The following is a 288,358-nucleotide window of genomic DNA, read 5'->3' as shown; positions in this document are numbered from 1 at the left end:
CCGCGGGACGCAACCAGAAAAAACGTAACATGAAGCAAATGTAACATGAGGTATGACTGTATCATACACAATCCTGGTTAGCCTATCACAAAAAGTATGTTGTAGTCATAAGGTTGGAAAAAGACAACCAAAATGTTGATGAAAGGGGAGGGAATCAGCACTATCACTTTAACCCTTCCCTTTCCAAATAGTGTTGCCTTTACAGTCAACCTCACTTCTTGAATGGTTCCGTTGACGGACGTTTCGGCTCCCGGGCGCCAAAAACCTGGAAGTAAGTGTTCCGGTTTTCGAACACTTTTCGGAAGCCAACCGTCCGACGTGGCTTCCACTTGAGTGCAAGAAGCTCCTGCAACCAATCAGAAGCCACACCTCGGTTGTCGAACGTTCCAGAAGCTAAATGGGCTTCTGGAACGGATTACGTTCAACAACCAAGGTTTGACTGTATAGCCTTTTTCACCACCCAGGCAAAATTGCAATTGAAGTTGCAGTGGGCAATGTCTTGGGACTGCCTCGCTCACCTGAATTCTGTCTGGCAGAGAGGCTGCAGAGTATTGGAACTGTATGTTCATTGTTGAAGCACAGTGATAGGAAGGGAGCATTAAACGCTTTCCACACACATATTGGCCCCAGTGGAAATCTCATGGGGTGGGAAAAGGGGACTATCCACCAGAGGCAGATTGAGGGCAGCACGGCCAGTTTCCCTGCACTGGGCACCAAGCCAGGGGTCACCACTAGGACACAGAGCACAATCAGAATGGAGGACAAGAGATGGGAGGGACGTCGAGTTTTGGCCTTGCACAGGGTACTACTGAAATTTGAGAGACCAAAGTCCGCCCCGGCACCCACTTGGCTACTGTATTAGAAGTCCAGATTCCACATCCAGCTTAAAAGAGAACAGCAATGATTGGATGCCGCAGAGATATTTCATATAGTAAGTTAACTGGAACACGAATTGAGCTGAAGTTCATTTGCCTTCATTGTAACCAGAGCATGACTGTTTGCTGGTTTTATTAAGGGAAATCCAATATTGATATGGACGTGTCCACTATTGGCGTAGTTTACATATAGCTGTATCTTGGGTGGAGTGATTATGCTGTTGCCTGTGGCTGATGCAGTGTTATTTATATTTGCAAAACAGAAGCTTCGTGTGATGGCGTGTGCTGCAGATGTATGACGTGAAAGAATCTGTTTGATGCAGGAAAGGAAGATGGCGGTCACTGCTGACTGACTTGCCTTTGCTTCGTCTGCACGCCCAGAGTAGTGTGGCGTGCTGCAAAATAAATGATTGCATAAACAACAGAAATAATCAAGTGCTAATACTGTATCCATAATCTCAGCACACTGATTAATTGCTCTGCTAGGATTCCAAACACCTGCAGGTGGGTCAGCAATTTAGCTTTGAGAATGGATATTCATCTTCCAGCTCTCTCCATTGTAAACATCGGGTTGTTTTTTCTTTAGGAAGAGGGAGGAGGGAAGCTTGTGTATAAGGTCCCTGCTTGGACCAGAACAGCAGAACGCAGCAGCTGCTGGAGGTATGAGTGTCTTGTTGGCAGTTTAGCAGCAAAGAACCCCTACTGTGTATCAGCTCTCAAATCATTAGTATTATCAAGCAGCATTGAAGTCAGAATTAAAATAGGCCTCGTGGATAATTTAACCCTGAAACAATGAGGATGGCATACAGTTTCACATTAGAAGTGCTGGCAGCTGAGCTATGTTCTAATGCCCTGCCATATTGCTATTCTGCTGAAGCCTCTTAAGAGGCAATACTCAGTGACATGCGTAATTGGGGGGCGGGGGATTTAAATATTTCTATAAGGAAAGGGTGGGGAATTCATGCCCCTCCAGATATTCTCAGACTCCCACCCCCATCAGCTCTCACTGGCTTGGCCAATGGTTAGGAATGATGGGAGATGAAGTCCAACAATGTCTAGGGTGCCCACCCCTGCTTTTTAAATACCCCTAAAATTATTAGGCTAATTTCAACATCAAAAAAACGCAGATCATGGCCACTGGTCCCATCACCTCCTGGCAAATAGAAGGGGAAGAAATGGAGGCAGTGAGAGATTTTACTTTCTTGGGCTCCATGATCACTGCAGATGGTGACAGCAGCCACGAAATTAAAAGACACCTGCTTCTTGGGAGAAAAGCAATGACAAACCTAGACAGCATCTTAAAAAGTAGAGACATCACCTTGCCAACAAAGGTCCGTATAGTAGAAGCTATGGTTTTCCTAGTAGTGATGTATGGAAGTGAGAGCTGGACCATAAAGAAGGCTGATCGCCGAAGAATTGATGCTTTTGAATTATGGTGCTGGAGGAGACTCTTGAGAGTCCCATGGACTGCAAGAAGAACAAACCTCTCCATTCTTAAGGAAAAATAAAAAAATTCCTTCCTGTAGCACCTTAAAGACCAACTAAGTTAGTTCTTGGTATAAGCTTTCGTGTGCATGCACACTTCTTCAGATACCAAGAAGAATTGATGCTTTTGAATTATGGTGCTGGAGGAGAGTCTTGAGAGTCCCATGGACTGCAAGAAGAACAAACCTCTCCATTCTTAAGGAAATCAGCCCTGAGTGCTCACTGGAATGACAGATCGTGAAGCTGAGGCTCCAATACTTTGGCCACCTCATGAGAAGAGAAGACTCCCTGGAAAAGACCCTGATGTTGGGAAAGATGGAGGGCACAAGGAGAAGGGGACGACAGAGGATGAGATGGTTGGACAGTGTTCTCGAAGCTATGAACATGAGTTTGACCAAACTGCGGGAGGCAGTGGAAGACAGGAGTGCCTGGCGTGCTCTGGTCCATGGGGTCATGAAGAGTCTGACGCAACTAAACAACAACAAAATTATTAGTACCTATGAAGTATTCCATGCTCCACAAATAAGTGATGATGTAACCATCACAGGGCTTCAAAAGGCAGGCAAAAAGTAAATACAGATTTGTATTGCAGTTTTGGAAGTTGCGATATGGAAACCAGTCATCTGAATATACACGTTCTCTTGACTTGCTTACGTCAAATTTCCTCTGTTGCTTACTGTGTTGATTTGTTCATACAACAATTATTCATCCTTCTTTCCGATTTCCACTTTAGAACAGGAATAGGGAATGTGTGGCTTCTAGATGTTGTTGGACTTCAGCATGGTCAGTGGTCGGGGATGATGGGAGTTGGAGTCCACCAACATCTGGAACAGCAACATCTGGAACAGATTCCCCAGTGTTTAAATAAGGGAACAAGAATGTCTGCCCTTATGGTGAAATTCTAATATGCAGCAGATAAAAATAAGGAGACAATATTGGGACACCATTCTTGTAAAGAATAACTTGCATGTGTACGTGTGCTCACGCAAACAGCAAACAGGCTCCCTACACACACAAACATATCCAGAGAGAGAAAGAGAGAATTAAACAATGATCTTCAGTTTCCTGCATTTACGCACAGGCAGCACCAGAGCATAGCTGTCAATGTTTCCCTTTTTTTAAGGGAAATTCCCTTATTCCGAATAGGGTTCCTCGCAAGAAAAGGGAAAGGTTGACAGCTATGCACCAGAGAGGAACTAGGAGAGACAAGTGTCTCAAGAAAAGTAACCACCCCACAAACACACATACACACACACACCAAAAAACAAGAACCACCCACCAGATGTCAAAGAGAAAAATAACTACCAAACTTTTAGAAGACATCTGAAGGCAGCCCTGTTTAGGGAAGCTTTTAATGTTTAATAGGTTATTGCATTTTAGTGTTTTTGTTAGAAGCCACCCAGAGTGGCTGGGGGAACCCAGCCAGGTGGGCGGGGTATAAATAATAATTTATTTATTTATTATTAGAACAGCACTGCTGGATCCCTATAGTTACTTGAAGGAAAGACAATTCTCAGCATGTTTAAAAGTTTACTACACCTAAAGCCATATTACTAACTTCAGAGGAAACATAGTACTTACTTCAAAGAGTTTGGGGTCAGTTTGGATGATACTCTGGGTTCCTTCCAAACTTGCCACCCTGTATCTGTGGGGGAAGAACATATAAGAGGAAGCTTGCCAAATCATTCCCTTTGTCAGAGAGAAACCTAGGGCTAGAGGGGCACTTACATTTCAACCCCCCAAAAAAACCTAGGAAATTCATTACCGAAGTGGAAAGGGGGGCCCTATGAAGGGGCCGGGGCGCCATAAATTTCGGGGTAGAATAAAAAAAATGCCTAATGGTTTATTGAATATTTACAGATAAATTGAAAACAGGTAAAAACATTGGCAGGATTATTGTAATAACCTGTAGTTTTATAAGAGCATATATTTAAAGGAGAAAAATAAACGAGCAAATTAAATGAATTTGGATATGCAGAAGATATTAAAAAAATAAATTTAAGGAACTGCAGAAAGAGGGGGAAGGAAGTCAAGTTTTGAAATGTTAAAGTGATTGTAAAATGAATGAAATGTATAAACCTGAAAAGTATAAATAAAATTCAGGAAAATGGGGAGGGTTGCCTCTTTTTTTTTTTTTTTTTTTTTGGATCAACAATTTTCGGTGGTTTCCTTAAAGAAAGCTCCACAATGTTGGGGTCTTCCTAAAAAAAAAAATCTCCACAACTTTCGGGGTACCCTGGTTGTTACTCTTTGAAATTGTTGTTGTTTAGTCATTTAGTCGTGTCCGTCTCTTCATGACCCCATGGACCAGAGCACGCCAGGCACTCCTGTCTTCCACTGCCTCCCGCAGTTTGGTCAAACTCATGTTCATAGCTTCAAGAACACTGTCCAACCATCTTGTCGTTTGTTGTCCCCTTCTCCTTGTGCCCTCCATCTTTCCCAACATCAGGGTCTTTTCCAGGGAGTCTTCTCATGAGGTGGCCAAAGTATTGGAGCCTCAGCTTCACGATCTGTCCTTCCAGTGAGCACTCAGGGCTGATTTCCTTCAGAATGGAGAGGTTTGATCTTCTTGCAGTCCATGGAACTCTCAAGAGTCTCCCCCAGCACCATAATTCAAAAGCATCAATTCTTCAGCGATCAGCCTTCTTTATGGTCGAGCTCTCACTTCCATACATCACTACAGGGAAAACCATAGCTTTAACTATACGGACCTTTGTTGGCAAGGTGATGTCTCTGCTTTTTAAGATGCTGTCTAGATTTGTCATAGCTTTTCTCCCAAGAAGCAGTCTTTTAATTTTGTGACTGCTGTCACCATCTGCAGGCATCATGGAGCCCAAGAAAGTAAAATCTCTCACTGCCTCCATTTCTTCCCCTTCTATTTTCCAGGAGGTGATGGGCCCAGTGGCCATGATCTTCGTCTTTTTGATGTTGAGCTTCAGGCCATATTTTGCGCTCTCCTCTTTCACCCTCATTAAAAGGTTCTTTAATTCCTCCTCACTTTCTGCCATCTAGGTTGTGTCATCTGCATATCTGAGGTTGTTGATATTTCTTCTAGCAATCTTAATTCCGGCTTGAATTAGGTCTTTGAAATATGTCAGCCCTAACTTTGACGCCCTTCCTGCTCTCCCTATTTTTACACTGGACTTATACTGCATGGCCTTTCAGGCAATCTGGCCGTCCCAGATAGAATCTCCTACCACCAGACATCGAGTTTTTGTGTGTGGATAGTTTTGTTTTTTGGGATGGAGGCTGCTGAGTCACATGATATTCGAGCTACTGTCTGCAGTCATTTAACTAACTCAATGACAAACTAGGCCTCGTCTCTGTGCGTTAATGGCCCTTTTGGAAACCATTTCTTGAAACTCTTTATACTTCTCTATTCCATCTTTTCATAAAGAATTAATAGGCTTTGGGGTGTTTCTAAACAAGCTAAAGACTGTTTTACAACAAAGTACTATCTGCCCACACCCACCCACAGCATTTATTTTTAGAGCCACTTTTAAGCATTGCAACATATGTCTCCAACATACAGTAATTTTATACTGGTTTCCCCAACGCTACAGAGTGTAGCTTCTTGATATATTTCAGTAGTTAACAGTATAATTGGCCTTTCTGTAGGTAGAAGACAGCCTGCAGACTCCTCATTGATTTTTCCTTGCAAAATTATATCATTTCCCCGAGACCATTATGTGCAGTATTAAAAGAAAAGAAAAGAAAGCCAAAAGAATATTTTAACTTCTGAATGAAAAACAATAGATACCTTCCAGCTTGGTGCATAAGCTACACGCTGAAACTGAAGGGAGAGGAAAAAAATAAGTTTTCAGAGTAAATTCCAAGGCTATATTGATATTGACTTACTTGGTAACGGTAATGTTTCCTTTTTCTTTACATCCATGTCTCTGTATTATTGCAATGCCCTCTCAATACATGTAGAGCGGGAAAATGTCCAGACCCAATTCTTCAAAGGGAGGTCTGCAATAAGGCCGGCCCTGTCAATAGGCAATAAGGCAGCCGCTTCAGACACCTGATTTTGGGTGTCATGAAAGGGCAGCGAATTGTTACACTATTTATTTTATGTTATTTTATTATTTTTGCTGTTGCTTCTTTCAGTGCAAGGCACTCATGAGACTTTCTGCCTCATGGCTGCAATGGCTGCCAATTAGTTTCTGGGCCCAATTCAAAGTGCTGGTTTTGACCTATAAAGTATAGTTACCAGACGTCCCCGTTTCCCAGGGACAGTCCCCAGATTTACAAATCTGTCCCCACACAAAATCCGTCCCCAGATTTCATTTAATGTCCCTGGATTTATATTTTATTTTATTTTTTTATAAAATTTTTATTGGTTTTACAAAATTTTAGAAAACAAACAAAGACTTAAAAGGACAAACATACATGTATAATTTCATCACCTATTTTCATAAACCTCTTTTCTCGGACTTCCCCATACCCCCCCTTTCTGCATCCCAATGTCCATAATTTTATAGCAACTCCCAATTGTTACTTTCCAACCTCTGTCATCTTAGTCCTCTCCGTATTCTGACCTTGTATCACTGTATCCCTTTGTTTCTGAGAACCACAACACTTTAACATTCATTAAGTTTATAATAGTCCTTAAGATAACTTTTAAATTTTCTCCATTCTTCTTCCACCGTCTCTATTCGTTGGTCATGGATTCTGCCTGTCATCTCGGCCAATGTCATATAGTCCATCACTTTCATCTGCCATTCTTCCAGAGTGGGTAGATCTTGTGTCTTCCAATACTTCGCGATAAGTATTCTTGCTGCTGTTGTAGCATACATAAAAAAAGTTCTATCCCTCTTTGACACCAATTGGCCGACAATGCCCAGGAGAAAGGCCTCTGGTTTTTTAGGGAAAGTACATTTAAGTACCTTTTTCATTTCATTATAGATCATTTCCCAGAAAGCCTTAATCTTCGGGCATGTCCACCAAAGGTGGTAGAAAATACCTTCAGTCTCATTACATTTCCAACATTTGTTATCGGGCAAATGATAAATTTTTGCCAGCTTGACTGGGGTCATGTACCACCTGTAAACCATTTTCATAATATTTTCCTTTAAGGCATTACATGCCGTAAATTTGATACCGGTGTTCCATAACCATTCCCAGTCAGCTGACATAATGTTGTGACCAACATCCTGTGCCCACTTAATCATAGCCGATTTGACTGTTTCGTCCTGTGTATTCCATTTCAGCAACAAGTTATACATTCTAGATAAATTCTTAGTACTGGGTTCTAACAATTCAGTTTCTAGTTTTGATTTTTCCACCTGGAAGCCAATTTTCCTGTCCTGTTTGAAAAATTCCATTATCTGATGATATTGAAACCAATTTTGTACTTTATGTTTCAATTTCTCATGACTTTGTAATTTGAACTTATCTCCATCCTGTTCCAAAATTTCCCAATACTTCGGCCAACCGACCTCCATATTGAGTTTCTTCACTGCCTTGGCCTCCACTGGTGACACCCATCTAGGGGTTTTGTTTTCCAACAGATCTTTATATCTTATCCAAACATTGAACAATGCTTTTCTAACAATGTGATTTTTAAAGGCACTATTGATTCGGATTTATATTTTAAGTGTTGTAGATTTATTAGTAGGGAATGAATGTTGCGTGACTGGCTCAACGGCACAAGGCACATCATATGGGGACTTCAGGCGAGGCAAAATGGCGGGCGCCACGGCAGCGGGCAGCTCCTGACTCCAGCCAAAGCCAACTGCACTACCAGGCTGGCTCCGGGCTGCTGAGGCCGCTGCTGCTGCCACTGCCGAGGGGGAACCGGGGACACCCAGCACGTCAACTGGGGGAACCACTGACCCCCCTCCATGACCCAAATCGAGCCAGGAGCGAGAGTGCCTGGCCACCCAGCAGACTGCCCAGCGGCGCTCCCGGGCCAGTAAAAACCCCGGAGCAAATGCAGGGAGAAGGAGGAGAGGAGAAAGAGAAGGAAGAGAGAGAAAGAGGAACAGAAAAAAGAGAGGAGCCCCGACCTTGCCGCACAGCCACCACCGCTGCTGGGGAGGAGGGGTAGGAGAAAAACCGGGAGGACAAGGACATATGGCCAAGCCCAGGCCCGACCCAAGCCTATTCCACGGCAGCTAGCGCTCCAAGAGAGCAGGCCGGGGCCCAGAGGAAGGCCATGCAATATCATCATCATCATCATTTTTAATTTGTATACCGCCTTTCTATCTTAGAATACTCAAGGCGGTTTACAAGCTGAAGAAACAAAAAATATACATCTTATAACAATCTAACGCAATACAAAAATGTAATAATAAAACATAACTTTAAAATAGGCAACCTCCATCAAAAAAGTAACGTTCAGCAATCATTAGAATAGTATAAAATAATAATATCAACATATAAAAGTTAAACAGAAATCCACTCAACAGTTACAATAATATCTAAACTATACTCAATAAAACAACGGCAAGCCACAGTACATAAAACAATACAATATACATTGAGAAGCAGAGGGTGGGGCAAGGCAGGTGGGAGGAGGCCTTGCCTGATGGAGTCTCCCCCCTCACCAGAGGAGACCACAGAAGATATTACTTCTTACTTTAAAAAAAATATTTTTAATAACTTTTTTTTCTCTTTCCCCCTCCCCCCAAAAAAGTGTCCCCGGATTCTTTGAAAAAATCTGGTAACCTTACTATAAAGCCATAAATGGCTCAGGACCTCAATACCTCAAGGGCTGCCCCTCCCCAGATCTACTGATCTGGACCCTGCAGCCATCATCTGAAGACTTTCATCGTGTGTCACTTCCATGAGAGGTGCAGAGGCTGGCAACACGAGAACAGGCCTTTTCTGTGGTGGCTCCCCACCTATGAAATGCTCTTCCCAGAGAGGCCCACCTGGCGCCTTCATTATATATATTTAGCTGCCAAGCAAAAATGTTTTACTATAGCCCAGTTCCTGAATGATTAAACAATCTATGTTTTATTATGTATTTGTAGTAATCATTTTGCAATGTTATGTTGTGAGCCCCCCATGATCTTCAGATGAAGGGCAGTATGCAAATTTAATTAAATAACAATAATAACCAAACTGAGGGACTATATGCATCATGACTGAATGTGTGCCATTTGTGGTTCTGTCTCCTGATGCAAAATGTATCAGGCTCACTCTGGGACAGAAGCTTTCCATGCTGTTAATTTTTTAGGTAGCAAAATGGTTCGGACCCGAGACGCTTTGTTGCTGAGGCAATATCAAGATTACTCCCCATTTTCAGAATCCACACGTAGAAGCTGATCAAACTGGTTCTTGAACGTAAGTCCCCATCTGAACTACACATTTAAAACAGTATTATTCCACTTCAAACAGCCATGGCTTCCCCCAAAGACTCATGGGAAATGTAGTTTGTTAAGGCTAAAGGTAAAGGTAAAGGTCCAGTCGTGACCAACTCTGGGGTTGCGGCGCTCATCTCGCTTTATTGGCCAAGGGAGCCAGCGTACAGCTTCCGGGTCATGTGGCCAGCATGACTAAGCCGCTTCTGGTGAACCAGAGCAGCGCATGGAAACGCCGTTTACCTTCCCACCAGAGTGGTACCTATTTATCTACTTGCACTTTGACATGCTTTCAAACTGCTAGGTTGGCAGGAGCAGGGACCAAGCAACGGGAGCTCACCCCGTCGTGGGGATTTGAACCGCCGACCTTCTGATCGGCAAGTCCTAGGCTCTGTGGTTTAACCCACAGCGCCACCCACATCCCTTGTTGAGGGTACTGAGAGTCATTAGGAGACCCCAATTCCCCACACAGAGCTACAATTACCAGTGTGCCTGAATGTTGAATGCTTCTTCCCAGGGAACTTAGGGACTGTAGCACTGTAAGGGGAATATGGCGTCTTCTAAGAAATCTCAGCGCCCTTAGCAAACTCTCAGGACCCTCATAGCTGCACTACACCTGCTTCCATATGAATTTCACCACTGGCCACTCCAACAGGAGGTAAACAGCTAGCACCCACTTGAGGGGGGGGGGAGGCCAGATACTGAGCAATAATTGCTCAGATCAGATGAACCAAATCAACATCTCTTCAGAAGAGGCCATACCACACTCTCTCTCTCTTTTTTACAATGTCTTTAATGGAAATGTTTAAATTTAAGAGGGTACGGGAAGACTTGCAAATTTGTATTTCAGGAGATGGGTGGAATTGTATTTGTAGAACACGGCCTACCTGTTCATCTAAACAAAAGTATCGAGACTTTTTATAAGATTTTTTTCCCCTTGCTCCATAGTACTTCACTCCAGCAAGGTTAATGAAATATTTGCCCATGTAACATACTGAATGCAAATTTTATGCATATATTGTGGAGGTGAAACGTACTCAGGCAGATTTTGGGAAGCGATTTTCCTCGTCATCAAAAAGATAATGAGAACAGCATTCTCATTAAATCCAGAAGTTTGTTTGCTGAATAATTTAGGCTCCGATTTTAAAACACATATACTGGGGTGTAAGTCCCATCGAATACACAGTGGGACGTATTTCCAATTAAACATGCATAACGTGGTGCTTTTAAAGGAAATAAACACAGACATTTAGTGGGCAGGTTGTTGACAGTTCCTAGAATTATTGCTGCAGAAACCTAGAAAAATAAAGAGAAACTTTCAAAGGAAAAGTGGGTCAAGGTTTGGCATGAAATGTTGGTGAATAAAATAACACCATCTGAATAAATGTGAAGAAACAATATGATCTCCGAAGTACTAGAACATTAGCAATCATTTCTTCTGTATTAGAATCATGTCAAGTATTATTGATTTCAAGTTTGTACATAGCATTTTGTTAGGGTCCTTTTATGCATGTTTCCTCCAAATGTATTATGTCCTTCTATTATTTGTACTTAAAAATAAAAAATCCCAGCTATTGATTTCTGATTAAACCACCTTGGAAGCTTTTATGGCAAATGGTGAAATGTAAAAACTTTAATAATTCTGTTATATGTGAAGCTGCAAACAATAGCATTTTTCCTTGGAAGAAAGTTCCACCAAACATAGGGACAAATGTATAGGGATGAGCAGAGAAAACGGCCTTGAATGCCAGTGTAATATATATACAGTGGTACCTCGGATTACATATCCTCTGCATACGTAATCTTTGGGTTGCAAACACAGCCTCATGCGCGCATGCGCAGAAGTGATTAGGTTGGTCTCAACTAAGGCCAGGGCCTTTTCAGTACTGGCCCCAACTTGGTGGAACGCTCTGTCATAAGAGACTAGGGCCCTGCAGGATTTGACATCTTTCCGCAGGACCTGCAAGACAGAGCTGTTCTGCCTGGCCTTTGGTTTGGACTCAGTTTGACCTTTATGTTTCCCTCCCCTTATGGTTTTGACTTTTAAAATGAGGCTGCATTTTAAATTGCATTTTAACCTGTATTTTAAATTGTTTTTTCCCCTTCTTATGTTTTTACGGAAATTTTATTGGTGTTAGCCGCCCGGAGCCCGGCTCTGGCCAGGTATAAATAAAATTTATTATTATTATTGCTGTTATTATTATGTGCCCCACTCATGTGCAGAAGTGCTCAATTGCGCTGCGCACGTGTGCAGGAAGGCGCCTCCAATTACGGACTTTTCAGGATATGGCTGGGCCTCCAGAACGGATCCCATCCATAACCGGAGGTACCACTGTGTATTTTTAAGGGAACAGATGTGAGTCACACTTCCATTATTTTTGCATATCAACAGCTTCCAAGAAGGAAATACTGGGAGCACTTTTTTTTTCTGGGGCAGGGGAGACTTTATGCATATGGTAGAATTCAAGTGATGCCAGCAGAGGGGTGGAATGATCTTTCAGTTTTGGTTTCTCCATTTCTCATTTTCCCATTCTTCACTTTAGCTCTCCACATTTCTGCAGCTTTTTATAGTTTTTAATCCCCATGAAAAATCTGTCAGCATTTTACTGCAAATTTATCCTAACAAACCCATTTTTGTATGCATTTTGCGTGATGATGCACATATTGTCGGAACACACCTGGGGGCACATGCAGCCCCCGGAATGAGACAGACCTCTCCGGGCGTCTTCCTGATGAAGCGCAACCCGGGACATTCACAAATCTTCAGTCTTGGTGCGCACCAGCGACACATATCAAAAGACATGTGCACACTCTATCAGCAGAGTATAGCACAAACGAATGTGGAGCATAGGTGTATGCATTCTAAGTATTTACAAAGTAATATATACAGGACAAATCAATCATGGCATCCTCTCACTTCTGAGAGAGAGAGAGAAAGAGAGAGGTACAAAAGAGATAAGACTGACTTCCGTTCTCACTTTCCAAACCTAGAAAGTAAACACTGACATGTAATGTAACAATTGCACATCCAGCAACGGAGGAGTGAAATGCTAACACATATATTGGCTTAAAGACTGTCTCAAGGCAAATTTTAAAAAATGTAATAGAAACACCAACAACTGGGAAACACTGGCCTGCGAGCGCTCCAACTGGAGAACAGCTTTTACCAAAGGTGTCATGGGCTTTGAAGACACTCGAACTCAGGACGCATGGGAGAAACGTGCTAAGAGGAAATGCACACCATGATCAACTCCCGCCCAGAAACCAATGTCCCCACCGTGGAAAGATGTGTGGATCCAGAATTGGCCTCCACAGTCACTTACAGACTCAATGTTAAAACCGTGATTATGGAAAACAATCTTACTCTGCTATGAGTGATCGCCAAAGAAGAAGAAGAATTTGCAAGCAATCCCCCCCCCCAAAAAATATAATGCATTTCTGTATGTTATTTCCACAGAGTTATTTTTATACACACCAATTTCTCCAATATATGCATTTTTTGTAAATACTGCTTGGTTGGAGAACTGCATCACAAAATTCAGATAAGGGCAAATTCTGAAGAATAGGGTGTTGGTGTTGTTGTTGTTCTCATATTGTTTTAGAAAGGATGAATTTGATATATTCTGCTTTAGCTGTGAACCAAATCAAATCTGCCCCCCCCCCCAATTCTTATCCCAATGCACACCATTAATGTTCACATCTTCTCACAGTGGCCTGTGTATATCCCGGGCTGTGGATGAAACACTCTCGCAATCCTTGTGTAGTTAACTTTCATTTCAGGGTAAAAGCTCTATAATATGACAGCCTCTGACTCCTCACGACTGATCGGTAAACAAGCCCTTCAAATTCATCTCACATGTGAGCAAGGGGGAGTTTTAATTCAGTTTTGCATGCTCATTTAATCTTAAATTGTGTGACAATTTGGTTTGTGGGTTTTATATTTAGAAGCACTGAGAGAAAGGAACAAGCTAAGAGACCGGGGCTATTTACAAAAAGAAATGTGCCCAGGGACCCATTTTAACAGCGGTGCTGATTATTAATGTCCCTGGTATTGAAGGAGCAAGTGAGCATTGCAAGAGGCCTCAAAGTATTATGGTTTGGTGGCATTAGCTTAATTTAGTCGGTGATTTAAATGATTTTGCTGGTGGCTGCCTCTGTTATAAGTTATAAAAAGGAAACAGAATGAAAACTTAAAAATATGTAACATATTTACCCTTCACCAGAGAAATCTGGAGCTGCTTGCTGGTAATATTAAAATTTAATATTATGTATCCTTCTAAGGCAAAAGGAAGGTCATTCAAAATTGCACTTTTGTTAAAGAAAGATGCTGGCAGCTGTTTTTTTTAATAAATATATTTGAACGCCATTTGTGTAACTGAAAACCAATATCTAATAATCACAATTTAGTCTAGTGCTGGGCAACTCCATGAAAATGTCAAGCTGCTAGCCCATTTTTCATTTTCATATATAATTAACATGTTCCACATCATTTTAAAGATAATTCCTGAAAGTTTCATTATCTGGCAAGAGTTTTTCAAAACGGTATTTTACGCAGAAGTGTGACATGCAAGATGACTCCAAATTTCTCTAATTTTCCTAATCTTCAGTTAAATCTCTCTCCAAGAAAGTACACAATAGATTAATGGCACTTTATCGTATTGATAGCTTTGCTTTCTCGTCTGATAAACTGAGAAGACATTTTGTGTTAGGAATAAAATCAAATGAGCCTAGAACAATAAGACTTAATGTTGGCTGAGTGTGTTATATTGGTCGCAAAAAAGCATACTTTCTTTCACCTTAACAAATGAAAATCTGTATGTTTAAACTGTATCCTCTTATTTAAATATGTTAACTTTAAGAAAATGTGATATGTTACCTGAAAAGTTTTTCACATACAACAATTGTTGGTCACATCATTTAAAACAGAACAAAAGGAAAGCATTTAAACTTTCTGTGACATATGTCTTGCTTATTTTTGTGGGGAAGATCAACCCAGCTAACATATAGTTTAATCTTAACTGGAGTTCAAATAATATTAGCCAACGCACAAAATATTATATGAAGAAGCTTATGAAAGTTATGTTGGTCACTGCAGAAATATGCTGCTAGTTCAGTTAACTTTTTCTCACCATGTTTTGCACTCACCTGTTTTGCAATTCCTCACATCTATCTGGCCCCTTGCTAAATTTTCATAAAGAATAGGAGGAACGCGAGGTACACATTATGATAGGCAGCATGGGATGTGCCCCAACATGCAGATAAGTGTTTAGTAACTGCAAGTCAAATGCCTATGTACTGTAAATGAGGCACACTGCACAATAACCCGTGAACTAGGGGTGGGAACAGTTCGCCTTTCAAACGTTGCTGCACCACAACTCCTATCAGCCCCAACCAGCATGGCCAATGGTCAAGGATGATGGGGGAGGTAGTCCAACATCTTGAGAGCCACCCCTGTCATCCTGAAAAACAATGCCAGAAGAACATGTTACCGTATTTTTCGCTCCATAAGACGCACTTTTCCCCTGCTAAAAAGTAAGAGGAAATGTGTGCGCGTCTTATGGAGCGAATGCAGGGGGGAGGCAGGCAGGAAAATCCCCCAAGAGCCACACACAAGCTCCGCGCGGCTCTTGCGGGCTTTTCCCCAGGAGGGAGAAGGGCTTCTTTAGCCACTGCGCAGCCCCTCTGGCAGGGAGAGGCTGAGCATGGCTATGACTTCTTTAGCCCCACGCAGCATCTCCCGGCCCGAGAGGTTGTGCGCAGCTAAAGAGGAAGCCAAGACAGCGAGTGGGATCCATCGCGCTCTCAGTCTTGGCTTCTTTGCTCTTTGGGGCTGGGGGGGGGGGGACCCGGGCTTCCCCCAGCAGCACCAAGAAGCTCTGGGAGAAGCGGACAGCAGGATTTTTTTTCTTGATTTCCCCCTCTAAAAACTAGGTGTGCCTTATGGTCCGGTGTGCCTTATGGAGCGAAAAATACGGTAAGCTTTGCTAGAGAGATGTATTCTGAAGCAGACACGGCCAAGTCCAATTATTGCTCATCCGGTTCTTGGGAAACCAACTGAGTGCCAAATATTGGAAGGAGCTTTGTGTCTCAGGCCTCACGTTTATCCCAGTCAAGTTTTCATTCCGTATGCCTTCCAAGTCAACCTGTTGAACACCTTCCTGCCTTTGCCAATTTGGCACCAGCGAGCATGTGAACAGAGTTTCATGGGAACAGCCACTTTGTCAGCGAGATTGTGAAGAGAAGAGAACGGTTCCTGCCAGGTGCCTCCAGGTAAAATTCACTTGCAGTGGCTGTTCCTGAGTGCGCTGAACAAAATGCCACATGAAATGAGTTGTTTGGGTTCCAGAACTTCCCGTTCCTTTCTGTCCAACTTGCTGTGCTACAGGTATCAGAAACCAGGTGCACATTTTATATCAGGCTTCCTCAACCTCAGCCCTCCAGATGTTTTGAGACTACAATTCCCATCATCCCTGACCACTGGGTCCTGCTAGCTAAGGATCATGGGAGTTGTAGGCCCAAAACATCTGAAGGACTGAGGTGGAGGAAGCCTGCTTTATATGTTCCTTCAACACATCTAAAACACATGTGAATGTTTTCAGATTGCTTTAACTGCTTTAGAATACTTTTTTTTTAAAAAAAAGAACCAGGAGGTATTTTATGAAAATTCAGCTAAAATTAGAACAAAAAGAAATCTGTACAATGCAAAAAAAAAAAAAAAAAAACAAATTAAATTGATTGACAACAACATTACAAAGGCAACTTTTATGGGGGGGGGAGTTGTGGATGTGTTTGGCACCTTGCATTACTTTGAGAGGAAAGGCAGGATATAAATTCAATAAACAAACATCTGTAGCCACTGTGTGCTCAAGAGATCCTCACCCATTGGCTCCCAGACCATTCATGCCAAAGTTAGCTAAAACTAAGTTGATTAAAAAAAAAAAAGAATAGATAGTTCATCCATATCATGGATTGGGGTGCGGGGAGAAAGTTGGAGCTATATGTTTAATTAGCCAGTTTATCTGCATTAGATCAGAAGGAGAGGTCAAACCCCTTCACTTCCTATGCTTTTGTTAGGAGAACCAGCAAGGGGGTCAGTAGGTGGCATGACATTGACATGGACTTGATTTAGTCCCGTGTCTTGGTACACACAGCACCACGATGCCCGCCACCCAAAGCAATTACAATTATTGCCATTGCTGCCACTGACTCTCCTCCAAACTCATTCATAACGGAGCCTGGACTCTTGCCAGGAAGCCACACGAAGAGTTTATGACAGGGATTTATATCAATATAAAACTCAGGTGTTTAATTAAAAGGAGCAAGCTATACAGAAAAGCAAGTTAAACATTTTATCTGATATGCAGAGAGAAGGAGGCCAGAGTTCCTAGGGAGAGTCGGCTTTAAGGGGGGTCTTTTTAGGGGAGGAAGGAGAAAGTAGGGGAGGAAGGAGAAAGCATCAATAGGAGTATAGCATCTAGATCAAGGGAAGTAATAGTGCCACTGTATTCTGCTCTGGTCAGACCTCACCTGGAGTACTGTGTCCAGTTCTGGGCACCACAGTTCAAGAAGGACACTGACAAACTGGAACGTGTCCAGAGGAGGGCAACCAAAATGGTCAAAGGCCTGGAAACGATGCCTTATGAGGAACGGCTAAGGGAGCTGGGCATGTTTAGCCTGGAGAAGAGGAGGTTAAGGGGTGATATGATAGCCATGTTCAAATATATAAAAGGATGTCACATAGAGGAGGGAGAAAGGTTGTTTTCTGCTGCTCCAGAGAAGCGGACACGGAGCAATGGATCCAAACTACAAGAAAGAAGATTCCACCTAAACATTAGGAAGAACTTCCTGACAGTAAGAGCTGTTCAACAGTGGAATTTGCCGCCAAGGAGTGTGGTGGAGTCTCCTCCTTTGGAGGTCTTTAAGCAGAGGCTTGACAACCATATGTCAGGAGTGCTCTGATGGTGTTTCCTGCTTGGCAGGGGGTTGGACTCGATGGCCCTTGTGGTCTCTTCCAACTCTATGATTCTATGATTCTAATTTAAAGAAGCTTCGTTCTCTTACAAAAGCAGTTATCACATCGGCCTCAAAGAAGGTGTCAGGCTTTCTTTCCACAGTAATCCTAAACCAGAGCCAGGCTGTTGCTTTACTTAGGGTGCCATAGAACTGTAGAGTTGGAAGGGAATATGAGGATCACCTTATGTAGCTTCCTGCAGTGCAGGAATATGCAGCAATCCCATATGGATTGCAACCTTGTCATTATCAGCATCATGTTCTAACCAACAGAGCTATCCATTCTATGTTTCTTCGGCAACATGTTCTTGACACGGCACTGGTGTGTTAAGGGTGGGTTGTTTTCTGGTTTAGTTTGTTCTGCAACGCTTCCCCCCAGTGCTGCCACATGATTGCTGTCTGGAGGGTCTATTAGTGGAGCAGAAGTGGGACAAAAATAAACCGGAAGGTTTGTGATATAATAATAATTTTTTTTATTTCTACCCCGCCCTTCCCAGTTCAGAAAACCAGGCTCAGGGCGGCTAACAACAAATTTAAAACACTTAATTGTAGAAGCAGCATAAAATACAGTATAAAAACATGAACAACAATAAAATTCAAAGTTCAGAAATCAGTTTGGGGGAAATCCATCTAATAAGCATTAGTCACCAGGGCTAGCTGGCTGAATTAGTCCTACTTGGGCCAGCGAGGCGGCCAGGGGAGAATTAGGTGTGGGGTCTCAGAGCGGGTAATCTTCGTAAAAGGGGAGGGGGAGAGAAGAGAAGGGAAATAAAAGATCAGGCTGAATTCAAATTGAAGGCCAGGCAGAATAGCTCTGCCTTACAGGCCCAACAGAAGGTTCAATCCTGAAGGGCCCTAGTCTCATGGGACAGAGCATGAAACCAGGTCGGAGCCAGCAGTGAAAAGGCCCTGGCCCTGGTGGAGGATAGTCTGACTTCCTTAGGGCCCTCTAAACTATGGCTATTCATGGACCTTAAGGTCCTCTGCAGGGATACTGGGAGAGGCAGTCCCTTAAATACGAGGGCCCTAAGCCACAAAGGGCTTTAAAGTTATGGGGATGTCAGCAAGAAATTATGCAGGGATATGCACCAATCGGAAGAAGAAGAGTTTGGATTTGATATCCCGCTTTATCACTACCTGAAAGAGTCTCAAAGCGGCTAACAATCTCCTTTCCCTTCCTTCCCCACAACAAACACTCTGTGAGGTGAGTGAGGCTGAGAGACTTCAGAGAAGTGTGACTGGCCCAAGGTCACCCAGCAGCTGCATGTGGAGGAGCGGGGACGCAAACCCGGTTCACCAGATTACGAGACTACCGCTCTTAACCACTACACCACACTGAAGCAGTGTGGCTGCCCCAAAATATTTGCAGGCACAAAAGATGGCCATTTGTCATGGATGCTTCAGATGAGATTGCAAGGGTTTGGATTAAATGACGCTTGGGATTTCCTTCCAGCTCTGTGATTCTGTTCTATTCCAGTCTATGAAACGGTATTTGAAACAGGATCATGTATAACTGTCCCAATGGCATTATGAGTACAGATCACCAGGAATGCACATAGTGTCTAGAGGGACACTATGTCCAGCTGCGTAGCTAGCCGCTTGGGTGCCGGGTGCTGCCCGCGTATCCTGCAGCCAGGGACGGGGCGAGCCGCCCATGGGGGTGGGGCGAGCTGCATGGAGCTTCTCTGCTGCCTCCCCCTCAGCTGTAGGGTGGCCGAGGGAGAGGCGGAGGGCAGGCGCAAATCCCACGCTGCCGTTTCAGGCAGCGCAGAACCTGCGGGCGCCCAAGCCACCACATCACTTCCAGGAGAGATGCGTGGCTTGCGCATGCTGCAGGCCCTGCGGTAAGTGCCAGGCCCCACGGTGTGGCGCCCAGTGCGTTTGTTGACTGAACTAAAAAGTTTCGTGAGCCCTAAATTTTTTTAAACTCATATTTTTGACCTTTTGTCACCCCCCTCAGTGAAGACACCCAGAGCAACCCGCACCCCCCTTCCTCTGCCACTGACTATGTCCACCTTTCCAGCTTAAATCTGAGTGCTCACTGGAAGGACAGATCCTGAAGCTGAGACTCCAAAGAATTTATGCTTTTGAATTCTGGTGCTGGAGGAGACTCTTGAGAGTCCCATGGACTGCAAGAAGATCAAACCTATCCATTCTGAAGGAAATCAGCCCTGAGTGCTCACTGGAAGGACAGATCGGGAAGCTGAGGCTCCAATATTTTGGCCACCTCATGAGAAGAGAAGACTCCCTGGAAAAGACCCTGATGTTGGGAATGATGGAGGGCACAAGGAGAAGGGGATGACAGAGGACGAGATGGTTAGATAGTGTTCTTGAAGCTACCAGCATGAGTTTGACCAAACTGCGGGAGGCAGTGGAAGACAGGAGTGCCTGGCGTGCTCTGGTCCATGGATTCATGAAGAGTTGGACACGACTAAACAACAACAAAAACCCCGCCCATCTGGCTGGGTCTCCCCAGCCACTCTGGGTGGCTTCCAACAAAGATTAAAAATACATTAAAATGTCACACATTAAAAACTTCCCTGAACAGGGCTGCCTTCAGATGTCTCCTAAATGTCTGGTAGTTGTTTTTCTCTTTGACATTTGATGGGAGGGCGTTCTGCAGGGCGGGTACCACTACTGAGAAGGCCCTCTGCCTGGTTCCCTGTAACTTGGCTTCTCGCAGCGAGGGAACCGCCAGAAGGCCCTCAGAGCTGGACCTCAGCGTCTGGGCAAAACGATGGGGGTGGAGACGCTCCTTCAGGTATACTGGGCCGAGGCCGTTTAGGGCAGCTAGGTCACTCCCCCCCCCCACACACACACAATCACATAGAAACTTGTTTGGGAAAATCAAAACACATTATTTCATCAGAAATGGGTATCAGGATGGATGTGGATTGTGACTAATGTTGTGCGTAGACCGCTTCCTAAACCAGCAGTGGGATCTGAGTAAAGGCAAGTGTGTGTTGTAGATGTGACTGTTGCTTTAAGACAAATTCCCAGATGGCTTCTAGCCAGAGAATATTGGTTGCATGGCTGGAGTCTGGGAGGTTAGTTCACGTGGGCAGGGTGAGGCTTGTTAACACAGGCTAGGCAGTTGTTGTTAAGTACAGTGGTGCCCCGCAAGACGAATGCCTCGCAAGACGGAAAACTCGCTAGACGAAAGGGTTTTGCAGTTTTTGAGCTGCTTCGCAAGACGAATTTCCCTATGGGCTTGCTTCGCAAGACGAAAACGTCTTGCAAGTTTGTTTCCTTTTTCTTAACACCGTTAATACAGTTGCAACTTGACTTCGAGGAGCAACTCATAGAACGCGGTGTGGTAGCCTTTTTTGAGGTTTTTGGTGATTTTTGAAGCTTTTCCAAAACTTTTCCGACACCGTGCTTCGCAAGACGAAAAATTCGCTAGACGAAAAAACTCACGGAACGAATTAATTTCGTTTTGCGAGGCACCACTGTAATTGTGGCTCACCATATCACCTCCACAACCGATTTCACACCGAAGAACTACTGCAATGCGTACACAGCCGAAAATTCTGCTGTTGTGCCTGGACCTAGCTGCAGACTTGCCATTGTCAGAGCTTGCTTTTCATAGAATCGTAGAGTTGGAAGTGAACCCAAAGCTCATCTAGAACAACTCCCTGCAATGCAGGAATCACAACAGGCAGTCCCCCATCTTATTTGAAACCAGACCAGACCCTGCTTAGCTTTGCAAATGTGCTAGTAGTTTTATTATTATTATTATTATTATTATTATTATTATTATTGCTGCACCTTCTATCCATTTTGCCCCACCTTCACTTTTTCCTTGCCTATTCTTGCCACCTCCCAGGTCCATTTACTTCTTTAATAAAGTATTTTTAGGCTGTCTTTCATAACACACACACACACACACACACACACAGCATTTTATACTGTCTTCCTTGGGTTGGTAACTTAAACTTGTTCCCAACATTCTTTTAATCCCTCAAGGGAACTCTCATCAAATGCAATTCACTGCAATCAGACTATATATGTAACAAAAGAAACTGAATGTTGAACACGATTCATAATAAAAACGTAATGAAGGCAGCTAAATATAAGCATGTGCAAAAAACAACCTATAATTCCCTGTGCAAAAGAAAGGGACAGCAAAAATCCTAGTTTTTCATGTAAAACAAGACAAAGAATTGTGAGAACTGGGGCTACATACCGGATGGCTAATAATCACAGAACTGCAGAGTTGGAAAGGCGAAGTTGAGGTTTGCACACCCATAAGTTAGACTACCCAAAGACAAGAGCACTTTAAATATGATTTAACACGACAAATATGGGAACAATTCTTAGGAACTGTCAACATATTGCCAAATAATTTTCAACAGTTTAGACCCCTGTTACACTCAGTGAATGTATAAACAAACCAGAGGTTGAAATTAGTTCAAGAGAAATTATACTTGGATAATAGAAAATGCCAACAGACCCTGCCACCAACAAATGGTAACCCTGGGTGGATGTGCAAAGCAAATTCATTTGCTTTGCTTCCATAAAGACAAGTCATAATCATCGCATAAGAAACGCCTACAAAGCCAGATGCTGGAAAGGCTTGGAAATGTAATTAACCTCCCAACCTTAGAGGTACCATATACCAAGGGCGGGGGGGGGGGCTTATGTGCAAAGTGTGTGTGTGTGTGTGTGTGTGTGTGTGTGTGTGTGTGTGTGTGTGTCCAGCATTGCCTGAGCTCTGCGAGTGCGGCTTTCTTCCGACTGAAGTGCAGAGTGTTTGAGGACCGGGACATTCACAGGGAAACCAAAATGCTTGTTTATAAAGCTATTGTACTGCCAACCTTACTATATGCTTGTGAAACATGGACCACTTATAAACGCCATCTCCAACTCCTCGAAAGATTCCATCAATGGTGTCTCTGAAAATTGTTACACATCACTTGGGAAGACAGGCGAACTAATATCAGTGTACTGGAAGAAGCAAAGATCACCAGTGTTGAAGCAATGATTCTTCAACATCAACTTTGTTGGACTGGTCATGTTGTGCGGATGCCTGATGATCATATTCCAAAGCAACTACTCTATTCCGAACTTTAAAATGGAAAGCGTAATGCTGGTGGTCAACAAAAGAGGTTTCAAGACTGTCAAGGCAAATCTAAAAAAATGTAGTATAAACACCAACAATTGGGAAACATTGGCCTGTGAGTGCTCCAACTGGAGAACACCCTTTACCAAAGGTGTCATGGGCTTTGAAGACACTCAAACTCGGGATGCAAGGGAGAAACGTGCTAAGAGGAAGGCATGCTTGGCAAATGCACACTGTGATCAACTCCTGCCTGGAAACCAATGTCCCCACTGTGGAAGGACATGCGGTTCCAGAATTGGCCTCCACACTCACTTACGGACTCATTGTTAGAACCGTGTTTATGGAAGACAATCTTACTCGGCTACAAGTGATCGCCAAAGAAGAAGAAGAAGGGGTGTGTGTGTGTGTGTGTGTGTGTGTGTGTGTGTGTGTGTGTGTATGTATACACATTTGTCCTGCCCTGGTCCTTTCTGGGAACAAATAGTGATTAACTCCCAGGTAGGTTCACCCAGTACTGGTACTGCAGAGGAATGCAACATACTTGGCATTTATACCTGTCTCTCGCAGGTAAACTGGCCAGATTTGCTCTCAGCCCAGAAAGCATGCTTAGCACAACAAGAACTTTGCTAGGCAGCTGCAGTGCAAGATAACCTATTTGAAGAACCTTCAAAGAAAAATATATTGCTGTGTCTACTTAATTATACATCAAAGACTACTTAGGAATGAATTCTGTTGTCTGCAATGTTCAATTTTTTAGCTTTCTATCTCCATAATAATTTGAGAATATTGCTACTAGGGCTTAACCATGAATTTATATACTCTGCATTCAGATATTAGAGGTGTCCAAATGCCCTTTGCAGATCCACTCAACTCTTTATAACTGAAGTATTCTCAATTTATATTTCTTGGAAGTATATTCCATTGTGCTGAACTAAATGATTTCATTTCCTAATAACAGCAGCCTGTCAGAGAGATAAATGAGAATTTAAGCAAGCTGGCCCACCCATAACAATCATTTTATTCCTACTTCCAGTTGTTTCTACTTTTCTCCTAACACCGTTTCCCCTCAGCAAGTATGTAGTCTGATCGAGGCCATCTCGTTTTACATAAACAAAAGTCTATTGAATTTTGATTGCCGTCTGGTACATTATCTGCCTGGAAACAACTTTTATTATATTTGTCAACGAATCGTCAAGGGTAAACATGCACTACAACGTCTGTAGATTTAGCTGTGTACATTTAATGGAGGGTAAATCTCAAAACAAAAACCTTTCAACACTCTGCAGGAAATGCAATGTGCCCCAACAGTAGTTAAGCATAATGTAAAATAAAATGCAGTCTCGTGAGGCTTGGAACTTGCTTGCAGATTTTCAAGACCAATATATTTAAATAGACCAGAAAGCACCCTTTTTGGTCAGGCCACTTACAGTCATTACCCTTTGCTAACTCTCTCATGTGCACACAATCCGAACAGGATAGCTGTTCCCAGTCATAAATCACTCTCAATGCAAATGCTGACAAGGAGAGCGAAGATATATTGGGACAAGGGGAATATGGGGCAGGGGGAGAGAGAGAAAGAGAGAGATTGAGATTCCAGTATAACTTTATTCCTCCATAAAGGAATATATGTAAAATGATAGCATCAGCAGAATCCTTGAAAAGCCGCAAGCAAGCCTCTCATCTTCCATCTGCAGATCTCTCCTGCAAAATCATCTATTCTTCTCCATGGGGATTTTGCTGCGGAATGGATTTTCCACATTTGGGACCCCAGTCTAAAACCCTGCCAACTTCACTTTAAGATCTCAGGTAGATTGATGGGAAAGGGGCATGCCAGAGGTCTTGAATCTCTGGATGTGAAACTTGCTAAGAGCCCTGGAGGACTGCGGATTAGGCTCTCCACAAAGCGGATCCCGAAACCGGTCCCTGTGATTTTGTAAATGCAGTGCATGGGCAAGTCTTCATGGGAAAACTCTGGCCACTGACCGACAAAGCTGGTTACAGCATTGCACCATTGGCATGCCTTGAGAGAGAGGAACAGGATAGAGTCATGCTAAGAAAGCTCGTATCTATGTTGTAATGTTACCTGGAGAGGGGAGTAAGTGATGCGCTTGCAAGTGGAAATAAAAATAATAATGGGCAGTAATGCTATGTGATGATAATAACAACAATCAAATATCACCAGGTAAAAGCATCACACATAAACAAGGCAGTCACTGAAACTAGTATCCTTTTTGCTCTTAAAACCAAACACAATGACAGGATAATGGAGGAAACTTTCCAGACATAGTCTTCCTTTCCCCAAAGTTTCTATATACAGTGGTACCTCAGCTCCCGAATGCCTTGGGAGTGGAACGTTTCGGCTCCTGAGTGATCGAAAACCGGGAGTGTTCCGGTTTTCGAACGTTTTTTCGGAAGCTGAACGTCCGACAGGGCTTTCACAGCTTCCGATATGCTTCAGGAGCTTCCTGCAGCCCATCAGAAACCATGCTTTGGAAGTCGACCGTTTCAGAAGTCGAACGGACTTCTGGAACGGATTCTGTTTGACTTCCGAGGTATGACTGTAATGCCTGTCAGGGGCTCAGGAACAGAGGCACAGGGGAGAGAGGAAATGGAGAGCGAAGGGGAAGAATCTGAGGGCAGCGTAGGGGAGTATGACAGTGACCCGAGAGATTCCATGAGCTTCTCCAGCGAATCAGAAGATTCCCAGAAGGAGGCGCCGATGGTCAGGGCAAGGGGGGTCCCGGGGGGACGCACCAGAAACAAGGGGCCAGCGGGGACTCCCAAAGCAGCAGCGGGAGATCAGGACCAGCTTCCCCACCAGAGCGTAGTGGGGGGGAAGAGTCCCATGTGTCAGGGCCAGCGTCTCCTCCAGCAGGGAGAGAAGATGAGTCAGGGCTGACCACGCCTCTATCGGAGAGTGGGGAAACGGAGGGGAGGTCAGGTCCAGCTAGCCCCCCCGAAGGGGGAAGCAGTGACAGGAGCAGTGTAACGGTCAGGAAGAAGGTTGCCGGCTGGGGGCGCGCGCCAAGTTCGAATGTAGAGGCGCGTGGGACAGCAGAAAACCCGGATTGGGAACCAGGTCCTAAAGCCCGCCGGAGGCAGGGGGAAGACTCAGGGGACTCAGTGTCAGAAGAGTCTAGGAAGGGCGAGACCCCAGCTGACAGGCGGAACCAGAGGAGGAAAGAGCAAAGGAAGAGGTGGAGCAAGGCTAGAGTCTTAAACTGGTGTCTGGGGGGAGGAGATTCAGACGGAGCTTCGGCGGTCTAGAGTTTCAGACGTAGAGCTGCACGCTGCGGCTGTGAAAGCGAAACTGAACTTCAATAAAGACTTTTGTATATAACAACGAACTGGCGTTGGTCCTTTGTGAGCTGGGACCTCGGGCAGCTCTGACAATGCCATTTTCCTCTCTTGAGATTTTATGATGGGCAGGGTATAAATAGTAATAAAAAATATTATGATGATAAAATTTGCACTGGTCTTACCATAAAGCAGTCACTTCCAGGCAGCAGAATCCAGGAGGGGTGATATCAAGTCCCACTTCCAACCTCCTTCTCAATGTGTCATTTTAAAAAGGCAACTAGGGAAGGTGTCATTTCTTTACTTTACACTTCAAAAAATGTCTCAGTCTGGCACTGCTCAAGTCACCTAAAAATTATACCTTCTGAACTCACTTTATTTCCATGAGGGGCAAATGTGTTGGACTCTTCAGACTAGTTGTTTCTACGTAAATTTTATCACAGGATGAGCTGAAAAGAAAAGGAAATAAGAAAAAATTGCTTGCCAGTAGCATCACCTCCTGGCAAATAGAAGGGGAAGAAATGGAGGCAGTGAGAGATTTTACTTTCTTGGGCTCCATGATCACTGCAGATGGTGACAGCAGCCACAAAATTAAAAGACGCCTGCTCCTTGGGAGAAAGGCGATGGCAAACCTAGACAGCATCTTAAAAGCAGAGACATCACCTTGCCAACAAAGGTCCGTATAGTTAGAGCTATGGTTTTCCCAGTAGTGATGTATGGAAGTGAGAGCTGGACCATAAAGAAGGCTGATCACCGAAGAATTGATGCTTTTGAATTATGGTGCTGGAGGAGACTCTTGAGAGTCCCATGGACTGCAAGAAGATCAAACCTATCTATTCTGAAGGAAATCAGCCCTGAGTGCTCACTGGAAGGACAGATTGTGAAGCTGAGGCTCCAATACTTTGGCCACCTCATGAGAAGAGAAGACTCCCTGGAAAAACCCTGATGTTGGGGGAAATTGAGGGCACAAGGAGAAGGGGACGACAGAAGACGGGATGGTTGGACAGTGTTCTCAAAGCTACCAGCATGAGTTTGACCAAACTGCGGGAGGCAGTGGAAGACAGGAGTGCCTGGCGTGCTCTGGTCCATGGGGTCATGAAGAATCGGACACGACTAAACAACAACAAGCATTCCCAGGTCTCCTGAGGTTTGGGACAGAACTATGTGTCACCTTAGCAAATGCAAGACTCCTTTGCCTCAAAGTGCTAATGAAGGGGCAAAGGGGTCATTTGCTGACGAGAGGGGTGCCTTCTGTCTCTCCCCACATATTCGTCACCAGGCATGCCAACTCTATGGGGCCAAGGCCCCTCAATATCTGCTGGCAGGCAACGGGGCCCATTCAGAGCTGAATGTAGCACCGCTCAGTGGCCAGGTCCTCCTGAGCGTGAGGAGGAAAACCAGCAGCCTTTGAAGTCATGCCATCCTGGACTCGACACTCTGCCGCCTCCTGACAATGCAGCCTTGAATCTTAGTTTAGGAAGTGTGGGTTGTGTAGGCTCACATTAACACATGAACATCCTTAAGTACAAGTTTTGGCCAAGAGAGAGAGGGTTAGGGCACATGTTGCTACTTGCGTACTACTTTGGACTATGATCTGAAGTGGATGATTGTCAAGACTTTCCACTTTGGATAATTAAACGTTAAAAGGATTGGCCACTAGATGAAGCCTGTTTCCAAAGTCTGACCTCCGGCAGTCGTTTCTCTGCCTCTGACACTAATTCTGGAACTACACATTTATTTACTGCTCTGATGCCCTTTAGCCATTCTTCCAGTTGGCTGCAAGTGCACACCTGTAAGCTAGGAGAGTGTTGAGTGACCTCATCACACGAGCAAGAGTTGATTGCACTGGTTTGTGGGAAACATTTGTTTGTATATAATTTTTTATTATTTTCCTTTAAACAACATTTCCAACATTACAATAACACAAAAAAACCTTTTTGCTGTGCCGAAATTACGACTTCCTTCCCTTCAACAGGTATCCCATATCAAATCCAATCACGCAATTTAAATCTTTACTATATGTCTTCATTGTAGGATTTATTCCAATCCTGCTAGTGTCTTCAAATTTTTGCAATTGTCATTGGAATATACAATAAATTTACTCCAGTCTCTTTGGAATTTCTGATTATCCTGGTCTCACATCCTGCAAGTCAGTTTGGCCGACTCTGCAAAGTCCATCATCTTCGCCTGCTGCTCCGTAGTAGTAGATACTTCTTGTAATTTCCATTTTTGGGCCAGCAAAGTCCTCGCTGCAACTGTGGCATACATAAATAGTCTTTGATCCACCTTCACAATCTCATTTCCCATCAAGCCTAGCAAAAATGCTTCCGGTTTTGGGGGGAAAGTATCTCTAAACATCTTCTTTAATTCATCATAGATCAACTCCCAGAATGCTTTTACTTTATCACAGGTCCACCACATATGATAAAAGTCACATTCTGAATCCATTTGTGGGAAACACTTGTACGAACGCACCTTCCAGTGTGGTGCCAATTCTATGGAAAATTCCCAGGTGATCAGACCTCATGGTGATCAGCTCTGTGCGGCTCTATGCCGTGAGTTTGGGCACGAGGGAGCCAGCGAGGTGCTGAGGCGGCCGGCCAACTCTGCCCTCCTGCACACCTGAGATTGGCGTAGGGCCGTGGAGAGGCCTGCCCAGTGCACGATGCTTACATCATGAGGTGCCTATGGTTTGTTGCACTGGGCTCTTTATGTTTCCTGTTCTCTTTTCCTGAGCAGAGATAAGTGTCAGCACCCTAAGAAAAGATTGACAACTCTGGGGAACCATTCCTTAAAAAAGGTCAACAACTTTGGAGCCCCCCCCCCTAAATAAAGGGCAACAACTCTGGGCAACCTGGGGGGGCTCGCGCCAGGTGGATCTTTGCACCCCGGTGCTGCATATGCTTAAGGTGGTCCTGTAGCAGGAAGAAGGTCTAAGTCACGGCTGGGAAACCTGTTTCCCTTCAGATGTTGCTAGACTACAAGTCCACCATCTCTGACTATTGGCCATGGGGCTGATGAAAGTTGGAGTCCAACAACATCTGGAAGTTCCCCACTCCTAGTCTGAGCACTCTTTGTTTCCAGCTGACTTGCAAGGGATTGACATACAAATAAGCGTTAAAATCATTTGATTCAAGCTTATGAACCCTCACACAATATATAGACACACACACAAGAATCAGTTCATTTTGACTGTTAAGATGGACTGTTTAAGAAGAGAAGAAGAAGAGTTTGGATTTGATATTCTGCTTTATCACTACCTGAAGGAGTCTCAAAGCGGCTAACAATCTCCTTTCCCTTCCTCCCTCTGTGAGGTGAGTGAGGCTGAGAGACTTCAGAGAAGTGTGACTGGCCCAAGGTCACCCAGCAGCTGCATGTGGAGGAGCAGGGAAGCGAACCCAGTTCACCAGATTATGAGTCCACTGCTCCTAACCACTACACCACACTGGCTCTCGTAAGAGCAATCGTAAATTCTTTAGGTTTCTTCTGAAAAGTACTTTAAAATTCTCATGGGGGGATCCTAACAAATTCAACTTTTTTAGAGCTTCCATTATATATATTTTTTAATAAAATCAAAGGATATAAATCATTAGACTGCATCGTATCCTTACGGTGCTTAAAAAGTGGATTTGCCAAGCACGTCACTCACATGATTGCAAAGAAAAGCTTAGAAATACATATGTAAAATGGTACAGAGGCCACAGAAGGAACTATATAGCTGGGCAAAACTTAAGCACACAAAGCAGTTTACTTGACTTCCTCAAATAATTGTGTGTTAAAAAAAAAAGGCATTAATCCGGCAAATGGCCAACAGTGATTTCAAATCTAGCAGATCCAATATTCTAGCCGGGTAATATTATTAAATAACATAGTATATATGGTGCAAATTAAAAGTGAAGTTCCGCTTCCCTTCAAACCATTATTGAAGACAAACAGCTATAAGGCAGTGTAGAAATCGTAAATTAATAGAACGGAAGATGTAGTGTAAATAAGTATCAATAATAGTAACTGCAACAGACATTGCAGGAAATAGCGAAACCTACTTCACTCTACTAAAATGAATTAGAATTCAGCAGTGTTCTGTACCGCAGTGATGGAGAACAAGGAAGAAAACCACCATCACTGCAACATTCCCATGCAATACATTGACCAAGAAGATTTTACTCACAAAGAGGACTGGTGGGCTTTGAAAAAATGGCGGACGAGGTGGACCAGCAACAAACCACAAATACTGCAGAAGATCCCTTGGATCTCATCAGACTCAGTCTTGATGAACGAATTTATGTAAAAATGAGAAATGACTGAGAACTTCGAGGCAGATTACATGCTTATGACCAGCACTTAAATATGATTTTGGGTGATGTTGAGGAGACTGTGACAACAATAGAAATTGATGAAGAAACCTATGAAGAGATTTATAAATCTACCAAAAGGAATATTCCGATGCTGTTTGTCCGAGGAGATAGAGTTGTACTTGTAGCTCCTCCACTGAGGGTTGGCTGAAACCATGAAAAAAATGGTCATCATTTAGAAAATGTTGGACCTCTGGACACTGTCTTCTGATACCCTTAAACATTAAGATTCTGCCCTTAATTCTGAAAGACCATCCAAACCATATTGTTGTGAAGGCGTAAGATCATTTGGCATATAAGTTGATATAAGGGTTTTCCCCCCCGAAATAACTTAAGTGCAGGTGTCATTATGTTTCAAATCAGTGGATATAACAATTTTGATTGCGCTTGTGGCCGCTGATCTTTTTAAAGAAATAAATCTGTTTGGGTTTTTTAGAAATTAAAACACACACACACAAAACACAAAAAAACAAAAGAAAGAGGAGTGGTATTTCTTCTGCCCGAGGAAGAAAGGTGCATTCTATTCCACCATTACTTACCATGCTGTAAATGGGGCTCATGGGAATGATATACTGATATCACTCTCTGTTTGCGGCAACCAATCTTCATTTCTTTTAAAGATGCTAAAGGGGGGCAGGGAATAAGTATCTGATGTAGATTAAAATCTACTTTGTGCCCATAACGTTCTTTGGGAATTGTTAATCGGTGATAATATGACTCTATAAAAGCTAGCAAGATGCAATCATTAGAAAGATTTGCTGTTCTTTCATAATGTGGCATTTAGAAAGGTACAACTTATTTCAGTTCCAGTTCTTCCCCCCCCCCCCATTATTATTTTTACAACATAGCACTGTTTTCAGAAAGAGAGCTGTTATTTTACAATCAAATCCCACAAACATACACAGACACACACACACACACACATATATATATACAGATCCTATTTTCCAGGGACAGTCCCAGATTTACAGAAGCTGTCCCAGTTTCTGATTTGATCCCAGAATGCCCCACTTTTCCTTAGGATGTCCCAATTTTCATCTGAGAAATGTTGGAGGTACGGAAGATGTCCCTATTTTCATCAGAGAAATGATGTAGGGCATGTATGTACATATACCTGTGTACGATTGAAAATTTGGCAGACAAGAGAACAACCTGAAATTAAACAGTCCTAGAACTCTCTGTCTTCTTATTCTGCAAGCACTTTTGCCCTTTGTTCTGATGAGCAAATAGGAACAAAATCAGCAAGGCACTTACTGTTGAAGTTTAAAGCTACCAGTGTTTCGGCAGGACTATAGATACTGTGCCAAACTTTCTACTTCACAGTGAGAGCAGGAGTTGTCAGCCTGAAATTGCACCAATTAACTGCAAGCCCATTCATGGGGAATGAGAACACAACATTGCCCATTGCTCTGAAAGGAGAAGTCTATCCTTCAGGAAAGATTTCTCATACATAATTGGGTACAAAAGTACTTATGACTCTGCGTGACCCACTCTCTCTCTAAAAAAAATGTCAGTATTAATCTATCTGGTATCAGGATCAAATATACCCCAAGAAAAACATACAAATATATCTGATTTGCAAGTAAAACCAATACATGCCTTCATTAAGAACTTTCCTTCCTCAGTGAAGTGATATAGTTGCAAATCCAATAATATAAAGCACAAAAACTGACATGAACATTATGTGGCGTCCAAATGACCACACTGCTGTTGTTTGTTAACTTTGAGCCATTTACATACTTATAATTATAACCGTTGTACAGTATAATTGTACAGTACAGTATAGTACAAAGACCATGAGTTGTGAATCACATATTAATCAAGCAGCCTATTCATAACCACATTTCACATATTTCTCTGCTTGTTTTTTGGGAAATTTGTATGAAAATAGTATACATGAGAGAGATACTCCTGGCGTAAGAAACCTTTCAAATTACAGACTGTGGATCCAGGAGTGATGTGTGAGTGTAAGAAATAAAAGGGACTTGCCACAAAGGCAGAAAGACTTGAATGTCCAGCATTTTCTAAGCAGGCACTACGAACGGAACTAGCAAGGAACACAGAACAGACAAGAACAAGGCGATGCAGTACATTTATGTCCCTTCTCCAAAACAGCGTAGCTTTTGTGGGAGAAAACAGTGTAGCAAGCTTGGGATGAAAGGTTCCCATTTTTGCAGACATCCTGTATGCAAAGTGAGTTTAGGTAGGTGTGAAAGGATACAGAAATATAGGATGGGGTTGCCACTGTTTCAATTGCCTGTGAGCAAATTTAAACCAGGGCGAAAGTGTCATGGCTTCAGCAAGGAGGGAAACAAAGACAGGAATGTCCTCCCCAGTGGAAAGGTCAGACTTGCTCCTGTGATATTTCGATGGGATTGCACAAAACATTTTTGCCACACCCAGCTGTTGCCAGGGTTAGAAACTCTCCCGTTTTTAGCAAATTCTCCTGCCTTCTTTTTACATGTATTTTGATTGCTTTTGTAGTCTGCAGGCCTGTTCCATGCTATTTGATCTAATTGTAAGCAACTCTGAGAGGCATATAACTGATAAAAGGGGATGGAAATCTAAATAGGCATGGCAAATAAATAAAGCAGAGACGTTGACAAGATCCTGGCCGCAGAAGCGAAATAGGGGGACGAGAGGCAAGTAGCAGGACAGGAATATTTCAGAGCACACAACCTCTGTTACCCATAATTAAATATATAATATTTTAAGATAAGCATAATATTTTATCTCTCATACTACAGGGGAATAAAATTGCTATCAAGGCAACCCTGAACCATGCAATGTGGTTCTTAAAATAAAATATAGATCTCTCACCTAATGTGTGTCGAGAAGCCAGGAGCTCTGGGACCATCAATTTTATCATATGTTCTCTACTTCCATTTTTCCTCACCAGAACATTCTAGTGAACACATTGAATAACCCCTTATCATAACAATAAGTTTCTTTCATCAACCTTGACAAGCGATTTGCAGCTTTTGTTATCTGCTCTCCCATAAGCCAGCAGTAATTCCCCTCCCTGTTTGCACACATGATTCCAGATGATTAAAAAGAATCCGAAAGAATGTTCCCCTTTTTTTTAGCAGGGATAGGTGGGAGGGATAGCATTAACCTTTGGAGCAGAATTGAATGGATAGTTCTTTCAAAAAATAAAAGTCATCCTGTAATGCAGGAACATGAATAATATACATTACCAGATGCATCTATTCACAGGCAGTGAATGGGAGCTCAGGAGGTACAAATATTGGAAAGAAGATAGGGAGGTGCTTGAGCCTTACCCTGGGGAGTTACGAAATTGACTACCAGAAGACAAAGCTCTCCTCTGGGATGCATGCAAGGGAAAAGGAAGGGAAATGGAAGAGGCAAGACTAGAATCCTTTCCGTAGATCAACTCTCTAGCTCCATACACACACAAAATTAAAGCAACTTCCCTAACACAAAAAGAATTCTGAGAATGGTAGTTAGACACCTCCAAGTATCCCCATTTTCCATGGATGTCACTGATTTAGAGAAACCATCCCAGTTTCTGATTCGATCCCGGAATGTCCTGCTTTTCCTTAGGATGTCGTATTTTTATTGGAGAAATGTTGGAGGGTATAGTAGGATGTCCCTATTTTCATTGGAGAAACATTGGAGAGTATGGAGTTATCTGACACCCAAACTGTCTGAAGGCAATCCTGTATAGGGAAGTTTTGTCATGTTTAATGTTTTATTAGGTTTTTATATATGTTGGAAGACGCCCAGAATGGGGAACCCAGTAAGATGTGTGGGGTATGAATAGTAAAATTATAAGTATGGAATGGGACATCCCAATTTTCATCAGAGAAATGTTGGAGGAGTTTGCCAAGGGAACTTGGAATTGTAGCTCTGAGTTGTAATCTACAGTTCCAGACTTTCCAAGCGCCCCTATTTCCCAGGGAGAATCCCAGATTTACAGAAGCCGTCCTAGTTTCTGATTTGACCCCAGAATGTCCTGCTTTTCCTTAGGATGTCCCTATTTTCATCGGAGAAATGTTGGAGGGTATGCCACCTGGAACACACTCTTGACTGCATGAGTGTTAAAGGTAAAGGGACCCCTGACCATTAGGTCCAGTCGTGACCGACTCTGGGGTTGTGACACTCATCTCGCTTTACTGGCCGAGGGAGCCGGCGTACAGCTTCCGGGTCATGTGGCCAGTATGACTAAGCCGCTTCTGGCGAACCAGAGCAGCGCACGGAAACGCCGTTTACCTTCCCGCCTATTTATCTACTTGCACTTTGACGTGCTTTCGAACTGCTAGGTTGACAGGAGCAGGGACTGAGCAACGGGAGCTCACCCCGTTGCGGGGATTCGAACCGCCGACCTTCTGATCGGCAAGTCCTAGGCTCTGTGGTTTAACCCACATAATTGTACAGGAGCCATCACAGATAAAGAGGTGGCTTCTTGATATATGAAGTTCTGCATAGCAGTGAAGGGGATTAGGCATTAGTTTACATACCGAGATACTTCAAATATCTTAATGAACAGAGTTGGAAATTTTGAATATCCAATCAGTTTGCTGCACATCATGTTTTAAATACAAGATGATAAACAGGGTGAACACTGAGGGCTACCTGGGAAACATCATGAACTTGACGACTGGATCTAATTTGCATTTTTAGTTAGCATAATTAACAATTTGCATTAAGGACACCTTCAGGCTTCCTCCGTAGTTTCTACACATGAGCCACGTCAGTTTGAATTGCAGCCTTTTGCAGCATATCTTCATTGAAAAACCCTTCTTGGCAGCTTCACTTGTACACGCCATTATAGGGCATGCTGAATTTTGCAACTTTCGACTTCCAAATAATGAGTAGTGCTTACAAGTTCTAACATGAGTTGGAAATTCAAATAATATTTTGGTTAAATTGATATACTGTAATTTAGTTTTGCCTGGTAAGAAAAGTGTATAAAATTGCTTAGAAATCATAAAACAATTGCCAAGACTTGCATATCTATATTGCAATATTGACATTTTCAGGAGGTAAAATTAAAATTCTTTTGTTTTCCTAAACCAGTTTACGTGCTTCTTCAACCAATGTAGACTTACCAAGCTAAATGTTTCCCAATCACAGAAAATAGCGACTTTGAATTCCCCCCACATACACACATACAAAAAAAGCATGTTCTTAAGACCTCCTCACTAAATAGATTAGCAAAAATTAGCTTTCACCCCCTAAAATGGCATGCCCTATTGCCATAGCCACTTGTTTTTCAACAGCTGAGCTTCTGTCTCACTGAGGACCAAAGCAGATGTCACAATTTGAACTGTTGCACAGAACTTCAGCTTAAGCTGTCCCCCCCCCCCGCCAAAAAAATGATATATTGGTTTACAATCCTAGCCAACTATATAAGATATATATGTGCCATTGTATAATTGTGTAGGACCACAAACCAATATATGACTGGAGGGGGGAATTAGCTTTGCCTGCAATCTTATCTCTTGCTTGGACTGCTGCAATGCGCTCTATGTGGGGCTACCTTTGAAGGTGACCCAGAAACTGCAACTAATCCAGAATGCGGCAGCTAGACTGGTGACTGGGAGCAGCCACCATATAACACCAGTCCTGAGAGATCTGCATTGGCTCCCAGTACGTTTCTAATCACAATTCAAAGTGTTGGTACTGATCTTCAAAGCCCTAAACGGCCTCAGTCCTGTATACCTGAAGGAGCGTCTCCACCCCCATCGTCCAGCCCGGAAACTGAGGTCCAGCTCCGAGGGCCTTCTGGAGGTTCCCTCATTGCAAGAAGTGAGGTTACAGGGAACCAGACAGAGGGCCTTCTCGGTAGTGGCGCCCGCCCTGTGGAACGCCCTCCCATCAGATATCAAGGAAATAAGCAGCTATCCTATTTTTAAAAGACATCTGAAGGCAGCCCTGTTTAGGGAAGCTTTTAATATTTAATGCTGTATTCTTTTTAACACTCGATTGGGAGCCGCCCAAAGTGGCTGGGGAAACTCAGCCACATGGGTAGGGTATAAATAATAAATTTATTATTATTATTATTATTATTATTATTATTATTATTATTATACACTTTCCCCCTCCATTATAATTATTAAATTGCAACATTTTTAACATATACAATCAAAACACTATTTTGTTTTTTTCCTCTTAATTTTTGCGACTTCCCACCCAGTTTTCCTTGGAGTTGTTGTTTCTCCCTTTTTGGTGCACACTATCTACCTATTAGGGATGTGGGTGGCGCTGTGGGTTAAACCACAGAGCCTAGGACTTTCCGATCAGAAGGTCGGTGGTTCGAATCCCCGTGACAGGGTGAGCTCCCGTTGCTCAGTCCCTGCTCCCGCCAACCTAGCAGTTCGAAAGCACATCAAAGTGCAAGTAGATAAATAGGTACCACTCCGGCGGGAAGGTAAACGGCGTTTCCGTGCGCTGCTCTGGTTTGCCAGAAGCGGCTTAGTCATGCTGGCCACATGACCCTGAAGCTGTACGCCGGCTCCCTTGGCCAGTAAAGCGAGATGAGCGCCGCAACCCCAGAGTCATCCGCGACTGGACCTAATGGTCGGGGGTCCCTTTACCTTTACCTATCTACCTATCAAATCATAATCACAGTACTATAATCTAAATCTTGTACACCGCTGACCTGAAAGCGATTCACACTGAACTACAGCCAACCTGGCCATTAGCTTCAAGTGGCAGGCTAGGAGGAACTGATAGGGGCAGCAAAACTGGAAACGAAAGATAGGGGGCGTCCTTGTGCACCTTTGCTGCTTCTCCTACAGCTGCAGGTGCAGTACCATGAGGATCTTGCCAACAGCTTGCCTGGGCAGGGCAGTTTCAAGGGCCTCCTCTAGTCACCTCAGGCCCATGGCTTCACCATGGAGGCTGCCATGGGGCAGAGGAGAAGCCACCCTCAGCCGTGCCAGCCCCCAATGTAATTCCGGCCCAGAGCCAGGTAAGGGGCTTGCTTGCCACTGCCACTCCTTCACCTCAGGTGGCAAAATGTCTTGGACCAACCCTCAGTAGAGCATCTTTCAAAGTAAAGTTAAAGGTAAAGGGACCCCTGACCATTAGGTCCAGTCATGACCGACTCTGGGGTTGCGGCGCTCATCTCGCTTTATTGGCCGAGGGAGCCAGGGTACAGCTTCCGGGTCATGTGGCCAGCATGACTAAGCCGCTTCTGGCGAACCAGAGCAGTGCATGGAAACGCCGTTTACCTTCCCGTCGGAGCGGTACCTATTTATCTACTTGCACTTTTGACGTGCTTTAATGTGCTTTCGAACTGCTAGGTTGGCAGGAGCAGGGACCGAGCAACGGGAGCTCACCCCGTCACGGGGATTCAAACCGCTGACCTTCTGATCGGCAAGTCGTAGGCTCTGTGGTTTAACCCACAGCGCCACCCGCGTCTTTCAAAGTAGGCACGTACAATATTGCTCTGTTAGAATATTTCAGCTGACTGACAGGAGAAATAGCCCTGCGCTCATTGCAGGGAACCGCTTTTAAAACCTTGTTGGAGAAAGCAGACACTGGCAGAGAGACGTCTGGGAAGTGACAGCCGGTGAGGATTAAAATATATCTATTTCTCAGTCCCCAAGTGTTCAGCTGTCTCGACAAACCCTAGCCGGTTCTGTTACTCTGATTCTAGATTCTTAATGCTAAACGTTTTAGATACTGCTGCATCCCCTTTCACAAAAGATCCCTTTTCTATCCAAGTCCATAATTTTCAGTCTTTCTTTGTCTTCCTTGTGGCTCAACGTGTTAACTCCAAATATCTGAGATAGATTTCAGTAGCATCTTGCATTTAGATATTTTGACCTTTTTATCTGTAAATCTCTCCTCTCCCAGAGAATAAGTTGCCAACTTCTCATATCCGTTAATCAAAGATGTGATTTGCAGTTCCATGTCTCTTTCAGTTCTATGGATTTTGGGGGTGGGGAGGGGGGTGTTTAGCTGAAAAGCAACTTCAAAGGCTACAGAAGTGGGAGTCTGCTCCACATTTTAACTTCCTGTCAGTCATCTGCTTACAGGTGTCTGCCTTGAGAGTTTTGCACCACAGGGTGGCTTACAAATTCATTCAATTAGTCATAAATAAATAACATTGCCCCCTCATAAATAAATAAAATTGCACCTTTCCTACCTACAGGAGGATAATACCTGTATAAGATATCCCCTGTATCTTTTCTCCCACAGGGAAAGAAAAGGAGAATGTAGAGGGCAATTCCTGGCAGATGAATGACAGGAAGGGAGAAGGTTGAGGATTGCTTCCCTAGCCAACTTTTTCCACTCAAGATTGGCAGCCTGCCCAAGCTACCTTTGCTTTATACAGCGTGGGGGGGGGGGGGGGGACGGCAAAGAAAAGTAACATAGAAATCTGAAATATACTCGGAGTCGAGAGTGGATTTCATGCTCTTTATTCAGCTCATAGTGGTGAGGAGGAATGGAAGTTCCCCCAGAATGTCTGCTTTATATACATTATTTACACAATGGGCCCCACGTGATTGGCTAATTCTGGGATTCACCTGCAGGCCAATCAGGTTGCGGATTCACTTCCACCTGGAGCTGGATTGGGTGGCTCCTGTGGACCAATCAGACTGCTGCATTCTGGGTCCTATTGTTCTAGGACCAATCAGGCTGCTGCATTCTGAATCCTATTCAACTCAGTACATAACAAAATCCATGCGATGTCTCCTCGGAAAATGAGCTAGATATTTGTACTGATGATCCTAAATCCATTCATAAATCAGATTCAGTTTCGGATATTACCAGAAGTGCCAATAAGTATCTGCACACATGCCTTGTGATTGTACCAGTAGTGGAGACCTCAGAAGGGAGATGGACAAAATGCAACTTGGACCTCTCCCCAACCAGACCTGGGAAGAGGCTAGGATACAGAGAATGCCTCCATGAACCATTCTTAAGGAATTGGGCAGGTCGCAGCAGGTGGGGTGTTTTTTATCCAGCTGATACTTGCTGGAACTCTGTTCTAGCCCCCCTCAGGCGGGCGCCATTGCCATTCTAAGAGGACAAGGGAAGCATTTGTGGTGAGCTCTTTTTCTAGAAAAATAGCACTGCCTAAGGGGAAGGGGCGAAGTCATGAGGAGCCTGGTATGGTGTGAGCACTGCCCTCCTTGTTGCCTCATTTTTCCCCCAGGTGGTAAGTGCATCAATGCTGGTGATGGGAGGCCAAGACGTACGATGGCGGCCCTCCCTACCAGCCAGGCCTGAGGCAGAGGACTGAAAGTCTAACCCTTGGTCAGAACCCAGGGTGGCTTCCATGTCTCAGAGGTCATTTCCCTTGATTTTTGTTCAGTTCTGGCTCAAGTCCTCACCTAGGAAAGCCAGAGACTCCAATTTGGAGGCCTGATTGACCTTTGCCCATCACACACGTACAACTGAGATGCAGCCAAGCAAGAATTTACTCAAATTAGCAAGCAGCAATGGCGGCAACAACACAGACAAAACCACAATGAGATCTCAAAATTTAAAGTTGCCTCACTTCTACCCAACGTCCAGATGTGTCAATGAAAGTCTACGTCCTTTGGCCTTACTAATGATTAATCCAGGCATAGGCAAACTCGGCCCTCCAGATGTTTTGGGACTACAACTCCCATCATCCCTATCTAACAGGACCAGTGGTCAGGGATGATGGGAGTTGTAGTCCAGAAACATCTGGATGACCGAGTTTGCCTATGCCTGGATTAAGCCAAAGGTACATTCTGGTAGTGACCCTTGTTTGCTCTGCCAAGACGCACAACATCTCAGAGTGTTGCGATGCAGCAATCGGGCAGGTGACAGCAAGCAAGCTCCAGGAATTCCTCCAAAGGAGGAGAGCTTTGCAAAGAACAGGCCCACCAGGTGGCAGCAAACAGTTCGTCCTGTCATTCCCTGTAATATTTGTAGCTTCAGCCAATCAGAATGGCAGCTACCACAAACCATCCATGCTGTGATTCCAGCTAGCAGGAATTACAAAGCTGCTATGAGTGGTTCAAGGCTTCTTACACTTTCAGCACCTGTTTCTGATTTGAGCCCATGGGAATTGCAGCACAGGATCTACTAAACTGCAAAGGTTAACAATTCAAGTGTTTTGAGTGTTCATTCAGTGCAACCATCGTTGTTCAGCTGCTATTAGAATCAGTATTGGTCAAAAGACCGCAGCGTGGTTCACAATACAGTGGTACCTCAGGTTACATACGCTTCAGGTTACAGACTCCGCTAACCCAGAAATAGTACCTTGGGTTAAGAACTTTGCTTCAGGATGAGAACAGAAATCGTGCTCTGGCGGCGTGGCAGCAGCAGGGGGCCCCATTAGCTAAAGTGGTGCTTCAGGTTAAAAACAGTTTCAGGTTAAGAACGGACCTCCAGAACGAATTAAGTACTTAACCCAAGGTACCACTGTATAGAAGACAAATGTCAATACAGTGGTACCTTGAGTTACAAACGCCTCTGGTTACAAACGCTTCAGGTTACAAACTCCACTAACCTGGAAGAGTTACCACGAGTTGAGAACTTTGCCCCAGGATGAGAACGGAAATCTTGTGCCAGTGGCGCAGTGGCAGCAAGAGGCCCCATTAGAGAAAGCACGTCTCTAGTTAAGAACAGTTTCAGGTTAAGAACAGACATTAAGTTTGTAACTAGAGGTACCACTGTACATCACGTAATAGCTCTACAACGTGAAAATCAAAGCCCTTGGAGCTGGACCTCAGTGTCTGGACTGAACGATGGGGGTGGAGACACACCTTCAGGTATACTGGGCCAAGGCCATTTAGGGTTCTAAAGGTCAGTGCCAACACTTTGAATTGTGCTCAGAAACGTATCTATTTGTACAAGACCACAAAGAATCTGCTCACTTTAATAACAAACGAACAGATCCGCAGGGTCCATTCCGGCTCTATAATTCTAGGATTCTAGGCTTGTGCAATACCAAATCTTCCTGCCTTCCGTTACATTGCTAACACTGTAATCTTTTTTCAAAAATGTGCAAAGAGTACAGCTGTAGTTTGGATTCCCTCCCTCCCCATCGAAAAGGCACAATATGCTTCTTCTTTTTTGCTTCGCTCCCAGTTGAAGGGGCCACATCTGCTCTCCTCTCAAGGCAGATGGATGTTTCCTTACAATATCAGAGCTGATATTTCAAGAGGAAATTTCAACAATTTGGGTGTCATAGTTTAATCCAATAGAGCTGATTAGACTTTTAAAAAAGTTTCCTTCACTAATTGACTGATAGAACACTAGCTTCCTGAACAGACTCTTATTCATTTCACTGCATATGCTACGATGCGAGTTACTGAAAGTCACATGGGGAAAAAATTAAGTCCAGGACAGCTAACCCAGTTCTTTCAATTTTCCAGCATTTCTCTTGAACTTTATTAATGAGAGGCTGCTAGGAAGCCATTTCCCAGGCTTTTCTGTTGACGTTGACTTAATAATTTGCTACTATTCAGTTTTGTGGCACCTTAAAGACTGGGCTGTGTACGCATTGCCATTTACTCTGCAGCCAACGTGCTCGTGCTGCTGGCTTTTGAATCCCGGTACACATGTTAGCCACAATCTACATCTCTCGTAGTTTCGTAGTTCTGTAGCGCTGCCCATTCTCTGGACCCACCCAGTCAATCACCTGGGGCCAGCTTCAAGAAGCCAAGATAATCAAGGGGGGTGGGGTGGTCAGCCACGCTTATTCAAGCTTGCTTCAAAACTGATCCAGTACAGATGGAACAGACATTGCACTTGATGCCACCACTGGATAATAATAATAATAATAATAATAATAATAACAACAACAACAACAACAACAACAACAACAACAACAATAATAATAATAATAACAATAATAATAATATTTTATTATTTACACCCCGCCCATCTGGCTGGGTTTCCCCAGCCACTCTGGGCGGCTTAAACAGAACACTAAAATACAATAACCTATTAAACATTAAAAGCTTCCCTAAACAGGGCTGCCTTCAGATGTCTTCTAAAAGTTTGGTAGTTGTTTTTCTCTTTGACATCTGGTGGGAGGGCGTTCCACAGGGCGGGTGCTACTACCGATAAGGCCCTCTGCCTGGTTCCCTGTAACTTGGCTTCTTGCAGCGAGGGAACTGCCAGAAAGCCCTCAGCGCTGGACCTCAGTGTCCGGGCAGAATGATGGAAGTGGATACGCTCCTTCAGGTATACTGGACCGAGGCTGTTTAGGGCTTTAAAGGTCAAATGACTTTATGTATTATGCCTAAATTATTGGAAAATTGAGACAGGTGCCTGGTCTATTTCCCGACCCTGCTGCTAAATGGCTTCATCGTCCAACCTCAATGCAATGCTTTCAAAATAGCACTAGGTAGTTTCAAAGAAAATTTGAGTGGGAAGTGGGTGGTGCTGTGGTCTAAACCACTGAGCCTCTAGGGTTTGCCGATCAGAAGGTGGGTGGTTTGGATCCCTGTGACGGAGTGAGCTCCAGTTGCTCTGTCCCAGCTCCTGCCAACCTACCAGTTCGAAAGCACACCAGTGCAAGCAGAAAAATAGGTACACTGCAGCGGAAAGGTAAATGGCATTTTACCCCATAGTCAACTTTGACTGGACTTAACTATCCAGGGGTCCATTACCTTTAACTAGAAAAGCACTATTTCTGACAACTTGTCCCACAATGGCTAGAGTTCCACCACAGAACTATCCTACAGCTCAGAGTGTTATGAAAGAGCTGTGCTCCTAACCTAACTTGGGTAAAGATTAGCAGTAATAAGGGAGTCTTCCATTCCCTTTGACGTTGGCTAGCATCCAGACAACTTTGCCACTTGTGCACACACCCACGCGGCTTTTGTTTTCTCAGAGCGGAGCTTCTACAAGCCATTTGAAACTACCAATTCAAAAGCCATTTGTCAGTGGCATGGTTGTCAGTAGCTGAAGTTGTGAGTGGAGGTGAGGGGAAAAAATTCACTGGATATACCAAGCCAAAATAGCTATTTGCGTCCTGGCCAATATGCCTCAGTTCAGGGCAGGTAAGGTTAATGGCATTTGAATTTTGCCAGTCCTTTTCTAGCTTGGCCATAATAAAAATATTTTATTGATAAAGGCACTTACATAAAAAGTTAGAAACTTTGTAAAGAGAGACTTCAAAATATTGAGATAATTCATTCCAATCCTGAAATGCTAATTAGGGGTTTGGGCACAATGACTATACTGCTGAAACACTTTCTACCAAGGAATCAGTATTTTTTATGCTTTATTTTTTTCCAAGCATTTAGCAATCTGACTTTAGTCGTGTTTTAAAGGGGGGGGGGGGAATCACTTGTGCATTCCAAGAAAGTAGATAAATGTCAGCTGGAGAAACCCAGTGGCAAGCTACCAAATAAGCTGTCTAAATAGCGAAAGAGAAATCTAGGAGATTTAGGTTTTGAAGTGCCAGTTAAAAACACTGAATAAAAATGCTTTAAGCCTCTGAGACAGAGCATGCCTTTCATTCTGTCTAAATAACGATCATATACGTGATATGCTTTTCGCATATCACAGACCGGCAAGATAACCAATTTTCAAAGTGTGAAGTTGAAATTCTAATCTAAAGCCTTTTTCAAAAACCCTCACGTCTTGCACAGAGGGAGATGTGGGGGAAGCTTCCGCAAAAACCAACAGCATGTCGCACAGAAGGAAGGAAGGAAGGAACTCTTTAGGACGGGGTGGGGAATCCCGTGGGACTTCAGATGTTGTTGCTGGACTTCAGCTCCCATCAGTCCAATCCACCTTGGCCAATGCGCAGGGAATTAGTTAAACACAATTTTTCATTTGACTGTGAAGGTCTATAATTAGAAAGTGCCTGCCCATTATGCAAGGGGCCATTTATCAATCCAGCTAGGGCTGGCCCACCCGTAAGGCGAGGTGAGGCAGTGGCCTCAGGCTCTGGGCAGCTGGGAGAGCCGGCGAATCTGAGCCAGCCCTGAATCCAACATACAGCTTCGCAGCCATTGTATAGTAAGGACCTCCCTGCCATCTTGGCTAAGAACCATGCTCTGTAGTTACAGACTGATAGTGGAGGCAAGGTATTTGTATCCAAGGTTCTTGCTTTTGTGCATGCTGGTGAAACCTATTAGGATGTTTGTCCAGCTTCTTTGTGGTGGCTCCAGTGTTATGCAACTCTCTTAGCCCTTACTTGGCTCCTTCAGTTCTGGAGGAATACAAGCAAGCCTCAACAGCTTACCTTTTTATGATTTGTTTTCCTTAGGAGAGTTTAGATGATTAATTCAGATGCCTTCATGTAGCCTATTTCAGACCCTCCAATTGTCCCTATTTTCCAGGGTCAGTCCCAGATTTACAGAAGCCATCCCAGTTTCTGATTTGATCCAGGAATGTCCCACTTTTCCTTAGGATGTCCCTATTTTCGTCGGATAAATGTTGGAGGGTATGGAGTTATCTGACCCGCCCCCCCCCAGCCTTCTGAAGGCGGCCTTGTATAGAGAAGGTTTTTAATGTTTATTGTTTTTATATATGTTGGAAGCTTCCCAGAGTGGCTGGGGCAACTTGTTGTGGAATGGGACATCCCTATTTTCATCAGAGAAATGTTGGAGGACATGTATTAGGCTGGATCAACACTGTACGTCCTATACTGCCTGACATTCTGTTTTGATTTTTCTCTATGTGTCACCTTGTATGGGCTTGACACAAATATAAATGCCATTTTGGCTGTGGACTGAAAGACAGCAAACCAGTTGCATAAGGGGAGTCATATTTTTCCAATATCGAGCTCAGGCTGAAACTCTAGCTGAGTCTAGAGCACATTGCAATCATCCGGTCTCATCCAAAGGCTTATGTCACCATCACCACATCTGCTTCCTCTAGGAACAGACAGCTGATGAACCAGCAAAAGCACTCCTTGTCACGGCTGCCACCTGGACATCCAGGAGCAAAGCCAGGGCCATCAGAAATTCAATATCTAATACACATGTAATAAACAGCAAGGTGGCCTTGCTGCAGGCTGATGTTGTCTTGCAATGTGTAGGAGAAATAATTGCTGCTGGAAACAGAGGTGGATTAAAGAGGAGACAGAAGCGTTTGCAAGGAGGAAAACCCATCCTTGAAGAACTGTTTGCTTATTTAACTATAAAAGCACCTTAATAATAAAGAGACCTCTGCTTCCTAATAGAAGCAGCATGTGCAATATTTATATTTATAGCACCGTGAGCTTTATATCTTGCATTGTACATATCCTTACTTTTATGTAACTGTGTTGTCATTCTTTTTTTTTTTTTAATCAGAGAGCAATAGCTGGAGGTTCGGCAATTTTTTATTATAGCATAGGTAAAGGTAAAGGGACCCCTGACCATTAGGTCCAGTCGTGACCGACTCTGGGGTTGTGGCGCTCATCTCGCTTTACTGGCCGAGGGAGCCGGCATACAGCTTCCGGGTCATGTGGCCAGCGTGACTAAGCCGCTTCTGGCGAACCAGAGCAGTGCACGGAAACGCCGTTTACCTTCCCGCGGGAGCGGTACCTATTTATCTACTTGCACTTTGTGCTTTCAAACTGCTAGGTTGGCAGGAGCAGGGACCGAGCAACGGGAGCTCACCCCGTCGCGGGGATTCGAACCACCGACCTTCTGATCGGCAAGTCCTAGGCTCTGCGGTTTAACCCACAGCGCCACCCGCGTCCCCTTATTATAGCATATGATTTCAGAAATTCAGAAGAGGCATGCTGGCCTCAGGTTGGTTCAAAGCCCAGCCTCACCCGTGCAATCTCAATATTTTCTTGGGTGGTCATAGTTGCCCAGTGGGAAGAGAAAGCCATTCTGAACATCCTGAAAGTCAAAGAGAGGGAAAATGCTCTGTTTCCGGGGATGCTTATGGGAAACAAACTTCTCCAATAATGGAATTGCTGAGACAGTCTGGGCACCTGCCTTAGTGTCTCTGAACATGTGCAGAGTGTCTCCCTTGCACAGTATTAGAAAGCAGTGCCTCCTTGCCATGCACACAAGCTCAAGCCTTGGCAATCGTCATTTTCTTACTAGGAAAGCAGTGCCTCTTCTGTAACCTGCATTTTTCTTCATTTGCACACACACAGAGGCACACTGTGCTCCATGGAGACAAGAAGCTGCAGAGGAGCATGAAGGAAATGTTTGTAAGCCTTTCAGTTTAAATCCTCCAGTCATTCTAAATTAAGCCTCATCATCTGCATGCTTTGTAGTGCTCCAGACATGAAGCACCTGCAAAAAGACAACAGTGGAATGGTATTGCCACAACATCGCAGCATTCCCGTGGCGGGTAATAGGCGTACTGCAGCGTGGAGAAGAATAATGGAATGTGCTGTTGCTTAAAAGGAGAGATTGTATTAATCTACAAGCAGAACAGGTAGCTGGATGCAAGGGAGACCATCACAGCACTTAAAAACTTGACACCTGTTAAGGATGATAGCTTTCTATTAGCAATCTTGGTTCCTTTTACTGCCAGAATACAGCAAGGAGATTGAGAAATGCAAGATTCGTATTTTGCTTAAGCATGGTGGTTTGTATCCAGTCGACTGAGAACAACTAATGTATTCAAGCTGAGCAACACTCCAACGAGGGCTAGACAAATTCATGGAGAGCAGGTCCGTTTAATGGACCCTCCAGGTTCTGAGCAGCTATGCCTCTGAATTCTGAGTGTTTGGAAGGAAGCAGAGTAGATAGATGTTTTCTTCATGCCCCACTTGTGGAGTTCCAGGAAGAATCAGAACAGGTTGAATAGCCTGTTAGACTAGGACTGCTGTGATCCAGCAGGGTTCTTGTTGGTCAGACCTGGGACATGATACCTCTTGTTACTCTGAGGTTTAACAGCGATCAAGACTGTGTGTGTGTGTGTGTGTGTGTGTGTGTGTGTGTGTGTGTACTGATGATATCCAATGTCCAGATACTTTATATTCAAAACAGCTTGACTTTCATAAACATAACTGAGGAGAACCTATCTACAATCTCATGCTTATTCCCATTGCTCCTTAGAGCACAGGTTTATCCCTATTAACATTTAGGGATCTTCCTCCATCTGCTTCAACCCAGACAGACCACACTGACACCTTTTCCTCAGCAGCATTCACAGAAACCTCTCCCAGTAGCCATTCTCCCTCACACACAACAGAGAACAGAAAACAGTTAAAAAAAACGACAGTTACTGGAATAACAGTCACAACAGAATGGAATGCCGCTCTCATGTGACTCACAGTCAGCCAATCCCATGAGGGAGTTACTGCTCAAGGGGGAAAAAACCCATGATAAAAACACACAGCAATTCAATATAAACAAATATCCCTATTTCAAGAAACTTAACCATTATCCTTAACAAACTCATAGTAGGAAGCTGGAGAGTCTCCAACAAAGGAGCTGGGCAAGGGACTGTCACAGTCCTGTGCTGCCAGCCATGGCACAGCTAAGTGGAAGGAGAAACCAGCCAAGTCTCGGGGGGTACTTGCCTGGAGGCAGAATACACATACAAGGTCCGGTCCAGTCCTAAGGTCTAGAGTATCTCGGTTCATGTAGTCAGACAATCTGTAGGTCAAGAAAGCTGAGGGTCCAAGGTCACAAGAAAGCAAGAAGCAGCAAGGTCTGGTCAGGAATGACAAATGTTGTTTCCAGCAACTGACTGAGGCAGGAAACCCTGCTTAAGAAAGCTGGAGGCATCTGGTTCTCATCCGGAGCAAGAAGGCTGATCAGCAGCAGGTGAAGCCTACTCCTGGCCCATGACAGGAACCAGGCTAGGTTCAGGACTTTTAGCCTGCCACTGGAAATCAGGCGTTCAGCTGAGCCCAAAGCCAGCAGACAGGATTCCTCAGAAGAAGCTCCTGTACCATCAGAGCCAAGATACTCACAGTTGCCTTCCTACAGCACCAAATGCTTCCAATGGTGGAAGGAGGGGGGCTATGAAACAGGGGAATTTGGGCCCTTGAAGCAGTGCTTTTTTCCCTTTAAAAATGTTTAGGGGTACTCTCATTTTCACTCAAGAATATCACCATTTTATAGCTCAAATCGGGGAGAAATGAATACAGTAAAAACAACGAAACTGACCAATCACTGTGCTAGATTCCAACTCCTGCTTCACACATTAAACGCCCGCTTCTGTCTGAGACTCAGGAAACACGGTGACAGGAAATGAGGCCGCCATCAGGGGTAGCAAAGGAACTAAATTCACAGTGCTAGAGAAGAAACTATTTAAACAATAAAAATTTTAAAAAATTAGTTTCTTCTCCCGTTAGATTCACAAAATGTTTAGGGGTATGTATACCCCCTGCATACCCCCCAGGAAAAAAGCACTGCCTTTAAGAATCTGAACTCATCCACAAGGGGGTGGAGCTTTGGAGAAGTGGGAGGGGCAGAGGCTTTAAATGTTGCTGTCCTGGAGTTATGATGGCTCTGTGGGATTTGACATTGAGCCAGAACATGGTAAAGTAGCACCTAACCGCTGCATAGAGGTATGTCTTCTCCCTCTATTACCCATCCAGCTACCCTCCCAATCTGCTAGGCTTTTAAAAAATCTAAGAATGGCACTGAACTTTTAAATTGGAAGGGTGGTGGTTCAGAGCGTTACAAAGGAATTCTCTCCCCCATTTCTGCGTGGAAAACCAACCACCAATACAAGGTGAGCCAGGCCCTGCTCTTAGTAGTAGTAGTAGTAATAACAATAATAATAATAATAATAATAATAATAATAATAATAATAATAATAATAATAAATAATTATTTATTATTTGTACCCCGCCCATCTGGCTGGGTTTCCCCAGCCACTCTGGGCGGCTTCCATAGAAACCAAAAATGCACAAGCTTAGGTTCAGCTTGGCTGGTCATGAACTCACCTTGACACCATTTATCCTCAGTCTTCACTGTTGCCAAACTTCATTCTACAAGTGAGGAGAAGCTAAACCAGTTTCAGAAAAGACTGGGGAAAACAGAGGTTTCCTCTGTTCATGACACCACTACAGAGGCTTCCATGCATGGCAGAAGCTCAGAGTGCATTGACCTTTTACTGCAGAACCTGCTGCCTAGACCTTCTCATGCTTGGCTACCAAAAGCTGACAATCAGGGAAACAGCAGGTCCTAGAGAATATCTGTGACTGTGAGCAAAGAGGGAGCAAATCTCAGAATGTCTGTTTCTCTTTCTAAAAAAATAAAATAAAAATTGGGACTGCTGGGCTCTCATTCTGATTTATGGAGAGGTTATGTTCCGTGATTTCCTCCAGAGTCTATTTGTCCCAGATAGTTCCTTCTGAACTTTGTCTGCTGAAATAACTCACAAGTGACCTGTAACTTTCCGTTAGTTAATGTTGAATTTTATTGTACATTTATGCACAAAATCAATGAAGTAATAATGTGACCACAAAGGAAACACCAGGAACAAAGAACTCAAAGGAGGTAAAATATGAAAATGAAAGCTGCACACCAGCAGCAATCAAGGGCCAATGAACTTTTTGTTCTGGTTAGATGGAACACCCACCTATTTGTTAGGATAGCCATTGTTGCAAAGGATGCTCTAAGCAGACATGTCCAAAGTCTGTTTCGGGGGCCTAAACTGGCCCCTGTGGCAGTTTATTTCCTGGGGTAAAATCCTTAAAAAAAGTCAACAACTTTGGTCAGCCCTCACGGCCCTTCATTTCATCAAATCTGGCCCTCTTTGAAAAAAGTTTGGACACCACAGTCTAAGGAGAGCAACTTGTACTCCAAAAAATACCACAGGTTTTTACTCTTGAACAAACCTCTCTCTGAATTGCCTTCCTGAAAATGACTCCCATCTGTCAAGTAATTATTAATGTCCCCTAGTCTAAAGCAACGAAATATTATTCACTGATTTAAGTCTTAACAGTAGATTATTTTATAAAGAAATAACAGAATGAGGAAAAATATGAATACCTTGAAAATAGAAAGGTGCTATTATCTTATCTCATCCTGTATCCTTGTGACTCAGGGTAACAAAGCATCAACACTATTTCTTGAACAGAATTATAACAATAGGACTTCACCACAGAAGAATCTTTCTCTGCCACCCGCCTGCTAAGTTTGACATGCTTCTGTATTTAATACTTCCACGAGCACCTACATCATTCTGCTTTAGAGCTTATTTTCTTTTTTAATTATTGACATTGATCCAAATATAACTCTCATGGGCCTTAACCAGGTCGTAGCTGGATTTATAATCTTTCCTAGGGATTGATTGTTCTTTCCTAGAGCAAAACAGATGTAAATTACGAGCCCATGGCATTATGACGCAACCTTGGTCTGAGTTGGCAATAGCAACCGTTCCTATATGAGAGAGAGAGAGAGAGTCCTTCATTATATAGACTTACAGAAGGGCTGGATCCAGCGCTGAAGAAAATTACTTCAGAATAGTTTCAGCTTCACTGCCCACAGCAATCATTAAGTTCACTGTGTTGAGCATTGCTGCAGTTCTAAATTTAGTGAAATGCTGCTTTCAATCAGGCTAATGAACATAGCATTCACCCTCTTCAGAATTGCCAGCGTTTTCGCTCTTTGGTTTTCCAAGCAGTCCACAACAGATAGGCTGGGATCACTGGAAACATTCAAGCCTACTGAGAAGACTTAGGTTTGGCCCACTAGCATATATTTACACGAGGGATGCTCTATAGTGCAGGAAGTGTAGGTTCATCACAGTTAAGGTAGCTAAGATCAAAGGATACCTAAGGATAGGGAGGGAGAAATAAAGCGCAGGTCACATTTAAAGTCAAGCTTGCTGAATTTGCACATTCTGATATACCGTATTTTTCACTCTATGAGACGCACCAGACCACAAGATGCACCTAGTTTTTGGAGGAGGAAAACAAGAAGAAAAAATATTCTGAATCCCAGAAGCCAGAACAGCAAGAGGGATTGTGAAAGCAGCAATCCCTCTTGCTGTTCTGGCTTCTGGGATAGCTGTGCAGCCTGCATTCGCTCCATAAGACGCGCACACATTTCCCCTTACTTTTTAGGAGGGAAAAAGTGAGTCTTATAAAGCAAAAAATACAGTAATATACAAACCGAAACACAGCTGTCCTTCAAAAACTGCACTTTTACGAATTCTGCAATGCAGTTTTCTGGCCAAGTAATGTGTACAAATATGCATGTCTTTGGGAGATGTGTGCATGAAAATGCAGATATTGGTGGAAATGACGTTCAAAAATAAATTATATAGGGGGAAATTGCTTTGCAAAAATTGCAAACCAATGAGCATATTGTCGCGCAGCGGTAAATTAATCACCCAGAGTCTTCTTCATAAACAGAATAAAACTTCACTGAAGAAAATAAACTTGTTCAGAAATAGCATAGTTAAAGAGCATACACAGAGTGCTCATAGCAGCTATCTGACTCTTCACAGAGGCACAGTCTTAGTGATTTACTAGAGTCCTGGAGCCACTCTGTCTGCCTTAGCTTTACATAGCAAAAACAACAGCACTACAGTGGTACCTCGGGTTAAGTACTTAATTCGTTCCGGAGGTCCGGAACTTAACCTGAAACTGTTCTTAACCTGAAGCACCACTTTAGCTAATGGGGCCTCCTGCTGCCGCTGTACTGCCTGAGTACGATTTCCTTTCTCATCCTGAAGCAAAGTTCTTAACCTGAAGCACTATTTCTGGGTTAGCGGAGTCTGTAACCTGAAGCGTCTGTAACCCGAGGTACCACTGTATTCCACAGATTACTCCATACACAATCCATACAGCTCTCTGACTAAGGCCCATAGAGAGGCTGGCTACTTTTATAGGGAGAATGAGTCATCACCCAAGATGAGTCACAAGTCACAGTGACTTAGCAGTTTGCTGTTAACAGCAGTTAGCAAGCTTAGGCTTGAATGATTGTATTGGCCTTGTAAGCCTTACTGCTGATCTGCTCTCAAGAACCTTTGTCTCATGACACATATTTAGAGACATTTGCACTAAAATGCTGATGACATTTTTCGAGGAATTACAAAATGTTGTGGGAATCTGGAGAAGTGTAATTAAGAGTAGAAAGATGGGAAACTGAGAGAAACGGAAAGTGACCTATTGACCCATCCTTACCTTAGGCTTGGCTGCGAGAACTTTGGAGGAGGATTAGGTGAGATACCATCACAATTTCCTCGTCTCCCAACACTGCACTGCACACACTATTGTGGGTAACACAGCAGTAGAAAGCCCCAAGAGCGCTAGGTAACCCAGCCAGGGTGGCGGGCTGGTGGAAAACATCTAGTTCCACAAGCAGTCAAACAGCAGGTCAGGTGGGTGGGGAAATACCTTGACCTGCTTTTGAACAAGTTGCTCAGGCTTAAGAGCCGGTCCATAGCCAGTAGCATAATAGGGCATACTGAAACTCTTGGCTCCTTGTGTTACCCTGTGGACCATCCTAGATCTCTCAGTGGTCTTCTATACCCTCAACCATTGTATCCTTCAGAATTGCCTGTCTGGGATGGGAACTTGAGGCAGACACCATGGTTGGAAAATTCCACCTGATGGATGGAGTCCAGAAGTGCAGGGGATTGTACTTTAGTGTCATGGAACTTGTGCTATAGGGACGCGGGTGGCGCTCTGGTCTAAACCACTGAGCCTAGGGCAGTGGCGTAGCGTGGGTTGTCAGCACCCGGGGCAAGGCAAGTAATTTGCGCCCCCTAACCCTAACCCCCAGATGTTGCGCCCGGTGCGGCCGGCCCCCCCTGCACCCCCCACGCTACGCCACTGGCCTAGGGCTTGCCGATCAAAAGGTCGACAGTTTGAATCCCCACGACGGGGTGAGCTCCCATTGCTCGGTCCATGCTCCTGCCAACCTAGCAGTTCAAAAGCATGTCAAAGTGCAAGTAGATAAATAGGTACCGCTCTGGTGGGAAGGTAAGCGTTGTTTCCATGCGCTGCTCTGGTTTCGCCAGAAGCATTTTATTCATGCTGGCCACATGACCCGGAAAAACTGAGGACAAACGTCGGCTCCCTCAACCAGTAAAGCGAAATGAGCGCCGCAACCCCAGAGTTGTTCGCGACTGGACCTAACTGTCAGGGGTCCTTTATCTCGACCTTTTTTACTTGTGCTATGGTGTTCCACGTGGTTCTCGCTTGTCCATCACACTGTTGAACATCTAAATAAGGCTACTGGCTGAAGTGAGAACCACCTGCATGTTTGATGGTACCTAGCTCTATTTGACCTTTTTGTTTGTAACAAGGGAAGCACTGTTTAGTGTTGAACAGATGCCTTGAGTCAGCAATATTGGATAAGGCTAATAAACTGAGGAGACTGAGAGAAGACTGAGAGGAGCTATGATGGTCATCTTCAAATATCTCAAGGGCTGTCACATGGAAGATTGAGTAATCTTGTTTTCTCCTGCTCTGGAGGGTAGGACTCGAAACAATAGCTTCAAGTTCTTACTAAACATCAGGAAAAACTTGACAGTAAGATCTGTTTGACAGTGGAACGGTCTCCCTCGGGCAGTTGTGGACTCTCTCCTTCCTTGGAAGTTCTGAAGTAGAGGTTGGATGGTGACCTGCCATGGAGGCTTTAGTTGATATTCCTGCATTGCAGGGGGTTAGACTATATTTGACCCTTGAGGTCCCTTCCAACTCTACAACTCTTTGATTCTATCTACAGGCTGATCCAGAAAAGATTGAGATGCTGTTAGCTAATGGTGTGTTGTTCATCTTCTCTGGGTGAAATCTCACTCTCCCATAAAAGCAGGCCCATAATTTGAGGATGCTGTTAAGATCTAGCCCTTTCATGAGACTACCCACTACTGTCTGTGGCATGAAACCCTTTCACCAGTGGGCATGCCAGCTGTGGCTTCTCCTAGACCAAGTGAGCCTTGCTATAATTATCCGTGATCTCCTAATGCCTAGATTAGGATATTAGATTACTGTAATGCGTCATAATGAGGCTGCCTCTGAATATTGTTCAGAAACTTCAGCTGGTTCAGGAAACAGCTAGGTTATTAATTGGAGCGGTCTGTTTTTCTTGAATTCCACTTGTGTTGATCCTCGCTGTCTTCCAGCGAATTTCAAGGCACAAAGTGCTGCTGGTCTCGACCTTTAAAGCTTTAAATATCTTTGAACCGGAGTACTTGACGGTCTACCTTCTCCTGTATGAATCTGCTTAGTTTCAAAGTTCAGCTTTCGGATGCCCACCTCTGATTAATGAGAGGCAGGTGGAAACTGAGCAGGAGGTCTTTTAAACATTGCAGCAACATTTTATCTCTTAGATAAAAGCCTTGGAAATCAAAGCCTGCTAAAGGAAGGATCTGTGGTTCCGCTGCTTTTATCGAATAGATTTCTACTGGGTTTTCTCTTTTTTTAAGCTGCTTTTGACAGCTGTGTCTTTGTTGGTTTTGTATGCATAATCTTATTATTTAATTGATTTTTTTATTTTAATAAAACCATAAACCTCTTATTTTTGGGTGGAGGGGGTTAGTAGAAAAGCCACGTATAGATATATTAATGAAATAAGGCAGTGATCTATCAGTAGCTCTGGGAAATGTAGCTTCCCAAGGGCACCTGGCATTCTATAGATGTTGCATACCAATAGCTCTGGGAAATAATACTTATTGGATCATTGCAGCAGTGTTCTGGACAACAGAAGAGTGTGGCCTCCTTTTCTTCCTTCTGCTGCCAATGCAAGAGCAGCTGCCATATAACCAGGTGGGTGGAAGGAAAGCTGTGGGTAAGTGGGGTCTGGTAATTGGAGAATAATTCTTCAGAATCTATAATAAACTGATGTTTGTGTGGGGCAGAGAGAGGATGGCTCAGTTTGCCAAGCCCAGTTATATAACCAAACTAAGGATCTGTGAGAGAAAGAGACCCATCAGTGCTTTCACCCGGCTTCCCATTTATCAAACTCATGCCAATGTCTTCAGGGACCCTCCTTTGAAGAAAATAATTTAGCAGTGGCACAATACGGAGAGTTTATTTACAACCTGTGTGAGCAAAATGCTCCCTTCTATGCAGAGTTCCATTGCCACCTTTGTGGTGTGGACAGAGCGGTCGCTGGGGAGATGAAATCACTAGTCTTTTGCTTGCGTGGCGAGGCCCCACAGTTCCCTTAAATAATAAACACACAGACACAAATGTTTAGGTTAATAGGATAAAATAGGCCACAACTTTATTGGTGACAGATGTGAGCGGTTTGGCTTAGACATTGGGTGAAACCGGACTATATTCTGACTCCTGCCCGTCTGCAGGGAAACTCATAAGGGTAAACTTGTTGAGATTTCCATTCCACCTTAAGGAGCAGATGTGTGGAATTGCTGCGTGTCACATGTCTGTTTACATTCCAGCACAGCTTGCTGGGAACTTCCGTTGTGTATTGCTTTTGTTTTTTTCTGGTCTCTGAGAAGACGAGAGAGAGGCGACATGTTTCTTTGTCCTGATTTATGGTTAATAAATCTGTAGTTGTATTATGCTTTCACAAGCCTCACACCTATTCTGTGTGCGCAGTTCGATTTGCTGGTTGTGTGCCCTGGCTTTGAAGCCCAGGTCGCTGATTTACATCGGGGCAGAGACCAATGGGTCTTTGCAGCAGGACGGCTGGAAGGAGACGGCCACAACTGGGGCTAGCTAGCTGGCCTCCCAGCCCTCTGCATGTCGACAAAACCACCAGTGGGGGGGGCTATGATATACAGTGGACCCTCCGGATACGAACTTAATTCATCCCAGGGGTTCGTTCGCACCCCGAAAATTACGTAAATAGAGGGTGCGATCGAGGGCTTCAGTGCATGCGCACGGAGTGATTGAACGCGTCTGCGCATACACTTCCAGGTTTGCCATGGCCATAACACAAAGATTCTGTATCCAGAGGGATATGTAAGTACAGGTACGACTGTACATCAAATCGGGGCACCCCCAGGGTCCCTGATGGGGTTGTGGCATCGCCCTATCACACGCCCAGACTTCGGACAGGAACCACTCACCCCTGATCCTTTTAATGGGATACCCTTATTGAGGAGGGGCAGGCAGGGGCAACAACCTCCCCTCCCATAAACAAGGCTTACCCAGTGCCTAAGTGCCACTTGAGCCCCAAAGGCTCGCCGCCAACCCCCTCACACTGGCAACCAATCTCTAATGCCCTTAACCATATTGATCAGCCAAATATCGCCATCATTGCAAAACAAGGACTCCTGGTCAAAAGTAATGGCGGGGTGCCGTATCACCCGACTAAAACAACAACAACAAACCTATGGTTACGTGGAACATACTCAATAAACACACAAAACGTAACCGGCTGTACTTTTGAATAAATAAGGTATACTATTCATTGTATCAATTTGTAGATTTCAACAGAAGTCTCATGAAGTTCAACGAAAAAAGCAGAAGAGCCAGTGGATCAGTTCATTCTCTAGTCAGTTCATGCATAAGGTCCATACATGTATAAGTATCTAGTCCACCTGTCTGTTCAAAGACTCCAATAATCCACATGAAGGGTTGTTACAGTTCCACAGAATCCTTTCACACAGTCTCAGACAAGGATTTCCGGAATATTAGCCTTGTTTCGCCATCCTAGGCTTCATCAGTAGAACAGGGTCTAGGCAATGCAAATAAATACAATATTGTAATCTCACACATTTTTACAGCAAAATTAATGTAAAAAAACGTAAACAACTGTACATACCATATGTAATATTACAGGATAGTGGATCTTATAGCATAGTAGTGATTGCAGTAAGCAGCGACCGACCATTCAACAGTTGCACCTTCCGTGCCACCACACAATTAGCAATTTTCTTTTTTTTTTTTTATAAAATTTTTTATTGCGTTTCTTTCCATAGGTAAACAAATTTGTTTGGACAACAATATACAAGAAACATTTTCCATATATATAAAAAAAGAAAAAACATAGAAAAAAGAAAAGATCATCACAAAATTTCTTCGACAACTTTTTGGACCTCCTCGCATCCTCTCAGCATTGCGTTCATCATTCTAACCAATTCAGCAATTTATTATCTTATTTCCCGACTTATTATGCCTTTGTATTTATTATGTTACCAGTTTCAAAAATTTGTAGTTTAATTTTAACACTCTTAATAAACATAATATTTTGTTTCTAATTTGTCTCATTTTTTCCCATCAATACTTACTTTATCATTTACTTAAAATAAATTGCAGAAGCATAACGTTTCTTAATCGTGCACAGTCTTAGCACTCAAACAACTTATAATGTTTTTGCAAATAGTCCTTAAATTTTTTCCAGTCCTCCTCCATTGTTTCTTCGCTCAGATCTCGAATTCTGCCGGTCATTTCTGCCAACTCCATGTAGTCCATCAGCTGCGTCTGCCAGTCCTCCAGTGTGGGTAAATCTGGTGTCTTCCAGAACTTTGCGATAAGAATCCTAGCTGCTGTGGTTGCATACATAAACAAGGTTCTGTCTTTCTTTGGCACCTTCCGGTCCACCATGCCCAATAGAAAGGCCTCTGGTTTCTTAGAAAAGGTATATCTAAATACCTTTTTCAACTCATTATGTATCATTTCCCAAAAGGCCTTTACTTTCGGGCAGGTCCACCAGAGGTGAAAGAATGTCCCTTCTGCCTCCTTACATTTCCAACACTTATTATCAGAAAGATGGTATATTTTAGCCAACTTGACTGGGGTCATGTACCACCGGTATACCATTTTCATAATGTTCTCTTTCAAGGCACTACATGCCGTGAATTTCATACCGGTGTTCCATAACCTTTCCCAGTCCTCAGACATGATGTTGTGTCCTACATCCTGTGCCCATTTTATCATAGCAGATTTAACTGTCTCATCCTGGGTGTTCCATTTAAGCAGCAAGTCATACATCCTCGAAAGTACCTTAGTCTTTGGTTCTAGTAACTCCGTCTCCAGTTTCGATTTCTCCAACTGGAAACCCACTTTTTTGTCCATTTTGAATACCTCTTGAATTTGAGCATAGTGTAACCAATCTCGCACCTTACCTCTTAATTTGTCCTGGCTTTGGAGCTTCCAATTGTCTCCAACTCTTTCAATCAGTTCCCAATATTTTGGCCAATAGGCCTCCATATTGGGCTTTTTTTTAGAAATCTTGGCTTCCACAGGTGATAACCACCTCGGGGTCTTGTTTTCTAATAGATCCTTATACTTCATCCAGACGGCAAAAATTGATTTTCTGACAATATGGTTTTTGAACAATTTATGAACCTTCGCCTTGTCATACCACAAGTATGCATGCCAACCATACACATTATCAAACCCCTCCAGATCTAGGACATCGGTGTTTTCCAACAGGAACCAATCCTTCAACCAGCAGAAGGCTGCGGCTTCATAATACAACCTTAAGTCCGGCAGGGCAAACCCCCCTCTTTCTTTTGAGTCGGTTAATATTTTAAATTTTATTCGGGGCTTTTTGCCCTGCCAGACAAACTTAGAAATATCCTTCTGCCATTTTCCAAAACATTCCATTCTGTCCACGACCTGAAGGGTTTGAAATAAAAATAGCATTTTTGGCAAAACACACATCTTTATAGCTGCGATTCGGCCTGACAAGGTAAGTTTCAATCTTGACCAAATATCCAGATCCTTTTTAATTTCCAACCAACATTTTTCATAGTTATCTTTAAAAAGATTTAAATTTTTGGTGGACAAGTATACCCCCAGGTATTTCACTTTTTTAACCACACTTAGCTCTGTCTCTTTCTGATACCCCTCTATCTCTGTAGGTGTCAAATTTTTGACCAAAACCTTAGTTTTTTGTTTATTTAACTTGAATCCCGCCACCCGACCAAACTCCAGGATAAGTTCCAAAACTCTTTTTGTGCTAGATACTGGCTCCTGTACTGTCAAGACTAGGTCATCTGCAAAGGCTTTCAGTTTGTATTGTTTCGCTCCGACCTCTATACCTTGCACCAACTGGTCCTCCCTAATCATATTCAGCAATACCTCCAGAACAGAGATAAATAGCAGAGGGGATAAAGGGCACCCCTGTCGTGTCCCTTTTTCAATTAGAAGTTCATCCGACACCACATTGTTCACTATCAACTTGGCTTTTTGCTCTGAATAAATTGCTTCTAGTCCATTTTCAAACCCCCGTCCCACTCCCATCCCCTTCAAGTTTTTCTTCATAAACATCCAAGAAATGTTGTCAAATGCTTTCTCCGCATCAATAAAGATTAAGGCAGCCCTTGTATTTCTAATTCTCAACAATTCCAATATATCAATAATGTTCCTGGTGTTATCAGACATGTGTCTACCAGGGAGAAAGCCTGCTTGGTCCTTGTGAATTACTTCGTTTAAAACGTTTTTAAGTCTACTTGCTAAAATGTCTGCAAATATTTTGTAATCCACATTCAGGAGTGAGATGGGACGGTAGTTCTTGAGCTGAGTCTTTTCCTTCTCTGACTTAGGAATCAATGTGATGAATGCTTCTTTCCACGTTTCCGGTGCCCTTCTCCCCTCCATAATCTGGTTGCAAACCTCCAACAACGGTTGTATCAAACAATCCTTCAGAGTCTTATAATATTTGGAGGTGAGACCATCTGGGCCTGGAGATTTGCCAAGTTGCATATTTTGGATGGCACCTTCAATTTCCTGTTGAGTTATTTTACTATTGAGAATTGATCTTTTATCTTGACTTATTTTAGGTAGTCCATTTGTCCTCAAGAATTGGTCTATTTCCGATTCTTTCTGAGGCCCCTGTGCATAAAGTTCCTTGAAGTATCTGTGGAAGCACTTTCTTATTTCTTCTGGTTTCTGAACTATTTTTCCTTGAATCTCCAGGTTTGTGACTGTGTTTAACTTTTGTCTTTTTTTTTTTCAATTGCCAAGCTAACAACTTTCCACATTTATTTGCTGATTCAAACGATCTTTGCTTCATTTGTTTAATTTTCCACTCAATCTCTTGATTAATCAATTTCGAATATTGTGCTTGATGGAATTTGATCTCTCTTAGCACCTCTTTTGACTTCGGATTAGTTCTCAACTTTTTCTCTCCTTCACTTATTTTCTCAAGGATTTTTTCCTTTTTTCCATTCCAAAATTTTTTCTTTATTGTATTCTGTTGTATCAGAAACCCTCTCATTACAGCTTTGCTTGCGTCCCAGATTATTCTTTTCTCCACCGTAGTGTTCAAATTTATTTCAAAGTAGTCCTTTAGCGTTTTTTGGGCCTTCTTAACAATCTCTTGATCTCTTAGCAAGGTGTCATTCATTCTCCATCTGAAGGATCCAGTTGGGAAAAGTCTCAATTCCATTTTTAAGGCGTTATGGTCGGAGCCGGTTTTTGGGCAGATTTCCACTTTTCTCGTTTTCGGGGCCAGCCCTCTAGATATCCAAATTTGGTCGATTCGTGTCCATGACAAGTGGGCATCAGAAAAAAAGGTTCCTTCTTTACCCAAGGGGTTCCTTGTCCTCCAGATGTCAATCAAGTCCATATTGTCTGTCATTTCAAAAAAGGTTTTAGGGAGTCTGCCGTCTGTTGTTAAATTTTGATTTTGAGATTTGTCCATATTTGTAGACACCACCCCATTCATATCTCCCATCACAATAATATTAGAATAGTCCAGGTAGTCCATCATTGTCTCATGCAGCTTCTTATAAAATTCTGATTTTCCATCATTTGGCGCATAAACTCCTAATATCAAAATCTTTCCCCTTGTGTTTGGATTTCAATTGCGAGAATTCTACCATGATCATCTTTGAATAAGAATTTTGGTGATAGGTTCTCCTTTGCATAAATTACAATTTTCTTGGCACTGTTGATTGCTGCTGGGGGTGGGGCAATTATGCCAACAATGCCTCTCCAAAAGCTGGGACCCGATTAAAGTCGAGTCCGGGTTTATTTACAACCTGTGTGAGCAAAATGCTCCTTTCTATGCAGAGTTACACTGCCACTTTTTTGTGTGGACAGAGCGATCGCTGGGGGGATGAAATCGCTAGTCTTTTGCTTGTAGGAAGACAGGTGTGCATTATCAAGTGCTGTGCTTGCATTGCAACTTACCTTTGAGATGAACTATGTATAGGCAAATAGCTAAAGGGTATCAAGACAGTTACTCTATTCTTCTCCATGTTCCTTTTTTAACCTTCTTCTAATTACACCAGCATAAATACTTCTACCCCAGCATTTATTAATTTCTGGGATTTGGGGGGGATCTCCTCCTTAAATCTATAACACTATAAACGAAGGACCTAGCCACGTGATGCTGACACAACTAACTCTAGGCAACAGAATGTAAGAACACAATGAAATATTTAATAAAAACTATTTATTTTATTTTTTTAAAAAGCTGGAGGGCCATAAGCTCCCCTGCCCTGATTTGCAGCACCTGTTTTCATGAAGCAAATAAATAAATAAATAAATAGAAATAAAAATCCAGGTCATTTTTGTATTCGGCCTGCCGAGTCTAATATTACAATCAGGTATCAGATGTCAAGGTGACAAGAATCCTAACAATCTCCAGCGTGCGTATTAGAATAATCATTCTGCTTTCCAGGAGCATTTCTCGGCAAATAAATTAGCTTTTGTTACAAACTTTACTTGGCTTCTCTGCAGCCCCCAACTTCCTGACTCTAAAGGTAAAGGGACCCCTGACCATTAGGTCCAGCCATGGCCGACTCTGGGATTGCGGCGCTCATCTCGCTTTATTGGCCAAAGGAGCCGGCGTACAGCTTCCGGGTCATGTGGCCAGGATGACTAAGCCGCTTCTGGCAAACCAGAGCAGCGCACAGAAATGCCATTTACCTTCCCGCCGGAGCGGTACCTATTTATCTACTTGCACTTTGACATGCTTTTGAACTGCTAGATTGGCAGGAGCAGGGACTGAGCAACGGGAGCTCACCCCGCCGTGGGGATTCGAACTGCTGACCTTCCGATTGGCAAGCCCTAGGCTCTGTGGTTTAACCCACAGCGCCACCCGCGTCCCTATACTCTAAGGATTAGAGTCCCTGACTCTAAGGATTGTGCAGAGAAAGGGGCAGAGAAAGGAGGCTGTTGGAACTTGACAGCCCATCGACCATATGCTGCATCACAGCTAAACTGTTACCAGCATTGCTTTATTTTTCTTTTATTTTTTTATTAAGTTGTTGCTAATGACTTTACGTAAAGCGGTGGAAATCTCGCTTGCAAGCTTGCAAAAGACTCCGCTTTAATGTAGCCCAAACCAGAGGAAGATGAAGACAAATAAGTTTGCTTCATTCTTCCTCCCCCCACCCCCTGCCTAATGAAGTCAAAGGAAGAGAAGCTTTGCATCAGAGAATAATAATGAGGTCTCATTAGCAGCAGTAATCAAGGTTTCTCTAACAACACTTACACTAGTATAATTGTTAAGGGAGTAAAAGAACAGGAAAACCACAATGAAGTTCTGCAAGGGATTAGCTTGGTCCCTTATCTTTTTTCCCCCATTAGGGAATTGGAACTCCAGCATTTTGATTAATTATCCCCGAAGTTTTGCCCATTAGATTATTAATATTCTCACAGGAAAGAAACTCTACCTTGTCTCCTTGAGAGCACGGATCAAACTGACTCCCCGAAAAATAACAAGAAGCTCTATTTTTAAACAAGCGAGGTTATGCAGCCCATTACTGAAAATGTTTGAAGGCACCAGGGCATTAAAACAGAGAGATGGAGATAGCGAAACTGTGGCAGTTCTGGCACCAAGAGGGATTTGGTTTAACCTTGGCTTTTAAAATATTTGTAAAATAGTACAATCTACATGAGCTTTACATGAAGGGAACTTTCTCCCACCCACCCCAAATTGCTGTGAGATGCTAGAAATTTCACCACTTCAAAGAGCAACACTTCAGATTTTGAAATGCTGTTGGGAGCCAGAATACACTTGCTTATTTATCAGCGAGAAAATTTATCTTAACTTTTTCCGTTCTGAATTACCATAGTTCAGGGCATTTTATCTCGCTCCCTTACTTTCTAGAGTCTCTTGTGCTAGACAAAAACTGACGAGCGCTTCGTTTATACTGCAATTGTTAAGGAAATTGTTTTCTTATATCAAGGTATGTCCCAAGACTGACAGTTTTTCAAATTATTCATATCCAGAAATATCACAAAGGACTCCTACAGCTCACAGTTCAAACTCTTCCAATTAGCATTCGGCTTCAGATTTTTTTAAACGTGAAACTTAGTTGTTCCTGATGAGGACTTACTGATCGCTAATTCCAGTTCATCAAAACTGATTTAACCGTTTGGCACTAGCAAACATTGATGCTTTTTAATTAAGGTTTTTTAAAAAATCTACTAAGGCTTCTGTTTTGTTTCCTAAGTATGCAATATGGGTTTAGTTCCACCCCCCTAGTCTTATTAGACATAAGCAGTGCTATTTTTCTAGAAAAAGAGGTGCCAGAACTCACCATGAATGCCTTCCTTGTTCTCTTACAATGCAACATCCTTACAAATGGCGCCCACCTGAGAGGTGCCAAACGGTTAAATCAGTTTTGATGAACTGGAATTAGTCCTCATCAGGAACAACAAAGTTTCACGGTTTAAAAAATCTGAAACGGGATGCTAATTGGAAGAGTAGATCATTTGCTTTTTCTATATCTCATGAATGGTCTGAAGCTCAACATCAAAAAAACGAAGATCATGGCCACTGGTCCCATCTTGGGCTCTGTGATCACTGCAGAAGGTGACAGCAGCCACGAAATTAAAAGACACCTGCTTCTTGGGAGAAAAGCAGGCAAACCTAGACAGCATCCTAAAAAGCAGAGACATCACCTTGCCAACAAAGGTCCGTATAGTTAAAGCCATGGTTTTCCCAGTAGTGATTTATGGAAGTGAGAGCTGGACCATAAAGAAGGCTGATCACCAAAGAATTGATGCTTTTGAATTATGGTGCTGGAGGAGACTCTTGAGAGTCCCATGGACTGCAAGAAGATCAAACCTCTCCATTCTTAAGGAAATCAGCCCTGAGTGCTCACTAGAAGGACAGATCGTGAAGCTGAGGCTCTAATACTTTGGCCACCTCATGAGAAGAGAAGACTTCCTGGAAAAGACCCTGATGTTGGGAAAGATGGAGGGCACAAGAAGAAGGGGACAACAGAGGGCGAGATAGTTAGACAGTGTTCTCGAAGCTACCAGCATGAGTGTGACCAAACTGCTGGAGGCAGTGGAAGACAGAAGTGCCTGGAGTGCTCTGGTCCATAGGGTCATGAAGAGTCGGGCACAACTAAACAACAACAAAGATTATTTGCTTTTTCTATATCTCATGAATAAGCAACTGGCATAAAAGCAGATACTAATTTTGCAACGATATCCCCTGCTAATCACAAAGAACCTAAAGCTATTCCATAGTTCTGGCATGTCATTGGGAATTTAGGAAGGTAATGCATGTAACAGGTGTCACACTTACAGCGCCTGTCTACACATTGTCCCATTGTGTTCAGTGGGGCTTGCTCCTAGATATAGGAGTACAGTTACATGCACTGAAATTATGCTATCTACTTTTTCCATTGTCTTACACTTCCATGTGTCCTTGTTAAGAGATGTGTTCTGAGCTGTTCCTAAACAGCAACAGCAACTGTTAACGTTCTTTATGGAATCGTCCCATTTCTAACAAAGTATCACACCTGCTAGATTTCAAGCAGATTTTTTTTATTTTACAGTGTTACAAATGGGTTGATACTGAAGTGAAAATGAAGAATGAGGCCTGGACCTTCACAGTTACAGCCTTTCCGTGTGTCTCATACTATTGTAGGCTATATATTTTTCTATAACTGCATCTTCACACCAAGTTGGATTCCGCCCCGCCCCCCCTCTTTTGGACTATGCTACATTTCAGTACAGAAAAATATGTCCCTTTCTAAATTTAAACACGATCAGTACTCCTACAGCTAAATTAGCACTGGGAGGGAACAACAGTGAAGAAGAAAACTCAAATGCATGAAATAAATTATTATTATGGTGTTCCCCCCACCCCTTCAACTTTTGATTTTTAATAATGTGGCTAAACTTATCAACTTCTCCAGTAATAATTTTAAAACAATCAGCTTACATAGAAATATTAAGGTATTTAAGGTAACCTTTCGCCAAATTGTTCAGGGCTAATGGTAATGCCAGCTAAGCCCATGTTTCGGGGGGTGGGTTGGTTGGTGATATTTCCAGGGATGCTGGAATGTCTTTGTATTTTCTGGGTGTGTTTTCCACTCCCCTCCCAGGCCTGAACACCCACTGAATACAGCAGCTGCCAGTATAGTGGTAATGCATGTCATGACCTGGTATGTTGTGAGCATGGCATTGCTCTGCACATCTCATTGAACTCTGTGGGACTTAATCCCTAAGTAAACATGGGTAAGATTCACCTGTAAAGCTGGTACAGCTTGTGTGGGATGTGAAAGACAAGAGCAGTCAAGTACAACATCCCTAGAGTGGACATAAAAGCGGATGTCTGGACCAGCCAGTCGGAACTTCCTGTTTCTCCTATGCTGGGACAGACTTCCTCTGCATGTGACCAGAGGTGGACGTGACCTCACCTGCCCAGGTAACAAAAGAGCAGGACTGGTCAGCCGTCTCTCTCTCTCTGACCACATTTGTCGAAGAAGCAACATCTGCTTAGCCAAAGATGCTTCCAGCCAAGAGAGGACAAAGGGACTGTCTCTTTATGGGATAGATTCCAGGTATATTGCTTTTCTAACTTAATTCTGCCTTCTGGGATCCATATGTGAACAGAATGTGAGTGAGTAAACTCTTTTTATACTTTTATAGAAGACTGTGCCGTGTCTATCTTTTTATGAGGGACTAAATGGGGAATTACCAAAGAAACGTATTTTAGAGGCTTTAGTGAGCCTGAGCAAACGCATCCGCTGTGCAGGTTTAAAAAGGGGAATGTTACTCTGCTAAATTGTAGAGCTTGTTAACAAAAGTTGGAAAGGATATAATCAAACAATATATCCTCGCCTGCATCCCTGAACATTCCCACAGCTTGCAAAACTATCTACTCCTCAGATTGGGGAAAACAGCTTGACAGCTGTGCAAGAGCTTTCCCCATCTCTCTAGGTCACTTCTCACTTTATCTGTGTAGCGTCGTTACTACTCCAAAGGAAATGTAGCCTATGGCTCAGGGAAGGAAAGGCAATAATGATATCTTTATTTTCTATCTTTCTGTCTCTTGAAATCAAGCTTCATTTTTGCTAGTTCACCGGCAATGGTTTCTTGATGCTTGTAAAGTCCTTCGGGAGATTCTAAGTATGTTAAAAGCTGATATTCTTGAAAACAAATCTCTCTCTCTCTCTCTCTCTCTCTCTCTCTCTCTCTCTCCAATGTTCGACTGGTGGGTATCCTGTGAAAAATTGGAGCAGGTATGTCTTGATTGCTTTCATGCTAAATGGAGTGAACATTGGGCTGATTTCCCAACAGCCAGACAGTTTCCCATTAAGCTCGATTTGTTGAAATTCTTTGCTATGGCAATCCTCGTTTATGGATCTCCTGTGAAAAGAAATCAACCATCGCCAATCCTCAAAAGTGGTGAAGTTATATTTCCGTTACAGTCAATGGCTTTTCCAAGCCTCAGACCTCATCTAGATAGTTAGTCATGACTAAGTTCCACTGAAGTCAATGAAATCAGTTATTTGCATATGACCTCTAGTCCTTTCCCAGAGCTGCAATTCCCAGAAAGGTTTAACAATGTGGCTTAGATGCCGGTTCAGTCTGCTGCCTAGGAGCCGCCTGCTGGTGGGAAACATCAAGGCCTGGCGGTTCATTATATTTGAATTCCTTATATTTGAATTTAAAGCAAATCAAATACCTTTATTGGCATCACAGGATAAAACATTTCAGGTCACTGGAATAATTAAACAGGGCAAGGGTGAAGCTGTCGAGGATCATAAAGTCACATTGTGATAGAGTGCACTTAGGTATTCTGCTTATATTTGAATTTGTAGGGACACGGGTGGCGCTGTGGTCTAAACCACTGAGCCTCTTGGGCTTGCTGCTCAGAAGGTTGGCAGTTCAAATCCCTCAACAGAGTGCGCTCCCGTTGCTCTGTCCCAGCTCTTGCCAACCTGGGACAGTCCACGTGACTCTCAAGAGTCTCTTCCAGCACCATAATTCAAAAGCATCAATTCTTCGGCCATCAGCCTTCTTTATGGTCCAGCTCTCACTTCCATACATCACTACTGGGAAAACCATAGCTTTAACTATACGGACCTTTGTTGGCAAGGTGATGTCCTCACTTCTACCCTCTTTTTAAAACAATAATAATAAAGTTAAACAGCCAATCAGCAGTACAGTTACTGTCCTACAGGAAGGCAATCCTTCACCCACATGGGAATATAGTGGCCTTATGCACAATCATACCTTCGGTCTGTGTATCCAGCATTGTCTGCAGTGACAGCTGTTCTCCAAGGTTTCAAGAAGGGGGCGTCCCCAGCCCTATCTGCAGATGTTGGGGATATAACCTGACGCTCTGCCACTGAGCTATGCTCCTTCCCACCATTCATTCGGGGGGGGGAGCTAAAACGAGGCACATATTATTGATAACCCAGCTGTGCCTTTATTTAGTTTACTATCCCAACCCTTTTCCACACATACTGCTTAATCTTTAAATATTTAGGGATCTTTCTTCCCCTGGTGCTACAATCAATGCAGAGCCCCCAGCACGCCTTTTGAATCTTTTCTCCCCACAAATCTTGGCTCATAGCCTCACAGTGGTGTACTAATCCCAGTCACATACACTTCCTGACAGTTTCCGAGCCTGGTTTTTCCAGTTAATTCAACACAGTCTCTGTGTAGCATTTGAGACATTTCCTTAAGGGTTTTTTTCAAGTCTTGACAGAGAGCTTTCTTGGAGGAGAGTCAGCCAGAGCTGAGAATTGTCTTGCAATCCACTCAGCGTTTACATCTTAATTACTAAAGGCTTTACACACCCACAAAAAAGACAACATAGATTGTTTTTCTGCTTTTCATGAGGAACATGTGTAGGCAAAAACTGATCAAAGTTTCTTGCAGCAGGAATTCAGACCAATTTTGTTTGCCATACAGTGGTACCTCAGGTTACATACGCTTCAGGTTACAGACTCCTCTAACCCAGAAATATTACCTCAGGATGAGGACAGAAATTGTGCTACGGCGGCAGCAGGAGGCCCCATTAGCTAAAGTGGTGCTTCAGGTTAAGAACAGTTTCAGGTTAAGAACGGACCTCCGGAACGAATCAAGTACTTAACCCGAGGTACCACTGTACTTTTAAATCCAAATAAAAAGAGCATGCTGGTAAAAACTCTGACCACCCATACCCATAAGTATCTAATCTAGGTAAAAGGGAAAGGACCCCTGGACAGTTAAGTCTACTCAAGGGCGACTAGGGGGTTGGGGCACTCATCTCGCTTTCAGGCCAAGGGAGCCAGCGTTTGTCCACAGACAGCTTTCTGGGTCATGTGGCCAGCAGGACTAAACTGCTTCTGGCACAATGGAACACCGTGACAGAAACCAGAGTGCACGGAAACACCATTTACCTTTCCGCCACGGCGGTACCTATTTATCTACTTGCACTGGCAGAAGCTGGGACAGAGCAACGGGAGCTCACCCCGTCACAGGGATTTGAACCACCGACCTTCCGATTGGCAAGCCCAAGAGGCTCAGTGGTTTAGACCACAGCGCCACCCTCGTCCCCTAGTATCTAATCTAGGCTTTCCTCAACATGGTGACTTCCAGGTGTTGCTGGACTACAATTTGTGTGATCCCCGAGCATTGGCTATGCTGGCTGGGAGTGATGGGAGTTGTAGTCCAGAACATTTGGAAGGCACTATTTGAGGGAAGCAGATCTAAACGTATGCTTGAGAGCACTTGCAAACATCTGCTTCTCCAGCAAAAGCAACTACAAACCCAGAAGCCTCAAAGAATAGTAGTGGGGTAGAGAGCTGGGGGGGGTCACATCTGGCAACCAATGTGTCATCATGGATAGATAATAATAATAGTAAATTTTTATTTATACCCTGCCCTCCCCGGCCAGAGCCAGGTTCAGGGCGGCTAACACCAGTAAAATTACAATAAAAACAATGGGGGAGGGGGAGAAAAGGAAAAAAAACAATTTAAAATATGGGTTAAAATACAATTTAAAATGCAGCCTCATTTTAATAGTAGCCCATAGATCAAAACCATAAGGAGAGGGAAACATAAGGGTCAGACAGAGTCCAAACCAAAGGCCAGGCGGAACAGCTGTCTTGCAGGCCCTTCGGAAAGATGTCAAGTCCCGCAGGGCCCTAGACTCTTGTGACAGAGCGTTCCACCAAGTCGGGGCCAGTACTGAAAAGGCCCTGGCCCTAGCTGAGACCAATCTAACCACTTGCGACTTGGGACCTCCAAAGTGTTGTCATTTGTGGACCTTAAGGTCCTCTGCTGGGCATACCAGGAGAGGCGGTCCCATAGGTACGTGGGTCCTAGGCCACATAGGGCTTTAAAAGTCAAAACCAGCACCTTAAACCTGACCCTGTACTCCACCAGGAGCCAGTGCAGTTGGTAAAGCACTGGATGAATGTGATCCAGTGGCAAGGACCCCGTAAGGAGCCTCACCGTGGCATTCTGCACCCACTGGAGTTTCTGGGTCAGCTTCAAGGGCAGCCCCGCGTAGAATGAGTTACAATAATCAAGCCTGGAGGTGACCATCGCATGGATCACTGTGGCCAGTTCAGGGCAAGAAAGATAAGGGACCAACTACTTAATACGGCAGAGATGCCAACTTTGCTGTGGCTGCAACCTGCGCCTCCGTGATGAGTCTAAAAAGCCCGGGACACAAATTTTCACAGCCCTCTAGAGGCTATGGTGCTTCATTTACCAAAAGTAATGTATTGGTGTTCTCTAGAAGTGTATACTTGATTCTGACATTATAATTTCCTAAGTCTGTAGCTTAATGTATGGTGTGTGTGTGTGTGTGTGTGTGTGTGTGAGAGAGTGAGAGAGAGAGAGAGAGAGAGAGAGAGAGAGAGAGAGAGAGAGAGAATCGAGTGTGGTTGCCATTGTGGATACATAGACCAGACAGATGTCTGTCTATGCAGCAGCTGAAGCAACACTGAAATTGCAAGAAAAGCAAATATCAGAATGATCTATCCAACAGAGCATTGGCATTGTGCTTGGGAAACCCTGAGTCTCTTCCCAACTTGCTCACCTATGAATCTATTGAACGGCCTTCAGCAAGTCCGTTTACCTCAATGTCAATTCCCTGTTTGTAAAAATCTATCTAAGGAGGACAGTTAGCAATGTTGCATGTTGAAAGTGGAATAGAATCTAGACACTACCAGTAAAAGAGAATAATACAGTGGTACCTCAGATTAAGAACTTAATTTGTTCTGGAGATCCGTTCTTAACGTGAAACTGTTCTTAACCTGAGGTACCACTTTAGCTAAGGGGCCTCCCCCTGCCGCCGCGCGATTTCTGTTCTCATCCTGAAGCAAAGTTCTTAACCCAAGATACTATTTCTGGGTTAGCAGAGTTTGTAACCTGAAGCGTCTGTAACCCGAGGTACCACTGTACATTTAATGTGAAATTTTTGGCCTGCAAGAGTGCCTTCCTTGTGGGCTTTCAATGGACATCTACCTAGCTACAGTGAGAGCAGAACACCAGACTAGATGGTTCTTTGGCCTCATCGTGTAGAGCTCTCATGTTCTAAAGCATTCTGTTGTAATTCTGTTTCTACCTAAGTTAGAGGATAGCCTAATGAAAACGAATTCTCCAAATACAGGTCATATCCCATTACTATCATTGAGACTCTCTGAATGTATTAGACCAGTTTTCAATATTAAAAAAATAGCAAAATGTTGCAAATTTGCAAAAAGAAGGACTTAGAAAAGTATAGCACGTGAAATATTTTAACAAGTTTTGTGTTTGAATTGATCAGCTCCTTATAAGAATAATAAAAAAATTATGTAAAACAGCACTGGGGGAAAAAATTAAAATGTAATTGCTGTGACACTATTCAATAATTTCCCAAGGGAGAGAGTAGAAGCACAATTATATAAGATACCTTTAAATTAGATTGGATAAAAGTGCTGGAAAATATACTGTTGGGAACTATTCTGCAGTAGAAGCAAGATAAAGGACCCAATACAATTCCTCCATTTCTAATTTCTATTATTCATATGGCACACAATGGAGGCAAATTATTTTTAATAATAAAACAAACACTCATTACAGTGGTATCTCCTTAAAGCTCTTTACTTTCCTGCAATAAGTAGTGATAAGGCTCTGTAAGACTGAATAATTTGACCTGCTAGCTGCTGCTTCTAAATTTAAAACAAATTAATGCTCCAGATTTAAAGCATGATTTCATAAATGTCCACTTACATTATTTGAACTAGTTTTGCCTAGCAACTGAATCTTTCTCAAGTGAAAGAGTTCTTCTGCTCCACCCAGGAATTGTCCTGAGACTCCAGAACGAAGGTGTGCTTGTGCAATAGGGGATGCAATAGAGAATGCTTCTCTTGTCCTCTTGGAATGGCAATGGTGCCAGCCTGAGAGGTGCTAGAACTGAGTTCCGGAGAGTTCCGGCTGGGGGAAAAGCCCTGATTTTTGCGCAAGTTAAGTTATCGGGTGGCTGATCTCACTAGTACTGTGTTTTTTATTTATTTTTTCAAAATAAAACGGCCTCGGTCCAGTATACCTGAAGGAGCGTCTCTTCCCCCATCATTTTGCCCGGACGCTGAGGTCCAGCGCTGAGGGCCTTCTGGCGGTTCCCTCATTGCGAGAAGCAAAACTACAGGGAACCAGGCAGAGGGCCTTCTCGGTAGTGGCGCCCGCCCTGTGGGACGCCCTTCCAGCAGATGTCAAAGCGATAAACAACTACCTGGCATTCAGAAGATATCTTAAGGCAGCCCTGTTCAGGGAAGTTTTTAACGTGTGATATTTTACTATATTTTTGGTTTCTATGGAAGCCGCCCAGAGTGGCTGGGGAGGCCCAGCCAGATGGGCGAGGTATAAATAATAAATTATTATTATTATTATTATCATTAAAAGGAGAGGGAGAAGCAGGAGAACTGGGGCGTGGCATAAATTTCCCAGGGCTTTGGCCACCTAGGCCACCCCCCTAACAATGCCCTCGATCTGAATCCAGGGTTTCTCAGTACAACTTGACACCTTCTCCGCTACACAGTACAGTGGTTTGCAAAATGACCTTGATGCAAACACATTTGAAGAGAACCTGGAGGAGCCATTGTATGGCTGCTGAGGAACACCTGCTCATTATCGTCTGTGACCAAACTCATAACAAAACTTCTTCTTTTTCTCTCTCTCTTTTTTTTAGTAATTTTTATTTTGCTTTAAACAAATACAGTGGTACCTCTGGTTACATAGTTAATTCATTCCGGAAGTCCGTTCTTAACCTGAAACTATTCTTAATCTGAGGCACCTCTTTAGCTAATGGGGCCTCCCACTGCCGCCGCGTGATTTCTGTTCTCATCCTGAAGCAAATTTCTTAACCCGAGGTACCATTTCTGGGTTAGCGGAGTCTGTAACCTGAAGCATATGTAACCCGAGGTACCACTGTACAGATAAATATAAACAACCAAAACTACAAAAGAAAAATCCTTAATAATAATAATAATGGAAAAGGCTAAAAAAAACCTACAAAAAATATCAAAGTACATGGCATAGAACACAACCCGTTATGGGAAAGAAAAAAGGAAAGAAGAAGGAGAAGGAAGAAAAAGGGGGGGGGGGAGGAAATGAGCCAAAACACAAGAAAGCTCGTCTATTGTATGGGAATGTTTAAATAATTATCAAGGGGATAAGGGTTCATCAATAAAGACCTATTTTTATGTTTAGAATGATACAGCATAGGGAAATGTTCCCTGATACCAAGATGAGGAATTCTATGGAATGCAGATAGAGAGAATTGATAAGAATAATGATCTGTTATGACCATAACAAAACTTCTTAATTGTCATTCAACTTTACCCTTCAATGTGCCTTGTTCTCCAGCGCTGCTGTACGAATTGAGCAATTACGTTCAATGGAGTGAAGGGAGTAAAAATTCTGACTATCCGCCTCATATTCTGGAGTCTGGATGGGCATCCTAATGAAAGCAATATGTTGTAGATGGATAGCATTTCAGTGCATACCAGTCATCCCAAGCCATAGTTCCTTGGGCTTCCCATAGGTCTCTGTGAGGATATTGGACAAGATGGGCCATGTTTTTATTACAGTGGTACCTCAGGTTACATACGCTTCTGGTTACGGACCCAGAAATAGTGCTTCAGGTTAAGAACTTTGCTTCAGGATGAGAACAGAAATCGTGCAGCGGTGGCGCAGTGGCAGCAGGAGGCCCCGTTAGCTAAAGTGGTGCTTCAGGTTAAGAACAGTTTCAGGTTAAGAACGGACCTCCGGAACAAATTACCATATTTTTCGCTCTATAAGATGCACCAAACCACAAGATGCACCTAGTTTTGGGAGGAGGAAAGCAAGAAAAAAAATATTCTGAATCTCAGAAGCCAGAACAGCAAGAGGGATCGCTGCGCAGTGAAAGCAGCAATCCCTCTTGCTATTCTGGCTTCTGGGATAGCCGTGCAGCCTGCATTCGCTCCAAAAGACGCACACACATTTCCCCTTACTTTTTAGGAGGGGAAAAGTGAGTCTTATAGAGCAAAAAATACAGTAATATACAAACTGAAACACAGCTGTCCTTCAAAGTACTTAACCTGAGGTACCACTGTATGTTCAAAGATAGGCCCACAGGCTTACATCACGCAAACATCAAGCACATTCACACATGCATGCAAATGCAATGTTTCTCTGGAGCAGATTTTGCAGGATGTGCAGAGCGGGTGCGGCGGGAAAGGAGAGCGAAATCGTATGTCTTCAAACTTGGAACATCAGTGAAGACTCTGAGCTGCATTTTTAAATATTCAAAGAGACAGCGTGCCTGTTTGCCTGGCAGCAACTTTGTACTATGGATCGTACACAATCAACATGGTGCCATGTTGATGCAATGTCAGTTACAACGCAAGGCGCTTTTCCTTCCGTCTTGGAGGAAGGGGCCGTACCTGAGCACACACATTACTCAACCTGAAGCAAACAAGCTATTTCAAACCTGACATTTTTAATAGACTCATAAGCGCCCATGAGATGCATTTCAGACCCATTTAAATATTCATTGTTTGTAATATTGCAAAAGCCTCCCCTCGCATTCCATTTCCCAATTAAGCAATGCGTAAACGTGATTTGCATAACAGTGCCTTGGTGAAATGGAGCATAAGTATTGCTAATTTACTAAAATGCAGGAAGGTGGGATCGAGGGAGAGGGGTGGAAGTCCCGGTGGTATTGGCGATTGTTAGAGGCTCAAATAGGCACCAGGTGTATTTTCTAAGGGCAAGACAAACTTGATAGATAGAGCTGTTTCAGCATCAGGGAGAATTTGGCTTTTGACCTTGGGACCTTGAGGTAAAAAGCCATCTCCTCCCCTGTCAAGGAGAGATTAGATGTCGCCGTACTTACTGCACCATATGAAAGGGTAATTAGAGGATAAGATAGATGAGGAACTAAAATATTGAAATCATTCTTTTTAATCTTAATGAGAAATATAGTCCCTAAGACTCCCCTTATCGGTAACAGATTACGAGAGTTGGGTGGTGGGCGGGGAGGAACCCGGCAATAATAAATTCATAGGATTCTGCATTTCATACCTGGAAGCTCTCTGGGTTTGACCTTGTCTTTTGCGGGAAATATTTTAGGAGTCCCTCTAGCACTCCGTAACGTAATTGTATTATGCTGGCAACAAGTGCTTATAATACTCTCGAGAACCCGGCTGATCTTCTGTAACGTACTTCTTTCTCAACTGAAATAAAAAGGCATGATATGAAAGGCCCTTTCCTTCTCAACACTTGGTATTCAGCTTTCATGGTACGCTGGCTGCGATGACCAGTAGCAATCGCTGGAAGTGCTTGCTGCTCATCTGTGACTGGGGTAATAACCATTTTTCCTTGTTGCTTTGGAAGAAAATAAATTAAGCAAACCTCTGTGTGAGAATTTAGGGCCGCAGTTGTTCAGCCTTATGTTACAGGCCCTGCATATGCAAAGGAAATGACATTTCCCCCTCGGTTTTGTTATGTGAAAATTTGGGGTTGGCTTTTGCAGCCCAGCTCCCCATAAAGGCATTCATTGTGTCCCCCTAGGTCTATTATGGGTCAGTGAAGCATGAGCGGAGGCAGGAACCAGCAGAAGGAAAGCAAGGAAGATCTTTGCTTTTCTGTTGCAACGGAGTTTCCCTCCACCTGCAAGGAGGTGAAGAACCGGAGCAAAGTATGTGTCAGGGAACTGACATTGGAGCGAGAGGCGAAGGGGAGATTCCCAGATGATGCTGGCGAAGGACCCAGCAGCAGGGGGAGAAACAGCTCAGTAGAGGGGGAAGCCAATCAGCACAACACCAGGGATAAAGGGGGGCAGACGGGGGAATTGGAGAGAGGGCTCCAGGACTCTTCACTGGACATCAGTGAGGAGAGCCCAGGTCCTCCGCTACCCACGCCTTCCCTGCGCAGAAGATTCCCACGCAGTGAGAGGAGGAGGAAACTGGGTGTCAAACAACTTTTATGTTGGAAGAGGTTCAAGAAACGCCCACTGACGGATTCTGCCAGTGACTGAGGCAGCCACGATGAGAAGGGGCTGTGCAGTCAGAAAGGTTTAACAAGGCAAATTAACCGAGAAAGGCACCAGTTTACACACAAGTAACTCATACCTATTACAGTATGTAACAGCTTTTAAAGACTTTAGAAATTGCACAACCCATTAGCAAAAGACCACCCAAAATCATGATACGAGTGTCACAGAAAAAGGCAGTCTACAACAGATATCTCCTTCATGGATCACTTCCTTGCAGTGGTGAAGGGGCTTGAATAACTCAGAGAAGCTATGAGCTATGCCATGCAGGGCCACCCAAGACAGACAGGTCATAGTGGAGAGTTTTGACCAAATGTGATCCACCTGGAGTAAGAACCGGCAAGCCACTCCAGTATCCCTGCCCAGAAAACTCCATGGACAAAGACAACAAGCATATAAAAGTTATGATTCTGGAAGATGAGCCCCTCAGGTCGGAAGGCGTCCAACATGCTACTGGGGAAGAGCGGAGGACAAGTACAAGTAGATCCAGAGCTGATGAAGCGGCTGGGCCAAAGCCGAAAGGAGGCTCAGTTGTGCATATGCCTGGAAGCGAAAGGAAATTCCAATGCTGTAAAGAAAAATATTGCATAGGAACCTGGAATGTAAGAACCATGAACTTTGGTAAGCTGGATGTGGTAAAAAATGAGATGGCAAGAATAAATATTGACATCCTGGGCATCAGTGAACTAAAATGGATGGGAATGGGCGAATTCAGTTCCAATGACCATCATATCTATTACTGCGGGCAAGAATCCCGTAGAAGAAATGGATAAAAAAACAAAGATCATGGCCACTGGTCCCATCACCTCCTGGCAAACAGAAGGGGAAGAAATGGAGGCAGCGAGAGATTTTACTTTCTTGAGCTCCATGATCACTGCAGATGGTGACGGCAGTCACGAAATTAAAAGATGCCTGCTTCTTGAAAGAAAAGCAATGACAAACCTAGACAGCATTTTAAAAAGCAAAGACATCACCTTGCCAACAAAGGTCCGTATAGTAAAAGCTATGGCTTTCCCAGTAGTGATGTATGGAAGTGAGAGCTGGACCATAAAGAAGGCTGATCGCCAAAGAATTGATGCTTTTGAATTATGGTACTGGAGGAGACTCTTGAGAGTCCCATGGACTGTAAGAAGATCAAACCTCTCCATTCTTAAAGAAATCAGCCCTGAGTGCTCACTGGAAGGAGAGATCCTGAGGCTGAGGCTCCAATATTTTGTCCACCTCATGAGATGAGAAGACTCCCTGGAAAAGACCCTGATGTTGGGAAAGATGGAGGGCACAAGGAGAAGGGGATGACAGAGGACGAGATGGTTGGATAGTGTTCTCGAAGCTACCAACATAAGTTTGACCAAACTGTGGGGAGGCAGTGGAAAACAGGAGTGCCTGGCGTGCTCTGGTCCATGGGGTCACGAACAGTTGGACATGACTAAACGACTAAACAACAACAACAACAGATATACAAATAGCTCAGTCGGTGGAGCAAGAGACTCATAATCTCAGGGTCAAGTGTCGAAGCCCCGTGTTGTGCAAAAGATTCCTGCATTGCAGGGGATTTGACTAGATGACCATTGTAGTCCCTTCCAACTCTACAATTTTGTGATTCGATAGAAATTTGACAGGATGGCTGGTCTCCTGTCTGTCAAGATACCCGATGATGCTTGCTGATGGCATTATCCTTGCCAGTCTGGGCCATTGTTTGAAATGATAAATACCCTAGTTTTGAAACCATTGTTACAGACTTCCCTATCCATACACTAAATATGCTCTTTTGACTGGATTTGAAGGATCTGTATGTGGAAAGAGCTATTGGGAAAAGTTTTCCCATGATACTTCCTTATGCAGAGGAAATATTTGGGGTCATTAAGAGAGTCAAGGTGGCTTTGTCATTGCTCTCCTGTACTATTTCGGACATGTGGCTTATGTACTGATGTATTTGTGCTTATCTTGTGCACTTATGGACTTTCATTTTATTTATGACGTCTTAGAATTTTTATAACCGTTTAAGAGTGCCAGCTTTGATTTTTGTTCTCAAGTGTAGTGTTTCAATATTTTTGTCCCCGGGAGAAAAACAATTAACCCTATTGACTTCTTGCTGGTTAGGAGAGACCATGTGTGGGTCCAATGCAATACATTCTGGTACAGTGGTACCTCAGATTAAGTACTTAATTCGTTCTGGAGGTCCGTTCTTAACCTGAAACTTTTCTTAACCTGAAGCACCACTTTAGCTAATGGCGCCTGCTGCTGCTGCCACGCCGCCGGAGCACGATTTCTGTTCTCATCCTGAAGCAAAGTTCTTAACCCGAGGTAATATTTCTGGGTTAGCGGAGTCTGTAACCTGAAGCGTCTGTAACCTGAAGCGTATGTAACCCGAGGTACCACTGTATAGTGTCCCATGAAAGGACTGTCCCACATATATTTGTGCATTTTCAAGGCAGCTGAGCCCTTTCTAAAATTCAGGAGATATCCTTTAGTCATATGCCAGAGAAGAAAGATGAAGTGAACAGCATCTGAACTGAACTCACAAACCAGAAATAAGAAGCTCATAGCCCAGTCCAGGTCACGTAGTCAGAGCAGAAACGTGATATAAGCTTGGTGATTTTTCTCAGTGGTAATAGCACCACATTTTTTAGGTTTATGGGTGCAATTTAGGGTTGTTATTCAAGAAGAGATTAGTACAAAAACACAGGTTGGTATCAATCTCTGCAAATAAGGCATTTTACACACCAGCTTACCAAGTTAAGAAATCCTTTGAAGGATTGCTAGAAAGAAAAGCTGATAAGAGGGAATAGTTCTCACAGTTAATAATCATAGAGATAAAAGGGACTCATCTAAAAGTCTATGGCCTAGGGATTTAGGTGAGGCTAGCCTGAATAAGATTGGGATGGGGGATTCAATGTGTTCTCACTTTGTTCTTCTTTGAGGGAGGCTCAGTATATGAGATGGGGGATAAATTGAATTTATTTTGCATTTAAAGGCAAACCATCTAATTCATACTTTCCCCGAACGAGCTGTGAACTGAAACTTGGCCATCCTTCAGAATTCACACTCTGCTGAATTTTGCAATTAGTTCTCCAGCTGAGTAGAGTGGACACAAATGAAGAAGAAGAAGAAGAGTTTGGATTTGATATCCCACTTTATCACTACCCAAAGGAGTCTCAAAGCGGCTAACATTCTCCTTTCCCTTCCTACCCCACAACAAACACTCTGTGAGGTGAGTGGGGCTGAGAGACTTCAGAGAAGTGTGACTAGCCCAAGGTCACCCAGCAGCTGCATGTGGAGGAGCAGAGACGCGAACCCGGTTCACCAGATTACGAGTCTACCGCTCTTAACCACTACGCCACACTGGCTCTCAGATAACTGGGGTTAAGTGGGCATAAAATTCATGTATTAGTGAAAACAACATGCAGAAATTCATTTGATTTTGGGGAGACTGCTTTTTTTTTTTAAGTGTTGCTAAATCTTAAGCATTTGCAAAAGTTGCTAAGACACAACATTGGAAATGTTGACCTTGGCAATGGCACCGACTTCCGATGGAATGCCTAATCAAGGTTTTAGAAACAGCACAAATGAACTAGCTAACATACACAGCACATCAAAGGAATAGAAAAGCCGTCCTCATAAAACTATTTCAGAAGTCAACTTATTATACAGTACGACTGAACAGCAATATATTTGTGTAATATAATTATAGATTTTGTTATAGGGGAAGAAAGGGGCCAGTACTCACCATGAAGTTGTTACAGTAAGTGCTGAACTTTTAATAGATCCATTAAAAAGGTGCCAGTACTGAATATTGTTGAGTACCCCTGGTAAATAGGCAATGGATACTGCTGCACGCCACCCACAATCACTGCTGAGATTCCAAGGGGTTTCAAGTACAGTTGTACCTTGGTTGTTGAATGCCTTGGTACTCGGATGTTTTGGCTCACGAACGCTGCAAACCCGGAAGTGAGTGTCCCGGTTTGCGAATGTTCTTTGGAACCCAAACGTCTGACGGGGCTTCCGATTGGCTGCAGGAGCTTCCTGCAGCCAATCAGAAGCCGTGCTTTGGTTTTCGAACGTTTTGGAAGTCGAACAGACTTCTGGAACGGATTCCATTCAACTTCCAAAGTACGACTGCACTCGCGCAGGGTTGTGTTTCCATTGGAAAATCAAGGCACAGCAGAGTCTGCAGTGTCTTAGAAATATGGTTTACTTACACCCAAAGCCTTCAGTGGAAGGGGTACAGGACAGTACACTGCAAGAGTGTCCCAGCCAGTGTGCGTGGAGTTCTCCCTTGGCTCCCCTTTCCAAACCACTTAACACCACCATTTTTCCTTCAGCCTATGTCACCGCCCACTGCCCACCTGGAACTCCCCCTCCCAGCCTACATAATCAAACGCTGAAATCTTCAAGCTGGCCTTTGTCTCTGCTCCACTGTCCCTCCATGGACGGAAGGGCTCACAGCCCAGGGTAACTATTTGTGCCCATCACCCATTATCTTCCTTGGTCCTGCGTGAAGGTCCTTCTCCCCAAGTTCAATACCTTGCTACCCAAATACAGTAGTCACAATACACAAAGTGCAACAGGCTGAATGATAATAATTCCTACTGAGAATCGTTCAAGTGCAATTACTTATGTACCTGTAATACACATTGAAGATCTAATATCAGCTGAGGAAGACCTTTGGTGTGAAGCAGGGGAGATAGCTGGAAACCTTGTTCTGACTGGGTTAGCAGCCTGCACCAGTCACCTTGTGCCAGCAATCTACATCACCTGTGTTGTTCTCAATACCTAGGGGACTTTCCTACTCTTATCTAAGAATTGTGTTATACAGGAACTTACAAGAAAAAGCAGTAAGAAAAGAAGAAATGTATTAACATTGGAATTAGCCTCAATGGTTATACACCGTACATATGAACTGTATATTTTGCACATACAGGACTAGACCTTTGCGATAGGAAACAACAGTAAAATTTTCACAGTTATTATCATTCAGCCTGTTGCCCTTTGTGTATTGTGGTTCTTCTCCCCAGGCAAGTTCTGGCTGAGAAACTGACTCGGTGTATATTTTTTCACTGCTAAGCTTTCTCACACCTCGGTCAAGACTTCAAGCATTTGTAGTAATCTCCTACATTTACTAACTCTAGAAATTATTAGGGATGGAGGTCGAATCTGGTTCCCAGGACTTTGGGGGGAATCTTCCCCCTGCCAACCCATAACACTGTATTTTTTAAAAGAAATGTACTACTTATGTTTGCTGACCATGGAACAACCAAAAGGATCAAGAGTCTGGAAAGCAAGCCTTATGAGCAGGGGTCTGCAAACTTTTTCAGCTGGGGGCCAGTCCACTGTCCCTCAGACCTTGTGGGGGGCCGGACTATATTTTGAAAGGAAAAAATGAATGAATTCCTATGCCCCTCAAATAACCCAGAGATGCATTTTAAATAAAAGCACACATTCTACTCATGTAAAAACACACTGATTCCCAGACCGACCATGGGCCGGATTTAGAAGGCGATTGGGCTGGATCTAGCCCCCGGGCCTTAGTTTGCCTACCCAGAGGAGATATGATAACCATCTTCAAATATCTGAGGGGCTGTTGCATGGAAGATGGAACAAGCTTGCTTTCTCTTGCTCTGGAGCATTGGATTCAAACCAATGAATTCAAGTTACAGTGGTACCTCAGGCTACATATGCTTCAGGTTACATACGCTTCAGGTTACAGACTCCGCTAACCCAGAAATAGTACCTTGGGTTAAGAACTTTGCTTCAGGATGAGAACAGAAATTGTGCTGCAGCGGGAGGCCCCATTAGCTAAAGCAGCGCTTCAGGTTAAGAACAGTTTCAGGTTAAGAACGGACCTCTGGAACAAATTAAGTACTTAACCCGAGGTAAAGGTGAAGGGACCCCTGACCATTAGGTCCAGTCGTGGCCAACTCTGGGGTTGCGGCACTCATCTCGCTTTATTGGCCGAGGGAGCCAGCGTACAGCTTCCGGGTCATGTGGCCAGCATGACTAAGCCACTTCTGGCGAACCAGAGCAGCGAACGAAAATGCCGTTTACCTTCCCGCCGGAGCAGTACCTATTTATCTACTTGCACTTTGACGTGCTTTCAAACTCCTAGGTTGGCAGGAGCAGGGACCGAGCAACGGGAGCTCACCCTGTCGCGGGGATTCGAACCGCCAACCTTCTGATCGGCAAGTCCTAGGCTCTGTGGTTTAACCCACAGAAGGCAATTCTCAAACATCAGGAAGAACTTTCAGACAGTAAGAGCTGTTCGACAGTGGAACGGACTCCCTTGGGAAGTGATGGACTCTCCTTCATTGCAGGTTTTTAAGCAGAGGTTCAATGGCCATCCATCATGGATGCTTTAGCTGAGGTCCCTGAATTGCAGGGGTTGGACAAGTTGGCCCGTGGGTTTCTCCCCCCCAAACTCTACAGTTATATGATTCTATAACATGGTTGTGGTGAGATGGCTAATGGTTGGTGTTTTCTTCTGAAGCAAAAATCCTCACATGGGGAAGCAAATGCAGCGAATTCAGCAAGCGTTGAGAACCAGTGTGGTGTAGTGGTGAAAGTGTCAGACTAGCACCTTGGAGACCAGGGTTCATATCCCCACTAGGTCACGAAACTGGCTGTGTGACCTTGGGCCTGTCACTGCCTCTCAGCCCTGCCACCTTGAGCGTCTTGGAGAAAAAGGTGAGATATAAATGCAATAATTAAAAATAAGTTAAGAGTTATAGTTAAGTTGCTTTTCCTAATGTCTGGTGGTGGTAGCACTGGCCAACGGTTTGGAACCTTTTATATTGACGCTGTAAACATTTTATTGAAAGGAAAAACATCCATTAACTTACTGAATCCTGTATGCACACCTGACATTAGCAAATGGAAAAACCTAAAAAGAAACCATTAACCTAAAACCCCCCACCAAAATTGCACATTTCAGGCAGAAAGTTCTTTGGGAGAGAAAGAAGCTGTTTGATCTCTCTGTGAAAGTATTCTCAACTAGCAGGCATTTACAGTCTACTGAGAGCTACAGGACATTTTTGTGTAAGCAGTCATATTAATTTTAAATGTAAAATATTCTGCAATTCACTCCTCAGGGTCAAAACAGTTTTCGTGAAGCTGGTTTTGGAAAATGTGAACCAATCAGAATTCATGTCTTTTATCTTTCTGGAATTTTGCAGAAATGTCCCTTTTTGCATCACCCCTCCCCATCTAAGACACCTTGGGCCAGATCATACAAAAGCCTCTGCGGATCATAGGTAGCTGCTGAGCAAGAGCAGGAGCCCAGAGCTGAAGAGCAAACATCAGGAGTAGACATACTTGAACACAGCTAAAGGTTGGGTGAAGTCCCAGTCTGAACAGGAAGTCTCTGTAGTACTTCCTGGTCAGGGAAGCCAATGGCCAGCCTGGATGGATGGAGCCATTCCACACCTTAGAAGTCGTTGCTGACTAGAGCAGGGTTTCCCCTGGGGTCAATAGGAATGTGTAGGCAGGGAGTAGGAAAAGATCTAGGGGGTCAAAATGGCTCTGGAGTAGAAAAGAAAAACTTTGCATTTCCAGCTTTGTACCTGGTCACAGCTGGATCCAGCCATGTAAGTGATCTTCTGAGCAAACAGAGAAACCTGCTGAATATCAAAGAGCACAGCAACTTAAGACTCAAAATTCACAAACCCAGTGATCATCATCTCCATCAGGCTCATCCATCTCATTAGAGAAGATAAAATGTATTGCTCTACTTCCTTCTTTCTTCCCCCCCCCCCCTTTTACATTGTATGGTTCCAATATAGTGATTGATGATTAATAAATGTTGATAATATATCGATTTTCCTTGACTTAATGTCATTCATTCATTATTTATTTTATTTTTATTTTAAAAAATTATACTTCCTTTCCTCCAAAGATCACAGGGCAGTTTGCAGCATAAAAACACAAAATGCATAAGAATATTAATAACACCCATTTTATATATAATAGGTAAGGTTTTGGTTTTTGTTTTTTAAAAAAGCTCCTTCCCAGGTTTTATTATACCATTGGTGTATATCCAGTTAAATGAAAGTATGTCCATTTGGCAGCAATGATGAGCCTAGCAGCAGTCAACGAAGCAGTGGTCATTTCCAATATTTTGTACCGCTAATGATGTCTTCTTACTACCCCAGAAGCAGCTGATTGGGAATCTTTGGGATTTATATGTAGGGCTGTCTCTGAAGACGGTCTGGAAACGTCAGCTGGTGCAGAATTCGCCGGCCAGGTTGCTCAGGAGAGGTAATTTCTCTCCAAAGAAGGAGTGGCAGCAACAGGGAATGGGGAAAAGGTGAGCATTCAATCACCAGCATTCGCAAGCATGCAAAAAGCGCAGGATCTTATTTGAACAGAAGCAGCAGGCACTACTAGCCGCAGCAATTTTTGCATCAATCTCACCCCCCCCCCCCCGTCCAAAAAGTGTTCATTGTGCTTCTGAAAGGAATGGAACTGGTACTTGGACTCGGCGCCATTGATCGGTAGGGAGATATATACTTCAAAAGAAGCAGGTGGGTGATCTAAGCATTGAGTGACAAAATCATTGATTCAGTGGAACTCAAGTGTACTTCTCATACTGCAGAATTCAATGGTGAGAAGTCTTTTTTTTGCTGAAACTGTATGAGTTTCTGGAAGGGGGTGGGGACTGCATCCCCAATGCCTGAATAGGAACACACTGCGACGAGGAAGATGTTTTTAGCATATCTTTTACTCCTTCCACAACACACGCACCTTTTCTCCCTTTTCTGAAGAGAGAGGCATGCCTGGAGATGGATTTTAAGGCAGGAGGGACGCTACGTGCTAGGAAAATGTGCTATCAGGTTGGCAAAGCTGACAGCTTTTGCTTTCATGCTCAACTTCAAATAGCTCTTCATACTGGGCATGGGGATCAGAGTTGCGGCTGGCTTTGCGATGCTTTTCCCTTCCTCCTGGCATGGGACACGGTTGGCTTGATCGATCTCGGCATGTTCTACTGAACATCTTCCTTCTGCCAGGGCAGCTTCCTACTCAGTGCACCTCAGCAAGTCTTCCACAAAGCCACTTCTGCAAAACATCCCAGGGAAAGGATGCTTTTCATCCCAGAGAGCAAAGAAAGGGGGTCTATAGTTAATTAGAGGCTTCCTAGTTTGATTTGCCAGTACACAAAGGAAGGAACTATATAAGGGGCTGTGGGCACATGAAAATGGTTGGCAAATAGTTTGATATGAGCAACTGAAAGTGGTCAATTTGTTGGTTCCCTGTAGCTCGGTTACTCCCGCTGCCCTGCTTGTAGCTAAGAAGAATAATACAAAAATAGCAGCAGGGTCTAAACAAACCACAACAAGGTACAGTGGAACCTTGGTTGTTGAACGCTTTGGAAGCTGAACAATTCGGAACCCGGACGCTGATGACCTGGAAGTGAATACAGTGGTACATTGGCTTACATACGCTTCAGGTTATATACGCTTCAGGTTACAGACTCCGCTAACCCAGAAATACAGTGGTACCTCGGGTTAAGTACTTAATTCATTCCGGAGGTCCGTTCTTAACCTGAAACTGTTCTTAACCTGAAGCACCACTTTAGCTAATAGGGCCTCCTGCTGCTGCTGCGCCGCCGGAGCCCAATTTCTGTTCTTATCCTGAAGCAAATTTCTTAACCTGAAGCACTATTTCTGGCTTAGTGGAGTGTGTAACCTGAAGCGTATGTAACCTGAAGCGTATGTAACCCGAGGTACCACAGTAGTACCTCAGGTTAAGAACTTTGCTTCAGGATGAGAACAGAAATAGTGCTCCGGCGGTCCTTTGTTTCAGCCCATGCTGAATCCACTCCCATATGCAAGTTCTTTGTGATCTTGATGGTCTTCTGTCTAGGACCATCAGGGTTGGCATAGCAACTGGGCAGGGCTCCTGTGGATGTGCTGGGATGGTGAAGGGATTATGGCTGACCAGAACCAAGCCACCCCCCTTTGATAGTCCTTGTCATATGGAGTAAAATAAAAATGGAACAGTGCAAATCCGATGTATGGTTGATTTTTCTATGAATTTATAACAGAAGTGTGGCATATGTAGTGTGTGAGTGTGAGTGTGTGAAGTTTGTACAAACTGAATGATTGGGGTGGGGGTTCCTGCGACCTCCCTGGGGCGCAAGCCTGGGCAGTGTGTATGGAGGTCATGGGCTGCCCAGATCACAAGACCCCCTTCTCAGCCTCACTGAGGTGGTCCAAGGAAATCAGAGCAATATCTTTTGCATCAGCCTGGCTGCAGGAGTTGCCAGGAGACATACAAGGCACCTTCAAACCATCTTAGGGACTCCACTCTGGATTTGTGTAGGGTTTACTCCTTAGCTTTTTCTTCTCCCAAAGATACCCCGTAATGCAGTGGAGGTTATTGTATAAATAAATTAAAAAATAATGAACCAGTCATCAAATATTTCTATGCTGTACAAAAATTAAAAACTCAAGGCAGGCACTACCCATTAGTATCCAATATGAGACAATCTGCTAGGGATATTTGAAAATACTTCCCCTTGCATTAAAATGTTGTTAGGAAAAGCCCAAGGGCATGCAAGTTCACTGCAAAACTCAAACGGAGCGGTCTTTCTCACCAAGTTAAGCACAGAACAAATATAAATCACAATGCAAGCGTGGCACCTTAACAAATAACTTGTGAATCTGGCTATACAATGAGGTGGTGATGTTTTGAAAAGAAAAGCACTGAGTTGTGTAGTCCACTGTGCTATTATCCTAGATGTACAGAGGCAGAATTCTGCTCCAAAAAAAATTGTGTGAAAGGAAAGGTCAGGCCATAGTGAATTCATTTCGCTTGCTTTGACACTCTCTAAGTACATTTCCGAGTCTTACTCCTGACATAGCTCGAGGGCTTGAGTGCAAGCCTTTTCTCAACCAAGTTATGAAAACTCCTTACCATAGGCAGACAAATGTCATGGCCAAAAATAACAAGGGAAGCAACAATGAAACCTCAAAGCATCTGCACTTAGGATTCCATTCAGAGAACGCTTAGCTCATGTGCTCACTAAGATACCGCCGTCTCTAATGGGAGTGGGGAATCTTTCCTAGCCTAGCAGCCACATTCCCCTGGGGACAACCAAGCCTGTGGTGGAGAGAACCAGGGGCCAAAGCAGGCAAGGGCAGAGGCAAAAGTGGCCAGAGAAATAATGTGAATTTTACCACCTAGAGAGCTCCTTGGGGGGGGGAGAGTGGGGATATAATTGCAATAAATAAACAAAGCTCTAAATCAGGGCAGCCCAACTGTTCATACCAAGTAGGCCGCAAGAGTACTTCTACACAGAACCCGAAGTCGCATGCTCCCTTGTTGCACATGGGGGGGGGGGCAAGGCCAAAATTTGACACACACACACCCAGCCCTTGTGTTGTCTTCCCAAAGCTGGATTAGCAAGATGCCGGGCTTTGGGAAGGAGGTATGAGGCTCTGGCAGGGCTTTCCCACCTCTTTCCCAAAGCTGGGAAAGTGCTAACAAGGCAGGACCCTGTCAAAGCCTTAGCTCTCTAGCGGCAGCTAGACTGGTGACTGGGGGCGGCCACCGGGACCATATAACACCGGTCTTGAAAGACCTACATTGGCTCCTGGGACATTTCCGAGCACAATTCAAAGTGTTGGTGCTGACCTTTAAAGCCCTAAACGGCCTCGGTCCTATATACCTGAAGGAGCGTCTCCACCCCCATAATTCAGCTCCAAGGTCTAGCTCCGAGGGCCTTCTGGCGGTTCCCTCGCTGCGAGAAGTGAGGTTACAGGGAACCAGGCAGAGGGCCTTCTCAGTAGTGGCGCCCGCCCTGTGGAACACCCTCCCATCAGATGTCAAGGAAATAAACAACTATCTGACTTTTAGAAGACATCTGAGGCAGCCCTGCTTAGGGAAGTTTTTAATGTTTGATGTTTTATCGTGTTTTTAATATTCTGTTGGGAGCGGCTCAGAATGGCTGGAGAAACCCAGCCAGATGGGCGGGACATAAATAAATTATTATTATTATTTTCCCAAAGCCCAGGGCCTTTAGGAAGGCAGTGCAAGGACTGGGGGATCAAGCGTTGCTGAGGGCTGCCAAAAATGGCCTTGATGGCTGCATGCAGCTCTTGTGCTGTGCACTGGACAATCCTGTTCTATATAATGAACTTGTCCTTCACCTCAGGCAGCAAAATGAGTTGGGCTGGCCCTGCCTCCCAAAGGCTGCAAAGCTGTGATATGCTTCTTTACATCCGTCCAACGGTTCTTAGACTGAGAGGGGCAGAGCGGGGCTGGAGTCCGCAACCTGACAGAATGGAAGGTCATGGGAATTCTTCCTTCACCCCCTTGGCCATCCTGTGGGGAGTGAAGGGGAAGCATCTCTGCTTTCAGTGTGAAAGCCGGTATTTACTAGTAAATTGTTATTTCTTTGCCGCCTTGTGCAAGGTAGATGCAGATTTGGTTTGGGAATGACATTCCCTGCTCTAAACGGAATGAGAAATGACAGATAAGCATTATGAAATATTTTTACACGGCTGCACAAGAGAGTCAATCCCCCCTGAAGTATGAACTCACCGGCTGGAAGTTATTAATTTTTGCGACGCGATTCAGTTCTTGTGCACAGGGACTAATGCAATTTTAGCGAATGCGTGTGTGCGGTGTTAGATTAGAAAATGCAAATAAAACATTAAACTTCAAATATTAGTCAACTGCTGAACTTTATTCTCAGGCATATTTTGGTCACCCCTCTAATACATTTATTGCAAATTAAAATTATACTTCTTTTCTAAGCACATAAGCTTCAGGTTTGCGTTCTGTTGAACCACTGTACGCCAGGGATCCTTCTTGCAATCTTGACACATTCATTAACATTGCAGAGTTGGTTAGCAGAGTGTCAAAGGGCAGACAGAAAATCCCAAGATGGGCGATATGATTCCAAATTATTAGTAACTATAATACACTGAAAATAATATTGGATACAATATAACCTCTTGTCCCTCAAGGCTAGAAACATTTAGGCTACAAACCTCATAATGGAAAGAGACGAAAAAAGCTTGACAAGGTAATTTTTCAGGCATGAAGGATTCTTTGCTGACATTAACGACACATGATCTGAATTTTTCTGCCTGAATTACTTAATGCACTAAAGATACTCTATTAGTGGGATAGTAAACTTTGTTGAGCCAATATGCCAAAGATTTATCAACCCGAAGCAAATCAAAATGGCTTGATTCTATCAAATTTATGGGCATCTTTCTTTCTTTCTTTCTTTCTTTCTTTCTTTCTTTCTTTCTTTCTTTCTTTCTTTCTACAGCAACGCATGAAGTCGTCACTCACAGGCTCACTTTCTTTCTTTTTTTAAATTGCTTTTTATTAAATTTTTCACAATCAAAAATAAAACAAAATAAAACAATCTTTTACATTCATCATTTTATGTCATCTTATTTACACTGCGTATATTCACGCCCAGACTTCCTTTCTTCCCGCTTCGGTTTTCTTAATATATGTCTTCACTTGTAGATTCATATTCACCTTCCATACACATCACAGGATTTATATCAACCCTGCTGAAGTCTTTAAATTTCTACAGTTAGATCTTATATATGCCACAAATTTACCCCACTCTTCTTCAAACTTTGTCCCTTTTTGGTCTCGAATTCTGTAGGTCATTTTAGCTAATTCTGTATACTCAAAAAATTTAGCCTGACATTCCATTATCGTTGGGGTCTCCTGTAATTTCCATTTTTGAGCTACCAGTATTCTAGCTGCCGCAGTAGCATATTGGAATAGTTTGTGGTCCTCCTTCTTAACTTCCTCCCCTATGATCCCTAATAGAAAGGCTTCCGGTTTTTTCGGGAATGTGTAATTAAGAAGTTTCTTCAGTTCATTATATATTAAACTCACAGGCTCACTTTCGAAGTTTCGGTGGAGCAGAATCGTGATTCGCACTGGCGGCTTTCCTTTTCTTGCTGCGAAAAAGAATCTCCCCACTGCCACTTGGGCAAGCCTTCTAGGGAAAGGTGATCAAACACAGGGCCAGCCTGCCCGTGAGGCGAGTTGAGGTGGTTGGCACAGGCAGCAGATCCAGCTTCCACCATGCCCACCCAGTGTCACCTGTGCCCACCTGGCTTGCCAAATGCAAGGTGGTTCTTTCAAAATGAGATTCAGCGGCAATACAAAGCACAAGTTTTGCAAGATATACATACCAAGCATGCACCTCAATCTGCCACTTAGAAGCCCTCAAGAAGTGGTGAAGTGACTCCCCAGGTAGCCTTAGTTTGCACAGCCCTGCAGCCATCAGTCCGTGCATGAGCTTCTAAAAAACTATTCCCAACACCATCTGATTTATAGATAGCTAGCGTGTTGGCCTGTGTGGTTTGCCAGACTAGCTACGTGCAGGTCATTCATTAGCTACCTCTCCCAGTGCCTCACGTTCTCCAAACAATGTCTAACACCAAAGAAAGTACAGTGGTACCTCGGGTTACAGACACTTCAGGTTACAGACTCGGCTAACCCAGAAATAGTACCTTGGGTTAAGAACTTTGCTTCAGGATGAGAACAGAAATCACGCAGCAGTGGGAGGCCCCATTAGTTAAAGTGGTACCTCAGGTTAAGAACAGTTTCACGTTAAGAACGGACCTCCAGAACAAATTAAGTTCTTAACCCGAGGTACCACTGTACCCAGCAATATCACTTCCTTCCAACAGATTAGGACTAGGACATTAAAGGCTGTTCTCAGCCATCCAAAGAGCTTCACAAAAGAAAAGGAAGGAACGGGGGGAAGGAAGAGGGCAGCCAAGTCAGATAACTAACTCCTCAAAATACAAATATCTTCCGGATAGATTGCCCGTACACCACCTGATTGTTTCCTTTACCTGATTGTTTGTCGCCACTTCCTCTGTGCCTGGCTATAGTGGTGGGCAGTTGTGGAGGAGGCGGGCACATTAGCGGGCATGCAGCAGAGGAAGTGGCTGGGTGTGGAAGAGGCAGCCATGGCAGTGTGTGAGTGTGGAGGGCGCCATTTTCTGTTTTGCCTGAAGTGGAACATTGGAACGGTCTCCCTTGGGAAGTTGTGGGTTCTCCTTCATTGGAAGTTTTTAAGCAGAGGTTGGATGGCCATCTGTCATGGATGCTTTAATTAAGATTCTGGCATTGTAGGGGTTGGACATGATGACCCTAGGGGTCCCTTCCAATTCTACAGTTCTATGATTCTAGGAAAATAAGGCCTCAATCCAGCCCAAGTTAAGTGCTTTTAACTCCCACTGCTTCTTTGTTGGAAGAGTTAACCTCAAGTCTCATTTAAATCAGTGCTTGACTTTGGCTGAATTGTGCTATTGGTTTATTGGTAAATTAATTCCCAGACAATTACGTGAGCTTTCTGGAATCCATAACTTCACAGAGGTGTATTACAAAAATTATAATAGTAATTGAAAAAAAAATCTCACGCAAATCAAAAACTTCATGATCCACGAATCTATAATGGGTTGTACATAGAACAAAAGGGGTCCTGCCAGGCATATCTAAAACATCAAGAAATGGGTCAAAAGAAATGTTCCAAAATTCCACAGGCCCAGTGCTTCCTATCAAACCTCGCTCTCAAATGAATAGCTGATCCATTCATCATGTTATATCTGCTAGCGAAAGATGTATATTTCACTAGCCGAAGGATGCAGTCAATGACCCCATCAGTATTTTTCAATTTTAACTACTTGGGTCTGAAAAATACGCCAGGCTTCAGATATGGAACTTGATCAATCACATTCTGAAGTCTAATATGTTTAATGTCCCAACACTATTCGAATGGAATACAGACCACTGCAAGCCCTGCCTAAAGGAACAGTTCTGAAGTCAATGTTTCAGAAACCTATCCTCTACCACTTCAATCCAGCAACTGCTTGTTAATTGGCTAGTGGATCAGATTTGTGAGGTTTTAATAGGGATGTCATTTTAGCCCCAACTACTATTTTGGTCCCGTTCCTGACAGATTTGAAAGCCTGACCGCTAAACAATTAGCAACGTTCTTTGTTATTCTAGTCTGCAGCAAGCAGGTAACTCCTACTTTCTGACAGGCTTCAGATGTTTCAAAAGAATTATTATGTGCTCCGCGATCCTAATTAATTCCCCACCCCCAATGTCTAAAAAATCTCTTCCCGAACTTTCGCTGAGCTGGTAACCTGAAGTGTAATACTGAAGTGTAAAAAAGGACCACAACCTCATCTGAACACCTTCATTACCACTTTGAAAAAAGTCACGGATGAATCACTTATTAGAAGCACCGCCTCCAAGAAAGGGGAATCAGGTTTTGGGTTTTTTTGTGCAACAGGGATGTTCAAATATCCTGCTATACCTGTAGAACAAGAAATACAATGGCTCAGGTATAGTGAACAAACAGCTGCATCGCAAGAACAAATGACAGGCTGAATGTTCGCATGTTCTTTCTTTTTCTTACACCAAGCTTTTTCCAGCAGTATAATTTGTTCAGTTAATCGAGAAATCTAAATATTGCAGGACAATAAGAAAATAAAATTATATTTGGAATACCGTGTCCAGTTCCAGATGCCATGTTTTAAGACGAACATTTACTAATTGTGCCCAGTTTGGTGAGTTAGGGTTGTCATATTTTAGTCAAAACTGCACACGGTAAGAGAAATTTGTACTAAAATGCTGATAAATTTTTATGAGATTTTTTTAAAAGAAAAATTGCAAAGTGCTGCAGAAATATTGCAGAAATATTGAGAACAAAGCAACATCATGGAACAGGTGTTTCCAGTTTCCCCACCTGTTGCCTTTGGAAACTTTATAAGAAGTTTCTGCAGGAGACGGACAGGGAACAGTGACATGGGAGGGGTATTTCTCGGTCCAAGGTGAAACTGTCACGCTCCCTTTTTATTTCTGCTGCTGGATGTTGTTGATGTTATATTTATAGTACTGAAATGTCATTGTTGTTTGCACATTTTTGCACTTGCTACTGTGTTGTTGTTTTATTCTGTTATTATGAAATCAGTTTTGCACTGTTTGATTTTGAAATGTATACCTGTTTTTCTTGGTTGTAAGCTGGGAGAATTGAAATGGACTGATCCTTCTATTCCTAGGTAAGAGTTGTTCATTTGTGGGAAATTGTAGGCTCCCTTTCCCTGAGGGTAATTTGCTCAATGCGGGAAAGGCAAAGGCCAAACAGAAATCTATCAGGGATGTGGCTGTAGAGCCTGCGTGAAGCAAAAGGTGGATTCGATTTCCTCTGAGATCCCTTCCACCTCTTTAATTCTGCAACTTTCTTTCTCTGGCTCAGGTTTGCAGCCTACACTAACAAACCCTGCAAATTTCATTTAGGATATGAAAACAGGAATGCTCCAAAGTCGAGGTGGTTGTTTACTCTCTTCTGTTTAACTTCTGGCACAAAATAAATCATTTGCTAGAAACAAGGTTGCCCAGGATGAACATTCACAATTTATTTTGGCTAGCTGAAGAATCTGGTTTCCCAGCACTGACTATAGGATCCAGTCATATGGAATGATATATTGCATTAGTCTGAGTAGACCCACTTCAACCGACTGACTCAAGTTACAAGACCGTGAATTTAACAGGTCTGCTCTAACTTAGTTCGATATCCCCCATTGTTTCTCCCAGATCTGTTTTAATGAAAACTAGCGTCCACAGGGACGCTGGTGGCGCTGTGGGTAAAACCTCAGCACCTAGGACTTGCCGATTGCATGGTCGGCGGTTCGAATCCCCGCGGCGGCGTAAGCGCCCGTCGTTCGGTCCCAGCTCCTGCCCACCTAGCAGTTTGAAAGCACCCTTAAGTGCAAGTAGATAAATAGGTACCGCTTTATAGTGGGAAGGTAAACGGCGTTCCGTGTGCTGCTCTGGTGCCGGTTCGCCAGAGCAGCTTTGTCACGCTGGCCTTGTGACCTGGAGGTGTCTGCGGACAGCGCTGGCTCCCGGCCTTTAGAGTGAGATGAGTGCACAACCCTAGAGTCTGTCAAGACTGGCCCGTATGGGCAGGGGTACCTTTACCTTTACTAGCAGTTAACAGCTCAATTTCATCTCAGAAACACGTACATATATTCTTTATCAGCTGTAAAATCAGTGCCATGGTATGCAGATATAAAGTTTCAGCCTGAACTGAAAAACTGCATATTAAGGTTTCGTTTAAAGAGGGTGTTAGGCTTCACTGAGATTCCAGCATTGATTCCAGATGGACAATATCACAAATGTGCCTCTTAATCTGCATTATTGCATCTGTGGGAAGACAGTGAAAAACATTCAACACTAAACAGTCTCCATTAAATATTCTGCACTGTTATTTATACAAGTATTTAGCATGAATTGTTACCGCACCTTCTACATGATGGAAACTATTCCAACAACATAAATCAAAGATTTCCTTGGCCAATAGGAGCAACGCTACTCTACGCCCTTGTCTACATCATGTGTTGGTTTTCACATGTACAATGAGCAGCGCATGATTTTGGAGTACAGGTTCCACATATAGCAGGGGAAATCAGCAACCAGCTGATAGACCACGTTTCAGGATAAAAGAGAATGGAATTCATTGCAAAATATAAAGATTGATTCTTTACACAGACGGCATTAGATTTGAACCAGCAACACTGCGGTTAAATCTGACAAGGTGGTAGAGGAAGGAGGGGTCTAATGCCAAATATGGAGACGATGGTAGGCGTCAGATAAGCATGCAAGGAGCCAAACTGGGTTAAAGAGGAAGGTTGGAGTAGAAATACATGTTGCTACAAAGCGGGCACTGGCACCTGTGCAACAGTCAGCGAGGGAGAGCACGACTGAAATGAGAACGGCATATTCCAAGTCAGGAGGGTGGAGAGAAGCTCTCATTGACAGGGTTGCAGCCGATCAGGAGACCGTCCTCAGCATGCGCTCACTGGTGTTACCGCAACTTCTTGCGGGTCAGACACCCCTGGCTCTTTTGGACCACGCCGGTGGCGCTGTGGGTTAAACCACAGAGCCTAGGACTTTCTGATCACAAGGTCGGCGGTTCGAATCCCCATGACGGGGTGAGCTCCCGTTCCCCGGTCCCTGCTCCTGCCAACCTAGCAGTTCAAAAGCACGTCAAAGTGCAAGTAGATAAATAGGTACCGCTCTGGTGGGAAGGTAAATGGTGTTTCCGTGCGCTGCTCTGGTTCGCCAAAAGCGGCTTAGTCATGCTGCCCACATGACCCGGAAGCTGTCTGCGGACAAACGCCAGCTCCCTCAGCCAATAATAATAATCATTTATTATTTATACCCCGCCCATCTGGCTGAGTTTCCCCAACCACTCTAGGCGGCTCCCAATCAAGTGTTAAAAACAGTACAGCATTAAATATTAAAAACTTCCCTGAACAGGAAACCCCAGAGTCGGCCAAGACTGGACCTAATGGTCAGGGGTCCCTTTACCTTTACTATACTGATTATCTAGGAGGAGTTGGAGAAAGGGCGATGATAGGAGGCAGAGAGTGGGTTGAGCCCTGAGTTGCACAGAACCACCATTCAAATGGAGATGCACGCACTACGCACTTCTCTGCGAGTCCCAACTAATCCAAGTAAAATGAACAGAGGTAGGGAGAGGAGCCAAACTAACAAGGATTGGAGCAATGCAGCCTAGGACTGAACCCATAAAGTCTGATCCACAAGGGCTTAAGAAGAAAGAACTCCTGCAGGTTTGATCACCTGAGAAAGTAGTTGTCTAGAGAGAGAGAGAAACTAGAACTAGAGTACCACTACTTTGTAAACAACAGGGGATCTTGATCTGCATATGGTTGGGATCTAAGATCTCCACCATGGTGATACATACGAAGATATATCTATATATATATATATAGATATAGATAGATAGATATAGATATATAGATTTATATATTGTGTGCAAAAAAGGGTTATATGTCTGGTGGAGGGTTCTAATCAATAAGTAATGATGTGCGCTACCATAATTAGGAATAATGGCAGTGCATCAGGCATGGAGCTTCTTCCATCAAGGCTCTAAGTAGGTCAAATCAAGATGAGCCCAAAATGGCTTGATTGGATTAGGGGTCAAACAGAAAGAGAATGGCATTTGCTTTTCGTTTCCAGAGGTGTTGCTCTATAAGTGTATAACTGGTGACAGTCTCTCTTAACTGATTGATATTAGCAAGTTCACAGTGCATCTTTCCTTCTCAGCCTAAACTTTTGGTTTGCAAGCTTTCCTGGCCAGCTTGGACAATTCAAGGTGCTAGGGACACGCTTAAAATGACAATAAGGCTGAGCTTGTCAGTAACGAGGAGACTCTTTCTGCACTGATTACCGTATTTTCCCGTGTATAACACGCCCCGTGTATACGAAATTAGGGGAATGGGGGGAGATTGTCCACAGCTGTTGAGCTTTTTTGGGAGGGAGGATTGCCGGAGGTTGCTCACCCACCTGACCTACACTGCCACTCGCGCACGTCCCAAAAGCCCCCAATTGCCCACCCAATTGCCGCAGCGGCAGCAAATCAACACCAGCCCTTGCCGAAGCCACCAATAACACGCCGAATAGCCACTGTCAATCTCCGGGTTGCGGCAGCAACCAATCCCATGTCCCCCAGATGCACTATCCATGTATAAGACAACCCCCCCTTTCCCCTCATAATTTTCTCAGGAAAAATCCTCGTCTTATACATGGAAAAGTACAATACTTTTGCCTTTTAAGCGTATTTGTGGCCCAGTGCTAGTTGATGTTGAGCTGCTGGTGCTCTGTGGGGCTGTATTGGGAGGATTATTTTTATTTTATTTTTTCTGGTATTCTGTTGTATGTTTTGTTATGGCCAGTAGCCCAAACAAATAAATTCTACTGAATTCTATATGTAAAAATATATATATTCTTTAGATCTTAAAGATTGATTTAATAGAAGCTCTATCTCTCTCTCATTAATGCATTATGGTTATAATAATGCTGACATAAGCAGGATATTAATTTTTCTTTTTATCATACATTAGATTAACTGACAGTTAGCAGCTTTAAAGATCTTAGAAGTAGTAACATGGTGCTTTTGCAAAACCAAAACAGATGTGAAAAACTTGCATCTTTCCTGAACATGTATACACCATTATTCCTATCCAGGACAAAAATTGCTGGCATTTGTATGCCACGCCATAATTTTTTCTGGGAGGCGTATAATAAAAAAGCAATTTTTAAAAATATATGTACAAAATGAAACACGAAAGCATGAATCAAAAACTACATAAATACAAACAAAAAAACCTCACCATACCCCCAGAATTAAAACATGGATTTATAAAATAAACAATAAAATAGTAATCTTATTAAATAAAACATATATTATAATATATCTTAAGGAAAGGTGCACATTCTTTAGGTTTGTTTGCTACTGTTGTTGTTGTTGTTAGCAAAAGCATAGAAATAAGATTTATACGCCTTCTATTCTGGATGCTTCACCTCTGACCGACTGACATGTCAGTTTCTTTTAAGACTATGGATTACAATGCTTAAATAACACATATAAGGGTAGTGGCGTGAACATCTATTTTGGTTCTGCAGATTCTTCCATATGGCTTCTGCATGTGCCAGTGATACTTCAGATACCCAGAACTGCACCACTGTTGCCGCTTCCATCTACCAATAATCATGTCACAACAAAAAGGACGGGGGCAAGGCTTTCTCTGCTGCAAGGGGAAAGTCTTTGCTTAAGGTCACCACTGGGAGTTTCCGTTGAAGGCAAACAGCAGACATTTGGAGAGGCAATTTTGGCCGGGAGAGAAGGTGTTAAGCTTCTCGCCACCACAACCACCCTCATGGTGCTGACATTATCTCACACTTTCCTGCAGCTACCTATTTACATAACACAAAATGTGCATGTTAATTTCATTCGCACATTTGTTTATTTAAAAATCGTAAGCCCACCATTCATCTCCCAAAGGGAGCCCAGGGAGCCTCTTGGGAATAAAATTGCATACAAACAATTTTAAATAGCACCATAATTAGAGTGGCTCTTACTGGGATTGTTGAACTGAAAGAACCTGCTAGACTTTTACCTGTTCTTCCGCATACAACCCTCTTCTTCTGTGGTCCTGGGTCCCAGTTATTTAAAAGCTGACCCTTTGTCAGGCTTCAGGCACCGAGGCTCTGGAACCAGAAGGGGCTATCAACCCAATTGGACTTGCAGCAGCTGCCTGGTCCAAAATCATCAGGGGTTACAAGCCAAGGCAACAAAGGAGGATCAAGAGAGCAAGGAGCAAGTGTGTAATCAAAACCGAGCCGGGATCAAGACTGAAGGCAGCATTTAGAGAAACGGATATGGCACTTAAACAAGAGACAAGTTAGACTAGTAAGGTAAAATTTAAAAATTCCTTCCAGTAGCACCTTAAAGACCAACTAAGTTAGTTCTTGGTATGAGCTTTCGTGTGCATGCACACTTCTTCAGATACACAGTTCAGATAACTAACTTAGTTGGTCTTTAAGGTGCTACTGGAAGGAATTTTTTTATTTTGACTATGGCAGACCAACACGGCTACCTATCTGCAACTAGTAAGGTAAAAGGTAAGGTAAAGGACACCTGGACAGTTAAGTCTAGTCAAAGGCGACTATGGGGTGCGGAGCTCATCTCGCTTTCAGGCCGAGGAGGCGGGCGTTTGTCCTCAGACAGCTTTCCGGGTCATGTGGCCAGCATGACTAAACCGCTTCTGGCACAACAGAACACTGTGATGGAAGCCAGAGGGCACGGAAAAGCCGTTTACCTTCCCGTCGAGGTGGCACCTATTTATCTACTTGCACTGGCATGCTTTCAAACTGCTAGGCTGGCAGGAATTGGGACAGAGCAACGGGAGCTCGCCCCATCGCGGGGATTCGAACCCCCAACCTTCTGATCAGCAAGCCCAACAGGCTCAGTGGTTTAGACCACAGCACCACCCGCGTCTAGTACCACAACCTAGTCACAAGTAGTAACTAATATGGTACCCTGTACAGGTTGTGGATTGCAATTCCTATCAGATTCAACTAGTAGAGAAAGTGATAAGAAATGACAGTAACTGCAATCCAGCAACAGCTGGAAGGCAACATATTGGCTACCCCTGGCCTGGATAATGTCCTCAAAGGCACAGTCCTCAAGTCAACCAGGCTTGGTGGAAAAACAGTGAATGGGTGATGCAGGATATAAATGACTACTGGAGAGTCAGGGTTGCAGAACCTCTTTCTACTCCAGCGCTTTGTATTTTTCTCCTCAACCTCCGATCATGAAGATGCAAACATACTGCAACACGGAGGGTCTGAGAATTAGAGAAGAAGACATTCAGTACGTTTCTGCATGAAGATGAAGCTTTCACCTGCCAGTGACAAACTGTAATTCTGGCAAACACAACGTAGTAAAAATATAGGCCGATCTGTAACATTCTGATTGGTTAGCAAAACTGCCTACATTCAAGTGTGAGTCATTGAATGATGACATCCCAGGTGATGAAACGTATAGATGCAAATTAGCTGTCAGATACGGCCTACAGAAGTCTTAAGTCTTTTTTTATTGGGGGGGGGGAGAGGCAGGTGAAAACAGACCCAGACATTGCTGCATCTAAGGTTTCCACATCTCTTGCAAGGAAGGAAGAGAAGAGACCCTGGTAACTGCTTTAAAAAAAGCCTGGTTTAAAAGAAAATGTGTGAAAATTCAGGATGGACCTTGATAAGTGCCGCATATGCTTCCAAGAGATAGCACAGGGTGGCAATAGGTCTGCGAGAAAGCTATTGTAGCACAGGTTTTCTCTAAACCTGTAACAAGAGAAGAACAATATATTTATTTGAAGAGGTAAGCTGAAAGGCAGCACTTATATACAAGTGCTGTCATAGCCAGTTTCTCAGCACTTAAGAGTGCATAACATCACCATCCCTCGTTGAACTTTGGTTCTTTCTTTATAAAATTGCAATATGCCGCTTCTTCTGTGTCCCCTTCAGAAGCAACTCTCTGGTCCATGCCTTGAACATAAGATGTTTGAGGATCAGGCCAATGGAGCATCTACTATAGACTCCTCTTCTCACAAGAGTCAGCTGGGGGCCGAGGGGAGCTTGCAAACGGACCTTGAGCACAACAGCGCTCTCCGCGCCTGCGGTTCCCGGCAACGGACATTGAGAGGCCGACAGTGCAGGTGGAACATAGCCATTGTGGCTAGCAGTCTCCTCCTCCATGAATTTGTCCAATCCAAAACTATCCAAGTTGGTGGCCATCCTGTTGGAGCAAATTCCATGGATGACCTCTGCGCTGCGTGAAGAAGTACTTTATTTTGATTGTTCTGAAGCCTCCAACATTTCAGCTTCATTGGATGTCTACAAGTTCTACTGTTACGAGAAAGGCGGGAAAGCCTTTCTCCATCCACGTTCTCCATGCCATATATATATTTCTACACTTCTATCGTGTTGCCTCTTCCTCTTCCTCATCCTTTATCCAACCCCCAAAGTCACAAACACAGGAACTTTTCCTCCTAGGGGAGTTGTTCCCTGGTCAGCTTTTTGCTTCATCTCCTCTCTGGCCTTCCATCATCTCACTTCTGTCCAGCATGTTCAGGGAAGTTGTTAATGTGTGACATTCTAATGTATTTTTAATCTTTGTTGGAAGCCGCTCAGAGTGGCTGGGGAAACCCAGCCAGATGGGCGGGGCACAAATAATAAATTATTATTATTTTGACATTATTCACCTTTCCATCACCCTGATCACATGACAGCTCTCCATAAATCCATACACTAGCTTCCTGTCTGTTCCTGTGTCCTTCACAACCTTCTCACCTTTACCTCCACATCTCTCCGTTCTTCTACCACAAAACATAGGTGCCTGAGCTTCATCCAGTGTGGTGTAGTGGTTCAGAGCGGTGGACTTGTAATCTGGTGAACCAGGTTCTATTCCCTGCTCCTCCACATGCAGCTGCTGGGTGACCTTGGGCTAGTCACACTTCTCTGAAGTCACTCAGCCTCACTCACCTCACAGAGTGTTTGTTGTGGGGGAGGAAGGTAAAGGAGATTGTTAGCCACTTTGAGACTCCGTAGGGTAGTGATAAAGCGGGATCTCAAATCCAAACTCTTCATCCAACTCCACCACCCTCAGCCTTCTGCTGCACTTTTATTTCCTCAAATAAGACTGCCATTTCTCCCCTGTTGCCCCTTATACCTGGAACTGCCTTCCAGAATGCCCCTACGAGGTCATCTCGCTTATGTCTTCCAGAGCTTTCCTCAAAACATTTTCCATGAAGTTATAGGCACAGCCCTTTAGTCCCAATACACTACTACGGTAACTTAACTAACGCATGTATAACTGAACTGTTTGTTATTTACACCTGCCTCTGTTTCTCTCCCTTATCTCCGTTAGACACAAAATAAAAGGAGATATTTCAGAAATGACTGGTTCAAGGGTGAGGAACCTTTCACAGTTTGAAGGCTACATTCCCTAGTGTGCAACCTTCCCCAGGGCCACATACCAGCAGCGGTTAGCGCCAGAGGCAAAAGCAGGTGATGCAATGGATGTGACTTCTACCTTTCTACAGTGGGCGGCCACACACAAATCACAACATATGCATATCTGTATACTCAATGCGAGGAAGCAAGAGGCATCACCACTCTTCCAGGACACCTTTCAGCCCAGGCAAACCAAGGAGCAGGGCTGCTAATGGGTGATGCTTGGGAAGGGGACAACGCCTAAGAGACTCCCAAGGACGGGATAGAGAGGTCTGGAATACTGCTTTTGGGCCCTGATATAGAGCTCCCCACCTGTTATAGATTATAAGAAACACTATGGATTAAGCTATATAAATAAAACAGCAGCAATGTGTTTCAGGGCTATAGCAATTCCCAGACTAGCAAGCATTTCAATTGTAATGACCAGAGAAAGAGCCACTTGTGATGCCTTGTTCTGCTTATGGAAATATTTCCCAGAGATGGTTGCCTGGTGCTGACAATGCTACCTTTTGGAAACCTTTGATTTGCCTAGGCTCTGTTGAGGTGTAAGTGGGAGGAGGGTATTCCTCCTCCCCCCCCCCAACACAGACATTTTCCTAATGCTGTTGGCTTTTTCAATTTCTTTTTTTTTATTTCTTCACAACCATTTCAAAACTGTAAGCTAAGACCCTCCAAGGATCCCTATTTTCCAGGGAAAGTCCCTGATTCACAGAAGATGTCCCGGTTTTTGATTGTCCCACTTTTCCTCAGGATGTCCCTATTTCCATTGGACAGTATGGAATTATGCGACCCCCAAGCCAAGGAGATAAGTAACTATAGGACCTTTAGAAGACATCCGAAGGCAGCCCTGTATATGTTTAATGTTAATGATTTTTTAAATATATTTTGGAAGCAACCTGGTCAGATGGGCTGGGTATAAATATTATGATTATTATTGAACAGGATGTCCCATTTTTCATTGCAGAAATGTTGGGAGGGTATGTGAGCTGCTCTGAAGGACTAATAAAGCAGCACAGGAGCTTCAGCAGAGTAAATAAAATAAAAGTCTGAGCAATACGCACATACATCAGGGTGGCAAAGGGATCACTAAAGCATATAGAAAGGGACACTCATTGCCACTTTTGCCCCTCGAGAGCTAAGCAGTGGCTGCAAAGCCGATCCTCTGAAGAGTGTGGCCACATGATCAGCAGCAAATGCAGGAACTAATCCGCATGGCCTGCTCCATCTGGAAAGAGGCTCTGTTTAATTTGCCTTTGTCCAGCTCATCACTACTTACAGGAAAGCATCCAGAGTGTTTCCACAGGGATAGTCAGCTTTACGCAAGAAGAGCCTGACAAGCCACAGCAGCTGCAAACTACAATCCCCAGGATGCAACGCTCCCAGCGAAGCTTCGTAAGCCAGACGTCGCCCCCCACTGCAGACCCTGCTGCGAAAGCGGCGCTCGCCTGAGGCCGACGTTCCCGTGCGCCTCACGTGACGCGCAACCAAAACCCGACCTCCTCTTAGCCTGCGAATGGTCGGGACCCTTGGCCAATCGCACCCTTCCACTTAGCACAGGCATTTCGCCATTGGTGGAGGCGGTTAGGGCCTCCGCCTCTCTCCATTCCGCGCCCTGCGGCTCTGGCCTCCGATTGGCCGCCGGCCTGCCCTTTTGAAGTACCTGTCGCTCTCTGACAGGTTAGTAGGGAGTTCCCTCACGGAAGGACGGACGGAGGAGAAGGAGGGGTGAGCGGCAGGGGCGACAAGTGGGGCGGGGCCTCGCTGTTGGCTCCGCCCATCCTGGTGCGAATGTCATCGGATGCTTCGGCCTCAATTAACCACCTCTTTCCGCAGCCCCTTTCCGCGCGCGCGCCTCGTGGCACGTCACTCTCCCGTCAACGGCTTACAACACCGTCCCGAGCCAGCGTTGCCTCATACGGAAGCTTTTCTCTCTCCTCACCCGCGGCTTTTGCTCCGCCCACCTGGCGCTCTCGGCCCCGCCTCCTCCTCATCCGCCCCCCGCCCTTCCCTTCCCTTCACATCGCGCGCGAGCTACTCCGGTCTCGCTCCCGCTCTCCGCCCGCCTCGCGCCGCACTGGGATGTTGGCGGCGGCATCGGGCGGCAGTTCCCGGGTCGCTGAGGAGATTCAGAAGGAGGAGGCGGTCGGCAAGAGGAGCCGCCGCTGCCGCTGCCGCCAGTGAAACGGGCGCGGTAAAGGCGCCGCTGCCTCGCCTCCCCTCCCTCCCTCCGTCGGAGAGCGCGCTGAGGGAAACGGGGCGGACTCTGCCCTTCTTCCTCCTCCTTCGCCGCGCGTGAGGCGGAGAGGCAAGCGAGGAGCCCCGGGGAGCAACATGGCGGAGCACTCGGCCCCCGACCACAAGCACAAGACCGGTGCCGCCGCCTCGTCGTCGTCGTCCAACTCCGCCGCTTCCCAAGCGCTGGCCAACAGTAGGGGCTCCTCCTCCTCGACGACGACGACCGGCGCCGGGCCCCCGGCGGGCGGGGGCGGCGGCGGCCTGTCGGGGGGCCTGTCGCAGCCGGCGGGCTGGCAGTCGCTGCTCTCCTTCACCATCCTCTTCCTGGCCTGGCTGGCCGGCTTCAGCTCCAGGCTCTTCGCCGTCATCCGCTTCGAGAGCATCATCCACGAGTTCGACCCCTGGTAAGTGAGTTGGGGAGCAGAGGGCGAGCAGGAGCCGGGGATCCCCCTCGCCGCCCGCCTGCAGGCTGAGAGGCAGGCCGGCGGGGGGACGTTAAACGGAGCAGGAGCGGGGTCGACGCCGGCCCTCTGCACAAGCGGGTACCGGGAAGAGTCTCCCGGGGCCAAGCGCGGAAGGGACTCGGAGCACGCGGAGTGCTAGGCGTGGTTTTACGGGACCCTTTGTGGGTGAAAGGTCCCTTCCTGCGCCGGCAGATGCTCCGGAGCGGACAGGTAGACCTTGAACGGCGGCTTCTTTCCATCCTGGGCAGAGAGGCCGCCCCCCCCCCCCCCAGCCCTGCTCGTGCACTTCATTCGGCAAAACTTGTGCGGCGCCCGCTTCTCCTCGCCGCTGCGGCACAAGCGGCGTGTGCGTTGGAGGAGCAGGAGGAAGACGGGGGGAATGGCCGAGGGAGCGGCTGCAGGGGAAGCGCGGAGAGAGAGAAGGCTGCTGCTTGACGGGACGCTGGTCCGGGAGAGGGGCAGGCGGAGGCTGCTGCTGCGTACAGGTGGGTCGCCGTTAGGTGTAATAGCTGCGTGTTGTGGCAGAGGGGTCTGCGGAGCCGCCTCTGCAATCGTGTGCGAAGAGTAGGGAAATGAGTGCAATCCCACCAGGGGCTAAGCATTTCGCGCTCTTCCTCTGGATTTCTGCTTCCCCAAGGGGGTATATTGTGAACCGGGCTATGCGGAATCTCGGGACGGGATTTGGGACGGGAGAGCAAATGGGGAAATTGGAAGGGGGTAACCTTGCTGGTCCGTAACCCCATCTGAAATACTGAAAATTAGTGTGGCGTTGGTGAACTGTGAGAGGTGATTTTTGATATTCAAGCTTTTTGATATATTGGTATTGTTAGGCATGCAGTGTCACTTTGCTTTAGTATGGTTTCTCATGAGACTTTGCTTTGTTTCCATGTAAAACAAGTATAGAGGTTTAATCCACATCCCATGGAACATACCACATGCCTGTGGTCTCTGCTAGAGAAAATGTATGAGTTGATTGCACGTCAAATTTTATCCAAATAGCGCTGAGGCAAGTGCAGTCCCGAGGTCTATTTCTGCAGGCTCAGGAATACTTTCTGTGCTTAGTTGCCCCCATGCTGCACTGATTGGCTTTAAATTGACACTTTATGTTGTGGAACAGTTCATTTCTGAATGTAATGGCAGGTTTTAATGCATCATGATAGGGTTATTTCTGGCTGAGAGCTTCCTGTGTCGCCACACGGTTGCATGGAGATGTACATTTCTGCCCTTATATTGGATTGCATCACTTATTTTAATCTCATGATTTGCAGCCTGCCATGTGGACTACCATATTTCTCATAAGAGTGGGATGCATTTGAGAAACTGCCACATGTTAAACTGTGGGGAATCCTGAGAGCCACTTCACACATCACATCAGTAATGTGATTAGATTACAGTAGTAATTAGTGTTGTCAGTGTGGTGCAGTGGAATAGAAGTTTGACTTGGACAGGATCTAGATTCATGGCCCTCGTCAGCTATGAAGCTCACTGGATGATAGTGGGTTAGCCTTATTATGTTCTTGTAGTTACTATCTTTCTGTCTAACCTGCTTCACAGGGTTGTTGAGAGGATAAAATGGATCACAGCCTTATCTTCTTCTTTGAACCCTTTGGGGTGAGACACCAGTGTAATAATAATTACATGTCAGTGGACAGTTGTGTGTTGTGCAGAAAGAATTAAATGGTTTTTAGTTTACCAAACCACAGTCTTGTCCATGTCAAACCAGATGACGTGCTTTATGTCTCTCTCTTGAGGAAAACATACAGCTCAATAGTAGAGTACAGTACATGCTTTAGCTGTAGAGGATCTTACATTCACTATCTGGAGAAAGAATTTCAAATTAGAAGGAACTCAGGGCCAAGCTACATGCATTGTCAGGAGGGCCTTTATCAGATCTCTCCCTTCTTTCAAAGGTAATAATAGCCACAGGAGGGAAATATACTTGGAGCCATGGTACTGGGTGAATCCCTTGCCCCAAGTAGTGGGATTGGAGTGTCTATTTGCCCCCCTTCTAGAGCAAATAATAGCTTGGGGTGGGATTAAGATTGGGAAAATGGCACAGGGTTTGTCACTTCCCTAGTGATATGTGTACTATCGGTTTTCTGCAGCAGGACAAATAGGAGCTCTGGAGAAGGTCAATTCAAATAAGGCATAGCATATGTGTGTTCCTCTTTCCCTCACTCATTTAGCAAAGCAAAATACAGTACAAGATCCGTTCAGTGATCTCTGGCATGTATATCATATCAGCCTACCTTGAGCCTTAGAGAGCTGCTGTCAGTCAGAGTAAAGAATACTGACTAGTACTCTTGAGTCTGTATATGGCAGATTCATATATTTTCTTCAATGCTTGGACCAGCTACGTGTGTGTGTGTGTGTGTGTGTGTGTGTGTGTGTGTTGAAGCAGCTGTACCTCTAATTGTTAATGTTTTAGTGGATGCATGCTGTGTGTCTGTAACATGCACCTATCAGAATAAAGCTGCTGATGTGTCCCTGAGCACTTAATGTTGCACTTAGCAAAGGCAAGAGAAAACAGGTTTAAAATAATCAAATAGAAGTAGTTTGAAAGCAAAGGATAAAAATGGTGGTGGGTACATTGTCATATACTAGATTCTTTTTTAAAAAAAAACCTTGATATGACACATAAATTGGAGGTTTAAGCATATTGGCTATTAATATTGGATAAACAGTTTTGCATTTTATTGTCACTAAAAATGAATTCTATGAAAGTGTTTGCTAAAATCAGTTTCAAAGGTTCCATTACACCCCTGCTCTGACTAAACCTGCAGTCCCATGAACAGCTGAAAGCCCCACTGATCAAAGTGAAACTTAATTATGAGTAAACATACTTAGGATTGCATTGTTTGAAACAGGACTTAGGATGGAGCTGTACAAAAAGGATTCTCAGTGGCTTTGATTAAGACACATTGGAGAAAGTAAAGCAATCTGGGACACTGCTGAGAGGCACTGAACCTGCTCCTTGTTCCAAGGAGTGGTTACTATGATTATGTTAAACCTGTGAATAGATTTTGTGTGTGTGTCCCACAGTGCTTTGGTAAGAAAGTGAAATAAAGACATATTTGGAGTACCACTTGCATGTGTCCTTCTGTATACTACCACCTCTATTGATACCACCTGCTGTTGATAGACAATAGATATATAAAGGAAAAATAACCAGAGCTGAGTCGAAACAGAGGTAGCATCATAGACATTTTTTATTCTGTGCAGTCAGCCCCCCCCCCGAAAAATTGTTTGCACCCCTTTCAAGAGAGGGTGTGTAAGTTTTCCCAAGAGAGCAAGAAGAGGGAATGTTCTCTAAATCAATTCATTTGTGTATATTTAGCTGCGGCAGAACGGGGATGTACATTTGGAGCGACATCACTATTCTTCTGTTGCAGCTACTCATGCATAACTATGCATGACTAAAGCTGGATCAGAGCAAAAGTCTTGCTGTGCAGTGCTGACAGCAACACAGGGAGAGTTGGCCCAGTTGGCTCAATAACAGAGATGCAGTTTCTCTTGCCACTTTCACTTAGACCTCGGTGACAATATCACATAGCCATATCTGCTTACACAGTGACATAGTGCCACCCAGTTCCCCAGTGTGATTGGCTTGGATCATGTTTTGAGAGATGTCCTAAAATAGGCTGAAACAGCAGCATATTGGGACTGAAATAGGTGTAAAAAACAGTGTGGACTTTTGAGGAGCTTTTCACATACCTCAACAGGTCACTTTTATTCTTTATGAGGGTTCAAATATAAACATTTGTTGCAGTGCTAGAAAAATTAGATGTGTAAATGAATGAACAAAGAAGGATTCCTGTGTGGAAAAAATCCATTGTGCTAATAAACTTCTAAAACTGACCATGTTAACAGTTGCATTATCCCTTTGTGATTTGCACTAGCTGCCAAATAGTTTCTGTGCTCAATTCAAGGCGCTGATATAAAACATTTAAAGCATTTAGCTTGGGACCTGGATGACTCAAGAACTGCCCTTTTTCTGCATGCTCCAAGCATCAACACATGTAAAAGTGTTCCCAAGAGAGCTCCAGATCACACAACCTCAAGAGGTGCCAGCTAGATAAAAGGTGTGGTGTATTGAGTCCCATCATTCTGTTCCTTCTTGTGTCTGGTAAAGTTATGGCTTTTTAATAAGGCTGTTGACTGATTAAATAACTTCCACACTAGCTTAGGCAGTGTTTCTTTTAATGACTTACGGATTTGTTAATTTGGTTATTGTATTGGGCTTAGTTTATTTTATGTGTTGGCTGCCTTTACATAAATAAAGCAGGTTTTTTAAAATGAATATTTAAAAAATTCAGTGACCTAGTTCATATGTAATCCAAACAGGCTAACATGCAGATTCTGGGAGATCAGACTGCTTTTCTCCTCCTCCTTCCTGCTGCCGAATTGCTGCTATGAGCTAAGCCATAGTTTGGCATAGCACTGAATCTGAATCAGTGCTCATGGTTTACACCACTCCAGACAAACCATGAACTGTAAACAAGGTTTGTTCTAAGATTTACAGTTTGTGGTTTGTCATTGGGGCATAAACCGTGTGGTTTCAGTTGTAACACTTAGCCAAACTTTAACTTAGTTCATAGCAGAGCAGTGGCAGCAGGACTGCAGAAGGAATAAATCAGCTGTAATCTTTTTTCCAGTGGCCAGCACATTTGCTCATTCATGCTAAGCCATAGTTTGACTTAACATTAAGAGTGAACCAGGCCATTATATTGTCCAGTTCCATTTGTATATGCAGCCTTAGTGACAGGAAGCTGAATACAAAACTAATTTTGTTGAATACATAATCATTTTATGAATGCAATTTCATTGCTTGAATTTAAAACTAGGTGCTGGGATCATGCAATTAGAACCATTCAGTTAGTTCATGAGCCAATACTGCAGAAGTTGAGGCTTCTTTGAGAAGCATATTTCTGACATGGCATTGGGGATATTTGAAGAAGAAATAGTATAAAATCCCACTGGGTACACCCAAGGAAGCTCTTAGGTATTCCATAGCAGTTCATAAATGACTTGTTTCAAATGTTGCAGTGGCTCATTGTGCCAAAGTTCCTTACCACTAGCCTCTTGAAGGTAGAAAGCTATACAAGCTGAGGTCCTTCACCAATTACAATACAGTCACTGTGTTTATGTGATTATGCAACCTTACCATCTGTTTTGCATAAGTAAAATGAGTAGATTATTGAAGGCCAGGATTATTACCAAAATCAGAAATGCAACAGAGATTTCTTTTATTATTATTAATAATAATAATTACTTTCCCAAATATAGCCATGTTTATCTATGTATGCTTTTGATACACTTGCTAGATTATCCTTAAATTGTGTGACTCCATGTGGGTTGAATGAACAAGTAGAAATAAGTTATACATCATCATCATGATCTGGCTTCCATGCCTTGGACAGAATACAGTTGTACATCCATCATCTTTTCACAATTTATAAACTGTACAAATATTAGAAAAAACGTATTTCATATGCCATATTTTTCTGTGTATAAGACGCCCCCATGTATAAGACACCCCCTACTTTTGGGAACCCCAAATTTAGAAAATGGGCATATGCATTATCCATGTATAAGACGCCACCATATTTTAAACATTATTTTAAAGTAAAAAAAACCCCTAGTCTTACACACAGAAAAGTACAGTGCAGTGGTACCTCTGGATGCAAACGGGATCTGTTCCGGAGCCCCATTCGCATCATGAGCAGAACACAACCCGCATCTGCGCGGGTCGCAATTCGCCGCTTCTGCACATGCGCGTGACATCATTTTGAGCGTCTGCACATGCACGAGCGGCGAAACCCAGAAGTAACCCTTTCTGGTACTTCTGGGTCGCCGCAGGATGTTACCTGAAAATATTTAACCCGAAGTGTCTTTAACCCGAGGTATGACTGTACTTCGCTTTTCAGACTTAATCTTTGGTCTGTTTCTGGTTCAGTGAAAGAGGGCTCTCTTAATTCCATAATTTTTTGCAAGCCACAAAACTGTTACAAATGACTTCTACAGCCTCTTCATCATTTGTAGTATTGGTTTACTGAAATTGGTTTTAGATTATGTAGCCTCTAACAAGGGCTTTCCAGTATGTGCTTCTAAAGATACTTTGGCTGCCTTATCTTTTATTATTTACATGGTTAGTACATTCATTTGTAGTGGTCATCTGTCTAACCTGCTCAGTCACTGGGCCAATTCGCTTACTGAAAAAAGGGGCTCCTTGAGTTGTATGGATTTTCCCCCTTACATCAGTAGGTAAGTTAATTAGAATTATAAGCCACAAAAATGAAGTGATCTTCCAGAAAACTCATTTCAGTATGGTATACTACTTTGTGCTTCCTCTTTGTTGTAGCAAGTGCAATTATTTGAGCATATGAACTCCAGCTAATAGCTTATTTAACCTTTTTTTGGTAAGTCCTTCAAAAAAGTTTTTGTCAAGCATTATATAATAATCACTAAATTGTCATATTATTTTTCATTACCAGTACAGCTTTTTGCTCATGGTGATTCTTACGGTAGCTGCAATTGTGTCTGTTTATACATGCAGCTACTTCACTTCCTCCCTCCATCTCCAAACACAGAAGTACTCAAAGCAGATGACATAATAAAGAAATGGCCAATGAAACAACATCAGTTTATGAATGAATGAGCAGAAAAACTGAGAGCCAGGACTAAGCAAAAAGAAAAATGAGGCAGCACCTAAATTAAGTACACAGTGGAAAATAATAGTGTTCAAGAGGTGATAGAATACTAGGAGATGCAAGACAGAAAGTCCTGCATTTCAGTGCTTTTTGTACCTCTCAACCAGCCATATCTCAGAAGGCAACATGATGTTCAGAATGTCCTCATCAGGTGTGAAGAAAAGCAGTCCATTAGATATTGTGGTCCTAAGCTGTTATGCCGTTATCACCCTTAAATCCCATATTTCACAAATAAATAAAAATAATGTGTTAGGAATGACCTCCATTATCTTCAAACAAAAATTCATGGTAAAACAAATGTTCAAAAAAAATCAGTTCAGAATTTTAGACACTTGCTTTGAAGATAAGATGTTTTATGCTTTTATGTTTCAAACAAGTTCAGGATGCAAATGTAATGTGTGAGCAGTTACAAGTAGGTAGCATGTAGGAGAACAAGGTAGTATTTATGAAGTTAAGGTAAATTTCAATTTTAAAGTAAAAAGAGGTTATACTTGATTAGCAGTAAAGTGGTATAGGGTCTGAGAGGCATGAAATATAACTATCTGGTTTTAGGCTGCATTATCTGCATCATTATTTGTTACCTGATTTTAGTAAGGACAACAACAAAACTATCTAAACTTTTAGGAAACTAACATTCTGTATAAATGTTAAATGAAATATACTGTGGCTATCCAATTATATGGTTTCACATTAGATTACCACAGAATCAAATCTGATCATCTTTAAAACAGTATCCAGGGCCACAATAAATATTTCTGCACATTGTTATTTTTATTGATAAGAGGTGACCCAGCTTTCATTACATAGACTTCATTTGCAAATCAGGTTTTACAGATCAGCTTGTTTCGAAGCCAGTGATCTTCTCTCAATAATATACTTCATTTTTGTTAACGTGTTCCACCATGTCAACAGAATGTTAGTGGCTTATATTTAACTTTCAAAGAGATGATGGTAAAAGCTAACATTTTTTTTCTATTTATGGTTATTATTTTCTTTAAAGCGTACAGGAAAATTGCAAAATTTATTTGAAACAGTGCTTTCTAACTCCATTGAACCTACTTCTGTGAGCATATCATTCCTTCCCCTCCATTGGATCTTTGTTAGTTCCTACCAGTTCAGAATATCAACTTTAAATTCTCTTTACATTTTTTTATATCTGTCCAGAATGCAATGTACATATGGAACAACTTACTTAGGACAACTAAGTTGTGGTTTACTAAAGTGGCTTGTTTCAGCAAACCATAGATAAATTACCAACGGTATGTATTCTGAAAATAATGTTGTTAAACTGTGGTCAAAATGGAGGTGAAAGCTTCACAAATCCTCCTCACGGACGCATTGGAAAGGGAGGGAAATCGTACAAGCCTGTGGGGAGACTAGGCTCTGCTCCACTTGTTCCCGTTAAGTTAGTGGTAATGGAGAACATTTAGTCATCCAGATGTTGTTAGACTCTAACACACATCCACTGTAGCCAGCAAGTAGTAGTCAAGAATTATGAGAGTTATATTCTGGCAGGTAGCAGGTTCCCCATCCCTATATTATGGTAAACCATGGTTTATCATGATGCCAGAATGAGCAAATGTGGTATGATTTCAAAATCTCCAAATTTTGTCCATTTCAGTGGGGTAATTATGCAGGAAATACTGTTGAAGGCGAAAAAGAGGCACTGGCCTTTCCCTTTGATTTTTATGTGACAGTATAATAGCAGTGAGGGCAGATTTTAAATGATCCATATGTTACTATATATGCCAACTTGATCTGATCACCTGTTAGTTAGGGGAACATCTCTTCCTTCTTCAAAAGCCTTCCAATTTTTGCATGTGAATGAAGACTGACTGTGATCTTTTTATGCTGGGTTCTCCAATAGCTAGTTTCGCGCGCGCGCGCGCGCGCGCACACACACACACACATTCAGTCTACAAAAATGAGACTTAAACTAGGTTGGTTTGTGGCTTTCTGTGGCCATATAGACTGCCCTGATAAGGTAGAACTTTCTACAAGCTTATCCCCCCTAGATTTTAGTTCCTGAGCTATAAGTTTTTTACAGGATTTACTCCATGAGAAATACAATAACCTCCTGTAGTGCTGGAAACTTCCAGGGAATATTTTCATGGGGGACTACATTTGCCATTTCTCGGAGCAGAAATGGCAGTTTTATTACGTTTCTTCTTTAGTTGTCTTGGTAGTGGGTTCAGAGACCACGCATCGTTGCTCAGACTTTAATTAGGAATAGAAAGGAGTTCTGAGCTCTTAAAGGTATATTACTAAAGGCATTCAGTGTCTGATCCACATATGTAGCAGGCTGCACAGTGCATACAGGCCAGGTTAGACACAGTTTCCTTCAGATGAGTGTGAGCCTTGTTTTACAACCAACTAGAAAACATACCATTACTCCCAGTTAGAAGTTAGAATGATACCACTTGTTTCCAATGTATCTAACAGCGGTATCTGTCCATGTAGTAACACTTTGCTGTAGAACCTTTTCAAATGCATTAATCCCAAGACTAAACAAGATGTGATATTTATAATGTGTTTTGACTTTGTGTGCAAGCCAGACCACTTGACCGACGTCTAGTTTGGACCTTTGGCTCTTAACTGCATATTTAAACAAAAACATTGAATTATTTTAGCTGAACTTTAGTTGTCAATATACTGAATTAGTGAGATCAAACTTAGATGAAGTAGAAATCTAATTTTAGTTAAATCAAGGCAATATCCTGCAGTTCTATAGCCTATAAACGGAGTCTTGCCATGCCCCAGTTCCCTAACTCACTATGATATGCCATTTTCTATTAGTGTAGTTTTTCACAGAAGGAAGGATCATCACTTTGAAAAGGGAAGAAAAATATCCTACACATGCTTATTTAAACTTTTACCTGCCATTAGTTAGTTTGACTTATCTGAACCTGCCTCAGAATCTCGATGAAAGAGGGTTGCCTTGTGTAGTTCTGCCTCATTATCTCCTCTGAAACATTTTTACAGCCACTTTAGAGTAGCATACAATATCTGAGTCAAATGTAGGCCAGAATTTCAAGATGTGGATAATTTTTGATGTCACTTTTTAATTATATTGATATGAAGACTGGTATCATTTCTTAAGGCCTATCTTTCTCCCTTAAAACATTTCTGATTCTTCCAGCTGGCAGTTTTAAAATTATATGAGCTACAGTCCATGGTACATAATGAGCTTATAAGGCTGCTTAACTCTTTAGTTTTCACTACTTCTTTAAAAGTCAACCACCTACATTGTACGTATGTGAGTTTTGTTGTCCCTTGTTCAAGTGTATGCAGATTCTTCTTGCCTGCCTGCATCAGATGGAAACCAGCCTTTGATTGCTTGAAAGTAAATCCAGGAGCTCTTGGAGGAAACTGATTTTCTAGATCCATTTCCATCAGAATTTAGGCCTGGTTTTGGCACAAAAAGTGTTTTGGTCGCCCTGTACAATGACTTCTGTTGGGAGAGAGACAGGAAAAAAATTGTCCTTGTTAATTTGCCTTGACCTCTCAGCAGCTTTTGATACCATCCATTATGATATCCTAGAGCAGCTGTCCAAGTTAGGGGTGGGTGGCACTACTTTGTGGTGGTTCCAGTTCTACTTGGATGGTCATTTCCAGAGGGTGATGCTTGAGCAGTGTTCTTCCACCCTGGGAAGACTTCAGTGTGATGTTCCTCATGCTTCAAGTTTAATATGTATATGAAATCACTGAGTGGGGTCATCTGGAGTATTGGAGTATGTTGTCAACAATATGGGGATGACACACAGCCCTACTTCTCCTTTACAACTGCAGGTGTGGCAGTGGTTGTGCAGGGCTGTTGTATTGGCTCTGTAATGGACAAGATGAGAACTAAGAAACTGAAGCTCAATCCAGACTGAGTTAATGTTTGTGGGTGGTTCCCTAGATGGATAGAAGGTAGCCAGTGTTAGAAACTGGGATAGAAAAACTAGGAGCCAAGTGGCTGCTGGGAACTGGGTTGTGGCTGCCAAAACAGAATGTCTAGTCACCATTGTGGGGGGTCGGCAACACTTTTTATTTATTATTTTGGTAAGCAGGAACTAATACACAATTCAAATAAGTGTCACATTGTTAATATCATATTTTTAGCAGAAATTGTTAATACATGTTTAATTTGGTGTTTACAATAAAAATATTGGTTCCATACTTCAGTTTTCAAAACACTCTACTTTTTGTTGTTAAACTCCTTAACATGTTGTCTACCGTTAACATATATTTTGAGGCTTCAAAGCACATACATATCAGTAATCCTTGAGTGTTGGCCAGGCTCAAAAAATGGCACCCAGACTTTTTGAGGTGCTCGCAAATGGAGAATCTTTAGGTGCAAAATGCGCCTGGCGCCTTGCTAATTTCGAACCCTGGAGGTAGCCTGCTCTTCATGGGATTATACTCCCTCTAAAGGAGCTGGTATGCACCTTGGGGTTCCTTCTCAATCCATTGCTGTTGCTTAAGGCTCAGTTGGCCTCAGTTGTGTGGAGTGCCTTCCATCACCTTCAACTGGTGGCCTACCCGCATTCCCTTTCTGGACAGGGATAACCTAACTACTGTTGTCTATGCTCTGGTAACGTCTAGGTTAGATTACTGCAATATGTTATATGTGGGGCTGCCTCTGAAGATGGTTCAGAAGCGTTAGCTGGTGCAGAATTCAGCCAGGTTGCTCACCAAACCATTTGAGCATGTAACATTACTGCTGGCCCGACCGCACTGGCTGCCAGTTGGTTTCTAGGTCCAATTCAAAGTGCTGATTTTGACCTACAAACCCTTAAGCAGCTCAGGACCAAAATACCTGAAGGACATCCTTTCCTTATGTGAACTGGCCCAGACCCTGCAATTATCATGTGAGACCCTTCTTCATGTTCCCGTCTGCAAGAGGTATGAAGGGTGAAAACACAAGTGTGAACCTTTGTTGTAGTGGCTCCACACTTGCGGAGTGCTCTCCTCAGGGAGGCATTCCTGACATTTTCATTAGATATCTTTAGGGGCCAGGCAAAAACATTCTTCTTCTCCCAGGCCTTTGGCTAATTAAACAATCTATTTTCTTCTAAACTGTGGAGGTGGGAGTTATTGGAGGGTTTTGGTATGTAGTTTTCGTGTTTTGTATTTTTTTTTTATTGATATTTATTAAAGTTTCAAAGAAAAGAATTACATGAATTAAAAGAAGAAGAAAAAGAAAGACAAAAATAAAAATAGAAGAAAAAATACAAAATACAAAAAGATAAAAAACACCTTAAAAAAATAATACATCAGTCTTTCCATACCTTGCATTCATTTCCTTGTTTCCCTGACCTCCTCATGCCTCCCTTTTTTGTATTCCAATTCAGTTAGTTAATTCAGCAATTTCTTTCCCTCTTTGTTTTTATCTTAGTCCTTTAACATAATATATTATGACTTTGGATTCTCACCTGTTTACAATCCATTTTTACATACACCTTTATAACATTGCTGCTTAAACCACTTAACTTCATTCTGACATCATTCTAACATTCATTAATTTTGCAATATTTCTGTAAATAGTCTTTAAATTTCTTCCAATCTTCTTCCACCGACTCTTCTCCCTGGTCTCGGATTCTCCCAGTCATTTCCGCCAATTCCATGTAGTCCATCACTTTCATCTGCCATTCTTCCAGAGTGGGTAGATCTTGTGTCTTCCAATACTTTGCAATAAGTATTCTTTCTGCTGTTGTGGCATACATAAAAAAAGTTCTGTTCTTCTTTGGCACCATTTGGCCGACCATGCCCAGGAGAAGGCCTCTGGTTTCTTCAGAAAGGTATATTTAAACACCCTTTTCATTTCATTATAAATCATCTCCCAGAAAGCCTTAATCCTTGGGCACGTCCACCAAAGGTGAAAGAATGTACCTTCAGTGTCTTTACATTTCCAACATTTATTATCGGGCAAATGATAGATTTTTGCAAGCTTGACTGGTGTCATGTACCACCAGTTTTCGTGTTTTGTAAACTGCCCTGTGATTTTTGGATAAAGGGCGATAATAGAAATTTAATTGATAATAATGATAATCTGCTTTCTGTTTCTAAAACAAAACAAACCCATGTCTATATGGATATGTGAAGAATATCATAAATTGTAAGTGGCAGCAAGTTACAAAACATTCAAATAACATAATTTTAAATAAAAGGGACCTGTCTGTGAAGTACTCTACAAGTGGCAATTATAATATAAGAACAGAAATAACATCGTGCTGCAAAGTAAGCTTAAACAGAAATCTATATAAAATCAAAGTATATCTGAAATAAGGAAGGAACTAAACAGGCAATGTCCTGGCAACTGCTAGTAAGTAAGGGTCTAAAACTGATAACTTTTTTTTAAGGAGTATGCATGGCTTCCTTTACCTAAATGTTTTGAGAGTGTCAACCACCTGGACTGGATAAGAATAAAAGAACTGAAATTAAATCTGGATGAGAGGTGCTTTTGGTTAGAGGGCATATCGGCCTGTACTGGAAAGGATTGTATTCTACTTACAAGACCAGGTTCATTGTTTAGGAGTACTCCTGGATCTAGACTTGTTATTAGCTGCTCAGATGTCAGGAGAGTTTCTGTCCAGCTTTGGCTGGTGTGCCAATCCATTCCTAGTCCTGGTCATATATGCATACATTTTGACTGGGGCTAGTGGTCTGTCAGCTACACTGGCTTCTATTCTGTTTTGACTGCAGTTCAAGATGCTGGTTATTTTGTAGAAAACCCTAAGTAGCTTGAAACCAAGCTGCTCGAAGCAATGTCTCCTCTTATGTGAATCTGCCCTGTTCTTTAAGATCAGCTGTTGAGACCCTCTTTTGTGTACCATTGCCTTTTAAGGCAGGAACTTTCTCGGGGGGGGGGGGCACCCAATAAGCAGAACCCTGTCCCAAGAGGTTGGGCAATCTTCTCTATTTGGGTTCTGCTGGCACACACTTTTTATTCTGCAGCTGCTGCTTATGGCACTGATTGTATTCTTTGTTTTATGCTACTATTTTTAGTTAATAATTAGTGTTATAAAGGTAGGGATTATGGTTACTTTTATGCTTGCATTGTACCTGTAAACTGCACTGAGCAACTCCTTTATTCAGGGGGAAGGGGTGTGACTTTTAAAAAATAGATGCGTTTATTAACAAACCCTTCCCTTTATTTGGGAGGTCATAGCTTAAGGAATTGGTGAAGAATCTTGTTGAAGATTGGTAGCTTGGTGATGAAGTTGAAGTTGAAATTATAAATGCAGATTTCAGTTAGGTCATAAGAATGAATACTGTTATGAATTGCAGAGGGGGTTCAGTGTGAGTGATACCCTGGGTCCCTTGCAGTTGTTGGGATCATGTATCTGTGAGAGTGGAATGTTTAAGAGGAAGCTTGCCAAAGCAGTTCCTTTGTCAAACTAATAGCTTTGGCTGGCTTGTTAAGCATATCCAAAGAAATTGTCCTGTGCCATAGAAACAAATGGATGGGCCTTTCTCCATCCACATTATCTGGCTGATAGGTAGAAGAACAATAGCCAGAGTTGTTATTTGTGTAAGCTAAAAAGCTTGGAGACTAAGTTGGAGAACAGATATGCCTTCCTCTATGCTGGATTTTGTGGTTCCACTTGAAACCTAATCGAGAAGCAAGATCTGTTAGACTAGTCTTAATGCTTGAGCCCCTCCATCCTATGTGCAGGTTGCATGTATGTGTAAATAAAACCATATACCCTAAAGACACCAGAGTCTTTGCTGACCTTCATTGGAACCTTGAGTAAAGTGCAGGCACTCCTGGAGTCTTACTTCTTGTAGTTTGAGGTGGTGCCTAACAGTATTTTCAGTTTTCACATTCCTTTCTAGCTTGGATCAAGAGCAGTAAGCTGTTAGCAATGTCAGACTTCTACTCGCCAAGTGGAACTATGGGTTTGATCCAGGCTAACTTGGTTACATTTGGATCACATTGATATCTACAAGGCTTAAATCATGATTAATCCTGTTGAGATCAATGTGACAAATTAAAGTTCAACTAAATTTGTTCAGATCCAGTCCCATGTATTTGAAAAGCTGTCTGGCAAATACATTTACATAAAATAAGTAGATTTAATTGCTTAAAGAAGCCTATTAAATTTTACCATTTTTTTCCTAGGTTTAACTACAGATCAACACATCATCTTGCATCACATGGATTTTATGAATTCCTAAACTGGTTTGACGAAAGAGCATGGTATCCACTAGGAAGAATAGTAGGTGGGACTGTAAGTACCAGAAAATGTAATCAAGTTTTAAGAAAATGTCCATTTATAAATGAATACTGTTACTTCCATTCCATGTTTTACTTTGAGTTTTTAACTCCATTTATATCAGATTTTAAAATTTCAATTACAGCAAGTATGTAAAAAATAAGCTGTTTTTCAATTAAATTTAAAGTGTTCATATTTATATTTATCTCAGCATTGAATCATGACCATCTAGCAGGACCAGGATCTGGGAGATCCAGATTCGAATCCCTACTCAGTCATGAAGCTCACTGGGTGGCGTTAGGCCAGTCACAACCCCTTACCCTCCCTCACAGGGTCGTCGTAGGGATTAACTGAGGTGGGGAGAGAACCATGTGCTCCTTGGAGGAAAAGGTGGGATATAAATGTAATAAGCTCTTCTGCTTACCTGCTTAAGAAAGCTGGAGGGGCCAGCCAGATGGAGATGTCAATCACCAACCTGGCATCCAGAAATCTCCACATATTTGCAGTTGAACCTGCGCCAGTCACATAGTGTACTTGGTGAATTTCTAACTCTGGACAGAATAGTCCCTAGGACAGTTCAATTTTAGAACTGTAATATAGATAGCTTTTATAAGAGAAAGGTATTAGTGAGCTGTGTACGCAGAACTAATACAAAAGCTTGTAGTTCAAAAACATTCATATGAGAAAATGTTCTTGCAAACAAAAGATTCAACTTCTATGTTTTTCATGATAGGGTTGTGGTAGAATATAATTGCTGTTGTACTGCAGAAATGTTTCGCATGAACCATCTCTGATGGATATAGATGTGTCCTTGAACACCAGTTAGCTCCTTTTTCAATCTAAGAAGTGCTGTTTGAGTAGATTTACAAGATGCTAGTCAATAAAACGAATCCTTGCGCATTTGATCAATAAAACATTTAATGAAATCAATTTGTTCCTCTTTTTAAAAATCCTGATTTTTCTGTTCTAATTTGAATTATTATATCATAAAGCATAACTCTGCCAATTTTAGCAGCAAACCGTGTCAATATTGCTTGATGTGGTTGTGTAATAGTTTTGGGTTACTCAGTTTAGCTTTATATTAGGGTGCTTTCCCTTAGTACGTATAACTTACACCATAAACTTTCAAAATCAGAAGTACTATTTCTGAAATAAACTATTTGATGCTTTCTGCTGTGGTTTCAGCAAATGAAATTCAGTAAATAAGTGAAAGCTATATTACTTTTGGCAACCCTGAGGAAGGGCTGTAGCTCAGCAGAACACCCACCTTGCATGCAGAAAGTCCCAGATTCAACCCCAAGCATCTCTAGGTAGGGCTAGGAACATCCCCTGTCTGAACCTCTGGAGAGCTGCTGCCAGTTGTGTAGACAGTACTAAGTTAGATGAACCAATGACCTGACTTGGTGTAAGAAGTTGTTGTTGTTGTTAATATTAATAAATTATTATTTATTATTTGTACCCCACACATCTGGCTGGGTTTCCCCAGCCACTCTGGGCTACTTCCAACAAAATATTAAAATACAATAGTCTGTTAAACATTAAAAGCTTCCCTAAACAGGGCTGCCTTCAGATGTCTTCTAAAAGTCTGGTAGTTGTTTTTCTCTTTGACATCTGGTGGGAGGGCGTTCCACAGGGCGGGTGCCACTACCGAGAAGGCCCTCTGCCTGATTCCCTGTAACTTGGCTTCTTGCAGCGAGGGAACTGCTAGAAGGCTCTCAGAGCTGGGCCGAGGCCGTTTAGGGTTCTAAAGGTCAGCACCAAAACTTTGAATTCTGCTCGGAAACGTACTGGGAGCCAATGTAGGTCTTTCAAGACTGATGTTATGTGGTCACGGCAGCCACTCCCAGTCACCAGTCTAGCTGCCGCATTCTCAATTAGTTGTAGTTTCCAGGTCACCTTCAAAGGTAGCCCCACATAGAGTGCATTGTACTAGTCCAAGCGAGAGATAACTAGAACATGCACCACTCTGGCAAGACAGTCCACAGGCAGATAGGGTCTCAGCCTGCGCACCAGATGGAGCTGGTAAACAGCTGCCGTGGACACAGAATTGACCTGCACCTCCATTGACAGTTGTGAGTCCAAGATGACTCCCAGGCTGCACACCTGGTCCTCAGGACTACTACACACCTGCCTGCGTTCTGTCCCCCAAAAACAGTACTTCTGTCATGTCAGGATTCAACCTCAATCTGTTAGCCTCCAACCACCTCCAGACACTCACACAGGACCTTCACCAGTTCTGATTTGAAAGAGAGGTAGAGCTGGGTATCATCCACATACTGAGGAACGCTCAGCCCAAACCCCCTGATGATCTCTCCCAGCTTCCTATGTTCCTATTTGCCAACTATCATATCTCATGGCCTTCTTTTAGGCAATTCAAGATGTACAAACATTTAATGAGGTATGTTCTTTTTTAAAAAAAGTGTCTGAAAGAATACAGGCCATCTGTGGTAGGATCCTTAGAAATACCCCCTTTAAAATATTTGCATGAATAGTCTCTCTGCTCCCCACCCCCAATCTTTTTGTTTCCCCCTGTAGAGGCTACTTTTGAGATTGCTTCTCTTGTTTATCTTGTACCCTTTTCCCTAGCTGCTGCTGGATTCATTTAGCTGGATAGGGTTTAATGCTCCAGATTTTCTAGTTAATGGCCTGTGTGCTTTTGAACATTAGCTTTATGCTCATTTGGATTTTAAATACAATTAGATCCATACAGGCGGTGTTGAGAAAAATCCTGGGCCTGCCCTCATAAAATATGAGTTTTTTGCTTGCAATCTAGATTAAGCAGGTGTCTTTAGTTGTGTTCCTTAGCCATCCTTGAAACCCTTAATTGTATACCATATTATATGTTGTTTTATAATTTTAAAGCTAATTCAATGCAGATACTGAAAAATAAATCTATATGTTCAATTGTTACTGAAGAAAATGTTAATGAAAATGTGTGTGTGTGTGTGTGTGTGTGTGTGTGTATTAAAAAGACGTTTGGCTCTGGCAATAGCTTGGTTTTATATGGGTTGTGGAAATAACAATCTCTTCTGCATGTGGGTTACATTAATATATTTTAGGTCTTTCTATAACATTGATTCAAATAGAAGAAAAATGAATTTTTTGTCTGCAATTTGGTAAATCACTTTTCCACTCTCTCTCCTAGGTCTACCCAGGGCTGATGGTGACAGCTGGCCTTATACATTGGATTTTAAATATGCTTAACATAACTGTCCATATAAGAGATGTATGTGTGTTCCTAGCACCAGTTTTTAGCGGCCTTACATCAATTTCTACTTTCCTGCTCACCAGAGAACTGTGGAACCAGGGAGCAGGGCTTCTAGCTGCTTGCTTTATTGCGATAGTACCAGGTTACATATCACGATCAGTTGCAGGATCTTTTGACAATGAAGGGATAGCTATTTTTGCACTGCAGTTCACATACTACTTGTGGGTAAGTAACAACTCATGCTTCATAATTTTTATCTCACTGTCTTTTAGTATTTTGAGTGTGTTGTTTCTGCCTTTTAAATTGGCTTTGATTTTAGATTTCTTCAATCGGGTACTCACAAGAAAGCAACGATTTAAAAATTTGAGGGCCTTTTTCGCTTATGCTAATTACTCTCTTTCCAAAAGAAAAAGTTGCATTGTTATATGGTAAGCTGGTTTTGAACTGGTGAAATATTTTGTGGTCTTTAGCTAGATACGGCTTGAACACTTCCTGCATCATGTCAAACTTTTCATGTTGGTGACACACTTTTTAGACATGCATCATTTCGCAACACAGTAATTCAGTTTTACTAGCAAAAAGTAGGAGGCGCATGGGGAGTGTTCCCGTAACGCACCTACACACTGCAGCCGACACAATAACGTGTCGCAACACACAGTTTGGAAAGCTTTGAACTAGAGGGATCGCAAGTATAAATTATAAGAATTCAACAGCCATAAGCATTACTTTATTATTTATTTAAAATACACCCCCCACCCTCCTATCAGGGTAGCTCAAAGCAGTCATAAACAGTAGCCATGCAAGTTTCATTTAATAGGTCATCAGCTTGAGCTGATTCATAAACCCATGTTTCTGAAATAATGTTGATGGAAGTGGCCTGAACTAAGCCAATCCAAGACCTTTATTTCCTAACCTTTGAACAGTATCCTTTGTTAAATGTAACGTTCTTGTTAAAAGTGGTCTGATAGGGTCATGTTGACACTAATAGAGATCATAATTGGCTACATTAGAGATAGTAATGGTTCATTAGTCTATTGCTTTCCCACCTGCTTGTTCTCTGCTCCTAATCTATTTTCTCCCAAGTCCCATTTCCTCCCACAGGATTCCAAACATGTGTTAACCCTCACAGGTGTCTTGGGAGAGGTGAGGTGTAGCAGCAAAGTAATATGAGGGCATGATTAAGAACGGTCTCCTCTCCCCCGTTGCTGCTTCATTCTAAACCAACTCCTAAACTGGCTTTTCCCTACAAAGCAGATTTGATCATCAGGATATCATTACTTGGAAGTTTGTGTAGTTTAGACCCTAAAATTGTATTACACTGTCTAACACATGCATGTTTAAAAGTGCAGTAGAAGTCATAATAATCAAACATTAAAAAGTTTAATAGTTAAAGTTGGTGACATTTTGCTATTGTTACAAAAATTGAGCTATACAATATAATTTAATACATAATGCAACTTTAGTATTAGTATATATAATACAAACATAACAGATAAGCTCATATAGGACTGTACCCGTGTGTGTGTGTGTGTGTGTGTGTGTGTGAGAGAGAGAGAGAGAGAGAGAGAGAGAGAGAAAGAAAGAAAGAAAGAAAGAAAGAGAAAGCGCATTAGCCATGCCCAGCTGTGGCATGAAGCCCACAGTGCATTGTGCATTGGGAAATCTTCAGTGCACGTGTGCCTGAGGAACATGTAACACCAAACAGTTGTTTAATACTGTGTCTGAAGCACATCAGTGTGGTAATGGAATGAATAATCTCTCAGTAAAGTACCTTAGTTAATTCTGATGCAAACCTTAAAAGTATATTTAGTTCAACCTCTGCTCTTAATTGTTGTTTTTTAATTTGAAAGATACATTTTTCTTGTTTCTGCTGAGTTATAACACAAATCACCATTTGTAGGTGAAGTCTGTGAAAACTGGATCAGTCTTCTGGACCATATGCTGCTGCCTATCCTACTTTTACATGGTAAGTGGTATCCTAAACTAATGTACGTAATGTGATTTATTGGAAATCATTTATTGGCAGAACCCAAATGTGCAAGTCACATTCTTTATTTGTACACTGTAAATGCTTTTATTAATAGTATATTGGAGCAACATTTAAAGATAGAAAAAAGTCTATCAGCATTTGTCTGAAAACACTGACTTTATATATATGGTGGTAGGTTTGAAAAGTTTGTTTAACAGAAAATGCCTCTTCACTTTAGAGAATTGGTTTGCATTTTGTATCTTGACTGAAGTTAGTTGAAGATTTATTTTAAGCATGCCACTCGCCTGGTTTGCACATCACATCAAAGAGTGAATGAGCAGCATAGTTGCGCACCCTATTAAAATGTTCCTGCGGCATTTAGCGTATGCTGCTGCACTGAGAATGAAAGAAGCCAGAGTCATCCAAACCAAGACTCCTGGTTAGTTTCTTCCAAATAAACCATGATCTGCAAGTGATCTGCAAATCTTGGTCACCACAGGCATTTGTTTAAACAACACAACAGGCGAGATTCTGTTTATTCCGCAGTAAGGCGTCAGCAAGAGAGGTGTTCTGTGGGTACCTTAGAGCAGCGTGCATCAGCACATAGCTTGTTTTAAACTTATGCCTTACTGTGGTATGTGAACTAGGTCTCTCTAATCCTAAAGACCAGATGAACTGATTTGTGCTTCTTCAAGACTATTCACTGCAAGACTTTAAAATCCAGCAGAAAGCATTTGTTCCAAAGTGGGAAATCTAAAATGTGTGGAAGCTAGAAAGATCTTCACTTGGCACTGCAATGATCTTAATGAGGGTGCCAGGTGAGTCTCATTGTGGAAGGAAGCTCTGTTTTCAGAGCGCCTCCATCAAAAATGCCCTCTGCTTAGTAACCACCCACTTCAGCTCTTAAGGGAGACAGGCAAAGAACCCAGAGAAGGGCCTCAAGTGACTTTCTCAAGATCCGAGCACATATATTTATGGAAGGAGGTAATAGTTTCAGTACTATAGCTAACACTAGTTTTTTATTTAAAGTACTTCACCCCGGATTTTGATAGATATGCTAGATTATTAAAGAAGTTTTTTTTCCCTTAAAAGTTGCTACATTTGGAAGATAACAGATACAGTGGAACCTCAGGTTGCGGACGTGATCCGTCCGGGAGGCATGTTCGCAACCCGCAGTGCCGCGTCTGCGCACGTGTGGGTCGCAATTCGGCGCTTCTTTGCATGCGCAAAGCACGATTTAGCATTTCTGCGCATGCACGAGCGCTGAAACCTGGGAGTAACCCCTTCCAGTACTTCCGGGTTCGGCACGGTGCGCAATCCAAAATCACGTAATCTGAAGTGTCTGTAACCCGAGGTAGCACTGTACTTGGTTGCCATATGTGTGACCAAGCTATCAATGGTGCATAAGGTGTGGATGCTACAGATCTGTTCATACTTGGTTTGTTCACTAGTGTTAATCACTATATCCTTTCATTGTAGAGGAAAACATTGCAGTTCTTATTTTGACATTGTTGGTAAAGTGAATAATGCCTCTAAAATTAAACTAACTGGCAAATTGCTTAATTTTGCAGTCTTCTTAATTGGCATTAATGAGTTCCTGCTTGATAGTATGTCCCCCATTTTATTTACTCCTTTATTAAGTTTACAAATACATTATAATGTATTATATATAAATCACAAAAGTAGTTCTTTATGTTAATACATAATAATTCATATTAACAATAGTAAAGTGATGGTATTTATAATTTTCTGGAAAACATTTCACTGAGAGCCATGACGTAAAATCTTAACTCAGGCATACCCGGAGTAGATCCAATGAAATCAATGGACTTAATTAAGCTAGTTAAGTCCATTGAATGGGTCTACTCTGAGTACAGCTAACGTTGAAGGTCACATACAATGTGTATAATCTGCGTAAAGGACTAGTTGAGGAGGAATAAGTAAAAAATGCTTCCTGGATCTGCTTTCTACTGAAATCTTTTTGTCCTGTGGATTTTTCCTTGTGGCCTGGATTATCTTGTCTTGAAGACAAAATTTAATTCATGTTGGTTAGTTTAATGGTTTAACAATAATGTGTATAAATTAGCATTATATTCTGATATGCTTATTTTTCAGGTTTCTGCATGGGGTGGTTATGTTTTCATCATCAATCTTATTCCACTGCATGTATTTGTGCTCCTGTTGATGCAAAGATACAGTAGGAGGGTCTACATAGGTGAGTGTTTTGATTTGCTGAGATTGAATGAAAAGTGGGGGTTTTCCCATTCTTAATCACATTACTTCCTTTTTCAATTTAAATGACTATGAATTTAACTTAATTTAAGTGGTTAATTTTGTCTGGTTACAGGCAAAATCGTAAAATAGAATTATTAGAATTCTAATAAGGTTATTAGAATTAGTAGATTTGTTTTACTTTTTAAATCATATTGCATTGCATTGCATTGCTTATTGCTTCTGCCATAAGGAAACAAATTTATTCATTCATTCATTTATTTATTACAAATAAATACACTTAAGGCAGCTAATAACCAGAATAATAATACTTCAAAACAATGAACAATGTAGTCTAAACAAAATAAAATGTAGTTTAAAAAGATAATTTAACATGGCAATCATTCATCTCAAGACAATTTTTCAGAAATGTATGCAACTTTCTTACTATTACCAGTGTGTGACAGAACTGTTTATAATGGGACTGATGAAGCTGGTAATGAATGACAGTTGATCATCCCAGTGCAATGATATCAGTCATTGTCCCTGCAAGTGGCTTTGATTCTACCCTGGGAAGGAGGCAACTAACCTCTGTCCCCAGTAGGAAGGACAAGTGGAGAGGAGCTTTATACTAATCTTGTCTGCTTCCCTGTACAATTTGGTGTGCTGAAGCTGATGGATGTCATGTATTAGACCAGGGGTCAGCAAACCTTTTCAGCAGGGGGCCGGTCCACTGTCCCTCAGACCTTGGGGGGGGGGGCTGGACTATATTTTGAAGAAAAAAATGAACAAATTCCTATGCCCCACAAATAACCCGGAGATGCATTTTAAGTAAAAACACACATTCTAATCATGTAAAAACACGCTGATTCCCGGACCGTCCGCAGGCCGTATTTAGAAGGCGATTGGGCCAGATCCAGCCTCTGGGCCTTAGTTTGCCTACCCATGTATTAGACATTGCTAGGGCTTTTCCTTGAGTTCATATGCTCTGTTCTATCCCAGTTAATTCTGCACTTATCACACAAATGAAGCCCTTTAAAAAAAAGGCCAACTGCACAGTGGAAAAACTGCAATTCTGCTGTGCTAAAAGGTGACATGCTACAGTGCATTGCATTCTGTAAATATGTGTTCTTCAATTGGAGATAAAATTAAAAAAATTCTTGGTATGTGCTTTCTTGTGCATGCACACTTCTTCAGATAGGTATACCAAGAACTAACTTAGTTGGTCTTTAAGGTGCTACTGGAAGAAATTTTTTATTTTGACTATGGCAGACCATCTGTAATTGGAGATAAGTCACTGGTGTTGCCTTTTACTATTAAAAAGCAATCAGAGGCCTGTATCCAGCCTTAATGCTGGGCAGTATAGCACTAATATTGGTGATAAAACACTTCCTGCTCTTACAGCTTGCATTTTGAATCCCTGACTTTATGTGATGTCAGGTGATTGACTGGTCACCTGACAAAAAATGGACTGAGGAGGGTCTGTGATTCAGTATTTCGCCCCTGACATAAACGTTCAGGTCGGGCATTCCACATATAAGCGAGCAGCAAGAAAGAATGAAATTATGTGGGAAAGAAACCTGGTATGAATTTCTTTTTTGCAGACACACATACAATAACAAAAAGACTAATGGGGCATGGTCTAATTTGCATCACAATCTTGTTCAGGATCATTTGATGTTCACAGAACTTTTCCAGAATGTAAATTCTTTGCCAGAATTGGGCATATTTTATGGCTTTTGTAAATGGATGTAAACTGAGATTCTATTTGACCTACTTGGCATCATAACTACAATGCTGACTAAACTCCTGCTGACTGCTCATGCATATTTGATGCAGAGTTATTGATGTTGACATCAGTGTGACTACTTTTGAATCAGTTTACGAATATTGCAGAAGATTTTCTGCAAGTGCTTAGCTGCAAAAGGTTACAGTGCTGAATAAAAGGGGAAAAAACCTTCATAAACAGAATAAGCTCCCTGTGATCTATTTTAGAGCAGTCTAGCGGTAAAGGTAAACATTTGCAACAGTAGTAGACAAATATTTGTCACAATTTAGAGCTTTTAAATCTAGTTTCAAATAACTTTGAGAGGATGTAAAGTACTACTATATGCATTCAGAAAACTAGTTTGAATCAGAAGCAACATTGTAGGCTTAATTCTACGCAAGGACATATTGACATTAAGAGTAGAATTTGGTCACGTTGAACAAAGTTGATTGTCTTTCAGTCTTTTTCTCTTTTTTTGTTTAGGACAACAGGTTTTTTGGCTTGTTACTTTTAAGCAATTTTAATGTAAACATAATTTTAAGTGATCCTTCACTATAGCTGACTTCCACACTAAAGCAGCTGGCATAATTTCAATGTTCAAGTTTATTAGCTAGTAATTAATAACACATTTCAAGGAAAATGAACAATATAATGGAAATATCCAGACTGAATTGTAGGACTATTTATCATTCTATACTCAATGAGGATTGATCATGCCCAGTAGCTGCAGAATACTGATTATCTGTTGGAGGAGGGGAAAAGCAGAGGAAGGAGAAATAAAGTGGCTATCCTGGAACAGGGTGTGTAGGAGTCACTCTTAATGCTGCAACATCTCTTTTAGGTCCCACTTTTAATGCATATTTCATAGAAAAATGCTCAGTAGCCAATGTTATGGAAATCCAGTGGACACGAGAGAACTTCTGCTTCCTTTTCTTGCTGCGGTTTCTCTCACCTGTCTCTTCTGTACAGTCCTCCAACCCTCCAAAGCAGTTTGGGGGTGGGGAGGTACGTAGGGAAGTATAGGGGTGGCTAGTTCCATAGTGCAAGGGGAAGGCTTTTGCAAAAGCCCATTACACAAGCAGGATGACACCATGGGATGTTGCTCGCTAAGATAACCAGTAAAATAGTAGGCACATTGTATTACTATTCTCATATCACTGTTTTTAACTTCATATGCACATGTAATGTCCTTTGTTTGTTAAGGATAGTAAAATTTATTCTTATACTGCTTAGAAAGACATATATGTGATGTGCTATAAATAGGATTTCTACTTTTACTCTTGTATAGTCTACATTGAATGCTGCCCCTTCCCTTCAACACTTGGCTAACATATAGCATAATTCTGATTTTCTGCTTATATGCATAAGAAAGCAACTTTTGAATTGTTCAACAGGATAACGCTTGCCACCTCTGCATTGAAAATAAGTGGAACAAAGTAGACCCATAACTTCTTTTTTCACATGGTTTTTCACATACCCATTTGTCAGAATACTTAATTAGCTGGACAGATTTGTTAGTTATTAGCAAACGGGGTTTGCCATTGTATTATTGAGCAGCACTAAAACTGCCTTGTAGCTTAGTCCTTCCGAGTGTAGGATTGAATGTTTCATGAGGAGATAATGAATAACTAAGACATCTGGTATTATGTTTAGAAAGGTTACAGCAATCAGGTTCATCTTGATAGATGGACATTGTTGTTACGGTGTATTTCCAAAAGATTCTTCTAGTGAGAACAGCCCATCCTTCAGTTTCTAACTTCTCTGAGACTGTATTCTGCCAAAGGTGTCCTCAAAAAGAAACTTGAGTGGTGGAAGATTTTCAGATGTACTTAGTGTATTTAGGGAAGACTAGCAACGCCGTGTTTGCTGCCAAAGGACTGGTAAGGGATGGTGCAGAAATCTTGTATCATTGTATTCTGATAGCCTTTAACTGAAATATGTAAAGCAGTCAGTAAATGAATTTCTGTGCTGCTGAAATACACCTAAGGCCCTTAGCCTGCCGGTGAGTGTGAGCTAACCGTATCAGGAAGTCTGAGAAAGGGAGGTCCAATGTCCATTTGCAATTCAAGCTAACTGTGCTCACCATCTAATTATACAGTCTAGACCTGACTGTTCTGCTTTCATCATGCTGTGATGTATCTAAAGAAGCAAGCTCATCAAAACTGAATTATTTCAAGGTGAAGTTTTTATAATTAAAAACTCTTTGGCAAGAGATATGTAGAGGTTAAGATATCTTCCCCCCCAAAAAAAGAAATCTGATTCAGAGTCTGCTTTCTGGCCAAATAGGAAAAAGTAGTTGGGGAAAGAGTTATAGACAAGCAGCAACAATTAAACACCTCCCAGCACTACCAGTTTGGGAATCCTGCTGGCTGATGAGTATCCTTTTTATCCCCTGCTAGCATCAATTTTTATCCCCTGCTAGCATCAGTATTGGGAAGCAGGTGGTGCTGTGGGTTAAATCACAGAGCCTAGAGCTTGCCAATCAGAAGGTCGGCAGTTTGAATCCCCGTGACAGGGTGAGCTCCCGTTGCTCGGTCCCTGCTCCTGCCAACCTAGCAGTTCGAAAGCACATCAAAGTGCAAGTAGATAAATAGGTACTGTTCCAGCGGGAAGGTAAACAGCGTTTCTGTGCGCTGCTCTGGTTCGCCAGAAGCGGCTTAGTAATGCTGGCCACATGACCAGCTCCCTCAGCCAATAAAGCGAGATGAGCGCCGCAACCCCAGAGTCGGTCACGACTGGACCTAATGGTCAGGGGCCCCTTTACCTAGCATCAATATTATAGAGCAGTGGTGGCCAACTCCCAAGAGACTGTGATCTACTCACAGAGTTAAAAACTGGCAGTGATCTACCCCCTTTTTTGAGTTCAGGTCCCATTTTGGGGGGGCTCGGGTCAAAGTTACTGAGTTTTTTCAGGGAGGAGGAAAAATGTTGAGCTTCTTTTAGAGGAGCCACAGTTGTTCAGCTTCTTTGGGGGGAGCCAATGATCTACCAGTGATCTACCTGTTGGACATGCCTGTTATAGAGGATGGAGGAAAATTCTTTATGAAGGTATCATTGTGAAAAATGTGTCAGAATTGCAAAGGATATTGGGATGGCATGGAATGGGTCTATATTCCCTTCACACAGACTTAGGAATCTTATTAGCATTTTCATATGAGCAAACAGTAATAAATTTGTTTTTGCAGCCATCTAAAGTGTTACCGGGTGGGGGAGTTGATGTGCAGAATTAATAAACTCTTGTAATTAGCATAATGGAAGAACACAAAACTGTAAATGCGACAATGGATCCTAATTGCTGTTAAATGCCACAGGATGGCAGTGTTGCAATAATTTTGTGACATGAATTTCAAAATAGTGGCAGGCTTGGCATTTTTAGAGTTATGTGTGTAAATATCTTGGTCAGATGAAGATACAAACCCTGAACTGAAAGAAAAAGGGGAGAAATTATGCAAAAATGTATGCCATTGATCACTGTGTGCTTCTGTGGTTTCCAACACATTGTCTATTGACTGAAATGTTTTGATAAATGAGTCTTAGTGAAATGAGTTGTGTTGTGCGAAGATCATGACATTTGAAATAAAGCTGCTTGATTGAGGATGCAAAAGTATAATGAACATAGTCCACAATTATAAGGAAAGCTGGTAGAGGTATGTTGTGTTCATAAACTGGGAAAATATCAAATATATTAGCAGCTTTATTCTGAATATCCAGTTTTACCAGGGCATTGTCATGTCAGCTTGCCTAGATGGATCTGCAAAGAAAAAATAGTTGGCAATCTACATACAATAATAATTATACAAGCTGGTTAAACTCACTTTTGCTGTATTTTGGACATCCACAAAAATGCATGTTATGAAACTAAACTGCTTGGTGCCAAAATATCTGTAAGTGTGCCTGCTCCAGTGCCAGGCAATTCAGTCTTTAAAATTGGTGGCAAGGGGGGAGGAGCCTCTGTTTGGGTCCAGGTCAGGGTTCACAAGTGGGGAGGATGTAGAAAGACCTTCTCTGTGGTGCGACCTCAACTTTCAAATAATCATCTTCATTGTGTCTCCCTCATTGTTGGTTTTCAGATGTCAGTTGAAAACATTTTTATTTATACAGGATTTTGCAGTTTCATAATTGGATGTTTAATCCTTAGCAGCAATATGTGACTTCGTGTTTTATTTTAGCTTATACACGGTTTTTATTCATATATTTTTGCTTTTTAAAAAATTCAGAGAACATTTATCCAAAAGTTACAATATAGTTACAATACATTTTCGATCAATATTTTTGCTTTTGTGCTTGCTGTATATTTTCCTGCAATCAACACAAGATAATATCACCAAGGCAACTATCTGTAAACAAACAATAAACATCCATAAAAATGGCAAAATATAGTTTCTGTCCCAAATAGATTTTACCTTGAACAATTGCAAACGTAGAAATAAAGAGTCCACTTGTGATATACCAGTCGTTCAGTGCTTGGAAGTCATTCCCTTAATCAAACGACAAACTGAAGGACATGGTCCTCTTTCTATGCTCCTCCCGATGGAAACATGCAGATGGGGACAGATACACCCCTGCTTTAAGTCCTAAAATTATGAGTATTCCTTTTAACTCTGTAATATGTCTTCTCCCTCATAATTTTAAGCACAGACAAAATTAAAACTTTCTATGTGTGCATAATAATTTTCCTTTTTTGCTGTTTTTCATTCACAGCATATAGTACTTTCTATATTGTGGGCTTAATATTATCCATGCAGATACCTTTTGTTGGATTTCAGCCAATAAGAACAAGTGAACATATGGCAGCTGCAGGTAAGAAAATTATTATTATTTTATATATTAAATTTACCGTATTTTTCCGTCTATAAGACACCCCCGTGTATAAGTTACCCCCTATTTTGGGGGACTCTGATTTAATAAAATTGGGGGAGGATCTTACTATGTATAAGACGCCTCCAAATTTTGGACATTATTTTTTAGGGGAAAAACCTAGTCTTATACACAGAAAAATATGGTATGTTGTCTTACACCAGAGCCTCAAGGCAATCTACAATAAAATTATTTAGGATCCAGTGCACTTCAGAAAATCCCTAAATAAAATAAGTTTAATGCATTGAAAATACTCACTATGAAGGTGTTACTCTGTATTGTAATCAGTCACACAGACACTATTTTGGCTGGTAACCAAATGACAGCCAAATGTGGCATATTTGAGCTAAAGGGATCCACAAGAGAATTGGAGTTTTTGTTTACTTATGGGAACAGAGTATTGAATGGCGTACCTCACTGAAGGGCAAAATATAAGCAGTTAAAGGATGGTAAATATATTTGTCTCCTGTTTACAATCCACACCCCCTTGACTTCCTATGCCATGAAAGGATAATTATAATTAATGAGCTTAGAGTAAGGATTGAAATGTTGTTTGAGAACTTAAACCAAGGTTGTCTTTCTTTAACCAGGTGTATTCGCACTGCTGCAGGCCTATGCCTTCTTGCAATATATGAGAGACCGGCTTACAAAGCAAGAATTTCAGACCTTGTTCTTCCTGGGTATATCTCTAGCTGCTGGAGTTGTATTCTTGAGTGTCATCTATTTAACATATACAGGTAAATCATACAAAAGAAATGCTTTTCATTGACAAATAGAGTTTCAGATAGGCCCTGAGTAATCCACAAGATTCAATGAGCCCTTCAGGCCTCCCAACAATGTTTGCATGATTCAAAAGAAACTTCAGCAACCTTATCTATAGAAACAGCATTTGGTGTAATAGCTGGCTTTTTGCACCCATTAAAGCATTTTCAAAGCAACTTGCTTTTCTTTCTTTTTTTAGGACTGATTTAGTATTTCCTTCATTTTCTATTAGTTTAAAACAAAAAACGGTTGTCCTTCTTGAGGGTCTTTCTCCTTTTGAAACATGTGAAAAGTAGATATTGATCCAAGCCTTTCTAGAAATCCATAATAATGCTCATCTAATAACTTAAATTGCTTTGTTGAAATTTTCAGGTTACATTGCACCATGGAGTGGCAGATTTTATTCACTATGGGATACTGGGTAAGTAGAATAGAAACAGCACCATATATTTAGGCTATGCTGAGTGGGTGACAGGTTTTATCCATTTCAGACAAACCTCCTGAACTATGGTCTATTGTTATGAGGAAACTGTAAGCTTCCATTTGCTGTTTGAAACAATCTGCAGTTTCCCATTAAATCCAAATACGAGCAACTCTGACTTACGCAAACTACAGTGAGTTCATTCAGTCGTTTCATCCCTTGGTTTCATTTGAACAAACCATTGCTCTCTGTATTTGTACATTGAGAAACTTCTGAATTGTTCCAGATGACAAAAAGAAGCATTAAATTTCCTCCCCTCACAGGTGAAGAAAGAGGGAAAGTGTTTCAGAGTTTATTTTTATATATTTGCTATATATGTCGTGCACATCAATACTAGAATTATGCTTAGCTGTGAGTCCTGGAAGACCTGTTCCCCGCTTGCACCCCAGTGTTCAATTGCATCTGGCCAGAGTTTTCCTCCACTCATATTTAAGCTGCCTCCCAGCTGTTTCCTCACCCTAAGCTCTGGAGTATATGAAAGACCCAAGCAGGCGAGGGTACTCACGGGCAAATTGTGTCAATGTCCCGAGCCATTTGGATGTTCCAGATGTTGGTCAGGGCTTCAATCAGCCAGAAAATCCCCCAGAAACCCATTGGATTCATCAGTCTCTTGAGGGCTGACCACGTTGATAGATCCCCTACCTCTACAGAGGGGGAAAGGTGCTGAAAATCTAAATCTCAACAGGAAATGATCTGACCATGACAAGGAACTGATGTCAGTATCCCCCACCTTTTCACCCTCTTCCTGCCCAGTTGAGGAAAAAGGTCCAGAATGTAGCCTGCCATTTGCATTGGGCTGGCAGTCTGAGGGTCCTCTGCAGCACCTCTGAGACCAGCTTAAGCAGGCAAACTGCTGGGCAGAAAGCTGGGCAGATTCCCCCCACAACTGGACTGTGTGGAGTGTGTGGAGAGAGAGAGAGATGAAATCTCTGTAGATTACAGCAACTCCCCAACCCAACCCTCAAGTCTGTCCTGATGCAGCACTGAGTACCCAAGTGGGCACAGCTAGGTGAGACCAACCCCACCCTACTCGCCCACCCAGGTTCCAGTGATTCAGGACCAGATCAGCCTCCTCATCCATAACCAAATCATGGATGAGGGAGGTCTTACTGAGAGCCAACGTGGCATTCAGCAACAGCAGCCACAGACCTGAGGGCTGACTGATAGCACAGCCTCAGTTCCCCAGGTTAGAGAAGGGACTGGCACATGGCTCAGTTACTAACTGCTTGTGCTGTGTGCCCTTTACCCCTAAACAGGGATGTGTCTGATCATTTGATCCACACACTTTGTTCACACTTTGGCAAGGCGACATAGGAAAGCTTTGTAATTAGAATAGGTTTTTGGCAGTTTCTGGGGTTAAATGAAATGCATTATAGCTAAAAAAAAAAAATAAGTAAATGTTAACCTGCATATTTCAAGGTGTATTCAGAACGTTACAAAAATAATTGAAGAATGTTCAGTAGTCCTCGGTTGTACTATCTTTAGTAGTTTCGTCACTTCAAAATAATTTGAACTGAATTTTTTTTAAACAAGGTATGCGAAAATTCACATCCCGATCATTGCCTCTGTGTCTGAACACCAGCCTACAACATGGGTTTCCTTCTTTTTTGATCTACATATTCTCGTGTGTACTTTCCCAGCAGGGCTGTGGTTCTGTATCAAAAACATCAATGATGAGAGAGTCTTTGGTAAGAAGAAGTAACCATCTTTTCAGAACTAAACTATAAGCTTTAGCTGAAATGCTGATGTCCTAGTTGTTAGCTTAGATTCATTAGCTTAGTTTACTGCTGTTACTTCAGTGTTGGGTTAAATGCATTTCCTCAGGAAGTAGATATGTTTCTTAACGTGATTCCTTTTGATTGAACTTCCTTTTAGAATGGCTTATACTGAATGCTTCCACTGTGAATATACAAGTAGAATCTTCTCACTTAAATGGCTAATGAAATTTTAGGTATTATTTCATAAATTTATATACCGCTTGATTGTAAGGGAAAAACCCTCAAAGCGGTTTGCAAAAAATATTAAAGAATAAAATGATAAATATGATTTATGGTAATTTAACAGATTATCTATTCATCAGCAAATACATTCTACAGTTATTTTAGATACTTTTGTTTGCAAATTGATGACTCTACTCATATTATGGTGAAATTCCAGTGATTCCAGAGGTGAGACTTGGTTGGTTTCAAATGGGGGGGGGGGAGAAACCTTTCCATCACTGTAGTTACAGGTAATTTTTAAATGGGCATTGCTATAGTTAGCTGCTTCTGAAATTATACCTGTCTTTAGTTTGCATAAGCTTTCCACCAGTGTAGGGTTTGTATTAGTATGCATTTTAATCCAGTGCAAGAAAATTACTTTCTTCAAATTAATTTGTAAAAATGCTATTAAAATGCTGCTTGTGAGAACTTTTAAAAACTTCTTTCCCTTCTAGCTTTAGTGCAGTCAAGTTTCAGGAGTTCACAGAAACCTTGTGGAGTAATTTATATGCTTTGGTAAAGCTACTCTTTTGTCCTTCAGATCCTAGTAAAGTGAGATGTCTTTTAGCAAGATAACATACATATCAATTTGGTTCTGATTAATTTTCCATTTTTTTAATAAACAACTGAAATCCCTTTTTAAAGTTCAGAAATATAAAATATATATTTCAAAGGTTCAATTCTGTGCACACAGCAGATTTTAGGAATCAAATCTGCAAGCTTCTTCAAGTGTACAGTAATTGTGCTTATTTCTGAAGTAGATAGTAATCAATATTTTAAAATGTCCCATAGTAAATCTCAGTGTCTTTATTTCTCTACAGTGGCTCTGTATGCAATCAGTGCTGTTTACTTCGCTGGAGTGATGGTTCGTCTTATGTTAACTTTGACTCCAGTAGTCTGTATGCTGTCAGCAATTGCTTTCTCCAACGTTTTTGAGCATTATTTGGGTGATGATATGAAGAGAGAGAATCCACCAATAGAAGACAGCAGTGATGAGGACGATAAAAGAAACCCAGGAAATCTTTATGATAAGGTGGGACTTGAAGATGTAGATGGCCTCCGATTTTAGATATTTTTAAAAAATAAATGAATCCACATTAAAAGCAAAAACAGAGAGAGCAAAATGGTTGCATGTGTAGTGCTTCTGTTCTGGCCAAGGGGTTCTAAGTACTCCATTCCCCCCCAAAAAAAATTTTTCATCTCCTTCCATCAGTCATTCTCACTGAGCATGTGCGGTCTTCATTGGCTTTTTCTGGGGAAGCAGCAGACACACTACTGCTCTGTCGCTGCTACATTAAAATGTTAGATAGCTTTCAGTTCCATCCCTGGGGACATTTTAAAATAGGCTCTCAGTATCAAACAGTTCTTTCTGCCCTTTATAGATGCATCTCTCTCCCTTTCCAGCCATTCTGTTCCATTCCCTTTCACACTCGGTTGTCAATTGTTTCCTTTCAGTCTCACAGTGGGATTGTTTTGGAGGTTCATTCCTTTGTTTTGACTAAAGGTGGGTTGCTTCTTTTAGCAGCGTAGCTTTTAGCTGCTGCTTCCTATCTACGCTAGTGATGCAGGTTTTTGTACATAAGCACGACTGCAAAAAGACTTGAACCCTTTTTAGAAGGGGTGATGTTGCTTTCCAACTTTTGCAGATGAACTGAAAAATGTAAGGAAACACAATCTCATTCATGCAGATGTTAAATGTTAAATGCCACCCCACTACCACACACTTTGGGAGGGGGACGACTGTTTTTGTTTGAGATACATCAAAAATTACTAGTGTTCTTTTAAAAAAAACAACCAGTAGAAGACAGCTTCTGACATCCTTAATAAATAGGCATTTGTCTAGCACATAACTTGGAAAACAACTCTTGAGGGAGGGCTCTAGAAATGTGGCTTTATTGTTGAATATGGGGCTTATAAACCCTAAAAGCCTGGCATAAACTGAAAGGCCCCGAAATTCTAATTTGTTTTTGTTCAGGCAGGTAAAGTGAGGAAACACATATCTGAACAGGAGAAAACAGAAGAGGGTCTTGGGCCGAATATCAAGAGCATTGTGACAATGTTGATGCTCATGCTGCTGATGATGTTTGCTGTCCACTGTACATGGGTAACTAGCAATGCCTACTCCAGTCCCAGTGTCGTCCTGGCCTCTTACAATCATGATGGGTAAGGCATTTTGTATGCATTTTAGTGTGAGTTTAATGACTGTGTGAGACCGGTTAGGAATGCAAAACACATCACGTGACACATTGGCCTGACCCCTGTTCTCCATGGACTCGTAACTTCTGGCTTGAACTACTGCAAATTTATAATGCCACTGAGGTTGCTGGCTAGTTGCAGCTAGTGCATAATGCAGCAACTCAACCGCTCACTGGGGTATCTTATCACTATCATGTTATGCCACTGCTGGAAGAATTGCACTAGCTGCCAGTTAGCTACCAGAAGTGATGCTGGAAGTGATGTGCAAAACCCCATACAGCTTGGGTCCAAGATGCATTTAAAAATCACCTTATTACTTCAGTACACAACCAGTCACTGCTCTCTGCGAGATGCCCTCCCACTAGGAGGTTCATTCTGAAGGATACAGGAATTGGGTGTTTAGCATGACAGCAGCAGTCCCTTATGTTACGTATCAGACATCATCTCTATTGCATTTTTGGCACATATGGAAGACTTCCTTTTTCAACAAGCCTTTTAATTGGAGATTTTTATCCTAGTTTGTACTTTTGGGATAGGAACTTGCTTTTATATATGAAATTGCTTTGCATATGTTTTTATTTTTCCTTTTTAAATTATATTTGCTTTTAAAGTTGTATCTTTTCCTCACAAAAGTGACATAAAACAATTTACATAACCAATAAACAACTTTGTATAACAACCAATGAAACCTATAAGCCCAACCATATAGATAAAGACAGATCTTACAGATCCCGCTCCACTTAAAGAGGCTACAAATATCTGAAACCCTTTATTCATTCACTTTAAGATGCTTTATAGGAAGCAATTCATAAATGGAGTAGAATAAATAAGATCTAATCAAAGTGAGTCTGCTTTCCGATAAAAACTTTCTGGGGGTTTTTCTGTTGCAGCACCCGAAACATTTTGGATGACTTCAGAGAAGCCTACTATTGGCTAAGACAAAACACAGATGAACATGCCAGAGTAATGTCTTGGTGGGATTATGGCTATCAGATAGCAGGAATGGCAAATCGGACTACTCTAGTTGACAATAATACTTGGAATAACAGCCACATAGCCCTGGTATGTAGTGGTACTTCTGCTTATTGAGAACTGGGTGACAGAACACGTGGCTCTAGATTTATAAACAATTACATTTTAATGTATGCTGAAGATTGCTTTCCATTATGTTGCTTTATTTTATGCCTTAACTCCAAGATCATGTTTGAGAAATGTTCATTTTCTAGGTTGATGGTGATATCTGATAACATAGAATTTGAAACAGAAAACAGTGTTTCAACTTTTATTCTCAATAAACATTGAGATATCTACCTGACCTTATCCTGTTTATATCCACAGCCTGTCAACTGTGTTAAAGGACAATGACCATTATCACTACTCCCTCTGGACTCCTTGCTGAGAGGAGCAGCAGGGGAAGAGTCTATTCTAATGGGGCTATAGCTGTCTTCATAAAAAGTGGCCCGATTATTATAACAACAAACCATGGTTTATGACATCTTAACTGGGCCAGTGACTACAAAAATATGTGCTGTAGTGTTGCCACATACTGAACGTGACTGAAGTTTTAGCCTTGAAAGATACATAATTATAGTGTTTTATGTTTTATTTTATATTTAAGTTGTGTTTATACATATTTTAAGCCAACCCCTGACTCTCATGTAGCTTTTAGTTAAACTCGATGCTACGATTATTTCAGTTCTATATTTCACATTGGATGAAATGACCTCTAATAACATGGGCTAATGATATATCTTGACTGGTTGGTTAATAACTGCTTTTTAGACAAGAACACTTGCGAGTTTTAGAAATAACTCTCTTTATTGCAGGTAGGAAAAGCTATGTCTTCAAATGAGACAGCAGCTTATGAGATCATGAAGAGTCTGGATGTGGATTACGTGTTAATAATTTTTGGAGGTGTAATTGGCTACTCTGGTGATGATATCAACAAATTCTTGTGGATGGTGAGGATAGCTGAAGGAGAACATCCTAAAGATATCAGGGTGAGTTGAAATATAAATTGCCCCCCCCCCAAAAAAAACCCCTTTAGTAATTATGTTAAGGCTGTTGGTACAACCTATCAAGATCTTGCTTCTAATTCCGCCACACTTCTATTGAGAAATTTTCCTGATATATTCTCTGGATTCTAGGTACTTCTCAGTAGAGCTATAATTAGATGACATCCTAATAGTCGTAGTATTTTATGTAATAAATAATAGTATTTTATGTTGAGGGATTGCTTCAAATCAGGCCTTATCAGACATTGGTGCCATATCATAATATACCTGATAAGATCTGTAGTAAGTTGAAATGAGAACAAATTGTGGTCTTCCTTTATGGACGGTGCTTTTTTCTTTAAAAAAGGTTTAGGGGTACTCACATTTTGACTCAAGAAAATCACCATTTTATAGTTCAAATTGGGAAAAATAAAATACAGTAAATGGACAAAACTACAAAGATTCACAAAATGCTTAGGGCTATGCAATACCCCTGTATGCCCCCCAGAAAAAAGCACTGCTTATGGATGTTCAGAAATGTGTCTTTCTTGGTGACACAGCTGAATATTCTTCCAGCTGAATAATTCAATAATTTAATTTCTGAATGCTTAAGTAATAATTTTGCTACTGTGCCCCCCTCAAAAATCATGGTTACAGCCAGTATAGAAAAAAACAATATTGAGCTCAGTCTGTGAGAGTTAAGTCAGTTTATTTGAAGTAGAAACCAGTTACAGCACCACTTTATTTCCCATATTGTGGCAACATGCATAACACTAATTTTATTTCCTTTTTCTCCCTAAAGGAAAGCGACTATTTTACTCCACAGGGAGAGTTTCGAGTTGATAAAGCAGGCTCTCCAACCTTGCTAAACTGTCTCATGTATAAAATGTCATATTACAGATTTGGAGAAATGCAGGTTAGTGAAATTTTGCTATCTTAAATGTTTCTTGGGGGGGATGTAGGCCACATAATCCGAGCGATATGTGTAATATAATTATCAATAAAAGTTAAAATTGGCAAAACTTTTAAAACGAAATATAATGCTAGTTTTTAGAATATAGTTTAACAACTAACCTCTGTATCCCTCAAAGAATCCATAGGGTTGTGTAGTCTTCCTTTGGCAGAATAAGGATTGGGGTGGTCTTCAGTGACTCTCCCAAACCTCTAGAGCAGATTGACAGGTGGCTATAGGTGGGAAGGGGAATAGTATCAACCTGAAGAGTGCTTCAATTGCTGTTTAGTTGATGGGAGACTTACTGGATCAAACAGCCTTCTATCAAGTTCCAGTGAGGGACACCGATTAGTATAGTATTAGAGTACTTTAGTGCTAATATGATAAAATAGCCAAAGGGCTAAGAGGGAAAGGAAGTGGCAGTAGAGGTCAAATATGCTCTGAGCTCTTGTAACCCCAGGGTTAAAGGATCAGGTGGGTATTAACATCTGCATGGAGCTTTCATTATAAGTAACTAGGAAGAGCTGGTTAATATGAGCTTATATTACAAAGTTAAATAAAGGGCAAAGGAATGTAATTCATTATCTGTTATATTTCTTATGTGAAAGTTGCCGTTTCTAATATTTATAATGAAAATTGTAGATTTTACAGTACATGTTTCTTCTGTGGGCTAAAAGTTTGTATAATATGTATTTTAAGCTAATCTTTGAATTAATATTTTTTAAAATGCACGTGCTATAGACCACTTTGAGGTTTTCTTAGAAAAAGAAATAAGGCATATAAGTTTTAAATTTAATACATTTAAGGGAAATGTCTGGATGGGGGTAATCTGGAAGTTTAGCTTGGGTGTCAGTGGTATGACTCACAGCTCTGCCTTTCAGTTGCCATCATCTGATCCCAGGGAGGTGGTGTAAAATCGAAACTGGTGCTTGGGGGCGGTTTGGTATTGGATGCGGCCGAACAAACCATTAGGGGAATCAGATGACAGATGTTGATGTCTGCAACCTCTTTTGGATGAGATCAGAATCTTGTAGCAGCAGCTGCACAACTTGAGAGTTGTCTTGTGAATGTAGCTCTCATCACCAAGCACCTTTTACCAAAACCTTCCCAGAAGAAATCTGGCATCCCATTACTTACAGGCTTGATGACAGTAATGCAGAGGTTCTCAACCTTTTGGGGTCCACAGCTCCATTTTTTTCTGCGGCACTCAGGAGCCCAGTTATGTCACCCCTTGCCTGCAGAGCCAGCAGCCCCTCACTTTTTGAACACCCTCCCTTGTGGAGTGTTCCCTCGGCCTCCTCTCTTCTCCTCTCTCCTTGGGAGTCCTCCGGGCAGCCACTGCTGCCACCCCTGGTCTCTGAGCTGCCCCCCTCACCCCAAAGAGAGGCGCCTACTCACATTGCCCCACAGGAGCCTAGGAAGCACCCCCTGGCCAGCCCCGGAGGCACCATTTGTCTGGGGAGCTTGTAGCCAGGTCTGCTGCAACAAACAGCCACGCAAGCCTTTGGGAGGCAGAGACGCAAGAGGGCATCAGAGGAAGGTGGAAAGGAAAGAGGGACTGAGGCCAGTGTTGCCCACGACACCCCTGACCCATCAGGGGCCACGGCACACTGGTTGAAAACCACTGCTGCAATGTGTTACTTTAACAGGGACTGCCGGAGTTCTGAAGGTAATAGGAGATAAAAGCACACAACAGTGATCCTTTACCAACTCCCACTAGTATCCGTTTATTGGTTTTGACCAGGCATAGGCAAACTCTGCCCTCCAGATGTTTTGGGACTACAAATCCCATGATCCCTAGCTAACAGGACCAGTGGTCAGGGATGATGGGAATTGTAGTCCCAAAACATTTGGAGGGCTGAGTTTGCCTATGCCTGGTTTTGACCCAGCTTCTTGTAGGCAGATTTTATTCAGGGAGCCTTCGCCTATTTTGACTCTAGTGTTTTAACTGTTGCTTTTTGGTTGTTGTGGTGGCTTATATTTTTTATTTTATGATCAGCAGTTTTTCATTGTGAGGCTGGATGGAATCCTTTAAATCAGTCTCCCATTTCCAGCTCTTAGATTTGGTTCTGGGAAGGGATTACACATCTGTAAATAAATGGGATAATAGTGTTTTGGATAGTCCTTTTATACTTTTTCTATTTTGCACTGTATACAAATAAAAATAAGAAACTTGTTGCAAGCAATTGCCATGGAACAGGGGGCTCCAGATTTTTCATGTAAATTGTACCCACATTTGAGGCCCAAACATTTAAATGTTATAGTTTTATACCGCAATGTAGCGATTTGAAGTTAAGGCTCCCATAACAATATCCTATTGTAAAATGTATGGCAACTCATATATATTTTAAGTAGAACTTGGAACACTGGGAGATATTTTTCAAAGTAGTACTTGGATTGAGTTCTATTCACAGGATTGCATTTTATATCTTCAACCTAATGTGTGACATTAACTTTTTGTAGCTGGATTTTCGGACACCTCCAGGATTTGATCGCACACGCAATGCTGAGATTGGCAACAAGGACATTAAGTTTAAACATTTGGAAGAAGCCTTCACATCAGAGCATTGGCTTGTTAGAATATATAAAGTGAAACAGCTAGACAACAGAGAGACACTGGATCATAAGCCTAGGCTAACCAACATTTTACCAAAACAAAAGTATTTGTCAAAAAAGGTGGGTTCCCAGTGAAGTATCCCTAAGGAGGTTCATAGTGTTACACAAATTTACCAACTATATGATTAGTTCTTTCTACTAGCCAGACGCAGAGAGAGTTTGTCTCAAATATCAGACGTGCCTGATGGTAACCATGGTTAACTAACACTGACTAAGCATGTGAGGGCAACTAAATTCATTGTTGTGCTAATTGGCAGGCTGTCTCAGAATCTCTTGAAAATCCCAGCAAAGTGTAACAGAGTACTATCCAAAATACGTAAGTAGTGTTTTAGTAACTATGGCAGCTCACTGAGTAAAATGTGAAAGTGTCTTTCTGAAAAGTGATACCTAGAAATTTCAGAATGACTTCTCTCTTTTTTTGTAAAATAATTAAAACTGGAGCTTTTGTTGACAGCTTGAGTGTCTGGCTTACTCCTTTGGAAATTGTCTTACACAGGTTTTCATTTTTAAAGACTCATTTTTGTGTGTGCGCGCTACTCTATTGAATATAAAAGTGTTCAGGCATGGAAATAAAATCCTTTTAAACAAACACCCCCTTTTTTACATGATTCCTTGCAAAATAAATAGAACCTTATGGACAGGCAATGTTTAATCTTTTAGGAAGGTCACTTCAAGGGCAGAGTTGTATAGAGTTAGAAGCTGACTATATAAACTATTGATATTGCTGGAATTCGGAAAAGCATTTGAAGATGAGTGGCAAGGACATATTCACACATACCCGTGTAAACCACTAAAGGTGTTTTCTGGCTTCCACTTGCATGCACAAATGTTTTCTACTATACAGTATTTACTTCCCAATTGTCTTTGAGTTCTCCCAGTTTGGTGCTCCTGGCTTCCTGCATGTACCTATTATGCAGGGGTACAGAAGCATCTGCCCAGAAGAGGTAAGCTGTGCACATTATTACACCAGGGGTTGGCAACGTTTTTTGAGGCCGGTCCAGTCCACTCCCCGGCAGACCTCTCAGTGCATGCCCTCTCAAGCTATTTCCAGCGCATTTCCAGGATGGAGGAGCGCCCGTGCGCATGCGCACACACTATTTCCAGCACTCTTCCGACCCAGAAGTCGGTCCCCACAGTGAGAAAAAAAATGGCACCGCAGGAGGAAAAAGCATGGGCCTTAGGATGCCGACCTCTGTCTTACACCCTTAAAAATCATCATGCATACATAACACAAATCATATGGTAGTGACATGTTCATGTTGTGTTTAAAAGCATAGTATGAGCAACATAAGAACACAATTTGCAATAGTTGCAAGGTTGGAATATCAGTGCATTATCATACCATGTGGGTTGTGTTTTTTTCTGGCATTGGAGTCATACATGTTTTGGAATGAGGTACTGAGAATTTTCAGATTCAGTGTTGCAGATATTAGTTGCACTTGCTGTACCTTTGCAGCAAAAAATCTTGTCCTCATTTTTGGAAGTCTTAAGATGAGCAAATCACATTTCTAGTTTTGGAGATACGAGTGTGGATGAGTCAAGGATGTAGGGCTTAAAATAAGCGATAGCGGTTTGCAATGCAAGTCTTTATATTAGTTTTTGCTTCCAGGAAAAAGGTCAGTTCAAAATTTCCCCTTCCCTTTGAGAGTGTAAGGTAAAGTTGCTTTTAGAATTAAGGATCTAAATTGTACTGTACCCTGCATATAATGGCCTTATAGTCTAACTTTTCGATGTAGTGCCAGAATAGTTGTGTCCCAGTGATAAAGGAAATGACAGCCATATTTTTGTCAGTATATCAGACCCCAGGAAAAGTCTGTTACCTGTTTTGCCTGCCATGTGGCAAGCAAACCTTGCTTTAACATATAATTATCACATCACTGTGATGGCTCCCACTAGCTCAACTATTTTGTAGAATCCAACCCAAGGTTAAAATTGCTTAAAGTATTTCTGGGAGGCACAATTGTAGAAGGAAAAATGGATGCTGTGTTTGTCTACCTTTTATTTTAAAAATACGCTTAACACGAAGAACTAAACAGAAACCTACGTTAAGGGGTGTTGACTAAATGTACATAGAAAATAAATTTATGAAGCCAGATTGTTATTTGTTATTTATTAAATTTAGGTACTGCCCTATCTTAGGGCAAGTTCACAAGATAACAGCTCAGTTTCTTTAAAAGATTAAAGTTCAGTTTTTGAAAAGGTTTTGAGTGTTAAAGGTTATTGTGACACCAGTAAAATGTCAAAAATATGGAGAAGAGCGTTCTGTAGCCCTTATGAAAATTTACTGCAAATCATTTACAACTAAGGTTTACCTGATTTAGGCAATAATCTTAAACACACTTACTAGGGGGTAGGTTTCACTGAGTACAGTGGGACTTGTCTCTGAGAAAACATGCATAGGGTGGGGCTATCAAAAATTTCAGATTAGGCCTGCCAGTTTCCTAGCCCTGACCCCAAATGTAATATTTAAATATTCTAGAGCAATGCAGAACTTGATGTAGTCACTAGAGCATTGTAAGAAACTAATACACTATTCTGTTTTTCTTTTTAGACTGCCAAAAGGAAGCGTGGCTACATTAAGAATAAACTAATTTTAAAGAAAGGCAAGAGACCCAACAGGAAGACAGTTTAAATACACTGTACTGATTGCTAATATTGAAGCAGTTGTCCTTGAGATAACCAGTCTTTGCCTTTAGCTCAAGTCATGTTTCACAGCAACATGAGGGTACAGAACCATCATTGGTCCAGATTATTGTACAAAACTTTCAGGCAATGTCTGACTTTAAAATTTTTGGCTTATTGAGAACAGCTGTTTTAGATTTGTATTGTGGAGCAAGACTGAGCTGCTGTCCAGGTCTAGCAGCAGATTTTTTTGATTTTTTTTATTTTACTGGTACATATTATCCTTCCAATCGATTGAATTTGGACTGATTGCACCAAAGAGCCCTTTAATTCGGTCCTTGGCACATGCATACTTGTCGAGATTTTTTTTAAGTAGTTGAGCTGAACAGCAATATCTTACTGGAATGGTGAAATGTATGAATTGACTAGCCTTGGTCTGACACTTTCAGGAGTGTGGATATTTTTATATTCAGCTACTAGGACTCCTTTAAAGGTATTTATTTTACAAGACTTCATGAAATGTACTCTCCTCTTGCTGTATGTTGTGTGCTGGACTGTAAACCAAGCTGCAGTTTCACTAATCACCGGACAGATTATATAATTGGATTATGCAACTTGTTTTGAGAAGAGGTGGTCTTGCTGCCCGTATGCAGGTGTATTCTTGGACTATATAGGGCAAATCTTGTAGGTAGATACAAGGGCTAAATTTGTATCTTAAATCAGACACGACAGTAATGAATGCTACTGAGCACCCTAGCACCTGGTGTTCTCAGATTTTGCTTGTTTAGCTTCATATTTTCATTAAACCATAATTTGGCCTGTTAGGAGATGTTTTTTGACAAGTATCCAAAGTCTTTCTGTGGCTACTGAAAGGCAGATGGTTTCTAAAGCTGCCTCCATTTTCACGGGGTTGTGGAAATGACTGGCTTTTCTCCATATTTTTATTTAGTGCTTCAGTTGATGGGAAACTTTTTGCTTGACTATGTGCTTTGTCTTTTCTATTTTATTAAAAAGACAATTATCAAGTGCACTAAATTATGGAGACTGAACACGTTCACTTCCCAACTATAGGAAACCTTACAGACTTGAACATCCTTTAGTTATTTTAATAAAGTTAAATGTGTTTGGGGGTATGGCTCACCTGACAGCCACAGGACATAATTTCAATATAGTAAACAGCTTATGCCAGATGTATTGGTGTAAAGCAGAATAGTATGTACCTTCCAAACAAAAAAACAAAAAAAATATCTATTGCTCAGTGAGAATGTTACTGCTGACTTTTCTTCTCAGATGTATAATTTTTATTTGTAAATTCATTTTTGAGTAAAGAGGTTATTAAATCAATAATGCAGTGGCAACATTTTCACAAAATAACAATCTGGATTTCTGACCCTTTGTCATTGAGATTATATTACTTTGTTGCTTTCAAGATCAATGCAGACCCGTTGTTGACTATAGGGAAAAATAAAGTTAAATCAAGTTTTGTGTTAAGTGGTTGGCTGCTGTTCCTTTTTTTATTATCTTACATTAAGCTTTGCCAATTCTGCTTATGGACTTGCTTACAAATTCTCTTGCAATCATCTACCCTTTGCCCAGTCACTGAGGGAATAGTGTTGCATCCAGTTGCTGCCTTTCTGCTGACAGAAGGATCAGCAAAGCTTTCTAGTGTGCAACGTGGATCAAGGCAATCTTCAGCTATTCCCACCCCCAAAAAAATTTAGCTCTAGTTGAAGTTGGTGGTGGAAGGCCTGCAGGCGATAGGGGGATTTGCCAAACATTGCCTCAAAATCATGTGCCAGTCAAAGAGCTTTCTATCAGCAGAGGGCCACTATTGGAGACAACCCTTCGTGTTCCACAATATAACTTAAGCTGGGTTTGGAAAAGAGATGTTTAAACCATTTGCAAGTAATAAATAAGCTTTATGCTTGCAGGCTTAATCCTTAACACTGATCTAGTACATCTCATATTTATGGTACGTTAAATTTGGACTGATACCTCTGGTTTACACTGGCTTCCTTTTGGGTTCTTGTACCCAGTACCACATTTAAATTCTGAGTTTCAGTACTAGTGGGAAATTGGTTACTTCTTTAGTACAAGACTCCAATCCAGCCTTGATACCAAGCGCTGATTTGTCCTAAAATTCAGGCTGTTGTTACTTGGAACAATTCATTTTTCTATAGTGGTCTTAAGGGTGGTTGTTTTTGCAGGATACGGCTGCAAAACAACAGCTTTCATACTCCTCTCCATTTTTTGATAGTGTTGCTCTTACCTCTCAGATCACGGAATTCATCTAGGGTCTTAAAGTCCTCCATATCCTTTCTGCAGCTGTGTTGCTGCACCTACTGCATTTGAGCTAAACTCTGATCAAGAAAAGCAGGAGACACAAAACGCTCTTGCACGGAAGGCTCAAATCTTGACCGGAAACAGCGCTTTTGAGAAGCATTTCTGGGCCTCATAGCCATGTATGCAACAAGCAGCAACATGTGCAAAAACCGTCCAGACTAATACTGAGCTCACTCTCCCGTCAACCCTTATGTAGTCACAACAGCATCCTCCATCCACAAGCAGGGGGGGAGCCTCAAGGTCTCATACTTACAAACAGCCTGATGCAAGATTCCTCTGTACAGTCAATGATCATGGAACACAGTGCTGAGGCAGGAGGCAAATGAGTATCCTGACAAAGGATGTCGCCGGTTAAGTACCCTGAACACAAACCTGCCACGCTGAAAAACTTTACTGCAAGCCCTCCTTCAGAATATGCAGAGTGCCTTTCCTTTCCTGTTCAACTGCCAATTTCTGCTGTGGCTTATATACATTGTTATAACCTGTCCTCAAAACAGCCAAGTAAATCCTCTTTCCTCCCTCTATAATAGCCATTCATCAATTTTGAAATATTTCCTTCCGATACCTCTGGAGTAACAGACAGCATGCACACATTCCTCCCTAACATGGCCTTGAACATTGCTGACTGACATCTGGCCCCAATAATAAACAACTCAGCTTTGCTGGTGCTGCATGCAGAGGGCGAAAATGAAACCCCTAGATTATTATTTTTTATATAAATATATAATATACATCCCCCCCCCACACTGCCAATCTCCCACTGTCACCCACCACTCACATTTCGCCAAATTTAATCCTCAATTTTACATACAGCCGGCTCATTAATAAACAATCCCTCTCTCTAATTCTCTGAAAGTCTCAGAAGCCTTCAATATGGTATACACTGTGATCCATACTGCCCTTTCACTCTTATTTCCAACTTCAAGCTTGAAGGGGGTAGGCTGATTTAATCTCAACAAAATCTGTATTTTCTCTCCATCCTGCCCCCTAAACTAATAAATTTTCCTACAGTCCATCCTGCCGGTCCTCAGTTCCATTACATCCAACTCCAGAGTTTATTCTCTTTCAAGTGATTAACAGTCAATCCAGTTATTACCAATCTTTTCCTTTACTATTTTTATTTCACAATACAAAGTTCCAAGGGGTGGTTCAAAATCCCTCAAGATCTTTACTCTCCATCCTCTTTCAGGCAAAGTCCTTAGTTATAAAATAAATCCACTGTAAAGAGGTATCTTTAAAGTCCTCTCTTCCCCAAAACTTTACATTCCATTGCTTAAGGGGAAGGTAGATAATGCAGATCCCAAAGAAAAAACATGACTTAAAATATTGCCTCCCCTCCCCTCCACTGCTCAAACAAAGCAGAAATTAGTGTCTTTCTTTCTTTCCAAAACATTCCACCTCGCCTTTTCATCCAGGAGACAAGGATTTCCACCCCCACTCACAGGCAGAAAAAGGCATTAACGGACGACCGCACATAGTGCCCTTTCAATACCCTTGAAAGTTCAGGGGAGACATGCCTCTAATCCCCCCCCCCATTAATCTCTGGCTGGGACCCCACCCGGGCACCGGAGCACCCAAGAAGGCAGCTTGCTGGGTTCGCTGCAAAACAAGAAGTCCAGTAGCCACATCTTCCTGCTACTCAGCTTTGATTTGCTCACCTTAAGGTCCTGGCAGGCTATAGCAACAAAAAAAAGCACCCCGTAATACAATCAATGAAGAGACCAGCAAGGAAATGGAGGAAAATATGATGCCAGTAGAGAGCATTTTCCATCTCTTTCAAGGCAAGTAGCAATTCTGGTTTTAACAAAAGCATTCATGAGACTGACACTGAGATCCAAGAAGAAATCCCAGTTATGCTTATGTGAAGTTAACCAAAATGCCCTTTAGACTGGAAAAGCGAAAAACCAAGTATGGCCAGTCTTACTTGCTTCCTTACCTTATTATCCAAGGTGAACAGTTTCGCAATGTTGTTCATAAACTGAATCAGAACTGAATGGCAAGGTCCATCTTTTCAGAGCTCAGATCCACCTTTAGCCTCATTCATATAGTGGTAAATGCTGCAGGCAGGACCCACCTTGGGTCTGGTCTTGACCCATGACCAATGTTTAACTTCTAAGAAAAGCACAACTTGCCTGTTCATTATACACAAGTCTCCCAAATCTTGTTAATGCAATGCCTGCAGGAGTGAGTGGATGTTTTAGCAATTAATACTAGCTACATGCTGGCTCCATTGTGGACACTGGTTTCCAACCCACACGGTTATGTACGAGCTGAACAGACAGCGCATCAGAATCAATAAATTCAAATAAAATTTATTGAGTGTTTCGTTTGTGAGTTCAGTTCACAAAATTATGAAAGGAAGGCTAATCAGAAGTGACTGCCAGAGAATTGGATCTTAAACAAATAAGTATAAATTCGTTTACGAACAGTTGTGTTTAAGAAAAAATTTGCATAGGTCCTACAGCTGTGCACAAAGGTTAACTGCAAGAACATCAAAATTTACATTACCATTCAAAGTGTACAGCATCTACACTGAAAAGAATCCTTCAGTTGCAGGTGCAAGACAAACATGAAATAACTTACAAATAAGGCAAGTTGCTTCTTCATATTCCAAAATAATCTGTCATAATTGTGAAATACAAGGAGCGGTACATAAAGTTGGAACGCAAGGGGAAAGTCCACCTGGCTTCCTGTTTGGAATCTCTTGTTGATTAACTTTATCCAAATACGAGCCTGCACCTCTTAGTGTTGGAAAATAAAATTCTGGCTGATTTCAATAGAGGAAGCAGGTGTTTAACCGACATGAGGAAAGAAAGGTATTTACTAGAACGTTAAACGGTGTTTTTTAAAACCATGCGGTGCTAAGTAGAAAAGACTCTTTAACACACCAGGAATTGTAAAGTGTTCATTCAAATGTAGCTTTATCCTGCAGTACTGGTAACCATTTTCAAATCAGAAAAGGATAATACAACCTAGACATTCAAATTAACATTAATAATGTAATCTGAGGATGTAACAATTTCTTTGGCGAATGAGCGAAATACTGAGAGGTGATACTTTCGGATTTCATGTGACACTGGGAGCATTTGTTTACTACTTGTGGTTTACCAGAGACTTAACAGGCTAACCTCTTTAAAACAAGAGTTTATACAAGCCGTGCAAATCAGGTTCTGCTGCAACTATGACCACTCAGACTTAGAATTTGAAAACAGAAAATCAGTATCTATAAAACTTTCCTTTTAAAACAAGATTTGTATTACGCTGAGGATGTACATTTTCCCCCTTTAAAATATGGTTTAAACACGTTTAAGAAAAATTTGCTTTTATAAATACAATGGCTTTCATATGCTGATACAAGTATACAACAAATAGGGACAAAGGTAGAGCTTGATTCATAGGTATTCAGGTAAAATGTTTGATGCTCTTCAAAGGCAAGAGCTAAAAGCAAGGGTAATGCAAAGTTGTAATACATTCCTTTATATATAGATATATGTGTATAGTTTGGACTGCCACCTTACATTTCTGCTGAGAAAATTATTAAAAAGCTAACTAATGTATCTTTCCTTTTTTTAATATACAATCTGTGAGTAGTGAATCAGAGCAGAAAAGGCACAAAAATAATACAAAGAAAAAATCAGCATTCCTAACTGATACGTAGAATGATTTAGGGGGACTGTAAAGATGATTTGATGGACTACGCAGAGAACCTTCTACACTGATCCATTATTTTAAATCAAGCCTATTTAACCATTAGGATATACACGAAACTGTGCAGCTACAACTGAAGCACAACTAGAATTCCTTCCTCTAACGATCTCACGGTAAATTCACGTGACTCTTTTCCTACTCTGAAATGGATTCTGCAATTCCTTCCCAACAGGTTTTCTTCATGCATCCCGATCGCATCTATGAATGGTTCAAATGTATGTACAAAAAAGGGAGAGAATGGCTGCTGGCTCTAACAGAGCAATTACCCATTGAACCATTCAGAGTGATACATAAGCACCCCCAATCACCTTAACATGGCTATGCTTAGTCAAGCATCTGTAACGTGTGTCCAAAGGACTGATGTGCAGACAATTCTACTGCCCAGTGCTTCTTGGGTTATTCCAAATGCCATCAACCAGGAAATGAGAAATATGGGGCAGGGGGGTGGGCTGGGTTTTTACTCCCCTGTTCTACCTTCTCAGCAGCTGATAAACAGTATTCCGAGCAACCAGTTTGGACCATAAATTTCCTACAAAAAAAACACAAATCTTAATAGTAGACAAGATAGTACTCTGACAACCTCTGGCGTCACTTAACACTTTAGGGCATCTCTCTTACACTACAAAAACTATGGTGCAGGATTTCCCTCCCCCCTTCCTAAAGCCCTTAACTTATGCCAAGTAGTATAGTCTCAGCATCTAAATTAAATCTCTATTGTAGAGCTGATATTTTCTTCAGGGGCTACACATACGCTCCCCCTATATGGAAGAGTATCAAAGCAATTAGTATCGCAAAAGAATGGTATACAGACACAAGGCGAATCTGCTTACAACTTGAAGGTACAATGAATAGTCTCTAAAGCAGGCTTCCTCAACCTCGGCCCTCCAGATGTTTTGAGACTACAATTGCCATCATCCCTGACCGCTGGTCCTGCTAGCTAGGGATCATGGGAGTTGTAGGCCAAAAACATCTGGAGGGCCGAAGTGGAGGAAGCCTGCTCTATAAAGCATGGTATAACAGAAGTCTCTGCTGCATCAGCTGGCAAGGAGATCTGGGTCTTCAAAAGAATGACAATGGGTGCGCATAGCATACAGTTGAAAAGATGAGGGCAACAGATGAACAAGGCTGCTTAGGTATTCCTGTCTTCCTACAAGATGCCAAGAAGTGAGTGCTTGAGAGTGAATCACCGACAGAAGCATTCTATTGTATGGATGCACAAAGGAAATTTTCTTGTGTCAGACAAAGCGAGTTGTTTCAGCCACAGGCTTGACCATGAAACTGCTGTCAGTGTCAAGTGGCCTTAAGTGCAAAACCTTTTTTATTCTTCTTTTTTTGGCAATGTGAAAAATTGAAAATCTCAGCTAATAATAATAATAATACTAAAAGTGTCAATTACCAATACGAAGGCTGATCCTGCAAGCAGTGTGATGGACATTGTGACTTGAGTGCAAAAGAACTGTGTTTTAATCATCGTCCGTGTATTTTTTGGGGGGGGGTTCTATAATAGACGTCTATATATCAATACACTGTAAGTGCATATATCTAATATGAACAGGAAATGGCTCTTCAATAAACTTGAGCTTTTAGCTGTTTTGAGCTGCATAATTCACAGTATGCAGCTTTTATAGCAAGACTAAGATCACACCTGAAATTTAAAAAGTGCATCTTTTAATGCCCTAGAAAATGTGCTCCTTTCGAGTCCAGGAGAGTTGATTATCAATGAGTCTTCCAGAGGGGATCAAAGTATATCCACCCTTCACCCTGTAAAGAATCACAGAAATTGCAAGTCAGTCTCACTTTAGTGCCGTACAACAAATTTTCAAAAAGTTAAATACTCTGCAAAGTCCAGCATAGCTTCTGCAAAGCTTGCATTTTTCTGAGTCGTGATCCCAAAGTCACAATTAATCTGGCAATAAGAGTGCCATCCACACAGAAAATATTTCCTCTGATAGCCTCTCTGCAATATAGCTCCACTCCTGAGGAAGCAAGCCACTTCGCAGACTAAGGGAGCTTGCCTCTGTGAAGCTGGGTCTACAACAGAGAAAGATTTAAAGAAAGATTCCCCTGTGGATAAGGTGCACTTACAAACTTGTAACTGCTGCTTAATACAGCAGTCTGCCTTGTTTTATCTCAGTGGCAGGGCAATTTTCCTACTGGGGTGTCTCTAACAGGGAATATATTCACCAGAGAATGTTATCTCGGCTCCTCTTGTTTTCTGTCTGCAAGGCTAATTGCACCTCGTGGCCAAAGCTACTCATTTATTAACCTTACTTTAAACCAGGGATGGAGGAAAGTAGACCTTCAGGTGCTGGGTTAAAAAACTCCCTGCATCCCTGAGCAGGCTGGCTTGGGATTGGAGTTCAAAAACATTGGCAGGGGCACAGATTCCTACCCCCGCCCTAAACGTTCTGTCTGAACAAAAAGATAATAGACAATCTGTTTGGCTTCCAGAAAAATGGTTTGCAATAAAACCGTCTTCTTATTGGGGGACAACAGTAATCCTGTTTCTAGATATTAGCTCTTCCACAAACCACAGAAAAATATCAAACTGAGGGGGAAATCAATGAAAGGAAAAGGAAAAAGAGACAGAAAGATGCACACATTTGGCCCTGGGCTTATTGCTTTAAGCTTGTAGTGGCTCGTGACATTTCATAGAGTTGTGCAGAACTCCATAAAAGTCTCCCTATAAATAACTGAATAAAATATTTATTGTGGTAAAAGGCATCTAATAGGTTCCATCTCGCCCATTCTATTCATCTCCCGGCTTCCTGCATTTAATAAGAATTAATGGTTACTAAGATTAAGCAGAATAGCTTGAAAAGTAACTTTAAATGGCATCCAAAAATAGTTTGTCAAAATTCGCTCCAGTGTTGCTAAATGGGGCATTTGTCTTTCCTCCATCTTTATCTATATTGCGTGAGTCAACATCAGAGAACTTTCCAACAAGGCATGTTCTATGGCTAAGACAAATCTTAAAAATCAAAGGTCCTCGTGATCCTAACAATGCTGGCAGTGTTCAGATATCACGCTGAAGGATATCTTCCTTTAGTGAAGGAAGCTAACTGCCTCCAGGGCTTCAATGCTCTCCTCCTCTCCTTCCACACGGGGCCAGAGATTTGATGGAATTCAGAGGCAGTTACTCCCTATTTTAGTAAATATCATACGCGCTTCATGTTAACCATGGTTAGGTCCAGCAAGCCATGGTTTCAACCCATGGTTTTTGAAGTGGGTTTGCTTAAACTAGCCAAAGTTAACAATAATCTCAGTTCAGATACAGGCAACACAGCAATCTGTGGTTACCAAAAGGCATAAAGTCCTCTTTGAGGAGAGGACAAGAGAGGAGGGGAAGGAGACGCATGAGCACACAGGAGGATGCAAGGTTCATTCACGTCTTGCCAACCCTAGTTGAGCATGATGTCTGAACACAGTGGTTTAATGCATTGCCATTGTAAAAGGAGGTGATGGGACCAGTGATGTGGGACCACTGGTCCCATCACTTTCTGGCAAATAGAAGGGGAAGAAATGGAGGCCGTGAGAGACTTTACTTTCTTGGGCTCCATGATCACTGCAGATGGTGACAGCAGTCACGAAATTAAAAGACGCCTGCTCCTTGGGAGAAAGGCGATGGCAAACCTAGACAGCATCTTAAAAAGTAAAGACATCACCTTGCCAACAAAGGTCTGTATAGTAAAAGCCATGGTTTTCCCAGTAGTGATGTATGGAAGTGAGAGCTGGACCATAAAGAAGGCTGATCGCCGAAGAATTGATGCTTTTGAATTATGCTTTTGAATTATGGTGCTGGAGGAGACTCTTGAGAGTCCCATGGACTGCAAGAAGATCAAACGTATCCATTCTTAAGGAAATCAGTCCTGAGTGCTCACTGGAAGGACAGATCGTGAAGCTGAGGCTCCAATACTTTGGCCCCCTCATGAGAAGAGAAGACTCCCTGGAAAAAGACCCTGATGCTGGGAAAGATGGTGGCCCAAGGAGAAGGGGACGACAGAGGACGAGATGGTTGGACAGTGTTCTTGAAGCTACCAACATGAGTCTGACCAAACTGCGGGAGGCAGTGGAAGACAGGAGTGCCTGGCGTGCTCTGGTCCATGGGGTCACGAAGAGTCGGACACGACTAAATGACTAAACAACATTCTAAAAGGAAAAATAAAAAGCTGACTGCCACTCAAGTAGCAGTCTCGTTACCTCTTTGATGAAATATTTTGGTTTCCAGACCGTATTGCTAATTGCTCGCTGCCTTTCCTCTACTCGCTGCCGCTCCTCAAGAAGCTGTTTGTGGTCTGTTGCTGCGCTGATGTTGCCTTCTCTCAGGGCGTTCGTAACGTGTTGCCAAAGATGCCTGTCGAGTAGATGAGACCAGGACATAAAGGGAATTGGAGAGAATGAAGAAAATTGCCAGTCCACTTTTTGGAATGGAAAGGAACCTCCTAGCCACAGGTGGAAAACAATTGAAGCCTAGCAGGAGGGAATAGCATGCAACTCTAGAATCAGCTTCTTGTTTTTACTTTAATAATTTTTATTAAAGATTTTCTTGGTTTACAAAAGTACATGCCTTGTCTCTTTTTCGGGTTGTACAGTCTTTCTTACAGATCAGTTAAATTTGTTATGAGACATTAGTGTTGAGTCGGGGAAGAGGAGGGGTGGTGGTGAAACCTATATTATTTTTTTATAGTGTACATGTGGGGTTTTGTGTCTGCGTCAACCGAATAGGTTCTATTTCTATTTACTTGTTACATTTCCTTGGTCATGAGAGGGATTGGGGGTCCGGGGTGTGGTTGGTTGTCTGTGGCTGGTTGCAGTTTGGGTTTGTTTACATTTGTGGGGGGGAGGGGCTTGTTGGCTCAAGAAAACCAGATTGATTCATATGTTGTCAGTGGGTTCTTGTCGTTGTCTTGTTGGGCTGTGCATGTGATAAAGGGAAGGCATACTTGGGGAGAGGTGTCCTCTTCTATTTGTCCCTGTGTCAGTTTCTGTTTGTTGGTTAGCTTTTCTAGTTTCCCATACAATTTGGTACCAGTGGCCCATGTTTACTCCTGTCAGGTCTCTCCACTGTCTGGCTATGAGGCTTCTGCCCACGGAGAGTAGGTGGGTTATAAGCTCTGTATAATGTGAGTGGTCATTATGATCTTGGAAAGATGTTCAGTAGGGCCAGTTCTGGGGTTAGTTCTAATACCTGTTTAGTTAATCTCTTGCATATCTTCTTAATCTTGTTTGTGTATCTCTTGTCGGACTGCTGTCCAGAAAGGTTGGATTTTGGGGCATGTGGAGGTATGTGCCTGAGAAGGTGCAGCCTCTACAACATTTTGGGCATATCAGCACCAGCTTTCGTGGTGTTAAGTACAGTCGTACCTTGGATATTGAACAGCTTAGTTGCCGAACCTTTTGCCTCCCGAACGATAACCGGAAGCAAATGTTCCGGTTTTCAAACTTTTTTTGGAAGCCGAACGTCCAACAGGGCTTCTGCGGCTTCCGATTGGCTGCAGGAGCTTCCTGTAGCCAATCAGAAGCTGCGCTTTGGTTTCCAAACATTTTGGAAGTCAAAAAGACTTCAGGAACGATCCCCCCTTTTCTCTGGGCTACCCATCATTCTCCATCAGTTAGTGAGAAAAGGAATTGTATCTGAAAATTAGTGCAGGGCGGCAACATTTGGGAACAAAATCTCTGTGAAATTTTCATGGGTGGAGTGTGCGAATGTCATTGAGCTTACCTATAACTCTTGTTTTGTCTGCACTGACTTGGCAGCAACTCTCAAGAATTTCAGACAAGGAGTTTATTCCAGCCCTACCTGAAGATCCCGGGACTTTAATTTGGGACCATTGCATACAAGAGAGATGCTCTGCCAATGAGCTATGATGGCTCTTCCCTAAACTACAGCCCTTCTCCCAATGATATCAATGTATTACGTGACTTTTCTTCTTGCTTGTTCTGGGCCCTCCATATTAGAGGGATAAACATTCAACAAATAAAAATAACACCTACAGGAAAGCAGTTTCCAAAGAGCCTTTGTGCAGCAGCAATTAGCACAGTGGGTGGAAGAATCCCCATGCAGGCAGAATGTCAGCATGCTGATTCAGCATGCAAGTCATTGGAAAAAACCGAAAACTTGGAAACATCCTTAGGGAAGCAAGATAGTTATGTTGCTCTTTCCACACTGCTGTACAAACAGGGACAAGTGCTTCAATATATCCTTTCTTTTCCTGCTTCTCTTAAGCGCAACTAGTCATGATGGTTTTGCAAAAGCATCCTCACCTTGATTCAAATGGACCTTGTTTTGCTATCGGTCTGATCTTCTTGCGGATGATGGGTAGCTTGGTGGTGTCGATTATTTTGGTTTCTCCGTTGCTGTACGTGAACTCCAGCGTGCCGTTCCACTCCCCTTGTGCTTTACACACTATGGTGTTGGTGGGGTTATGCTTCACCTCAGCTGTAACCCTACATCAAAATGATAAAACATGGAGATTAAGACACAGGTGAGTCCAGAAAGGAAATCACTTGCATGCACGGCAAATATTTCCACTGGACTCAAACTCAGAAAAGGAGACCAACAATAATCATTTTGTTTTTTAGAAAAACCGCAACAAGAACAATTCAGAGACATTTCTGAGCTGGAGAGCACTCAAGAAGCTACATTCATTATGTATTGACCACATTCTCATAAACTTGATGTCTCCATTACAAACAAAATACCAGGGACCGTTGCTCTATGCAAATGTATTGCCAATTTTGCGGCTCCTAGCTGAGTCTGGATATTTTTTTTAAAAAAAAGAGGGGGCACACTAAAGAACTATCCTGTTCTTGCACAGTGTCCTTTCTTTTCATCTGATTTACATCCCTGTGGTTGGCGCTTCACATTTCACACAGCACCCAGAGTTAAAATATGGTGATTAGGGTTGGACAATATATCAAAACCAATTTGAAGTCCATATCGTGATACCAGTCTCACAATTTTCAACCTGGTAATATAATGTAAATCATGATGTATGTGTGTGCGCATGCGCTATGCAAAAATCACGATGCAGGAAAAACTGTGCAGCCAGCCAACCCTCTCCCCCCTTATTTCAAACATTGTGATATAGCGACATGTTGCGTTATTTACTTGATTATATCACGATGCTGGAAAAACCAGATATCACCCAGCCCTGCTGTTCACTTCTACACAGTTCCACATCCTTATTTCAGACACTGTGATATATCGGTATATCACGATGTTTAGCTAGTGATAGATCGCGATGTTGAAAACCAGGTATCTCCCAGTCCTGATGGTGATATGGATTCAAGACCCTGTGAAGTTTCAGCCACTGAGTGCCTGGGAGTCTCCTTCAGTTCCCTAAAGCTGCAGGAAATGGAACAGCCTCAAATACGAGCACGTGTTGTTGTTGTTCTTCTTATGAAAGCATACAGAACATTGCTTGCAAAGCACATTTCTAAAGTAGTATAAAATCACTAGCAACTGCAGCATTATAAACAGTAAGCAGTTTGGCAGTTAATATTGCTTGTCTTCCTGTTTTATTTTTTTCCCACAGAGCAATCTTTAGAAAAGAAAAATAAAAGTATGCAAAAGAGCAGTTTCCGTACCTATGTACTTTCCCCCCATAGAAAGGCTTGGTGTGGAATGTGACTGTAGCCGAATAGCCACTCTTGGCACAGAGAATGCTCACTTTACCTCCCAGCTCCACCCAAGGAACGGTAAGAATGGAGCGAGCATAGGCACAAGGCAGCGTGAACACATATTCCTCCCCATGTTCCAGCAGATAAAGAATACCTATGGATGGGGGCAGAAATGGGGGTGGGGTGGGGATGGAGAGAAACACTTTTCAGCACTGAAAATTTGACAATATTCTTTCCAGAAGGATGATCACTGTTTACCTGGTACTGAAAAGAAGCAACATAGTTTATAATAAATGTTATTTATTTTTATTTTCCTTGAAGGGGAGGAGAAACACCAAGACTGATATAATAGGAATGATCTCCACCAAGAATAAGATGCTTTTCGCAACTGCCCTTTTGTAAAAATCCTCCTTTTCTTGGGGTAATTTGGTTTTAAAAGGCTACAAAATTTAAAACGAAAACCAGACATGACTGGTGAAGCCATTCAAGCAATCCAATCTGGTCTCCACATATCCAATCTATGTCTCAACATAGCTGCAAGCTTAAAAAAAAAAGTTGTGTTATATTCCACCCGCCAAAGAGAAAAGTGCCTAACTTTTAAAGTCGCACTCCTGAAAATTTGATAAAATAACGTATCTATCCCACTTCCTGCCAGCTTGGAATAAGCAGCCTACATGAGAATGACCTATTTGCTTGGATTCAGCCAAAATGTCAGGTGCTACTTTGTCTTGAATATGAGGTGCCTAATATGGCAAAGTGAGACCAACTGCAGGTAGCCTGGCAATGCATCTAACAAGGCTCCCCTAAAACAATATTTTAAAACCCAATAGGAGCCTGCTGGATCTCACCAAAGACCCATCTAGCTCACCATCCTCATGGTGTCCAAACAGATGCCTGCCTTCTGGAGAAACCTGCAAGCAAGACTCAAGTCTTGAGTAGTCAAACCAAGAGACCCTTCTACTGTATCCACCATCAGTTACCATTAACTAGAACTAACAGTATGAATTGATAAATACATTCAGCACACACAGAAAAATGAAAACCACAGATTTGAGCTGGACATGTATTCTGGGATATAGCCCCAGGATCCTTGATTTGGGCATTTAATGTGAACAAATTCTTCCAAATTCCCTAGCAGAAAATCTGAAGCAGGTCCAAGTTATTGTCATTGCTTATGTGAGACAAGGAAAGCTCTCTACAAGCATCCATTATATGTACTGCTAAACGTATTATTTCCGCCCCCCTTTGACCCCATACTTTTGAGCAACATGTTTTCTGCAGGTCACATCGATAAAATACACAAGGTGATGCTGTAGGTCAAAAACCATGGGTCTGCAGTTGTTTTTAGACTACAACTCCCATCATCCCTAGCTAGCAGGACCAGTGGTCAGGGATGATGGGAACTGTAGTCCCCAAAACCGCTGGAGACCTAAGTTTGGGAAACCAATTAAAGAGTTGGTAACAAAGTCATAAGGAGTCAGAATCAACATTCTCTTTTGATTCTATTCAGATTCATGCAATGAATGGTTGTGGAAGACGTCAGCAGTTTTAAGTGGTTTCCTACAAGAGAAGGGTCCTCATGCACATCTCTTATTTTTCAATCACATGGTACTCACTTAGGCCACAACTTCAGTCACTTACGACAACCAGCAGCTACACTGATTTGCAGAACAAAAATAACTGTGAGCAGCACAGTGAATGACGCACATAGTCATATGATGGAACGCCATCATCACATGAGTATTTCCCTTCAATCCTAACAGGGACGCCCCCCCCCCAAAAAAAGCTGCATGCAAACATTAAAACCAAAATTCAACAAACCCAGATTAAGAACAAAGCAGGAAGCTTCTTACAACCAGGAGGAACGGAATCAAACTTTCACATATTAAAAACCGTTAAAAGTTGTGCAGAATAGAAGCATGATCACTCCCCACCTATAAGCAAGCAGAGAGACTGATACCACCTGGGAAGACACTAATAATTTATTCCAAACTGCTTGTTTCCAATGAGCTTAAGATTCTGACAGTCTAATTGTATACTCTGCTATCCTAGCATATAAGGATTGGACACATGAGGGCTTTACCTCTGAATTCAAAATGGAGGCTTCTTTCACACGTTCCCAAGGAGAGAAGAGATGAGAAAATTCATACTTCCCAGCGTGAAATTAATTTCTCAACTTGGGGAGGCTTGCCATAAAGAATCTCTCGTATACTAACTTCCAATCAGCATGTTTTGTGTGTGTTTTTTCCTTTTTGGCAGACCACGAAGTAGTCTTGGCCTGGAAGCAGTTGCTGATCAACCCATTATTCCAACATTCTTTATATCAGTCTTCTCCAGTGTATTTCTCTCCAAATATTGTTGAACTCCAGCTCCCATCAACCCCAGCCAAAACCATTAAGGGTCAGGAATTACGGTAACTGTGGTTCAGCAACATCTGAATTGGGACGCGGGTGGCGCTGTTGGTTAAACCACAGAGCCTAGGACTTGCTGATCAGAAGGTCAGCGGTTCGAATACCTGCAACAGGGTGAGCTCCCGTTGCTTGGTCCCTGCTCCTGCCAACCTAGCAGTTTGAAAGCACGTCAAAGTGCAAGTAGATAAATAGGTACCGCTCTGGCGGGAAGGTAAATGGTGTTTCTGTGCACTGCTCTGGTTCGCCAGAAGCGGCTTAGTCATGCTGGCCACATGACCCGGAAGCTGTACGCTGGCTCCCTCGGCCAATAAAGCAAGATGAGCGCTGCAACCCCAGAGTCGGTCACGACTGGACCTAATGGTCAGGGGTCCCTTTAACATCTGAATGGCATCAGATAGGAGAGGCGAGAAAAGGCCCACAATTCTTAAGACGAGACTGAGCAAAGACAACTGTACTGTAAGAAGTAATACACAGTGAGCAGGAACCAAAGTTCAAAACCATGTTACGACCCAAAGCTCGGGACGTATTCCTAGGCTATTATGTCTGCCAGGAACCAAAAATGAGAAGCAGTGATTTACAACTTGTGTTATCGTTCCATTAGTATATTTGCGCTATGTGCTTTTAACAGGTAAGTCGGAGTATGCCATATTTACTAATATTGTAATATGTTTAATATGCATTTGAAAGAAATATATGAAAAATCAAAGCCAGGAATGTGGCATTTTATCACAGCCAAGGTGTGTTGCAAAGCCTAGGGTACGTACCGTATTGGCCTGAATATAAGCCGCAACCACAAATAAGCTGCACCTTTAAAATTCAAGGGGGGAGGGAGGAAAAAGGACAATACCCAAATATAAGCCGCTCCCTTAAAATTGGGTTACAGGTTGAAAATTGCTGCGGTTGGTAGAATTGTAACTCCAATCCAATTTAAGCCTTTGATCTGGCAAGCCGGCAAAAGTTACCGTACATCCGCTAAAATCGCAAATTGCTATTCAATTGCTACAATTCTGCAGGAACTCATACATGTAAACAGAAAATGTAGAAGAAAATCGTACAGGTACTATAGAGGACCTGTAAGTGGGTTAAACACCTGTTCGTAGCACCATAAATGCAAACAAAAAATCAATACTGCACTGTAAAATACGGGGAAAGCAATGAATGACAATGGAATTAATTGCACAACAGTCTCAAGCTCGCAAATTGGCAATAAAACATTTTTTGTTCCGTTTTACCGCATGTCTGTTTCAGCAGCGCTATCGTAAAAGCCCATTTTTGTAAGGTGGCGAATTTAAGCCACACTTTAACTTTTCAGGGTCGGAATTTGGGGGGGGGGGGAGTGCGGCTTATATTCAGGCCAATACAGTAAGTCAGTTGGGGAGGAATATGAGGATCCAGAGATATAGCTCGGTTGCTGGAGCATGAGACTCTTAATCTCAAGGTTGTGGGTTTGAGCCCCACATGGGGCAAAAGATTTCTGAATTGCAGGGGGTTGGACTAGATGACCCTCGTGGTCCCTTTCAGCTATACAATTCTCTGATTCTGTGACCACATGCTAAATTGTTGGGACTCGTGAAAAGCTTATATACGGGACATTTCCACTAGTTTTATTTTAGTGTCCAGAGGCTGAAAAGTACATAAAGTGCTTTGCTACTATTACTCAGAAGTATTCTTAAAGGGGGTGCAGGTGGGGCTGTGGGTTAAAGGACAGAGCCTAGGACTTGCTGATCAGAAGGTCGGCGGTTCGAATCCCCGTGACGGGGTGAGCTCCCGTTGCTCGGTCCCTGCTCCTGCCAACCTAGCAGTTCAAAAGCATGTCAAAGTGCAAGTAGATAAATAGGTACTGCTCTGGCGGGAAGGTAAACGGCATTTCTGTGCGCTGCTCTGGTTCGCCAGAAGCGGCTTAGTCATGCTGGCCACATGACCCAGAAGCTGTACGCCGTCTCCCTCGGCCAATAAAGCAAGATAAGTGCCGCAACCCCAGAGTCGGCCATGACTGGACCTAATGGTCAGGGGTCCCTTTACCTATGTTTCTTAATGGAGGATGGTAGATTTCAGGGTTTGTTTGTTTGTTTTGAGGGGTGAGGGACTTCTCTTCAATGCTTCCTAAAATCCTGTGCGATAAGCAAGCCTGCTGTAATATATATTGTATCTTTGTGGTATGTCTTACCTTCACCTACCATAGAAACACCTATAGACATCCCCATGAACTTGCTTTTGGTCCATACATGAACATTTGCGCACATCTTCTTCTCCTTGCACTCACAGTAAAAGCAGGAGACTGGTGGGTGATGGGATACCTGTTCAGCTACAAACCGCAGCTTGTAGTTTTCTGGTGGTGGTGGCGACGGCGCCTTGCCCTTGGGGCTTGGAGAGGGAGAGTTAGTTCTCGTCTCCTTCACTTTGTCTTTAGGCACATCCCAAGAACAATGGAAAGTTTCTCCAATAATTGGGTTGTAGGGCTTCTTGGCAACGGCTCCTTTCCGGCCTTCGTGAAAGGCTGTTAAGTAATACTCCACAAAGTAAATTATTCTTTCCTCAGGGGTGCTTCCAGATGAAACTGTCAAGAACAGGTCAGGGTGGGCCAGGAAGTTTGCGTACATCTCCAGCAGCGACCTCTTCTCCAAAATAAAGGTTGGAAGAACTACCTGTATCGAGTGCAGGGGAAAAGCAAATAATCATATATTTTTTCCATGACTGCAACAGCGAGGAATAAACAGTTAAGGCAGCTGCAAAACTTCCTGTGCCAAAATAAACGTGCTTTTTTCCTCGCACTGCCAGAGAGCTCGCTCTGAGGACTGAGAAGTGCAAATAATGAATGAAGGCAACACTCATTGCTTTGGTCAATTCTACAAGTCACTATCTATTTCGCCAGAGTCCTCGGTGGCCTCACAAGGTCACGCTATTCAAACTGCCTGGACTCTTTCGTTGTCTTGCTCTGCTTAGCTAATAAGTGAGCCAATTGTTCCCTGACAGAGTTCCTTGTTTACAGAAAGTGGTACATCAGTTTGGTTCAAGTTAATTGAGTTCTACTAGCGACGTGCCAACTTTGGCAGCTGGCAGGCTGGATGTGGGTGGCACAAAGAAATCTGTATCTGGACACCGGTAGTTCTGACACATTTCAAATCAGAGCGAGGCAAAAGTGTTGCCCAGGATTCCACTCGTAAGAAAAACAAACCTGATTATAAGCACACACTGTTTCACATTAATTTTCCACAGCTCTCTAGTCTTGGCATGTAATGCTTCAGCTGTGCCAAAGAGCAGGTGTTTTGTAATGATGGCGCTCTTAATGCCTCTCCAAAACTGACATGGGGCTTCATCCAGCAGAAAGTTTCTGATCCCACCTTAATTTTGTCTCTGCCAGTTGAGGATTGGCGTTATTTCTTTTTGAGAGTATTTATAGGCTGTCTTTCCAGGTCAGACCCTCTCTAGGTGGCTTACAACATGCAAATCGCTGTAACGATGAGCAATTCTATGCCAAGGAACCAGAATGAACCATTAAAAAAAACATTAAGCCCAGAGTACAACACTAAATTTAAATCAAACGCTTTAAAAAGCACCAAAGCTAACAATGGCACAACCGGTCCTATGTAAAAGCAATGTTTTAAACAACTGGGTCTTTAAAGCGTGATATGGCCACATCATCATATACAGGGACTGCTAGTGGAAGCGTGCAATATTCTCCTTTAGGGATGTTACAAAAGTAGAGATGGAGAAGATTTTCATTCAGTCCACATTGCCAGTAGTACAACTTCCACTGCACTTTAATATGCAGCGCAGGGCACCTTATTTGATTGATCCGGACCTTACAACAAACCTGTCCACATTAATATTTCAACTGCACAGATGGAAACACAGAGTTCTCGGTTACTCTCTCTGCGTCTTTATGGTTCAGCATTAATCTGAACCTAAGTCTCCACGGGGCCAAAGCCAACAATGGTGAAAATAACTAGATGTTTGCTTCTGCCTTCTCAAAACACGTTATCATGATCTGCCATTCTTACATCTGCACTAGCCATAAAGACACTAAATCAGGGTTGAGACATATGGAGCAGTCTGTAGGAACATGGGAACCAAGTTACTCTACCCCCACCCTCAGCCAAGCTTCAGGATTTATAGCGTGATGCTGGAGTTTTAAGAATGGCACTAATTATAATTAGCAATTTCTAATCCAAAGCAATGGTACAAAAGAGCCAGGAGAAGAGAAGGGATTTATGTGCAAGAGAGAAGGGACAGAAGGGGAAAAGCATGCAACCCAGCAGCTTGATCTGTATACCTAAACCACAGTTATGCGTCACAGCTGCACCTGGTCTAAGCATGCATACAAATATTCGTCTTTACAAATAATCTCCTTTTCAGAGACCTGCTGATATAGTGCTGTCATTACTCATAGTGCCACCCATTTTTCCTGCTCACTCTGCTGTTGTCTCTGGATAAATAGGTTTAGAAGGTTACTGAAGCACTATTGAAGCCAACATGTGTCATTCGATCAGTGAATATTAGCACAACCTAAGAAGTGATGGGTGGCACTGTGGTCTAAACCACAGAGCCTAGGGCTTGCTGATCAGAAGGTCGGCGGTTCGAATCCCCGCGACGGGGTGAGCTCCCGTTGCTCGGTCCCTGCTCCTGCTAACCTAGCAGTTTGAAAGCACGTCAAAGTGCAAGTAGATAAATAGGTACCACTGTGGCGGGAAGGTAAACGGCATTTCCATGTGCTGCTCTGGTTCGCCAGAAGCGGCTTAGTCATGCTGGCCACATGACCTGGAAGCTGTACGCTGACTCCCTCGGCCAGTAAAGCAAGGTGAGTGCTGCAACCCCAGAGTCGTCCGCAACTGGACCTAACGGTCAGGGGTCCCTTTACCTTTAAGAGGTAAAATCTACCCAAATAATTCCCTATTCTAACACACACACACAGTGTATAACAATGCTATTTTGTAGACTTCCAGGCCAGATGCAACATGGAGACAATAAGCAGCATGTGGCCGGGGCGGGAGGGAGAGAATCTGCACATCTACAATATCAATTTCTGGTAAGCAGACGCCTGGGATTTGGCAGGGCTGCCCGTGAAAATGGAATAGTAATAGCTGGGGAGAGAAAGGAGCATAAGCATCAGCTCTGGAATAATGCCCAGCATTGCCGGACTGATCTGACTACCCAACGGCCATGTGTGTGATTGATGATACTGTTTGCCAAACTGTTCTGTCTATTAACGGACAGAAATAGCAGCTGTAAGCATGCTGCAAGAATAGCTGTGTATTTTTATTTTCAACAACAATAGATGCAATATTTGTTGCACTGAAAAGGCTAAGGAACAAGGAAGCTTCAAAAAGTTTGCCGCAGGCCGATTTAGACAGAAAGAAAAGTCATCTGCAAATCCAATACAGAACTGGCCCTCCCCACCCCACCAGCGATGCTTGAATTTGGGAAGGCTGCCAGCGTAATAAAGCCCTTTCAAAAGGAAACTCGGCTACATTCCTCTTTAACACCTGTGCAACACTCAGGGCTAATATTGACTTACAGAGAGAACGGAGTCAAAATTGCATGTGTCTAGGGGCCACTACCAACAATCTTTATTTACTGGGGGGGGGTGTGCATGCAAAGTGATCCTACTTTTGGAAGAGCATACGAGCTTACATAATGAGCAAGTCCGTCAGGAGCAAAATGCCATTAAGTTTTCTGCAGAGGAGCTCTCTGCCCAAATCTGCACCCACGTTGCAATTTCAAGTTTAATAAAGAAAAGATCCTGAGATTGCAGGTACCAGCATTTAGGTTACATAAAAGGTGGTTTATACAAGTAAAACAGCAAGTTTTTTATTTAAAAAGTGGCACCTCTTCTGTAATAATTAAAAGCTATTAATCTCACATCAGCATCAGTGTTACGGGCTGGTTGGACGCAGAAGAATGGTGGGAGGAAGCAGCTGGGGAACCCCCAAGGGAGGAAGACTCAGAGCCCGGAGAGTGGTGGTGGGACAACAGCGAGCGGTCAGAGGAGAAGAGGGAGAAGCCTGGGGAGAGGAAGTGTCAGAAGCTGAAGAGCTAACAGGGCTTAGTGAGCAGGGAGAGTCTGTGACAGAGAGAAGTCCAAAATCAGAGGCAGAAGCTGAAGCAAGTGAGTGGGAGGAGAGAGGCCAAGAGTCAGAGGGACAGGTGTCTCACCCTCCTGCTATGAAAAGCGCAGTCTCCGATTACTTGGGAAACGTCCGGTTGAGGAGGCGAGGACTTTCAGTCTCGCCAACGGATTTTCGTGGGGGAAGACCATCGGGAATGAGCATCATTAGGCCTGACACCCAACCAAGCCTGTAGAGGTCGTGTTTTTGCTAATCAAGAGTACGTTCCATCTTTGAACTGTGTGATGACTGACCTGGCATGCTCCTGTGACTATCAGGATACCCAGAGGTGATGCTTTTAAGGGGAAAAGTAAGGCCTGACACAAACACAGCTTTTGATCTTTAAAATATAACCACTTTTTCATAATACAGTGGGACCTCGGGTTACATATGCTTCAGGTTATAGACGCTTCAGGTTACAGACTCCGCTAACCCAGAAATAGTACCTCGGGTTAAGAACTTTGCTTCAGGATGAGAACAGAAATCATGCTCCGGTGGCGCGGCAGCAGCAGGAGGCCCCATTAGCTAAAGTGGTGCTTCAGGTTACGAACAGTTTCAGGTTAAGAACGGACCTCCGGAACGAATTAAGTACTTAACCCGAGGTACCACTGTACAAGCAAGGTAAAGAAGGATGAATGATAGCAAGAGCAGCCCGGTTGCATTTGGTTCTGCTCCCACAGTGGCCAACCAGTTGCTTGTGAGAAACCACGGGTCACGGGCGCAACAGCTCCCTCCCCACTTGTGATTGTCACCCAATGATATTAAAGGGCATGCTGCTTGCGAAAGGTAGAAGACAGCCTTATCTTCCATCAGCTTGTCCAAATCTCCTTTCAAACCGTTCAAGTTGGTGGTCATCACAACAACATGCGGGAACAAATCCCATAGTTGAGTTTAGCTATTAGAAAATCCCAGAATATAAAGCAGGCTATTATCTGATGCCAAGACTGCAGTCCTAAACACCACTATACACAATAGGGTTTACATTTGAGTAAGCACGGGTAGGAATGCAAGGTGAATGTGTTAAGAGCTTCCCTCCCCAAAATATAAGTGGCGTAGCAAATAAAGAAGGGCCAGACCCAATGCAGGTGGACTCTACCAAAACTGTAAGGTGGTGGTGGTGATGATTTATTATATTTATATACAGTGGTACCTCTGGTTAAGAACTTAATTCATTCTGGAGGTCCATTCTTAACCTGAGGTACCACTTTAGCTAATGGGGCCTCCCGCTGCCGCCGTGTGATTTCTGTTCTTATCCTGAAGCAAAGTTCTTAACCCAAGGTACTATTTCTGGGTTAGCGGAGTCTGTAACCTGAAGCATCTGTAACCCGAGGTACCACTGTACTGCCCTTAATCATAAGAGCTCAAGGATCTTGATAAACAAGGAACTTGTTTGGTAAACAGATGCAGGGCACACCTAGCAACCAAAGGAGAATGGACTCCTTTTACCTGTCCCAATAAAAACCCCTCCTCATTGACTAGCTCATGGTAGATACCTTTCCATAACTCACCTGCAACTGAGAATTGTACCACCACCAACCTGGCAGCATTTTTGCATTGCGTTTAATTTTTGTTTTGGATTGTTAAAGAACTAGGAGACACATTCAAGTGGAAAGCCCCACGCGCGAGAGAAGACAAAGCAAATGAGCAGATGGGTGACCTAGACAAGGCTTCCCATGCTTCCTGTCTCATCGCAGTTGTCGCCACTGCTGACGGGAAGACGCGAAGTACACCTCGCTTCCAGTCCCCCACTGCCACTGGGAGATGGAAGGCTGCATTTCAAAACTGCACACTTTCTTCCCTTGGCCAAGATTACAGCAGTCATTGCACAATTTGATACAAAGTGGATATGCTTAGACAAAACTGTGCAAAGCCTAGAATTCAACAGCGCAGTGACTAAAATCAACACAGATATCACACGATGAGCTTTAACGCTCTGAACTCTGCTATATTTACTAAATGATTAGGGTCCAAAAAAAATAATAATCTCCAAAGATCAATTAGGGTGCAGAATGAACCCAAATGGACCTGATTACTGATGTGTAAAGAAAGTGAAATTTAGTTTCAGTGCTTTTGAACAGATGAGAATATAGATGCTGGAGGTTTCCCTCTCTAACCCCATTATCTGTCCAATATTGTCTCTTCTCTTTTTATTTCGGCTATGTACCCAAAATGCTGACACCCAATAAATATTTTTCTAAAATACAACACAGATCCTTCCATTGTTACCAAGGAAGAGAATTCTAAAACAATTTCACTTAGCCATATTTATTCATTCTGGCATCATCCTTAGATAACCATTCTGACTGAAAAGTTCTCCACAATGTCCTCAAACATGCAAATGAATATTTAATAATATTCTGTCCCATGATTGCCAATACATTTAATTCACAGGGAAAACACATATTTCACTAATGCCTCTGCTTCAGCTGCCCTTTATACTTTCATTTGGTCTACGAGGTCAAACTGAGAAACCATTTTCTTTTCATGCATTATTCAGGAAAGTACTCTCTCAGTGTATTAGGTTACGACACCAATCAAAGTCAGTGGTTTTTTGACCTTCCCATGTTCAGAAAAACGACATACACTCAAGACGACAACCCAATATAATGAGAGCTTTTTGCAGTACTCCTGCTATATTTCACAGGCTAAATACTCTTCATTATTTACATATAGGGATGTGGAACATTTCCTCAAAAGTGTGGACACTTGTATATTAGCCATGTCACCGGTGTACTGTGTTTGACAACTATTAGAGGCAATTTTGTTTTCTAACATGTTATAAAAAGAATGATTAAAATTAAATAATTTAGCCTTGCATGGTCAACAGATTTTGGTTGGATATGGTAGTCAGTAATTAAGATTGGTCACCGATGCCTCACTTGCTTCCGCCTCCAAGGCATGGGGTCCCCAACACAAACATGAAAGACTGTTCTGGTCTTTACAGACTACTCATGGGGAAGGAGAAGGTCTTCACTTTGCAGTAATTCAGGTTTGATGACCAAGTGATCCCTGTCCACGAACCACAGAAGCCAGCACACCATCCCAAGCTGCCAGAAGATGCTCACAGCCATTTCAGCAACTTGGCTTTCAGAAACATCGCTGCCCCCCCCCCCCAGATTATGCGCCTGTTCTTCAGAAGGAGTGCGGCCTATCTGGAACAGACAAACAAACAAACAAACAAACAAACAGGCCCCCATTCGCAGAACCACCTGCCAACTCCCATCTTACAAGGAATCAACGTAATGGCTCTCTGCCAGACTACCACCAATGACCAAACACCAATACCTACATGGCCACACATGGTTCCAGATGTAATAGAGTTAGGTATCATCTGCATACTTCAGGTGTGGTTAACATGTGAGGTCCCTTTAGGCTTGTCGTTAAAAACAACGACGACAACTGGCTGCTCCTATCCCAGTCACCCCTCACTGTTATGCCATGGTACCAAAAAATTTTTGCATCCCAGTTATTTAAAATTCAATTTAAAAAGAAACACTGACTGACTGCTCCCTGCCATGATACTGTAAGCTTTGTGACTTTCCAAGGTCCCTCAAATGTGTGCATTTAAAAAATAATAAAAATTCTCCTGCGGTTGTTAGCCCAGAAATGGAAACAAGAAGAAATTCCAACAAAAGAAGAATGGCAGACGAAAATAATGGACTATGCAGAATTGGACAAAATGACAGGAAGGATTCGAAACCTGCGGGACCAGAGATTTACAGAAGATTGGAAGAAGTATATGAACTATTTGAAAAGCAACTGTAACCAGCAAATTCTGCTAGTAGGACTACAAGACGTTTTGTAAGGAGGAATATATGAAGTGCTACAAAGTAGATAAAGAGTAGAGATATTGGTTATGAGTTTTAAATGTAACAGGGAAAATAAGAAATGCATACTAAGAGATTAGATTGGAAAATTTTCAGGACTGATGGAAGTCAAAAAAATTGAATAAGATGTAAAAATATGTTTAATTAATGTTGAAAATGGTATGTTAAAAAAAAACCTAATAAAAATTTATATATATATTTTAAAAATTCTCCTGCGGGATGGGTTCCTGAAACAATTCAATGATGCCTCAATAACCTTCAAAATGTGTCCCTTAACAAAATTTAAAACTGACCCCATCTACTTCAGCCATACTCACTTTAAATACGGCTCTTAGAGGGCTGCTGATAGATCAGTGAAACCCTTGCCCCCTCCGCAAAAAAGGGTTAGCCTCACCCCTGCTTTTACTTCTCCTCCTGATTTTGCCCATGAAGAAGCTGGAAGCTTCAGTATTTTCAGTCGTAAGAAACGGTGTCAAAGTGCATAGTATGAGTCAGATTGAACTGCAAAACCTCCCACAAAAAGGCAACACACTGTAAAGCAGATCAAATTCCTTACACTCATTAAGGGAGGCAACACTTGGAACAAATGTTGCCATAGCAGATTTTGTGGAGAGGTTTGCGGCAAAGTCCAATGAGACTGCCTGTTTAATAGCATGTGACTCTTAAAGAAGGCTTTGTTGGTTGGAGGAAGAGGAGATGCATACCCTAGTTAGGTCCATTCCAAGTTTGAGTTGTGAGATGAGGTGAAGAATTACACTGCGCTGATCTTCCAGGACTCCTATATCTTCTTCTTCATTATCTTCAGTATCTGTCACCTCATCTTCAACTAGGATCAAGTCACGAGTGGAACACTGGTTTCAGGGTGGAAAGGAGAGAGGAAAAATATATAATCAGTATCACCAGCTGGACACAACAAAGAACAATATGGAGTGAATTCATATGAGCTTAATTACAGGGATCTCTTAGCACACCAGATTATTTCCAAATAGTCAACATTGCTAACTGACTAGCATAATCTTCAGTAAGTTATGAACAATTACCAAATCCACAGTGCTGAGGAGTTGGACAAGCCATAAGGAGTTTGCAGAATGAATCTGAGCATATACCATGAAGGCACCACTTTCATTTTTTAAAAAAGATATTGACATCTTACTCACTGAAAATTTTGGTTGCTACACAGCAGGACAAATGTTCTACTATCACCTAGTATATCAGAGAAGGATATAATCATTTGAAGGGCTAGGGGTCAAATAAAGAATCAGCTAGCTAAATATTTCAAGATTGGTTGAAATAGACAAAAACAAATGGTTCATTCACTATTTTAAGACTATGCATCTGTCAATAACAAGGTTGTGATGCTCTAACGTCTGGTGTTAAAGGTTATGGCAACATTGCACAATGTGTTCATTTTTCAGACATATTGATGAGTGTTTCAAATACCAACTCCTGTACTTATTCAAGAAGAAGAACAAGAAGAGGAGGAGGAGGAGGAGGAGGAGCAACTAAAGGATTCCTCGTCAAAAATGCAATAATCCGAAGCCTTTTAACTAAAAGTAACAGGATTCCAAATTTACTAAGATAAAGGTATTTCTTGTTTTCAGGAGGTTGCATGCACAGTTCGTTCTACTCAAAAGTATACCCACTGAAAATAAGAGATATGGTCCATTAATTGCAATGGGAAAACCTGGAGCAGAAGTAGGGTTACCATATTTCAAAAAGGGGTAATCCAGACACAAAAGTTGATGAGCTTTTTAAGTTGCTGAGCTTTTTATTTTATGTTTATTTTATTTATTTAGGCCAAAGTTGTTGAGCTCCCCCCCCAAAAAAAAAACTTTTTCAAAAATGACGTTTTTGAGCTATTTTTAATGAAATTCACCCAAATCTGCACTTCTGTCATGGGTTGCCATACGTCTGGATTTTCCCAGACACTTCGGCGATTTCCTCCCAGACACTGTTTCCAGCAACCAAATCCCAGCTATGTCCGGACATATGGCAACCATAACAGAACTTAGTTGGCCACAACTCAAGGAGTTTCAGGAAATGAATCATTTGGGTTAGGCCAGGTATTTCTTGAGGCTATATTACTGCTTTGGTATAAACTAGACACCATGGGAAATCTTGCCTCATTTATATTTCATTTCATAAAAGCTCAGCAATAGTTCCATAGCAGTAACTACGAAATGAACCAATAAATAATTTTTAGCAGTTATAAGAAGCAGTGTGAGAAGGGAGTTGCTCTCTTGGTATGAGGAGGGAACTGAAAGAAAAGGAACAGATCAGAGAATTTAAGGTCCAGAAGAAAATAACATGTTTTACTGAATATTTGTGACTTCACACAAAACTGAATCCATTTCTTTTTACCTCCCAAAAGCTACTTACTGAAGTTCAGTAACTTTCTAGTAGTCAAAAACACAGAGGGTTCTCTGATCTACATTAGGCATCATTATATAAGCAAGTTACAGAGGAAAAATTCGCTCAGACCCCTCAATACCTTCCAAAACAATGCATTAAAATATCCTTGCTCTCCAAGCAACATATACAGCTTTATCTGGCAATATAATTCCATTAGAAGAGTAGCTGTAACGCTGCCTTCAAAGACAGCACTGCATTAACTACATTAGCTATATCCATTTAAGCTTTGTAGATTGCAGTAGCTCTGAAAGAGTAAAACAGCAACTGTTCCCCCCCCTGCCAAGACGTTAAAAACCAAGGGAACAATATTCTTTCGTACGGTTATTTTACCGTACTTGATAACTTGAACGAGTGGCTTCAATTTCAACGGGATTTAAAAGTGAGCACTGCGCACAACCTAACGCTGCAATTTTATACTTGGGTGTAAACTAATATTCTGCCCAGAGTTAAACTTGCAAAGGGGAGAGGAGAAGACAGAACGAACTTATTAACGGAGCTTCAAAACTTACAGAGGATGTTTCTACTGCGGGTTTGTTTATCATCCAGCTCGACCTCATTGAGCGTCCTGAGCTACGTAACAGCGCTGCTGTTTTCCGTGGCTGCTGCCTAGCTCCTTTAATAACAGGCGAGCTGGAGCTAGGAATTAGTAGTACCAGGAAGAGTCAGGAGAAGCCTCCCCTCTCTGCTCTGCCCCCACCTCCTTTTTAATTTCCACTGAATTTGAAAAGCATGATGTCAATTCAGCACGAATCTGCTGCCTACCGTCCCAGTCATGTGACGCGGGATCAGCGAGCTTAAACTACAAATCGCTTACAACAGGAGAAATGATGCTGTTCTGCGGGGGCCCTGGGTCTCTTCCCCTCTGGGCACGGGAGCTAACCTTACAAAAAGAGCATCTTGTTCAGTGCTGAGAACAGGGACGGATTTCGGCTAGCAGATGTTTTTGTGTTGTTGTTTTTTTAAAAAAAAAAAATCCCTATTACAGAGGGCTTTCGTTCTTTCTTTTTTTAAACAAGATGTCAGATTCCAAGGGCCTCTGCAGAGGCGGAAGAGCTACCCTATGCCAGATTATAAGAAGCATCTTGCAATTTTGCTAGAAGTTTATTAGAATTAAAGGAGAAAGGGTTACAAAGTCATCCACACACACACTCTCACCCGATAAGGTTTATATCAGGCTTCCTCAACCTCACCCCTCCAGATGTTTTGGGACTACAATTCCCATCATCCTTGACCACTGGTCCTGCTAGCTAGGGGTCATGGGAGTTGTAGGCCAAAAACATCTGGAGGGCCGAGGTTGAGGAAGCCTGGTTTATATGAATGAAATGTGAGTTGCTGCCAATGAAGATGAGTTTAGGGCAGGCAAAGGCAAACTCCAGGTGTTTGGGACTACAATTCCCATCATCCCTGACCACTGGTCCTGTTAGCTAGGGATGGTGGGAACTGCAGGGCCTATGCCTGGTTTAGGAAAATGCATATAAAGCCATCAGTCGAGAGCCACTTCATACATTAACTGTCCCCACAAACTTGTGTGTGCAGCCATAGTCTGTATCCAACGAATTAATCATGAAAAATATGCACCTAAGCACAAACCTGTGAGGCTTCTGATGAATTAAATTATATATATATATATATATATATATATATATATATATATATATATATATATATATATAAATTATAGAGAGAGAGTAGAGGTAAAGGTACCCTGACCGTTAGGTCCAGTCATGGATGACTCTGGGGTTGCGCACTCATCTCGCTCTATAGGCCGAGGGAGCCAGCGTTTGTCCGCAGACAGCTTCTGGGTCATGTGGCCAGCATGACTAAGTCGCTTCTGGCAAACCAGAGCAGCGCATGGAAACGCCATTTACCTTCACGCCAGAGCAGTACCTATTTATCTACTTGCACTTTTACGTGCTTTCGAACTGCTAGGTGGGCAAGAGCAGGGACTGAGCAGCAGGAGCTCACCCCGTAACGGGGATTCGAACCACCGACCTTCTGATCAGCAAGCCCTAGTCTCTGTGGTTTAGACCACAGCACCACCTGCATTTATTATGTACTACATAATAAATCTATATAATTGCATATTAGTGACCTTGAATGGGGAATGATTCTTACATAAAAGGTAGTATTCCTCTTTTTTAAAAAAAAAATACAAACCTAAAACTAAGCAAGTTATATATAACCAGATTTCAGAAACTTCTTCCACAGCCACTAAATGGTGTTTGATGCATTAATTTAAGCTAGATTAGTTTGCAGTGATGTCTACCAACCCACAGCTCACTGTGTTTATCCTGAACACTGTATTAGTGTGTACAGAAAAACATCACAATGATTATCAGTATAATGTCACCTTTTCCAGAGGACACTCCAGTAAGTGACTGATCAATTTACTATTATGTTCTATAGAGAGGGAAATTATTGATAGTTTTAATGTACTCTGTCCTTGCTCTAAGTAACGATCAGGCAGTATGACCTATTGAATTTGTCAAAGCACATGGTCAATGGCTGTGTGTTGCGCTCCCAAAGAGAAACCAACTCATTAAGATCCTGTTAAACTCATATCAGACAGCGACGGCACAACCCTAGAAGTGTTTCCTCAGAAGTAAGCCCTACAGAGTTGAATTTTACCTCCAAGTGAGCAAATACCACTCACAGCCCCAAAACACACACCTGAGGCAATGTTTGTTTTTTAAAAGAGGATTTTGCTTCTAATTGTAATTACCTGCATGTAATTACTAGGCCAACAGCATGGCCAATAGCCAGGGATAATGGGAGTAATATAATCAAATAAATAAATAAATTCTGAACGGCCACAGGTTCCCCAATCCTTCATTTAATGGGGCCCAATTCAAAGTTTTCTAAGTGTAAAGATCTTCAGTTAGCCTTTATCTTCTTTTTGTAAGTTGACACTAAAACGTTTAGACAACTATAATAATAGATTGTATATTTAGCACTCTTACAAAAAGGATTCTGATCCCCTTTTTAGCATTCTTCTAATGAACAATGCTGGTGGCCGAATTCAAATATATGATATATTATGCTCTCAATTCTATTTAAGTTTCCTTCCAGCATTTTGCACCAGTATTAAACTTGAACAAATGAAAACAATAGACAACAACACATTCTAGAGCAGCCAAAAAGGGGGAGAGGAGGAGGCAGTTCAGCCAAGCAAGTCTAGTCCCCTAAATTCTGCATGTAACTTTGTGTTAAAATGGGCCGTTTCCTTGAAATTTAGTATCAATGTCCACCAGGGTATAAACATACAACACAGTGTAAACCTGCAATTAAAATTTCGTGGTTTCTTTATTATGGCCAGAATCTCCCCCAAAAAGCAAACCTGCCTTGTTCTACTCTTTCAGGGAGAGGTAAGGGCTAATAGCTTCTATTTCTCAAGCAGCAGACTTCTGTGAAACATGGCAAACTCGTTTTTTAAAAACTAAGGAGACTTTTCAAAAGCAGTTTCTGATATGGGTGTCTGGTGTTCAAGTCAAGTATTCCACACGGATATGCTCAAGGCTTGGATGCACCTAAAGTACCTCTTTGGATCCTGGCCAATAACATTTGGCAATGCTGGGATGGCAAAGAGAGAAAGATCAAAACTAATTACAATGTTCGTTTTGAACACATGGCAAATCTCAAGGACAACGCATCTTAATCAGAGTTGGTATCAAATAAGCAAGAAACAGGCCAGCACCAAATGGAGTTGATGTGAATCAAAGCAAGCAGTGGCCCTTATAGGTTTGGCCTTAATTGAAAAGCAAGAAAGAAAAAGACTTAAAATTATTGCTGCAGCTAATATTGCCGGGTCTAGTTTAAAAAAACCTGACAATACTAGAATCCCCATGGTTCACTACAGGTTTTTGAAATTTGCAAACAGGAGTGAATACTCAGAACCTTAACAGATCAGCCTTAAATTTCTACCCAGTCCAGTGTTCTTTGCAAAAAATAACAATCCAGAATTAAACAGTTCACTATGAATTGGTCAGTGGTCAGAGAGGGATCACATCCACCTTTTGCCAAACCCTGATATGCATATGCCACATAAAAAATCCCAAGAATCTGATGAAAATTAGGGTTATGGATTGGATCTTAACTTTGTGAAAGGAAGGAGTTACTGTTCATGGAAGGGGAGCAGCCCTCATGGAAGTTGGGTGAGTATAACTCAACAAGTTAGCAAAACATTAGGCTCCAAGCTTATGCAACTATAATATAGTTACAGGGAGATATGCATTTCCTGTTTTTATTGGAGAGATTGTGCAAAACACACATCTTATCCAGGGTGTTCCACTCCCAAGAGAAAATAAAAGGCAGAAGCTTTGGCTTAAAAGGCATTTGCTACAGTATAAAATATGTACGCAAACAGGTTTACCAGGGAGATTTTACTTGCGTGCACAATGTCTGTTGCAGCAAGCTATAAAAATCAAGATTAGTTAGATTGGAATAAGTAATTTGTGTCAATGCTGCTGCAGTGGGCTTAATGTCATTTAATTCTACTTTTAGTGTAATTGTACATTTAATCATTTGAGCTAAGCATACCTTACCTGGGACTTTCCAATTGATTATGTCAGATGTCATATTTGGGTGGTCCGATATAGCAAATAAGCTTAGAACAGCAGCATTTTGCCAACAGATTAATTTAGCCGTACGAATCATTACAGGCTAAAGGCATTTGCAGTACTATGCAGCCTAAAAAGGATTTAATCAAGCATAATGGAAAAAGACAGGCCACAGTAAGAAATCCTTTAATGTCTCTGCCACACAGAGAATGTGCCTTGCTATGTAATACTGAACATGCTCTCGTCAAAGCTGAAACTGTTCACTTTCTGATAAGTGCAAGCAACACTGACAAGGTACGCTTATCGTTTAGTCCATTTGGGATCATTAAAAGCTTGCATTTCATTTCAATTGCAAGGCAAAACGAAAACATTCCGATCTCAGGTAATTCCTGTGTGTGTCCGCGTATTTCTGCAAGCTTAGCAACAGGAGTCCATGGAATGTCTATTTTGTGCAACTATTTTTTATCATTCATACAAACCAAGATGCCATAAAGATCCAAGTCCAATATAAAGTCACCTTGCATTGAATATAAACATTCAGAATATACTCTTTTTAGCAGACTAGCCAGAGCAGCAATGCGCTTCAAGTACGGCACAACACAACCTTGCTACTCACCTGGGAGGCATATGAACTGGTCCCTGGGCTGGCACCCGAGTAGCAAGATGCCATAAAAAAAACTAGCACCATCAGGGACAGGACTTGGCTAGATCTTTTCTCTCTGGTGTACTAGGACTGTACCACATGATGTTAGAGTCTCTGGAGCATTGGTAGAACTTCTAAACTCTAGAAAACAAGAAAGCAGCGCCTGCAGTTCCTACCAGGCAGGTCGAAAAACAAGGAAGTTATAGGAGATGGAAGGATGGAGATGATAGAGAGAGCTAGCAAGTGGCTAAGAAAGGGCCCGAGTCTGCAGTAGGGGGACAACTGGGGTCTGTGAGGATCATAGCAGGGGAGAGAGACACAAATTCCATACTGGGCGAGGAGCTAATTATCCACTAAATCAGTGAGATGAGTAGGGAAGGAGGAAATTAGGAGGAAAGGAGTAAGTAGGAAAACGGGAGGGTTATTGTAAACATGTTTGGTTTTTTTATAAGTCAGCACAAATGCTGGAACGGGAAGCAGAGCAACAAGGGGAAATTAAAATAGGAGCCAAGATCAAGGATAAGGCCTAGGAGAATGGTCTACCCACCTGGGGTAGGAAAAGAGCTGGTCCCTTAAAGAAACATGATACTGACAGGACAAGTTGCACCTATGCTGTCACAATGATCCTCAATGATGTATGCAAGTCATAAGCCATTAAGTTCAGCTTGCTCAGGACAGGGGTGCTTGGGATTTGAACCGCAGGGCTAATTCGCTCACGGCCTGAAGTATATTAAATTCCATCACTTCCAATGCACAAATAAAAAAAAGATTCTTTTCAAGCCTATGTAAAGAAGGTCTGAAAGGACTGGCAGTCTTCACAAACATCCCAGCACCTTCAGAAAGTAGCACGTTTGGCGGTTATCAGGTTTTGCTTGAAGAGGTCGAAAGTATTCCCCTATTCACGAAGCACTACCCCACACTCTGAATGGGCTCCATCCACCCTCAGCTGTTGATATTGCATTGTTTACAATGGGATCCTCGATTAACATTCGAATTATGGCCACCAATGCAGGGATGGGTGATCTATTCGCCACCATCTCAGCACCACATTTGGTGGCAAGAGGCTGCATACCAGATGCCTGAAGTGAGCTAGGCCATTCACACATGCACACACAAGGGAGATTTATATGGAGAGGAGATGTACAGAGGTGACTCTCCCCACACGCCTTCCTCCCATCAGAGTTTTGTTTCCCCCCCCCCCCCCATCCTTCCAAACAGTGATTTCCATGGAGGGAAGGTACACAGGGATGAACACTCCCTAATGCACCCTTCCTCTTCATCACAATCACACTCCCCATCCTGACAAGCAGCAATATTTGGCAGCACACATGGGGAAGCTGTCTGGGCACTGGTGCAGCCCCGGCATTGAAACAAGGGCTGGATGTGGCTTGATCAGGTGTACAGTAATGAAAGCAAAGGGATGTCAAAAGTAGCAACCGAAATAGGCAGCAAACAAGACCCGAGAAGCCAATGATAAAAATGGGAGTGTGTGGGTTACAGATTCCCTCCCCCCCCCCATTTCGACCTTAAAAGCAAATAAGAGGAGCACGTTCAGCAGAATCAGAGAGTCTCCAATGGCTCTCATCTGAAAAAGAACTCCCCACACACACCTTGCAAAGTTTTGCCTAGATTCAGAATAAACTCCTGCACATGGTATCATCTCGAGTCAACAAGTTAGCCACTTAGCTAACACCTGCCCAAGTTGCCTTAGCTTTGCACCTTGGGCTACACCTATCACAGCCTATTCATTAAACAGTTTTATGAGGGGGAACAGGAAAAGTTGTGGAGTTGAGTGAGAACTGTGGAATAAGTAGAATGTATTCAGTAAAGATGCATTCTGCTGACAGACACTCCCCTGGAAGAACAGGGCAACAAATGTCCAATTGCTCCATTAATCAAGCTTCTTCTGTCCTTCATATCAATGTGTTGTCCCCTCCAGCAAGCATAGAGGCCTTAGGGTCTTGCATTACTTGTGTGAAGGCTTGGACACTTGCTATTTCTTCTCTTACCAAAACTGCAGTGGAAGCGAGAACCTGTCTGTGATTTCTGGGAGTTCCTTCTTCCTAGAGGAGCAAAAGACACACACTCCTAGTAAGCAGAATTGTGGGCAGCTGGAAAAATCCTCTCTTAGCCACCTTGTATCTCACTCCAGACTAGGAATTTGCTAACCCATATAATTTGTTTAGTTACACACACACACACACATACAAACACACACACACACACACACACACAAACACACACAGCCCACTATCTCCCTCTGGTATGAATACACACAAAACAGGGGGAAATGTTAGCACACCCCAAATTCAGAATAGATGCTGAATGAAACAAAAGTAATAGATATAAAACCCTTCAACTGAGTATTTTAAAAAAGAAATCCCACTTGACATCAAGAACCCAGATTCTACCAGCCACAGCAGTGTTTTCCAAACCTGGGTCTCCAGCTGTTTTCGGACTACCATTTCCATCATCCTTGACTCCTGGTCTTGCTAGCTAGAGATGATGGGCATTGTAGTCCAAAAACAGCTGGAGATCCAAGTTTGGGAAACGCTAAAGTACTGGTATGAGGGGGCAAAAAGGAGCATTATTAGTTACTATTGGTAATATCTAGCTGTGTCAGTCTGCTTCCTCAGGGGTAGCATTAAATGGTTCGTTCTGTTTCAAGAGACAAGTCAAACCTCATTTTATTTAGTTACTTGCAATGTATATTTTGGATGTCAGCCAAAACTCTCCCCCCCCCCCCGCCCCTCACAGTCAGTTCATGAACTCTAATTAAGAGAGATGCAATTTACAGCAACACACCCCAACAGAAGTCAGAGGAAAGCCAATTACTAGACGAAATCTGCCTGTAAATACTCAAGCGCCATGCCAATACTCCAGGAAGAAGCAGCATCCTGCCATAGAGATCCTCCTTTTCAGGATCTATGTAATCTCACTTGCCAGATATTTCATTTTTTTTTTTTTTATAAAATTTTTTATTGCGTTTCTTTCCATAGGTAAACAAATTTGTTTGGACAACAATATACAAGAAACATTTTCCATATATATAAAAAAAAAAACATAGAAAAAAGAAAAGGTCATCACAAAATTTCTTCGACAACTTTTTGGACCTCCTCGCATCCTCTCAGCATTGCGTTCATCATTCTAACCAATTCAGCAATTTATTATCTTATTTCCCGACTTATTATGCCTTTGTATTTATTATGTTACCAGTTTCAAAAATTTGTAGTTTAATTTTAACACTCTTAATAAACATAATATTTTGTTTCTAATTTGTCTCATTTTTTCCCATCAATACTTACTTTATCATTTACTTAAAATAAATTGCAGAAGCATAACGTTTCTTAATCGTGCACAGTCTTAGCACTCAAACAACTTATAATGTTTTTGCAGATAGTCCTTAAATTTTTTCCAGTCCTCCTCCATTGTTTCTTCGCTCAGATCTCGAATTCTGCCGGTCATTTCTGCCAACTCCATGTAGTCCATCAGCTGCGTCTGCCAGTCCTCCAGTGTGGGTAAATCTGGTGTCTTCCAGAACTTTGCGATAAGAATCCTAGCTGCTGTGGTTGCATACATAAACAAGGTTCTGTCCTTCTTTGGCACCTTCCGGTCCACCATGCCCAATAGAAAGGCCTCTGGTTTCTTAGAAAAGGTATATCTAAATACCTTTTTCAACTCATTATGTATCATTTCCCAAAAGGCCTTTACTTTCGGGCAGGTCCACCAGAGGTGAAAGAATGTCCCTTCTGCCTCCTTACATTTCCAACACTTATTATCAGAAAGATGGTATATTTTAGCCAACTTGACTGGGGTCATGTACCACCGGTATACCATTTTCATAATGTTCTCTTTCAAGGCACTACATGCCGTGAATTTCATACCGGTGTTCCATAACCTTTCCCAGTCCTCAGACATGATGTTGTGTCCTACATCCTGTGCCCATTTTATCATAGCAGATTTAACTATCTCATCCTGGGTGTTCCATTTAAGCAGCAAGTCATACATCCTCGAAAGTACCTTAGTCTTTGGTTCTAGTAACTCCGTCTCCAGTTTCGATTTCTCCAACTGGAAACCCACTTTTTTGTCCATTTTGAATACCTCTTGGATTTGAGCATAGTGTAACCAATCTCGCACCTTACCTCTTAATTTGTCCTGGCTTTGGAGCTTCCAATTGTCTCCAACTCTTTCAATCAGTTCCCAATATTTTGGCCAATAGGCCTCCATATTGGGCTTTTTTTTAGAAATCTTGGCTTCCACAGGTGATAACCACCTCGGGGTCTTGTTTTCTAATAAATCCTTATACTTCATCCAGACGGCAAAAATTGATTTTCTGACAATATGGTTTTTGAACAATTTATGAACCTTCGCCTTGTCATACCACAAGTATGCATGCCAACCATACACATTATCAAACCCCTCCAGATCTAGGACATCGGTGTTTTCCAACAGGAACCAATCCTTCAACCAGCAGAAGGCTGCGGCTTCATAATACAACCTTAAGTCCGGCAGGGCAAACCCCCCTCTTTCTTTTGAGTCAGTTAATATTTTAAATTTTATTCGGGGCTTTTTGCCCTGCCAGACAAACTTAGAAATATCCTTCTGCCATTTTCCAAAACATTCCATTCTGTCCACGACCTGAAGGGTTTGAAATAAAAATAGCATTTTTGGCAAAACACACATCTTTATAGCTGCGATTCGGCCTGACAAGGTAAGTTTCAATCTTGACCAAATATCCAGATCCTTTTTAATTTCCAACCAACATTTTTCATAGTTATCTTTAAAAAGATTTAAATTTTTGGTGGACAAGTATACCCCCAGGTATTTCACTTTTTTAACCACACTTAGCTCTGTCTCTTTCTGATACCCCTCTATCTCTGTAGGTGTCAAATTTTTGACCAAAACCTTAGTTTTTTGTTTGTTTAACTTGAATCCCGCCACCCGACCAAACTCCAGGATAAGTTCCAAAACTCTTTTTGTGCTAGATACTGGCTCCTGTACTGTCAAGACTAGGTCATCTGCAAAGGCTTTCAGTTTGTATTGTTTCGCTCCGACCTCTATACCTTGCACCAACTGGTCCTCCCTAATCATATTCAGCAATACCTCCAGAACAGAGATAAATAGCAGAGGGGATAAAGGGCACCCCTGTCGTGTCCCTTTTTCAATTAGAAGTTCATCCGACACCACATTGTTCACTATCAACTTGGCTTTTTGCTCTGAATAAATTGCTTCTAGTCCATTTTCAAACCCCCGTCCCACTCCCATCCCCTTCAAGTTTTTCTTCATAAACATCCAAGAAATGTTGTCAAATGCTTTCTCCGCATCAATAAAGATTAAGGCAGCCCTTGTATTTCTAATTCTCAACAATTCCAATATATCAATAATGTTCCTGGTGTTATCAGACATGTGTCTACCAGGGAGAAAGCCTGCTTGGTCCTTGTGAATTACTTCGTTTAAAACGTTTTTAAGTCTACTTGCTAAAATGTCTGCAAATATTTTGTAATCCACATTCAGGAGTGAGATGGGACGGTAGTTCTTGAGCTGAGTCTTTTCCTTCTCTGACTTAGGAATCAATGTGATGAATGCTTCTTTCCACGTTTCCGGTGCCCTTCTCCCCTCCATAATCTGGTTGCTAACCTCCAACAACGGTTGTATCAAACAATCCTTCAGAGTCTTATAATATTTGGAGGTGAGACCATCTGGGCCTGGAGATTTGCCAAGTTGCATATTTTGGATGGCACCTTCAATTTCCTGTTGAGTTATTTTACTATTGAGAATTGATCTTTTATCTTGACTTATTTTAGATAGTCCATTTGTCCTCAAGAATTGGTCTATTTCCGATTCTTTCTGAGGCCCCTGTGCATAAAGTTCCTTGAAGTATCTGTGGAAGCACTTTCTTATTTCTTCTGGTTTCTGAACTATTTTTCCTTGAATCTCCAGGTTTGTGACTGTGTTTAACTTTTGTCTTTTTTTCAATTGCCAAGCTAACAACTTTCCACATTTATTTGCTGATTCAAACGATCTTTGCTTCATTTGTTTAATTTTCCACTCAATCTCTTGATTGATCAAATTCGAGTATTGTGCTTGATGGAATTTGATCTCTCTTAGCACCTCTTTTGACTTCGGATTAGTTCTCAACTTTTTCTCTCCTTCACTTATTTTCTCAAGGATTTTTTCCTTTTTTCCATTCCAAAATTTTTTCTTTATTGTATTCTGTTGTATCAGAAACCCTCTCATTACAGCTTTGCTTGCGTCCCAGATTATTCTTTTCTCCACCGTAGTGTTCAAATTTATTTCAAAGTAGTCCTTTAGCGTTTTTTGGGCCTTCTTAACAATCTCTTGATCTCTTAGCAAGGTGTCATTCATTCTCCATCTGAAGGATCCAGTTGGGAAAAGTCTCAATTCCATTTTTAAGGCGTTATGGTCGGAGCAGGTTTTTGGGCAGATTTCCACTTTTCTCGTTTTCGGGGCCAGCCCTCTAGATATCCAAATTTGGTCGATTCGTGTCCATGACAAGTGGGCATCAGAAAAAAAGGTTCCTTCTTTACCCAAGGGGTTCCTTGTCCTCCAGATGTCAATCAAGTCCATATTGTCTGTCATTTCAAAAAAGGTTTTAGGGAGTCTGCCGTCTGTTGTTAAATTTTGATTTTGAGATTTGTCCATATTTGTAGACACCACCCCATTCATATCTCCCATCACAATAATATTAGAATAGTCCAGGTAGTCCATCATTGTCTCATGCAGCTTCTTATAAAATTCTGATTTTCCATCATTTGGCGCATAAACTCCTAATATCAAAATCTTTTCCCCTTGTGTTTGGATTTCAATTGCGAGAATTCTTCCATGATCATCTTTGAATAAGAATTTTGGTGATAGGTTCTCCTTTGCATAAATTACAACACCTCTTTTTTTGACTTTGTCTGATGAGATAAATTCTTGACCAAGTCTTTTATTAATTAATACTTTCCTATGGAGCCTGGTCACGTGTGTTTCTTGAAGGCATATTACATCCAATTGTTCTTTTTTCAAAATATGGAATATCCTCCTTCTTTTTTCCGGAGAATTCCCGCCATTTATGTTCCAGCTAAGTAGCTGCAGAGACATCTTGTTCTATTTTAAACGTTCTTAAGATGGGGTGCCTTCCTTTTGTTCAGATCCCGAGGGTGCAGGCGTTGGCCCGCTTTCAGGCAATATTGGTGCTGGTACAGCTGGAAGCCAATCCACTCCTTTTTGGAGATCTTCTCCGTGGTCGTGAAGGAACTTTTGGTTATCTTCAGGTGTTCTAATTTTAACCTTCCTTTCTTTGTAGGTGAAGGATAGTCCTTGTGGAAACTCCCACCTATAGGGAATTGCGTTGTATCTCAGCAATTTTGCTAATTCTGAATAGGTGGCTCTAAGATCCAACAGCTGTTTCGGGATATCTCTATAGATTTCCACCCTTTTGTCTTGTATTTCAATTGCTTTTTTGAAATGAAGACCTAGGATCTTGTCCCTCTCTTCCTTTGATCTTAAAATTATCAAACAGTCTCTGGATCTATCTTTCTTTACCACTCTTCCCAGTCTATATGCCGAAACAATCTTAAAATCTGTGTCTTCCTTTAAACCCCAGAACTTCGAAAATTCTTGTGTTAAGTATCCAATCAAATCTCCTTGCTCAAGTTCCGGGATGCCTCTCAATTTGATGTTACTCTCACGATTTTTCAGTTCCACCATTGACAGATAAACTTGTTGTTCACTCACCTGTTTGTGCAGGGGCTTAACTTCTCCTTTTATTTCTTCCACTTCTTTTTGTAGAGCTCCCACTTTCTGGATTGCTTCTCCAGCCAATTCCCGATTTTCCGCTGTAGCTCCTTGCAAGTTCTCTATAGCTTGTGTATGCTGGGAAACTTGATCAGTCAATTTTTGAATCGAGGAAGTTGCTTTATCTATCTTCAGAGACTGGTCGTCCACCTTCTGGTTTAGACTTGATAGTTGCTCCAATATTTGTTTAAGTAGTGTATCCGACCCACCTGCTGCCATATCTTCCTCAGTGGGCTTCTCAGTTGTTTCCCTTTGTTCCCTTTGGGTCACCAGTACAGCTGGAACCGACGATCGGCGTCCTTGGGTCAATGTTGTTTGTAGAAATTGTGCTGGTTTTCTTTCCTTTTCTTTCTCCTTAGCCTCTTTAGATTCCTTAGCTTTAGATGCTCTTGTTCTCCCTGCACCACTCATTACACATCTGTCAGTGTTCAAGGTCAAATTGTCTATTGTTCCATGGGAAAGACAAATTCAATTATAAACAACCGGTAAAGTGGAATTCAAAACAAAAATCAGTTCCCAGGATCTTATAATCCGAAAGCCCTGTAGGGGGAGTACCACCAGGTTTCAAAGACAAAGAAGGAAGTAATCCGCCATTAAAGTTCCAAATTGTTTCAAAACAGTAGATTCATTAGTCCAAAAGTCCCTTCATAAACTCAAAGTTTCCCAAAGCACCTTTATAGATCAACAAAGTTTCATGAAAGGTGCTTGAAACAGTATCCCATTCAGTCTTTTCTGCTCAAATATAACAGTTACGTTTCAGCAAAGTTTTGCAACTGTTTCCGCAGTTTGACACAGTCCCTCTCTCAGGCAGCCCGACGATCTGACTCTTTAAAAATCACCCCAGGGGGGGGGAGGTAGGAGGAGACCCCCCGTTACTCGTTCTTTTATGATCAAAGTCCCTTTCCACCTTCAGTTCAACAGTAAAAAGGGCAGATTTAATAGCACGAAAAAGTTAAAGCTTCCCAAAGTCCCGTTTCAAACGCTTCCGCTTTTAAAAGCGTTGCTTTGATCTTGTCAGCAATGTCGGAAGACGGACTTCCCTTTTTTTCGTCTCCCGCTTTCAGCCAAATTTACCGAATTTCTTCTGCCAAATTTTAAACCCCTTTACTCACGGGTATGTTACTTGTAGTTGGTGTTGATTTTAGGAAGAAGGATCAGCGCTCATCTGTAACAGCCGCGCGGCTTCACTTCCGCGGAAAGAGCGATGAACTCACAGCACCGCCACCCCTCCTTCACTCCGGGTCTCCTTACGGGGTCCCTTCTGTGTTTTCGGAGCAGCTTCTGGTGCCCGCCGAGTCCCACGGCCACGGGCTCACTCTACCCGTGGTTTATCTTGATGGGTCGTCGCTATGCCGCAGCGAACGACCCTTTTCCGCAGAGCCCCTCTTCAGAGCTCGAAGAGGACCGCCATTACAGTTTCGCGCCGCCCCCGGAAGTCTCTCACTTGCCAGATATTTCAAAGTCAAAAGCATGCTGATAACACGAAGCAACAAATGTTGCAATCAATGCTATATTCTGCACTTGGGACAGAAGCCACAAAGCCTCTCAAACAGTCTGCTATCTCTTTGAAAAAATACAGTGAGAATCTAACAAGGTGGCATGTGTGTATGGAAAGTGAAGCAGTTTTAAATATAATGTTAGGGGGTGGGGTGGGGTGTTTCAGTCTCAATGATGCCCTAAACCCCTTCCAATTCTTGGGATCTTGTATATTCCATGAATGTTAGACTCTAGTAGAGAAGGTTGCCAAACCAGTCAGGCAAGTTCCTTAGTAAGACAATGACCTAAGCTGGCAATTTGACTGCCCTGATCAGCATCTAAACGAATGAGCTAAGTTGCAATAGCTGCAGCTAAGCGAAGGGGAAGAATAGGTCCAAAGTGGGGAGGGCTGGGCTAAAGAGTGTGCGAGAGAGACAGCTGAGCTGGAAGCGGGCAGGAAGCAGAGAGGCATGGATTAAAAAATCTGTGCTGGACTTTGGGGCTCCCCTTGCAACCAGATAGGGAAGCAAAATCTGTTGCGGTGTTAAAGCTGAGATCTCATGCTCGAGTTGTGCACATGTGCAAATAAAACCATATATCCTAAAAACACTGCAGTCTCCGCTGACCTTCATTCCGTGGAAACCAAACCCTGGGAAAACCTTGGAGACTCTCACTGTTCAGAGACTGGGGTGGCATTTATAATCAGAGAACTGCAGAGTCCAACCCCCTGCAATGAAGGAATATGCTGCTGTCCCATACGGGGACTGAACCTGAAACTCTGACATCATCAGCACCACGCTCTAACCAACTGAGCTATCCATTTCTATACACTTCATTCAGCAGCTTACGTGCTAAACTGGTTTTTAAAGCTCTTTAGGTATGCCACTCCCTACCTATTCCAGGCTGCAGAAGTCATTATTCGTGGAGGATAAGACATGACAACCACCAGAACATTGGGAAAAGGTGAAGGAACTTGATGATGGCAAGTACCAGATGAGCGACTCAAGTCTCACTAGGCTAAGAGGGGAAGGGAAGGAGAGATGGGTGCAACCACGTATTGATGATGTGTCACTCAGGATATCCAGACACGCTCCCTGAGCAGCTTCCTGTAGATATTAAACAACGTAAAGGACAAGCTGCAACCCTGTTGAGACACCAGTGTTTAGTCTATGAGACAGAAGTGATGGTGACCATAAGGGATGATTGAATGAAATTGAATTATATAAAGCAGTACCTCCGTTTGCACACAGGATCCCGAGGAATCCGCAACCGGAGGTGCCTGTTCTGCGCATGTGCACGGTGCGTAGATCACTTCTGCGTATGCGCAGGTGGCAAAACCCGCTAAACCGGCACAGCGTGGCGTGGGGACTCGCTTCCGTGGTGCCAAAAATTGCATCTGCGCAGACGCCAAAAATTTTGTCTGCACAGATGCTGCAAATCGCGGCCGTGGGCACGATCTGGCCCATGGAGGGACATCCGCTGGAGTGAACCAGCCCAGGCAAGGAAAACCTTGCCAACCCCTGCTCTACACCTCCACTGAAAGCACTGAAAGATTGTCTTAAAGAGCAAAGTGACTTTTGAAACAGCCTCTCCCTCCTTCAGCAGCTGTAAGAGGGCACTTGGGCGGCAGCAGGACCAGTTCCCCACCTGCTTAAAGGAGAAGGCAAAGGTTTGGGTTTTTTTACTCTCCATTCATCAGCTGGGAACAGGGTAGCACAGCCAATACAGGATTAAACCCTGCCCTCCCGCCCATCAGCTGATGTCAACAGAGATGTCACGCCTGCCAAGCAAAACTGGTCCCCCGCTGGTGGGCCAAAGTTGGTCCACAAGTCAGATATTCCTTACCCCAGTTACACAACAAACATTGCCTCATTCAGTCTGCTTTCAGACACTGACCAGCAACTGATCCTCTTCTCTCTGCGGAGCTGGCATTCCTGATATAAAACAATACTCTCCACCATCACCAATACTCTCCCAGTTCAACTCCTTCGAATTACATGGGCCGTAAAATCGAGCGGTCGGCAGCGTTTTGAGGAATTAAAACTATTTTCAATAGGCTGCATATCTAAAGCGTAAAAGGTGGGATATAAAAAGTTCCACTACGTAATTTTAAAATTGAGTCTCTCTTTAAAAAAGGGCGGAGGGGGTTGAAGGGCAAATGTGCATTTAATTCTATAAATATCTAGGCCAAACCTTAAATTGTGTGTGTGGGTTTTTAAAAGGGGGGTGGGAAGGCAGGGAGCCTGCTTCAAGCCCGGGAGGAGGGCCAAGCCTGAGGGGTGAATCAATGCTCAAAAATCAATGGAATGTACATCTGCTCTTTTCACAGCAAAGGCAGGGAAAAGCCTAGCTTACCCACCCTAGGAGAGGAAAATCAATGCACTCCCTAAGTGAAGTTTTAAAAGCAGCCTGGGTTGGTGGCGAAAAGAACAACTAGAAAGGAAATTCACCAGGTTTTGGCGCATGGAGGGGGAAGAGAGAGAGAAAGTCAGAGTCCTTTGAAAAAGAAAGGAATTGTCTCTTTGGAATATCTAGTTGTTGTTGGTATCCGATGTCTGTCTCAAGAGAGAGATATCTAGTGATGCCTATCTTAAAGGGTTATTTTAAGGGTGACTAAGTTACTGCTTTTCTGAAGTGGTTCAAAGCACCTTGCAGGTATTCAGATTCTGGAAGCCAGGCATTAACTACAAAAGTGATGCTGCAAGACTGGCACGTAACACTAAGCCAAACTACAGCTTGGCAAGAACAAATAACTGCAGGAGAGGAGAGGGCAGCAGCTGAGCTTCTCCCCTGTTGTTTTGCTGCTGTGCTGAGTTAAGCCATGATATGGCTTCATGTACTGTCCAAACCCAGGCTTGTGGGTTAAGCTTTCTTCAGATAAACCATGAGCTGCAACCGAGATTTGCCCTATGGCTTTGCAGCTTGTGGTGTGTCTTGGACAGCAAAACCATTAGCAGAGGTGCAGAGAATACTAACTTAATGGCTTAGTGTGTTATGTGAGAATGAGGGCGTTATGAGCCGATTTGATGTTTCTGTGTATAGCTTCACAAATGACACTTACAGGCTGTATTTTCCCCTTTATCCATTTTTCCATTTATCAGGTTTATTGTTGTTGTTGTTTTGAAAGTGCAAATTATACTCCATGAACCATGGCCATTTCAAAGTATAAAGTAGACAAAAGTTGAGCAATTTTAAAATGTCTTACTCATTACAAATTTTTAACTTTCATATCTTTGGGTTGTATCCAATGAAGTCATCCCACCTGCTTTGGGGGTTCCCCCAACCCCCAGATACAGCCCTTGATGTTTCATAAATTGGGGTGCTCCGATGGAAGAAGGATCATCCACAAAAGAAGAAAGTTTCATAGGCAAAATCTGGCCAGAAATCTCCACAATCAGGTACATCTATATGGTTATATACTCTAGCTTTACTCACTGTTAGGCAAAAATCAGCATGATAGATGATAGATAGATAGATAGATAGATAGATAGATAGATAGATAGATAGATAGATACCAAGGGGTTTCCAGCTGTAATGCGTTAGGAGATACGGGAAAAAAAAGTTTACAAATGGGTAAAAGCTTAATGGTAAGGATTTGCTGAATTAACAAATTGAAGTGGAATACAAAGAAGGGAAGTATGAGGAGGTCTGGGGAAATAAGTGTAAGGAAGATATGTTATGGAAAATTATTTGTTTTTTAACTGTTTTTATGTTGTATTTTGTATTTTGTTTCTTTTTATTTTTCATTTTCATTGTTATATTTTAAAAACTTTAATAAATATCTTTTTTTTAAAAAAAAGATAGATATTGCAATTCAAAAATTTACTTTCAAATGAGAAACTTAAGATTTACAAAAAAGAAAAAAAAGAATATTAATGTCTTTGAACAAAGAGAGAGAAGTCTACTTTGTTCATGCTATATTTGTTTCTTTATACAAGCCTGAACCTGTTGTTGTTGTTGTTGGTTTAAAATTAAGAAAACATGAGTTTTACAAATGCTTCATTATGAAAACAAAATCCTGCGGAAGGATTTTTAATCAACATAAAAGCAAGCAAGAACTATTAAATTAGTTTTTACTTCAATTTATACAAAACAGGGTACAATTGTGTACAATGGTACCTCGGGATGCGAATGGGATCCGTTCCGGAGCCTCGTTTGCATCCCGAACGGATCACAAGACACGATGGCTTATCTGTGCGGGTCGCGTTTCGCCGCTTCTGCGCATGTGCGTGACGCCATTTTGAGCATCTGCGCATGCACGAGCGGCAAAACCCGGAAGTAATGCGCTCTGTTACTTCCGGGTTGCCGCGGAGCGCAACTCGAATGCGCTCAACCCGAAGCACATTCAACTCGAGGTATGACTGTATTAATATTTTTACTTTTAATATTTTTACATGAATAAGTATGAACATCCTTGTCTCTTGAGCTTTGGACCAACTACACATATGACTTGAGTGATCCCAGGTATTGTTAGATTCTGCCTGTAATATGTTCTAATTCTTGAAGAAAAAACTTCTATCTTCTACCATAGACTTTTCTATACAGTAAAAGGTTTCAAAGCGTAACCACTGAAACAGCATTTGACCACTAGGTGGTGATCTATGGCAACACTACACTGCTTGTCAAGTAATCTCTTAGTGCAGCCTAAGAGGGAAGAAAATAAACTGGGATGTAAGTGGCACACATCCAAAGGGAATCTCAATAAAGTGGACCATGTGAGTTTAAGGGGAGATGGGGAGCAGGGCTGGCTGCATGAGCTCTGATTGGCTCCCAAGGAGGCAGTAAACATATTCATCTTGTCTGAATGACTAGACATTATGAAGCAAAGGCCATAGAAAGCAATACTGCTGACTTGGATGAAGATAATGAGACTTGTGAAAATGAAAATCATTAACAGGCTTATGATGAGGGAAGCTACGGTGTTTATTAAAGCAATTCCTTTGTCAGCGAGGTTACCTGTGGATTATGCGCTCCCTGGGTTGAAAACGCCATTCATCACTTTCTGAAGGTTTTTGTTTTTATTTTGGAAGAGTGAAGACTGAGCAAAAAGCTCCCAACTTCAGGTGTCACATCCACAGGCAACACAGACAGAATTTATGCAGCCAATTCCCACTACAGCAGCTACCCAGGAGCCACTTCAAATATGCCACAACATTTCATTCTCAGTTCATAATTCAAGGGGGCCTTTGGAAACAATTCAGCACAAAAGGGAGAGCGCATTCTGCTTATGCTAGGTATTTTCTGCAGGCATTTGCTTCACTGCACAGTGAACTGAAAAAATAAAGGGGAAGGAATGAGGTCTCTCACAACACATATACTTAACACATACACACACACACACACACAGTTAGCCTGTTAATCGAAGGGCTCCACAATCTAATAAGACTGAAAGAACAGCATCCACAGCACTTCAGCAGAAGCACTTAACTCATTTTCCCACAGTCTTTATATTCTCCAGCCTTTTTCTTCACCAAACATCTAAAAGGGCTATTTAAAGCTCTCTGGTTACAAGAACCAATAACTCCCAACCTATGTACTATGTTTGCCCATGTGGTGATCCATATGCAGCCAAACATGTCTGCATCCACGCACGAGAGGGAGGTATCAGAATAAAACAGCTTTCTATATATCTGCTCTAATGGGGAGGTCTAAATGCACAGTATGAAATAAATCTTAAGGAGGTTAAGTTCTAGTCCTAAACCAGAACTCCTAGACTAGGGAGGAAACACGAGCATTAGTAAAAAGGACCTTTCAAAGGTGATCTATTCAGCTACAGCCCATATACACAATACGCCTAGAACACAGAAATACTTGGCCCAAGTGTTTTAATTGCACCACACTCACCAACAAAGACGATATGGTTTGTGCCTCCTGCGGCTTAGATGGGACTCCTGGCCACGTAAGATTGGCACTAGCAACTGTCAAAGAACTAAGGGCACCATTTTTCAGCTGCTCTGTGGAATGTGACTTTGGCCCATGCCATCCCAGAAAGCTTTCTGAAACAGAAACAGAGCCAAAGTTACCAGCAATGTCATTCCTTCAGTGCATACTCATTTTCAGGGAATGGGAATCTCTCTCAACGCCTGAGGGAGGTCTCAATAAATAACATCTCTCTCGGCCGCTTGTACCTCCGCCTCCCATTAGGTCACTTGTATTTCAACCTTGTTTGCGTCCCTTCTTGCTACTCGTAAGATCCTCCTATCACAGCACCAGTCTTATTATTATTTGTAGCAAGTGCGGTTCCATTGTTGAGCAAGCACCAGCATAATAAGAGCACCGCTCTCGAAACAGAATGGGAGTTTGACTTGATTTGCTCAGTTCTGAAATAAGTACAGGCAATTTCACTTCTACCTTTTAGACAGTACTTAGGTGTCAAATATTAACAGCTGAGTGAGAGCCACTGACATTTTCCCCAGTGACTGCATATATTATATATATGTCCAAAGACACCATGGCACATAGACACCCAAGGGCAGGCAGCAGTATATCATCCCTTTTATTCAAGTGTTACCGTATTTTTCGCCCTATAGGACACATTTTTCCCCCTCCAAAAATGAAGGGGAAATGTGTGTGCATCCTATGGGGCGAATGCAGGCTTTCGCTGAAGCTTGGAGAGCGAGAGGGGTCGGTGCGCACTGATCCCTCTCGCTCTCCAGGCTTCAGGAAGCTATCAGTTTCCGCAGGGCTCCCTAGGCTGCGGATAGCAGCCTGTTGCCCAGAGCGCGGGGCTCGGGCTTCCCCCGTGGCTGAGGGGGGGGGGGAATAAAAAAAAATTCTTTATTTCCCCCCCCCAAAAAAAGTAGGTGCATCCTATGGGCTGGTGCATCCTATAGGGCGAAAAATACGGTATTTAGCTCTCTAGCTGTGAATGCTGCTTAACATCAGGTTTACTCCAAAGATTATCTTAATACCCATATTCAAGTTATTCAAGGCTAGAATAAAGCTCTAGCATAAACATGTACTTGAGCAACTGGCCCCAGACTTTGGACAACAGCAGCAGCAGGAGTGGCAGAAGCAGTCCAAGACCTGCTTGAAGTAAAGGTGCATAGGCATTGATAGGCAAGTTGACGTTAGCTTAAAAGATTAAGACTTGAAGCAGTTTCCACTCCATGATCAAAGGGAGGACAGGCTTGTGAGACAACACAGAATTCTACCAATTCTGTTTTGCTCACATCAGGTGTTTGTGATGGAACAAAGACAGAATTCCAGAATTTGCGCACTCTGTGACCCAGTGATATTTTCAGCTAAGGTGTTCGTGGTATACTTGTTGGGCAAACAGCCTTTCCACAGGCATATTTCATTGAAAACTCGGCAACACCGCCAATAAATTGAAGGCACCGTGGACCAGACTGTCCCATACAATCACGGATGGCAGCAATTCCTCACAAGAACAGCATATAGGAGGTGCTTGTAATTTTAAAAAGGTTCTGATTTTTGTTAGCTGCAAACACTTCAACTCAAATCGGAACCAGGGCAGCATCATAACTCAGTAGCCATCATCTCCTGGTCACCACTGCTTTATTGCAAATGGCCCACAAAGTCAATGGGCTTGGCTCAAAGGCAAAAATCCCAGGTTATCCTACAGATGACAAATCACCCTCTAAGGTGCAAAGAAGCCTCTGGGTCAGCATGTTCGAGGCATGTGCCACTTTGAAAATGACCAATGGCTGGCAAGCAAAAGCCTATTACTGGGCCATATCAAGCCTAAACTGGTATACTTTTGCCTGAATAATTGTCGATCTTAAGAAGATGTTCATAATTAACTTAACCTAGGGGGAATTCACCCAAGTAGATTTGACACTTGATAATTTATGGCTAGTTATAGATCCAAAAGGTTAGGTACTGAACAACATTCAATGATAATGACGAGAGTGTTAGAATGCAAAGTGTTAGCTGTTTTATATACTTGCACTTGCAATGCTAAGTTTGTGGAATTTAGTGGATTTTGAGGATGTTCTGAAACTGTAGCTCAAATAAAAGACTGTCTAGAAATTAACTGCTAACAGTTTCAGAACTTAAAATACCTTTGTATGACCTGCATGGGCTTAATAGGACCAAAGGGCATTCCTATTTTAAAAAACAGAAACAAAATGTGACTACAGTTTGCATTATTATATTGTCACAGTGCATAAACAAAACAAGCTAAGCTAAATTTGCATCAGCCAATGGATTATGACAATTTGGCAGTGTGGCAACCTAATCTTCAGTATCTGTACTTGGAATGCAAGATTAAGGCTATGCTTTCACAAAGCACTGGCAAAGAAACTAGTATGACTTTCCTGGCTGCTTACTGGCCTGTGTTGCAAGTCTTATCCACAAACATTCCAGTTTGAAACCCAACATCAAAGCTCAACTGGCTCATTTCAAGAACACACAAGCATGCAAGTTTCTGGAAATGAGATCCCAGCTGCTTTGCAGCTCCCCAGTCTTTTTGACGCTGTGCCATAATTTGGCTTAGCAGCACAGCCAAACCTGGGTTCGTGATTTAGCTCTCTCCAGACTAACCATCAGCTGTAACTAAGGCCTGCCCCATGGTTTGCCACTCATGCGTTGACCGGGAGAGCTAGACCACAAGTCCAGATTTGGTGAACATGGGTTAGCTCAGCAAAGTTGGGGAGAAGCGAAGCAGCTAGAATCTTCACTCTGGGAGTTCACATTTGTGCAAAGCCATGGTTTGACTTAGGAGTAATGTAAGAACCCAGAACTGTGAAGAAATTTCACAGGTGCTCCCTTTATTTTACACTTTGGGTAAATGACTCGTGTGTTCTGTTGAGAGGTGAGTCTTCTTTTTAAGAAAGGGGGCATTACGATACTATTGGTAACTCCCAGAGAGGAGTCGAGAAGGTTAGCATTGCTCACCTGAAGACAATGTCCTGTTACTGTGTTGGCTCGCTTGCTGTATGCTGTGTTGTAGCATATGCAGGCATTCTCCAAGGCAGCTGAGGGTGGCAGCAGAGGTAGCTTTTAAAAGCAGCAGGTCTTGATCCAAGGCAGAAAGAGGACCAGACCCTGGGAGGGATTCAATGGCTTGCACAAGGCTTTTCTGCTGTCCCTCCACCTGGCTCATGATCTGCAAGTATATGTACATATTTAAACATTCATATGTGCAGCCAATTTGTCAACAGGTTACTATTATCACTGCTTGCTGACTTCTCTGTTGCACAGTACAGCTGGAAAAAAAGATCCTGCTCCAATCCATAATGTAATACCAACTTTAATTCTACCAAATAAATACCAAAGGGACATGGCATTACAATATATTTAGTACCTTTTCTTTTCCCCTCAAAAACTAGCATTCTAACCTGAAATGTAGAATTTTGTCCTGAATGTGCATACCAAATGTTATTCAGGTATCTCGTAAGGGTGTATCATTCTATACACTATCTTCACTCACCAATTAAAACTTTATTTTCAGTAAGTCTGTCAGTAGCTGAAAGCTAGTCTGTTAATACAGAAATCACATTATTATTATTAAAATTTGCATACCACCTTTTACCTGTAAATATCAGGGCGATTCACATATTAATGGCAAATGCCATTAATATGATAGGTAAAGGGACCTCTGACCGTTAGGTCCAGTCGCGGACGACTCTGGGGTTGCGGCGCTCATCTCACTTTACAGGCCAAGGGAGCCAGCATACAGCTTCCGGGTCATGTGGCCAGCATGACTAAGCCACTTCTGGCGAACCAGAGCAGGGCACGGAAACGCCGTTTACCTTCCCGCCAGAGCGGTACCTATTTATCTACTTGCACTTTGATGTGCTTTCGAACTGCTGGGTGGGCAGGAGCTGGGACTGAACAACAGGAGCTCACCCCGTCACGGGGATTTGAACTGCCGACCTTCCGATCGGCAAGCCCTAGGCTCTGTGGTTTAACCCACAGCGCCACCCGCATCCCTTATTAATATGATAGCGAGTCTAAATAACAGAAAACCCCAACGAACTGTACACTGTCTGTACATCTTCAGATGTAACACAGTGCCCCAAAACCTACCCCACGGAGCCAGTGAAGTAGGAAATCACAGGCCCGAACCAAGATTGGAACGGGTTTAAAAAATAATCAGTACCATTCAATAAAGTTTGCAGTTGCCCTACCTTGACCCTCTCCACAACCTAAGAATACGGTATTTGTGACTGGTTGATATCTAGTTCAAAAACACCAGATCTAGAGATGGTTCCTTCAGGAATGGATACAGCATGGCCTCTTTCAATACAGCAGGGACCAGCTCTTCATGTAATCAAGTGCCAATTGTGCCCTTTGCTTCTCTGAAAGCTTTCCAGTTCAAATTGAGGTTTTTCCACACTTAAAAGGAACTTAGGGTTGTGGCCTAGGGAGTTCAAAGTGAGTTACTTCTTACTAGAATATTTTCCACAATTGCAGGTTATTATTACTTTGGTTGGAATAATTGTTTGGTAGAACAGCAATAGGAGCCAGGATCTATGGAAATAAGACCCACAATGTCTGATCTTTAGTACGTTTTGTACCAACCCTGAATCTACAATGTGCTACATTATTGTTCCAGATTTGTCTCAAAAGCTCTATTTATGCTCTTCTAAAGATATTTTAAGTTATTGATCAATAACCTCACAAGTGTTCTGTCTTTTATAGCAATCCTCCGACTTTCTTTACCACAATTCCATTAGCAAAAAGCTTTTGGTGCTCTCCCACACCCTCCTTCAGAAAATAGATCGCATTTAGCATGAATATGGCAAAATGTTTGACAAGATTAGAATTGGACTGACGCAACCAGCTTCCAATGTTCTCCCAATACAAGTTTGAGAAGTCAGTGAAGCAGCTTGGTTAAAATGTACACATTTTTCTGCCACAGGCAAGCATATGGCTGAGCTACATGTTCCTCCCGTTCAGCCCTTCGCCCAATATTGAAGCTTACTCTCTTAGCATGTAGCAAAGAAGGGCAAAGATTCATCTTCTGAAATGTAAAGTTTAAAGATTGTGTAGCGCTCTCTCTCTCACACACACACTCACACAACCTTGGGAAGTATCCAATCCTATATAACTCAACCCTACATGCCACCAGAAAGGATTCATTCAGAGCTTTCTCTGATCATGCCTACCCTCATGTATTTAATAATTTTGGTGTTAAATCCCTAATCTTTTTGTAATCAACAACCAATAAATGCTGGGTGCAAAATTGAAAATCTGAAGGTATAAGGTAAGGTAAAGGTAAATGACCCCTGGACAGTTAAGTCCAGTCAAAGGCAACTATGGGGTTGCGGCACTCATCTCACTTTACTGGCTGAGGGAGCTGGCGTTTGTCCACAGACAGCTTTCCGGGTCATGTGGCCAGCAAGACCAAACTGCTTCTGGCACAACGGGACACCGCGACGGAAACCAGAGTGCATGGAAACGCTGTTTATCTTCCCACCACAGTGGTACCTATTTATCTACTTGCACTGGTGTGCTTTCGAACTGCTAGGTTGGCAGAAGCTGGGACAGAGCAACAGGAGCTCACCCCATCGTGCAGATTCAAACCACCAACTTTCCAATCAGCAAACCCAAAAGGCTCAGTGGTTTAGACAACAGCACCACCCGCTCTACATACATAAAAATGATTATCACTGATACCAGCAGGTGCTAAATTCTCTTACTGGCATCCCTATGAAATAGTGATAGCCAAGGGGAAGTCCCCTGGGTGGTGTTGGTCAGGAATTATGGGAACTGTAGTCCATAACATCTGAATAATACCACATTGGCTATGCAGCATAAAAAAAGGCAGTAACATTTTCATTGTTTCATCAAGACCCCTTAAAAAGCTATGCCTTAAGCTTAGTGACATTTTATCCCTGCGTAAAACCAATTCTGGAGCATATGTCCACTGCATGTAATAAAATTCAAATAACCACCATGCATGACAGGAAATTATTACCAAGTATTACTAGTTATTTTACCCTGCTAGATTTATCTCTCAGAGGAAGCAGATCTGGCATACAATTCCTCTCTCCACACATCCCCGTAGTACCACTGTTACTTACTCCTCGTATTATCCATCAGTGCTGAATGGAACAAAATCCATCACAGAAAACAGGGTACACAGAGAGTGGTTCCGTCTTAGTAGCGCACCTGTGCCAAGTAAAAAGCACTAAAGCTTTCAGAGATCTCTATTCATCTGAAGCTACGGCACTAGCATCTCCCTCATTTAGAAGACAGCTTTTATTAAAGCTCCCACTTTCCTTATGTACTCCGTCTTGATCAAAGCTGTTAAAACCCCTAGTGCAGAGCCATCAGCAGATAGTGGCAGCTTTCAGCCACGAAAAGAGTAGAAGTTCGATTGCAGCAGGTTCGTTAAGGGGAAAGCTCTTTTTGCCCACAAAGCTTGACCTCCCAGAATATCTTGATTGTAAATGCACAGGTTCATAAATAATCCCTTAGAAGCCTCCTCCCCAATACAGTCCTTTCATCTTCCCACTGCTGCAAGCAAGGAGACACCACCTGCACCCCTGTTATCATGGCCTCCTGCTTGTGCAACTCAATTCCTGGCAAGCGTTTTTATCCAGAAAGATTGCACACAAGAGACAAGCCCTGGTAGAGTTGCACCCTTAGGATTGCAGGGATATCGCAGCTTCTACCTGCAGCAAAGAAGCAGTTTGAAAAGATGGATTGTGGCCCACTTGTGGACCAAGACTATTAAGCAGTAGAGTCATTTTTCTTAGAACTTCATGCAGCAGGAGATGGCTTGCCAAGAGAAGCCAGTGCAGTTGCTTTCCAGATACTGATGGACTTCCAACTTCCACCATCCCCAACCATTAGCCATATTGGTTGAGGCTGATACGAGTTGCAATCCAAAACATTTGGACGGTACCACTTCAGCTTCCTATGGCTGAAGTGAACTCTTTACACTGCAAAGACAGGGAGAGTCCATGCAATGTATGTATGAGCAGCTAACTGCACCCAAACAAGAACGCCCTGTTTCATCCTCTTTTCTTGATGCTTTTACAAAAGAAAGGCATTTTTGCACCAACTAGGAGAAGGGAGTCTCTAGCTGTACAGGTCCATTTTCATCCCTCTGATGGAACTGGCTGGTCCACACACACATAAGCTTCCCCTCAAACTCTGAATTCACAACAGCAGCTCTCCAAACCTGAACTAAGTACAGAAAACTTTCTCTGCAAAATAGGTAGCATGCTAATCACAGAATGAAGAGGACTTGCTTCTGTGAAGACAAGAGAAAGAGACAGAATGTACAGGTTTCCTGCTAAGATTCATTTAAGCCAATTCCCCAAGCAGAACTAAAGTACATTATTTTGAGTCAGCTAATCATCCATTTATTTTATTCACACAAACACACACACACACACAATGTTGCACTGATAAAAGGTAAAATTAGTATTTATCTTAAACCACAAGAACTTATTCAAGTTAAATATCTGAATTTTTAGAACTGGAAAACCCACTTGTGTCATGCTTTGCATCAACAAGAAAGCTCCATCTGTCCCCTACCTCTCTGACTTCATTGAGCTGGCCAGGACACTGGTTCTTGGCTCTTCGGGCTGCTGCAGGTGATTTGTGATGTGTGATGGTAACAACTGGTGGCCCAACTTGATTCAGGCTTTTCTGAGAACTCGAAGATGATGTGGAGTTGGATGTTCCAGGAGGCAACAAAGACAAGCTTTTCATTCGTGAGGTTGGAGTACTCTGGAAGAATCAAGAAGTTAAAAGCATAACATGACAGCATAAGGAACTCTCTCAATTAGTGAGGAGATCATAGAATTGTAGAGTCAGAAGCGATCCTGAGGAAATCTCAGCTAAATCATACATCACAGCTGGCCATCCAACCTCTGCTTTAAAACTTCCAAGGAAGGAAAATCCACCACCTTCCAAGGGAATCCATTCCACAGTTGAACAGCTCTTACTGTCAGAAAGTTTAGTTGGGAATCTCCTTTCTTGAAATTTGATTTCACTGGTTTGGGTTCTAGCCTCCTGAGCAGGAGAAAACAAGCTTGCTTCATCTTCCATGTGACAGCCATTTAGATATTTGCAGATGCCTATCATATCTCCTCTCAGCCTCCTTTTTACCAGACTAGACAAGATGTTTGTAGACAGTGCAAACACTGCTGTTCAACGGATGTTCAGCAGATTATAATCTGGAAATTGCCTGTGCACGGACAGTCAATGCTAGGCTATGGCTGTGTAAACTGGGTTGCAGCTGACATAGCTGGTAGAAGGCAGTCCACAACACCAAGGCAACCTGCATCTTCAGTGATGAAACTGGATCAAGAAGCAGCCCCAGTCTGGAAACCCAATCCTTCAAGGGACAGCAACCCCATTCAGAGAAAGGTGAACACCACTCACCTAAGCAGATGAACTTCCCACCAAAGTGAACCTCCACCTTGCCTACCTTCAGTTTCAGTTTATTGACCCTAATCCTGACCATGCCCACACCCAGGAACCAATTCAGAACTTCCCTTGCCTTGCCTTCATTAGATGAAGGAGAGGAGGTTGAGAAAAGAAGAATTTTGTGTCAGCTGCATATTGCTGGTCCTCACCCTATACCTGTGAATGATCTCTCACTCAGAGTTTTCATGTAAATGTTAAACAGCAAGGCAGCTAGAACTACCCACCCCCCTTACAAGGAGATGTTCACCTTACCCTAGACAGAGGAGGTCAAACCCTCTCTGCTTGATGCAACTAAGCTTCACAGGTGAAGGTTGAGCACACATATTATTATGTCGGACTTGCCCAAATACACTGCCTGCATCTTGAGTCTTCCAACAAGCAAAATTCACCCATGAACAATAGACTAGACAGGGCTCTGGCCGCATCCATAGACCGATTAGTAGCATCCAAGTTGCAGTTGGTGCAAATGATTTTTATCCTTACAGTGATTTGCAAACTGTCATGGCACAACTCCAAAGGTTAGCTGCTACACTAAAATATACCATGTGCAGCTATTTGTCTATTAATATTGATGCTCTCATTTGCTTTCTCCTACAGACTTTGGCAGCACACATCTTTTGTTCATGAGGAGCTCTGACAACTGAAGCTGGAGGAGAGATTATTAGTGTTCAAGCAGTACTTAAATCACAGAGCCTGAATGCAATACAGATTGCCTTTGTAAGCAGCCCTGTAGCAGTGACAGCAAACAAGGCTCTCCCCCCCCCCCCTTCAGCTGTCAAAAGGACCTTCTAAATACTGAGGAGAGTGGCGAATGACCTGAAATATTCAGGACAGATACATCTACCTACCCCAAGGCCAAACTCTGCTTCAGGAGCACAAACAAATCTATCACCTATTTTGTGCAAGAAATTTCACTTACTTAACCAGGCTCTGGACAGTGAAATGTGGAGGAAACACTTGATATGCCCTTTGTTTGCTAGGGAAGCAGGGATTGTGCACAAGAAGGAGAAAGCCAAACACAGGGTGGGAAAAAGAGAAGAGACAAATGCAGTAAAGAGGTCTCATCCCCTCATCTCATCCCTAGAGCAAGTTGAGGCCAAGGGGCCAAGCCATTCCTCACGCTTTATTTGGCTGTGGTTGGTGGCTCCCAAAAAGGGCTGCCCAAGCCTCCCCAAAACCACACTTTCACACCTCACGGCTTTTAAATATATTATATACTATTGTGTGTGTGTTGGCATACAGGGTTTGTACGCTGCAACAGATGTTAATTTTAGTTAAATGAATCCTTGCTCGGAGCACGCCTTTAGCTGAAAGGTATTCAGACTGAGACTTGGTAGAAAATTTTAAAAAGCTTATGTTTACTAAAAAGAAGCACATTCTCAGAATCATAGAGTTGGAAGGGACTGTGAGAGTTACCTAGTCCAGGGTTTCTCAAACTTGGGTCCCCATCTGCTTTCGGACTACAACTCCCATCATCCCTAGCTAGCAAGATCAGTGGTCAGGGCTGATGGGAACTGTAGCTCAAAAACTGCTGGAGACCCAAGTTTGGGGAACCCTGACCTAGTCTAACCCCCTGCAAATACAGGAATCATGTTGACAGTAAACCAGGACTTTAGAACTCCTCCCCCCCACATCTAGCTGGAGAAACATAGAAGCCACACGAGCACTTTTGTTCTCAGAAGATAGAACCATCAGCACCTCTTGCCTCAAGGTCTGGAGACTGTGTGTGAGGAGCTGGTAGTTGTACGCATAATGCTACCTAAGACTTACCACTCTAAACATCAAACAGACAGAAGTCAGCATAGAAATAAATAGGGGCAGGGAGCTTACTTTATCAGTCTTAACCAGGCACCCCCAACCTGCGGCCCTCCAGATGTTTCGGCCTACAACTCCCATGATCCCTAGCTAACAGGACCAGTGGTCAGGGATGATGGGAATGGTAGTCCAAAACATCTGGAGGGCCGGAGGTTGGGGGTGCCTGGTCTTAACCCTGCAAGCTGAGTTGTACCCCAACTTCCAACAGTACGCCACCCTACAATTGTCAGATGAAGGCAGTCTAGAAATAAAATCCTATAATCACTATATAACCAAGACTTCAAGGAGCCAATTGTGGGTTGATTTCCTCCAACGAAGGGAAACCCAGAATGGGAATATATTTGTTTCACCATAAGGGCCAGACAGATTAGGTGGAACCCATCCAGGGATAACTCTGGCTATAAACCAGGCCCATCTATCTTTGCAAATCCAACTGGTGGGCTCTCTGGCATATCACTCCTATAGCAGCCTTAGAGATAAGCAATTCCAAATACAAGGACTCTGTAATGAACACTGAGCCTCTGGGCCATGTGCATGATATGTATGAAGCACCTAAAAACACACACTAAATACTACAAGTCCTGCCCAATTCAACAAAAACAACAAAATAGCAAAAGGGAAAAGGAAAACGGGGGGGAAAGAACTGTGGGAGAGAGACTAAAGAGAAATAAATTATTTTTCAGGAGCTGGATTTAGGTGTTTCTTTACAAAGAATCAAACTCAGCCAGCTGCAAAAAGAATTTCACACAAAAAGGCCCATTTAGAGAAAAGTGTGCAAAGATACAATGAGGGGAAGAAATATGTGGTTTAACAAGCAGCAAAGAACTAAAAAAATGCAGAGACGGAGAATATCGAGAATGAATAAAATATCTTTCAATGAAAATATTTTTCAATGAAAGATCAGCAGGAGCTAGAGAATGAAGAAACAGAGCCTTAAATTGAATGTGAAAGAGGAAAAGGCAACCAGCTCAGAGAAATCATAAGCATGAGGAGAAAAAAACCTATCATATCTGCAAACAAAGAGGAGGTGAAACGCAGGAAGCAAAATAGACCAAAGAGGCTTACCGTGGAAATATAGAAGACAAACTAAAAAGAGTATGAGAATAACCCACTGGGACAAGATAAAAGACACGAAGAAAATAATGAAATGTAAGCAATACTTGACAACTGAAAACGACAATATGTAGCTACTGTCTGGGAAGATAAAAAGAAAGATCTCTGCTTTGATGGTAATATGTGATTGCATAAACAGTTTAAAATAGAATGGGAAGACAAGAACCCAAAGTCAAAAAAAGGAAGTATATTTCAGTCCGGGGGAAAGACTTAACTTCAAAACAATGAGACACACAGCCATGAGAAAACAGTGGGAAGAAAGAAAGAAAGAAAGAAAGAAAGAAAGAAAGAGGTCAAAGAGAAAATAATATTAATTGTCTTAGCATTTACATGAGAATACGAAGAACTGAGAGGGGGATTCATGGCCTTTCAGATGTCTGACTCCAACTTCCATCAGCCCTCATCACTGGCCATATTGACTGTAGCTGATTGATGCTGGAGTCATACAAGATAAAGAAGGTCACACATCTATAAGTTACATTTTAAATCACGGGGGAATAAAGGTAAGCAAATATTAACAATGAGTTTAAGACATGTAAAATTTCTCCTCCATTTATAAAGGTAAAAGTAAAGGGACCCCTGACCATTAGGTCCAGTCGTGACCAACTCTGGGGTTGCGGTGCTCATCTCGCTTTATTGGCCAAGGGAGCTGGCGTACAGCTTCCGGGTCATGTGGCCAGCATGACTAAGCCGCTTCTGGCAAACCAGAGCAGCACACGGAAACGTCGTTTACCTTCCCGCCGGAGTGGTACCTATTTATCTACTTGCACTTTGACGTGCTTTCGAACTGCTAGGTGGGCAGGAGCAGGGACCGAGCAACGGGAGCTCACCCTGTCGCGGGGATTCGAACCGCGACCTTCTGATCGGCAAGTCCTAGGCTCTGTGGTTTAACCCACAGCGCCACCCACGTCCCATTTATACAGACCCTTAACAATCAAGCCTGGTGTCCAAACATTTTCTGGACGAGAAAGGGATAAGCTACAAAACCTGATAGAAAACCTGGTGGAATTCACTCGCTATTGTTCAGAACACAAAGCGTTTCACTTAAAATATATAGAAAGAGAGGGAGGGGAATACTGCCATTTTTTTGTTTTTGTTTTTGCACAAGGAGTAAAGCAAGGATTTATTGGACATTGCCTCAGATGTGCCTCAGAATTATTAAAGTTGTAGTAGGTGATTACTCTGACTCATGGTCAAAATGACAGGCTGACTGTAGCAGCTTTTGAATAAATGGTTTGTACTGACTTCACTTCTATTAATAATAGTCTTTTTGCATGTTAGATAAGACATTAAACATAACCGCTGACCTAGCACCCCTTTACTTAGTACATTTTCTATAAAGACGAGGAATGCCGTGGCTATGAGACTGGGCAAAATTGCTACCTAGTCTAAAGACTAGGGCATTTTCTTTACAGCCCAATAATTTTTTTTACAGTGGTTATTTTGTGTGGTTTAGAAAAGCCATTTCTTTTTCTACCACCTGCAATTAGAAGACCTTGGAAACAGCTATTGGCAGTTGGTTACGGTCATAAAGATCTCACTCAAACATCACACTGAACGATCTGTGCCCTTCCTTTTATTTCAGAACCTATGGCTTGAGATTCCAGGCATACGGGTGAAATCACGGTGTCACTAGAGGAACAAAGTCCTTCTCTCAGGATGCAACACATTTTTTGGCTTGGCCCCTTGGCTACCAGAGCGCTATCCTAAACCCCTCACTGCCTTGCCCGACCAATGGCAAAGCGCTACCGGGGGTATTTGAGCTCTCAGCGTCTCAAGGTAGTTTATAGAATTCCTATAATCTTACATGTAGTGAAAAGGAAACAAGTTCTTTTTAATACTCGCAGAAAATCAACAGTAAACTCCCTCCTCAGTTATTCACCTCTCTCTCTCTCTTGGGTTCACCCTCTTGCATTTCAAATATTGCTTTCTATTAACTCCCTATTGTGTGTTTTTCCTTGCCACCTAGAGGAGCTCAAGTCAACCCACACCTCTTCCTTCCTTGCAAATAGTCATGTCATTGTGATGACCGGCACTCCTCATGGAACTTTTCTCGCACCTTTCTGAAATCCCAGCCACGCGCTCTCCAGTCACAGCAGCAACAACTATGCAACGTCAGAAAAGTTGCCAGCCACTGCCAACTCACCTGTAGCCTTCCTCACATGGCTTGATCCCCCTGCTTCAGCTGGAAAGCCAAGTAAATCATTCTCCTATACTCTCCCTAACCAATCTTCACCTGAGCCACTCCCTACGCCACACAGCTCTTCCCCACATTCCATTCTGACTTAAAAGAGATATCAGATATGTTCTGTTGGACCAGCATTTCCTCAAACATCTGATAATCAAAGTGCAGCTACAAGCAGCAAAAACAAAACAAAACATGGGGGGGGGGTTCATCCTTCAGCAAATTTTAGATGCAACGTAACTTTCTTGTCCATCCATTTAGCAGACTTTTCAAAATAACAATTATCATGATTCTAATCAATACGTACTTCCCAAGCAGTATTCCTCAAAATAACACACACATTCCCTTCAAAATAACACACAGAGACATCCAATTGCTTTCTACCTACCACTTTCTTTCTGTTTTAACAGTAAGCAGTCCTAAACATTTTGCTGTTGGCTAAAAATCTGGCAGGCAGGTTGTATAGAGACAACTATAGAGACTTTGAAAGTGGGAGAATAACGGAAGGGCTCTACCAACTGTTGTGGGTTTTTTTTTACTAGTTTAATATTTCCAGGCACGACCTTCACTTACTCCAAATGGCATGCAAGAATGCAATTTCCTGCCCTATAATTATTTACCTTCAAATTATTTTCCGTGTGATACTTGGCACAGGATCGGAGCTGAGTCACCCAGTACTGCCTCTCCTTTGCATCCCCGGCTGGAAAAAGAAAACACATACAGAAAAATAAATAAATGTGTAGTTTATTCTCATTTTAAAACCCACCAATTTTCCTGCTATGTACTGTCCCTTTAATCTCAAACTCTCCCTATAGAAACAACCTAGTTATTGAGATTGATACAGTAATTGACTTTTCTATCTTCATTTTTAACTTGATGCATTTCCGCATACACCTGACACAATATTTTAAGGTTTGTTACTTTCCTGTGAACCACAACTTAAACTATTGTTTATCAAGCAATATACACTGGGAATGGGGGGGGGTTCCCCCATGGAGAAATGAAATGTCACACAATTCTGATAATCGCCTGAACTGGTCCCTTTGTTAAAATCAACAGACTTTTGGGGGGTGTACCCTTTTTCTCAGTCCTGAAAGACTTTATTCTAATAAAGGTAAAGGTAAAGGACCCCTGACAGTTAAGTCCAGTTACGAACGATTCTGGGGCTGCAGCGCTTTACTGGCCGAGGGAGCCGACGTTTGTCCGCAGACAGTTTTTCCGGGTCATGTGGCCAGCATCACTAAGCCGCTCCTGGCGAAACCAGAGCAGTGCACAGAAACGCCATTTACCTTCCCGCTGGAGTGGTACCTATTTATCCACTTGCACTTTGACATGCTTTTGAACTGCTAGGTGGGCAGGAGCTGGGGATGAGCAATGGGAGCTCACCCCGTCACGGGGATTCAAACCGCTGACCTTCCGATCGGCAAGCCCTAGACTCAGTGGTTTAGACCACAGCGCCACCTGCGTTATTCTAATAGGGGCCTGCAATTCTTTACAGACTTTGTTAAGGGGTAAGCTCAACCGAATACAATGGGATTACATTCTGAGTAAAGGTGCTTAGAATTGCACTTTAAATAAGGCAATCTAAGATTAATCTATTGAATGCCAGCATTCCAGTTCAGAATCAAGGCAACGTAAGTCAGCACAATCTTTTCATAGAACAGGTATTATGCAGTGCCTATTAAAATTTTAGTTGGATAAGGAAATGTGCACTTTGCACTTTTGAGATTTTGGGACATTCTGCTTCAAGTGGAAAATAAAACCAACATCTTTCAGTTTTGCCTTGGTTCTGCAAAGCACCGTTCAAAGCAGCCACACATACAACCAGCACATATCACCTTGTACTGACCTTAGGACCTCTTTTTACAGGAGGAGAAATATGGGCAAGTTCCCATTAAGATAATCCTAAAGGAATTCAGATCTTGTTTTATTTCAGCACTGAAACATTCCATTACTGAATATCAATTAGAAATTCTTTCCTAAGAAGAGGGGTATGGATAACAGTGGAAAGAGCTTAGGTCTTCTTTGTGGGTTTCCCAGAGACATCTTATTGACCCTTGTTGTGGAAAACAGGATGTTGGATTAGCTAGGCCTTTGGTCTAATCCATCACAGCTCATTTTATGCTCACTCTCCTATGCTGGGGGCAGGGGGAGGAAGAAGAGGGCGGATTCTTCCATCCCAGCTATATTCAGGACTTCCTCAGTTTGGCCTTGGGAAACAAGGCAACCATCAGTAGACTATTTATTTCAGAGAGTAAGCTTCACTTTTTATAAACTGGCTCTTAGGTGAACCACATTGCCTGGCTGAGTCTACTGCCTTAAGGTAGTCATTTCAACGTTTCGAACACAAAAGCATTACCTTCTCCAAACCAATTAAAAGCTTGTCACTATTAAACAAAGAGAAGCTGGGGAAATGCAACAGATGTAGGAAAGGCAAGTTCAAAGAGCACAATAAGCCCGCAACTAACACACATTTAACTTCTGTGCATTCAGCTTTACGCAGTTGGCAAAAGGGGTTTTTTCTTTCATTAGGAAGGGGTTGGATGTCCAGGAAAAAAAGACGTTGGCAATCCCACCCAACACTGAACCCAATGTGCTTTGACTATATGCAATTTTGGCTTGACTATATGCGATTTTGGCTTTAAGAGAAATCCCCGGAATGTAAACCCAGTGTGAGCTGCGGACTTACTGGGGGCACACACACACACACCAAAAACAGCAGTGGTGACAAATAACCATACCTCTGAGTTTATACATTTCTCCATTAGCAGAGTATACCACCAACATGTGAGGGGCTTCATCGCTGAGGGAAACTACTGCTCCAGCTAAGGATAACAGCCCTCGTGGCTTCTGGTTTTTACTTTGTTCGTTCACAAAATATTGTAGGATTCCAGTATCAAAATCCAGCATGAAATACCTGTTAACAGAGAGGGAAATAAACAGATGCATGTAATCTAATTTCCTATGCAGCGCCCGAAAAAGTTTTCATTTTTAATATGCAACTATGTACTGCATATCAAGATAGAAGTGGACTACTGTACACATTTGTTCCGCATTTACATTTTTGCTGTAACGCTTAGAAGTGGACTAAGAATATGGCTTTTCAAAAGAATGCAAGCAATACAGAGAATCACAGGGTTTGGAGAGGCCATGAGGAATGCAGGAATCTCCATGACAGATGGTCATCCAACCTCTGCTTAAAAACCTCCAAAGAAGGAGAGTTCACAACCTCCCAAGGAAGACTGTTCCACTGTCAAACAGTTCTTACTGTCAAAAAGTTTTTCCATGTGTTTCGCCAGAATCTCCTTTCTTGTAACATGAAGCCACTGGTTCAAGTCCTACCCTCCAGAGCAGGAGAAAACAAGCTTGTTCCCTCTACCATGTGGCAGCCCATGAGATATTTGAAGGTGGCTATCATATCCCCTCTCAGTCTCTTCTGTTCTAGGCTAAACATATCCAGCTCCTTCAACCGCTCCTCATAAGGCTTGGTTTCCAGACCCCTGATTACCGTATTTTTCGCCCTATAGGGCACACCAGCCCATAGGGCGCACCTAGTTTTTTGGGGGGAATAAAGGGGGGGAAATTATTATTTTTTCCCAGATGCGGGGCTGAGGCGGGGGAAGCCCGAGCTTCCCCAGCCCCCAGAACAGGCTGCTATCCGCAAGCCTTGGGAGCCCGGCGGGAACTCCTCTCACTCTCCAGGCTTCAGCGAAAGCCGGCATTCGCTCCATAGGACGCACACACATTTCCCCTTCATTTTTGGAGGGGGGAAAGTGCGTCCTATAGAGCGAAAAATGCAGTATCTTTGTTGCCCTCCTATGCACTCATTCCAGCTTGTCCTTCTTAAATTGTGGTGCCCAGAATTGGACACAGTATTCCAGCTGAAAAGTATTACATTATCCCCCTATATTGTCCCCAATAATAGCCAAATCCTGCTCAAGTTACTTTATGCCTTTCACTTTAGAACTTAATGTGACTGAGGCAGATATTGAAGGATGGATGAGTTCAGACAGAGAAGGGCAAGGTTTGCTGAGTCCAGACTATAAAAGAGCTTTCTTTCTATGAAAGAACCAAAATGGTGAGTTAAACTTAGAAGACAGTGCTACTGGTGGATAACAGGTCTTATGTATCCCCTCAATTTCCAAACCCTGAGTAAAGACAGCCCCATGGAAAACACAATGTAGTCATTTATTCTTGAAACTGTGAAGAAGCAGGCAATTCAAACCAAAACTCCAAAAGAAGCGCAGATTTCAAGGAGGCTGCTTGCACACAAACATTTGTAGACTAAGGCAAAATGCCAGGAACTCAATGTTAGAAATTCAAAATTAATTGGCAAATAAAACCAAGTCAGCCTTTTTCTTGACAGTTTAAAAATACAGACCTGTAATGAAAATCCTGATACCATAAATGGGCTTACTCATTAAGGAAATCTTGCTTCTAAAGGTATTTTAATCTCTTGGCATTCCAGCTAAAGCAATTATTATTTTATTTATTAAATCTCTTTCCTGCCCTTCTTCCCAAAGGGTGGCAAATATATAAGCAATGAAATTAAACCTCAGGCAGTGGAAATGGAACATGCTGCCCTGGCTACGGCTCCTTCCTAGTGGTGGCACCAGCTGTTTCATAGTTTCCCAGAATTAGTTAGCTGGCTTACAACTCAACTTTCGACTGGGAAGTTACTGAGGCAGCTTGAATCTTTGCTCAGGAACCTCAAAGGTTATTCCTATAGAAGTCTCAGTAATTAGGCTAGCCAGCACAAAACTCACTGAAACAATGAACAGTGGCTTCTAACCCATGAAGTGGGGCTACACCACTGCAAGCCCAGGTCCCTCCATCACCAATTTGAGTGAGAAATCTGAGTACAAATGAAAGGGAGAAGCAGATGGTCACAATGATCAGGGGCCCATTAGCTTGATGTCAGCTGGAGGTGCCAAGCTGAGCAAAACAGCTACTGTAACCCTAATTAGAACGTTCCTCAGCCTCTTTCCCACTCACTTTTGCCATATTTTCACATCTGGATTCAACTGCTGTCGTCTTCGCGTAGTGTCCATATCCCCTTCAATTAAGCTTCTTAATCCGGAGAACAAACCAACCCCAAACGCAGCCAGCATGAATTTTGAACACTATTATCATATAAGGTTCGTGCCCTTTCTTCATTGCAGTTCAAATAACAGGCCCAAATACATTTTCCATGCTTGCGCATTATCTTGCAAACCAGACTTTGCTGGGGGTGTGGAGAAACATGCATACTGCAATCGGTCCCAGAGAGATAAACTTGGTTTACAGAAATGCGTAAATAAATTAATAAATGGGGCATTTGGTTCTGGCTGCCTTAGTAATGTAAAACTCTCCTAGAGCTTATTTTAATAATAAAATCCTTCAGCAGCTTATTGCTAAGAAATGGGCATGTCGCAGCAGCGTAGCTCGGCTTTGCAAGAATGAGCCGCTATGAGCACTGAGCTCAGGCATTCTCCTCCTTCTCCTTCTCCTACGCACACAAAATTCAAAGCTCCCTATTTTTGTTCTTAATAAATTGCAGTCCTTACATCGAAACATGGTTTATTCCAACTGAGGTTTAGTTAACAAACCAGGATCTGGAAGCATGCATTTGATCCAAGTCTGTTGAAAGCAATCACCTTTAAAGTTTGGAATAAACTGCAGTTTCCTGATAGGACTAAATGGAAAATGGAAGCTTTCTATCTCCTCCTTTGGGGGAGTCCAAAGCTTGCTGGAACTTACTGATCATAATGTTTGGCATTATGAGAATATCAGCTGGCCCAAACAGATTGATAGCTGACTGTATCTGCTTACAGAAGTTAACAGGAGATATAACACCTTTATCAGCACTAAGCAAACTATCTCAAAGTAAATTCCTTCCTGTAGCACCTTAAAGACCAACTAAGTTAGTTCTTGGTATAAGCTTTCGTGTGCATGCACACTTAGGATTGATTTGTAGCTCTGATCAGAGTTCATGGGTCCCTTGATAAGTCAGAGAGCAAAATGAAGTCCGGTAGCCCTTAGTTTAGCAAACCTGATAGGAACCAAGTTGAGTAGTATTATTGTTGGTGGTGGGCATGTAATCCCCATAAAATAACCCCACATGGGGATTATGTACCCTCCAGCCACTAGGCCCCATACACACCTAAAACAGACAGACAATATACTCTCCAAGATCAACAGAACAGTACCATTAATTTGATAAGCCTGGGCAGTGTGACTCAGTATATGGGAGACAGATTTGGCTCTGGATCTGACAGGGCCAAGTTCACACGCCTCTGCTATGGGCACAAGGATCATGTTGGCAAGTGATGCTTAGCACCATGAGGATGAGCCTCAATTAGCTTGAGGAAAGCACCATGACCCTCTCCTCTCTGTGGTCGGAAGAAGGACTTCTGCTGAAGTGCTTTGTGCACCACACGAACCAGGGATCCTGGCTTAAGACAAACTCTGGGTAGTTTGATAAACCTACTTCATAGCGCATGGTGTGGCTTGGCACGAAACTCACCAGAGCTTGTTTTAAAGCAAGATGCCCAATTCATGTACAATGCTAGGCAGAGATTGTTTTAAAGTTTAATTCAATTCAGCAATAAGAGTTGAAGTGAGTACGCAAGCCCAACAACTTTCTTTGGACTGTTTGAGGCTTGTCCATGTAGCACTAAACCACAGTTTAGCATTGCAAAGGAACTGGGCCTATAAAATAGGTTAGTTCTCCCATATAAAACTCCTCATTTGCATGCGATCAGCATGCGAACACTGTTTCCGGTCCTGCAAGGGGGCAGCGTGGAGCAGGATGGTTTTATGCACATCCCACTGACGTGAATGCAACCCCCACATAAATAGGGAGTTGCCCTTAGTGCAAACAGAACCAGTTTGCAAACATTGTCATGTACATATGATCCACAGTATAGGAGAAGCAGAAGATTGCACTCTCTACTAACCACCACAGACTACCAACCTGTGTACATTCCTTCTTACTGAACTTTGGTCTTTAGATATGCATAAACAGAGACATACTCCAGGACAGAAGTCCACAGGACCCGTGCTGTTCAATGAGCTATCCCTTTAATCTTTATTAATACAGCAGCTTGCAGAAAACTTTGTGCTGATGACTTCATATAAAGTTTGCCTCGCGTCGGAAAACACCACCTTAACTGATTTACTGCATATTAAATACACATACAGCCTAAGACCCATTAATTTGATTTTAATACACAAACTGCTAGGAAAGTGCACTTTCAGGGTGAACTACTGAAACTTTTGGCACTTGCATTGGCAGTGACAGTCAACTGTCATTGTGAATATGATATAGATTAACTTAAACTATCCTCAGTCAGCAGAGTTCTATACTAAAGTCATGTTGGTTTCCCCCCTCCTCCCCAGACCTTCATGGTTCACCCTTCACTTTAGCAACCCTCAGCCCTCAGCAAGAATCACTGCCAGACACCAGCAAATCTGCAATGTTACGAAGGAAAAGCATTCATATCCATAGACACATGGTCCCCAAGGCTATTTGCAATAAATAAATGCATGAACAGGCTTATGCGCATCCACTGAATTTAAAGAAGCTAAAGTCAGAGTGCTGTGTGTCGCAATAAAATGCATATAAACATTTTATAAAGCGGCTGAGCAAACAATAAACACAGAAACAAAACCACTGAGAAGCCAACATGGTGTAGTGGGGAAGCTCTACCCTCTGGGCCACATGAGGCCCAGCCATTTCCCACAAGCCACACCCACCTGTCCCAAACAGATGACATCATATGACATCAGGTGTGTGTGACAGGTAAAGAAACAGTTTCAAAAAAGAAGAAGAAGCCAGGATCCTTAAGGAGGACTACCAGTTGTTCACTGAAGTCTTTTAAATTTAGAACTGAATGCAAGTGCCACTGGGATCTGCTTCATTCAGGAATGAACTTGGCAACACCTGATCAGAAGCTCCCAAGTGCAGCCAACTTGGCACCAAGTGCATGGGAATAATGTGTTCCCAGTGTCCCAATCCTGCGAGGAATCACTGATCTTCAATTCTTTCAAAAACCAGCCCCAGGGTAATTTGTTGCAGTTTGAGGCATCATAGCTCCACTGAAGGTTAGAGCGTATCCTTTGTAAGTTAGAAGGTCCCATGTTTAAACCCTGGCATGTTCGATTAAAAGGATAAAGGTAGAAGATGGCGGGGAAGACCTCCAAGCATGAGACCTTGGAGAGTCACCAACACTCTTGCCAGACCGTTGCAACCAAGACCTGATAGACGAGGCCATTAGCATCTGGTAGAGCTGGTGAGAAATACGTAGTTTCAGAACCACCGCTGCAAACTGAAAAGGCATTCTTAGACCTAGAAGCACCCTGCGGCTTCAAAGCTGACATGGAATCATAATCCTCAACCTGACCAACCAATTATTTCACAATTCACTGGGCTTATTAGTTTCAGCTGGCCAACCCACACCCAGTCAGTTGATTACATCAAAAGATTTGATTCCTCACATCTCCTGCAGCTGGAGAAAGAAAAGGAAAGAAAAGTTTTACTGTTGTGTTATAGCAGTGTCTGAAACTCATATATATCAGCTAGGCGCCAAATGGCTCCTTAAACCAAGTTAAAAGGTAAAGGTAAAGGACCCCTGACAGTTAAGTCCAGTCATTAACGACTCTGGGGTTGCGGTGCTCATCTTGCTTTACTGGCCGAGGGAGCCGACATTTGTCCGCAGACAGTTTTTCTGGGTCATGCGGCCAGCATGACTAAGCCGCTTCTGGTGAAACCAGAGCAGTGCACGGAAATACCATTTACCTTCCTGCCACAGTGATACCTATTTATCTACTTGCACTGGCATGCTTTTGATCTGCTAGGTTGGCAGGAACTGGGACCGAGCAAAGGGAGCTCACCCCATCACAGGGATTCGAACCGCCGACCTTCCGATCGGCAAGCCCTAGGCTCAGTAGTTTAGTCCACAGCGCCACCCTCTCAAAACCAAAGTTACAATCACCAAAACGGAATGTCTGGTTGCCATTTTGGGGACAAGACGGCTCTAAAGTCTTGTTTTTCAAATGTCAAACTGATTGATTAGACATCTGTCTTTGTTCAGATGACACCCTTGAGCTAGGTTAAGAGCTTTGAGAACTTGAAGAAAAGTCACTTGATCCAGGGACAGTCCACATATATATTGGCCAATTCCAAGCTCTTTTTCTTAATGGTGACTGCTCCTGATCAGGCTGCACAGAAAAAGCAATTTGGTTCCAGAAATCCATTTTAATTTTACAGATAAAATATAACTGATATAATTCTACAGGATGTGGCATTAGTGTGTGAAAACAGTCCAGATCCAATGATCTCTAGGCATGCACTTTCAGATGGCGGAGATGTCAGGGGCCATCCCAGCACCCAGGAATCTTCACTTGGTCAAAAGTGGTCTTAAGCCAGGTGCAAAATGTGCCTGGCATCTGGCTAATTTCTAACACTGCAGTGGAAATGAACTGCCTGTGCATTATATATTGCAGATAAGGTGTTCACTGGTGGATTTCTTTTTTAATGATATAGGTGGGAAAGCAGCTTGTCATTGGTGACTACACAGGTACTGGCCAATGGGTACTCATATTTTTTTGTTCAGCCGTATTTCATGCAGCATTTGCCTCCCAAACAGAGAGGAAGAATTAGCTAAGGCAGGGGTTGGCAAGGTTGACCTCGCCTGGGCTGGTTCACTCCAGTGGAGTTCACTCCGTGGGCCAGATCGCAGGTGTGTGTGAGTGCAGGCGCCCGCCATTTCCGGCATCTACGTCTGCACAGATTCTATTTTTGGCACTGGCACCGCAGTAGCGAGTCCCCGCGCCGCACTGGTTTAGCACAGGGCACGGGGACTCGCCAAGCAGGCAGCTTGGTTCAGGGGCAGCTCATGGGCCAGTTAAACAACCCCCGTGGGCTGCTTGTGGCCCATGGGCCTTAGGTTGCCAACCCCTGAGCTAAGGGAATACAGTCATACCTCGGGTTACAGATGCTTCAGGTTGCGTTTTTTCAGGTTATGGACGCTCCGAAACCCGGAAGTACCGGAACGGGTTACTTCCAGGTTTTGGAGGTCGCACATGCACAGAAGTGCTAAATCGCAGTTTGCGCATGCGCAGAAGTGCCGAATCACAACCCACGCGTGCGCATCCCGCATGGATCACATTCACAACCAGCGCATCCACCGTAGTGGCACTTTTTTCCCTAGTATCAACAACTCATGGTTATTTCTGTGCTGGGAAAGTGAGATCTCTCTACAAGAGACAATTTTTCTGGGTAAGAGAGATCTGGAGCCCATTAAATAAAAACCACCTGACTGCCAATCTATTGCACAACAAAGCCATTGTCTGCAATGCAACTGCATTCTTCCCCAACCAGCTTTTCACAGTGCTGGCTTTATATTTAACCTCAGCCAACTGGTTTTGCTGCTCACTTTGAAGGCACCCTCCCGAGACACAGTTGGGACCAGTCCCAGGCTCAGTGTTTTATATTTAAGCAGGAAACCATCTGTGGCACCTCCCACACTTGCCTAATGTCATAGCCTGATTTAGTCACAGCTTCTAACTGGAAAATTAAAAGCCAATGCCAACTCAGACCCATATTATCTTGCTATAAAACCGTACCATAAAAAACTAATGCATCCCTGAGCTCTTTCTAACACCAGTTGCTGAACTGTGTGACAGTAGAGTTGACCACATTGCCATAATTGGTCCAAGTCATTGCTGCCATGTATGGAAGTGCTCAAGAAAACCAGCACGTCCATATATTAAGATGCTAAATGAAGACAGATCAAGGAAGGTGATCCAATATGGCAAGTAGCAGGATCATGCCGTACAAAGAATACCAACCTTCCTTAATGGGAAGAGTTTATTGCGGGTGTTGTGGTTATCTTGGTTTTAGATTAACAACGTTCCTTATTTCTTCTGCAACAGTATTGGAAAGCAGCCCTTAAAAAGTGCTGTGCAAAAAGTCTTTTTTTTTTTGTCTTTTTTACAAAATGTTTATTTTACAAAAATTCGGGTCCCCAAGGCAAATTCCAAGTTGAATCCGCAAAGCATAACAAATCAATTTAAAAACTAAAACAGCAGCATGAAAAGGCATACAACAACTGAATCTGAATATTGTTGACACTCAACTTCAAATCCACAAGATACCTCCCCTCAGCACTTTCATGTGGATGTGTTAAGCATCCCTGGGTGAGGTGTAAAATCCCAAAAGCAGAAGGGCCATGGTGTGTTGAGCAACAATCCCCCAGCAATACCCTCTGATACCTACCCACCAGGTAAGTCCAGAACTGCCACAGAACAGTACCTCCAAGTCCCATTCCTGATAAGAGGCCCCAGTTAGTTAGTTACAGAAGGAGACTGTGGTTAAGTCTATCAAAAGAAGAAGAAGAGGAGGAGGAGGAGTTTGGATTTGATATCCCGCTTTATCACTACCCGAAGGAGTCTCAAATCGGCTAACATTCTCCTTTCCCTTCCTCCCCCACAACAAACACTCTGTGAGGTGAGTGAGGCTGAGAGACTTCAGAGAAGTGTGACTAGCCCAGCAGCTGCATGTGGAGGAGCGGGGAATCAAACTTGGTTCACCAGATTACGAGTCCACCACTCTTAACCACTGCACCTAACTGGTCCTCCAACCATGTACATTAATAAATGTCCTAAATCCTTTCAGGAAACTAACTGTCCAAGGTATTTCAAACCCCGCAGATATTTCAAACCCCGCCCCCCAACATCCCAATCACCATCATCCTTTGCAGAAAAATAAACCCAGAGTACATCCTGCCACATGGACGGAAGCAGATATTAACAGAGACAAGACAACAGTTGTCATATGGGTTATGAAATCCTGAGCCACGGCAGACAAGGGGGCCTTGGAATGGATGCTGAAGTCCCCCCGAACAACTAAGACGGGGGGACACTAAAACCATCCCTGGGACCCCCTTTGCTAGCTCGGGTAGGGAGACTGTTGATCGCGGGGGGGGGGTGCAACTTGTAGAGATAATTAACAGCAAGTTACCCAAGTTTTAGAACTCCTTCCCCTGTCGGTTTTCCCATTGTCCATCTTAGATGGCAAGCTCATTGGGCAAGCTCATCTATCAGACCATGCAGACCAATGCTGTTGTGCATATGCAACTGAATAAATAAGGGACTATAAGGCATAGAGAACTCTAGAGCTCATATCTTTCAAACCAGCACTGCTGCCTCTTTGTACCACTCCCGTTTGATAAAAATGAATCCGCCTTAAATTCAGGAATCCTTATTTCGTTTAATTATTCATTCACCTTCCAAAAAAAAAACCACTGTTATCGTTTTGCTGACATAGGCTAAGTGCTGCTTCTTTGACCTGTAGCAGGCAGAGCGGATGAGCTTGGTTCAAGTTAGCGTTAGTGACAAGATTCAACATCTTTTAATATCCAAGCACCTCATATCTGTTGGGTTTAATCTCATAACATGCGCCATTGTTCTCTTTAGAGAATGGGAAACAAGCTGCAAAGAGCTGAGGCTGAGCATCAACAGCCTCTGGAATAAAACAGAGAAAAGGAGCTGATAGGTTTCTAAATCAATTCCTCACCCTCTCGCTGATATGTGGGAAACTCTTATATTAAGAACAAAAATGTACCTATTTCTTCATCCGTTTGCTAAGCTTTCATTTGCCTACCCAAAAAAATATCTCCAGCCTCACTGTAGCTACAGGATCATCCAATTTGATGCAGTTACTTCAAATCTGGTTACTCCTCAAGGAGGCTTGCAAACTACCATTTATGTGGTCTCCTGCAGCAAGAAAGGATCACATCCAAGCAGCCAGGAACTAGGGAGGAGACATTTGAAATCAAATTGTTAAATTACTCTCATTTTTCGGTTTTCTTTCAGACCATCAGGCCACTTAAGATTGCCTACCAACCAGGCCTGGGCGATATACAGTGGTAAAGGTAAATGTAAAGGGACCCCTGACCATTAGGTCCAGTCTTGGCCGACTCTGGGTTGCGGCGCTCATCTCACTTTATTGGCCCTGGGAGCCGGCGTACAGCTTCCGAGTCATGTGGCCAGCATGACTAAGCCGGTTCTGGCAAACCAGAGCAGCACACGGAAACGCCGTTTACCTTCCCGCCGGAGCGGTACCTATTTATGTACTTGCACTTTGGCGTGCTTTCGAACTGCTAGGTTGGCAGGAGCAGGGACCAAGCAACGGGAGTTCACCCCATCGTGGGGATTTGAACCGCCGACGTTCTGATCGGCAAGTCCTAGGCTCTGTGGTTTAACCCACAGCGCCACCCGCATCCCAACATACAGTGGTACCTTGGTTGTTGAACTTAATCCGTTCTGGGAGTCCGTTCGACTCCCGGAACTATTTGAAAAACAAGGTGCGGCTTCTGATTGGCTGCAGGAGCTTCTTGCACATACAGTCGCACCTTGGATCCCAAACGTCTTGGTACCTGGACGCTTTGGCTCCTGAACGCCGCAAACTCAGAAGTGACTGTTCCGGTTTGCGAATGTTCTTTGGAACCCGAACATCCGACGGGGCTTCCAATTGGCTGCGGCAGCTTCCTGCAGCCAATCAGAAGCTGTGCTTTCGTTTCTGAACGTTTTGGAAGTCGAACACACTTGCAGAATAGATTCCGTTCCAAGGTATTGTGAAGTTAAAACCGCTTTTCAAAGAGAAATGAGGGATTTGTTCTGGAATTACTTTTATTGTTGTCACAGACTGCAGTTAAGAAATGGACAGAGAGATGCAAAAGGTGGAAGAATTTCAATCCTGAAAGAATCTGGCAAAGACCTCTGCTTGAAGATGGAGCACACAGATGTTTCAGGCCAGGCGCAGCACTATGTACTTTCTAATATCAGGCAACATTCGCATTATATTAGTTTGCTCATTGAATTGATTCACAGTGAATCCTATGCATATTGGGTTCAGGAATGAGCCCTAGGGAATTTAATGGTTACTTACTCTGAGGTCAGTGTATATAGGACTGCAGTTTCAATCCTGGTTCCAAAATCTCTCAGTTCACAGTTGGCTTTATATACCAGGAAAAAAATTATGAGTTCTTTGTAATCAAAGAACTATAACTCAGAGATATAAATCTTGAAAAGTTGATTCTTTGAAAGAGTAACAAAACAGGAATTACTACTCCACACGTATTTTAATATAACTTATCTATGACAGAAATTATCTGAGATAATAGAAGTCTAAGACGTTTTACTAAGTCAAGGACAAATGTAAAACGACAAGCATTGATATACTTCATTCTACATTAACTGAATTAAAGCAAGCTCTGTGTGAGATAATATATTAAATCTCCACAGTGCCTATGGAATACAAACACCCAGGGACATGAAGAGTGTATTTGACACAGAGCTATTGTACCAGCTCATATTATGCAACACAGATATGAGGAGGTGTAAAGCATTTTAATTAGCTGACAGCCTTCACCTAAAGTGTAAAGCCAGAATACATCAAGCTGTTCCATATCGTTATTGATACAAACAGAACAGATTTTTTTTAACCTCTTGCTGATTATTTTTGTTCCATTATTAACAGACTGGGAGTGGGGATTAAATTATAAACTAAGAATGCCTTTTGGATCTTATGATTTATGTGGAAATTGCTTGATTTGGTTGCGTACTTTTCGATGGTTTGTTTATTGTTTATGGCTGTTTTTTGTTATGTTTGTAGTTATGTAATTCTTTTATATAGGTCGTAAACACCCTTGAGCATGGTTTTAACTTTAGAAAAGTGGTATACAAATAAAACGACTGAACATCAAAAGCGGCGATTAAAATGCTAATGCTAATAATTTTACTAGCTGTCTAGTATTTTAATGTATCACACACACCATGGCGATTTGTGTGGTATTGAAAACAGCTTCTCATAAAAGAAGTTTTAGGGATCGGAAGCAGGGTTTTCCAAACTTGTGTCTCCAGCTGTTTTTGGACTACAGCTCCCATCATCCCTAGCTAGCAGGACCAGTGGTCAGGGACAATGGAAACTGTAGTCTAAAAACAGCTGGAGACCCAAGGTTGGGAAATCCTGGATTAGAGCAATTACGTTCTGGTAGGGAACTCCTCTCAACCTACCATCCAACACTGCAGAGGGAAGACATTTAGTCTGGCTTTGGTGAAAAGCCTTCGGTAGTTAGGTACTGTCAGGTTTTTGATGTAAGATGTTAGGACAGACTTTGCTCGTGTGCTAAAGACATCGATTCCATAAATCATATTTTGTTGCATTGTGCAAAATATGAGCAAGCTAGGGCTGAACTGATACTACCCTTGCTGGTACCTTTCCCGGGAAAATCAGAGGCTCACTATGTCAGGTTCCTACTGGAAGACCGGACAATTGTTAGAACATTAGAAGTGGCAAAGTTTTTATCGGTGGTTGCAAGAACAAATGAGCCCTATATTCTAAACAAAATGCTTGATTAACCTGGAGGTAGGCTGTATGAATTGTGTATTGATTTGTAATGATTTGTTGGGTCTCTGGACCGTAATAAAGATTGATTGATTGATCATGTTCTGAAAGGGTTCTACTTAAAATGGTATATTCCTTTCATTCCATTTCTGCTTAGCTGGCTCACAGACTCAAAAAAAGTGGACTGATATTCTACACAGACCTTTTAATTCCTGCAGTGTGGCAAACAGTTAATGCATCACAACAACAGTGGTTAATTTGTATAGAGCATGTGCCCTAGGGAACTGCTCATTTTTAAAACTTAACTGATAATTTATAACCAGACTTGTAGCAAGAAGCAAATTCTGAATACATTAGAATCTGAGGGGATGACAACTGAATACAGCCAATAAACAATGGTCACGTGCTTCAAACATCTCACACTGAAATTAACGAGACCTAAAAGTGCCCGTCTTTGACTAGATGATTTATTTATTATTTTGTTTATCCAATTTATATCTGTCTCTTCCTACCAAAGAAGCCCAGGGTGGATTGTGCCACAAATTATGGACCTACCAGGTTTACTTTTAAAAAATGATTACGATGCGCTCTATTCTACTGCAGAAGAATCACGTTTTCGAAAATATCACAGATCTTGAAGGAAGCAAATGTGGCTATAGCGCGGTGCCATTTTACACATCACTTCCCACCAAGCTGTATGCCAATGGAGCTTAACATCTCCTTCAGGAGACCTAACAACCGCCGCCGCCACCCCTCTGCATCATAACCAACATTCAACATTTCCCCAAGTTTCAAATGCGGCTTTTTCAGCCAAGCCTATTGGGAAAAGTCAGGAACCGCAATGTATGTGCAGCAACTGAGAAACACAATGGCTCAGTGGATATCAGGGCTGAGCAATATCTGTTTTTCAACATTGAGATATATCACCAGTGTTCGAAACTCCCATTGTTCTAGGAGTGTTTTGGGACAAGGAATTTCACTAGTGCGAGCAGTTTCTGAGGTCTGGGAGAAGCGCTGCACCTAAGATTTCAGATTAAAACAGCAAAGTGGAAGGAAAGGACCTTTTTCTGCCTCCCCACTTACAGCCACTCTCTGAAGACTGGAGAAGAGACCCCCTTAGAGGGGTGGTCAGGGAAAGTATGGCTTTGTTTTTTGCAGTCTTCAGAGGAGGACTAGAGTCTAGACCATGTGAAAAATGAATGTTAAGATTTTAGCTGCAGCTCATTCATTTTCAGCTTTGTATTCTTGTTATAAAAAAGTGCACCTAGACGTTCCACTGTTGCACCGCACCTATAACCTAGGTTTAAGGTGCCATTTAGCTCCCAGCTTTCATATCTCAGTTTCTAACACTGAATATCACCAGCTAAGCATCGCGATACATCGATGTACCACAATGTCTGAAATAAGGATGGCGCCATGTAGAAGCACTGGCTGGCTTCACAGCTTTTCCTACACTGTGATTTTTGCATAAGTGCGCACACACACAATGAGTCACAATATATTACCAGGTCAAAAATTATGAAACAGATATCACAATACAGACTTCAAACTGGTTTTGGATGATGTATCGCCCAGCTCTAATACACATCATGATTCACGATATATTGCCAGGTCAAACATTATGAAACCGGTATCCACAATATGGACTTCAAACTGGTTTTGGACAATATATTGATATATCACCCAGCCCAAGTGGATATACTTAAGACTCAGCTGTAGGAGTTCAGCTAGTACAGGTTAGAATTCATACAAGGGAGGTCTTTAATTTTCCTAGTTATAGAAGCACAACTCTTGAGGAAGGACATGTGTCACCAGCTTGGAGGTCAGCAGCAGGCAGCCTGTCTAGGACAGGGGAGGATGCAATAGGGCGTGGGACTACAAACTGCAACTTCTCTCCTCCCCACACCAAATTCTAACAAGCATGTGGGAGCCCTCACAAAAGATATATGCAGCTGTGAGTAATCTACATGATATCCAGACCAGGAACAGCTGAATCTGGATAACCCCTCTGGCGAGTGGGGCAAAAGAGGGAAAGTATTCTCTCAAATCAGCCTCTTTACCATACAACTAGATTAGAAAGTGGTTAAAGATACCAAGAAATTGCAAAACTGTAACTTCTTCTGACCTGGTCAATGAATGATCAGCAAGGGGATAGAAGGGCGAAACAAACATGTGCTTGAGTGTAGAACAAGCCTTACCAAAAAGAACTAGCATGGCTTTTGTAAGGGGAAGCCTTGTCTAACTCAGGCTGCAGTCCTAATCCCAATGACCTGAGCGTAAACTCCACTGAATTCATCAGGACTTACCTCTAAGCAAATGTAGTTAGGATTACATGATAAAGTGGAATTCCTGGATCCAACAGGCCTATTTCCAGCTATGGCTGGTTCGCCAGCTACAGTCCCTTTCAGGCAGAAGTGATTTGACCGCTGTGCTCCATGTTCTGGTAACTTCCAGATTGGGTTATTAAAGCACATTCTACTTGTGGATGCCTTTGAGGTTGGCTTGAAAGCTTAAACGGGTCCAAAATGCAGCAGCCAGATCAATGGCGGGGGTTCCATTTAGAACTGGCATAACCCCCATTTTAAAATAGCTGCCCTGGTTTTGGGTTCATTCCCAGGCCCAGTTCAAGGTGCTCAAATTGGCCACCATGTACCTTGGGATATCTAAACTAGCCGTGTAAAGTCTAAAATACCTGAAATGATTAGCAGCATATACTGAAGACTTAATATTGATCTGTTTTCCTTCTTGGTATGCTTTAATCACCCTATGTTTGTATTCTGGGCTGTTTTAACTGCATGCTTACTAGTGAAATGGAGGTTACAAAACATTAATCTGAACTACTGTATTCAATACATCAGACCCAAATATCTGAAATCTTGCCTCCTTCCCTTCTTTGGTGTTAAGAACAGCAGAGAGCCCAGGAGAGGCCTTTTCGTTGCATCCCCGGAGGTGTGCATCTGTCACCTACTTAATGTAGTTTTTATTGTATGCACATATTTACTCTGTGGTTTGACACCTCAGATATATAGGTTAGGACCTACTCAGTTCTCTTGGTTGTAATCTGTTTCAACTGTTTTTAATATTATATTTTTAGATTGCTGTAACCCTCCCTGGGACCTTGTGATGAAGGGCAGATAAGAAATCTAATGAATAGCAGCAACAGAAGAGTTCCATGTTATTCAGGGATGTCCCTATGCATTTAATAGGGAACATTTTCAACTTGAATTTTTTATTTTGGATGGGGGGGGGACCTTTTAACACAGCTCAACACAAAAGGTTCCAACAGGACTTAATAGTCATAAAAATAATAACAACAACATTAAATCCTTAACTGCTTAAGAAACAGCGTGTGTGTAGGAACAAAATGTCAGTGTCCACAAACAGTACACACTGCTAGGCTCTACATTCAAACCAGAACAGGTGGGTTTATGTTGAGTCAGCAGTAGACAGTGAGGCAGCCAGGTGTGTAGATATCACCCAATTATACAGGATGGTGAATATTCAAGGGTGAGCAACTCCACTAATTTCTTCAAACTCGAAAAATCAGCAGATAACTCTAAAGCAGTGTTTCCCAACCTTGAGTCTCCAGCTGTTTTCGGACTACAATCCCCATCATCCCTGACCACTGGTCTTGCTAGCTAGGGATGATGGGAGCTGTAGTCGAAAAACAGGTGGAGACCCAACATTGGGAAACAGTGCTCTAAAGTAATACACACTGGGATGATGTTATCTTAACTTTAGATAGACACTACTTAAAGATTAAAAACAAACAAACCTGTTATCTACCAACTAAACAGATCAAAGAATCAAGGTAGGAAGGAAACCAAAAGAATGATATCCATGTAAATTTATGAAAGTTAACAGGAAAATGGATTGAAACGGCAGAAGAGCAGGTTATCATATGATAACAGTATGTCCATACTGTGCTAGAAATAGTGCTTCCAGTCTGTATCTGAAAGGAAATTGCAAAGAAACAGAAAAGGCGCATCGAAGACCATTGGTTCTCGTAAGCTTTTCCAAAAGAATTATATTTAAGACCGTTGTGTAGAATCTATGTTCCCCATCTGAAATTTAAACACTGACTTAGAAAATCCCGGTTCCCAGTAAGGAAAAGAATGACTATAAAGATCAGCAGCCAGTAGTTCCTGGACCAAATCCAGCCTTCTAGAAGGAGTTGCCTGCCTCCCTTTCCCAAGTTGCCATTTCAAAAATCAAAGAGACATGGAGTATACATGACAGCCAGCCTTGCTAGCAGGTCAGACAGGGAGCAGGAGTCAGAGTCTTGGGCCACCATAACCCCTTTTCTCATGTTGCCTCTCCAACAAAATGAGTGGCTAGCCAAGGGTATACGTTTTGTACTGAAACGAGTAAACATTTCTGCAAATTTACTGTTTTCAGCAGTTATTAAAGTTATTTGCTATTGAAACAAAGGAAGAAACATACATATATACATACATACACACAAACACACACACACATATATATATGGATTATCTTAGGAAAACAGAAACCTCAGCTCTGATAAATTAAGAAAAAAGCAGCAATCAGCATTACATTCTCCTACAGATGGCTGCAAAAACATGGCACACATTTTCCCCCTTCACAGTGGCTGTCTCCACCCGCATGCCCACAAAGGTCAGAGTGACTTTATAAGGGGAAGATTGCTCTTAATAATGCACCAGGAAGTTATGCAAACCAAAAGAATCAATATTGTCAATCCCTAGCTTTTTATGCACATGAAATACAAGGTTTTTTTTCTCTTCACCCAGTGAGTATTAAACGGAACAAGCTTTGGTTTTTCTCCCGGGAGTGGGGAGCGACTGGGCAGAAGAATATTGTGTTGCAAGACTGTACGCAGTTACCTGGGAGTAAGCCCTATTGAACTAGGACTGAGAAGTGGTATGTATAGGATTGTGCTGCGGAACGCTGAATATTTTCTTCCATCTTTCCACTAATATGTCATTTGTAGCGGAAATTGCGCCATTTTGCGCACAACAAATGCCATTGATCTTACCACCATACGAACAAGTCCAACGCTTATTGTCAGGCAAAATGACAAAAAAAAATTCAAACAAAAAATTTAAGTTGCCAGCATCCAACCACGACCATGCGAGAGTAAAAATAAAAGTACAGTTGATAGCACAATCCTAACCTTGTCTACTAAGAAGTAAATTCGATTGCAGGTAAATTGGGGTTAGGATTGCAATTACCTACTTCCAGGTAAACTGGGGTTAGGACTGCAGCTTTCAACTCTAAAGAAAAAGTGACAGGACAAACGTTTTGACAGTGTATTATCCCAGAAGAGATGGGATAATTAAACACAGGAACCAAAAACCCGAAATGTTTTCTACTGCATACACAACTGCGCAATCTCTGCTTTCAAACTGCAAATTGGGGAAACCATGAAAAACAAGAGTTCCTTTGCTTCTATAAACTTGTATAGACAGGGTTAAGAACCCACTACTCTTTTCCCTAGTCAACCTGAGTGTGAAGCAAGCAGTTAATGCAATCTAATCTTAACTAAAAAGTAAAGAATATCACAACGATGCATTGAATAATTCAGAATTAATGTTTCATAACCTCCATTTAGCATACAGTCAAAGCAGCCCAGAATACAAACATGACAGGGTGAATAAAGCATACCAAGAAGGAAAACAGATCAATATTAAGTCTTCAGGACATGCTCCTAATCATTCCAGGTACTTCAGACTATTTACATGGCCAGTTTAGATATTCCAGGTACATGGTAGCCTTGGGGAAAGCTTGCTCACATGCACCACTGCCACATGCAAAATTAAATTCTCAGCATGCACTAGAAAGCTTCAAAAAGCAGAGTCCCGCATACTAGCAGCATAGAACTGTGGCGTTGGAAGGGATCCTGAGAATAACTGAATTCAGGCATAGGCAAACTCGGCCCTCCAGACTCCCATCATTCCTGACCACTGGTCCTGTTAACTAGGGATGATGGAGGTCATAGTCCCAAAACAGCTGGAGGGCCGAGTTTGCCTATTCCTGATCTAATTCAACCCATTGCAATGTAGAAATATGCAGCTGTCCCACACGGGGATCGAACCTGCAACTTTGGCACACAGCACTGGGCTGCCTACACAGCCAATTTCCCAAGAGCCGGGTGCAACCAAACACATGGCTTCTCAAGCTCTTGTCTTGCTATTATTCCATTGCCACTGGAATCACAGAACTGTAGAGTCGGAAGGGGCCACTTGAGTCATCTAGTCCAACCCGCTGCAACGCAGGAAATCTTTTCCCCAACATGGGGCTCAAATCCGTGACCCATGAGATTAAGGGTGTCGTGCTCTACCGGCTGAGCTATCCCCTGCATATGGAACAGGTCCAGAGAGTGCAAATTTGGCATATGAATGCTGGAAGAGCAACCTCTAAAAGAAAGAAAAATCAGGTAAATTAAAAGTAAAGAGACCCCTGACCATTAGGTCCAGTCGTGTCCGACTCTGGGGTTGCGGCGCTCATCTCGCTTTATTGGCCGAATGAGCCGGCGTACAGCTTCCGGGTCATGGGGCCAGCACGAGTAAGCCGCTTCTGGCAAACCAGAGCAGTGCATGGAAATGCCATTTACCTTCCCGCCGGAGTGGTAACTATCTACTTGTACTTTGACGTGCTTTTGAACTGTTAGGTTGGCAGGAGCAGGGACCGAGCAATGGGAGCTCACCCCGTCGCGGGGATTCGAACCGCCGACCTTGTGATCGGCAAGTTCCAGGCTCTGTGGTTTAACCCACAGCGCCACCCGCGTCCCTATCAGGTAAATTAGGGGTGGGGGAAATGGTGTTGAGGAACACTTGGAATAGCGCTGGACACCTCCTGAGCAACCAGCAGGGGGAGACATAGACAGCTGCCCTGCGGGAAGCGGCCGTGGGGAATCCCACGGGGAAGCCGTCGCAGGACAGGGGGAAACTTCCACAGTTACCTCTGAGTCAAAGAGGGCGGGCGTGGGAGAGGCCGACGCCGAAAGAAGGGCGGGCGGGAAGAGGGGTCAAATCCTGTGGGGCTGAGGAATAGGGAGGGGGGGAGACAGGGGGGAAGGAAGTAGGTCGACCCACTGTCCCCCCCCCAAACAAAAATAATGAGACTGAGAGAGGAGGTTATTCCCACACTTACCGGCTTTGCCAGCCCTGGATGAGGTTGGTGTACTTGCTGAGAGAGCCCTCGAGCACCGCCTCCGTCGTCCTGCCGCCTGCCAGCCCCCCGCTCCCTCCCGGGCTGGCCGCGGCTGAGCTGGGGCTGCTGCTGCTGCCTCCGCCGCCGCCTCCCTCCGGCCTCCCCGCTGGTGTAGCCGCCGCCGCCGCTGCTCCTTGGCGGCCGGAGAGCCCTCCCCGGCTGGCGGAGGAGGACGGCGAGGAGCCGGCCGAGGTGGGGCGGCTGCTGCTGCGGCTGCTGCTGTTACTGCCGCCGCTGGACGGGGCTGCTCCGGAGTCGCCTCCGCCCTGCGCCGCTGCCGCCGCTGCCTTCTCCATGGAGCGCGCGGGGAGAGCGCGGAGAGGCGGCCTCGGCTGCCGACGGCGGGCTGGGAAATACCTGACTCATACGCAAGGAGGGAGGGAGAGAGAGAGAGAGAGAGAGGAAGGGCCGGAGAGAGACCCCAGGGGCAGCCGTCGCCGTCTCCTTCACCGCCACCTCCTGCTCCTTCTCCAGGGCTCGCGAAAAGCAGCGTCGGCGTCGGCGACGCTTTGTGTCCGGCGGCGGAGAGATCCGCCCCGTCCTTCGATGTTCTCGCTTCAAGCCCGGCCCCTCAGCCCAGGCGCGCGGCCAGGAAGCGCTGCCTCGCTCAGGGAGCGAGCGCGAGGAGACTCCCACCACAGATGGGCGATGCGGGGAGGAGGAGGAGGCGGGGACGGAGAAACACCCTTCGCGCCCTCCAGACGGGCGAGGGAGGAGGAAAGGGCTGCTGCTGCTGCTGCCCCGCGTCGCGGCCCTCCTACGCCCCGGTGCGCGCGCGGGGGGGGGGGGAAGCGCCGCGCTTAATTGCGCGGGGATGTGCGGAGAGGGAGCATGGTCGCCGGCGACGCGTCTCTCTGTTGAAAGCGATTCCCCCCCCCCCAGCACACACCCCGCGAGGGTCGTCTAGTCCGAGCCTCCTCGAGGCAATGGCTCCAGGCGTCACCACCAGTGCTTTTTATCTTTAAAAAAAAATGTTTAGGGGTACTCTCATTTTCCTACCCATATTGAAAGACTGCCCCTCAATGAGGCCAAACTTAGATTCACAAAATGGTTAGGGGTATGCGTAAAGGAAAAGGAACCCCTGACCATTAGGTCCAGTCGTGGCCGACTGGGGTTGCGGCGCTCATCTCGCTTTACTGGCCGAGGGAGCCGGCGTAGAGCTTCCGGGTCATGTGGCCAGCATGACTAAGCCACTTCTGGCAAACCAGAGCAGCGCACGGAAACGCCGTTTACCTTCCTGCTGGAGCGGTACCTATTTATCTACTTGCACTTTGATGTGCTTTCAAACTGCTAGGTTGGCAGGAGCTGGGACTGAACAACAGGAGCTCACCCCGTCGCAGGGATTCGAACCGCCGACCTTCTGATCGGCAAGTCCTAGGCTCTGTGGTTTAACCCACAGGTATGTGAACCCCCAGGGAAAAGCGCTCCAACTATCCAGTGTGTTTTCCCCCCATAAAAATGTTTAGGGGTACTCTCATTTTCACTCAAGGAAACTACCACTTTATAGTTCAAATTGGGGAAAAATAAATACAGTAAATGGACAAAAGTACAAAGATTCACAAAATGTTTAGGGGTATGCGTACCCCTGCGTCCCCCCAGGGAAAAAAGCACTGGTCGCAACTACTTCAGGGCATAGGAGCCAACTCCCCCCCCCCCAATAAAATATGTGAGGAAGGCCGTAGCCAGGATTTTTGTTTTTTTATATATATTTTATTAGATTTTCAAATACAAAGTTAGAAACATCCACTGAAGAAAAAAGAAAAAGAAAAAGAAAAAAAGAAGAAAAGAAAACCAACCATTCAAAACATTTTTTATATAACTAACCGGACTTCCTCACATCTCCCTTACCCTGCATTCTTTATAATAAAAGTATCAGCAAATTATTACCTTGTTTCGTACCTTATTTTGTACTTTTCAAATACTATACCCCTAATTTTAAAGTACTTTTTATCAATTACTTATATCTTAAATTAAACATAGTATTACCTTAGATTTTGACCTTTTCTTACTTGAAGCTTAATTTCCTGTTTCACAAATTTAATTGCTGAAGCTATAGTTTCCGAAGCTATAAAATCCGTAGCCAGGATTTTTGGGGGAGGGGGAGAACCTCAGATTTGTATTGATTTGGGAGGCAGCTGTCCCCCCCCCTACAGCTATGGACCACCCTCCCCCTCCCAAGTTAATGGGCATTGTCATTCAAATAATGTGGGTGCACCCCATCATGTGATCGACTATACGGGGCGGGGCTTACCTGGGTCTCCTTCCCACCCCAATAATTTATTCAGGTTGGCACCCCTGCTTCAGGGGATGCTTTAAAAGCAGCCTTCCTCCTCACCTTGCCAAAAGCAAAGCCCACATGCACCTGAAAGGTGTGCCCGGTTGCTTTGAACTAATTTCGCAGAATTCAAGAGTTGGAAGGGGTCCGCAAGGGTCATCTAGTTCAAGCCCTTGAGATGCAGGAATCTCAACACCGGACCCTGCTTCGCTTTGCCCATGCGCTAGCAGTTATGTTGCACCACTAGGAGGCCTAAATCCGAAGTAACCATGAGCTCTCGACATGTGGAGTGTGTTTCCCATGGGGCATGAAGCTACGGTGCTGGTGGGAGGCATGACTTGAATTAAAACAGATGAACAGGGGCTCTGGGTTTATGAATCGCAAAATGCACTGCCACCACCCTACATAATTTGAACTGGGAACTGAATGGGTCTGGTGGGATACAGAGGGTAATAAATAACATTCGATGGCATGGATTAAAACCAAACCGCAACCACTTCTTGAGCACAGGCTTTTGAAAGCGTTAGAATAATGCAACCCTGTGACTATTTGTGCAGTCCATTCCTGTGCTTGTCTCCTTGGTGTAAATCCCAATCAGGCCCGGGTCTTCAGGCTGCCTATAGCACACAGCGTTTGTTGAGTGAAGGCTTGCACAAAAAAACTCCTTGCAAATAGAAAGCTACCACAGCAAGGAATGAGCTAGGCAAATAGTCCACTGCGACGAGTTTTTCAGAATAACTATTAATGAGCAAATGCCTAGATTTGATTTCATCGGAACTGAGAGAAGATGGCGTCTGCCAGCAGCGAAATGAATTTTGGATTGATTCGGCATAAACACCAGCGTGTGAGGAGATACTGCAACAATAGGCTTACAAGCTGCAACAATAGGAGAGTCAAGCATACAAAATTCAGACAGAAGCACATCATTGCTTACTTCAACTCGCCTGTGGAAACAACTCAGAGGCCATGAAAGAAGGAAGGTTAACAGCAGGAAGATTTAAAGGAACTATTGGAAACTCAAGGCAGTGGAGATATAAGATGATCAGAGCCCCCCCCCAAAAAAAACTTGAAGCATGGGAAGTCCCAACAATTTATAATTTGGCAGAATATTGGGGCTATATGATATGTATTTGTATAATTTGGAATATTTAATGTGATTTGATTGGATTGTTAAAATGGAATATTTAATAATAAAAAAATTAAAAATAGTTTTTCAGAATAATTGCAACCGTGGTGCTGTCCTCCACACAGTCGTATGTGTGAATCAATACCATGTAGATAAACATGAGAGTGAGTAAAGGAGTTATTAGTCTGTATTTAGTAACGTTTTTTAAAAAAAGTGTTAGAACCCTGTAGCATTTTTTTCTAAAATAAATACCAACACCCTTGTATTGTTCATACCGAAGTATATAAATGTTCCTGCTATGCAGGTTGCTATAATGTGCTTGCTGGCAGCCTGGTTCCAAGTATTAGAGTTTCTGCTTGCAGTGCCTTCTTACTGATGTTGCGTTGCACTTAAACACTTAATGGATCGATCCATAAGTGTATTAATTGAAGCAGAGGTAAAAGCCCGACCCCATTAAAGCACACAGAGCTTCATGTCAGGATTTCTCCTTCGTTTTGTCTGCAGTTCTGGTCTCCCCCTTATCTCTCATGATGTAGCTCGATCCAATCAAATGAGATGTGGGAGATTTGCAGTTTCACAGCAACTCAATATCTGCTAATACAAATATTTAGGATAAACAGTGCCATCTTTCCCATTGGTGTCAGTGGTTCATTGCGCCAGGGCGCCGGCCTCTCAGGGGCGCCCTAGCGAGTGGGAGAGCTGCGCGGCTTTGCCGGCAGCCTCCCCTTTCCCTGCAAGCCCGCCAGCTGCCCCCCGCCAACTGGCGGGCACGCAGCTTCCCTCCCAAGCTTCTGCATCTGCCCTGTTCCTGTTCGTTGTCCTCCTCCTGCTTCCTGGCGAAAGGCGGCGTGCAGCCTTCCTGGGCTCCTTTCTCGGGCACCCCGACTCCGGACAGCATGTCTGCCAGCACGTTTTCCTGCTTGATCGCCACCACCATGCCAGGGATCGGGGCGGTGGGGGTGGCAGAGGACATTTTCCACTGCCTCCTCCATTGGTTTGGAGTGGGGCGGAAGGATCTTTACACCACGACGTTAGATATGCTTAAGACGGCCCTGAGGATATAGGTGCCATTCTGTCAAGGTACATAAAGAGCACAATGCAGGACCTATCTATTTCTTTTCCAAGACCACCTGTAAAGGTAAAGGTACCCCTGACTGTTAGGTCCAGTCGCAGACGACTCTGTGGTTGTGTGCTCATCTTGCTCTAAAGGCCGAGGGAGCCGGTGTTTGTCCGCAGACAGCTTCTGGGTCATGTGGCCAGTATGACTAAGCCGCTTCTGACGAACCAGAGCGGCACAAGGAAACGCCGTTTACCTTCCCACCAGATTTATCTGCTTGCATTTGACATGCTTTCGAACTGCTAGGTGGGCAGAAGCAGGGACTGAACAACGGGAGCTCACCCTGTCGCGGGGATTCGAACTGACAACCTTCCGATCGGCAAGCCCTAGGCTCTGTGGTTTAGACCACAGTACCACCCGCATCTCCTTTATGATTTAGGAACATGTTAAATGGATTACTCAGCTTTTGTGATTCATTTTTTTAATATTTAGAAACTTCTCACCTCTTAAAGCTAATAGCTGCCATACAAATATTGGAAGCTGTCCAAAATGTAAGTCAATGCAATGATAAAAGCCTTCAAAGATGAAGAAAAAAACAATACTGAAATGCACCAAGAAAATAAGCCAAAATGGTTCGCTGGATCATTTGATGTATCTGTTATTGTAGGATTACAGACACAGAGAAAACAATGCCAGAAAATGTGGGCTTGGGTTCAGAAGCCCAGCCGCCCATGCCTAACAGTTTGGAACTCAGATGAACTGGTGCACGCTTCCAAGTGAATTCCTGTTCAAATCTTGCAAGAGGAATCCATTCTGTCCAATTCAATATAAAATGAAACTTAGTACCACAGATTTGGCCTTTGCTCTTTCCTCCTATACAAAGACCCAGAAGGTGACAATTGGATTTTCTCTCTCTCCCCCAACACAAGCTTACAATGTTGTTTGGCCACGGTCCTAGGCAGGTTTACATGGAAGCAAGTACTTTCAAGAGCATATGCGTAGAGACCTTACCAGTGCAATCCTATACTCCACGCTAAGTGTGCATAGCAAAGTGTTTCTGGGAAACTCAGTCCTATCCCTCACTATAGCTACTGTGGCAAAGGCAGAGACTTGGGGGGGGGAGAATCTACAGCCACATTCTCTGCAAGTTTCAGAACTTTTACGAACCTCTTCTTTCCTACATCTTTGTGCTTTTTATTTCTTCAACATATTTATGCCCTGCCCATCATTAACCTACATTTCGAGAAAGCTAACAAAGTAACAACAAAACACTGTAAATCTGAAAATAAAACAGAGCAGTATGAAGTGGGAGGGTGGGGAGATGGAGGTAAAAAGCAGCCTCAAATAATTAAATAGCAAACACCTGGAAATATATCAATTCCCTGTATAGGGAAGTTTTTAATGTTTGATGTTTTACTGTGCTTAATGTGTTTACAGTGGTACCTTGGGTTAAGTACTTACGTAATTCATTCCGGAGGTCCGTTCTTAACCTGAAACTGTTCTTAACCTGAAGCACCACTTTAGCTAATGGGGCCTCCTGCTGCCGCTGTGCCACCGGAGCATGATTTCTGTTCTCATGCTGAAGCAAAGTTCTTAACCTGAAGCACTATTTCTGGGTTAGCGGAGTGTGTAACCTGAAGCATATGTAACCTGAAGCATATGTAACAACAACAACAACATAATTTGTCTACCAGGCAAGCCTTCTAGAGGAGAGTGTTCCAGAGTTGGGGTATGACAACAAATGAAAATACTCTTTCCCCAGTCATCACCTGCCTTACTTGGAAAAGCAGAGGCAACAGATCTTCCAAAAGTAGCCTAGATGTTTGGACAGGTAGGTGTTCTACTGCCTGAGGCAAATAAAAAGCTGACAAGCTCCAAACCTCTGTCCTCCATTCCATGTACAGAGGCTAGCAGGACTGGCAGTTGAATCTCACTTCAACACTGGTGACAGCCAGTGTGGAACTTGCTCCTACAGGGGCAGCGATGGCCACCAACTTCAACAGAGGAGTGGACAAATTCACAGAGGAGCAGGGTATCAATGGCTGCCAGCCATGATGGCTCTGCTCTGCTTCCACAGTTTTGAGGCAGCATCCTTCTGAATACAGTGGTGCCCCGCAAGACAAATGCCTTGCAAGACGAAAAACTTGCTAGACGAAAGGGTTTTTCGGTTTTGCGTTGCTTCGCTAGACGAATTTCCCTATGGGCTTGCTTTGCAAGACGAAAACGTCTTGCGCTTTTTTCTTAAAGCCGCTTGAAGAGGCACAGTTGCGACGGACCGTGCTTCGCAAGACGAAAAACATCGCAAGACGAAAAGACTCGCGGAACGAATTATTTTCATCTTGCGAGGCACCACTGTATTAGTAATCCCCGGAACCATACAGAGCTTCTGTGGCAGATATCTTGATGTAGGGAAGGTTTCCTGTGGGTTGAACATTTGAAAAACTCCAGCCATTTGAAACACTCCTGCTTTGTTCTCCAGCCTTAAGGCTTGCTATGTTGCCAGACTTCTTCTTCTTTGTTGATAACTCGTAGCTGAGTAAGATTGTCTTCCATAAGCATGGTTTTAACAGTGAGTCTGTAAGTGACTGTGGAGGCCAGTTATGGACCCACACGTCCTTCCACAGCGGGGACATTGGTTTCCGGGCAAGAGTTGATCACGGTGTGGATTTGCCAAGTGTGCCTTCCTCTTAGCACGTTTCTCCCTTGCATCCTGAGTTCGAGTGTCTTCAAAGCTCATGACACCTTTGGTAAAGGCTGTTCTCCAAATGGAGCGCTCACAGGCCAGTGTTTCCCAGTTGTCAGTGTTTATACTACATTTTTTTAGATTTGTCTTGAGACAGTCTTTAAACCTCTTTTGTTGACCACCAGCATTACGCTTTCCATTTTAAAGTTCAGAATAGAGTAGTTGCTTTGGAAGACGATCATCAGGCATCCGGACAACATGACGAGTCCAACAAAGTTGTTGTTGTAGAATCATTGCTTCAACACTGGTGATCTTTGCTTCTTCCAGTACACTGGCATTAGTTCGCCTGTCTTCCCAAGACTACAACCTCTCATCAGCACTAGACAGCTTAGGTCAGGGAGGACAGAAGCTCTAGTCCAGCAATATCTGGGAACCCAAGGTTGAAAAGCACTGCCCTGAGGGATACTGCTGAGAGAATGGACCTCTCCTTGGTGCTCTGCACGCCACCCATTCCCTGACTCTTAACCATGGCCAGATTTAGGTTTGATGAGGCCCTAAACTACTGAAGGTAATGGGGCCCTTTATATGTCCAGCTGTCCTTTGTCAACAACAAACTGTCACTGTTTCTTTGTGTTGAATATATGCTATATGGTAATTTATGGACCTAATAGGTATCTAAAGCCATTTGCACATGCAGAATATAGGCACCCTATATATTGAAATGAGCAAACCAGTGATATTTGAGGGAGCAGGCTAGCATTACTTACATCATAGGAGCCTAAACAACACAAAACACTGTTGCTGTATGTATGTAGGTTTTATTTTTATTTGTTTTTTATATTATATTTTGGAAATGTACGTCCAGGTTTTTTTTCCTTTAAATTTTTTTGGGGCCCCCAAGAGAGCGGGGCCCTAAGCTATAGCTTGTTTAGCTTATATGTAAATCCGGCACTGCTCTTAACCAGCTATACCTGCATTTCAAATGCGTACAAAACACACCTGTGACTTTCTGTTTATAGAGAAATGCATTACACAGAGAGGCAGCAGGGAATTCTTCCTACTCCTTTTCCTTGTTACGTTTCCCTTTAAAAAAAAAAAAATTGAGTCATACTTTTCACAAGAACATAGCTGTCCACAATTCAGGAAACTCCACCCTAAAGAAGCATTGCGAATAAGTTTATTTTCCAACCCATATGTTTCTGGTCCATTTCCTTTCAACATTTGCCCACCATAGTTAATGTTGAGTACTAGGAAACTTGGAAATGTAATGTACAAGCATTTGATATATAGAGTCTTCTTGCAGAATCTCCTTCCCCTTCAGGCGGTTCTATCCTGACCCCGGGAGTGGGGGCAGAGCTCTTTCTGATTTTCTGCAGAACTGGGTTGGCATTGTTTGAAGGCTGGGGATGGGATTCTCATAAAAGATTTCCTCCAGGGTGTGGCCTCCACTCCAGCAGAGTGACAGCAGCTATGTGATCATGTCATTTGGGACAGATTACACTGGTGTGCATTAGGGTCGGGCTACACAAAGTGTGCGTCAGGGGGTGTATTTGGTTTGTTAAACTATTTCTGATTGTGGAAAAATACAGAAGCTCCTAACAAGCAGAGGCGTAGCGTGGGTTGTCAGCACCCGGGGCAAGGCAAGTAATTTGCGCCCCCTAGAGTGAGTGAGCCAGGTAGGGGCAGAGAGCTGCGAGTGTGAGCGCCCCCCCCAGATGTTGCGCCTGATGCGGCCGGCCCCCCCTGCACCCCCCACGCTACGCCACTGCTAACAAGTCCTCTTTGATATGGGGTGAATGAAGGGGTAGCCCCTGACCTCAACTTCCTCCACCCTTTGAAAAAGCAGTAGTGTGAGAGGGGAAGAAGGTCTTGAAAGGATCCTCTATATTGTATAAATCCCCATCCCAATGAATAACGGCAAACATACAGCCTAGACTACAAGGTCAAGAGGAGGTCAAAGAGACATTTCTCCTGGGATCTGCCACTGTATTCCTCACTTTTTATGTTCACGGCTTAGGGTTGGAACATCTTTTCAGGTTAACATCAGATATTTTGCCCAGGCAAGTCCTTTCTCACATTTTAAGTCCTTCTTCAGTGACTTCTTTCAGAGACTCAGCCCTCCTTCTGCTCCGACTGGAGATCTGAGCTCAGAGGCATGTGCTACAGGGCACATTTAGCTCATGATACCTGAGTATCAACCTGAGTGAACTGAGATGAGAGTGTGACGCAGAGCGTCCCCAGTGCTTTAAGGCTGAATGTTGGAAACTGCTTTACACTGAATCAGGCCATTGGTCGAGGGCAGCTCATGACTGACAAAAGCTCTCTGCAGTTTCAGTCATCCTCCACCCCAGGAGTCTTCTTCCATCAAGAACCTCTCCCAAGACTTCTTCTGGCTTCTGGGAGGAGGCCAATTTCAGCTACCGTCCCTGCTTTCTTTCCATGTATCTCTCCCTAACAATAATTCCACTTCTCCCTCTCTCTCTTATCATTAGTGCTTTCTTTGTTTCAGTAGAGAGAAAGTGTGTGTGGTGTAGTGGTTAAGAGCAGTGGACTCGTAATCTGGTGAACCAGGTTCGCATCCCTATTCCTCCACATGCAGCTGTTGGGTGACCTTGGGCCAGTCACACTTCTCTGAAGTCTCTCAGCCTCACTCATTCTCACAGAGTGTTTGTTGTGGGGGAGGAAGGGAAAGGAGATTGTTAGCCGCTTTGAGACTCCTTCAGGCAGTGATAAAGCGGGATATCAAATCCAAACTCTCTCTCTAAACTCTAAAGACCAAAAAGGTCACGGGCTACAGTTCTCCAGGCAAATGCATCTACTGCTCAAATAAAATAAAGTAGAGAACTGTAAGACAGGCCCATAAAAGTGTCTGCTTGCACTTTCCCAGGCATGTCATGTCATCTGTTTAATTTCCTCTGCACTCTGGGCGAATGTAGAAAGGTAAATAACATCTCTATAACAACCACCAGATAATTAGTACTGTCAGAGCTGAGTGAACAAATGAGTCTAAATGTTAAAGATGACAGGGGGGAAACACACAGGTTTTTTTATTATTACAAAGGAAACTTACTCTCGGGTGAGTGCTTAAGAGTGCAGCTAAGTACCACTGATTTACATGAGAGTAGTTTAACAACATGACTAACTTTTAAAATGCTCACTGGAAGGACAGATCTTGAAGCTAAGGCTCCAATACTTTGGCCACCTCATGAGAAGAGAAGACTCCCTGGAAAAGACCCTGATGTTGGGAAAGATGGAGGGCACAAGGAGAAGGGGATGACAGAGGACGAGATGGTTGGATAGTGTTCTCGAAGCTACTAACATGAGTTTGACCAAACTGCAGGAAGCAGTGGAAGGCAGGAGTGCGTGGCATGCTCTGGTCCATGGGGTCACAGAGAGTCAGACACAACTAAACCACTAAACAACAACACAACTTTTAAAATAAACCAAACAGCACTGAACTCAGGCTGAATGAATCACATCCTTAGAACATATTGAGTCTAGCAACAAGTCAATACTAGACTAATGAAACTTGCTCTCTAATGCACACTTACTTGAGAGTAAGTCCCATTGCATTCAGTGAGCAAATATGCAAATGCTCAGGGTACTAATGATGGGAAACATTCATATAGAGCAGGCTTGCCCAGATGTTCTCCAGATGTTATGGGCTACACCTTGCAACACCCCAGGCCATTGGCCATGCTGGGTCGAGCAGATGGGCGTTTCAGGCCAAAACATCTGGGTGGCACCATGTTGAGGAAGATGGTTATACAGCAATAAGATTACAACATGGCCATTTATAAACCTACTCAAAGTATAGGTTGTCTCGTAAGAGCGTTAGCCTTGGTGGTAGCTAACAGGGCATACCTGTAAATATGCAAATAGGAAATGTCTTCCTCTTGCACCCCACCCCCAGAAAAGGAGCCAAATCTACATAAATGTTAATTGCATTTGCTCTAGGGTTGCTTGTTTAGATTTCTAATACACACCTCTATCGTCCCCCTGCCCTTTGACACTTGAAATGTATATATTTAGGACCCACCCTCTTATTGTGATTGGAGCTTGTTTTAGGCTGTTGTTAATGTTGTGTTTTAAACTGTTGTGACCTTCTGCAGACCCTCTGAGTATCCTTATTTTCCAGGGACAGTCCCAGATTTACAGAAGCCATCCCTAGTTTCTGACTTGATCCCGAAATGCCCCTCTTTTCCTTAGGACATCCCTTCTTTCATCAGAGAAATGTTGGAGGGTATGGAGTTATGCGACCCCTGAGTCATCTGAAGGCATCTGAAGGTATAGGGAAGTTTTAAAAAAATGTTTAATGTTTTAATCTGTTTTTATATATGTTTGAATCTGCCCATAGTGACTGGTGCAGCCCAGTCAGATGGGCAGAGTATAAATATTTTATTATTTTTATTATTTTATTTTTATTAAACAGGACATCCCTATTTTCCTCAGATAAATATTGAAGGGTATGCTGCCATGGGACCTAAGGATAATGAATCAAAATAATAATATCAGTCAGAGCCGGGCTGCAATCTATTGAGAACCCAAAAGGAAATCTACAATTATTAACATATAAAACACAAGAGGCCCTTCGGGTGTCGGAACGAGCGGAGGGTCGGGAAGAAGCAAGCCAGCAAGCGAGGAGGCAGCATCATGTCGGGACGAGATGGTGGCAAGAAGAAACCTTTGAAACAGCCCAAGAAACAAGCGAAGGAAGACAAAGCATTCAAGCAAAAGCAGAAGGAGGAGCAGAAGAAACTTGGTGAATAGAAGGCAAAAGCAGCTAGCAAGGGCCCACTTACCGGAGGTGGGATTAAGAAATCTGGTAAAAAGGAGCAGGTTTGATGAGACTACGTGGCAAGAAAAGCATTCACTCTCACTGGATGCTTGGCACAGGGGTGGATTTCCAGGCTGATGTTGTGGGAAACATTACCACATTTTTCGCTCTATAAAATGCACTTTTCCCCTCCTAAAAAGTAAGGGGAAATGCGTCTTATGGGGCAAATGCAGGCGGGAGGCTCTGCTCAGCGCTCCCTTTAAAGAGCATGTGGAGCGTGTGTGCGGCTCTTGGGGGCTTTTCCCCAAGGAGGGAGAAGGGCTGCCCTTCTCCCTCCTTGGAGAAAAGCCCCCAAGAGCCGCACACACGCTCCGCGCGCTCTTTAAAGGGAGAGCGGCTCTTGGGGGAGCCTTTATCCTGCTTCCCAGAAGAGGCTACGTGCGGCTATCCCATGAGCAAGGACAGCAAGAGGGATCGCTGCGCAGCGATTCCTCTTGCTGTCCTGGCTTTGCTGCGCGAAGCCTCTTGAGGGCAGGGGGAGCCTTCATCCCGCTGCCCTGAAGAGGCTTGGGCGGCTATCCCAGAAGCCAGAACAGCAAGAGGCTGCTATCCCAGAAGCCAGATCCCTCTTGCTGTTCTGGCTTCTGGGATTCAGAATATTTTTTTTCTTGTTTTCCTCCTCCAAAAACTAGGTGCATCTTATGGTCTGGTGCGTCTTATGGGGCGGAAAATACAGTGGTGCCCCGCAAGACGAATGCCTCGCAAGACGGAAAACTCGCTAGACGAAAGAGTTTTCCGTTTTGGAGGTGCTTCGCAAAACAAATTTCCTATGGGCTTGCTTCGCAAGACGAAAATGTCTTGCGAGTTCCTGCGGGGGGTTTTTCCTCCCCCCCTTTTTTCTAAGCCGCTAAGCCGCTTATCAGCTGATCTGATAAGCCGATAAGCCGCTAAAAGCCGCTAATAGCGCTAATCCGCTAATCCGTCAATGGGCTTGCTTCGCAAGAAGAAAAAACTGTTAGACGAAGAGAATCACAGAACGGATTCTTTTCGTCTTGTGAGGCACCACTGTACTGTGATTTGAGCACCTTTGTACATTTTGTTCAAAGAAAATAAATGGTTCTTTTTTTTGTTGTTGTTAAAAGAAAAAAAACCCATATAAAACACAAAGATAAAAACCCCAGATAACCCAACACAATTACACTGTTGCGTATTTTTGGATCCTCGTTGATCGGAGGGGAAGCTGTTCTGTTGAAGGGGCTTAATCAAGTGAAACCTCATGAGAGAACAAAGCAATATTACAAAGATGATTTCATGGTGTCACATACTGATCCAGAAATGAGATTTGTAGGCTCCGTCCATGAAGGTTCTACACAGACTGCATACAGAGCAAGCGTTCAGTCTTGATATGCAAACCAAGGAAGCGCATTATGGAAGTTACAGGTTAGTGCTGCACAATCTGTTTGTTCTCTAACAACACAACTATTGTTTGTTCCTCCTAGCATACTTAATTCTGCCTCATATAATATCTCTGCTTCCCCGCATGAAATGAGCTTCTGCTTTTCCAAGTGCTACTGGTATTAGCAGCTGCCCAAGATAAAGAGCACAGCAGGAAACTTTTTAATAATTTTATTTTACGACGGCTCTGGGGACAAGCATATGCTGTTGCAACCACTTGAAATACCCCACTAGAGGCACCAGCTTGTAAGGGCAATTGGCGCAGGGGGACAGGACAATGTCACGCGCATGGCGTCACGCATGATGTCAACGTGCGCATGACATCAGGAGTCAGGAGGAGCCAAAGTACCAATTTATGCTCTTTATAATGTACGGTATATACAAACAGGTCAAAACATTAGCAGGATTTTAAATGCACCTGTAATGTAACAGAATGTATAGATAACTTAGGAAGATGAAAAGTATTGCTGTGCAGCTGAAAATACAATCAAAAGGACCCATGGAAGGGAAGCAAACAACACAACTGGACCTGCTACTCACAACTGGACTGCGTTGTTGCCATTGTGGTCTGTAGGTGGCACTATTTTATTTTGCTATTACCCTAGGGTTTGCCGACCAGAAGGTTGGCGGTTCGAATCCCCACGACGGGGTGAGAACTCGTTTGGTTCCTGCTCCTGCCAATCTAGCAGTTCGAAAGCACGTTAAAGTGCAAGTAGATAAATAGGTACTGCTCCGGCGGGAAGGTAAATGGCGTTTCCGTGCGCTGCTCTGGTTCGCCAGAAGGGGCTTAGTCATGCTGGCCACATGACCCGGAAGCTGTACGCCGGCTCCCTCGGCCAATAAAGCGAGATGAGCGCCGCAACCCCAGAGTCGTCTGCGACTGGACCTAACAGTCAGGGGTCCCTTTACCTTTTACTACTAATAATTTTATTATTTATATGCCACCCAACTGGCTGGGCCTCCCCAGACACTCTGGGCGGCTCCCAGCAGAGGACTAAAAAGAGAAGAAAACTTTAAACATTAAAAACTTCCCTAAACAGGGCTCCTAGTTTTTCACCGGCTTCTGTTCAATCTGCCTTTGATTTTCTCTAATTGCAACTACAGTGGTACCTCGGGTTAAGTACTTAGTTCGCTCTGGAGGTCCGTACTTAACCTGAAACTGTTCTTAACTTGAAGCACCATTTTAGCTAACGGGGCCTCCTGCTGCTGCCGCGCCGCCAGAGCCCGATTTCTGTTCTTATCCTGAAGCAAAGTTCTTAACCTGAAGCACTATTTCTAGGTTAGCGTAGTGTGTAACCTGAAGCATATGTAACCCGAGGTACCACTGTAGTTCCCTTCCCTATCTCCTACTCAGGGAAATGCCAGGGTTTACAGAAATGCAAACTTTTTTTCCCCCAAGGGGGAGGAGCTCCCTTTTGTACCAACAGCTGGTGTGGGTTTTATCATCTTATAGTACAGCGGCCACAGAACGCAGACTGACTTTGTTAGGAGCAGCAGGCAGGGGGTGAGCAGCAGCAGCCCCCACTGCGATATTTGGGTGCAGGGCCCTCTTGTCAATCATCTCAGTATCAAGATGGGTTTCGTAAATGTAAACAAAAGATGCTTCAAAGTCAGGCTGCCATTTCCTGAACATCTACTACATCATGACACCAGGAGACACGATAAATTAGCGTTTCAATTCTGAAAGAAAAGTTAAACGTATGCTGGGGTTATTTAATCCAATTAGGCATAGAATCCCAAAGGAGTTCAGAGCCATTAAAATATTATAAGGGCTAGTATAATGTCATGTGCTGAGTTAATTACTACATTCCCAGTTATCAACTTAAATGTGATTTAGTATGTCTAAGAATGCTGGATCACTTGTAATGAATTCTGAGTAGTTTTGCATCGTATCGCCTTCAATGCCTTTATTTCGAACTCTTTAAATCTTTTAAATTCTATAGTGCAGAGCTGAAGTCTAAAGACTGCTGGGTCTCACTAATGTCAGTTGTGCATGCAAATAGGGGCAACTGATGTCCTCTTACATGATCAGTAAATAGGGACCATCTGGAAAATGGTTTATAGCTCTCCGTGGCTCTCATTAGGCTCAATGGAGCAAGATGCAGTAAACAAGACTGTTAGAAGCCTGAAAACCAATTGCCTTGAAAAATCCAATGGCTGTAGGTCCCTTTAACTGGTCGCATTCTGCTCCAAGAGCTTGAGCAGAACCTCAAAGTTAACCTTCCCGTCTACCTTGTTCGAAGGCACCAGCCTTTGTTGGCTGGAAGAAACAGCTGACCATGTAATATGGAACTGTTTGAAGTAAAGCAGTGAATAGTGGGGCAGGAGAGCTGAAAACAATGCCAATATATTTCACACCTGGCAACCAATGTGCCCTTTTGTTTTCAGATAGTACATGGGTGAGGTAAAGGGACCCCTGACCATTAGGTCCAGTCGTGGCCGACTCTGGGGTTGCGGCGCTCATCTCGCTTTATTGGCCGAGGGAGCCAGTGTACAGCTTCCAGGTCATGTGGCCAGCATGACTGGCGAACCAGAGCAGCACATGCAGTTTACCTTCCCGCTGGAGTGGTACCTCTTTATCTACTTGCACCTTGTGTTTTCGAACTGCTAGGTTGGCAGGAGCAGGGACCGAGCAACAGGAGCTCACCCCGTTGCGGGGATTCAAACCGCCGACCTTCTGATCGGCAAGTCCTAGGCTCTGTGGTTTAACCCACAGCGCCATCCGCGTCCCAGATACACTTCCAGAGTTAATGCTAAATATGTTACTTCTGCTGCATGAGCCACCATTGCCACTAGAGGGATGTGAAAATTTGTGTCCTGGGCTTTTTAGACTCCTCTACCCATGTACTATCTGAAACCAAAACAATGCATTGGTTGCCAGACATGATTCCCCCCAAGCTCTCCTACCCCAATAGAAAGAGAACTTCTTTTAAATAAAATAATAAAAAAAAAATAGTGATTTGGATATTGCAGATTTGTCTAAGAGTGCTGCCCTTTGAGACTAAAAATATTTGGGCCTCAGGGTTAGAGACGATGGCTGTGTATACACTATATGTTTAAAGAAAATGGCTCCCAGCCCCTAAAAAAAACCCTGGGAATAGTAGTTTGTAAAGCGTGCTGGGAACTGTAGTTCTGCGATGCATAAACTACAGTTTCCAGGATTCTTTGAGGGAAAGCATGTACAGTGGTACCTCGGGTTCAGTACTTAATTCGTTCCAGAGGTCCGTTCTTAACCTGAAACTGTTCTTAACCTGAAGCACCACTTTAGCTAATGGGGCCTCCTGCTGCTGCCACACCGCCGGAGCACGATTTCTGTTCTCATCCTGAAGCAAAGTTCTTAACCCGAGGTACTGTTTCTGGGTGAGCGGAGTCTGTAACCTGAAGCGTATGTCACCTGAAGCGTATGTAACCTGAGGTACCACTGTACTTGAAATCTATGGTGTGTATGCAGCTGTCAGGCAGCAGAGGAACCAATCCCCACGGCAGGTTGCCAGGTACGGATAAGACAAGGAACCACCTGCTTTTTATTCACAGAGAGGCTTGGGAAAGCAGCCTCTTGGAATAGTGGTGTTTTCCCAAGTGACTCTCCAACCGCTTTTTCTCCCACTTCCTCATTCGTCATCCTCTACAGGTGGCGCTGAGGGCCCTTTGCTTTCCTACTTTCTTCCCCCCCCCCCAATAAATTTTTATTATTTTCTTTACACATTCATTCTTACCGTACATTAATCAACCTATAAACCTTATGCTCTGCCGAGCTTGCGTCTTCCTTCCCTCCCTTCAGTTGGTATCCCTTATCACATCCTGTCGCGTATTTTATCTTTTTACACCTAAATCACCTTGCTCGCATTGTAGGAGTTACTTCAATCCTGCTAGTGTCTTTAAGTTTTTACAGTTGTCCTTTAAATACACAATAAATTCACTCCAATTTTCCTGGAATCTTTGATCATCCTGATCCTGAATTCTGCCAGTCAGTTTGGCTAACTCCACATAGTCCATCATTTTTGTTTGCCACTCCACAATGGTAGAAACTTCTTGTGATTTCCAGTTTTGGGCCAACAAAGTCCTTGCCGCAGCTGTGGCATACATGAATAATCTTTGATCTTTTGTCTTAATCTCCTTTCCCTTCAGGCCAGGCAAAAAAGCCTCTGGCTTTTTAGGAAAAGTATATTTTAATATTTTCTTAAGTTCGTTGTAAATCGACTCCCAAAATGTCTTTACTTTATCACAAGTCCACCACATGTGATAATATTCACCATCCACCTCTTTGCACTTCCAACATTTTTTATCCCTCATCCTATACATTTTTGCCAATTTTGTCGGTGTTAAATGCCACCTATAAATCTTCTTTCAGAGCTGTACATGTCGTAAATTTCATACTTTCATTCCATAATTTTATCCATGCATCCAATTCAATGTTATGCCCAAAATCTATAGCCCATTTTATTCTCGCTTCTTTCAGTTCCTCATCTTTTGTAAACCATTCTAACAACAAATCATACATCCTGGATAGTGTGTTACCTCTGCCTTCTATCAATTCTATTTGAAATTTTGATTTATTTTTTATCCTCAAACCCAACTTTCCTCTTGTCCTCATTCAGTATATCATTTACCTGGTGGTATTTGCTCTCTTACTTTCAAGGCTTGCTGGGTTCTGGGAAGGGGGCGTGTCTGGAATACTTTCTAAAGAGACTGTGTCCATCAGCTGTTGCCCTCTTGGTGCTTAACTTCCTCCTCTCCCATTACAGTGGTGCCCCGCAAGACGAATGCCTCGCAAGACGGAAAACTCGCTAGACAAAAGAGTTTTCTGTTTTGGAGGTGCTTCGCAAAACGAATTTCCTATGGACAATGTCTTGTGAGTTCCTGCTGGTTCCCCCCCCTTTTCTAAGCCGCTAAGCCGTTTATCAGCTGATCCGATCAGCAGATAAGCCGCTAAAAGCCGCTAATAGCGCTAATCCTCTAATCCGTCAATGGGCTTGCTTCGCAAGACGAAAAAACCGCTAGACGAAGAGAATCACAGAACGGATTCTTTTCGTCTTGCGAGGCACCACTGTATTTCCCAGCCACCCCCTCATCTGCCTCTCAGCTGTGACCTCCCTCAAATCCCTGTTGTAATTCTTAACGGTCTTCTTCTCTGGGAGGGTCAGGCTGGGGAGGCGGTCTCCACCATTCCTCCTCTGTCCAGTCTCTGACAGCAGCCCATAGAAGCTTTTGAGAGCTGCAGGGCTTTATGAGCAGAGGCAGGATAACGTAGTAGACGTGATGGTGGCAATGGGGTATTTCTTCTGGCCTTGCAACACACTCCGTGTGTTCACATTACCGCCTTAGTGTCAGTAAAGTTGTGTATTTCCCCCCCCAGTGTGTTTCACAACTCTTCCCCACCCTAACTGTTCACACCGTAGCTTCAAACCATTTATGTTTTCATTGTCCTTTCTGTTGGAATACAGTGGTTCCTCGGGTTACAGATGCTTCAGGTTACAGACGCTTCAGGTTACAGACTCGGCTAACCCGGAAGTAGTACCTCGGGTTAAGAACTTTGCTTCAGGATGAGAACAGAAATCATGCTCCGGTGGCGCAGCAGCAGGAGGAGGCCCCATTAGCTAAAGTGGTACCTCAGGTTAAGAACAGTTTCAGGTTAAGAATGGACCTCCAGAACAAATTAAGTTCTTAACCCAAAGTACCACTGTAATGAGGGACGCGGGTGGCACTCTGGGTTAAACCACAGAGCCTAGGACTTGCCGATCAGAAGGTCGGCAGTTCGAATCCCCACGATGGGGTGAGCTCCCGTTGCTCGGTCCCTGCTCCTGCCAACCTAGCAGTTCGAAAGCACGTCAAAGTGCAAGTAGATAAATAGGTACCACTCCGGCGGGAAGGTAAACGGTGTTTCTGTGTGCTGCTCTGGTTTGCCAGAAGCAGCTTAGTCATGCTGGCCACATGACCCGGAAGCTGTACACCGGCTCCCTCGGCCAACAAAGCGAGATGAGCACCGCAACCCCCGAGTCAGTCACAACTAGACCTAATGGTCAGGGGTCACCTTTACCTTTAGCTTACTACTGTAATAGGGGCATGGTTTGGGGCTTCATAATCTCTTATTCCAGCTTTATATAGCTGTACGTGGCTAGTCTTCCACATGGCTAGAAGTCTGTGTGTGCCGTACACATGTAATTTCCCCTTTTCCGCCAATTTAACTGGCTCTGTCCAAGAGGCCTTGAGTTTTACCCAAGGACTAACCACATCCCTTTCTCTGCATGTTTCTATCTCTCAGGACGCCTTTGTGAGGCAATGCAGCAAGAGAGACGCCGGCTGCGAGTGGAGCAATAATATTGCCCCATTGCTACCGCACCAGTGCAACTTTCGGACAAAAGTTTTAAGGCACTGACCTTAATGTCACATATTAGCTAGCAAGGGAGGGCTCTGGCAAATGAAATGCTTCCCCACCCCCATATGTAAATTAAAATATCAGTATGCCCACATGCGGGACGCGGGTGGCGCTGTGGGTAAAAGCCTTAGCGCCTAGGGCTTGCCGATCGAAAGGTCGGTGGTTCGAATCCCCGCGGCGGGGTGCGCTCCCGTTGTTCGGTCCCAGTACCTGCCAACCTAGCAGTTCGAAAGCACGTCAAAGTGCAAGTAGATAAATAGGTACTGCTTACTGGCGGGAAGGTAAACGGCGTTTCCGTGTGCTGCGCTGGCTCGCCAGAGCAGCGATGTCATGCTGGCCACGTGACCCGGAAGTGTCTGCGGACAGCGCTGGCTCCTGGCCTATAGAGTGAGATGAGCGCACAACCCTAGAGTCTGTCAAGACTGGCCCGTACCGGCAGGGGTACCTTTACCTTTACCTTTTTATGCCCATATGACGTCAAGCTGTCAGCTGCAATGTTTAAAATCCTGTCTCATCCACAGCTTGTTATGGTCAAAAAGGCTTGTATTCTTCTAAATGCACTTTCTCATGCTTTGAGAGTAAATCCTTCAAGCCAATATATCTTACTCTTCTTGACATACTCCATTAAGCCTTCAATGATCCATGCATCCCCCACCTTCCATGTATGGCTGTATTTTTCTAGCGTTGCATTGTCCTCACAATGGAATTGATGGTTCCAATCTGATCTGATTTTACTTATGACAGTTTGCAAAAAAAAGGAAAGAGGGAGAAGGGGGGGGGCTCCCTAAAGGAAAGGATGTAGGACGAGATTTAAGATGGGATGGGCAGTTTCCCTGCACAAATTAAAAATAAATAAAAAGGCACATTTGTGTGTGTTGGCTAAATAAAAAAAGGAATTATTGTGAATATAAGAAATGTTTAGCGGGGGCACCAAATTTTGCCCTCGCTCAAGGCACCATATTACTAAAGGCCACACCCTGAATTAATAAAAAAATTCCTTCCTGTAGCACCTTAAAGACCAACTAAGTTAGTTCTTGGTATAAGCTTTCGTGTGCATGCACACTTCTTCAGATACACACGAAAGCTTATACCAAGAACTAACTTAGTTGGTCTTTAAGGTGCTACAGGAAGGAATTTTTTTATTTTGACTATGGCAGACCAACACGGCTACCTATCTGTAACTGGAACCCTGAATTAATGTCAACCATACAAATGTGAAAGAGAACAACGGTGTCGCTCAGAGAAACGAATGTGACAACGATCAGTTAGGCCCCTAGTTTGGGAAAGGCTAAATCGAGCATCCCTTAAACAACATTGCCCTTGCCTGCTCTCCTCTTCTCTCTGCAAGACTATGCACCCTTACTTTGGAATTAAGGCACAATTGAATTCAATAGGATGCGGGTGGCGCTGTGGGTTAAACCACAGAGCCTAGGACTTGCCAATCAGAAGGTCGGCAGTTCGAATCCCCACGACAGGGTGAGCTCCCGTTGCTCAGTCCCTGCTCCTGTCAACCTAGCAGCTCGAAAGCACGTCAAAGTGCAAGTAGATAAATAGGTACCGCTCCGGCGGGAAGGTAAACAGCGTTTCTGTGTGCTTCTCTGGTTCGCCAGAAGCGGCTTAGTCATGCTGGCCACATGACCCGGAAGCTGTACGCCGGCTCCCTTGGCCAATAAAGCGAGATGAGCGCCGCAACCCCAGAGTCGGCCACAACTGGACCTAATGGTCAGGGGTCCCTTTACCTTTACGACTTACTTAGGGGTGAGCTGCATTGCACAGCTGCAATCATTTGCATACTTATTTGTGATTAAACCCCATTGGCATTTTGAGGCTCAGTTGGTTAGAGCATGGTGCTGGTAATGCCAAGGTTGCAGGTTTGATCCCCACATGGGACAACTGCATATTCCTGCATTCCAGGGGGTTGGAACAGATAATCCTTGGGGTCTCCGAGTCTCCCGTTGTATCAGTCTATGACTCCTGCACATGCAGACCTTGCATCAGATGGCACGTGATTTGTGTTTCTGAAAACTCTACTTTCTGCCGTCACATGACGCCTCTTGCACATGTTCCCCAGTGGTGTTCTGCTAGCTAGGCTTTGTCTCCAATGCACAGAAAATATTGGGAAAAGTGTGTAGATATTCAGGATAAAAACACACGCACATGTATGTTGTATTTATTCTGCTACAATATATACAGTTGCTGCTACAGTAAAAACCTTAAGATGCCCTTGTTTAATCCTGCGTTAGAGAGGAAATAAATATGAATAACAGCGTCTGACCCACAAGAGGGGCAGGATCCACTCCCACGTGGAATTTCTCTCTCTCCTGTGAGTCAGTGCGCCTTAGGGAATATCCTGTGGCTCCTTGCAGCGCTTTCATTTTCTAGCAAGAGTAATCCTCTGCACAGACAGAAATAAGCGGATTGGATCTGCCAAGGTTGGAAGCCTCACCGTGCCTACTCAGAAGTAAACCCCATCGAGTTCAACGGGACTCCTTCCCAGGTAACTGCAAAGCGCTTGCCTAAACTCCTTGGGCTTGCAAAGAATGAGCCGCGCAAAGCAAATTCGGCGCAACGGCGCTGCGTCCTCAGCAAGATTTTTAAAAATGAAATAAAAGCAATACCCGGCGGCACGCGTCTAGCCCAGTCAGTCGGAAGAGGACTATAATTCCCAGCAAGCTCCGGGTGAAGGAGGAGGTCCCTGGCTCTTGCTGGGGGGCGGGATCGTCTCCTGCGCCGATTCTGCATGGGCGGCGGAGGACTGCTAGCCGCGGCCATTGGAGGGTCTCCAGGCGCCGTTCCCTTTGCGCTGCTTCCTCTGCCGCTGCCGCCGCCCCCATGGCTACAGCGTCGCCCTTGAAAGTCAGCATCGTGGGCTCAGGAAACTGGTGAGCGCAGCTGGGGGGCGCGATCCGCCCAGAGGCCATCGGGGCACCGAGAGGAACCTGCGCTTCCTGGTCCTCAGCCCTTGTTGCTTAGGATGCGCGGGTTATAGGGGCGTGGGCAGGGGTGGAGAATCAGGCGTCTCCTACTCCTCTGCATCGAGGTCTGTTTTTCCTAACCAAGAATTCCCTGCAAAATAATATATGCAGCTGTCACGAACCGTCTTCCTTGTTCTACTTCCTTGTTGGGCGGGAATAGGCGACACCCCTGATCACCCTTTTGCAAATCTCCTTTTTTTCTGAATGGCAACTATTCCCCCCCCCCAATAGTTAATCGCACGTGCGTCAGGTTTGCGATTCGTTTTAATACCTCGAGGGCTGGGCCTGATCACCCGCTGATTTCCCCCCTCTTTCTTGTCCTCGCCCTGGCTTAGGATAGTGGAAAAATGATGGCGTTATTCTAAAGGCACCGATGACGGTTCTCTAGTTTGGGAGGGTTTTCTCAAGGCAGGTGGGCAGGACGCACGCCACCAGAGAACAGCCCACAAAACGCCCATGCACTCGGCGAGAACTCGGGTCCATGCAACGCCAAAAGGGTGCCATCCGTAGAATAATAGAATTGTAGAGTTGGAAGGGACACTGAGGGTCACCCAGCCCAATGGCATGCAATGCAGGAATCCTTTGCCCAACGTGGAGCTCAGACCCACGACCCTAAGATTAAAGAGTCCATGCGCAAGAGAGAAATACTGTAGCTCTCCAAGGTTTGTGGAAGTACAAATGAATGGGGTTGTGAGACGGGGGAGGTAGCTCAGAACAGCTTGATGAAGTCTAAGCATGCTGTGGTTGCAGAATGCCGACTGTTTAGGGAACCAGCATGGGTCTTGAACCCATGGGTAAAAGGGACCCCTGACTATTAGGTCCAATCGTGGCCGACTCGATTAATAATAATAATAATAATATCTTTATTGTCATTGCCCCCATCGGGGACAACGAAATTACTTGACTGCTCCATAAAAACACTAATTAAACAATACAGTATAATACAGCAAGGGAGATTAGATGACTTTCAAAGTCCGGGCTTCCCATTCAGGGCCGATATCGCTCTGGAGAAGAAGCTGTTCTTAAGACGGCTTGTTCTTGTCTTCATTGACCTGTATCTCCGTCCCGACGGCAGGAGCTCGAAGAGACAGTGACCAGGATGCGATGGATCTTTTACTATGTCCAGTGCCTTCCTATGGCACCTTGTGGCATAAATCTGCTCTAAGGTGGAGAGTGGGCAGCCAACAATGCTCTCTGCTGCCTTAACAACCCTGCCCAACCCCATCCTGTCCTGGATAGTACAGCTTCCGTACCACCAGTGTGGTGTAGTGGTTAAGAGCGGTAGTCTCGTAATCTGGGAAACCGGGTTCGCGTCTCCGCTCCTCCACATGCAGCTGCTGGGTGACCTTGGGCCAGTCACACTTCTGTGAAGTCTCTCAGCCCCACTCACCTCACAGAGTGTTTGTTGTGGGGGAGGAAGGGAAAGGAGAATGTTAGCCGCTTTGAGACTCCTTAAAGGGAGTGAAAGGCGGGATATCAAATCCAAACTCTTCTTCTTCTTCTTCTTCACACACATAAGCCATAAGTGAGCACGCTCTCAATGGCACAGTGATAGAAGGCAAGCAGCAGTTTCTGCGGAATATGGTTTTTCCTTAGTATTCTCAAAAAGTACAGTCTCTGCTGCGCCCTCTTCAGAAGCCCCCTTGTGTTGACACTCCAGGACAGATCCTCTTGTAATTCAATGCCCAAAGTAAGTACCCTGACTACTCGGTTAAGTACCCTCGACCCCTGACTATTAGGTCCAATCATGGCCGACTCGTTAAGGTCGGACCTCCAGAACGAATTAAGTACTTAACCTGAGGTACCACTGTATATGGACAGCCATGGCTGAATCGTATCTTCGGCAAAGCGTTGTTAGCAGCACATCTGAATGCTTCATCACAAGACAGGTTTGGGTCAATAGTTCATTTCCTATATTTCACCAGGGTCAGTTGTACAATTCAATACCATCCCCATAGGGGTGCTTAGTACTACAGTGGTACCTCGGGTTAAGCACTTAATTCGTTCCGGAGGTCCGTACTTAACCTGAAACTGTTCTTAACCTGAAGCACCACTTTAGCTAATGGGGCCTCCTGCTGCTACCGCGCTGCATGAGCACAATTTCTGTTCTCATCCTGAAGCAAAGTTCTTAACCTGAGGTAATATTTCTGGGTTAGCAGAGTCCTTAACCTGAAATGTATGTAACCTGAAGCGTAGGTAACCTGAGGTACTTTATTTAAAAAGGGGGGAGGGGTGTTTATGTCCAGGAGGAATAGTGGGATATTTTTAACCTGCTTTTTGTCTTGCACCCACTGAGATATCTTCTGCAATGTCAGCTGACAGAGCCTGTTCAAATTGCTCAATGTTGGCAGCAGATTAGTGCTGACTTTGTTTCCTGAAGGGCATGAGTTTTACATGAGCCCCATTTCAAACTTGCAGAGACAAAACTTTATTTCGTGGTCACTTGTAGGAGCTGTCAGAAGCATTTTACAGAGAGTTGCAAAACTACACAGCACACACTCTTCAGAACTGGGAATGAGGAAATGGGAGAAGGTGTTCGCTATTTTGCAATTTTGTGTTCCTATACTGGTTACTTGCTTTCATCCATTGCCATTGTGATACTGCAGTACAGTGGTACCTTGGTTTACGAACAGCCCTGTTTACGAACTATTCGGTTTACGAACTCCACAAAACCAGAAGTAGTGTTCCGGTTTGAGAACTTTACCTCAGTTTACGAACGGAAGCCGAACGGTGGAAGGGCACTGGCGGCGGGAGGCCTCATTAGGGAAAGTGCACCTTAGTTTAAGAACGGTTTTGGTTTAAGAATGGACTTCCGGAACGGATTAAGTTCGTAAACCAAGGTACCACTGTAAATATCTTCAGTTAACACGACTGCTTTTTAACATGGATGCCTTATCTGTTTGGTTTGTTTTGTTTCCTTTGCTGTAAAGGCTCTACGTGAATACGTTGTTCCATTTTTTTACAGGTAGCATATTGGTCAAAGCTTAGCAATGTTGACCTATTTTATATATTGGCCCGTTGGAACAAAATTTATCATATAGCTTTTATGAGGGCAAACTCATGTTCACAATGCATGATGCAATATTCAAAGTTACACGGGGCTTTTCCTCTGTTGGATGTCCACAAGGAATTTGAAGAGGGAAGGTGTATTTTTAAGTGAGACTGAGGTCTTAAGCCCTGTTTAATCGTTTGTTTCAATCTTAAATGTGCAAAATATCTGAGGTGGAGCAAATACACATTGGGACAGACAAGTAAAAAGAGGTTCCCAATTGTGGAAATACAAAAAAAAACCCCAAGGTGGTTACAAATGCAGATCCTTGGCATGTAACAGGTTAATGTATTTCCAAAGAGATCAACCATTTGCGGGGGGGGGGGGGCTTGGAAGCTCTCTCAGCACACCCTGAACATTAGTTCTTCCAGTTAAGGGTTTGACAAGTACATGCACATAACCCTAATTTTAGGAACTGCTGGTATTTGCCTTTCCTTGCATCATTCAGTTTAATTTAAATATATTAAGCTATGAATATTAATAGCTGTTTCGGTAATTGTTTTACACAGTGCATTCAATCTAAGTCATTGTTTGGCTTAGCATGGCATGCCAACATGGTCAGTAGTTCATCCAGAGTCACTAAATGAGCTTTATGACTGAGTGATTTGAACCTAGCGGTAGTTTGAAAGTCTATGACAGGCACCCCCAACCTGCGGCCCTCCAGATGTTTTGGGACTACAACTCCCATGATCCCTAGCTAACAGGACCAGTGGTCAGGGATTATGGGAATTGTAGTCCAAAACATCTGGAGGGCCGAAGGTTGGGGATGCCTGGACTATGATCACTGCAAAACACTGGAAAAATATCTCCTGATGAGAAAGAATTGATTCATTGATTGCTTCCCTAGCAGTGGATTTTGTCAGCTACCTACCACATCCAAGAGAGCACATAATTTTCAAATTAAAATCTAGTGGCTTCGATAGTCTGCATTTAGAGCAGTATAAAGTGTCAATGTTTCATCTGTTTGCACAGGGGTTCCCCCCTCCTTTTAAGGCAGCTGATACTAAGAAGAAGAAGGAGGAGGAGGAGCTGTATCCTCAGTGTGTTGTTTTAGTGATCTATAAAAGCCTTCATTATATCGGACCTCTTCTATTTCTAAATTTATTCTAGCCCCATGTGACACTTCCTAGGCAGAAGTCATGAAAGAGAGTTGTGTGTGAAAGAGACGGTTGCACATATAAGACAAAAGAAGTCTCTTAACAGATGCATTTTTTTAATTTATCCGTTGCCTCGTGGCTCAGTGGGGCCTTGCGTCAAAGAAAGCACATGCAGTTTAAATACCAGTCCTTATTATCCTTAACATATAAAGGACATGTGACAAGTACAGAATGACTGGAGGCAAGTTGAGAACATAAAACTGCTCTGCCTTATGATATAAAGCTTCAGGCATGAGTGTCCGTGACTTTGAGGCACTTGTCATTGTTCAAAGGGCATAAATTTAAACTCTGCACTGGGGCAGAGTTTTATGCTTCTCAAATTACCTTGCTTATCAGTTGAAGAAGTTTAACCTCCTCACTTAAGGTGCCAAACTGGTGCTTAATGCAAAATGCCTTGCTGTGCAATTTGCCTGTGTAATTGGGCTGCTGTAGGCACAGAGTTTTGCATACACTAACCAGGGGTCAAGAAGGTTTACCTCGGGCTGGATCGCGTGGGAGTGCGTGCGCCCACGATTTTCGGCGTCTGCACAGATGCAATTTCTGGCTCCACAGAAGCGAGTCCCTGCGCTGTGCTGCACCGGTTTAGCGCAGCGCATGGGAACTCGCCAAGCAGGCGGCTCATTTCGGGGGTGGTTCGGGGGCCAGTTAAATGTTATCCCTCGCACAAGTTGCTTTTCAGCTCTCAGTGAAGTGAAATGAGGGGGAATAGAAGTACCGGTAAAAGCAGGGCTTTTTTCCGTAGCCAGAACTCAGTTCTGGTACCATTCTTGCTGGGGCTGATAGGGATTGTAGTTTGGTAAAAGGTAAAGGACCCCTGGACGGTTAAGTCCAGGCAAAGGTGACTATGGGGTTGTGGTGCTCGTCTCGCTTTCAGGCCGAGGGAGCCAACATTTGTCCACAGACAGCTTTCTAGGTCATGTTGCCATCAAGACTAAACCGCTTCTGGCACAACAGGACACCATGATGGAAACCAGAGCGCATGGAAACGCTATTTACCTTCCTGCTGCGGCGGTACCTATTTATCTACTTGCAGTGGCATGCTTTCGAACTGTTAGGTTGGCAGAAGCTGGGACTGAGCAATGGGAGCTCACTCCATCACGGGGATTCAAACCACCAACCTTCTGATCAGCAAGCCCTCTGTCTTAATGTGGCATATTTAATAAGGTGTCATGTTTTCTCTATTTATTACAGGGGTTCTGCTGTGGCTAAAATAATAGGCAACAATGTAAAAACGCTGCAAAAGTTCGCTTCTACGGTGAAAATGTGGGTTTTTGAGGAAAACATTGATGGACGGAAATTAACCGATATCATAAATAATGATCACGAGAATGTAAAATATCTCCCTGGACACAAGCTTCCAGACAATGTGGTAAGACATATATATTAGTTATCTCTGTTTATTTTAAGCATTTTACTATTCTAAAAGTATTGTTTTAAAAGTTTTACTATTCCCCTCACACTGCTGCATTTCCCAGAGTTCTCTGGGAAGAGGGATTGATTGCTCAACCACTCTGGGAATTGTAGTTCTGTGAGGGGAAATAAGGGGTCTCCTAACAAATCGCAGCACCCTTAGCAAACTACAGTTCCCAGGATTCTTTGGGGGAAGCTATGCCTGTTGAAGTGAAATAAGAGAGCTTCAATTGCAGATGTGACTTTAGTGTGGGTCCAACCCCACTGGACCCAACTACAGTGGTGCCTCGCAAGACGAAATTAATTCGTTCCGCAAGTTTTTTCTTCTTGCGAGTTTTTCGTCTTGCGATGCACGGTTTCCCATAGGAATGCATTGAAAATCAATTAATGCGTTCCTAGGGAAACCAACTTCTGACCAGGTCCGGGGACAGTCTGTCCCCCGACCTCTTCTGAAGGCTGGGGGGGGGACAAGGGCTTTTCTTCCCACCCCCAGCATTTTAAAAAACCCCGGGACAGCGGAGGACTTCTCCGCTGTCCGGGGCGATTTAAAAGCCCCTGGGAAGGCAGGCAGGGGGGACAAAGACTTTTGCGCCCCGCCAGCCTTCAGAAGAGGTCCTGGACCTCTTCTGAAGGCTGGCGGGGGCAAAAGTCTTTGCTCCCCCCCGCCTGCCTTCAAAAGCTGTCCGGCCAAGGCTTCGCGGACCTCTCTGCAAGCAGCGGCAGCGCTGCTGCTGCTGGCGGAGAGTTGCCGGCATGCCGAAGCCTGCGCGCGCTGACATCAGTGCGCCCAGGCTTCGCGGACCTCTCCGCCAGCAGCGGCAGCGCTGCTGCTGCTGGAGGAGAGTGGCCGGCATGCCGAAGCCTGCGCGCGCTGACATCAGCGTGCCCAGGCTTCGCGGACCTCTCCGCCAGCAGCGGCAGCGCTGCCGCTGCTGGCGGGGAGTGGCCGGCATGCCGAAGCCTGCGCGCGCTGACATCAGCACGCCCAGGCTTCGCGGACCTCTCCGCCAGCAGCGGCAGCGCTGCCGCTGCTGGCGGAGAGTGGCCGGCATGCCGAAGCCTGCGCGCGCTGACATCAGCGCGCCCAGGCTTCGCGGACCTCTCCTGCCTTCAAAAGCCGTCCGGGATAGCGGGAAGCGCTTCCCTGCTATACCGGACTGCTTTCAAAATGCTGGCGCTGGGGAGCAAAGCCTTTCGGCCCCCGCCAGCCTTCCTGGACCTCTTCTGAAGGCCGGGGGGGGGGAAGGCTTTGCTCCCCACCGCTAGCATTTAAAAGAGGTCCCCGGAGATTTCCCTATGGGCTTTCGTCTTGCGAAGCAAGCCCATAGGGAAATTCGTTTAGCGAAGCGCCTCCAAAACGGAAAACCCTTTCGTCTAGCGGGTTTTCCGTCTTGCGAGGCGTTCGTCTTGCGGGGTACCACTGTAATAAATGTCTTCAGAACCTGGTTTTTGTGTGAGGAGAGGAACGGCGCAGAGTAAAAATAATAGGCTTAAAGTAAAAGAACAAAAGGTCTTATTCACATTTACGTTTTGTTAAATTCCAAAATAATAGCTGTCAGTCATTTGCAAAGATTGGAACCCAGTGTGCCCTCCCAGTGAACAGAAGGAGATCTGCCATTTGTGGAAGGGGCCTGGGTCTGGCAGGCTTTCCATTCATCGCACTGAGAGGAGATTGTTTCTCTGCTGTGCTGCGTCGCAAAACAAGTTATTTTTCTGGAAGTTGCACCAACAATCTGAAGTTGATTTTTATAAAGCATGAGGGGGCTAACTAGGGGAGGAGAGGACAGAATTTGTTTCCATTCTGTGAGTAAATTCTGTTCACAAACCTCTGATTGCAACCCACAGAGAATAGTAACCATTTACTATCCGCAATAAGTATTAGATTTCCCCAAATCCAATGTAAATGGTATCTTATTTAATTCTGTTTCCAACTTTAGAAGCAATCAGAAGCTTTATTTTTGTGTTTTTATATTGTAAACTGCCCTGTGATCTTTGGATGAAGGGCAGTATAGAAATTTGATGTAATTTGCCATTGGTTTGTTTAAAATTTGGAAAACTAATAAATATTATTTGGCAAAAAAAAATACAAATTGAATTACCGTATTTTTTGCTCTATAAGACTCACTTTTTCCCTCCTAAAAAGTAAGGGGAAATGTGTGTGTGTGTTATGGAACAAATGCAGGCTGCGCAGCTATTCCAGAAGCCAGAACAGCAAGAGGGATCGCTGTGCAGTGATCCCTCTTGATGTTCTGGCTTCTGAGATTCAGAATATTTTTTTTCTTGTTTTCCTCCTCCAAAAACTAGGTGCGTCTTATGGTCTGGTGCGTCTTATAGAGTGAAAAATATGATAATAGTGATGATGATGATGATGATAATAATAATAATAATAATAATAATAATAATAATAATAATAATAATAATAATACTTTGCTAGTTTACATTGGGTGGGAATGAGTTCCAAATTTGCTTGTGCCTTTATACTTGAAATTTGCTGTTATTATCAGTTGGCTCGCCAGGTATTAGCTTCTTACAACAAACAATACAAGCAAGACGAAGACCAGTATACTAGATAGCACTGCAAGGTATTAGCTTCTTGGCAGTATAAAATATTTGCTCTGCAAATAAGCTTTCCGCAATTCCAGCTGGATGCATTTGCCAATGGTCAAAGCCAGCCAACAAAAGAGTCGCTTTTGGAATAGTAGAACCAATCTGTGCTTAGTTTTAATCTGTGCTAGTTTAAAATCTTTAAATTTTACGGCCATTATAATAACAATAAAGCATTTCTACAAACAAAATAAAATCGGCGCATTGAGACAAATGTCCTCTTTCTTCTCTCTTTCTCATCTTTCCCTTTCTTCCTCCCTTGAATAAATGTCCATAGGTTGCTGTCCCAAATCTGAAGGATGCTGTGCAAGATGCAGACTTGCTGGTTTTTGTCATTCCCCACCAGTTCATTCATAAAATTTGCGATGAGATCACGGGGCGCGTAGCCAAGAAAGCTGTCGGTATAACTCTCATTAAGGTACAACAGATACAGATACAAGCCTTACGTTAGTGTCAATGAATCCTTCGGAATTGTTCAATGGGCTGTTGGACAAAAACAATGCTGAAGAGATGTATAATCCCTAGACTTACGACAATACAGATCCAGCTCATTTGGATCAGTAGTTTTGAGTTCTGAAAAGTGCTGTGCATCATGTAATTATGTAAAGATGGTAACATGGCGAGTCAGTGATGCTGTGGGGTAATGTCACACACCCCTGTGGCAAACATGCTGTGACTGGAGCTCATCATTGTAGCGCGGTCACACCCTCCCTCTTGAATTTTCTTCCATTAGACGTGAAGCAAGCCCTACATTGTTCTGTTTTTGATGTTGGTGGAAACATTTATTTCTCCCCTAGCATTCTCAGATTGCTCCTATTTTATTTCTGAATTTGTTCATTTTTATGTTTTAACACTGCTCCTTGATTTGTGTTGTGTTTTGTTTTCCATTTCTGCACATCACTTGGGTCTTTTCTGCAAAGCAGTTTATGAATTTTAGTTTTTTTAAAACAAAAAACAAAAAACCCACAGCTTTTAAATGGTCATTGCAATTCTACAGATTCAGCCTAATCTATGGACTCAGCTACATGTTAAAATGAAACATTTTAAATGTGTTGTGGGTGCGGGACACAGGTGGCTAAACCACTGAGCCTCTTGGACTTGCTGATCAGAAGGTCGGCGGTTTGAATCCCCACGACGGGGTGAGCTTCCGTGTCTCTGTTCCAGCTCCTGCTAACCTAGCAGTTTGAAAGCACGCCCAAAAAGTGCAAGTAGATAAATAGTTACCGCTCCAGCAAGAAGGTAAACGGAGTTTCTGTGCGCTGCTCTGGTTTTGGTGTTCCGTTGCACCAGAAGCGGCTTAGTCATGCTGGCCACATGACCCGGAAAAACTGTCTGCGGACAAACGACGGCTCCCTTGGCCAGTAAAGCGAGATGAGCGCTGCAACCCCAGAGTTGTCCGCGACTGGACTTAACTGTCAGGGGTCCTTTACCTTTTAAAGTGCAATGTGCAAATGTGACACTAGATGGTGAAAGTGAGCTATGCAAAAATTCAGTGTATTTTTCAAACTGTTTTAAAACCAAGCATTTTCACAGCGTTTTTTAATATGTGTGTAGATTCCACCCAGATGGCATATAGGCAGAATTTCACCCACTAGTGAGGATAATTATCAGTCTTCTGTCCGGTGTTGATAACTGACTATAGTGGTTACCTTTTAATGTTTGCTGCAGGGAATAGACGAGGGCCCAGAGGGTCTCAAACTCATATCTGACATCATCCGAGAGAAAATGGGAATAGACATCAGTGTGCTGATGGGAGCAAATATTGCCAATGAAGTAGCAGCAGAGAAGTTCTGTGAAACCACAATAGGTAATTTTTTTTTAGTATGCTTTATATAGGGTCTTCTCCCTGTTGTCATCTGGTACCAATCCTCTAAGGACTTTAGATTTTATTTATGACCTTTTTTTATCTCATCCTTCACCCAAGACGCTAACAGTAGAATTTGATTCCTCTATATCAGTGTTTCCCAACCAGTGTTCCGTGGCACACTAGTGTGCCGCGAGATGTTGCCTGGTGTGCCGCGAGATGTTGCCTGGAGGGAGGCGGGCGAGTCCAAAAAAGGTTGGGAAACACTGGTTTCTCTTTCAAAAAGGAAATGTGGGTTAAAGCGGCGCCGCCGCCTCCCACTCACTTTCCTGCTCTGGCTTCCCTAACAGTTTTCCGAGTTGCGTCACTGGATCCAGCCCCCTTTTCCACATGTGACACGGGGCTGGAGGGAGGGAAAGAGGGCTTTACGTCGCGCACAAAGGCAGCCTCCTAGAAGCGCTCTGGGCCGGCGCCGTTTCGCCGAAGGCGCTGGAGGACCCCCACCCTCAGCTCCTTCAGAAAGGAAGCCCCGCCCCTCGGCTCCCTACGCCGCCAGGCAGCTCAGCTGACTGACGAGGACGTTCTGCGGCGGCGGCCGCCGCACAACCACCGCAGTTGCTGGCAGCGTCCGCAGCGCAATAAGTAACAGCGCCTGGTGCTGCCAACTCTTTCTCTCTCTCTCCCGCCCCGCCCCCAAGCTCTAGCGCGCCCCGCGTCAACATCGCCGCGCGCAGCTTCCCGAGCTCGAGGCCAGCCGCTGCACGCACGCGCCGGCTCGTCATCGGCTCCGGTTGTTGCCTTTCTCCGCCGAGGTCGGTGGACCCCGAGCCTAGGCTTCCTTCCTGCACCCCGCTTTCCAAAGACCGCACACCAGTTGGGCCAGTACATATTCCCCTCCCGTGACTGGAGCGGAATAGCCCTTTCTCTTCTTCCCCAACCCTTGTCGTTGGAGGAGTCCCTCAGTCCCTCGCTTTGCTGCCTCCTCCCCCCCCCACCCCCAAAGCTTGGAGGTTCCCCGGCAAGGGGGAGGGAAAAAAATTGAAAGTTACACTTTCGTGCGTCCCTCCCGGCGTGACGCTGCGCGGTGACGTCACGGGGCTGTAATGGTGGTGTGCCTTGAGATTTTTTTCATCAAACAAGTGTGCCTTTGCCCAAAAAAGGTTGGGAAACACTGCTCTATATATTACCCTTAAGAATGGTAGAGATCATGGGAATTACAGTGACGTCTTGTGCAGGGGTGAATGACATGCTTGAAGAATGGGCGTGCTTATAATCTATTTTTATATATTCCTGGTTGAGTTTTTAAAAAATGTTTTTATGAGGGACCTATGTATATAAAATGGGACGCGGGTGGCGCTGTGGGTTAAACCACAGAGCCTAGAACTTGCCGATCAGAAGGTCGGCGGTTTGAATCCCCGCGACGGGGTGAGTTCCCGTTGCTTGGTCCCAGCTCCTGCCAACCTAGCAGTTTGAAAGCACGTCAAAGTGCAAGTAGATAAATAGGTACCGCTCCGGTGGGAAGGTAAATGGCATTTCCGTGTGCTGCTCTGGTTCACCAGAAGCGGCTTAGTCATGCTGGCCACACGTATGCCGGCTCCCTCGGCCAATAAAGCGAGATCAGTGCCGCAACCCCAGAGTCAGTCATGACTGGACCTAATGGTCAAGGGTCCCTTTACCTTTATGTATATAAGATAGCATTTTGGATGGAAGACACAGTCTACTGAAAAACACAGTCATGCTTCATTAATATCTTTGTGATCATACCTGGAATTTTATTAAAATAGAGCAGGAGTGGGCCAAATTATATAACGCCCTACTAGATTATTGTAGGCATCTTGTGGCCCATGGATTTCTCCATCAGGCTTGTTTTCAGCATCCCGTAAGGCACTGGTATGATCTAGGTCCTCTCACTTTAAGAGCCCATATCCCAGTACAGTGGTGCCCCGCAAGACGAATGCCTTGCAAGACGGAAAACCCGCTAGACGAAAGGGTTTTCCGTTTTGGAAGTGCTTCGCAAAACGAATTTCCTATGGGCTTGCTTCGCAAGACGAAAATGTCTTGCGAGTTCCTGCGGGGTTTTTTTCCTCCCCCCCCCCTTTTCCCCAAGCCGCTAAGCCGCTTATCAGCTGATCCTAAGCCGCTAAGCCGCTTAACAGCTGATCCGCTAAGCCGCTTATCAGCTGATCCGCTAAGCCCGCTAAGCCGCTAATAGCGCTAAGCCGCTAAGCCGCTAATGGGCTTGCTTCGCAAGACAAAAAAACCGCAAGACGAAGAGACTCACGGAACGAATTCTTTTCGTCTTGCGAGGCACCACTGTATGTGCAGAGAAGGCTTTGCAACTAAGCGTTTTTGATAGTGCATCTGGCTCTTGGATAGGGGACAGAGCATGTTGAGAAGACTTGGGTTCAAGTCATGAGGTGTACTGGATGGGCCTCGAACCCAGGTCACTGTCTCTAGGCCTGTCGTCCCTTGCAGGGTTGCAAGCCCACTTTGGATTCTACGGAGGAAAGATGAGAAAGAAGTACCGTATTGGCCGGAATATAAGACGCACCTGCAAATAAGACGCACCTTTAAAATTCAAGGGGAGGAGGAGAATATCCGAATATAACCTGCTCCCTTAAAATTGGGTTACAGGCTGAAAATGGCTGCGGTTGGTAGAATTGTAACTCCTAGCCAATTTAAGCCTTTGAATCTTGCAAGCCCGCAAAAGTTACCGCACAGTCACTAAAATAGCAAATCACTATTCAGTTGCTACAATTCCGCAGGCACTCACACCCGTAAATGGCAAGTGAACATTCTCAAGCTTGAAAATCGGCAATAAAACATTTTTTTGGTTCCGTTTTACCGTATGTCTGTTTCAGCAGCGATATCGTAAAAGATAATTTTTGTAAGGTCACGAATTTAAGCTGCACTTTAACTTTTTATGGTCGGAATTTGGGAGGAGGGGAAGTGTGGCTTATATTTGGGTCAATACAGTATAAGCCTGATCAAGGGCTTTAAAGGATATAAAAGTAGACATGAAGAGTTGCCTAGTACCTTGTTTTGAACAGTTCCGTCTTGTTTCTAAAAGCCAGCATACTAGCTAAAATAAAGCTGACCGTTCTCCTTCTGCCCTTCACCTCCACACCCCAAAATAACAGGCTGCAAAATTTTGGAGAATGGATTCCTCTTCAAAGAACTTCTCCAGACTCCGAACTTCCGAATAACTGTGGTGGACGATGCCGATACTGTTGAGCTTTGTGGTGCTCTTAAGGTAATATTTGTTTTTGGGCAGGGATGACATTAAAAGCTAAAAAACAACAACCCTAAAACTAGAGAGCAGAGAGCTATGGGAAGTTGGGTACTAGGCCAACCCCTGATGCTTGCTTCCGCTTGATGCTAGAGTTTGGCTAGAGGGTGATGACAAAACTCCACTCAACTTGCCTTCTCTCAGATGGCTTCCTCATATTTTGTGTCCGAGGGGAAGTACTGTGATGCCATACTCAAGATCTTCCGCTCTTCCTATGCAACAAGAAACCCCAAACAAATCACAAGGGTAGGGATGGGGAAGCCTGCGGCCTTCCCAAAATTGTTGGACTCCAACTCACATCAACTCCAGCCAGCAGGGCCAGTGGACAGGGATTATGGGAGTTGTAGTCCCAAGAACTGTCTCCTTTGTGCCAAAGCAGAAGAATCTAGCCAAGCTTGGGACAGTGACCCAAACATAGACTTTATTTCTTTGTAAAGGGGTTTGGTGGTAGGGTCACTTCCTAATATGTGAAGATGTTGCGTTTTTCGTTTGCATTTGGCTCTCTTATCTGCAGGCTGGATTTCAAAAGGTGAGCAGCAGAGAAATAGGCACGGGGCAATACTCCAAAGTCCTTAAGTATCAAATGAGTACCACCAACGTTGTCCCATTGGTTGTTGCCAGACTAAATTGTTGTTGTTGTTGTTTAGTCGTGTCCAACTCTTCGTGACCCCTTGGACCAGAGCACACCAGGCACTCCTGTCTTCCACTGCCTCCCACAGCTTGGTCAAACTCATGCTGATAGCTTCGAGAACACTATCCAACCATCTCATCCTCTGTTGTCTTCTTCTCCTTGTGCCCTCAATCTTTCCCAACATCAGGGTCTTTTCCAGGGAGTCTTCTCTTCTCATGAGGTAGCCAAAGTGTTGGAGCCTCAGCTTCACGATCTGTCCTTCCAGTGAGCACTCAGGGCTGATTTCCTTCAGAATGGAGAGGTTGGATCTTCCTGCAGTCCCTGGGACTCTCAAGTCTCCTCCAGCACCATAACTCGAAAGCATCAATTCTTCGGCGATCAGCCTTCTTTATGGTCCAGCTCTCACTTCCATACATCACTACTGGGAAAACCATAGCTTTACCTATATGGACCTTTGTTGGCAAGGTGATGTCTCTGCTTTTTAAGATGCTGTCTAGGTTTGTCATTGCTTTCCTCCCAAGAAGCAGGCGTCTTTTAATTTTGTGGCTGCTGTCACCATCTGCAGTGATCATGGAACCCAAGAAAGGAAAATCTCGCACTGCCTCCATTTCGTCCCCTTCTATTTGCCGGACTAAATAAATCTGACTAAAAAGATCCAGTAGCAGAAGGATTTCGGCTTGTGCAACAGACCTCCTCCTCCCTGCATATACCTCAGTGTTCTCCCAAAATCTGTTCTAGTGGGTTGGGGGAAAGTATGGAACAAATTTAGTTGGGTGCATCAAGATAGGAGAGGGAGGGGAAGTTATTTTGCACAGCCAAAACTCCTTGCACTCGCATATCTGTTTTGTGGGATGCGGCGCCCCACCCTTTTTAATTGGCTCTTCTTTTTCAATAGGGACGCGTGTGGCGCTGTGGGTTAGAGCACAGAGCCTAGGACTTGCCGATCAGAAGGTCGGTGGTTTGAATCCCCGCGACGGGGTGAGCTCCCATTGCTCGGTCCCTGCTCCTGCCAACCTAGCAGTTTGAAAGCACGCCAGTACAAGTAGATAAATAGATACCGCTCCGCGGGAAGTTAAACGACGTTTCCGTGTGCTGCTCTGGTTTGCCAGAAGCGGCTTAGTCATGCTGGCCACATGACCCGGAAGCTGTATGCCGGCTCCTTCGGCCAGTAAAGCGAGATGAGCACCACAACCCCAGAGTCAGTCACGACTGGACCTAATGGTCAGGGGTCCCTTTACCTTCTTTTTCTAAAAACAGGGAAGGTTTCCCTAAGGATAGCCTGTGGACTGGATCAAGCGCCAAAAAAAAAATAAAAAAAAAATATTCTGCAGGTGGGATTCATGTGCCAATCATGATAATTTTTAGCTCACGACATTGCTTAAAAGCACATCTAAATGCAGTGCCTATAATGATTGCAGCTGGAAGATGATGGAAGAACATCTGCTGCATATCCGCTTTCATTGGATGTATTTTTATCATGTCTGGCAACAAGCTGGTGGAGATACAGATGCAGCTAAAAGGCTCTGCAAATAGATTCCCCCATTTCAAAAAATACCAGATGTGTTAGATTGTTATCATTCACACTGGTGCCATAGAGACAAGGCACTAGAAACGAGTGCCCGGCAACAAGAGCTTCCTGCCTGTTTTGTGCACTGGCCATTTTCATTGCTAGGAACCAATCTGGTGAAAAGCATGCATGAGTACTTTTGAAAGCGATACGTTTCCCTTCTTTTTAAGAGAGTGGAGAAGTGCCACACTTCAGATCCACTAGAGATAGATTTAAAACTTTCATAGTAAGATCTGAACATCTGTGCGCGATAGAGGCTTCTTCTTGTACTTGGCCCCAAGAGTAGTAGTAGTTGTTGTTGTTTATTAATTACTTATACCCCACCCATCTGGCCAGGCCTCCCCAGCCACTCTGGGCGGCTTCCAACAGGATTTTTAAAAACACAATAAAAGATCAAACATTAACACTTCCCTAAATAGGACTGCCTTCAGATGCCTTCTAAAAATCAGATAGTTGTTTATTTACTTGACATCTGGTGGGAGGGCATTCCACAGGGTGGGTGCCACTACCGAGAAGGCCCTCTGCCTGGTTCTCTGTAACTTCGCTTCTCACAATGAGAGAACCACTAGAAGGCCCTCGGAAGCTGGACTTCAGTGTCCAGGCTGAATGATGGCGGTGGAGATGCTCCTTCAGGTATACTGGGCCAAGGCTGTTTAGGGCTTTAAAGTTCAGCACCAACACTTTGAATTGTGCTCGTACTGCGAGCCAATGTAGGTCTTTCAGTGATTTGAAACCCTTCCTTCCGCAATATGTGAGAGCAAATAGGGAATGGCAGTTAGAGGGAGAGAAGGAGAGTGAAGGTCCAAGTAAACTTTATTCTTTCATTCCTTCACAGTGAGTTCCTGTTGCCCCCTCCTGCACACTCTCTTTGGCAGTGATAGTGGGTCACCTCTCCTTTGCAGCCAATAGGATTATTTGGGCTCAGCCAGTGCAAGGGGCCGCAATACAGGAGACCCCAGGGACATTTCCACCTGCTGTGCGAAAGGGATTGGTCCTGGCAAAAGGATATACAGAGAAGAATTGGTGTCTTTGCGTCCCAATTCCCCTTTTGTTGTTGTTGTTGTTTAGTCGTGTCCGACTCTTCGTGACCCCATGGACCAGAGCACGCCAGGCACTCCTGTCTTCCACTGCCTCCCGCGGTTTGGTCAAACTCATGCTGGTAGCTTCGAGAACACTGTCCAACCATCTTGTCCTCTGTCGTCCCCTTCTCCTTGTGCCCTCCATCTTTCCCAACACCAGGATCTTTTCCAGGGAGTTTTCTCTTCTCATGAGGTGGCCAAAATATTGGAGCCTCAGCTTCACGATCTGTCCTTCCAGTGAGCACTCAGGGCTGATTTCCTTCAGAATGGATCGGTTTGATCTTCTTGCAGTCCATGGGACTCTCAAGAGTCTCCTCCAGCACCATAATTCAAAAGCACCAATTCTTCGGCGATCAGCCTTCTTGATGGTCCAGCTCTCACTTCCATACATCACTACTGGGAAAACCACAGCTTTAACTAAGTGGACCTTTGTTGGCAAGGTGATGTCTCTGCTTTTTTCCAGTAAAGTTCCCCTTTACTGCCAAAAAAATACCTGCTGGAGAGAGACAATTAGGATGCACAATCCCAGTTCCTCCACCCCTTTCAGTCCTTCCAGCAGGAGCATCACTCTTCTTCATTGCCTGCAGCATCAATTTCCAGTGAACTCCTTGACGCAACACTTTGCTCATTCTCTTGTGGCTCAAGGCTATTCTGGTGCTGCTGAGAGCTAGTTCTGGAAGAGATGTAACTGTGCTGGACGACACACAAATTCTCTAGTGCTCTTCAGCCTCCTGAATACCTGCAAGTTGGTCATCAGGGGGAGTGATGGTACTGAATCTTTTCATATAAGCAACATTTTATTCCAGAGAGATGGAAAGTGCTTTCTTTAAGGTCAAACTCACCACTTGTACCTCCTTCTCCAGGCTATTCTCTCACTCATTCATTCCTACTGTGCGTAGGCTCCCTTTTGAGTTTGCAGATTTGCTGCTGTTCCATACTAACGTGAAATGCTGCCAGATTCTTTTAGGGTAATTGCGTAACAGCAGCAATTATGCGATGTACAGCACTGTAAATATATGTCTGCACTTCCCCTGCTGTTGAAGAGCTTAGTTTCTGGCTGTTCCATGCCCTGGAAACGAGGGAATGCAAGTGACAATCCATTATTCACACCGGCTCTCAGCTAAGCTTGCCAAGGCGCACGTTGGCCATCTATTCTGAATTTATTTCATTTCTGGCAAAGTTCTCTGCGGTTCATTGAATCTGAGCTCAACCTTGTGATCCACTGCCTGTCTCCCTGAGCTATGGGCAGTCTGAACGGGAAAGCCGGTCTCGGACAGCTATAGATATCTCCATGGTATTTACATCACGAGCATATGATGCTACTTTGTGAAGAATCGGACCATTGGTCTTGCAGCAGAATGCCAAGACCTCAGGAAAAGGTACTTGATTGAACTGGAGAGATCAGATTGAACCCCGGGCCTTTTTGCATGCGTAGCTGTCATCTCAGTGTCTGCTGGGATAGTTCATTCGGTAGAGCATAAGACTCTCAATCTCTGGGTTGTGGGTTCGATTCCTATGCTGGGTGTCAGATGGCAATGGTGGTTGCTCGTGAGTAACCAGCCAGGACTCCGACCTGTCTTTTACAGGTTTTATTTTGGTGCAAAACTATTTACAGTGCAGAGCCACAAGTTCATGTCTGCCTCAATTACTAGCAGAATCAGGGAGTGGTTGTTTCCGGGACCTCCCCCAACATAATAGCTTAGTCACCCCCAGCCTTTTCCTTCCTTCTTTGCGTTTTACACCTCTGCGCAGGGTGGGCGATGGAAGGGGCGTGCTTCCCTCCTGTCCGGCTTGGCCAGGAGCGGTGCTGAGGCTCCCAGCAGCATCCTCTGGTCCTTTTCCCTCTTCCCCACTGGAGGTGGGGCTTTCCTCACCACCGGAAGAGGAGCTGCTTCTCAAGATTTTCGGAGGCTCCCTGTAACCCAACTGCTCCTCTGCTTCCCTTTCCTGTTCCAATGGCAGTACCCTGACACTGGGGAACAGATTCTTGCATTGCAGGGGGTTGGACTAGATGACCCTCATGGTTGCTTCCAACTCTATGATCCTACGACGATAACAAGTTGATCTAAGTGGTGCAGTGAAATGCTGTAAGCTGCTACCAAATGGGGATGGAACATTACAGAGCTCTCTGTCTCAAAGAGGAAGCTCTGTAGCCTCTGTATCCTGGAGCCAGGGTGGGGATTTTAAGCACGCTACATCATTTTGGCAATGTGCCTGATCATTTACCATATTTTTTGCTCTATAAGACTCACTTTTCCCCTCCTAAAAACTAAGGGGAAATGTGTGTGCGTCTTATGGAGCGAATGCAGGCTGCGCAGCTATCCCAGAAGCCAGAACAGCAAGAGGGATTGCTTCTTTCACTGCGCAGCGATCCCTCTTGCTGTTCTGGCTTCTGAGATTCAGAATATTTTTTTTCTTGTTTTCCTCCTCCAAAAACTAGGTGCATTTTGTGGTCTGGTGCGTCTTATAGAGCGAAAAATACAGTACATAGCATTTCTAGCATGAGGATTTATTTTCCTGGTCCAGAACTGCGAAGTCATTGTTGAGTTCTCTTGGGCAAGTCAGTGTTTTGCTTGGCGTAAGAGTAGGAGTAGTAGGGATCAATAAGAATTGCACATCTTTTTTTGCATTTAAAATTGCTTTAAAATTTTCCTGCTGCTTTCTTGGAGCTTAGGATGGCACACATGGTTCCCCCAGGCACATCCACTCACAACAACCCTGTGAGGTAGATTAGGCTGATGTCACCCAGTGAGCTCTGTCACTAAGCAAGAGCCCTTCCACTTTCCTTGCCACTTCAGAGTCTGTTTCTCAAACAGTTGTTTTCCCCTCCCTTTTTTTCTTCTCCTCCTCAATTCTCCATTAGAACATTGTGGCTGTGGGAGCTGGCTTCTGCGATGGCCTCCGCTGCGGCGATAACACCAAAGCAGCTGTCATTAGGCTTGGGCTGATGGAAATGATTGCCTTCGCAAAGTTCTTCTGCAAGGGGCAGGTGTCCACTGCCACTTTCCTGGAGAGCTGTGGCGTGGCAGACCTGATCACCACGTGCTACGGGGGCCGCAATCGGAGAGTGGCCGAAGCGTTTGTTAAAACAGGAAAGGTACGGTCCCTGGGACTCGCTCTTCTTCTCACTTGCTTTCCTGTGACTGACTCTTGAATCTCTTCCGTTGTTTGGAACGATCTTGTGACAGGTGGACACACAGAGTAAAATAATTGTCTGTCATGGTGATTTGCTGGGGTCTTGGGATGACAATAATGACAACCACAGCATTCTCTTAAGTAGTGTTCCATTGCAGGATGTACCAGATCGGACCTGACTCCATTACCTAGTGTGATGAGCTCCTTAGATAACTGGTTTTGGAAGGGAACAGGAGGGCCAATATTATTTATTTAAAATTGGGGTGGGGGGACGGAGTCAGGGTTTGAGGCAAGGGAATTTTCCGAAGCTGTCCTCTACGATTCCCTCTCCCCTCCCTTCAGTAAATCTAGCACTGTACTCTACAGCTTAGATAGCTCAGTTGGTTAGATTAGAGTTTCCCAAACTTGGGTCTCCGGTTGTTTTGAGACTACAATTTAAAGCTCTTCATGGCCTAGGACCCTCGTACCTATGGGACCGCCTCTCCCAGTATGCCCCACGGAGGACCTCAAGGTCCAGGGGGCCACTAGGGGGCGCATTGGAAGATGGCCGACAATACCATCTCTCTGACCCACACGGGGTAATTAAGAGGCTGTTATGGGAGTAGGCAGCCTCCCTTGTTGCCCCAAGGAAATGGGGGACACTGCCCTTGCCTGCTGTGCCCATAAATCACCCCCTAATTCGAAAGAAGGGGGTGAGGCCCTAGGCAGAATGCCCCCGTGTGGACCTCAGCTCTCATGGACGCTCTCTCTGATCGCGCACTAGCTGCAGCAATTTGGAATAATTAATTACAAAAGAAGCAAATGCACATATTTCAAGTGAAGAAGGGGAGTGAAGTCTGCTAATTTTAGTGACCTCTGCGAAAGAAGACGATGGGTTGGAGAAACAGGAATATTTTACGATGAAGATACACCAAAGGCTGGGTATGTTGACAACGGGACTGAATGGGGGGGGAAACCTTTTTTACTTTCCTTCTATGTGATTTACAAGACCCCCTCCTCATTAGAATCGTCGGTTGAACTGACCCAAGCAGGATGATTAAGGTCTGTGTGGAGATAAACTTTAACCAAAAGTATGCTTTATGGAGATCGAGAAGCAATAAGAGCTTTTGGAATGGTGCAGTAATTAATTCGGAGTCGCCATCTTGCCAATGGATTTATAGCCAGGAGGAAGAACGGACTTGTTTTCAGACTGCATTCCTGGTGAATCTCCTCAGAGGTTTTGAGAAAGGAGGCAGATTGGTGAAGATTAATGACGCTAAGACTGTTTTGATGTATGGAAGTGACGTTATATGGAAAACGTCTGGACATGGCTACTGGATAAAAAAAATAATATCCACGCAGGATTACAAAATGTTCTAACCAGCTTGTGGAGACTATCAGAGGTCACAAAGAGAAAGGAAAAATATGTGAAAATAACAACAAGAGATGTGGAAAAACAATAAGAAAGGACTGGATAGTACTGTGAACATCATAAGGTTAGATTTGTGGACATTAAAACAGCAGTAAGAAGCAAGAAGTTGATTGGATCCCCTTTGGAACTTGAAATATGGGTACCCCCAACAAAAATTTTAAATTCGGCCGTGTAATTTGGAATTTATGTAATTTGGTTTGATTTGATGTGAGTGGTCGGTTAATAAAAAATTATTCTTTAAAAAAAAAAGGAGGACCTTAAGGTCCATAAATAGCAGCACCCTAGTGGTCCCGGGCCCTAAGGAAGCTTCAACCAGAGCCAGGGCCTTTTCAGCACTGGCTCCGGCCTGGTGGAACGCTCTGCCTCATGAGACCAGGGCCCTGCAGGATCTGATTTCTTTCCGCAGGGCCTGTAAGACAGGGTTGTTCTGCCTGGCCTTTGGCTTGGAGCCAATTTGATTCCCTCCCTCTCTTTCTTTTTCCTTTCTCCTCCTGTGATGAGGCTGCATTTTAATGTTTCAATATTTTAATTGTTGTATTTTAATCTTGTTTTTAAGTTGTATTCATTCAACTTGTTTTTATTATTGCTTGTTAGCTGCCCTGAGCCCGCGGGGCCTTGGCTGGGGAGGGCGGGGTATAAATAAAAAATATTATTATTATTATTACAATTCCCATCATCCCTGACCACTGGGTCTTACTAGCTAGGGATGATGGGAGTTGTAGTCCAAAAAACAGCTGGAGACCCAAGGTTGGGAAACACTGGGTTAGATTGGGGTGCCGATAACACCAAGGTTGCAGGTTTGATCCCTGGATGGGATAGCTCAGGCTTCCTCAACCTCGGCCCTCCAGATGTTTTGGGACTACAACACCCATCAGCCCTGACCACTGGTCCTGCTAGCTAGGGATCATGGGAGTTGTAGGCCAAAAACATCTGGAGGGCCGAGGTTGAGGAAGCCTGGGATAGCTGCATATTCCTGCATTGCAGGGGGTTGGACTAGATCAGTGATGGCCAAACTTGGCCCTCCAGCTGTTTTGGGACTACAATTCCTATCATCCCTGACCACTGCTCCTGTTAGCTAGGGATGGTGGGAGTTGTAGTTGCAAAACAGCTGGAGGGCCAAATTTGGCCATCACTGGACTAAATGATCCTGAGAGTCCCAATTCTACAGTTCTATGATTCTGTAACCTATGGATTGTTGCAATAGATAGAGCTTTGGATTTGGAGCATATCTCCACTCTTCTGATTTGGGGCATGGACTGATCTGTTTAGGTTCAGTCTACACTGGTTCTCCTCTTGGTCCAAAGAGTTGTGAAGTTTTCCCTCTAAATCAGGAATGGGGAACATCCAGCCCTCCAGATATTTCTGGATTACAGCAGCCACCGTCCATAGTTGAAGACAAAGTGGTGTGATCCAACAAGGCAATTTCTGTCTTTTGTGGGTTAGCCTGGATACATGTAAATCTGGGGTAGCCAAGGTGGTACACTGCCCCCACCCCAACAAAAAAAAAGATATCGCTTATCTACATCTTATGAATCATTAAAAGATACACCTTTTTTGTTAAAAAAAATTGTTCAGTCTATTGAAGAATTGGAGCAAGAGATGTTGAATGGACAAAAGCTTCAAGGGCCGCAGACATCTGCAGAGGTGTATCGCATTCTTCAACAGAAAGGATTAGTGGACAAGTAAGTGAGATTGTGTTTAAGCCATGTTTTGAAATGTTTTCCTTTTCAAATACGCTGGCACTAGCTTCTGGTAACTTCATTTTTTGTTGTTTCCCCCCGGCCCCAAATTATTCTTTAACATAATCTCCAGAGCAAATTATACCCCAGTACCCTGATGCAGAAGGGACGCGGGTGGCGCTGTGGGTTAAACCACAGAGCCTAGGATTTGCCGATCAGAAGGTCGGCGGTTTGAATCCCCGCGACGGGGTGAGCTCCCATTGCTCAGTCCCTGCTCCTGCCAACTTAACATTTCGAAAGCACGTCAAAGTGCAAGTAGATAAATAGGTACCGCTTCGGCGGGAAGGTAAACGGTGTTTCTGTGTGCTGCTCTGGTTTGCCAGAAGCGGCTTAGTCATGCTGGCCACATGACCCTGGCTCCCTCGGCTAATACGCTTCTACGCTGGCTCCCTCGGCTAATAAAGTGAGATGAGCACCACAACCCCAGAGTAGACCACGACTGGACCTAATGGTCAGGGATTCCTTTACCTTTACCTTACCCTGATGCAGAGACAGTTTGGCCACCCCCACAAGCATGGGCTTGAACATTTGATGAGCAGGGTGGGGGGAAACAGTCTGCATGGATCCGCTGGGGGCTTATGTGCCTGTTTGTATGTGTGCTTTGTCTGTGTCTGAAAGTGTGGGTGAGCACATTCACAGCTAGCATGCGGCCCTCAGATAGTTGGCTGAGGGTGAATGCGGCCCTCCGCAAAAAGAAAAAAGATTAACCATCCCTATTATAAACGAACAGCTACCTCATGGTGCCTCTCACTAAATTATATTCATTGTTTATATCAGGCATAGGCAAACTCGGCCCTCCAGATGTTTTTGGCCTACAACTCCCATCATCCCTAGCTAACAGGACCAGTGGTCAGGGATGGTGGGTGTTGTAGTCCCAAAACATCTGGAGGGCCGAGTTTGCCTATGCCTGGTTTATATGCAAATAAAAGAAGCATTTCTGCAGAACCCACTGACATTAATGTATTGACGAAAGATTCATCGCAAAGGTAAAGTTGTCTCTTCATGTCTGTCTCGGTGGAAAACATGAGCACTGATTTCATTGTATTCAAGTACTCGTGCATTTAATAGATGGGACTTTTACCAAAAGGCCTTAGAAATCGAGTGGTTCCCCCACTTTTTCATTGCTCTTTTTGTTCAATCTAGTCTCCCAAAGAATTGCTGCTTTTGACTGGCAGTTCCTTTTAGGTGTGCCGCTTTTATCCATCAGCTTTAAAAGCAATTCTCTTGGGTTGTCATCTTTGCTATATTACAGGTTTCTGTTGTAGTTTTACCAAGGAACAAGATGCGCATAATAGCTTATTGGAGGAACTTGAAAGCTTCCACTGAATTTGATTTTCTGCTCTTGTTCTTGGCTCCCCCCCCCCAAAAAAAAGAGTTGAAAAATGTTTGGCCCTCCCACTTATGCCAACTCAGTTATCAGTATTCTTGTTTTATCTGTTCCCACCTTTTAACACCCAGCGGGAGGCAAGGAAGAGAACTGCGTCAGACATGTCCAAAGTCCGTTTTGGGGGCTTAATCCTAAAGAAACAAGATTTGTTTTGTTCCTAGAAGGAACAAGGAGATCCATGAGCAGAACTCTGCTTGTGGAACAGGGCACATTTGGCTACCATAAAGAGAAGGTGGGGAGACTATGTTAGGCAGTTCCCCCTGCATCTGAAAATCGGCCCTGGAGGATTGAGGGATGATGTTAGAGGTGGCTACAGGTATAAGGCGGAACTGAGGAAGATTGACTTCTCAGCTCTGTTTACAAAAGCCTCCGCCAAACTGAAGTTCCTTCCTCAAATGGAAAGACTACGTAAGTTTGCAGAAGGATTTGTGTTAGAACCAGCCCTGTCTGGTGTTAGTAATAGCAACACAGTATGCTTCCCTTGCTCAATCAGTCCAAGGCAGCATTTTTATCGCCACAAACGAAAATGTTACCCAGTTCCCAGCAATGGCAGCAAACAAATGGGCACGTTCTTAATAGCAGCCTAAGCCTCATTGTGGGACGTGGGTGGCGCCGTGGGTTAAACCACAGAGCCTAGGACTTGCTGATCAGAAGGTCGGCGGTTCGAATCCCTGCGATGGGGTGAGCTCCCGTTGCTCGGTCCCTGCTCCTGCCAACCTAGCAGTTCGAAAGCATGAAGTGCAAGTAGATAAAGAGGTACCGCTCCAGCGGGAAGGTAAACGGTGTTTCCGTGTGCTGCTCTGGTTCGCCAGAAGCGGCTTAGTCATGCTGGCCACATGACCCAGAAGCTGTCTGTGGACAAATGCCTGCTCCCTCGACCAATAAAGCGAGATGAGCGCCGCAACCCCAGAGTCGGTCACGACTGGACCTAATGGTCAGGGGTCCCTTTACCTTTACCTAAGCCTCATTGCAAAGATTTCACACTTGCCTTTGAAGGAGGAGGGATTATTTAACATCCACCCGTGCTTATTGTGTCATATCGTTTGCACAAAATAACTTCTAGGGATCTACCTGATCTCAGGCAAACCCACCACGGGAAAGATGCATCCCCCGCTTGCTAGGGGAAAGGGCAAACTACAGAGAAAAGAAGTGTGCTAAAGGGGATGGGACAATAGCAGCTCTTCAGGACCCTGGAGATTCCTATGGCCTGATGTCCAGAGAACTCACTTATCAATCACAGCTCCGACTTCACTCATTGTCTGAAAACACTGACAGGTGGAAACAGCCAGGTTGGCTATTTCACAGAAATAGCTTAGGATATATTCATATTTTGCTTCCTAACTTTCTAGAAGGGTTAGAAAATAGGGTGGGGTGGGGGAAGAAAGCTCAGCCCTGAGTTGGCGACCCCAGCATCTACAACTAATTTTTCTGGGGAGATGGATTTTTTTGTTAGATATTGTCTTGCATTAATTCATATACATTCCTCAAGCTCTGTTTCAGCAACAAACCTCTTCTCTAGATAAATAGAGATGATAGATAGATAGATAGATAGATAGATAGATAGATAGATGATAGATAGATAGATAGATAGATAGATAGATAGATAGATAGATAGATGGGCAGTTGTCTAAAATGTCCCGCAAGGAACTCTTGCATTAATTCATATACATTCCTCAAGCTCTGTTTCAGTAACAAACCTCTTTCCTAGATAAATAGATATAGATAGATAGATAGATAGATAGATGATAGAGATTTGTGTATCAAATTTTGTTCTGCCATCAATGCATCCTGAATGCTCGGCATTCTTAGCTTTTCTCCTCTCCATCGAGTAAAACGTTTGCCTTCCTCTCGTGTCTGTTTTTTAGGTTTCCACTATTTGCTGCTGTCTACCAAATCTGCTACGAAGGGAAACCCGTCCAGGAGATGATTTCCTGTCTTCAGAGTCACCCTGAGCATATATAACGCATGCCTTGCCATTGTCGCAATTCCTGCCTTTTCATAGTAATACGTGGGTTCAAATGGGTAATAATGAAGTTTTGCAAAGCGTTAACTCCGTTAAGCAATCATGGCAAAATGAATGTCAATTTGTAGGTAATGTTCAGTTTGATGTAATAGTGCGACGCCTAGAATGTCAGCGGTCTTTTTTTTTTACTGGCTAACATTTTGGGTAGATTTCAGAATAACGCCGAGCAGGGCTTTCACACTCCTCTAAGTATCCATGTATGTGTCTTAGCAGTATGGAAAATGCTTGATGTTTTTGTAGCCTTCATTCTGATGCTTTCTTTTTCTAAAGGGACCCATCTGGAGCACTCTAGTGATTATTGTTGGCGGGGGGGCGGGGGGGAGACAGGTACAGATCCTTTTTCTTTTTTATGGGCATCAGAGATGGCATGAAAGGCATTCTGCATTGAGACTCTTTGCTATATAAATAAAAAGAGCTTCTGTAATGTACGCCCAGCTTTTAATCAGGGTTACATGCCTTTTCTTGAGAATGTTTCTTTTCTTTAACAAATGTTTTGGTGATAATCAATTTGATAGCATTTATTAGGCGAGGGAGGAGCACTTTGACCTTTTAACTTACTTACATTTTAAAAGAGATTTTTAAGAAATTGAGGAGGCGGGAATCAAATGTGTTTAAATAGTTGCAATATCTTCCATCTTTTAAAAAGGGGAAGTAATGTAGACAGGGCCTGTGTACCAAGCAAGGGGCTATATATATATGGCTTTGGTGCTTAGCATCATCCCACGTTTATTACCAAAACGAAACTGTGGTTTTGGAACATGCGAATGCAAAACTGCCCTTATGCCGGCTGGATTCAGGCAAACGGGTGGGTGGGTGGATGGGTGTGAGAGAGAATTCTCTGATCCAGTGCATGTATGAGGGAAATTGCAAATTCATCGCCACTTGGCTTGGAAAGCTATTCAAAGGAATTCCCAACAGATACTCAGATGCAATCTTGCTACTGATCTGCTGGCATGCTTTGATGTGTTGGAAATGGCCAGTACGCAGAGAGGAAAAACCTCTTGCGGTTTTGTGGTTTGTCCACTCCTCAAGTTACATTAGAAATGGCAAATTCCCCTGTATCCCACAGAAAGATTCATACACAGGGAACTTAGTGCTGTTATACTGTTATCTGACAGCAACTTGTGTGGTTGTGATTCACAGGCCCTGCGTTCTAGCACTCAGTATGTTGTGCTTAGTGTGAGTCGGAGGTGGATAACTTGTGGCCCTCCAGATGTTGTTGGACTCCATTTCCCATCAGCCCCAGACAGAATGGCTGGTGGTAAGGGATGATGGGAGTTGTAGTCCACAACATCTGGAGGCGTGCAGGCTCCCCACCCCTGGTGTAGGTAATATACCAGGGGTTGCTCAGAATACCACACACCAATGAATGTGATGGCAATTCCCATTAGCACATGATTGTATAATAAGCAAACTGTGTTATGACTGTGGTTTATTTCAGTGCCTGTTATGACTTCTCTGCCCAGCTGTTGAAATCTATTTAATAGTACCCACTGACTTAAAATGAGAAATGTTTCTGGGCGTTCTTCCTCATCTAAACTGCCTTGACCTCCCTAAGCGTGTATAGGGCTGTGGTCTTAAAGACTGAAATAATTACTTTATCTTGTTTTAGAGCTGTTGAAGAATCTGATATATCCCTCAATTCCCTTGTTAGAATTGGACATTAAATACCGTATTTTTTGCACCATAACACTCACTTTTTTCCTCCTAGAAAGTAAGGGGAAATGTCTGTGCGTGTTATGGAGGGAATGCCTACGGGTGGCATGCCTACGGATTTTCCTCCTCTAAAAACTACGTGCGTGTTATGGTCGGGTGCGTGTTATAGAGCGAAAAATACGGTAGTTCGCCTATTTATGTTGGAAGAAAAGATACCAAAAACTGGGGGGAGGGATGTTGTCAGGTGTATTAATATGATTTCATAACCTGCAGATGAATGCAAGTATGTCAAGTACTAGAAGACAATCCTGTGCTGATTATGGAACTTTCAGCTTGGAAGTTATTATACATTTATATCCCACTTTTCTTAAAAGGGATTGAAAGTGGTGTATGTGGTCCTCAAGTTTAACTAACAACCCTGTGAAGTAGGTTAGGCTGAGATGCAATTTGCCTAAGGTCACCCAGTGAAGCTTCATGGTAGGATTTGAACTTGGATTTGAACCAATTGTAGACCAGAATGGTCTCACCACTCCAGCACACTGGCTTTTTAGCTACCTTTACATACCCTCCTAGAGGGACGCGGGTGGTGCTGTGGGTTAAACCACAGAGCCTAGGACTTGCCGATCAGGTCAGCGGTTTGAATCCCCGCGACGGAGTGAGCTCCCATTGCTCAGTCCCTGCTCCTGCCAACCTAGCAGTTCGAAAGCACGTCAAAGTGCAAGTAGATAAATAGGTACCGCTCCAGCGGGAAGGTAAACAGTGTTTCCATGCGCTGCTCTGGTTCACGAGAAGCGGCTTAGTCATGCTGGCCACATGACCCGGAAGCTATAAGCTGGCTCCCTCGGCCAATAAGGCAAGATGAGCGCCACAACCCCAGAGTCGGTCACGACTGGACCTAATGGTCAGGGGTCCCTTTACCTTTTTACATACCCTCCTAGCCCTCAAATGGATTGGGTATGGTTATTAAGGTCTTTCTTGTTGGAAGTTCAACAAGATTCAGAAGACCCAGAATAGTCCTCCTTTAAAGACTATGGAAGTGCCCCAAGTAGTTTTATTGTGCAGCCTTTTGAGGTTATACGTGTTATAATGAAATGGATACCTGGGAATGAATGCCTCACGTACATTTATTTACACAGCTGAGATAGTGCTTAAAACCTGAGAATGGAGATACTTTCACACGCCCCTCCCGCCATGTAGGGAAAAGGATAGAAACTGAAAATGCAGAGCATGTTGTTATTTGTATGTGCCAATTGCATTTGCATGTATTTGCTACATAGGGAGCTTCTTTACCCTGTGTTAGACCATTGATCCATCCAGTGGCGTAGTGTGGGGGGGGAAGCCACAGGGGCGCAAAATTGTTAGGGGCGCAAAATTTCAACACCCGGTGCTGCCTCAATACAGCTGTGCCCTTCCATTACTGGGCTCCGTTGAAAACAGCTTCTCCATGAGAACCAGGAAGTGACCTCTCCAGACAATGGAACAACCCTTCTTTTCTTATCTCTGTGACTGCAATCTCCTGGGTGACGCAGACGCCATTAGGCAATTGAACGCACATGCATACTCCGTCTATTTCCCTCCCACCCAGACCTGCCACGCGGCCCTAAACACTGGCAACCCATGCTACACCACTGGATCCATCTAGGTCAGAATTGCCTACAACAGGGGGTAGGGAACTTTTATTGCTCAGTGGGCCAGACCTTTATCTCTCCTTCCTCCAATCATGGTGAGCCATGATTGACCTGTGGGTCAACTAACTGGCAGACCCTGTCCAGGATTTCTGGTAAGGGGGAGTCTTTCCCAGCCCTACCCTTTGAACCTCTGACCTTCTGCAAGCAAACCAAATTCTCTACTGCTGAGCTATAGCCCCTTCCCCATAGTCATGTAAGTGAATTGCACACCTTTCCCCCCGACACACATGTAATAAAAGCACATGTGAAACAGCCTTTGCTATAGCAATTTTAAAAAAATCATTCTGTAAACATGTTTTGTTAACTCTCTACACCGCGAGTGTGCAGCTGCTAATTTTATGGGCTGCATTTTGCCTTCATTTTCTTGATTCCACTATTCTGTTGACTAGGAAAGATGGTCAGGACTTGAGTAGCTCAAATTTAATGTGGTACTGTGAGATTTGTTTAGAATCTCAGGAGAGCATGTTTGAAAGAATGGCTGTTGGTGGGCTATATTGGGCAGAAAGCACACACTCCCCTTGATGGCATAAACCCTATTGGGTCTTATGGGAAATTATGACATTTCTTTTTAATTTTTAATTATCTAGCTTAATAATGGACCTGCCTTTATTATTTTTTTAACGTACAATGTGTATGTCCATTTATGTTTTGTGTAGTACATAAAGGGCTGTAAACTGAATGTAGCAAATTACATGTACTGTTGAATCACTTTTAAAGCTATTAACTCTGTTTAATGAAATGAATATTTGTTTTGTTTCTGTTAAGCCAGTTGGTTTTGAAATGCAATGGAAGTAACATTGAATGATTTCTCCAAGCTCCACTCATTATTGTTGTTGTTGTTATTGTTTTTTCAGTAAAACATAATAATCTATGCTTTGTGTTGTGTTTATTCCTGTAGGCATTTATTTGCCCAGCTAAATACTCCTATGTTACAAAGACTTTTTTCTTTCGTTGCTGTTTTCTGCTACACTTTAACAAGACAGAAGGAGGACGAAAGGTTAGAAAGGACTCGTTTCTTTCCCGTAGATTTCCTAAATTAGGCTGCAGTACTTACGCCTCTAACTCTTGAGTAAACCCCATTGAATTCAATGGGACTTAACTTCCAGGCAGACATAGTTCGGATTGCCCACAGGTGGCACATTGGGGCAGTGCATCTGGCTGTTAACCAAAAGGTTGGTGGTTCGAGCCCACTGAGGGACAGCTGTGAGCAGGATTCCTGCATTGCAGGGGGTTGGTCTAGATGACCCTTGGGGGGCCCTTCCAACTCCACAATTCTATACAGTGGTGCCCCGCAAGACGAATGCCTCGCAAGACGAAAAACTCGCTAGACGAAAGGGTTTTTCGGTTTTGCGTTGCTTCGCTAGACGAATTTCCCTATGGGCTTGCTTCGCAAGATGAAAACGTCTTGCGCTTTTTTCTTAAAGCCGCTTGAAGAGGCGCAGTTGCGACGGACCATGCTTCGCAAGACGAAAAACATCGCAAGACAAAAAGACTCGCGGAACGAATTATTTTCGTCTCGCGAGACACCACTGTAATTCTAAAAGTTACACAACTAACACACAAAATAATAGGTAGCTGCCTTGGTCGATTGAAAGGGAAGCGCAAAATCCAAAGTACAGCATGCCTTTATTAAGGTCAGAGAAAATGACACAAAATAAGCAGCAATCATTTGAGTTCTTGAAAAGTCTCCTTTATGCAGCATATTAAGCAAAACAGCGGGGAGGGGGAAAGACAAAATTGGCATGATGTTAAAAGTCACCGAAGCCTGCAGTTTGAAGGAACACTAATGCCTGCCACTAAGTATATTGGAATGTGTCTCTAAGGTTGCAATGCTAAGTATGCTTACAAGAAAGTGTTTGCTCCTACGTGAACTTGTTTAGGATTGAACTGCATGCTAGCCTTTATCAAAAAATGATACACTACAGCAAAGGGATAAACATTAAATTTTTTTAAAGGAAAAAAAAAGCTGGTGAACAGAGCTCTTTACCTTCAACCATGTAGTGTTATGTGGGTAGATATTTTCGTTAAGTCACAAATGAACAGCAATTCAGCCATTAAGAATTTTTATTTACCGTATTTTTTGCTCTGTAAGACTCACTTTTTCCCTCCTAGAAAGTAAGGGGAAATGTGTGTGCGTCTTATGGAGCGAATGCAGGCTGAGCAGCTATCCCAGAAGCCAGAACAGCAAGAGGGATTGCTGCTTTCACTGCGCAGCGATCCCTCCTGCTGTTCTGGCTTCTGAGATTCAGAATATTTTTTTCTTGTTTTCCTCCTCCAAAAACTAGGTGCGTCTTGTGGTCTGGTGCGTCTTACAGAGCGAGAAATACAGTATTTACTTATTTTACTGTGGAATGGCTTTGCTGTCTAAATTCAATGTTGTTGTTTTTTGTTTGTTTTAAATGTGGCTTCCTCCACAATTAACAAAGCAGGATTCAGTATTGACTCTGCGTATTTGGGGTGCAAAGGCTTTCAGTGAGCAGCCACTGCTGCCCTAATGCAGAGCTCCATGTGTGCTTCAGTGTGCGTATGAAGCTCCTGCACATAAGCCATTCTGTTTATTCTACATGTGGGAGCATCTGCCAAGATGAATGGGGCCCTGTGCAAGTGGTAGAGATCCCACGTTGGTAGCAAAAAAATCAGAGCAATGGAAAGGGACACTTACGATTATCTTTATGAATCGCAAGACTTCCACCTGTGGCATACCATCCAATTCCTATTCCTGTTTATTCAACCATTGCACAGATTATTGTCCACAACACATTTCATTGCAATAATGTGAAGCTCCACTAGAGGGCATTGCTGTGCAAATTGCTGGGGTGGTGCCCCTACCATTTTCTCTGCAATAGTTGCTGGGGTTGTTTTAGAATTCTAGAATAGTAGTTGGAATGGACCACAGCGGGGTTGCCATGCGTCCAGACATAGCCAGAATACGGCAGTCGGAACCAGTGTCTGGGCGGAAATAGCTGGAATGTCCAGTTAAATCAGGACCCACGTCGGAAGTCTTGATTTTGGCGAAGTTCCTAAAAAATAACTCAAAACTTTTTTTCTTTTTTTAAATTTTGCTAGTACTTTAGGACAGGGGTAGGCAACCTAAGGCCAGGGGGCCGGATGCGGCCCAATCGCCTTCTCAATCCAGCCCGCGGACGGTCCGGGAATCAGCATGTTTTTATGTGACTAGAATGTGTCCTTCTATTTCAAAAGCATCTATGGGTTATTTGTGGGGCCTGCCTAGTGTTTTTACATGAGTAGAATGTATCCTTTTATTTAAAATGCATCTCTGGGCTATTTGTGGGGCCTGCCTGGTGTTTTTACATGAGTAGAATGTGTGCTTTTATTTAAAATGCATCTCTGGGTTATTTGTGGGGCATAAGAATTCATTCATTCCCCCCCCCTCCAAAATACAGTCCGGCCCACTACATGGTCTGAGGGATGGCTGAAAAAGGTTGCTGACCCCTGCTTTAGGACCACAACTTTGGCCAAAAAAGCTCAACAATTTTTTCTGACCGGGTTTTCACTTTTTGAAATATGGCAACCCTACACGAGGGTCATCTAGTCTAACCACCGGCAATGCCGGAATCTTTTTGCCCAAAGTGGGGTTCAAACCCACGACCCTGAAGTTAAGAGTCTCCATGCTTTACTGACTGAGCCATCCCTTCACCACTTATTCCAAGTTCTCATGCTCACTGCTGTTCTGTGACTGTGATGTGGCCCCTTTACTACTTTGTGCTCTTAAAGGCAAAGAGTCAAGTATTTGCTGGTGCTTCAGCCAATCCTTGTTCACATGGAGTGGATTACTCCCTACAAACAAAAGCACAACCAGGTGATGTGTCTTGACCAGGGATAGGCAACCTAAGGCCCGTGGGCTGGATGCGGCCCAATCGCCTTCTGAATCTGGCCTGTGGACAGTCCAGGAATCAGAGTGTTGTGGGTTAAACCACAGAGCCTAGGACTTGCTGATCAGAAGGTCGGCGGTTCAAATCCCCGCGACGGGGTGAGCTCCCATTGCTCGGTCCCAGCTCCTGCCAACTTAGCAGTTCAAAAGCACATCAAAGTGCAAGTAGATAAATAGGTACCACTCTGGCGGGAAGGTAAATGGCGTTTCCGTGCGCTGCTCTGGTTCGCCAGAAGCGGCTTAGTCATGCTGGCCACATGACCCGGAAGCTGTACGCCTTCTCCCTTGGCCAATAAAGCGAGATGAGCGCCGCAACCCTAGAGTCGGTCACGACTGGACCTAATGGTCAGGGGTACCTTTACCTTTAACTTGAGTAGAATGTGTCCTTTTATTTAAAATGGATCTCTGGGTTATTTGTGGGGCATAGGAATTCGTTCATTTCCCCCCCCCCCCAAAAAAAAATAGTCTGGCCCACCACATGGTCTGAGGGATGGTGGACCAGCCCACAGCTGAAAAAGGTTGCTGACCCCTGGTCTTGATTGATAGGGCATGTGTGACAGGACCCCTGGTCTACCTGGTGCACAGTGGCATGACTGCATCCAGCTCGTTGCGATGGAAGTGCTGAGTACATGCAGTGTTGTCCTGTTAATTGGGACAGATGGACAGGCCACACCCTGCTTCCTCGTAGTGTCATTCAGTAATCTTTTTTAAATAAAAAATAAAAATGTGCTAAGGTTGGTGTTCCTCCCATACA

The 288,358-nt window shown here is 43.3% G+C and overlaps 3 protein-coding genes, 3 long non-coding RNA genes and 2 pseudogenes across 12 annotated transcripts; 7 read left to right on the top strand and 1 right to left on the bottom strand.

Annotated features, from left to right (window-relative positions):
* Window positions 1-845: 845 nt before the first annotated feature.
* On the top strand, window positions 846-1,306 carry LOC308570323. The gene is made up of 2 exons (XR_014001124.1): window positions 846-931; window positions 1,139-1,306. It is a non-coding gene; the product is annotated as an uncharacterized lncRNA (long non-coding RNA).
* A 28,918-nt stretch (window positions 1,307-30,224) lies between these two features.
* LOC308569476 (U6 snRNA-associated Sm-like protein LSm3 pseudogene) lies at window positions 30,225-30,802 on the top strand (annotated as a pseudogene). The gene has a single exon. The product of its transcript is annotated as a U6 snRNA-associated Sm-like protein LSm3 pseudogene (transcript).
* Window positions 30,803-103,340: 72,538 nt separating this feature from the next.
* On the top strand, window positions 103,341-147,897 carry STT3B (STT3 oligosaccharyltransferase complex catalytic subunit B). The gene is made up of 16 exons (XM_081164522.1): window positions 103,341-103,820; window positions 118,698-118,806; window positions 121,937-122,224; window positions 123,900-123,965; window positions 126,084-126,183; window positions 132,649-132,747; window positions 133,395-133,541; window positions 133,939-133,987; window positions 135,581-135,735; window positions 136,848-137,059; window positions 138,002-138,189; window positions 139,113-139,284; window positions 140,049-140,222; window positions 141,019-141,132; window positions 143,632-143,844; window positions 146,336-147,897. Exons 1-16 carry the CDS (start codon window positions 103,513-103,515, stop codon window positions 146,414-146,416), a joined length of 2,475 nt encoding a protein of 824 aa, XP_081020648.1. The 5' UTR covers window positions 103,341-103,512; the 3' UTR covers window positions 146,417-147,897.
* A 6,211-nt stretch (window positions 147,898-154,108) lies between these two features.
* OSBPL10 (oxysterol binding protein like 10) lies at window positions 154,109-231,925 on the bottom strand. Of its 5 annotated transcripts, none has more exons than XM_081164525.1 (13): window positions 231,300-231,670; window positions 211,519-211,694; window positions 209,398-209,477; window positions 202,768-202,962; window positions 198,169-198,379; window positions 195,154-195,305; window positions 182,004-182,096; window positions 173,127-173,273; window positions 164,659-165,136; window positions 160,048-160,234; window positions 158,722-158,904; window positions 156,658-156,811; window positions 154,109-154,218 (listed from the first exon to the last, which is right to left on the bottom strand). In XM_081164525.1, the coding sequence occupies exons 1-13, from the start codon at window positions 231,653-231,655 to the stop codon at window positions 154,174-154,176; spliced, it is 2,457 nt and encodes an 818-aa protein (XP_081020651.1). In that variant the 5' UTR covers window positions 231,656-231,670; the 3' UTR covers window positions 154,109-154,173. The 5 variants fall into 5 exon arrangements, with proteins under 5 accessions (XP_081020651.1, XP_081020652.1, XP_081020653.1 ...); XM_081164526.1 differs by having other exon boundaries at window positions 182,043-182,096; XM_081164527.1 differs by lacking the exon at window positions 182,004-182,096.
* On the top strand, window positions 190,764-194,924 carry LOC308570315. The gene is made up of 3 exons (XR_014001116.1): window positions 190,764-190,978; window positions 192,563-192,707; window positions 194,340-194,924. It is a non-coding gene; the product is annotated as an uncharacterized lncRNA (long non-coding RNA).
* Window positions 231,926-243,090: 11,165 nt separating the features above from the next.
* LOC308569441 (translation machinery-associated protein 7 pseudogene) lies at window positions 243,091-243,424 on the top strand (annotated as a pseudogene). Its single transcript has one exon. The product of its transcript is annotated as a translation machinery-associated protein 7 pseudogene (transcript).
* A 10,380-nt stretch (window positions 243,425-253,804) lies between these two features.
* GPD1L (glycerol-3-phosphate dehydrogenase 1 like) lies at window positions 253,805-284,583 on the top strand. The gene is made up of 8 exons (XM_081164951.1): window positions 253,805-253,990; window positions 259,481-259,658; window positions 262,581-262,721; window positions 263,972-264,110; window positions 267,248-267,360; window positions 273,537-273,770; window positions 276,795-276,901; window positions 280,211-284,583. Exons 1-8 carry the CDS (start codon window positions 253,941-253,943, stop codon window positions 280,305-280,307), a joined length of 1,059 nt encoding a protein of 352 aa, XP_081021077.1. The 5' UTR covers window positions 253,805-253,940; the 3' UTR covers window positions 280,308-284,583.
* Window positions 276,908-277,661, top strand: LOC308570321. Its single transcript, XR_014001122.1, has 2 exons — window positions 276,908-277,072; window positions 277,472-277,661. It is a non-coding gene; the product is annotated as an uncharacterized lncRNA (long non-coding RNA).
* Window positions 284,584-288,358: the final 3,775 nt, after the last annotated feature.

This window comes from Podarcis bocagei (genome assembly GCF_964188305.1).
Source record: "Podarcis bocagei genome assembly, chromosome: 12".
Classification (NCBI taxonomy): domain Eukaryota; kingdom Metazoa; phylum Chordata; class Lepidosauria; order Squamata; family Lacertidae; genus Podarcis; species Podarcis bocagei.
Note: the sequence above shows the minus strand (reverse complement) of the source record. Positions and strands in the feature narration are given on the sequence as shown.

Coding starts and splice junctions, on each gene's coding strand:
- STT3B (XM_081164522.1), top strand. CDS start 103,513: ATGGCGGAGCACTCGGCCCCCGACCACAAGCACAAGACCGGTGCCGCC. Junction 126,184..132,648: donor CAGTAGGAGGGTCTACATAG/GTGAGTGTTTTG, acceptor TTTCATTCACAG/CATATAGTACTTTCTATATT. Junction 135,736..136,847: donor CAATGATGAGAGAGTCTTTG/GTAAGAAGAAGT, acceptor ATTTCTCTACAG/TGGCTCTGTATGCAATCAGT.
- OSBPL10 (XM_081164525.1), bottom strand. CDS start 231,655: ATGGAGAAGGCAGCGGCGGCAGCGGCGCAGGGCGGAGGCGACTCCGGA. Junction 165,137..173,126: donor TTGGAATGGACCTAACTAGG/GTATGCATCTCC, acceptor CACTCGATACAG/GTAGTTCTTCCAACCTTTAT. Junction 160,235..164,658: donor TGTTTCTATGGTAGGTGAAG/GTAAGACATACC, acceptor CCCCATCCATAG/GTATTCTTTATCTGCTGGAA.
- GPD1L (XM_081164951.1), top strand. CDS start 253,941: ATGGCTACAGCGTCGCCCTTGAAAGTCAGCATCGTGGGCTCAGGAAAC. Junction 253,991..259,480: donor ATCGTGGGCTCAGGAAACTG/GTGAGCGCAGCT, acceptor TATTTATTACAG/GGGTTCTGCTGTGGCTAAAA. Junction 273,771..276,794: donor CGTTTGTTAAAACAGGAAAG/GTACGGTCCCTG, acceptor AAAATTGTTCAG/TCTATTGAAGAATTGGAGCA.